At 42.0% G+C, this 288,358-nt stretch overlaps 2 protein-coding genes and 1 long non-coding RNA gene across 6 annotated transcripts; 1 reads left to right on the top strand and 2 right to left on the bottom strand.

Moving 5' to 3' along the window:
• Window positions 1–94,441: 94,441 nt before the first annotated feature.
• On the bottom strand, window positions 94,442–168,398 carry UCK2 (uridine-cytidine kinase 2). 2 transcript variants are annotated; one of them, XM_069547724.1, is made up of 7 exons: window positions 167,992–168,398; window positions 111,253–111,412; window positions 110,358–110,454; window positions 103,533–103,675; window positions 98,237–98,334; window positions 96,159–96,207; window positions 94,442–94,851 (listed from the first exon to the last, which is right to left on the bottom strand). In XM_069547724.1, exons 1-7 carry the CDS (start codon window positions 168,088–168,090, stop codon window positions 94,712–94,714), a joined length of 786 nt encoding a protein of 261 aa, XP_069403825.1. In that variant the 5' UTR covers window positions 168,091–168,398; the 3' UTR covers window positions 94,442–94,711. The 2 variants fall into 2 exon arrangements, with proteins under 2 accessions (XP_069403825.1, XP_069403814.1); XM_069547713.1 differs by lacking the exon at window positions 167,992–168,398 and adding an exon at window positions 117,716–117,808.
• Window positions 168,399–179,987: 11,589 nt separating this feature from the next.
• Window positions 179,988–217,673, bottom strand: LOC138417473 (uncharacterized). Of its 3 annotated transcripts, XR_011248139.1 has the most exons (4): window positions 217,535–217,673; window positions 216,180–216,269; window positions 186,609–186,817; window positions 179,988–182,273 (listed from the first exon to the last, which is right to left on the bottom strand). It is a non-coding gene; the product is annotated as an uncharacterized lncRNA (long non-coding RNA). The 3 variants fall into 3 exon arrangements; XR_011248146.1 differs by lacking the exon at window positions 179,988–182,273 and having other exon boundaries at window positions 186,609–187,282; XR_011248144.1 differs by lacking the exons at window positions 179,988–182,273; window positions 186,609–186,817 and adding an exon at window positions 192,596–192,892.
• Window positions 217,665–278,545, top strand: TMCO1 (transmembrane and coiled-coil domains 1). Its single transcript, XM_069547733.1, has 7 exons — window positions 217,665–217,947; window positions 218,354–218,431; window positions 227,661–227,720; window positions 239,090–239,136; window positions 240,739–240,806; window positions 257,260–257,404; window positions 277,960–278,545. The coding sequence occupies exons 1-7, from the start codon at window positions 217,878–217,880 to the stop codon at window positions 278,056–278,058; spliced, it is 567 nt and encodes a 188-aa protein (XP_069403834.1). The 5' UTR covers window positions 217,665–217,877; the 3' UTR covers window positions 278,059–278,545.
• The last annotated feature ends 9,813 nt before the right edge of the window (window positions 278,546–288,358 follow it).

Genomic DNA, 288,358 nt, shown 5'->3' with positions numbered 1-288,358 from the left:
ATCTAACATTTCCCAAATCTGCTCTGCCATTGGACCCTAATCTCAGGAGCCCTATTACCATCCCCAGAGGGAGTGTTCTGAGGGACATGTTTCAAAATACCCCACTTGGCTAAGTCAGCACACCTGGATTTCATCTTGTCTCAGGCATCTCAACCCCTCAGATGGTGCCATGACTTTGAATATCTTGCTTAACTCTGAAATTCAGTGTCCCCCATTCTGACGATAGCATTCACAACTCTTCCATTCAACAAATGTTTGCTGAGCTTGCGCCAGGCCCAGTGCCAGGAGTGGCAGGTCCACAGTGAATAAGTCGGCTCCTGACAGCATGGTTCCTGGTGCAAGCCACAGAGAAGGAGGCCACCTATTGCAGCTACATGATCTCCAGAGCTTTTTCTTCTGTGAGAATCCACGCAGAGCTTTTATCGTAGTAGACAAGATAAACGATCATTTATCCACAACGAAACTTAAGCCAGCTGAGAAGCAGCCCTGACAGCAGGACGAGCTACACAACCCGTAGGACCAGTGTAAAGGGTCCCTTACTCTACAAGCATGGGGGTTGCACTAGAATAAAGTAAAACGTAAAGCTTTTTTCTTCAAAAACACTGTTACTTGCAAACTACCATAGGTATGATGATGATAACACGAGTCACACATAAATTTATAAATTGCAAAAATACAATATTTTGATATCATTTTACAGAACAAAATAAGTAATAATATGTTATTAATGTGATATCTTGATTGACTATGAGATTCTTCTGGCTGGCTTTTCTAAATATTTGTTTACTAGGTCCAAAATTTATACTTTTAGCAACTTCATTTTCAGTTGATGTAATTGAAAGCATCTCTCTTGGCAAATGCAAGATCACAAATAATTTTTGGTGATTTTTTTATCTTGAGAAGGATCTTTCTGCTGATGCAGCTATTACTGGAACTGTTAAGAGTATTTTATAGGTTGTGACAACATTGGGATACATTTCTGATAAGTTATTTCAAAATATAAATTTTAGTGCATCTAAAATTTGCTGATGATTCTTGCAAAACAACTTCTCTAAAAAGATTTAACTCCAAACAATTCACTTTTGTGTGAGTCTGAATTTAATTTTAAATATAAGTTCATCCAATGACATCTTAACGTGTCCTCTGATATTTCCTGTAACTTGTGGAGGATGTACAAGAAACCGAAAGTGACATCATGATTTACGTATCACTAGAAACATCTGCATATGTTAGATGGTTGTATCTTCAGTTACAAAGCAAGATTAATTTTTAAATAGTTTTCGTGAATAACTGGCGTATCCAAAGCATCATTTGAAAGTGGTGTTCTTTTCTATTGAATAAGATGATCTTTAAATTTGATTTCTCTTTCTAATCATGCTTGCTTTGCAATGAGGAAGCAGTTTTCAAACCCAGAGATTCTGAACTTTTTGAAGGGGGAGACAGGGACAAATTAGGAAGTTGAGATTAACATATACACACCACTATATATATATAAAATATATAGCCAACAAGGACTTGCTGGGAACTATACTCAATATTTTGTAATTATAAGAGAAAAGAATCTGAAAAAGAATGTGTTTGTGTGTAACTGAATCCCTGTGCTGTACACTTGAAACTACCAAGATATTGTAAGTTAACTGTACTTCAATATAAACAATTTTTTAAACACTGTAAACTAAGATACTAGGAAATGATTAGGTGGATCATCCACTAGCCTCTCTTCTTCTAAGCTTCTAATACAGCCAGCTAATCAATATTCAAGTGAGCACCACCTACTTGCAGTGTGACTTCGAGAATGCAGAGTATATGGGGATGAATCAGGAGACTGGGATTGGCAAACATACACTACCATGTATAAAATGGCTAACTAATGAGAACAAATTGTATAGCACAAGAAACTCAACTCAGTGCTCTGTGGTGACCTAAATGGGAAGGAATCCACGGAAGAGGGGCGATATGTAGACATGTAACTGATTCACTTTGATGTGCAGCAGAAACTAACACACCATTTTAAGCAATTATACTCTAAAATAAGGCTAAAAAAAGAATGCACAGTATAGTAAATACAGGCATCAATATTGTAGTATCAAACTTGTTAAGAGACTAGATTTTTTTTAATTTTTATTTTTACTTTATTTTACTTTACAATACTGTATTGGTTTTGCCATACATTGACATGAATCCATCACGGGTGCACATGCGATCCCAAACATGAACCCCCCTCCTACCTCCCTCCCCACAACATCCCTCTGGGTCATCCCCTTGCACCAGCCCCAAGCATGCTGCATCCTGCGTCAGACATAGACTGGTAATTCGATTCTTACATGATAGTATACATGTTTCAATGCCATTCTCCCAAATCATCCCACCCTCTCCCTCTCCCTCTGAGTCCAAAAGTCCGCTATACACATCTGTGTCTTTTTTGCTGTCTTGCATACAGGGTCATCATTGCCATCTTTCTAAATTCCATATATATGTGTTAGTATACTGTATTGGTGTTTTTCTTTCTGGCTTACTTCACTCTGTATAATCGGCTCCAGTTTCATCCATCTCATCAGAACTGATTCAAATGTATTCTTTTTAACAGCTGAAAATACTCCATTGTGTATATGTACCACAGCTTTCTTATCCATTCATCTGCTGACGGACATCTAGGTTGTTTCCTTGTCCTAGCTATTATAAACAGTGCTGTGATGAACCTTGGGGTACATGTGTCTCTTTCAATTCTGGTTTCCTCAGTGTGTATTCCCAGCAGTGGGATTGCTGGGTCATATGGCAGTTCTATTTGCAATTTTGTAAGGAATCTCCACACTGTTTTCCATAGTGGCTGTACTAGTTTGCATTCCCACCAACAGTGTAGGAGGGTTCCCTTTTCTCCACACCCTCTCCAGCATTTATTGCTTGCAGATTTTTGGATCGCAGACATTCTGACTGGTGTGAAATGGTACCTCATTGTGGTTTTGATTTGCATTTCTCTAATAATGAGTGATGTTGAGCATCTTTTCATGTGTTTGTTAGCCATTTGTATGTCTTCTTTGGAGAAATGTCTATTTAGTTCTTTGGCCCATTTTTTGATTGGGTCGTTTATTTTTCTGGAATTGAGTTGTATAAGTTGCTTGTATATTTTTGAGATTAGTTGTTAGTCAGTTGTTTCATTTGCTATTATTTTCTCCCATTCAGAAGGCTGTCTTTTCACCTTTCTTATACTTTCCTTTGTTGTGCAGAAGCTTTTAATTTTAACTAGATCCCATTTGTTTATTTTTGCTTTTATTTCCAGAATTCTGGGAGGTGGATCATAGAGGATCCTGCTGTGATTTATGTCAGAGTGTTTTGCCTATGTTCTCCTCTAGGAGTTTTATAGTTTCTGGTCTTACATTTAGATCTTTAATCCATTTTGAGTTTATTTTTGTGTGCGGTGTTAGAAAGTGATCTAGTTTCATTCTTTTACAAGAGGTTGATCAGTTTTCCCAGCACCACTTGTTAAAGAGATTGTCTTTACTCCATTGTATATTCTTGCCTCCTTTGTCAAAGATAAGGTGTCCATATGTGTGTGGATTTATCTCTGGGCTTTCTATTTGGTTCCATTGATCTATATTTCTGTCTTTGTGCCAGTACCATGCTGTCTTGATGACTGTGGCTTTGTAGTAGAGCCTGAAATCAGGCAAGTTGATTCCTCCAGTTCCATTCTTCTTTCTCAAGATTGCTTTGGCTATTCAAGGTTTTTTGTATTTCCATACAAATCTTGAAATTATTTGTTCTAGTTCTGTGAAAAATATCGCTGGTAGCTTGATAGGGATTGCATTGAATTTGTAAATTGCTTTGGGTAGTATACTCATTTTCACTATATTGATTCTTCCGATCCATGAACATGGTATATTTCTCCATCTATTAGTGTCCTCTTTGATTTCTTTCATCAGTGTCTTATAGTTTTCTATATATAGGTCTTTAGTTTCTTTAGGTAGATATATTCCTAAGTATTTTATTCTTCTCATTGCAATGGTGAATGGAATTGTTTCCTTAATTTCTTTTTCTACTTTCTCATTATTCGTGTATAGGAATGCAAGGGATTTCTGTGTGTTGATTTTATATCCTGTAACTTTACTATATTCATTGATTAGCTCTAGTAATTTTCTGGTGTAGTCTTTAGGGTTTTCTATGTAGAGGATCATGTCATCTGCAAACAGTGAGAGTTTTACTTCTTCTTTTCCAATTTGGATTCCTTTTATTTCTTTTTCTGCTCTGACTGCTATGGCCAAAACTTCCAGAACTATGTTGAATAGTAGCGGTGAATGTGGGCACCCTTGTCTTGTTCCTGACTTTAGGGGAAATGCTTTCAATTTTTCACTAATGAGGATAATGTTTGCTGTGGGTTTGTCATAGATAGCTTTTATTATGTTGAGGTATGTTCCTTCTATTCCTGCTTTCTGGAGATTTTTTATCATAAATGGATGCTGAATTTTGTCAAATGCCTTCTCTGCATCTATTGAGATAATCATATGGCTTTTATTTTTCAATTTGTTAATGTGGTGAATTACATTGATTGATTTGTGGATATTGAAGAATCCTTGCATCCCTGGGATAAAGCCCATTTGGTCATGGTGTATGATCTTTTTAATGTGTTGTTGGATTCTGGTTGCTAGAATTTTATTGAGGATTTTTGCATCTATGTTCATCAGTTATATTGGCCTGTAGTTTTCTTTTTTTGTAGTATCTTTATCAGGTTTTGGTATTAGGGTGATGGTGGCCTCATAGAATTAGTTTGGAAGTTTACCTTCCTCTGCAATTTTCTGGAAGAGTTTGAGTAGGATAGGTGTTAGCTCTTCTCTAAATTTTTGGTAGAATTCAGCTGTGAAGCCGTCTGGACCTGGGCTTTTGTTTGCTGGAAGATTTCTGATTACAGTTTCAATTTCCGTGCTTGTGATGGGTCTGTTAAGATTTTCTATTTCTTCCTGGTTCAGTTTTGGAATATTGTACTTTTCTAAGAATTTGTCCATTTCTTCCACATTGTCCATTTTATTGGCATATAACTGCTGATAGTAGTTTCTTATGACCCTTTGTATTTCTGTGTTGTCTGTTGTGATCTCTCCATTTTCATTTCTAATTTTATTGATTTGATTTTTCTCTCTTTGCTTCTTGATGAGTCTGGCTAATGGTTTGTCAATTTTATTTATCCTTTCAAAGAACCAGCTTTTGGCTTTGTTGATTTTTGCTATGGTCTCTTTTGTTTCTTTTGCATTTATTTCTGCCCTAATTTTTGAGATTTCTTTCCTTCTACTAACTCTGGGGTTCTCCAATTCTTCCTTTTGTAGTTGCTTTAGGTGTAGAGTTAGGTTATTTATTTGACTTTTTTCTTGTTTCTTGAGGTATGCCTGTAGTGCTATGAACTTTCCTCTTAGCACTGCTTTTATAGTGTCCCACAGGTTTTGGGTTGTTGTGTTTTCATTATCATTAGTTTCTATGCATATTTTGATTTCTTTTTTTATTTCTTCTGTGATTTGTTGGTTATTCAGAAGTGTGTTGTTCAACCTCCATATGTTGGAATTTTTAATAGTTTTTCTCCTGTAATTGAGATCTAATCTTAATGCATTATGGTCAGAAAAGATGGTTGGAATGATTTCGATTTTTTTTAATTTATCAAGGTTAGATTTATGGCCCAGGATGTGATCTATCCTGGAGAAGGTTCCATGAGCACTTGAGAAAAAGGTAAAATTCATTGTTTTGGGGTGAAATGTCCTATAGATATCAATTAGGTCTAACTGGTCTAATGTATCATTTAAAGTTTGTGTTTCTTTGTTAATTTTCTGTTTAGTTGATCTGTCCATAGGTGTGAGTGGAGTATTAAAGTCTCCCACTATTATTGTGTTATTGTTAATTTCCCCTTTCATACTTGTTAGCATTTGTCTTACACATTGCGGTGCTTCTATATTGGGTGCATATATATTTATAATTGTTATATCTTCTTCTTAAGAGACTAGATCTTAATTATTCCAATCATTAAAAAGAAATGATGATTATGTGGCATGATGGAGTTGCTAATTCTCTCTACAAAGGCAATCATATTACAGTGGATAAGTATATCAAATCAACACATTGTACACCTTAAATTTACAGTATTATATGTCAAATATATTTCAATAAAAAGAACATTTGTAGTTCTTTAATAATAAACAGACTGAAGAATTATAACTCTGATGTATACTTTATAGCAAAGTCCATGTGCATACTCACTTGCAGTTTGTAATAATTTTCTGACAAAGCTTGCTCGCTTTTCCTGTAGTTCCTGTCCTATTGCTCAGGCTGGAGTTAATACTTGTGCAGCTGGCATGGGGACAGGCTCTAGGATGGACAGGCAAGTCTCAACCCTAGACCCTAGCACTAGCCACATGGGGTTCCACCTTTCTCCCATGGCCATATCACTACTTCTGCTGCTTCTGTCACCATTATCACTGCCAGTCCAGCCCAAGGGCTGTGCCCTGCTGCACCCTGAACACCCCGAGCATGCATGCAGACTGTCAGGCCAACTCCTCAGCATGCACGTTACCTGATATGTTTAGAAGTCTGGGCTATACTTACACACATGTTGCCTAGAATATTTCCTCTGCTTGCATACATGCTCCATTGGGCTTTCTTACAAAACACACATTCAAAGATAAGATTATTAAGAACTTCAAGACACTGACAGCAGAGGATAAACCAAGGTCCCTGCTTCCTCTGAGAGTAGAGTCTTGCACAGGACTCACACCCATAAAGCCAGCCCTGCCTGAGAGGCATCAACATTTACACTATCCTACAGGTTTTTCAGAAACCCTATGACATCCTTCAGCATCATGTTTGTAGCCCTAACATGTGTCAGCCTTGAAGGACTGCAAAGATACAAATGATCTGGCCCCAGACTCTTCCATCAGATCCTTCCCTATATCATACCAAGGTATTTATCCAGTTGGATTCTTTGAGTTCCAACCCTAGTCTGTCTTCTTTGACTTCTCAATTCATCCCATCTTTATTTTTGAAATCCTCCACTGATAGATCCATCTGATCCAAAGATTTAATCTCTCCTACAGGTTTTGCTCATTTGGCTTTGCTGGGTTCCAGCTTGATTTTTCCAATGGCAATAATACTGCATTTAAAAATAAACTGAAGGAATTATAATTGTGATAAGAATTAGCCTATAAGCAGTGACTAATGGAGGTGACTGTGGATTAAGTGACTAAGCAGTCAGTGGGCTAAGTAGCTATTATAAGATAAATCTCAGCTCGAATCAAAAGAACAGCACCCTACCTCCTTGGCGCTTTTCCCGCAGCTCTCTTTTTCTCTTGAAATGTTGAATTCTAAATAAGAAAAGCCATCATCTTTCTTCTCTCTGAGTCAGCCCTCTGGAAGGTCCTATGAAAGGAGGAGAATTAACATTCTTAAGTACCACTGTATACCAAGCATGATGCTAGGCACTTTATAAAATCTTATTTACTCTTCATTGTTGTCAGTGTTCAGTTGCTCGGTCATATCCAACTCTTTGTAACTCCATGGGCTGCAGCACATCAGGCTCCCCTGTTCTTCACCATCTCCCAGAGCTTGCTCAAACCCATGTCCAATAAGTCGCTGATGCCATCCAACCATCTCATCCTCTGTCATCCCTTTCTCTCCCTCTCCCAGCACCAGGGCCTTTCCTAATGAGTCAGTTCTTCACATCAGGTGGTCAAAGCATTGGAGCTTCAGCTTCAGCATCTGTTCTTCCAATGAATATTCAGGGTTGATTTCCTTTAGGATGGACTGGTTGGATCTTTTTGCAGTCCAAGGGACTCTCAAGAGTCTTCTCCAACACCACAGTTCAAAAGAATCAATTCTTCATACTCAGGTTTCTTTATGGTCAAACTTTCACATCCATACATGACCACTGGAAAAACCATAGCTTTAACTAGATGGACCTTTGTTGGCAAAGTAATGTCTCTGCTTTTTAATATGCTGTCTAGTTTCATCAGAGCTTTTCTTCTAAGGAGCAACTGTCTTTTAATTTCATGGCTGCAGCCACCATCGGCAGTGAATTTTGGAGCCCAAGAATATAAAGTCTATCACTGCTTCCATTGTTTCCCTATCTACTTGCCATGAAGTGATGAGACTGGATGCCATGATCTTGGTTTTTTGAATGTTGTGTTTTAAGCAAGCTGTTTCACTTTCCTTTTTCACCTTCATCAAGAGGCTCTTTAGTTCCTCTTCACTTTCTGCCATAAGAGTAGTGTTATCTGCATATCTGAGGTTATTGATATTTCTCCCAGCAATCGTGATTCCAGCTTATGCTGCATCTAGCCCAGCATTTCACATGATGTACTCTGAATAGAAGTTAAATTAGCAGGGTGACAATATACAGCCTTGATGTACTACTTTCCCGATTTGGAACCAGTCGAGTTCTATCTGTTGCTTCTTGATTTGCACACGGGTTTCTCAGGAGGCAGGTCAGGTGGTCTGGTGTTCCCATCTCTTTCAGAATTTTCCACAGTTTGTTGTGATCCACACAGTCAAAGGCTTTGGCATAGTCAATAAAGCAGAAGTAAATGTTTTTCTGGAACTCTCTCGCTTTTTCAATGATTCAACTGATACTGGCAATTTGATCTCTGGTTCCTCTGCCTTTTCTAAATCCAGTTTGAACATCTGGAATTCTTGGTTCCTGTGCTGTTGAAGCCTGGCTTGGAGAATTTTGAGCATTACTTTACTAGCGTGTGAGATGAGTACAATTGTGTGGTAGTCTGAGCATTCTTTGGCATTGCCTTTCTTTGGGATTGGAATGAAAACCGACCTTTTCCAGTCCTGTGGCCACTGCTGAGTTTTCCAAGTTTGCTGGCATATAGAGTGTAGCATTTTAACAGTATCATCTTTTAAGATTTGAAATAGTTCAACTGGAATTCCATGATCTCCACTAGCTTTGTTTGTAGTGATGCTTCCTAAGGCCCACTTGACTTCACATTCCAGGATGTCTGGCTCTAGGTGAGTAATCACATGATCATGGTTGTCTGGGTCCTTAAGATCCTTTTTGTACAGTTCCTGTGTGTATTCTTGCCACCTCTTCTTAATATCTTCTGCTTCTGTTAGGTCCATAATGTTTCTTTCCTTTATCGAGCCCATCTTTGCATGAAATATTCCAATTGTGTCTCTAATTTTCTCGAAGATATCTCTAGTCTTTCCCATTCCATTATTTTCCTCTATTTCTTTGCACTGATCACTGAGGAAGGCTTTCTTATCCTTACTAGTCTCTGGATCTCTGCATTCAGGTGGTATATCCTTTTCTCCTTTGCCTTTCACTTCTCTTCTTTCTCAGCTATTTGTAAGGCCTCTAACAACCATTTTACCTTTTTGCATTTCTTTTTTTAGGGGATGGTTTTGATCATCACCTCCTGTACAATGTTACAAACCTCTGTCCATAATTCTTTAGGCACTCTGTCTATCAAATCTAATCCCTTGAATCTATTTGTCACACCCACTGTATAATTGTAAGGGATTTGATTTAGGTCATACCTGAATGGCTTGTTGATTTTCTCTACTTTCTTTAATTTAAGTCTGAATTTGGCAATAAGAACTTCATGATCTGAGCCACAGTCAACTCTTGGTCTTGTTTTTGCTGACTGTATAGGGTTTCTCCATCTTTGAAATGAATATAATCAAACTGATTTTGGTATTGACCATCTGGTGATGTCCAAGTGAGGAGTTGTCTCTTATATTGTTGGAAGAGGGTGTTTGTTATGACCAGTGTGTTCTGTATGAGGGTGTCTGGCCTGAATCAAATGATAGGCTGAGACAAGGTTGCCAAATCTCATTCTGCTAACCAAGAAAATGGAAATATTCAATAAAGGGTACAGTGGTCCAGGAGATCCTCTACAAGAGAAGAGGATGGCAAGGAGTCAACATCTAGAGGTCTCTCTAAGCTGGCATTTAGTGTTGCATTTATGTGGTGGCCACAGCTGTTCATGTAAGCAGGCTGTCACCACTTATAGCTAAGGAAATAAAGACGAAGATGTGAGAGTTGGATCATAAAGGCTGAGCACTGAAGAATTGATGTTTTCAAACTGTGATGCTGGAGAAGACTCTTGAGAGTCCCTTGGACAACAAAGAGATCAAAGAAGTCAATCCTAAAGGAGATCATCCCTGAATTTTCACTGAAAGGACTGATGCTGAAGCTGAATCTCCAATACTTTGGCCACCTGAAGCAAAGAGCTGACTCATTGAATTAGAAAAGATCCTGATGCTACAAAAGAATGAGGGCAAGAAGAGAAGGGGGCAGCAGAGGTTGAGATGGTTAGATAGTATCACTGATTCAATAGAATGAGTTTAAGCAAACTTCGGGAGATAGTGAAGGACAAGAAAGCCTGGCATGCTGCAGTCCATGGGGTCACAAAGAGTCAGACAGGACTTAGCAACTGAGCAACAACAAAAATGAAGTAGGTTCCCAAGGACCTTATCAACAGAACCTAAATTCCAACTGGGCCTGGTACAAAAAAATTCCAACATTAGGTGATGTAAAAGTTTGGTTTTGTTAACTCCCCTGGGCCCACCACACACACACATCCCCATTCAGCTGAAGTATCTGACAACATAACTCTCTACATAGGTCTTAGCAAAGAGCTTCATTCAACCAAGCTAACTCAGCTAGCCCAGGATCTCTGGCACTGAATTAAGAAAAAAAAATATGAGTCTAAATACCCAGTTTGTAAACTTAATAGGCCAACTGTGTTTCTCTGGATGCCAACAAACCTTGTCAGCCTGACTCTTGCAAATTATTTTTCAAACAACTGTCTAGGCTGTGGACTGAAATTATTTTGAAACAAAACTGAGCAGTGATTCCTTTGTCACATTTTTATCACTCTCTAGAAACAATGACTACCTCTGATAGGCAGAGGCCCTTGAGGCAAGTAGAAACTAGGAACAAACAGGTTTCACCAAGAATGAAAAGTAATTCAGTTAATATTTCAATAAAAGTATCCATTCCATATCTACAGAGGACCTTAAATGTGAAGAATGTGGTGGTTGAAGGAGGCAGAGAAGTAAATGGAAGTAATAGTGAGATTGGTACAGTATCAAATGATGACATCTACTGGGGGGAACACTTCTCCAGGTAAAGTGGACACTCTCACCTAAGCTATTCTTTTTGTCTCTGTTGAGATAAAATCCTCTGCTCTTGTCCCCAGGAAACTCGGCCTCATAAGTGCTGCTGACGGCTGAGTGGGTGTCTGTCTAGTTGGCTCTCACACTAAGCTGAGTCCCAAATTGGTCTTCATCAGTAATAAATGCAATATTTTAGTTCTTGTCAGTGGCACTAGTGGTAAAGAACCCATCTGCCAATGCAGGAGATGTAAGAGGTTCAATCCCTGGGTCAGGAAGATCCCCTGGAGGAGAGGGTGGCAACCCACTCCCGTATTCTTGCTTGGAGAATCCCATGGACAAAAGAGCCTGCCAGGCTACAGTCCATCAGGTCATGACGAGTCAGACATGACAAAGCTACTTAACGTGCGCAGTTCTTGTCTGCTTAACTCTTTTATGTTTACCTCAATTTCTTCAGAATGCAGGTAAGAAGAAAGGCACTAATCGTGGTGCTTTCTCAGAGACCCCAGCTCCATCAGACCCTTTACCAACATATTTTGTGAATGGTCATTCAGTCTACTGACCCCTAGAGGCATCACTCCATCCACTCACCTTTCAAACCTCTTCAGACACCTTGCCTGTCTCATCCACCAACATAGTCCCCCATTACAAAAAGAGATAATGTGGGTACCTCAACTCTTATTGCCTTGTCTTATATAAACTCATGCTAGTTCCAAAGGGACACCATGTCCTCTGCTAAATCTGCTTTTACTCCATGATAGCTGGGACTTGGCCAGGTATCAAGGTCAAGCTGTGGGAGCTTAACTTTTTCCCTTTATAGAAGCAGATGTTGTGTGACTCTTTCATTCTCCCTAATTCTTCAGAGTTCAGGACAGCATCTCTGTGGCCACATCTGCAATTTCTCCCAGCTCCCTTGGAAGTAATTCATCTGAGTTTGAACACCTTTGGAGCTGCTTTGTACTGTCATTTCACTCATCTTAGATTTCAATTCCCTCTTAATCATGTTTGTTCTACCCTTTCCAGTCTCAAGGTCATTCTGCTTGATAGCGAAGACAGAGGCAAATGAGGGCTGCTTTCTCTGTCATCTGTTAACTTTATCCCATCTACCCCAAGCCATGGGATGATCATTCAGCCTTTACTTCAGCATCTTACTTCAAAGGTAACTTCTTTTTTTTTTCATCAATAAAAATATTTTAAGCTGCATCTCATCCTGAGCTTTACCAATTCCAACACTATTTTTGTACATCTGTGCCTCTCTTGTGCTTTCCTGGTTATTTGGAGATATTTCCATCTTTTATGTAAGGTTTTTAAATATCTGAGCTCCTCTGGGATCCCCCCTGTGCAGTTACTTACTGTTCCTGCCTCCACCCCATACTTACACCCTGGGTTCTTTCCGTTGATACACTCTCAGACATTTCTGCCGTACTACTCTGTGTTAAAATCTTGGCATTTCTTTATGCATTCTCTATCTCCTGCACATTACTAGATCCATATATAAAGTCTTCAGTGTTGTTTTTGCCACAGTCTGTTCTTCCTCCCTGTTTAGAATAGCTGGACAATTCCACTACTCTTCTTCCCATGTCAGAACCCCGTTCTCCACAGCTATATCAACTGATAGTCAGGCATTTTTCTTCTTTGTCCCTGAATTCCGGTCTAAAACCACCTCAGTCAGGTGAACAATTTTCTCACTAAACATATTCTTCCCCACCTCCCCTCAGGCATTCTCAGATGCAGAGTAAGTGGTGAGAACTGGAATGCTCCAGGCAAGCACAGTGGGTCAAGTGTTCAAGTGCAAAGTCCACTTGCAAAGTCCCTTCACCTCTCCGAAGACAGGAGCTGTACTGTCTGCAATGTGTCTGACTACCTCCCTCCTACATCCTGTCATCTTGTGACAATTAAATCAGAAGAAATCTATAGCAGTCTCTACAAATGCTCCCACGAGTCCATCTGTCTTTTCTCTGTCATTTGCACTGAGCAGAAGGCCTGTCAGTCCAGTTCCCTTCTACTTCATGTGTTTCTAAAGCCACACCCTTCTCTCCCACCCCCCATACACCTGAACTCCCATTCAAACCCCAGGTTCTAGGCCTGCTCTGTTCTTAGCATACTGAGGAAGAGGGAGACAGTCAGGAATATGGGATTGCCCCAGGGTCCAGACTTTTCCTGTGATCCCAGGTTCTGATGTCTGCTGCTCTTTCAGGAAGCCCTAGGGACCCTCCTCATGGGAAAAAAAGAGGAAGACAGTTTGCCTTGTCCTTTGAACATCGTTTCTCTAGGAAGAGATGTGCAGCTATTCAGAGAGGAAATGCCTGGCTTGATGCCAAAAGTTTCTGGAAATATTCTCCACTCATATCCTAAACAAAACTATAAAGATATAGAAAGATAGGCATCCTAAAGGCAAAAATGGAACCTGCATAAAATGTCTTTGAAAGATGACATCCTGGGTCAGCAGTGGCCTGCCACAGGGGCAGGGGCTCTGGGTGCAGCAGCCCTGGGTGTTGGTGCCTTTTCTTTACAGTTTTCTCTCTCTCACCTTTAATTCCTTTAATAGTTGCTGTACTATTAGAATTTTACACTATGTTTAAGGGCAAACACATGTGTTTCAGAATATTATGATGCCTGATTGTGAGGCTGTGGAGGGAGAAGAATCCGTTCCTACCCCATGCAGTGGTGGCCAGGATTTGGATGGGCAGCTCATGCACTCTCCTGTGATAACTGAGTTACTGCTACTGCTAAGTCACTTCAGTCGTGTCCGACTCTGTGCGACCCCATAGACTGCAGCCCACCAGGCTCCCCCATCCCTGAGATTCTCCAGTCCATGGGGTTGTGAAGAGTCAGACATGATTGAGCGACTTCACTTTCACTTTTCACTTTCATGCATTGGAGAAGGAAATGGCAACCCACTCCAGCGTTCTTGCCTGGAGAATCCCAGGAACAGAGGAGCCTGGTGGGCTGCCGTCTATGGGGTCACACAGAGTTGGACACGACTGAAGCAACTTAGCAGCAGCATGTGCCTCAAATCTTGTCCAGCCTCTACTCATCACCCAGTTACAAAGCTGCTTCCACATGTTTAGGTATTTGTTACATCAGTACGCCTCTTTCTGGTAGCAAAATCGGTATTAATGTACTCAAGCTGCCTTAACAAAATGCCACCAACTAGGTAGTTTAAACAGCAAACATTTATTTCTTAGAATTCTAGGGGAAGTTCAAGATCAAGGTATTGGCAAGTTTAGTTGCTGGTGAGAACCCTCTTCCTTAATTGCAGCCAACCACTTTCTCACTATGGCAAAGAAATAAATCTCTCTTCTTCTCCTTCTCCTCCTCCTCCTTTCTCTTCTTCCAATAATCCGCTCTTGACGGTCCTGCTCTCATGATCTTCTCTGATACTATTCACTTTCCTAGGCCCCATTCCCAAATACCATTACACTGAGGGTTGGGCCTTCACACAAACTTGGGGTAGGGAGGATACAATTCAGTCCACAGCAATAATTTAACATCTACATTTTTACTTAAGCCTTGTCTGCTCCTAGGAGCCCTCTCCCCTATATTGTGTGACATTCGTGAATATTTTTAAGGAAAGGCAAGCATAGCTGCACCTTCCATTTTCCCTCACCCTTCTTTCTTTAACTCTTAAATAATTGGTCAAATGAGAACTGTTAGAATTTATTGAGAATTTACCATGTGCCAGGCACTGTTCTAAATAACTTATTAAGCCTCATAACAAATCTATGAGTTAGAGTTCTCTTCACAAACTTTTTTGCAATATAGAATGTGCGCCTACATGCTAAGTTGCTTCAGCCACATGTTCAACTCTTTGCGACCCTGTGGACTGTAGCCTGCCAGGCTCCCCTGTCCTTGGGATTCTCCAGGCAAGAATACAGGTGTGGGTTGCCTTGCCCTCCTCCAGGGAATCTTCCTGACCCAGGGATTGAACCTGCATCTCCTGTGGCTCCTGCATTGCAGGTGAAATCTTTGCCACTGAGTCACTGCGGAAGCCTGCAATATAGGATAGGATTACGAATAACCGTGTTTAAAAGATGAGTGAATGGAGACACAGAAAGTTGAGCAATGTGTTCAGAATTGAAAGACCCAGAATTTAAACACAAGCTGTTTAACTGGAGAGCCCACATCTTAATCATTACACCACAGGTCTCTGAATGTGTTATATGCTGCCACACCTCTTTGTGTGTTTCTCTGAATTTCCCTTCCTGCCCCATTCCATCATTTGGTGAGCTGCTACTCACCCTTCAAGTTCATGAAGTCTTTCACTGACCCCACTGGGAGAGTTAGATATGGGCTTTCTTCTCTGCCCCCACAGCACATGGCATGTAACATGGGCTGTTTATCCAGCACTCCTGTGATGGTTGTTCATGTATTTTTTCCCCACCAGACAAGATGAAACAGAGGACCCCCAGCACAGGTCTATGTAGTCCACAGCTTTGTAACCCCAAAACCATGCACATGGGGCTTAGTACATTGTTGTCATTCAAAATATTATTGTTGAAGTTAAAACTAAAAAGCATAACTAGGTAATAAACTGTTTGAATTCAGCAAACTCCTTGAATTCTGACCCTCAAAATAAAATAGCTGACATCTAATTTTTCTGCTACAAATTTGTCAAGGATGAAATAGGATCCTGGCTCTTATCAATTCCTGGGAAATGTTTCTTCTTCTCTTTTAATACCACTCTTCCTCAGCTGTGGCCTGAACAATCCCAATGGTCCCCTTCCACACCTTTCCCTGTCTTTCCCATTCCAGATCACTAGCTTAGGCTCTACCAGAATGATCTATATAAACAGATCCAACGAGGTCACTTCCTACAATCCTTTCAATGTCCCCACCTCCCTCTCTCCTTACACACACCTAAGGCTGAGCAGCATACTTGTTGTGGGTTGTTAGTTCAACCGCACTCACCCAGCTCCAGTGATACACTTTTAAATACTTAAATGCCATCACATTTTAACATCAGCATTCAGGGTTGAGGGAAGATGCTGAAATCATCCTGCAGGCTCAAGGTGGAAAAATTTTAAACTCATTGGTTTTCCGTGCTGACTAAGTTCTATTTGACTAGAGGGAAACAAATCAATTGCATCACTTTTCACTTAATTAGCCTGAAGCTGCTGGCCTGGGCATTCTTCCTGCCGAGCCAGCACAGCCTGTCTGCTTCATCCCTCTTCTGATAGTTAGCAGAGGGCCCCTCCACAGTGTACTCCTAGTCCTACGGCCACATCCCGTGAGCCCCTGCAGCCACTCACACACATCTATATTATGAAGCTTCTGCCTCATAGAGTAGGTGTCCATGTTCTCACCAGGCTCTGAGTCTGAAGGGGCAGAGACAATGCTCACTTATTATTTATCTCCAGGACCTGGCATACAGTTGATACTCAGTTTTCAATAAATGATGTCACATCCCAGAGTAAAATTCCCAAAGCCATGCTTAAGAATTAGATGTAATCTTCTCATTCCATTCTAGTAATTGGACAAGCATCCTGCTGGCTCGCAGTGCAGGGCACCTGTCACCTCCTTGTCTCTTCAGGTGGGCACACAGCAGTCTCTATGTATCCAGCTACAAGCAGTTCAAGCCACACCCTGGCATCTGGATGACATCTTCCCCCCAGTTCATGTTGATAAACTCCTTCTTGGGTTGTTTTAAAAAAAAATAACCAGCCCCGTTGGCGCTAGTGGTGAAGAAACCATGTGCCAATTCAGGAGACATAAGAGACGCGGGTTCAATCCCTGGATTGGGAAGAGAAGGGAATGGCAACCTGCTCCAGTATTCTTGCCTGGAGAATCTCATAGAAACAGGATCCTGGATGGCTACGGTCCATCGGGTCACACAGAGTCGGACATGACTGAAGCAACTTAGCACAGCCCAGCACAAAGTCTTGCTAGTCTTAGAGGCATTCAGAAGTCAAAGGGTTATTATGAAATAGAGAACATGAGTGCACTTTTTGTGGGTCAGTGGTCTTTGGAAGGTCCTAAGAAGAATACCCACATCCCTTCCTTGATCCTGGTCTTCTCATGAACCAGTGGCTGCCAACAATGACTCCATTTGTGCCAATAATCTAAGATCAATCCCTCCTTTTGTGTGGTGAATTCTATTCCCTCTCACTTATGGAAGAACAGAACTTTAACTTCTCTTGCTCTCTCCTGCATCATAGTTTTCTCTCTTCACTGAATCATGTCCATCACTATACAAAAGCACTACAGGGACTTCCCTGGCAAACCAGTGGTTAAGACTCTGTACTTCCTCTCCAGGAAGCACAGGTTTGATCCAACTAAGATCCTGTATGTCTGCGTGTCATGCACCATGGCCAAAAAAAAAAAAAAAAGGAAGAAAGAAAAGAAAAGGGGGAAAAGGCACTATAATAAGAAAATGTTTAAAAAGAGAGAGGATTTGAAAAGTGAGAAACAAAATTCTTTATGTACTAATGATATGAATTCTCCACACACAAAAAAAAAAAACAGAGAAGAGAGAATAATATGAGAGATTAGCAAGGTTTCTAACTTTTTAAACAAAAGGTATCCCTGGTGACTCAGATGGTAAAGTATCTGCCTGCAATGCAGGAGACCTGGGTTCGATCCCTGAGTTGGGAAGATCCGCTTGAGAAGAGAATGGCAACCCACTCCAGTATTCTTGCCTAGAGAATTCCATGGACAGAGCAGTCTGGCAGGCTACAGTCCATGGGGTCACAGAGTCAGACAGGATTGAGCACTGAGCAACTAACACACATACACATCCTTATATTAAAAATAATCACTCCAAGAATAATTGTGAAAATTTACATGATATTAGGAATAAGCATGAACAAGAGATTTGGGGTATAATTATAAAGCCTAATTTAATGGCATAAAAGATGATTAAAATAAGTTGAGTGATATACCAAATTAATGGGTAGAAAGATTTAACAGCTTAAAGGTGACAAATTCTCTCCAAACTGAATCTAAACGGTCAATGAAGTCCCAATCAAAATATCTTCAAAATTTTTAGCAAAACTTGATAAGTAAATGCACATATTTATATGGGGGAATAAAGGATGGAGTGAGAAAGCACAGACATTACTTTACCAACAAAGGTCCGTAGAGTCGAAGCTACAGATTTTCCAGTAGTCATGTATGGATGTGAGAGTTGGACCATAAAGAAGGTTGAATGCCAAAGAATTGATGCTTTTGACCTGTGGTGTTGGACTCTTGACTTAAGACTCTTGAGTCTTCTCAAGAGTCAGCAAGGACAGCAAAGATATCAAACCAGTCAATCCTAAAGGAAATCAATCCTGAATATTCATTGGAAGGACTGATGCTAAAGCTGAAGCGCCAACAATTTGGCCACCTGATGTGAATAGCCAACCCATTAGAAAAGACCTGTTGCTGGGGATGATTGAAGGCAGGATGAGATGGGGTCAACAGAGATTGGATGGCATCATCTACTTAATGGACATGAGTTTGAGGAAGCTCTGAGAAATGGTGAAGGACAAGGAAGACTGGCTTGCTGCAGTCCATGAGGTCGCAGAGAGTCTGACGTGACTGAGCAACTGAACAACAACAGCAAAGGATAGAGGATATCCAGGAGAGTTTTGAAGAAGGAAAATAAGGAGGGAACTCACCTAATCAGCGAATTTGTCATTACACAATACAAACTAAAATCATACAGCAGGCGTGGAGGTTGCTTACCCAGTACCCATTCCCCCTTATTTCTCCCTAACAAAATCTCAGTTCTGTCTGGGATGGCAACGTGAACAGTCACCTTCTCAGATTCTCTTGAGCTACTGTATCCATGTGACTCAGGTGTAATCAACATGATAGGTTTACTGATTGGAAAAGCTACTGTTTAAATGATAAAAACATACTTGGGGATATATGCCTTTCTCCTTTGCCTTTATTCTTTCTTCCTCCAAAGAATAAATTGCCGAACATGAAAATGCAGCAACTATCTTGTGACCAGTGATCTTACATGATAAGATCAGTGGACTGGAATGAGGAATTCTGGAGGTTTTTTCCCCTTCCCTTTTCTTCCCTCTGCTTTTTGCTTCCTTTCCTACTTCCCTGTTTTATTCTCCTTCTTGCTTATAGTTTTTATTTCCCTTTCACACTTCTCTCTTTCTTTCTCTCTCTGGGCCACGCAGCTTATAGGATTTTAACTCTCTGACCAAAGATCAAAACTGCAGCCACAGCAGTGAGCGAGCAGAGTCCTAACAATTGGATAGTCAGCCTGGAACTTCCTCACACTTCGCTTCCTTTCTCCTACTGCCATTTTTAAAAATCTTTTTTTGCTTCCCTTTCTTACTTCCATATTTTGTTCCCTCTACTTTGTTGTCATTTTTGCTCCCCTTTTAAAACTTCCTCTTTTTTGCTTTGCTTTGTCTGCTTCCCTTGTGTTGTTTCCAATTTCCTGATTCCCTTTCTCCACCACCTTTCTTTGCTGTCTTTTCTTTTTTCCCCTTTCTACTTCTCTTTTTGCTTCCCTTCTCTCAGTTCCCTTTTCTTTGTTCCTTTCTTACTCTTAAAGCTTCTCTTTCCTTCCCTCCCTTTTCTCACTTTCCTTTTCTTGCCTCACTTTTATCAATTCCCTTCTCTCGCTTCCCCTTATCACTTCTTCCTTTCATCTTCTTTCTTGCTCCCCTGTCTTATTTCCCAATCTTGTGTCCCTATCCTTGCTCCATTTGCATGCTTCCCATTTTTAATTCCCAAATTTTCATCCCTTTACTTGCCCAAGATTTTTTAACTTTGTTGTTGTTCAGTCATTCAGTTGTGTCGGACTCTTTGTGACCCCATGGACTGCAGCATGCCAGGCTTCCCTGTCCTTCACCATCTCCTGGAGCTTGGTCAAACTCATGTCCATTGAGTCAGTGATGCCATCCAACCATCTCACCCTCTGTCAGCCCCTTCTCCTCCTGCCTTCAATCGTTCTCAACATCAGGGTCTTTTCTAATGATATGGCTCTTCACATCAGGTGGCCAAAATATTGGAGCTTCAGCTTCAGCATCAGTCCTTCCAATGAATATTCAGGATTGATTTCTTTTAGGATTAACTGGTTTGATCTTCTTGCAGTCCAAGGGACTCTCAAGAGTCTCCAACACCATAGTTCAAAAACATCAGTTCTTCAGCACTCAGTCTTCTTTTTAACTTTACTGAGATACAATTGATATATAACATTGTTTAAGTACAAAACAACGTGTCAACTTGGTATCCTTACATATGCAAACTGATGATCACCATAGGCAAAGCTAATACCTCCATGTCATCATGTAATTACCATTTCTTTTTTGTGGTAAAAAGTATTTTAAGATCTGATCTCTCAGTAACTTTGAAGTATATTATACAGTATTGTTAACTATATTGTATATAATAGTATGTGTATATATGTAAATATAATCACCATGTTGTATATTAGATACTCTGAATTTACTCAGCTAATAACTGGAAGTTAGATTCCATTCACCAATGTCTCTTAATTTCCCTCACCCATCAACCCCTGGTAACCACCATTCTACTCTCTGTCTCTATGAGTTCAGCTTTTTTAGATTCCACATACAAGTGATATCATCTAGTCTTGGCTATTTGTCTTTTTCAATCCGACTTATTTTTTTATCAGAGTATAAGTGCTTTATAATGTTGTGTTAGTCTGTGCTATACAATGAAGTGAGTCAGCTCTATGTGTCCACATAGCCCCTCCCTCATGGACCTCCCTCTCACCCCACCCTCTGTGCCACTTCTCCAGGTTATCACAGAGCGCTGAGCCAAGCTCCCTGTGCTGCACAGCAGATTCCCAAGGTCTGTTTTACAGATGGTAGTGTACATATGTCAGTGCTGATCCACTTTGTCCCACCCTTCCCTTTCCCACTGTGACCACACGTCCATTCTCTATTCGATTTAGTTCAATGCTCATGGCCCATTCCCATTGTCACAAACGGCAAGATTTCCTTTTTTGTCATAGCTGAATGATGTCATTGTGTGTATATTTACACACCACATCTTCTTTATCCATTCACGCATAAATGGACACTTATGTAGTTTCCATACCTTGCCTACTATGAATAATGTTGCAATAACGGGAGTGCAGATATCTCTTTAATATATACCTAAAAGTGGGATTACTGGATCGTATGGTAGTTCTATTTTCTGTTTTTGAGGAATCTCCATATTGTTTTCCATCTCAGCAGTGTCAGTTTACACTTCCACCAACAGCGCACCAGTGTTTCCTTTTCTCCACTTCCTCGCCAACACTTGTTATCACTTGTCTCAATGATGATAGCCATTCCAACAAGTGTGAGAATATGGTTTTGGTTTGCATTTCTCTGATGATTAGTGACATTGAACATCGTTTTTGAACCTGTTGGCCACTGTATGACTTCTTTGGAAAAGTTTGTTTTGTTCATTGAACCATTTTTTAATGAAATTGTTCAGGTTTATGTTATTGAGTGTGAGTTCTTTATATTTTGGGTAAGGCATATCTCATTTTATTGTGCTTCAAAGATATTGTCTTTTTTACAAGTTGAAGGTTTGTAGCAACCTGTGTTATCAGATAATGGTTAGCATTTTTTAGTAATAATTTTTTATTAAGGTAAGTTTATTTTACATGTTGCACACTTAACAGACTAAGGAATACTGTAAAATAACTTTTATACACACTGAGAAACCAAAAAATTTATGCGACTCACTTTATTGTAGTACTTGTTTCATTGCAGTGGTCTGGAACTGAGCCTGAAATATCAGATATGTGATATGCAGACATTTTCTCCCATTCCATAGGTTGTCTTTTCATTTTGCTAGTTCTTTCTTTTTCCGTGCAGAATCTTTTTAGTTTAATGTAGTCCCACTTATTAATTTTTGCCTTTGTTGCTTGTGCTTTTGATGTCATATCCTAAGAATCATTGCCAAGACCAACATCAAGGAACTTTTTCCCTACATTTTCTTCAAGGAGTTTTATGGTTGCTTATTTTCTTTTCAAGTTGTTAATCTATTTAGAATTAATTTTTGTAAGTGGTGTATGATAGGGGTCTAAGTTCATTCTTCATTTCCTCAGCATTATTGTAGAGACTATGCTTTCCCCATTGAATATTTTGGCTTCCTTGTCAAATATTAGTTGATTATTTATTTCTTGTGTCATATTTCCTTGAATTTTTATGTTCCTTGGAGGTTTCTGTTACTGACTTCACATTAATAGCAGTCACTTCCTCTACAAAGAAATATCTTTTGGGATCCCTGCTAGAGATTCTGAGACTTTCTCAGGCCTTCTATGGATATGCCTGCTCTATTCTCCTTGCTCATTTTTGTGGCAGAATTCTTACACTTGTATTAAGACTGCTTTTAACACTACAATGCACCAGGTCCAGTGTTGGCAGCCTCTCTTTGCTTTGCCCAAAAGTGACACTACAGCTCAAGCTTGTAATCTCTCCCTGGACTGCAAATTGAGGCCTACTTTTTGCATGTGTTCATTTGCTGTCTTCTTAAGTTTACCCTTACTGCCACCTTTGGGAGTCCACACAGGAAGCCTGTTGCAGAGGGGGGTGGTGGGTAGAGGTGAAGCATATTGGGTTCTGGAGGTACCCATGGGCCAGCTGGGAGGTGCCCACAGGCTAGTTGGGTGAAGCTTTCCCAGTGGCTTGTGGGTACATGAAAAATTTACAGATAGAGTTTTAAAGAAAAACTTCAAAAGAAAATATGACTTACAGTAGAACAGTATATGTATGACATATTTATGATATTGGGGTAAGAAAACATTTCTTAAACAACACACAAAATGATGGATGGCAAAAGCAAAACAATCTATGAATTTAAAACATAATTTTAAATATCTATATTTTAAAAATTTACCCATCAAGAAAAGATTAAGAAGAAGAGAAATAAATGAAAGCATAAGCTAGATAAAGTGATGAGGGAGGATAAACTGAGATTGGAAGGACCATGTAAAGAGCATGAGGGAGACTGTTATAAGCAAAGGAAGACTCTGCGCAAAGCCCCAGAGTTAGGAAGGGCTTGGTAATTAGGAAATAAAAATGACAAGGGTGACTGGAGATAGAGACAAAGAAGGAGCAATAAACTTGAAGATACAAACAAGGGAAAATCCCAAGGGACTTGTAAGCCACAGAGTGTGGCTGACTTGTGCAACAAGAGGCTGTTGAATGGCTATGAGCAAGGGGAACTGTAAGTTCTATAAGCTTTTCATTCATAGCCCAGTGCAAATAATGACTGAGGAAGAGTGACTGACAAGAAGCTCTGAAAACCTATCTGCCTCGCATTATGAAAACAAAAGGTCCCTTGGACAGCAAGGAGATCAAACCAGTCAATCCTAAAGGAAATCATCCCTGAATATTCATAGGAAGGACTGATACTGAAGCTGAAGCTCCAATACTTTGGCCACTTGATTTGAAGAGCCCACTCAATGGAAAAGACCCTGATGCTCAAGACTGAGGGTAGGAGGAAAAGGGAGAGACAGAAGATGAAATGTTCAGATAGCATCACCGATTCAATGGACATGAGCTTGAGCAAACTCCAGGAGACAGTGAAGGACAGGGAAGCCTGGCACACTGTAGTCCATGGGGTCACAAAGAGTGAGACACAACTTAGAGACTGAACAACAACAACAAATTCTCTAAGCCATTAGAGATCTCACAGAAGGAAGACAAAATGAATTCAAAAATTATGCTGTGCCCCAGATATATACATACAAATGTGATCTTGGTCTGGAATGGCTGGAAACTAAAGTCACTGAGGTGGGAGGCCAGGGCTGAAGCAGTGAGGATCAGAGTGGGAGAACTAAGGTGGGTGACAAGGAACTGGACTGGACTGTGGACCTGAAAAGGAAAGCTGTACTGACTTACATAATGATTATTCAGAGTATTTTGATATTTGGAGAAATAACTAGGTCAGAAAGCTGAACTGAGAACCCTGGATCTGAGTCAAAGCTCTTTAGATGTGCTTTAATTGTCCTAGTTCAGGGCAAATACTGCTCACTGGCTTATAAAAATAAAGCATATCATCTTTGAAGGAGAAGGAAATGGCAACCCACTCCAGTACTCTTGCCTGGAAAATTCCATGGACAGAGGAGCCTGGTAGGCTACAGTCCATGGCATCACAAAGAGTCAGACATGACTGAGCAACTTCACAACTTCACTCCCCATGTTGGGCCTCAGAAATTCCTACAAACTGAGGTAGAGCAACTGAGCTCTCGTCACTGTGAATGAAAAATAAGCTGAAACAATAGTCAGTAGATTTAGATGCCCAAGAACCCCTAAGGATGTGAGAATGCATTTTAAAAATAGCTATGTATAAATTTACAAATAGTTATGTGTAAGTTATGCTTAAAGAAATAAAAGATGCAATTGCAAAGATAAGAACTCAAGAAAGAAGAAACAAATTTGAAGGAAAAACAAATGGAACCATTAAAAAATGAAAAATAAGGGCTTCCCTGGTGATCCAGTGGTTAAGAATCTGCCTGCCAATGCAGGGAACACGAGTTTGTTCCTCGGTCCAGGAAGATCCCATGCCTCAGGGCAACTAAGCCCTGATAAGTGCCACAACTAGTAAGCTCTCACTCTGGAGCCCACGGGGCGCAACTGGTGAGGCCACACACCATGGCTACTGAAGCCATTTACCCTAGAGTCTGTGCTCCCCAAAAAGAGGAGCCACTGCAGTGAGAAGCCTGAAAACTACAATGAGAGAGTAACCCTGCTCATGCTCACTGCAACTAGAGAAAGCCCACACACAGCAGTGAAGACCCAACACAGTCAAAAATAAATAAATTTTTTTAATGAAAAAAATATAAAATTAAAATCTCAATGGACAGGCTATCCGGCAGTTAAGATTCAAATTAGGAGAGAATTAGTGATTGGAAGATATCCAAAGAATTGTCAGAAGATAGAAAAGAGAAATCAAGAAGAAGAAAATACAAAAGAAGGGTTTAGAGACATTGAGAATAGAATGAGAAAGTCTAACGTGTAATTGAAATCCCAAGAGGAGAGAACAGGCAGAAGGTAGGAGAGGTAATATTTAAGACTCCATAAATTTGATAGAATAAAAAGTATAGGTTCAAAAATACAGGAAGTAAAATCATCCCAGATATGACACATACAAGAAAATCCGTACCTAGGATAATAGTGAAACTATTTAACACAAAAGACAAAGACACGCTATGGAAAACAGCCTGATAACAATCACAGACTACTTACAAAGGTGCAGCCATTAGAGAGACAGCTGACTTCACCCTGTAAACCATCAAACTTGGAAACAGTGGAGTTACAACTTAAGTAGGTTGAGAGAAAATAACTAACAATTCAGAGGATGTACCCAGAAAAATTATATTTAAAAATAGTAAAATAATAACATTTACAGACAAATAAAAACTGAGAGTTTACTACCAAGAAACTTCTCTAAAGGTCATCAGTCAGATCAGTTCAGGTCTCTCTTTGAGACCGCATGGACTACAGCTTGCCAGGCTTCCCTGTCCATCACCAACTCCCAGAGCCTACTCAAACTCATGTCCATCACGTTGGTGATGCCATTCAACCATCTCACACTCTGTCATCCCCTTCTCCTGCCTTCAATCTTCCTCAACATAAGGGTCTTTTCAAATGAGTCAGCTCTTCGCATCAGGTGGCCAAAGTATTGGAGTTTCAGCTTTAGCATCAGTCCTTACAATGAATATTCCAGACTGATTTCCTTTAGGATTGACTGGTTGGATCTTGTTGCAGTCCAAGGGACTCTCAAGAGTCTCTTCTCCAATACCACAGTCCAGAAACATCAATTCTTTAGTGCTTAGTTTTCTTTATAGTCCAACTCTCACATCCATACATGACTACTGGAAAAACCATAGTTTTGAATAGATATACCTTTGTTGATAAAGTGCTATCTCTGCTTCTTAATATGCTATCTAGGTTGGTCATAACTTTCCTTCCAAGGAGCAAGAGTCTTTTAATTTCATGGCTGCAGTCACCAGCTGCAGTGATTTTGAAGCCCCCCAAAATAAAGTCTCTCACTGTTTCCATTGTTTCCCCATCTATTTGTCATGAAGTGATGGGACCAGTGGCCATGAACTTAGTTTTCTGAATGTTCGGGGTTTTTTTTTAATTTAAATTTATTTATTTTAATTGGAGGCTAATTACTTTACAATATTGTATTGACAGAGGGACGGTTACAGGCAGGGAGGTGGGAGGGGGGTTCAGGATTGAATGTTCAGTTTTAAGCCAACTTTTTCACTGTCCTCTTTCACTTTCATCAAGAGGTTCTTTAGTTCTTCTTCACTTTCTGCCCTAAGGGTAGTGTCATCTGCATATCTGAGGTTATTGATATTTCTCCCAGCCACCTTGGTTCCATATTATGCTTCATCCAGCCCAGCATTTCGCATGATGTGCTCTGCATATAAATTAAATAAGCAGGGTGACAATATACAACCTTGACATATTCCTTTCCCAATTGGAACCAGTCTGTTGTTCCCTGTCCAGTTCTAACTGTTGCTTCTTCACCTGCATACAGATTTCTTAGGTGGCAGGTCAGATGGTCTGGTATTCCATTCTTTTGAAGAATTTTCCACAGTTTGTTGTGATCCATGCAGGCAAAGTCTTTGGCATAGTCAATAAAGCAAAAGTAGATGTTTTTCTGGAACTCTCTTGCTTTTTTTGATGATCCAGCAGATGTTGGCAATTTGATCTCTGGTTCCTCTGCCTTTTCTAAATCCAGCTTGAACATCTAGAAGTTTTCAGTTCACATATTGTTGAAGCCTGGCTTAGAGAATTTTGAGCATTTCTTTGCTAACATGTGAGATTGGTATACTTGTGCAGAACATTCTTTGGCATTGCCTTTTGTTAGGATTGGAATGAAAACTGACCTTTTCGAGTCCGGTGGCCACTGTTGAGTTTTCCATGCTCAACATATGTCAATACTCAATGGCATATTGAGTGCAACACTTAACAGCACCATCTTTTAAGATTTGAAATACCTCAACTGGAATTCCATCACCTCCACTATCTTTGTTTGTAGTGATCCTTCCTAAGGCCCACTTGACTTCACATTCCAGGATGTGTGTCTAGTCCAGTGATCACACCATTATGGTTATCTGGATCATGAAGATCTTTTTTGTATAGTTCTTCTATGTATTCTTGCCACCTCTTCTTATATCTTATGCTTCTGTTAGGTCCATACTGTTTCTGGCCTTTATTGTGCTCATCTTTGCATGAAATATTCCCAGTATCTCTAATTAAAGGTCATATTATACTTCAAAAAGAAAAGAAAAGATCTAGAAAGATGACCTGAAATGCAAAAAAGAACTGAGAGCAAAGGAAACCAAAAATGTATAGATAAATTCAAATATTGTCTAAATATAATAATGATAATTTTATTTGTGTAATTAAAAGTTTAGGACTAAAAAATGAACAATGACAATATACAAATTGATGGGCAAAGATTGGAAATAAAATGTTATACAATCCCTTGAACCTAGAGCCTATTATACAGAGTGAAGTAAGTCAGAAAAATGAAAAACAGATATCATATATTAATACATGTATATGGAATTCAGTAAGACTGTATTGATGAATCCATTTGCAAGGCTACAACGGAGACACAGATATAGAATACAGACTTGCAGACGCAGGGTAAGGAAGGAGAGGGTGGGGCAAATGGAGAGAGTAGCGTGGAAACATATACACTGCTATATATAAAACAGATGGCAAGTAGGAATTTCCTGTATGACTCAGGTAATTCAAACTGGGGCTTTATGGCAACCTGGAGAAGTGGGATGGGGTGGATGAGATGACATGAGATGCAGAGAGCAGTGGAAAGGTTGGGTTTTAATGGGGAAAGAGATGCATCCTATATGGCTAAGAGGAGGGAAGGTGGGAGGGAAGTTCAAGAGAGAGGGGACGTATGTATACCTATGGCTGACTCACGTAGATGTATGGCAGAAACTGGAACAATATTGTAAAGCATTATGCTTTAATTAAAAAATAAATTTAAACATTATACTAATTGTAAAAAGTTATAAAATCCTTTAAGTACTTGGAAAATGGGGTCAAGATACCATTTAGTTTCCTTGATAATTGAAGAATGGCAAGACTCAAATTGGGAGACTCCTTAAGAGGTGGTTGCATCAATCCAGTACCAAAATAATGGTTTCCTAGACTAAGACATGACAGTAAAAATAAAAAGAAGCAGAAAATCTCAAGATTCATTTTAGAGAGAGAAGTAATGGGAAGAACTAAGGAACTTCTAGGTCTTGGTTTGAGTCACTGGATAGATGGTGGTGTTGAGGTGGAAATGCCTGGGTCACTAGGGCAGGTGAGATAGAAAATGTCATGTCCCATTTGGCCTGGTAAATTTCAGGAAAAGGGCAATTCTACAGTTTTAGGTAGAATTCTGACCTGGGGAGATCAATGTGGTCATCATTAGCATAGAGATATATTTTTAAATTAATGAAATCGGATAAATTTACTTAGCGGAAAGAATATAAAGAAAGATTGAATGTCCTAAGGCAAGTCTTAAGGTCTGTTTGCCTTTAGAGGTCAGGTAGAGTAGAAAGAACCATCAAATAGAGCTGTAGGGAACAAGTAAGAGGAAGAGAGAGTGGCGTTATCAGATCCAAGAGAGGAGAGAATTTCAAGAGTGATTTCTATGTGTTGAGACATCAAGTGTGATGGAAACAGAAGACATGACTTTGACAAGAGTTAATTTAAAGAAAATGTGGTCCACTGGAGAAGGAAATGGCAAATCACTTCAGTATTCCTGCCTTGAGAACCCCATGAACAGTGTAAAAAAGCAAAAAGATAGAACACTGAAAGATGAACTCCCCATGTCAGTAGTTGCCCAATATGCTACTGGAGATCAGTGGAGAAATAACTCCAGAAAGAATGAGGAGATGGAGCCAAAGCAAAAACAACACCCATTTGTGGATTTGACTGGTGATAGAAGCAAGGTCCGATGCTGTAAAGAGCAATATTGCATAAGAACCTGGAATGTTAGGTCGATGAATCAAGGCAAATTGGATGTGATCAACAAGAGATGGCAAGAGGGAACATCAATATTTTAGGAATCAGTGAACTAACATGGACTGGAATGGGTTAATTTAACTCAGATGACCATTATATCTACTACTGTGGACAAGAATCCCTTAGAAGAAATGGAATAGTCATCATAGTCAACAAAAGAGTCCAAAATGCAGTCCTTGGGTACAGTCTCAAAATGACAGAATGATCTCTGTTCATCTCCAAGAAAACCATTCAATATCACAGTAATCCAAGTCTATGCCCCAACCAGTAATGGTGAAGAAGCTGGAGTTGAATGGTTCTATGAAGACCTACAAGACCTTCTAGAATTAACACCCCAAAAATATGTTGTTTTCATTATAGCAGACTGGAATGCAAAAGTAGGAAGTCAAGAAACACCAGGAGTAATAGGCAAATTTGGCCCGGGAGTACAGATTGAAGCAGTTCAGTTCAGTTCAGTCGACCCTATGAATCACAGCACGCCAGGCCTCCCTGTCCATCACCAACTCCCGGAGTGCACTCAGACTCATGTCCATCTAGTCAGTGATGCCATCCAGCCATCTCATCCTCTGTCATCCCCTTCTCCTCCTGCCCCCAATCTCTCCCAGCATCAGATTCTTTTCCAATGAGTCAACACTTCACATGAGGTGGCCAAAGTACTGGAGTTTCAGCTTTAGCGTCATTCCTTCCAAAGAAATCTCAGGGCTGATCTCCTTCAGAATGGACTGGTTGGATCACCTTGCAGTCCAAGGGACTCTCAAGACTCTTCCCCAACACCACAGTTCAAAAGCATCAATTCTTTGTCACTCAGCCTTCTTCACAGTTCAACTCTCACATCCATACATGACCACTGGAAAAAGCATAGCATTGACTAGACGGACCTTAGTCAGCAAAGTAATGTCTCTGCTTTTGAATATGCTGTCTAGGTTGGTCATTACTTTTCTTCCAAGGAGTAACTGTCTTAATTTCATGGCTGCAGTCACCATCTGCAGTGATTCTGGAGCCCAAAAATATAAAGTCTGACACTGTTTCCACTGTTTCCCATCTATTTCCCATGGAGTGATGGGACCAGATGCCATGATCTTCATTTTCTGAATGTTGAGCTTTAAGCCAACTTTTTCACTCTCCTCTTTCACTTTCATCAAGAGGCTTTTTGGTTCCTCTTCACTTTCTGCCATAAGGGTGATGTCATCTGCATATCTGAGGTTATTGATATTTCTCCCAGCAATCTTGATTCCAGCTTGTGTTTCTTCCAGCCCAGCATTTTTCATGATGTACTCTGCATATAAGTTAAATAAGCAGGGTGACAATATACAGCCTTGACGTACTCCTTTTCCTATTTGGAACCAGTCTGTTGTTCCATGTACAGTTCTAACTGTTGCTTCCTGACCAGCATACAGATTTCTCAAGAGCCAGGTCAGGTGGTCTGGTATTCCCATCTCTTTCAGAATTTTCCAGTTTCTTGTGATCCACACAGTGAAAGGCTTTAGCATAGTCAATAAAGCAGAAATAGATGTTTTCCTGGAACTCTTTTGCTTTTTCCATGATCCAGCAGATATTGGCAATTTGATCTCTGGTTCCTCTGCCTTTTCTAAAACCAGCTGGAACATCTGGAAGTTCATGGTTCACATATTGCTGAAGCCTGGCTTGGAGAATTTTGAGCATTACTTTACTAGCATGTGAGATGAGTGCAATTGTGTGGTAGTTTGAGCATTCTTTGCATTGCCTTTCTTTGAGATTGGAATGAAAACTGACCTTTTCCAGTCCTGTGGCCACTGCTGAGTTTTCCAAATTTGCTGGCATATTGACTGAGGCACTTTGACAGCATCATCTTTCAGGATTTGAAATAGCTCAACTGGAATTCCATCACCTCCACTAACTTTGTTCGTAGTGATGCTTTCTAAGGCCCGCTTGACTTCACATTCCAGGATGTCTGGCTCTAGGTGAGTGATCACACCATCATGATTATCTGGGTCTTGAAGATCTTTTTTGTACAGTTCTTCCGTGTATTCTTGCCACCTCTTCTTAATATCTTCTGCTTCTGTTAGGTCCATACCATTTCTGTCATTTATCAAGCCCATCTTTGCATGAAATGTTCCCTTGGTATCTCTAATTTTCTTGAAGAGATCTCTAGTCTTTCCCATTCTGTTGTTTTCCTCTATTTCTTTGATTGATCGCTGAAGAAGGCTTTCTAATCTCTTCTTGCTATTCTTTGGAACTCTGCATTCAGATGCTTATATCTTTCCTTTTCTCCTTTGCTTTTTGCCTCTCTTCTTTCACAGCTATTTGTAAGGCCTCCCCAGCCATTTTGCTTTTTTGCATTTCTTTCCATGGGGATGGTCTTGATCCCTGTCTCCTGTACAATGTCACAAACCTCATTCCACAGTTCATCAGGCACTCTATCTATCAGATCTAGGCCCTTGAATCTATTTCTCACTTCCACTGTATAATCATAAGGGATTTGATTTAGGTCATACCTGAATGGTCTAGCAGTTTTCACTACTTTCTTCAATTGAAGTCTGAATTTGGTAATAAGGAGTTCATGATTTGAGCCACAGTCAGCTCCTGGTCTTGTTTTTGTTGACTGTATAGAGCTTCTCCATCTTTGGCTGCAAAGAATATAATCAATCTGATTTCGGTGTTGACCATTTGGTGAGGTCCATGTGTAGAGTCTTCTTTTGTGTTGTTAGAAGAGGGTGCTTGCTATGACCAGTGCATTTTCTTGGCAAAACTATTAATCTTTGCCCTGCTTCATTCCGCATTCCCAGGCCAAATTTGCCTCTTGCTCCAGGTGTTCCTTGACTTCCTACTTTTGCATCCAGTCCCCTATAATGAAAAGGAAATCTTTTTTGGGTGTTAGTTCTACAAGGTCTTGTAGGTTTTCATCGAACCGTTCAACTTCAGCTTCTTCAGCGTTACTGGTTGGGGCATAGACTTGGATTACTGTGATATTGAATGGTTTGCCTTGGAAACAAACAGAGAGCATTCTGTCGTTTTTTGAGATTGCATCTAAGGGTGGGCGGCTGCGACCGGCGCATTAAGTGCAACCAAGAGGAGCTACCCCACGTGCGAGGTGAGGGGCAGAAGCCAGGAAGACCCCATGCCTGATGGGTGGCGGCCAAGAGGAGTTACCCCACTTCCGAGGTCGCGGGGCAGCGACCAAGAGTGCTAGGCTGCGATGGCGCAGGAACGGCAGAGAGGAGCTACACTGCGTCCAAGGTCAAGGGGGGCAGCCGGGAGGAGCTACCCCACATCCGAGGTCAGGGGCGGCTAGGAGGAGCCACTTCGTGCCCAAGGCCAGGGTCTGAGGTTTGGAGGAGCACCCCCATGCCCGAGGTCAGGGGCAGCAGCCGGGAGGAGCAACCCCATGTCCAAGGAGCAGTGGCTGCGTGGGCGCAGGAGGGCCTAGAGGAGCTATCCCACGTTGAAGGTCAGGAAGGGTGGCAGTGAGGAGATACCCTTCATCCAAGTTAAGGAGCAGTGGCTGCGCTTTGCTGGAGCAGCCGTAAAGAGATACCCTACTCCCAAGGTAAGAGAAACCCAAGTAAGATGGTAGGTGTTCCAAGAAGGCATCAGAGGGCAGACACACTAAAACCATACTCACAGAAAACTAGTCAATCTAATCACACTAGGACCACAGCCTTGTCTAAGTCAATGAAACTAAGCCATGCCCTTGGGGCAACCCAACACAGGCACGTCATGGTGGAGAGATCTGACAGAACGTGGTCCACTGGAGAAGGGAATGGCAAACCACTTCAGTATTCTTGCCTTGAGAACCCCATGAACAGTATGAAAAGGCAAAATGATAGGATACTGAAAGAGGAACTCCCCAGGTCAGTAGGTGCCCAACACACTACTGGAGATCATGGAGAAATAACTCCAGAAAGAATGTAGGGATGGAGCCAAAGCAAAAACAGTACCCAGCTGTGGATGTGACTGGTGATAGAAGCAAGGTCCAATGCTGTAAAGAGCAATATTGCATAGGAACCTGGAATATCAGGTCCATGAATCAAGTCAAATTGGAAGTGGTCAAACAAGAGATGGCAAGAGTGAACGTCGACATTCTAGGAATCAGTGAACTAAAATGGACTGGAAAGGGTGAATTTAACTCAGATGACCATTATATCTACTACTGCAGGCAGGAATCCCTCAGGAGAAATGGAGTAGTCATCATGGTCAACAAAAGAGTCCGAAATGCTGTACTTGGAATGAAGCAGGGCAAAGGCTAATAGATTTCTGCCAAGAGAATGCACTGGTCATAGCAAACGCCCTCTTCCAACAACACTAGAAAAGACTCATGGACATCACCATATGGTCAACACCAAAATCAGATTGATTATATTCTTTGCAGCCAAAGATGGAGAGGCTGTATACAGTTAGCAAAAACAAGACCAGGAGCTGACTGTGGCTCAGATCATGAACTCCTTATTGCCAAATTCAGACTTAAATTGAAGAAAGTAGGGGAAACCACTAGACCATTCAAGTATGACCTAAATCAAATCTCTATGGTTATACTGTGGAAGTGACAAAGAGATTCAAGTGATTAGATCTGATAGACAGAGTGCCTGATCAACTATGGACATTGCAAACAGGACAGGGAGCAATACCATCCCAAAGAAAAAGAAATTCAAAAAAGCAAAATGGCTGTCTGAGGAGACCTTACAAATAGCTGTGAAAAAAGAGAGGCAAAAAGCAAAGGAGAAAAGGAAAGATATACCCATTTGAATGTAGACTTCCAAAGAATAGCAAGGAGAGATAAGAAAGCCTTCCTCAGTGATCAGTGCAAAGAAATAGAGGAAAACAAAAGAATGGGAAAGACTAGAGAGCTCTTCAAGAAAATTAGAGATACGAAGGGAACACTTCATGCCAAATGGGCTTAATAAAGGACAGAAATGGTATGGACCTATCAGAAGCAGAAGATATTAAGAAGAGGTGGAAAGAATACACAGTAGAACTGTACAGCAAAGACCTTCATGACCCAGATAATCACAATGGTGTGATCACTCACCTAGAGCCATACATCCTGGAATGTGAAGTCAAGTGCACTTTAGGAAGCATCACTATGAACAAAGCTAGTGGAGGTGATGGAATTCCAGTTGAGCTATTTCAGATCTAAAAGATGATGCTATCAAAGTGCTGCACTCAATATGCCAGGAAATTTGGCCACTCAGCAGTGGCCACAGGACTGGAAAAGGTCAGTTTTCATTCCAATACTGGCAATGCCAAAGAATGCTCAAACTATCGCACAACTGCACTCATCTCACATGCTAACAGAGTAATGCTCAAAATTCTCCAAGCCAGGCTTCAACAATATGTGAACCATGAACTTCCAAATGTTCCAGCTGGTTTCAGAAAAGGCAAAGGAACCAGAGATCAGATTGCCAACATCCGCTGGATCATTGAAAAAGCAAGAGTTCCAGGAAAACATCTACTTCTGCTTTAATGACTATGCCAAAGCCTTTGATTATGTGGATAACAACAAACTGTGGAAAATTCTGAAAGAGATCAGAATACCAGACCACCTTACTGGCCTCCTGAGGAATCTGTATGCACGTCAAGAAGTGTCAGGAACCACCTTAGGAATTACTGACAAAATTGAGGCATGCCCCCACCCCCTCTCCTCATCCTGCAGGCACGGTCCTGGGATAAAGGAGTTAGGTCTTGTAATTCTGACTTGTTCTTTCCTTTCTTCAGTTGAGTTGGCTGGAAAGAATGTTAAGGTGTTATTGTTCTTGAGAGAAGCATTAGAAAGCATAAAGCCTTCTGCATTTGTGCCCAGAAAATAATCTATAAAGTAACCATTGACATTTGTTCAAGGATCTCTACAAAGAATATTCCAGGATGAGCATGTAGGGTGCAGCTTGAGGCCATGGGAAGGATTGTTATCTGAGACCTGTTTGTGAAGGGAATGTTTATGGCAAAGGAAGTTTGCTGAGCTTAGGGTTTAGAAATAATTAAGAATAGCTAGAATCCTTTTGGAGAAGGCAATGGCACCCCACTCCAGTACTCTTGCCTGGAAAACACCATGGACGGAGGAGCCTGGTGGACTGCAGTCCATGGGGTCGCTAAGAGTCTGACACGACTGAATGACTTCACTTTCACTTTTGAATTTTCACTCTTCACTCTCATGCATTGGAGAAGGAAATGGCAACCCACTCCAGTGTTCTTGCCTGGAGAATCCCAGGGATGGGGGAGCCTGGTGGGCTGCCATCTATGGGGTCACACAGAGTCAGACACGACTGAAGTGACTTAGCAGCAGCAGAAGCCTTTTTAGGAGATAGTGAGCTTAAGATACTAGGGGCAACAGGATTTAGAAAGATAAAAAATAAACTGAGGAATGTGGTATGCAGCCCAGACATAAGCATGAGCTACAATGTAATCACAAGTAAACATGATTCTGAGAGAATCGCTGAAGCAGGAACTCTGTTTGAAGGGCAACAAAGAGACAATAAATCTTGGTGAGGGGGAGCTGAAAATGTAAAACCTCTGACCTAATGCTTTTGTCAAAGTATGAAAGAAAACCTGATGGTTGAAATAAACATGCAGTCCCGCACCTTGAGTCAGAGGCTGCATCATTCTCCACCGACACTGCTCATCCCTTCAGGCTTATTCCCTGGCTGCTGGAGCTGGTCTCCGGCAAGGAAGCAACAGTTAGAATTGGACATGGAACAGCAGATTGGTTCCAAATAGGAAAAGGAGTATGTCAAGGCTGTATATTGTCACCTTGCTTATTTAACTTCTATGCCGAGTACATCATGAGACATGCTGGGCTGGAGGAAGCACAAGCTGGAATCAAGATTGCTGGGAGAAATATCAATAACCTCAGATATGCAGATGACACCACCCTTAGGGCAGAAAGTGAAGAAGAACTAAAGAACTTCTTGATGAAAGTGAAAGTGGAGAGTGAAAAAGTTGGCTTAAAGCTCAGCATTCAGAAAACAAAGATCATGGCATCTTGTCCCATCACTTCATGGTATCTTGTCCCATCACTTCATGGTAAATAGATGGAGAAACAGTGGAAACAGTGAGAGATTTTATTTTTCTGGGCTCCAAAATCACTGCAGATGGTGACTGTACCCATGAAATTAAAAGATGGTTACTCCTAGAAGGAAAGTTATGACCAACCAAAACAGCATATTAAAAAGCAGAGACATTACTTTGCCAACAAAGGTCCATCTAATCAAGGTTATGGTTTTTCCAGTGGTCATGTATGGATGTGAGAGCTGGACTGTAACAAAACTGAGCACCAAAGAATTGATGGTTTTGAACTGCAGTGTTGGAGAAGACTCCTGAGAGTCCCTTGGACTGCAGGGAGATCCAACCAGTCCATCCCAAAGGAGATCAGTCTTGGGTGTTCATTGGAAGGACTGATGTTGAAGTTGAAACTCCAATACTTTGGCCACCTGATGTGAAGAGCTGACTCATTGAAAATACCCTGATGCTGGAAAAGATTGAGGGCAGGAGGAGAAGGGACGACAGAGGATGAGATGGTTGGATGGCATCACTGACTCAATGGACATGAGTTTGAGTAAACTCTGGGAGTTTGTGGTTGACAGAGAGACCTGGTGTGCTGTGATTCATGGGGTCACAAGAAGTCAGACACAACTGAGCGACTGAACTGAACTGAATTTAAAGAAGTGTCATGAATGGTGGAATTGAGTGGGAGAGAAAGAAGCAGAGGAGTATGTACAAAGTGAAGCATAGAGATAGAATAATACCTACATAGAAAAGTGAGGTCAGTGAAAGAGTTATGTTTTGGTGTTTGTTTGTTTGTTTGTTTGAAGATTTGGCATTATCTGACTGTGTTATGTATAGTTTAGGAATGCTTCAACAGAGAAGGTGAGGTTTCTGATGCTGGAGAGAAACTTAATCACCAAAGAGAGGTTATCTTTGAGAGAACGAGATGAGATGCAGAGAACAGCAGAAAGGTTGGCTTTTAATGGGAAAAGAGATGCATCCTATATGGCTAAGATGAGGGAAGAAAATGTATTTATGTTTTTAGGTCTAGATGTAGGAAGATGAAGGGGTTCAATTTCCTCAGTATAGCCTGAGGCAACATGGATCACCCGGGAGTGAGGAAGAAGGAGCTACAAGCAGTAGAGAGGAAATGTATGAAACAGTATCCCTTTCCTCTACATCACTGTGTGTACACACTTAGTCGTGTTCGACTCTAACTTATTTCTTTTGTGGAGCTATAACAATCTTTAATAATCTTGTTTATTTTCCCATTTTAGTTCAGTTCAGTTCAGTTCAGTCGCTCAGTCGTGTCCGACTCTTTGCGACCCCATGAATTGCAGCATGCTGGGCCTCCCTGCCCATCACCAACTCCTGGAGTTCACTCAAACTTATGTCCATCGAGTCGCTGATGCCATCCAGCCATCTCATCCTCCATCGTCCCCTTCTCCTCCTGCCCCCAATCCCTCCCAACATCAGAGTCTTTTCCAATGAGTCAACTCTTCACATGAGGTGGCCAAAGTACTGGAGTTTCAGCTTTAGCATCATTCCTTCCAAAGAACACCCAGGGCTGATCTCCTTTAGAATGGACTGGTTGGATCTCGCTGCAGTCCAAGGGACTCTCAAGAGTCTTCTCCAACACCACAGTTTAAAAACATCAATTCTTCAGTGCTCAGCTTTCTTCACAGTCCAACTCTCACATCCATACATGACCACTGGAAAAATCATTTACTCATTTAGTATCTGTCTCCTCTACTAAAACGGAAGCTCCAAAAGGAGCAGTAACCAGGTCTGCCATGCTTAAATAATCTAGTGCTTAGCAGGGTCCCAGCACATAGTACATCCTTAAAAAAAATATTAGCTGGAACTAGAATGAATAAACGTATTAGCATATTCAGTGCTCAGTGATTATTAGAGAATTAAAAACACCTAAGTGGAGGCTGTACAGAGACCGTTGCTGAATCACCTACAGCAACACCTTCACTCCCAGCCTATTCCCAGCCCCACCACCAGCTCCACTTGGGTTTCAGGGCCAGTCAAGACCCTTTTGTGATCCAACTGCTTTCAGCACCTAACACAGAGCCCACGCACAGCCTGACACCTGGCACTCAACAATTCCTGCCTCCTACTCTCCCTGGCTGGAACCTAAAAAGTGGCAGAGCCTTGAGGGAAATTCTGACAATCTCCAACATCACCAAAAAATTATTTTTTTGCCCTTTCCATTATAAGCAGATGGAATTTAAGATGATCGTGACTGTCTATTGTTCTTAAGTAAATTATGCCGGGATCAAGAGATACTTCAGAAGAGGAAGAAAATGTAGCAATGACATTTTAAGCCTCTTTATTTAGAAATTGGACTGGCTTGATCTTTATGCTCCCATCAGCATCCCAAAGGAGGAAAGGGAGCTATAATTTGATGTCATGACAGGCCCGTGATTTCTGTTTCAGGGATGGTAATAAAAGGGGTCATGACACCCCTTCCCAATCTTACCATCCCAACCACCACCAATCTCAGGTCCTGACAATGCTCATAAGGCTTGACTGTGAGCTGTGAGCAATCCCTCTGGATTTGCTTTCCAAGTTCACACATCTGAAAATTCCACTTTCAACAGAAGCCTAGAGAGAGGCTTCTGAATAATGATGATTATTCAATGCTAAATTGGAAAAGAAATAAAAGTGCAGCAAGAAACTTCTAACAATCTCTTGGATTCCTGAAAATTCTATCTTATTATTGTTTTTAAAAATGAAAGTTAAAATGTTAGTTCCTCAGTCGTGTCTGACAGTTTGTAACCCCGTGTACTGTAGCCCGTCATGCTCCTCCATCCATGGAATTCTCAAGGCAAGAATACTGGAGTGGGAGGACTTCCCTGGTGGTCCAGTGGCTAAAACAATGCAGGCGCCCTGGGTTCGATCCCTGGTCAGGGAACTAGATCCCACATGCTTCAACGAAGACCTGATGCAGTTAAATAAAGAAAGAATACTGGAGTGGGTAGCCATTCCCTTCTCCAGGGGATCTTCCTGATCCAGAGATCAAACCCAAGTCTCTTGCATTGCAGGTGGATTCTTTACCATCTGAACCATCAGGAAGCTCCATTGTCTTTAGAGAACTAAATAATTAGACTTAACCTTGGGGAAGAGAAGAATTTTATTTTTGTTTGATTTGCAAACAGTGATACACAAGACCACAAATATATTCACACACACACACACACACACACACACACACACACACACACACCTCCTCAGACCCCTGCAAGGTTAGGAGCAAGCATAGGAGTTAGCCTTGACTAGTATACTTTCTCCATCAACAGGAATGAAAGAAGACTCTTATACATGTGGCATGCAAAAGATACTGCGTGCCACACACCATGTTGATTCCATTCTCCTCATCACTCTCCCCCTTAAGCATGCAGTAGACACTCCTTACTTCCCACCAGCCTGCTTATACTTCAAGTCTCACTTCTTCCATGAAGTCCTCTCCAAATTTTCCAACACTTCTCTGAGCTTCTACATTACTGATCCTAGTTATGGAGTATATATTGCCTCTTTTCCACCTTCCTCTTTTCTTTTAAATTGAAACATAGTTAATTTACTATGTTAAACTAATGTTGTGTTAGTTTCAAGTATACAGTAAAGTGATTCAGTTACATATTTTTATATCTACCCAAATAGAACAGGGTAAATTTTACATAGTGTATTCCCTCAGTACCACCAAGGTACTGGACACAACTATGGATGCTCAGTAAGAAGTCACGGCATATTTTCTCACTAGTCATATGATCAAATGGGTGTATATAGATGGATAATCACACAATAGCATAATAATAACAACAACAAGAGATACTATGTTTGAGCATTAATACGGATTAGGTACCATGCTAAGAAGTTTCTATGTATCATCTAATTTAAATTTATCAACAACTCTATGAAGCGTGTTCTATTTTTATCCTCACCTTACATATTGAGAAAGGGCTTCCCTGGTGGCTCAGATGGTAAAGAATCTGCCTGCAACACAGGAGACCCAGGTTCAATCCCTGGGTCAGAAAGATTCTCTGGAGGAGAAAAGGGCAACCCACTCCAGTACTCTTGCCTGGAGAATCCCATGGACCAAGGAGCCTGGCAGGCTACAGTCCATGGAGTTGCAAAGAGTTAGACAGGACTGAGCAACTAACACTTTACCCTTAACCAAAGCTTCTCTGTGCTGAAGCAGAGCCATTTGAATGCTATCCAGGCTGCCAAGAAGCAGACGGTAACACAGACGGTGACACAGGCAGTCCAATCAGGACAAATGCCTCAACTGAAACCAAATTACCTTCCACATGATCCAGAGAGGGGATGTATACCCACCCCTGTCTCCATCTGGCCTTGCGTGGCAGCCTCTGCCTGCCCTGGGTTGGGAAGGAAGGGAAGCAGCTAATCGCATCAGGGCCTCTAATCCAGTCACAATCTAATCAAGCTTGGGGCTGTCGGCAGCAATGCAGTTTTCAAAAGACACTTTGCTCTTCTGAGTTGTCACTGCCAGGGCTGCCCACATCAATCTCTCTGGAGCCAGAAGCTACCATACTTGTGTGCCCGTTAGACCTGGGACTAGCAAAAATGCCAGCATTCCAGACACACCACACCAGATCAGAGCTGTCCCCAGATGTTTCATCCAGAGGAAAACTGGGTGTAGATCCCTCAGGGGAGAGCCCGACAAGAGGTGCAAACAGCTCTCTTCTGCTTCCAGAAAATACATATCTTGCTTTCTTTCTGATTATTAAAATGAATGGTCATGCACTCTGGGACTGACAAAATGTTTCCCAATAAAAAGGCAGAAACAACACTGAGGAGAGTGTCTTTCTTTAAAATGAACTGGGACAATACAGTAACTTGCCTCCCCAGGCTCCAGTCTCCCCTCTCTCCATTCCATCCTTCAAAAAATAAATTCATATGTCCCCTCCCTCTTGAACCTCTCTCCCATCTATGGTTGATATATGTTGATGCTTAGCAGAAACCAACAAAATTCTGTGAGCAATTATCCTTCAACTTAAAAATAAGTAAATAAATTCATTTTGGGACTTCCCTGGTGGTCCAGGGGTTAAGAATCCACCTTACAATGCATGGGATGCAAGTTTGACTCCTGGCCAAGGAACTAAGATCCTACATGCCTCAGGGCAACTAAGTCCTCCAGCCCCAACTACTAAATCCCATATGCTCTGTCAAATACTGATTCTTCATGACACAACCAGAGAGTCTGTGCACTGAAAGGAAAAGATCCTGCATGCCACAACTAAGACACAACACAGCCAAATAAATTATAAAATAAATAAGTAAAGTTTTTAAGAAAATAAATAAAATCACTTGTCTAACAAATCTGCTTGAGCATACAATCTGTGGACCACCGAGGAACAAGATGATTAAGACCTGGTCCCTGGAAAACAAATATGGAGTTACTGAGGGGGTCACATCACTCTCCTGCACAAAAACCCACCCCACATTCTCCCTAATTGTAGCAGTCAAGTGTTCTTTTCACCAGTATCCCTGCTCTCTTCCTTCCAGATCCAGAGTGGCACTGCCTCTCCCTTCTCTCCCCCTCATAACCGCATAATTTATCTTGATCAACAAAATATATGTGAAAGTGACACATTACTTTTGGATGGAAGCCTTTAAGTGAAAACAAATTTCCATGTCCACTTCCTCATACTGTAGCAAATTACAACATTCGACATGGTAGAAACTCCATCAGTATGAGCCCGGATCGAGGAGGACAAGGAAGCAATTTCCCTGCTGATCTGAGATGGTCTTGTAGCATGAGTTAAAGCTAAGCTTTGTTAATTTAAGCCTCTGAGATTCAAGTTTGTTCCTGCAGCAGAATAGCTCTTTCAAACTCCTTAGGCTGGCATCCACGGCCTTCCCATGGATCAGACTACCTACACTTCTAGACTTTTGTTTCATAATACTTATGAATCTACACTCTTAGCCTACTTACTGTCTTCCTCACATATCCAGCACCATCTGACAAGCAGACCTTTTCTCAAGCTAGTCCTCTTGCCTGAAATGCCATCTTACTATCTACAATTAGCCTTATAAAATCCAGTTTAGTTACTTCCTTTCCCAAGAGTCTTCCTTGGTGACATAAGTTAGAAACAAGTCATCCCATGAATTCCAATAGCCCTTTACATATTCCTTTCATGGGTATTTCCCTTGCAGGATTTTCTAGAATATTTGGTTATTTATTGTCTGTGTCCCTGCTGAAATGACTGTGAACTCTTTGAGAACAGGGATTTGGGTCTCATTGGTCTTTGTGACCCTCACTTTGAATGCCCTACACATCCTAGTCAATGAGCATCATTTGCACAGGCTGGAACACTCCCTAAACTAGTTGTCATAATTCATTTGGTCTTATTGTATATGAAAAATATAATGAGCTCTCACAGTCACACTATAACTCTAAGCCACTACTAAATTCAACCTTTCAGTATTTATCACCTAGAGCTACACATCCTAGAATGTGAAGTCAAGTGGGCCTTAAGAAGGAAGCATCACTATGAACAAAGCTAGTGGAGGTGATGGAATTACAGCTCAGCTATTTCAAAACTTCAAAGATGATGCTGTTAAAGTGCTGCATTCAATATTCCAGCAAATTTGGAAAACTCAGCAATAGCCACAGGACTGGAAAAGGTCAGTTTTCATTCCAACCCCAAAGAAGGACAATGCCAAAGAATGCTCAAACTACCACACAATTGCACTCATCTCACACGCTAACAAAGTAATGCTCAAAATTCTCCAAGGCAGATTTCAACAGTACATGAACCATGAACTTCCAGATGTTCAAGCTGGATTTAGAAAAGGCAGAGGAACCAGAAATCAAATTGCCAGTATCCGCTGGATCATAGAAAAAGCAAGAGAGTTCCACAAAAACATTTGCTTAATTGATTACACTAAAGCCTTTGACTGTGTAGATTATAATAAACTGCAGAAAATTCTTCAAGAGATGGGAATGCCAGACCACCTGACCTGCCTCTTGAGAAACCTTTATGCAGGTCAGGAAGCAACAGTTAGAACTGGACATGGAACAACAGACTGGGAAAGGAGTACATCAAGGCTGTATATTGTCACCTTCCTTATTTAACTTTTATGCAGAGTACATCATGAGAAATGCCAGGCTGGATGAAGCACAATCTGGAATCAAGATTGCTGGGAGAAATACCAATAACCTCAGATATGCAAATGACACCACCCTTATGGCAGAAAGTGAAGAGGAACTAAAGATCCTCTTGATGAAAGTGAAAGAGGAGAGTGAAAAAGTTGGCTTAAAACTCAACATTCAGAAAACTAAGATCATGGCATCCAGTCCCATCTCTTCACGGCAAATAGATGGGGAGACAATGGAAACAGTGAGAGACTTTATTTTTTTGGTTTGCAAAGTCACTGTGGATGGTGACTGCAGCCATGAAATTAAAAGATGGTTACTCCTTGGAAGAAAAGCTATGACCATCCTAGACAGCATATTTAAAAGCAAAGACATTACTTTTCCAACAAAGGTCCATCTAATCAAAGCTATGGTTTTTCCAGTAGTCACATATGGGTGTAAGAGTTGGACTACAAAGAAAGCTGAAGAAGTGATGTTTTGAACTGCGATGTTGGAGAAGACCCTTGAGAGTCCCTTGGACTTCAAGGAGATCAAACTAGTCAATCCTAAAGGAAATCAATCCTGAATATTTATTGGAAGGACTGATGCTGAAGCTGAAACTCTAATACGTTGGCCACCTGATGCAAAGAACTCACTCATTAGAAAAAAACCCTGATGCTGGGAAAGATTGAAGGCAGGAAGAGAAGGGGATGACAGAGGATGAGATGGTTGGATGGCATCACCGACTCAATGGACATGAGTTTGAGCAAGCTCCGGGAGCTGGTGATGGACAGGGAAGCCTGGCATGCTGCATTCCATGGGGTCACAAAGAGTCTGACACAACTGAGTGACTGAACTGAACCAAATAGTTGTCTCAAATTTCTATCTTCTGGCTCATGTTTTTAACCCTCTTCGTTTTCTGTTTGCCTCTATCCTCGACAGTAGTAGTTGCTTCCTTTCAGAGGCCATTGTTCACCAAGATACTGAGTTGTTATTCCACGAGTGATGGCTTCTAATGGGTTGAGGTACAGGCCCTGAGCAGTTCTCCAGCTAACTAGCTCCCTCTGCCTGCAGCTCCCAGCGCAACACAGACTCAGCCTCCACAACATTGTCGTTTGCTACACACCATGCACCTCCAGGTTGCCTGAGAATAGCTGAAACTGTAAGCAGGTAATACTATCATTCCTAGCTTGTAGGTTTCTTATGAGGGTTGAATACAAGCCTATAGTCTGGACAATGCTTAGTATACAACAGGCACGATTGTGTTACAAGATAGCCTCGGTGAGGTCACACATAGACATTCACAGGTGCCCTGACACAGCAGCCATGGTGAGATGTAAGGGATGGCCAGTAAGGCCTCTTCTTCTCACAATGCCCCACCAGCCTTGGTTGGCATTCTCTCTGTCTGTCTCTCACACACAATCTCCTCCACTCCCTGTATTATATCTGAAATTCTAACACCAGAATTTCTATCATTTATGTTTGAAAATATTATATCTGTCCAAAAAAGACTCTGAGGAAAACTAAAATAACTTTATATGACAATGTAAGCCTTCCCCATATAACATCTTACAGATGATTCTATAACCAGCGGTCAATCCAGGGAATGGGCCATAGGATCAGACACAGTCTCCCATTGTTGGAGAAATGGGGAGAAAGAGGCCCAGAAGTATAGAAAGAAAATCATTTTTCTTCAGAGCTAAAAGGATCTTGGAAGTCATTTAGGCCAACCGCTCCCCATATATACGAGGACACTGAGTTCTAAGGTTGTAGAATGGCTTGCTCATAGTCTCAGACCCTTAACAAGAGTACTGGTTGACCATCCCAGACCTCCTGACCCCAGTTTGCTCTTTTTTCTACACCATGCATCTCCTGGAGACCAAAGATGGAAGTACCATTTTGCTGGGCCCCACCCTTCACCACCACCCTTACCTCCTTTTCACCCCTGCCCTGGGTGTCCTCATTCTGCAGAAGTTCACCCACCCACATAGCAATCGCCTTTCCTATACGCCCACCATTGACAGAAAATTCCAGTGATTTTTTTTTTAAGTTGATGGGGAGGGGAGGAAAGAACCAAAAAAAAGAAAAAGAAAAAAATCCCACACATACAAAGCCCTAACAGGCCCCCAGGGAAACATACAGCTGCTCTAGCTTTCTGATTTGAGCTGTTAGCAGTGACTCCAGAAATTCAGCTGCTAACAGCAGCAATGGAAGTCTTGGCTGCTCAGCCTCCCACATCTGCTCCCAAGCTCCAGAAGGGGGATAGGAGCCCTGCCTGGGAGGCCTCTGAGCAGATGCAGCTCTGTTCCCTGAAGATGACTTTACTGGGATAATTATGACTGATGAGGGGGTAGGGGAAGCCTCCTTGCTGATGATAATTAGCCAGGATAAATAAACTGAGCCCTATTCGGAGGTCTGGGAGAACATGAAATATTAATATTAATGGGCAGTGGGGAATTCCCAACTGTCTAGTGGTTAGGACTCTGCACTTCCACTGTAGAGGGTACAGGTTCGATCCCTAGTCAGAACTAATAAGATCCCACATGCTGTGTTACCACAGCAATAAATATATAAATTAAAAAATTTTTTAATTTATGTTAATGGCTATAGGTCACAAATCACCTACTGACTGTAGGCACTTTACAAAATTTCTTTTGGTAAATCTTCCCTGTAAGCCTCCAAGTGTAGGTCTTATGATCTCCATTTTACATTTTAAAAAGCCTAAAGTTCAGGAAATACTAAAGCAATATGCCCAAGGTCACACAAGCAGTTGGTAGCAGCTTCAGGGGTCAAACATGAGTCTGACCGGCAGGCGATGCTGTATTTTTTTCACCTCACACAAATACACACGATGCCACTGGTGATCCAACAGTGAGGGTCCTTTAATGGATAGGAATCCAGCTCCTGCCCTGTGACAGACACCAAAATAGCCCTGAGCATCCAGAGACAAGTAAGACACCCTCCCTCACCTAGAGGCTCACAGTCAAGAGGAAAAACAAAAAGAGACATCAACAGCAATTACACCACCAAGTGGGAAATGCCTTTGCAGACCTGGGTAGTCACTTGCATAATTTTTTAGTTTCTTTTCCAGTGTCCTCTGAAACATAATGGGCCATATCACCATGGATAAATAATAAAATACTTTGAGATAAAGGGAAAAAGATGTAATAAATGGAGGAAAGAAAGAAGAAAAAAGGGAATTATATATCTCTGTGTTAGAATTGTTGTTGTTTAATAGCTAAGCTGTGTCTAATTCTTTTCAACCCCGTGAACTGTAGCCTGCAAGGCTCCTCTGTCCATGGGACTTCCCAGACAAAGATACTGTCCATGGGACTTCCCAGACAAAGATACTGGAGTGGATTACCATTTCCTTTTCCAAAGGATCTTCCAATCCGGGGATTGAACCTGCATCTCTTGCATAGGCAGGCAGATTCTTTATCAATGAGTCACCAGGGAAACCCAAGGAATCCACAAACTAAGCTAAGAAAATAGAATAGGGCACTTGTCACGGTCACGCAGGTCCTGAGCATGTTGGCAACTGGCGACTAGTGCTTCGTTCCATGGATAAAATCATTTATAGAGGATAAGAGATCACTCAGGTCAGACATCCACCTCACTTATTTGACAAGAGACACTCATCTCATATCTTCCTTCCATTGGTCTTAAAAGGTTATCAGGACTCCCCTCTACAATCATCTTTCCCCTGAAAAGTAAGACCGGAAGGAAAGCAATTCCATCCTCATACCAGCTAGTTCCTACAATGATCTAAAGAGGTTGGATGATTGTCTGCAAGATGGGATAAAAGGCTTCCTACAATTCACATGATAGTATACATGTTAGAATGTCATTCTCCCAAATCATCCCACCCTCTCCCTCTCCCTCTGAGTCCAAAAGTCCGTTATACACATCTGTGTGAATTGAATCGCCAGTCTATGTCTGACGCAGGATGCAGCATGCTTGGGGCTGGTGCATGGGGATGACCCAGAAAGATGTTATGGGGAGGGAGGTGGGAGGGGGGTTCATGTTTGAGAATGCATGTAAGAATTAAAGATTTTAAAATTTAAATAAATAAATAAATAAATAAATAAAAGGAAAAAAAATAAAAAATAATAATTAAAAAAAATAATAATACAAAGAAAAAAAAAAAAAAAGGCTTCCTACACTGAGTAAATCAGAGAATTAAATAGTCGATAAGGCCCCATTCCATTCCAAGGTCTTCTGCTATTTAAGGTGATCCCAGACAAAGAAAAGGATGAAAAGAAATCCAATTAAGGCTTTGAGATTATTGGAAGATGACAGAGCACCGAAAAGGAGAAGGTAAAGAATGTCCTAGGCCATTTTCATTTGTGAGTCTATTTAGTGAGAACAGTTATTCACCAGGCAGCAGCAGTTCTTAGGATCAGCAGTCAGCACAGACCAGAAATCGTCACCCTCAAGACACATACATCTTAGAGGGAGGAAACAGACAATAGGCACATAAACAAAGAAATGTAATAAGGTAACTTCAGGCACCAGTAAATTCTAAGAAGAAAATGATAGGATAATGGGATGTAGAGGTATTGTGAAGCTGCCTAACTAGAAAGCTCCAGTAAAGGCTTTCTGAGAGGTGACATTCAAGTTGGATTATGACTAAGAAAGAGGTAGCTGATGAGAAAGAGAAAGCTTTAAAAAGACCTGAGGGAAGAACTTTGCTCAGTGATAAGAGTAAGGTTGATATGTTCAAAACCATTGCTGCTGGATCTAGGGAACAAAAGGAAACATGGAGACAGAACCAGGTGGGGGTTAGATAATATTCAAAAAAGGTCTTACAGGTCATGACAGAGGGTTTTATTTCATTCCCATTACAATAACAAGTCATTGGAGATATTTAAGCAGCAGAGTGACATGACCTGATTCATGTTTGGAGGGAAAGAATGGAGGCAGAAGACCAAGTGGGGGAATTCCCTTGTGGTCCAGTGGCTAAGACTCCGCACAACGAGTGCCAGGGGCCTGGGTTCAATCCCTGCTCAGGGAGCTAGATCCTACAGACAACTAAAAGATCCTTAATGCCATGACTAAGATCTGGGACCTCCAAACAAATAAATACTTTTTAAAAACCAACCTTATAAAAATATTATGAGTGGGACTCTGTACACTAAAAAAATCATCTCCAATGCTAGGGCAAAGTTTATCCCATAAATATAAGGATAGTCCAATACTAAGAAATCTATGAATATTGAATATACTATATCAAAAATCATATGCAACAAAGCATATGATTATTTCAATAAGTGTGACAACATTTTAAGATGTGAGACTAGATGGGTTGTTTCTCAATATGATAAAGAGATACTATTTTTGACTGACATTATATTTGTGTATAAAGTACTAGAGGCCTAAGACAAAGATGCCCACCATTTCTATTATGATTTATTATATTGTTTATAAAGTTCTAGGTGGCTCAGCTGGTAAAGAATCTGCCTTCAGTGTGGGAGACCTGTGTTCAATCCCAGGGTTGGGAAGATTCCCTAGAGAAGGAAACAGCTACCCACTCTAGTGTTCTGGCCTGGAGAATTCCATTGACAAAGGAGCCTAGCAGGCTATAGTCCATGGCGTTGCAAAGAGTCAGACATAACCAAGCGACTTTCACTTTCAGACTTTGATAAGACACGAAACATAATAAGAAGCATGTATTTAAACAGCAGTAAATTATCATTATTGATAGAGAGTATGATTTATTTTCCTGCTAAGAATGTAATGCCTGGCATGAGCCTACTGTGTGCCAGGTGCTTCTGATATTTTATCTCATCAAATTCCAAACACATTAGGAGTGACATTTTTCTTCTCATCTGATAGATAAGGATAGTAACCTTCCCAGCTATTAAGCTGAGATTTGAGCATAAGTTTGTGGTTACAAAGTCTATGTTCTTACACCATGTTGCCAAAACAGAAGATAAAGTGAGACGCTACCAGCACTTCCTCTTTCCTGAGGCTTCAGAGCTCTGGAGATTTCAGCCTCCCTTGGGGATCAAAGCAGGAGCTAAAGCTCAACAGCCTCTCAGAAGTCCCAGTGGCAGAGGAAGGAGGAAGGCAATATAGCAGGCAGCTGCTTCCTTCCCTGTATCCCATGGGCCATTCCAACTGGAAAGAGGCCCCAGAGCCTCAGCTGCTCAGCACAAATAATACTGAGGAATTCTGCATTCAGCCCTTCCAGAGAATATTTAAATTTTAAAAGAAGAAGGTGAAAACACCCAGATGAATCTATAATTGCTAGAATTGTATGAATAGTATTTTAACTGTTAGAGAGGTAGGTCTTTGGAGTTTCTCCTGCTTCCTCCAAGCTGCTGCCACATTCCTTTTCTCTTATGCTAGAAAAAGCTAGCACCCTGGCCTCCACATCTGGAGGTGTGCTGACCTTCTGCCCAGAAGTCATGTGTTGCTGCACAAGGTGACTCAAAGAAAAAGGCCAGGCTTTTGAGGTCTGACTGCACATCCTGATTGATCTCTTTGGATACAAAGGACTCAACCTCACATTGAAGGATGTCAAAACTTGACCCAAACCAAGGAGCTGTGCTGCCTAAAGCTCCAAGTTCCTTCCAGGATCGCAAACTTTCTCTTTCCATTCCAGATGATATTGGAAAAAAGTATTTCTTATCATTTTCAAATGAAATCCTCAGTTGAAAGAAGTGAGGCCTATGGATACTCTGAGATAGACTGAACTGCTCTCTTTACATTTTCCTCATTATTTTTGAGATGCAAGTGGTGTCATGGGCAACAGGCAGTTCAGCAGCTGCCTCACATCTGCCTGAGCCCACAGTTGGCAAGCCCAAACTCACCTCTTCTCAGTTGCCAGGCACTTTGAGGCTTTTCATTTGCCTTTGGGTGTTTTCTTTCATTCCACCCTGAACAACACAGAAGCCACCTGCAAGCGACTGCTGCAACCTGGCCCTTCTCCCATCTTAGCCCTCCAGCATGGAGCAGGTGTAAAGCTTGGATACAGTAGAAAGGAGTGGAGTGCATGGAGAGGCCATAAGGAGGGGAGGAAAAGGGGGAAGAAAGGCCAAGAGAGTGCCAACAGAAGACTGAATCCACAGGGTGGCAGCACGTGGCATCGGCTCTGTCTCAGAAACATGAATCCTAGGAGCAGTTTCTCTGTCATCGCCTGAAGCACCTGTCATGGTACCATGAGAAGCTAGCTATCCCTATTGTCTCAACTCACATTCAAATCAGGCAGTTGAGCTCTGATGAATGTAGTATTTTCCTGCCTTGGAACCTCAGGAAATCTGCCCGTAAGGAGGCCTCCCATTTCCTCCTGGGAAGACATGACCAGCAGCACCTAGCAGCGCCTAACTGTATTCTTCATCTCAGGACCCTGGACAGCTCCCTGCAGGCTCTGCAGCCATGGCAGTCCATTCCTTTCAGAGATTTCTAACAAAACTCAGGGTTTGCCTCTCTTGAATTCTAGTCACATAAAAAAAAAAAAAACAGAGACAGACTTTAAAAAATAAATTTGCAACCACCTAATCCACAAGCATTCTGCAGAACACCAAGTATATTTGAACATGGCTCCCACGTCCCCCTCAAGTTGCCCTGTTTATCATTTATGACAAGATGTTTATTAGCAGCGGAGCAGTAAACAGTGAGTGAACTTCTGAAAACAGGGCTATAAAATACTGTAAATCACAACTCTGCACAAGGAGCCACCAGCCCTGGGACAATCCCCCCTCCCCCCACTTCATGGCTCTGGAAAACACTGCAGGTCTCCATCTGCACTGGAGTCATTTATCCTCAGGGCAAAGGTGCTCAGATGTAGTATAGTAGGGCCTGCAGGGCTTTTCCTAGGTAGACTTTGACCTAGAGTGTCCCCTCCTCACTTTGTTTATTGGAGAAGGAAATGGTAACCTACTCCAGTATTCTTGCCTGAAAAATCCCATGGACAGAGGAGCCTGATGGGCTACAGTTCATAGGGTCACAAAAGCTGGACTTGACTTAGTGACTAAACCACCACCACTTTGTAGAGTCCCTACTGTGTGTCAGACGCTACATTCAGTGTGAAGCCCCGAAAATCGCCCTAGCCGTCAAGAAGCTCACGATCTATAAGCAAGAGAGAGGGAAGCAGTACTGCAGCTGCATCCTTTGCTCTCTACGGGACTCAGTCCCGCGCTTCTTTCTGTGTTTCTGCTTCCTACAACGACCATGCTCCCTAAGTTCTTATTTATTACACAGGACAGAGTTTGCATGGCTCCTGAGGTGAGGCTGGCGATGGATGGCTCAGCATTAGTGATGATCCTACAGATCCTTCTAGGCCACAGAGAGGAGGGTTTGGCCTTGGTTGGAGAACTATTCTGTTAACTTCATTACTCACGGCAGAGGCCACATCACTGTAGTGCTTTACCTACATGGCCAACTGCACCCACTGCTACAGCTGCTTTCAGCCTCCCATGTGACTCAAAGCACAATGTCACAGTGTACCTCACATCTCACAAGCCATACCTCCTCCCACCCCTGACACTGAGAAACCACCGAGCCCCACTAAGCTCCTCTCTATACATATACCCTGACTGGCCCACAAAGCTTCTGTTGTAGGCAGGCAGGGAAGGAGGATGTAACACTAGCCTATACCACCATCTATGTCATGAAATCTGGCTTCCCCAGCAGCTGCCCACAGGAGCCAGGTAATACAACCTAGGGATGCAAAGGAGTTAAAAAGAACTTGAAGCTGTCACAGATGGAGGATAGGAAGAAGATAGAGGATCGATTCTTCTCCTTTATTCCTACCAACAGACTATTACCAGACTCATTATTTCTGTACAACCCCTCCAGAAACCCTGTCTGTTGGATCAATAGTTATGCTTGTTGGTAAACTCTTTAGCCAGTTTGGTAATGCACCTCCTTGCATTTGCTTTCCCTTCCTCTCTGTCTCACTTTCCTTTCTCCCTCACTGTCACTTCCTGCACCTCTACAGAGCATGAACTCATAAGTTTTTTCAGACTCTGTTTCCTAGGAAATTCAGGCCAAGACACTTCTCAAACAACCTAGAAGGTAAAACTACCAACACAAATATGGTCTAGATGCTGACTTCAAAAAGCTTTAAGTCTATTTCATGGCATCAACAAACTCATAGTTTTAATATGATTTGGTATCATAATGAAATGCATATTGGGAGCAGAAAGGAGGATATAAGATCTAGTTGGTAATGCTGAGATAAGTCTTGAAGAATATATAAGAAATGGTCTTATAAGAGAAGATGATAGGATGAGGGAATGACATATGAAAAGTCTTGGAGGGGGAATTCCCTAATGGTGCAATGGTTAGGACCCTGCACTTTCACTACCAAGGCTGTAGCTTCAGTCCTTGGTGAATTAAGTTTTCCCAAGCTGTGCTGTCAGGCCAAGGAAAAGGAAACAGAGCTTGGATGTACTTGTTTCTGTTGTTGTTGTTTACTCACTAGGTCGTCTCTGGCTCCTTTGCAATTCCATGGATTGCAGTCCACTAGTCTCCTCTGTCCATGGCATCCCCAACCAGGAATACTAGAGTGGGCGGCTATTTCCTTCTCCAGGAGATTAACTTTTCTAAAATCTCCTGCCAAATATTTCTTCAAGTGTTCCCCATTCAGGAATCCATTGCATTAAAAAGAATACATTTGAATCAGTTCTAATGAGATGGATGAAACTGGAGCCGATTATACAGAGTGAAGTAAGCCAGAAAGAAAAACACCAATACAGTATACTGACACATATATACGGAATTTAGAAAGATGGTAATGATGACCCTGTATGTGAGACAGCAAAAGAGACACAACTGTATAGAACGGACTTTTGGGCTCTGAGGGAGAGGGAGAGGGTAGGATGATTTGGGAGAATGGCATTGAAACATGTATACTATCATGTAAGAAATGAAGTGCCGGTCTATGTTCGATACAAGATACAGGATGCTTGGGGCTGGTGCATGGGGATGATCCAGAGAGATGATATGGGGTGGGAGGTGGCAGGGGGGTTCAGGATTGGAAGCTTGTGTACACCCATGGTGGATTCATGTCAATGTATGGCAAAACCAATACAGTATTGTAAAGTAAAATAAAGTTAAAAAAAAAAAAAAAGGAATCCATTGCTTAAATGCTCATAGATAGATGAATGGGTAGAGAAGATATGGTGTAAAACATATATGATGAACTATTACTGAGCCATAAAAAATGAAACAGTTCCATTTGTAGCAACGTGGATGGACCTACAGAATAACATGCGAAGTAAGAATATCAAATTAAGAGAAGGAAATGGCAACCCACTCCAGTGTGTGGGATCTTTAAGAATGAGACGGATGAACTTATTTGCAAAACAGAAATAGACTCACAGACATAGAAAACAAACTTACAGGTGCCAAAGGGGAAAATGGGCTGTATAAATTAGGAGTTTGAGATTAACAGATACGCATTACTAAATATAAAATAAACAAAGACCTACTGTATAGCACGGGGAAGTATATTCAGTATCTTGTAATAACCTATAATGGAACTCAGTTCTTAGTCAGGCATTTAAGATTCTGCCTTAGCTTTCACTTTGTGCTCTCACGGACCCTAATAGTCAACCACAGGTGAAAGCGTAGGCTCTTTCTGAGCATGTGTCCAGCTGTGAGCATGTGTGTGGCCTTCTAGACCCCCCAGTATGGAGCTCTTCTTTATTTCATATATCCTTCTCCAAGACTCTTCCTTTTAGGATTTCCTGTCTGTCTCTACTTGCCCAGATTGTTCTCCCCGGCCACAGCTGGCTACAGCTGATATAGTCATCTTTCGCGCTTTCAACAAACACCACTCAGAGGAAGCCACTTCAACCCTGAAAAAGTCCCAAGGAAGGAGAAACAAAGGCAAGTCCTTGAGCCTGTTATTCAGGGAACAGATGGGTCAAGACACACAGCACAGTTCTTAGTAAGCTCCACATTGCTCCTTCTGGTACCAGAAAGCTTCTCTAGAAATGCAGATTTCCATACTCATGGCTGCTGCCCAGGTGAGAAATGGGGATTATAAGGGGGTAACTCAAAAACAGCTCTGAAAAGTGAAAGTGTTAGTCTCTCAGTCATGTCCAACTCTTTGTGACCTCGTGGACGATAGCCTGCCAGGCTCCTCAGTCCATGGAATTCTTCAGGAAAGAATACTGGAGTGGGTAGCCATTCCCTTCTCCACGGAAAAAAACATTCTCTTCCCAGAATTCCGGAAACAACATTCTCCATTAAGTATTCCCCTGGTTATTGTGAGTTTCTTAGTAGATTCCCGAGTTCTGAAAAAGCTGATCCAACAGCTTTGCCAAGCTCATCATTCCTTTAGTGGAGGTTCCATACTCTGTCATTTTTGGTGATGTGTTTATTCTGTATATGTCTCAATGTTTCTTTAATAAAGTGGTTTTGTAAAAGCTCCAGGTAACTCTGATAAATTATAACTACTTCCCCTCATCCAAGTTTTCAAAAATCATTCGTTTAAATGAATCCTGGCTTTCTCGCTTCTGATTTGAGCAACTTTGACCCAGTGCCCCCTTGTGGTCCTTTAGGGTTAATGAAGGACACCCTCCATGAGGTCCCTGAAGTCAGATGCCTCATACTATTTTCTGCATCCACCAGGGCACCCTGTGTTGGTTCATCTCCAGCTCCTGGAGAATCCAGAAGTGATGAGGCATCACATAGCAAACAGAACAAGGCTTGCTGGACAGGTGTCAGTTTTCCTAATTGCGAGCCAACTGTCTTCAGTTTTTATCCATACATCATTTTCCCCTTGTGATAAGAAGCAAACAGAAAGGATAATGAGGAAGTTGTACCCAGATAAGCACATTTGCAATCCCAAGAACAGTACACTGCTAAACAAGGTCTGGGTTTTGTTGTTATTTTGTCTTGCTTTTAATCACTGTGGATGCTACTTCTTCCACTCCCTAGAATCTCCACCAGAACCTTGGCAAATAGGCACCAAAAGGATTAGGCTTTTCTCCTCTTGAACATATTTCAAGGAAAGTTTTTCTAACAGCCACATATACTTCTAAGCAGCTGAGTACTTTTGAACGTTTTCTCTGACTTTCTCTCTCTCTCTCTCTTTTTTTTTTTTAATCATTTTACTATTTTAGAGGATATTTCTGTCCACCTAGAGGGAACTTTGAGTAACAAACAGATCTCCATGTGATTGTTTTTCCTAAACCAGATGCATGTAGCACCTGGCAGCTGAGTGATTTGAGGAAAACAGCTTCTTGTCACACCTCTCTGCACTCCATCAGCCCAGGGAATCATTAGAGATTTCAGAAATGGTGTCATGGAGCTTGGCAGTTCTTACTTTTCACAGAAAGATTGGGAATGTGAGATTCTTTGATTCTTCTTTCTCTTTTTTACAGCTTCTTGCCTCAGAAGAACAAGATGATTGTACATGCCTTCTCCTTTGTTAATATCTTCTTAATGTGAGACTGTGTACACCACGTTGGTCTATGCCCAAAAGAAACCAGTGTCTCCTCATCGCCAGCTAATTAAGTCCAATATCCTTTCAAGTCTCAGACAACCTGAACCTGACCTCTTCTCCTAATCCTATTTCACACTGTCTAGGGTGCTAACATCCAGGAGAAAATCAAACATCGTTCATTTTTCAGTTGCTCCACATGATCCCCTTTGTACAATTGTGTGCACGTTATTCCCTCCACCTCAAGACCCCTCTCACCCCATTGTCCCTGCTGAACAGCCAGCCAGCCAGCCTCCTGAAGACAGTACAAAATCCAATTCAGAGCTCACCTTCCTCTTCCCTAAAATGAGTGACTCGTTTCCTATATCTCACATTCTGCTTCTTATATCAGTTATTGATCCACTGTGTCTGTCTCTTCCTCTGTGTTAAGAGTATCTACTAGGTAGGGAAGACCGTGGAGCCACTTTTGTTGCTAAAAATACATTGTAGACACTTAACAATGAATGAATGTTAAATGAAAGAAAAAAGAAATAGCATGCCAGTCATTTCTCTTGGGCATCCAGAAGCTCCCAAGTAAAATTAAGCCAATATTTATCTCCTTAGTGCTATGGAGCCACTGAGTTGAGTTGCCCAATCTAAGTCCTAACCAGCCAGTGGAGAGCTTGTGGAATTGACTGATGGGATGCCTAAGGGATTAGAAAAACTCCATTCTAGATGCCCTGCCTCTTCTCTCGTTAATTATCTTCAATGTCTCCTGAACAAATTGCTCCTAATAAGTAACTTCATCTTCTGCAAAGAAAGCGCCACAGTCTAACTTAAAATATCTGAAAAACAGCTCCATCCCCTTCTACCTCCAACAGAGATAAGAGAGCAGTCAACAATCTGAGAATGGAGCCTCAATATTATGTGGGTTTAACATGCAGAAAAGAAGGCTGCAAGAGCTCCAAGGAATCTTTTTAACTATCTGGACCAATGTGCTCCCTTTACACACAAGGAAAATGATGACAGAGGAATGGGGGATAGGGTACCTCCCCAAGGGCATGTAGGTTCCTTAAGGGTAGAAATGGAACTGGAACTCTGGAGTTCTAGTTCCCAGGACTATCCTTACCATTAACTATGCTAGTATTTTCCCAAACTGACCTGAGCACACAAATCACCTTTTTGTTAAAAAGAAAAATCATCAAAATTCTGTTACCTCTATGTTATGAATGATACAGAAAATGCAGACTAAAAGGTTTCATGCTTAAGGGATTGGAAAAGGAGAGGGGCTTTAGACAGAGGAAGGGAAATCACAATCTGGTGGTAGAATTGCAAAGTGGGGTGGAGAGGATTTCAATTTTAGAAATGTTGACAGCAGTAACATTTTATGATCTAATTGTTAAAAACTGGACTAGGGCATGCAACACCAGTGGCTTGGAATTAAGCCCTACTGACCTTTGGAGGGGGAGAAGGCAATGGCACCCCACTCCAGTACTCTTGCCTGGAAAATCCCATGGACGGAGGAGCCTGGTAGGCTGCAGTCCATGGGGTCGCTAAGAGTCAGACACGACTGGACAACTTCACTTTCACTTTTCACTTTCATGCATTGGAGAAGGAAATGGCAACCTACTCCAGCGTTCTTGCCTGGAGAATCCCAGGGATGGGGGACCCTGGTGGGCTGCCGTCTCTGGGGTTGCACAGAGTTGGACACAACTGAAGCGGCTTAGCAGCAGCAGCAGCAGACCTTTGGAGGAGAGGAAATGACTGATTACTAAATGATTAGTAAAGGTTTTCTTGGAAGAACTTCCCAGGTGGCGTGATGGTAAAGAATCTGCCTTCAATGTGGGAGACGCAAGTTCCATCCCTAGGCCAGGAAGATCCCCTTGGATAAGAGAATGGCAACCCATTCCAGTATTCTCGCCTGGGAGAATTCCACAGACAGAGGGAGGAGCCTGGCAGGTTATATAGTCTTTTGGGTCACAAAGAGTTGGACACGACTAACCAACTAACACTCTCTTGGAAGAAGTAATGTTTGAGCCAGAACTTGAAGAGAGAGCAGGCTTACCTGGTGCTGCAGAGACATAAGGAGCTAGAGTTGGGGGAGGAGGAGCAAGGTATAGGGACGTTTGAGACAAACCATTATCAATTAAGGGATCAAGGAGATGAGAAAAAAAGTTAAGTAAATGATGTCTCTCTCCCCTGATTTCTTCAACTTCCCCTTACTTGGTGCTCCATATTCACCCCTGCATGCTCACCTTTCCCAGAGCCTGCTCGTGACAGCACCCCACTTGGATCTGTCCTGCCCTAGACCTCTCCCACATTCTCAACCTGCTCAACCCCTCTCCCCAACTCCCAGCATAAATCATTCTCACTCCATTTCTGACCACCTCTTGGCCTTTCCAAATGACAAGCTAATAAAATTATTACCAAGGGGTCAATGATAAAGAATAACTCAATATATTATCTAATAATAACGATTAGGGATGTGAGAGTTGGACAGTGAAGAAAGCTGAGCACCAAAGAATTGATGGTTTTGAACTGTGGTGTTGGAGAAGACTCTTGAGAGTCCCTTGGACTGCAAGGAGATTCAACCAGTCCATTCTAAAGGAGATCAGTCCTGGGTGTCCATTGGAAGGAATGATGTTGAAGATGAAACTCCAATATTTTGGCCACCTGATGCAAAGAGTTGACTCATTGGAAAAGACTGGGAGGGATTGGGGGCAGAAGGAGAAGGGGACAACAGGGGATGAGATGGCTGGATGGCATCACTGACTCGATGAACATGAGTTTGAGTGAACTCTGGGAGTTGGTGATGGACAGGGAGGCCTGGTGTGCTGCGATTCAAGGGGTCACAAAGAGTCGGGCACGACTGAGCGACTGAACTGAACTGATGGTGCTGAAAGCTCATCTTCTCTGTACATGGGGGCAGGATAAGACAAGAGATAGAGTTTTGGGTGAAGTAGAAAGGGATAGCTTTATTACTTTGCCAGGCAACGGGGGACACACAACACACTCCTGCTTCAAAATACTATGTGTCTCAATTTGGAGATGGTGATGAGAAGCTTTATATTAATGGTTGGAAGAGGGCAAGGTAAGCTCATGGACATTCTAATTGTTAGGTAGTTAGAATAGAAAAAGGAGTCCAAAATGACAGCAGTTAAAAGACAGACAAAGAAAGGGGAAAAGCCCATGAAAAGGAACAAAGGAAAATACCCACAGACTGGAGTGGGAACCTCAGGTGAAACAAATATGCCCCCTTCCTGATCGATGATGGGTGCTAGCCCTAATATGCATAGGGCAGCCTGGGGGTTGGGAGAGAGGAGATAAAAAGAATAAAAAGAGGGAGCCAAGATGGGTTGAGACCACTCCTTCAAGGTTGGCCCAACCCCCACCCCAACCCAGGCCTTGGGGATGCACCATCTTTATTCACCAAATTAAATTCGGAGCTACAACCAAGCCCAAGCCTGTCATCTGAGATCTTTGTTGCAGCAAGACTGAACTGAGAAATCACACACTTTCCCCACATACTGATCAGTCAGTGATGACGTAAGTAGGAGTCAGCATCACCAGCCTTCAGGCTCCAACCAGTCTGGGGTCTACATGCTGTGGGCAACATATCATCATTGCCTTTCTCCCACGTGGAGAGAGGGTTTCAGTACCTGCAAAACAGCTCAAAGAGCTGTGTATGTCCCTTGCTATGTATGTCCCTTGACCAGGAACCAGGACCTCGCCCCAGGGCTGCACTGCTGTTTCTTTTGACCGTTCGTTTCTTCCCTGGTATTGCGTCCTCTCCCTTCACTAATTGGCAACTGCTGGAAACTGCCCACTGGAACTCAGAGAAGGTCCTGGAGGCTAAGCAAAGACAATTTCCTATAATCTGAGAAACGGGGGACCCAGAAAGGATTTGAGTCCAGGAGCCCTACAGAGCCCTGCGTAGTATCAGTTAAAAACTACTGAAGGCTCACTATGTGCCAGGGCCCATGCCCAACAAATGACACATAGCATCTCATTTAGTACTCACAGTTTAGATGGTGATGGACAGGGAGGCCTGGTGTGCTGCGATTCATGGGGTCGCAAAGAGTTGGACACTACTGAGCGACTGAACTGAATAGATAGTATTATTATTGGCATTTAACAGAAGAATAAATGGGCTTGGTAGGCCAAATAAGACACTCCCTCCATCATATCCACATCCTAATCACCAGAACTTAAGAATATGGTACTTCCCATGACAAAAAGTACTTTACGTTAAAGATCTTGAGATAGATTATTTTAGATAATCACAGAGGTCCTTTTAAGAGGGCGGAAGAAGTGCCAGAGTCAGCCAAGGTAGGACAATGGAAGTAGAGGAAAGCAAAGTGCACCTTGAAGATGGAGGCAGGGATCATGGGCCAGGGAACAAGGGAGTCTCTACAACCCGGAAAAGGCGAGGAGCCCATTCCCTGCTAGAGTTTTCAGGGCTTCCCTGGAGGCCCAGACAGTAAAGAATCTGCCTGCATGCAGGAGACCTGGATTTGATCCCTGGATCCGGAAGATCCCCTGGAGAAGGGAATGGCTACCCACTCCAGTATTCTTGCCTGGAGAATTCCGTGGACAGAGGAGCCTGTGCGTCCAACAGAGTCGGATGCAGCGAGCCACTAACACCTTCACTTTCTTTCACTAGAGCCTTCAAAAGAAATGAAAACCTGCCAACACCTTGATCTAGCCCATAAGGCTAGATCATTTCAGATGTCTGGCCTCCAGCCTGTAAGATAATATATTCACGTCATTTTGAGCTGTAAATTTGTAGTAGTTTGCAACGGCAGCAATAGAAAACCAATACACTATATTTTCACAATATTTGCATTTAAACCAAGACCTTTACCATCTTAATTCAGTGGGGTTTCTTCAAAGAAAGGAAATTTCGTAAAATCTTGCAGGCCACTGGGGGAGAGGTATCTAAGTTATGTGCGTGTCAGTCTTTCTTGTGGGGTATGAGCAGGAAAGTGTTATAAGGAGCAGCTGTTGGAATATTTGGGAAATTGTCAAAATGGCAACAATCTATTCTACTGGAGAGAATTCCCTGGGTGGTGAATGTCACATCTAGGATGAGATTCTGGTCCAGGGCCTAAAGAGACCTGGCCAGGATGGACCACACTGGGTCCTTGCTCCTTGTGGGGCTTTCTCATCCCTCTCACTGCCTTTGTGCTGGCATCAGTGGCTGCCAGCTCTGTTCACTAGGAGGCTGCTGTCAACCTGACTAATTAGGAAGGCGCAATGATCAGAAATGGAACTATAAAAGGAAAACTGCTAAGAGGTTGGCTGCAGTGGTTGGCTGCTCATTAGAGAAAGGCTCTGTCTATCACTCTCCATTAATAAAAGAAAGGTGGGACTTTGCATCAAATCTCAGCTCTAATATTGCCTGGCTGGCTTTTATCGGCCATAGGAGACTTTGGGCAGGAGCTGCTGGAACAGTTCAGAAACACTTTATTATACAAGATTTCCTTTACTCTCACCAAGCAAGAGAAAAGTGGCTAGTGGTGGCCTGTGGTGCGGGGAGTGGGGCATCCCGAGCATTTTGTTTACAGGAAAATAGGCTCAGTTATTGAGGAGAAGTAAAACCTACCCTGCGATGTGAAGAGAGGTAAATGACAATTTTCTTCTGTGGTCTTCCCCCTAAAACTCATATCCCAGTCTAATCATGAGATAATTATCAGAGAAACCCAATTAAAGGACAGTTTGCAAAATATCTAAACAGTTTTCCTCAAACTGCTACATACACTGTCAGCTACAGAGAGTATGAAAGAAACTCACCACTGAGGGCCCCTCAAAAAGCATGGCCTTAGGAACCAGGTAGGCAGTACTCCTGACTTCAGAAACCACTGCAGTGAGTGAGCGCCTAGACTCGCACACTCAGGGGCCAGGAGGCAGGAGACACGACCTTAGGCAGGTTGCTGCCTCTGGAAGGCCATCTCCCCACTAGTCAAATGAGGCAGTTGGTTTATTTTTTTATTTTTTTTTATTTTTTTTATTTTTTAAATTTTAAAATCTTTAATTCTTACATGCATTCCCAAACATGAACCCCCCTCCCACCTCCCTCCCCAAAGAGGCAGTTGGTTTAGATCAGTGCTTGTCAATCTCTAAATGCAGAGGCATCAGCTGAGGACCTTGTTTAAATACAGAATCTGATTCAGTAGATCTGGTGTGAGGCCCAGAGTCTTTGTTAACAACAAATTCTTAGATGAGGCCAATGCTCCTGGAACATGGACCACATTTTGAGAAGCAGAGGTCTGGATCCACAGTTTTCAAGTAGAGCTAATTTTGCCCCATGGGGATATTCAGTTATGTCTGGAGATATATTTGAGTCTCACAATTGGAAGGTGAGTATCTAGTGGGAAAAGATCAGGGATGCTGCTAAACATCCTACAGTGCACAGGACAGCCCCCACAGCAAGGAATTATCCAGCCCCCAAATATCAACTGGGCCTCCCTCATAGCTCAGGCGGTAAAGAATATGCCTACAATTCAGGAGACCCAGGTTTGATTTCTGGGTCGGGAAGATCCCCTGGTGAAGGAAACGGCAAACTTCTCGAGTATTCTTGCCTGGAGAATCCCATGGACATAGCCTGCCAGATTCTTCTGTCCATGGGGTTACAAGAGTTGGACACGACGTAGCAACTAAACCACAAAATGTCAATAATGCTGAGACCTGGTCTATGTCAGTGTGATCCAGGTCATTCTTAGTGTGGGTAAGAATCACCTGGGTGCTTTATTAAAACGCAGATCGTGGGCCTCTTCCCCAGAGCTTCTGGCTAAGTCTGGAGTGTGACTAGAGACTCTGCATCCAGAACGTACTCCCTGGGGGTGCTGATGCTGCCGGTCCCACGATGCACTGGAAAGCTACTGGGCTTGATGATGGCTAAGCTTCTTGTAGCTCAGGAATGATGTGCTTCTCCCACTTGCTTCACACACGAGAGACAGCAGCTCCTTATCGAAAACCCCACCACAGTCAGCACTTGTTGATTCCAAAGTAGGAACTGGCATGGCTCAGCTGTGAGAGCATCAGAGCTAAAGATAAGGCAGCATTGAGAGAGGCGCTTTTTCTGCCCCTTTCTGATGTCTGGGTCAGAAGCTTTCTCTATCTCTTTTATACTTTAATAAAACTTTATTACACAAAAACTCTGAGTGGTCAAGCCTTGTCACTGGCCCTGGATTGAATTCTTCTCCTCTGGAGGCCAAGAATCCCGGCGTCTTTTGTGGTTCAGCAGCAACCTTTCATCTTGGGGGCTCATTTGGGATTCTTCAGGACAAGGTAAGGATGTTTGGAGCTCTAGCCCTTTGTTCTCCTAACAAACATGTTTTCTGCTGTACTTTACTAACTCTACAGTGTTCTTGTGTGAGTGAATGACACACCCTGCACAAAGCAAGTGAGAAGCCCTGCTCTGCGATTCCATGGTAACCTCATATGGCTTATGGCAGAAACCCTGTCAAAACCCCGTCAGAAATCCTGGGGTTTATACCAACCTGCCAGTGGACTTCCCTGGTGGCTCAGATGGTAAAGCATCTGCCTACAATGTGGGAGATCTGGGTTCAATCCCTGGGTCAGGAAGATCTGGAGAAGGCAATGGCAGCCCACTCCAGTATTCTTGGCTGGAAAATCCCACGGGTGGAGGAACCTGGTAGGCTACAGTCCATGGGGTCGCAAAGAGTCAGACACAACTTAGCGACTTCAATTTTTCTTTCTTTCTTTCTTTCTTTCTTTCTTTCTTTCTTTCTTTCTTTCTTTCACTTTCAAGAGGGTGCAGGGGAATCAAGTCCATCTTGAAAAATAATCCTGCTACATATGCTAAACCATGTTTAGCTGGATCTCCTTTTCAAAGAAACCAAGGATAGTCCTTGTTTTAAGGTCAAAAGCAAGGTACTGGGAGGACAACCTACTCCCAGTCATACTGTCCCATTTTTTCTTGCTCACAAGTGACCCTTTAAATGCCAGAACCATGGGATTCAGCTAATAGGCAATGGAAGTTGGCTGTCCATCAAGGATTACATCTTGGCAGGCCCATGAGATAGCACACAATGTCACCAAGCCACCCCAACCCCTCTACTCTCCTCCCATAAAACAACACAGAAAGAAAATAAAAAACTATTCCATTTAATCAGGAGGATCTAGCAATTAATATGTGTGCTCTCACTACTTTGCTTGTCCACTTCTCTGTGTGACCTTGGGCAAGTCACTTTTCCTGAGCCTTTGTTTACAATCTGTAGATGAGACTGACCCAGTACTCCACAAGGCCATGGTGAGGACTCAAGCATGAGGCAACGGCTGCTGACTCCCTACTACATGCCAGCACCATTATAAGCATCAGGGCTAGAACAGTGAGCAAAATAGACAAAAACCACTGCCCTGTACGGGTAAGCCCTCAGAACTTTTTGTTGAATTTACCCAAGGAAAATGAATGGGGGTGCCTCTCCCCACGACTTCACTTCTCTTTCATTACCAATATAGAGACTCTCAAAGACTTTAAAGAAACATGAAATGAAAGGTTATAATTAAAGAGTAGGCAGAGGCAATTCTTGGAGAAGGAACTGGCAACCCACTCCAGTATTCTTACCTGGAGAATCCGATGGACAGAGGAGCTTGGTGGGCCACAGTCCATGGGGTCGCACAGAGTCAGACATAACTGAGTGGTTTAGCAGCAGCCTCTCCCTAGGAGACCTGTCAAACACAGCCTCCAGTCCACTCACAAAGAAAAACTCCAGCAGGCAAGGCAATTGGAGCAGAGAAAATGGAGCCCAGTGAGGCCTCCTAACCAGGATGATTTATCTCTAGTTCAATATGGTACAGGGCTGTGGCTCCTGGAGATTTAAATATTAAGGCTTTCATTATGACCTGCAGGGCCCTGGATCGATCTGCTGTGTTGACCAGGCAGAAGTTCTCGGCCATCTTCTAGAAGAAGTCTTCACCCAGAAATTCCCCAGGCTCTCGGCTGTCCTGGGGCAGGTCTGGCAGCCCAACGTCTGGCTCAGTTCCATGAGGCCAGGAGCCCTAAGCCAACTCCAGCCCTTAGCCTCCCTCCTGCCCTCCCTGGTAGCTCAGCTGGTAAAGAATCCATCTCCAATGCAGGAGACCCTGGTTAGATTCCTGGGTTGGGAAGATCCCCTGGAGAAAGGGTAGGCTACCCACTTCAATATTCTTGAGCTTCCCTGGTGGCTCAGAAGGTAAAGAATCTGCCTGCAGCAAGGGAGACCCAGGTTTGATCCCGGGGTTGGGAAGACCCCCTGGGGAAAGGAACAGCTACCTACTCCAGTAATTTTGCCTGGAGAAATCCATGGAAAGAGGAGCCTGGCAGGCTACAGTCCATGGGGCTTTAAAGAGTCGGACACGACTGAGCAACTTTTCTCTCACTCTCATTGCCCTCCCTCATGACTCACCTTTCAGAGCCTCCCCTGGGCTGTTGCCCCTGTTACCTCATCCCAAAGTGAGACCTCCCCTATTGGTCTGGGCCTTCCGCAGTTTTCAGTGCTTACCCAGCCTGTGTCCCTGCTCCTTGCTGTGATCAACTATCCCAGGGCTGGTGTGAGTGAATGCATCTTAACTGAACTGCAACACTGATTCACTAAATATAAATTTAAGTACTTTCTACAAGTCTTCTGGAGACTATTTCTTAACCCAAGGGAATAATGGATGTGGAAATTTGTGACTACAGGAAAGTGTAGGGGGATTAAAGATAAGATAGGGTCATTTACTTATACTTGAGATGGGCTGTAGAAGTCACAATAACCTTAAGATAGATAGCAGTGAGGCAAATTTCTACAAATGAAGAATCTATGGAGAAGAGAGCTTTAAGGGCTTTCTCTCAAGAGTCACATAGTTAGCAAAAGACCCACCAGGATTTTCCGAGTCTAAATTTGCAAGCCCCTCACCTCGCATGAGAGGAAGGAGAACTAAGGTTAATAAAACATGGGGTGGGGGTGCCTGGAGAGACGAGGATTCCCCTAACATTTGCATTGAATCCACTCCCACACTTTCCTTTTTTTCTGATAAGGGATTGGTTCATTTTTTGTTTTTATTGAAATATAGTTTATTGACAATGCTCTGTTAGTTTTAGGTATACAATAAAGTGATACATATACTCTTTTTTGTTTAACATTCCCTTCCATTATAAGTTATTACCAGATAGTGAGTATAATTCCTGTGCTATGTAGTGGGCCCTTGTTGTTTATGTATCTTATATATAGTAGTGAGTGTATTTTAATCCCAAACTGCTAATTTATCTCACTACCCCTCCTTTGGTAACCATAAGTTTGTTTTCTATGTCTATGAGTCTATTTCCGTTTTGTAAACAAGCTTTTTTAAAATTTCACACGATACAAGCGATATCGCAAGTGTGTAAGTGATACGTGACATTTGTCCACTCCCTCACTGTCACTCCTTCCCTGAGTAGGAGTAGGCTACCCACTCCAGTACTCTTGAGCTTCCCTGGTGCCTCAGAGGGTAAAGCATCTGCCTGCAATGCGGGAGACTGGGATTCGACCCCTGGGTCAGGAAGATCCCCTGGAGAAGGAAATGGCAACCTGCTCCAGTATTCTTGCCTGGAGAATCCCATGGACAGAGGAGCCTGGTGGGTTACAGTCCATGGGGTCGCAAAGAGTCGGAAACGACTTCACTTTCACTTTCACTCCTAGCCTGGCAAAGCCCTAGACTGAAGAGTGGAGCTGAAGCCATCAAAGGAAGAAGCCAGGCTGTAGGGACCCCCCCCTGAGCCAACAGTGGATGAAAACATTTCAGGTGTTCCCTGGACCTCATCTGAGAGCTCAGAGGTCCAAAGCAGCTGCTTCTGACTCAGGACCCCTGGCCTCAACAGGGTCGCTTCACCAGACTTCACTCTAGGCTTCACTGAAGCTCAGATGGCCAGTGGAGCAAGCTTCAGCCTCACAGCTGGTCATGGCTTACAACGCCAGCCCTTCTGACACTGGCATTTCCAGCCCTTCCAACACTGGCGTTTTCGCAGCCTTCTTCACATTGCTACACTGGAGCAAGGGAGAGATATTTGAGAGAGAAGCAGGACCTTTCCTAGACCCAGAAAGTTTTTGATTCCCCAAGTGCTGTTTTCCTGGTTTTTCCATAAGCCTGCCCGTGAATGCTGCTTCTCAGTTCTTTCCTCGGCGGGAAGGGCGCACTGGTCTTCTCGGCCCCCTGCCTGCCTCTTGCAGCAAGTCAGCTTAGCCTCAGCTGGGGCTCCTAATTAGGCAAGGGTTCCAGCTAGTGGGCTCCCTCGGCTCTTCCCCAGCCCAGGGTGGAGTCTGGGAGTGGGCGGGTGTCCCTAATGCCCATTCTGCTGCCTCCTCCTCCTGATTCAGGGCCACCCTCCTCCACCCCAGCCCCACCTCCCAGCTCCTCAACCCTGCCTTGGATTTCTCTGTTTCAGACCCACTGCCTCTGACGACTACACTCCTGCTAGCTTCAGAACAGATTTTAATACATTAATTTTGTCCTCTACTTCCCCGCCCCTGGCACATGGGCTCATCATATCACGCCTACCCAAGCACATGGTGAGAGGGAAGGGGCCTCGGGCTTAGAGCTAGGTGACTCAGGTGTGATCCCAGCCCTGCCTGGGATCTTGTTAACTGTATGGCCTTACTCGGGACGTCATCTCTGAGCCTCTGTTTACTCACCTGATAAAGGGGAAGGAAACTAAGACCTGCCTGACTCCCACAGCTCTTGTGAAAGTCAAATAAAATCATATACTTAAAGAGGCCAATAAATACTATTCCCACCCTCCCTTTTTGAGCTTAGTGCTAGTTAAGAAAAAAGACGAAAATGAAGCAGTGAATTTTCGAAATCAGTTTAGGGTTCTTCCCTGGCAGTCCAGTGATTAAGCCTCCATGCTTCCACTGCAGAGGGTGCAAGTTTGATCCTTGGTCAGGGAACTAAGATCCCACATGTCTCACAATATGGCAAAAAAAAAAAAAAAAAAAAAAACACCAAAAACTTATTTTTAATTGGAGGATAACTGCTTTACAATGCTGTGTTAGTTTCTGCCATGCATCAGCAGGAATCAGTCACAGATATATACACGTCCCCTCCCTCTTGAATCTCCCTCTCACCCCCCACCCCATTCCACGCCTCTAAGTTGTCAGCACTGGGTTTGAGCTCCCTGCGTCATATAGCAAATTCTCGCTGGCTATCTATTTCACATATAGCAATGCGTGTGACTCAGTGTTGCTCTCTCAGTTCATCCCGCCCTCTGCCTCCCCCGCTGTGTCCACAAGTCTGTTCCCCATGTCTGTGTCTCCACTGCTGCCCTGCAAACACGTTCATCAGTTCCATCTCTGTAGATTCCATATATATCTGCTAATAAACAATATTTTGTTTTTCTCTTTCTGACTCACTCACTTCACTCTGTATAACAAGCTCTAGGTTCATCCACCTCACTACAACTGACTCAAGTTCACGCCTTTAACGGCTGAGTAATATTCCATTGTATACATGTACCACAACCTCTTTATCTACTCATCTGTCATCGGATGTCTAGGTTGCTTCCATGTCCTGGCTATTGTAAATAGTGCTGCTATTAACTTTGTACATGTATCAAAGTTCACAGGGTACATGTGTCTTTTTTTCTGTTGTTCATTTGTCTGTGTTGGGCCTTTGTTGTGGCATGCGCGACCTTCATTGTGTCATGGGAGATCCTTCACTGCAACATGCACAAGGCTTGTGTGAGCAAAGGCTTAGTTGCATGTGCGATCTTCGTTTCCTGACCAGAGATCCAACCCGTGTCCCTTGCGTTACAAGGCAATTTCCTAACCACTGTACCCATTCAGGGAAGTACCCATGCATCTTTTTGAATTATGGCTTTCTCAGAGTAAATGCCCAGTAGTGGGTTTGCTGGAGAAGGCAACGGCACCCCACTCCAGTACTCTTGCCTGGAAAGTCCCATGGACGGAGGAGCCTGGTAGGCTACAGTCCATGGGATCGCTAAGAGTCGGACATGACTGAGCGACTTCACTTTCACTTTTCACTTTCATGCATTGGAGAAGGAAATGGTAACCCACTCCAGTATTCTTGCCTGGAGAATCCCAGGGATGGGGGAACCTGGTGGGCTGCCGTCTATGGGGTTGCACAGAGTAGGACACGACTGGAGCGACTTAGCAGCAGCAGCAGCAATGGGTTTGCTGGGTCATATGGTAGTTTTACAGAGAAGGCAATGGCACCCTACTCCAGTACTCTTGCCTGGAAAATCCCATGGACAGAGGAGCCTGGTAGGCTGCAGTCCATGGGGTTGCTAAGAGTCGGGCACAACTGAGCGACTTCAATTTCACTTTTCACTTTCATTCTTTGGAGAAGGAAATGGCAACCCACTCCAGCAGTCTTGCCTGGAGAATCCCAGGGACAGAGGAGCCTAGTGGGCTGCCGTCTATGGGGTCGCACAGAATTGGACACGACTGAAGTGATTTAGCAGCATGGTAGTTTTAGTCCTCGTTTTATAAGGAATGTCCATACTGTTCTCCATAGTGGCTGTATCAATTTACATTCACATCAACAGTGCAAGAGGGTTGCCTTTTCTCCACATTCTTTCCAGCATTTATTGTTTGTAGATTTTTTGATGATGACATTCTGAGTGGTAGGAGGTAATACCTCATTGTAGTTTTGATTTGCATTTCTCTGGATGAAGCACAAGCTGGAATCAAGACTGCTGGGAGAAATATCAATAACCTCAGATATGCAGATGACATCACACTTATGGCAGAAAGCAAAGAAGAACTAAAGAGTCTCTTGATGAAAATGAAAGAGGAGAGTGAAAAAGTTGGCTTAAAATTCAACACTCAGAAAACTAAGGTCATGGCATCTGGTCCCATCAGTTCAGTTCAGTTCAGTTCAGTTCAGTTCAGTCCCTCAGTCGTGTCCGACTCTTTGTGACCCCATGAATCACAGCACGCCACGCCTCCCTGTCCATCACCAACTCCCAGAGTTCACTCTAATGCATGCCCATTGAGTCGGTGAGGCCATCCAGCCATCTCATCCTCTGTCGTCCCCTTCTCCTCCTGCCCCCAATCCCTCCCAGAATCAGGGTCTTTTCCAATGAGTCAGCTCTTCACATGAGATGGCCAAAGTATTGGATTTTCAGCTTCAGCATCAGTCCTTCCAATGAACACCCAGGACTGGTCTCCTTTAGGATGGACTGGTTGGATCTCCTTGCAGTCCAAGGGACTCTCAAGAGTCTCATCCAACACCACAGTTCAAAAGCATCAGTTCTTTGGTGCTCAGCTTTCTTCACAGTCCCGCTCTCACATCCACACATGACCACTGGAAAAACCATAGCCTTAACTAGATGGACCTTTGTTGGCAAAGTAATGTCTCTGCTTTTGAATATGCTATCTAGGTTGGTCATAACTTTCCTTGCAAGGAGTAAGCGTCTTTTAATGTCATGGCTGCAGTCACCAACTGCAGTGATTTTGGAGCCCCCCAAAATAAAGTCTGACCCTGTTTCCACTGTTTCCCCATCTATTTCCCATAAAGTGATGGGACCAGATGTCATGATCTTCATTTTCTGAATGTTGAGCTTTAAGCCAACTTTTTATTCTCCTCTTTCACTTTCATCGAGAGACTTTTTAGTTCCTCTTCACTTTCTGTCATCTGCATATCTGAGGCTATTGATATTTCTCCCAGCAATCTGGTCCCATCACATGATGGGAAATAGATGGGGAAACAGTGGAAACAGGGACAGACTTTATTTTGGGGGGGCTCCAAAATCACTGCAGATGGTGACTGCAGCCATGAAATTAAAAGACGCGTACTCCTTGGAAGAAAAGCTGGGACCAACCTACACAGCATATTAAAAAGCAGTGACACTACGTTGCCAACAAAGGTCCATCTAGTTAAAGCTATGGTTTTTCCAGTAATCATGTATAGATGGGAGAGTTGGACTGTGAAGAAAGCTGAGTACCGAAGAACTGATGCTTTTGGACTGTGGTGTTGGAGAAGACTCTTGAGAGTCCCTTGGACAGTGAGGAGATCCAACAAGTCCATCCTAAAGGAGATCAGTCCTGAATATTTATTGGAAGGACTGATGCTGAAGCTGAAACTCCAATACTTTGGCCACCTGATGCAAAGAACTGACTCATTGAGAAGACCCTGATGCTGGAAAATATTGAGGGCAGGAGGAGAAGGGGACAACAGAAGATGAGATGGTGGATGGCATCACCGACTCAATGGACATGAGTTTGAGTAAATCTGGGAGTTGGTGATGAACAGGGAGACCTGATGTCCTCCACTCCATGGGGTCACAAAGAGTTGGACATGACTGAGCGACTGAACTGACTGAACTGACTGAATAATAAGCAGTGTTGAGCATCTTTTCATGTGTTGGCTATCTGTATGTCTTCTTTGAAGAAATGTCTGTTTAGGTCTTCTGCACATTTTTTGCTTGGTTGTTTGTTTTTCTGGTATTGAGCTTTTTGAGCTGCTTGTATATTTTGGAGATTAATCCTCTGTTGGTTGCTTTATTTGCAATTATTTTCTCCCATTCTAAGGGCTGTCTTTTCATCTGGTTTATAGTTTCCCTTGGTTTCCTTATGTTTAATTAGGTCCCACTTGTTTGTTTTTGGTTTTATTTTCACTACTCTAGGAAATGGGTCAAAGAGGCTCTTGCTGCAATTTTTGTAAAAAGCATATTGCCTTTGCTTTCCTCTAAGAGTTTTATGGTATCTGGCCTTACATTTAGGTCTTTGATCCATTTTGAGTTTATCTTAGTGTATGGTGTTAGGAAATGTTCTAATTTCATTCTTTTACATGTCGCTGTCTAATTTTCCCAGCACCACTTATTGAAGAGACTATCTTTTCACCATTGTATATTCTTGCCTCTTTTATCAAAGGTAAAGTGCCCATAGGTGCATGGGTTTATCTCTTGGCTTTCAGTCTTGTTCCATTGATCTATATTTCTGTTTTGTGTCAGTACCATACTGTCTTGATGACTGTAGCTTTGTAGTATAGTCTGAAATCAGGAAGGTTGATTCCTCCAGCTCTTTTTCTTTCTCAAGTTTGCTTTGGCTATTTGGAGTCTTTTGTGTTTCCATCCAAATTGTAAAATTTTTTATTATTTGGTGGAAAATGTCACTGGTAATTTGATAGGGATTGCATTGTATCTGTAGATTGCTTTTGGCAGTATAGTAATTTGCACAGTATTGATTCTTCTAATCCAAGAATATGGTATATCTCTCCACCTGTGTGTCATCTTTGATTTATTTCATCAGTGTCTTTATCGTTTTCTGCATATGTCTTTTGTCTCCTTTGGTAGGTTTATTCCTAGGTATTTTATTCTTTTTATTGTAATAGTGAACAAGATGGTTTCCTTAATCTCTTTCTGACTTTTTATTGTTAGTATATAGAAATGCAAGAGATTTATGTGTATTAATTTTAATTTTTTTTTAATTTTAAGTTTTTTTAAATAAAATAAAATGAAATCAGTTCAACTGGTAGATAACTTGGATTGAATTTGTGGTCAGTGAAGCTAATAAATCCCTCCTGCATTCATGCATGGCACTCTGGGCCGAAGGATGTACCATTTTTGATTTCCAAGAATCACCTGGGAGACCCAAGGCAGGTGTGATTCTTCTCTGTTATGGAAGAGGAGCTGAGGCCCAAAGAGGTTAAGAATGCTGCCTAAGTGCACACCACAAGCAAGTTGTACAGCTGGCTTCTGAACCCAAGCTAGTTGATTGCAAAGCCCAGGTTCTTCCTACCAGCTCACAGGGGAGATGCTTTCCTGCCACTGGAAGCAGAGGCACTGGATAACGGTCTTGACCAATGGGTAACGTGTCCAGTTTTCAGGATAATTTCTCATGCATTATCTCATTTTATTCATTCAGCTAGTCAACAAATATATGTTGAGCATGCCTGTATGCTGGACAATCGGCTGAGGGTATGGCAAGAAGCAACCCAAAGTCCCTGCCCACAAAAAGCATACATTCTAGTGAAGAGACAGACCCCAAAGAATTATCTATAGAAGGAAAGACAGGTAGGCGGATCTAGGCCTAGCCATAGACAATCTAAGTGAAATCAGGATTGAAGGATAGACAGAGAGTCTAGGATGAAAGCTGTGAGTGTCACGTGCAGTAGAGACTCAAAGGAAGTGAGAGAATGTGAGCATCAGAGGAAGGGCGTTCTGGTCAGAAAGAACAGCCAATGAAAATTTCTCGAGAAGTACAGCGATCAAGCACTATAATAGGACATTGTGACTGCAAAAGAGCAAGAAGGAGGGTGGTAGGAGGTGAGGTCTTACAGCTGAGGAGGTGGAGAAGGGAACATGCAGCCTTACTAGTCACAAGAAACACTCTGGATGTTTTTTCTTAAATGTGTTGGAGTCTGGGAGATTGTGGAGGGATTATGGACCAAGTGAGTGGCTTGATTTGATTTAAATTCTTAAAACACACTTACAGGTGTTATGGTGAGAACAGGTTCTAAAGGGTAAGAAGTAAGAATGGAAGCAGAATCATAGTCCACTTATAAAGCTAGAATATTTCATCTGACAGATGAGAATGGAGATGCTGGGAAGTATTTGGATTCTAAATCTATTGCAAAGGTGGAATCAACAGGACTGGGCTTCTCACAACCCACTTGTGAAGGCAACAGGGTGGGTTTCATCTGCAGAAGCAGAAAAGGACCCCAAAGCTTAGAGCAGGGAGGGGAGGATGAGTGTGCACACAGGAGGTGACCAGTTCATGAGAGCTGAGCCCACTCAGGAAGCAGCTCCCTGACCCCACAAGGGATCTCTGCATCAGAGGCATCAGAGCAACCAGAATGTCCCTCTGGAAGCCCAGCAACCAGCCTCAGAACTGTCCTAGGTTCCCCATCTCTCCCCCATTAAGCTGGTAGGACAGATGCACCATCTAATGCTTGCTGTGTGTTTTTCAAATGACATTTCTCAGTAGTGAAATCACCACATGCCACGTTAATGCAAGCAAAGGCACAAGGCTGGGGGAGGTGCTTCAGTGCCCAACAGTCGGGAAGCCACACTACGTGTCACACCAACAGGCTGGTGATGTTCATGTCAACTCATGTTTCAGAGCATTTGCTTGCCAAGTGTTGGCTGGGGGACACTGTGCTCTTAGGCTGGTGGTAGCAAGAGAGGCTGGGGGACACAGGTGAGAGAGCAAAGGATGACTCCAGGAGTAAGGGAAAGGGCCAAGAAAAGGCCTCAGGGAGTGCCCTGAACAGGACACGGGGGCAGAGGCATGCAGGTGTGCAGAGGCATGGGCCCCGAGAGTCCTGTGCAAGGAGGGGTCTGTGGAGCCTGAACAATGGCAGTTGCAGCAGAAACAACTAATTCCTCCCGAGCAAAGTTCCAGGCAAGCCCTGCACAAAGTGCTTAAAGGTCACTTGGTCCTCCCTACAGTAGGAAGCAGCCCCATTGTAAGGGGTGTGGAAATAGGCTCAGAGAGTTTAAGTGACTTGACCAACCAAGATTATTTACTAAAAAGTAAAATTTAAATTTTTTAAAAAATTTATTGAAGTATATAACACACATACAGAAAAGATTACAAATCCTAAATGTTACAAAACAGAAACAGACTCACAGACTTCAAAAACAAATTTATGGTTACCAAAGGGGAAAATGGGAGGGGGGGATAAATTAGGGATTTGGGATTAACATACATACACTACTATATTTAAAATAAATAACCAAAAAGGACATACTGTAAAGCACAGGGAACTCTACTCGATATTCTATAATAAGCTAGATGGGAAAAAGAATTTGAAAAAGAATAGATATTTGTATATGTATAACTGAATCACTTTGCTATATACCTGAAACTAACACATTGTAAATAAACTATGCTCCAGTATAAAATAAAATTTAAAAATTAAATAAAAACTTTAAAAAACTTATTGAAGAATAACACAATTTAAAAAGATTACAAATCCTAAATATATGGGTAGATAAATCATTACTAAGAGTCTACACCCAAGTTACCACCAGTCAGGTCAAGAAACCAAATCTTACCCTTCTGAAGTCCCTCTTCAGCCCCTTCCCCAAACTTTCCTTCCCCTTCTTCCCAAAGGTAAGTACTCTGCCGACTTCTGACTCCGTAGATTCGTTTTCAGAGTTGAGATTTACACTCAGGTTTGTGGGAATCCTGAGGCCAGGGTTTTTAGTGGCTGCAGACATGCACAGATGCACTCTCCCCGGCCTGCCTGGGTCTGTACGCTATTACCAGAACTGTTTTCCTCAGCCACATCCCATCCTGTCCATTCTCCTTGCAGGGTCCTCGGTGGCACCAGAAGGCAGGGGACAGCTCTAGAGAGGACTCTGGAAACAGGTGTGGGAGCTGCCTGCCTCCAGCCCAGGGTCCCTCCCCGGGCTCGGCGATAGGATCTGCAAGGAGACTGTAGGTCAGTGGGGCTCCCCGTATCCCGTCTTCAGAAGCACGTGATCTAACAAGTCTGTCCTTCAGGAAAGAGCAAACCAACAGCCCTGAGTGGCGTCCTTGAATAGATTTAACCATATTCTCAAAGCTAAGGGTTTTATTTTGAGAATCATGAAGAAAACTATACAGTCACTGCAAAATAGAAAGACTCCAGTTTGTCAACAGGACCTTATGACACACTCTCTGTTCCCCCATCGAGCCCCCTAGTCTATGTTCTGGTACAAAACCAAAAAAGAAGCATAAACTTTGCTGAGACAGTGGCCAGCTTGGGTTCTTCTGAAACCCTGAGTAACACCGCTCTGACTCATGCCTTGCCCCTCCACCCTCAATCATATTTTGGCCAAATCCTTAATCCAGAATTCTGTGGCCCACTCACTCTTGACAAATCTTCCTTCTTTTGTGTCCTTTCACTCAGGACCAGATCAACCCCTGACTCTCTCAGGCAGCACCCATCAAGGCCCTGCTCCCCTTCCCTGGCCATCCTGACGGGAGTACTGCTGGATGGAATCAGGCTAGTGAAGGGCTCTTTCTCCCTGTGAAGCCACGGTGAGTTCCGGGAGGAGCCACCTGAAGGGAGGCAGGCAAGACACAGAGCTGAGTAAAGTGAAAGAACTGTAGATGGGGTTGGAAAGGTCGGCAAGAAAGAACTTTAATGTGCAGTTGTAATGGGTGTTGATGGGAACACGAGGCCCAGGTCAAGGGGCCGAGGTAACTGTTTCCTGGTCAGGCGAGCAGGGGCCTCCGAGGGGCTGGGTGAGTGGAGAGCAGTGGAGCACTTGTAAGGCTATGCAGTGGGGGAGAGTGGGGAAGTTCCTGCCAAATGCTGGCAAGAATCCAGCCTTGGGGACGCAGGACACAGAGGAGGCAGCAGAGTGTAAGGCACAGAACTGAAGCTCTGCAATCAGGAAAACATAGGTTCCAACTCCAGCACTTCTGTGCATGGCCAACGTAGCGTAATTTACTTACCCTCTCCTAAACCTCAGTTCCCCTAGGGAAAGTGGGGTAATCTGATCCACGTTGCAGAAGTCAAGTGAGATTGAAAACAAAATGATGTACTCAGGTGACAGACATGTGGTAGAGGCTAGGTACATGGTTGATGAATGAAAAGATTAGGAGAAATTTCAACTCCACCCCCAGTGGAATTGTGAAGCCTAGCATGGAAGGAGCATGTCGGAGATGGTGTGACTGTAGAATGTCACGGCCAACACACACACTCACTCACACCTAAATGTCTGCATGGAAATCTCATTTTAACTAAAGTTTTAAAAACACTGATTGTGATCAAACGGATTCACATGTTGTTTTTAAAATAGACTCTGGTGGCAAAAAAAAAAAAAAAAAAGAAAAGAAAAGAAAAGAAAAGAAAACCACCTGAGAATCTCCACAGGGGATGGGGCAGAAAAATAACTATGGTGACGTGTGTTCCTTGATGGGACAGGAAGGTAACTATGGTGACATGTCTCCAGGCTGTCCCCTTCCCTCGGACCATAGGAAGATACCTAGTGTCTCCCATCAGCTGGAGGACTTGATCCCTTCCCACTACAGTGAGTGGGATAGGAAAACCGTCACTAGCCTTTATCACATTGGTCCTGAAAAGGGACAGTGGCTTTTCCTCTTGAGAGCTTGTTTCAGGGGATAGGATGGCATTACACTCCGCCCACACAGCCCTACCCCACTCTCAATGTCATCTTCTTCAAGGCCCCTGCCTGGGGAAGGAAAAGAGACCCTCCCACAGCACCTGAAATAGGAACTCCTGCTGCAGAAGACCCCTTTTCTTGGACCAGGCTGCACCAGGTCCAGGAATCATTAGAGGCTTAGCCCGGCACTTCAATGACACCGCTATCTCCTTAGCTCTGAATCATCTGGTACACATTAACCAGTGGTGGGTCTCCTCTTCCAGAAGAGTTTTCATTCTAATCCATCCAACCAATGCTCAAGTGGGCCTAACTTTTCCTGAAAGAATTTTAAAGAAAGCTATATGAACAATGATTGTAATGCCTCCTAAGTCTATGGCACTTATGAATTTTCAAAGCATTTTAACATTTATTACTTCGCTTAAGTGTGACACAGCTCCGGGAGATGGTAAGGACCAGTATTGTTGTTTGGTTGCTAAATGACAACTTTTTACAACCTCATGGATTGTAGCATGCCGGGCTTCCTTATCGTTTGCGATCTCCCGGAGTTTGCTCAGATTCGTGTCTGTTGAGTCGGTGATGCCATCTCATTCTCTGTTGGACTGGTATTACGAGATTGAGGCTTAGAGAACAGTTAATCCAGGGTCACATAACTAGTCAACTGCAAAGCAAGGCCTAGGAAGAAAACCTGATGGGAACAACAAGATATATAATGTGAAACAACTGTGTGAAGAGGTTGGGTGAAACTGGGAGGGGATGACCCCCTACCGGAGGCTTCTGTCTCTTAAACTGAGTCCTGAAGGGAAAAGGTCAGTGGTTCCTCCTTCTTGAGACTCCTTGGGTGTAACTTGAATCAATCAACTCTGTGTCTATACATAAGTGACTACTGGCCATTTATGAGGTCCCTAAAAGCAGGAAAGGATTGGCAAAGTATCTGGCACGTGACAGGTGTTTGATGTTTTTGAATTAGCTGTCTTTCAGTTGCTCTGAAAATTAAAGCAGGACTTGCATGTTGTGGCTCATTCTCGCCATCTAGTGGCCAATTCTAAGAGCAATAGAACAGAGGGAGCTGAGTTCCCCTAGCCAATCTGCAAGATGAAATCAGCCCATCCTAAAAGAAATCAACCCTGAATATACATTTGGACTTCCCCAGGCTCAAGCAGTAAAGAACCTGCCTGCAATGCAGGAGACACAGGAGACGCAGGTTCAATCTCTGTGTCAGGAAGATCCCCTGGAGGACTAAATGGCAACCTGCTCCAGTATTCTTGCCTGGAGAATCCCATGGACAGAGAAGCCGGGGTGTAACAGTCTGTGGGGTCGCAAAGAGTTGGACACAACTGAGCAACTAACAGTTCAAACATTCAGGGCCAGTGCCAGCATGAGAGGCACACATATTTTTACAGTGTCACGGAAATCTGAGCTTTTCCTGAGCAGAAGAGTGGGCTGTAGCCTGGGTGTGGCTGTGCTGCCAGACTGGCTTGTTGTTGCTGTTCAGATGCTAAGTCCTGTCCAACTCTTTGTGACCCCATCGACTATCTCCTGGAATTTGCTGTCTTCCACTGTCTCTTGGAGTTTGCTCAAATTCATGTCCATTGGGTTGGTGTTGCAATATAACCATCTCATCCTCTGCCACCCCCTTTTCCACTTGCTTTTCCCACATCAGTGTCCTTTCCAATGAGCTGGCTCTTCATATCAGGTGGCCAAAGTACTGGAGCTTCTGCTTCAGCATCAGTTCTTCCAGTGTAAACACATGTCGGTGCTCAGTCAAGTCTGACCCTTTTGCGGCTCTGTGGGCTGTAACCCACAGGGTCTTCTGTCTATGGGATTTTCCAAGCAAGAAGACTAGAGTAGGCTGCCATTTCCTCCTACAGAAATGGCACGCTAGGGAAGATAATAGCTACGATCTTTCCAGAAAGCAGGACACACATGGACCTTGCCAATCAGGGAGCACAAGTGGGATAAATAAAAATAAATCCACATTTCAATACTTCAAGGCATCTTCCCAACCCAGAGATCAAACCATGTCTCCTGTGTCTCCCGCGCTGCAGGCAGATTCTTTAAAAATATGTGTGTATCTCATGGCCGCACTGGCCCTGGCTCCAAAGCAAAAGTCAAATAAATGGCCAACGTCTGACAATCAGTTATGTGGACAAGGGTTGATACCATACAGGAGCACATGAAGATACGAGAAAGGCTCATTTCCAGCTCCTGGGATTTAAGAGCTTACACTTTAATTCCACACCCTAGACATCCCAGCACACTCACATGCTTAGAACAATGGAAGTTTTAGAACTCCAAGTAAAATTCGGTCCTGTAGACAAAGCTAAATTTTTTTCTGGAGAAAAAACATTTGAAAAGACCAATAGGATACTTTCATATTCAGAAAAGTAGAAAACTCTCTTGTTATAAAATACTGGAAATTCTAGATAAAATACAAATATATATACATAACTTAATGCATAGTTGAATACATAAGAAAATTATAATTTTTTACAGTGGCCATGAATAGAAACTGAAAATATAAGGATAAGACACTGAAGAAAATCAACAAACAGATTTGTAATAAAGTGAAATAGCTTTGTAAAAGGTAAAAATATGGTCAGCAAGGGAATTCTCTGGTGGTCCAGTACTTAGAACTCTGCGCTTCCACTGCGGGCACAGCTTCTGTACCTGGTCAGGGAACTAAGATCCTGCATGCTGCACGGAGGCGGCCTAAATAAATAAATAAAAATATTGTCAACGAAGTTAAAAACTCAGTGGGTAGGTTTTAGACAGCAGAATTGATCTGAGACCCTTTGCAAAATTGTAGTTAAAAAGAAGAAAAATAAAATGGGAGCAAGAGACTCAAAGGAAAGAATAAAAGGTCCTAATGTATGTAACTACAGATCCAGAGGGGGAATGGTGAGGGCACGCTAGGGAAGGTGACAGCTACAGTCTTTCCAGAGAACATGACACACAGAGATCTTGCCGATCAGGGAGCATAAGTGGGATAAATAAAAATAGATCCACATCTCAATACTTCCAGGTGAACTGCAGAACATCACAGATGAAGAGAAGCTATTCATTAAATATATATATATATATATATATATATATATATATAGCAGAGAAATATGCTCAAAATGTTGAAAGAAATACACAGCTAAATTATCTTTCAAAAGTGAAAGTAAAATGGAAAGTAAAATAGACATTTTCCAACAAAGAGCACACCACTAACACCCTTTGTAAAAGTATTGCTAAAGGGTGTACTTTTGGGAAAAAAATTAATCTGGAACTAAGAAGAACAATGCAAAATGAAATAGTGAACAAAGGCATTAATAAAACTCAGTGAATATAAAGCAAGCACTGACTGCATAAAAAGGAAATGATTTTTTAAATAAAATAAATGATTATTTATTTAGGGGATATAAAAGCAAGGTGGACATAATGGAAAAGATCTGAAAAAGAATACATACATACATATATACATATGGGCTCCCCTAGTGGCTCAAAGGCAAAGAATCCACCTGCAATGCAGGAGATGAAAGATTAATCCCCGGGTGGGGAAGATCCCCTGGAGAAGGAAATAGCAACCCACTCCAGTATCCTTGCCTGGCAAATCGCATGGACAGAGGAGCCTGGTGGGCTACAGTCCGTGGGATTTCAAGAGTCAGACATGAATTAGTGGCTAAACTATTACCACGAACATATATAAATATACATATGTTCTGAATCAGTTTGCCCTACGTTTGAAACATTGTAAATCCGCTGCACTTCAATAAAACACTTAAATGTTAAAAATAAACATTAAAAAAATTTATTATTAAAAAGTAAGGTGAAGGCTTCCCTGATGGCTCAGCGGTAAAGAATCCACCTGCCAGTGCAGGAGACACAAGTTCAATCCCTGCTCCGGGAAAGTCGCATAGGCTGTGGAGCAGCTAAGCCTGCGAGCCAGCTACGGAGCCTGTGCTCCAGCACCCAGGAACTGCAGCTGCTGAGGCTCTCGCGCCCTGGGGCCCATGCTCCACGAGAGAAGCCACCGCCGTGAGAAGCCCGAGCACCACGACCAGACAGCAGCCCGGGCTTGCTGCAACTAGAGAAACGCCCTCGACACAATGAAGACCCAGCACAGACAGAGATAAGACAAAATAAATAAAAACAACTATTTTTTTAAAGCAAGATAGAAATAAAACTCTTAGCAATACTAACATGTAAGTTGGACTGCACAGAGTTATTTATAAAACTTTCTAAAGCTCTTATACTGTTTGATAGAAGATTGGAGATTTTTTTTCAATTTTAAAAGATAATCACCAAAGTAAGAAAAATACGTGTAATTTCCAAACCTGTAGAGATGCTGAAAGAGAATACAGAAATTTTAAGAACTTTTCATTAAATATAGTATATGGAATCAGTTTTATTTCTGTTCCCTCCTGAAAATACTCTAAAAATAGTATTAACATTAATAAGTGAGTTTAGCAAGGTTGCAAGATAAAAGACCAGTATGCAAAAATCAATTCTATTTCTATACGCTAGCAACAAACAATAGGAAATCAGAATTAAAAAAAATACTTTGGGGACTTCCCTGGTGGTCCAGGGGCTGACTCTATGCTATCAAACCAAGGAGCCCAGGTTCAATCCCCTGATCAAGGAACTAGATCCCACATGCTGCAGCTAAGACCCAGTGCAACCAAATAAATAAAGTTTTAAAAATACTATGTACAAAAGCACCAAAAATTATGAAATACATAGGAAAAAATCTGATAAAAATGTATACAATCTGTAAACGGAAAACTACAAAGTATTACTATGAGAAATCAAAGAAGATCAAAATAAGTAGAGATACATACCTTGCTCATAGATCATGATGACATATTTAAGATCATTCAAAAATCAAAATGGAATAACTGTGGTCCAGGCATTCAAAATGGAGCCAGGTGGCCACGGTGGATGTGGTTTCAGTCATGTTCTTGCATCACTGAGAACTTAAATTTTCTGAATTGTATCAAACTCAAGAACCACCAGTCATTTTCAAAACAGTATCTGCTATCAACTTCCAAATGCAACCTTGTAACTGTGTGATGGTTCTAGATCCTAATAATTTCTTGTTTAACAAGTACCCTTACTTCTTACCAGTGGCTGATCCTAATTCTTAACAAGCAATTTATAGACCTTTGCGGTTTTTGCCTGTATTTGCCACCCCATTTTGTAGATCCTAGAACACAATTCAAGTGCTTCTTGAATTTGCATCTCCCAGGCTATAATCCTCAGCTTGGCTCAAATAAAACTCTTTTCTATTCCTATTATAGATTATTTATTGATTACTTGTTGACAGTAGAAAGATACAATGTTGTTAAGATGTCAATTCTCCCCCAATTAATCTAAGTCTTCAATGCCATCCCAAATAAAGTTCCAGCAGGACTTTTTGTAGAAATTGACAAATTGACTCTAAAATTCATATAGAAATGCAAAGGACTAGAATAACCAAATCAATTTTGAAAAAGAAGAACAAAATTGAATGGCTTATACAATCTAATTTTAATACATTATAAAGTTATAGTAATCAAGACAATGTAGAACTGCCATCAAATAGATAAGTAGGTCAGTGGAGCAGAGTCCAGAAACAGAACCACAAACATAAACAACTGATTTCTTGCAAAAATACAAAGACAATTCAATGGAGCACTGTCCCCTAAACAACGCTGCTGTTGAAAACTAGATGCCACATGCAAAATAATGAACTTCCATCTATACCTCACACCATACACAAATATGAACTCAAAATGGACCACAGACCTACATGTAAAACCTAAAATTGTAAAACTTGAAGACGACCCAGGAGGAAATGTGACATTTGATTATGTGACAATTTCTTAGATGTGATACCAAAAGCAGTTTTGACTAAAAATTTGATAATCAGACCATCAGATTTTTCAGCATTTGGCACATGGAATGACACTGCCATAGGAAAACAGAAAGACAAGTCAAAGAATGGGAGAAAATACAACTGACCCACGAGTAACATGGGGGTTGGGGCACCAACCCTCCACACAGTTGAAAATCCATGTATTACCTTCCAGTCAGCCTTCCATATTCAGTGTTGTGCACCTGTGGATTCAATCAACTAGGGACTCTTGTAATACCTTAGTATGTATTTATGGGGGAAAATCCATGCATAAGTGGACCAGCACAGTTCAAATCCATGTTGTTCAAGGGTCAACTGTACTTGCAAAGAAAATATTTGAAAAGGATGTGTATTCAAAATATTCAATTTATTTAATTCTAGAAAATACACAGTAAATAGTCTCTAGTGAGAAAGTCTAGGAGGAAACGCTTCCCTGATAGCTCAGTTGGTAAAGAATACGCCTGCAATGCAGCAGACCCTGCTTCGATTCCTGGGTTGGGAAGATCCCCTGGAGAAGGGATGGGCTACCCATTCCAGTATTCTTGGGTTTCCCCTGTGGCTCAGCTGGCAAAGAATCCGCCTGCAATGCAGGAGACCTGTGTTTGATCCCTGGGTTGGGAAGATCCCCTGGAGAGGGAATGGCTGCCCACTCCAGTATTCTGGCCTGGAGAATTCCATGGACTACTGCCCATGCGGTCGCAAGGAGTTGGGCACGACTGAGTGATTTTCACTTTCACCTTCAGGGAATATATTGGATCTATAAGGATATATTTACTATCTCGAATGTGATGATGGTTTCACAAGAATATACATATGTCAAAATCTATCTAATTGTAAACTTTATGTGCAGTTTATTGTATGTCAATTATACCTTCGTAAAGCTCTGTTTAAAAAAATTTTAAAAAAATTAACAGCTATCGTTTATCTAGAGCTCGGCATGCTTGGTTGTTTTTCTGGTTGTATGTATGTATGTGTGTGTGTATGTTTGCATGTTTCTATTTTATTCAGAGTAGGAACGACTCAGCTGAAACATCACATTTCCCAATCTCCCTAGGAGGTAGATAAAGACATAGATTAAGTTCCAGCCAATGAGATGCTGGCAGTATATTCTACCATGGTGCACTTCTGAGCAGTCTCTCTTAACAAGAATAAACCGTGCCCTCTTGTCCTCTCTGTGGAGGCAGACTTGCTGACTAGTCCAGCAGACTTCTTGGAACACAAAATGATCTCCATGAGAAAAATAGACTACCTTGATTAAAGTTAATTATTTGGGGCACTTTTAGTTTGTTTTGTTGTTATATTCAACTGAACCTAATCCTGATAGAGACTCTTTCAATGATGCTTAGTATCATTGGAGCTACTTCACAGACTTTGAAAAGGTTAGATCTTGTGACAGGTTGACGCGTTAACCAGAGGTAAAGAAACAGACATTGTCTTCATGCTTCCTGCAGGCTCACAGACACTGTCCCAAAAGCATACTCTCCAAGTGGCTGACATGGCTTTCACTCCAGGAATCCACTCTGCTGTTTTCATCTGCTCTCACCTCCTTTCTGGCTATGTACAACAGCTTATTTTCCTCACCTGCAATTGGTCTGAGTCCAGCTTGATCATTTCTTAACACTACTTTGGCCCAGTTACACTTTCCACTGAAAACAAATAACACATTTTATGTTGGACAGCTTTTATTGCTCTAATTCATGTTATAGCTATTCTTTCACATGACCTACTATGCCATTACGTTGAGGAGGGCAGAGAGGCCTGGCAGAAGAAGCAATATGACTTGCCAGCATCCCAAGGAAAGAGTGGACAGAACCTCAGACCAGACGAGATTCCCTGACTCTACCCATTCTGCTCTGCACACAGAGCTCTCCACCTTCATTTGTTTATTCCCCCCTTTGAAAAAACTTGGCAGGCACTTGTTCTGTCACAGAACTATGCCGTGTCAAACACTGGGAATACTAAGAGTAGCCAGACGTGCTCTTGGCTCTCAACGAGCTCCCCAAGCAGGAGACAACTTTTCACACGTGCAGTGTCAAGGATACGCATGACTGGGCTGCGGCTTATGGCAATTCACTGGTGTCTACATAGTGACTAAGCGGCCATTTAAAACAGTTCCCTGGTGTCTTCCCTTATCTGTTTTTAGTAAAGAACCAGAAGATTCTGGGATTTCCCCCTTCTCTCCTTTCATTACCAGTCATTTCCACCTTCCATTGCATGATCATCTCCTTTGAACCTCCATGGGATAAATGGATTTTTTAATGTGTTCCCCCGCTATTCACTATTATCTCGAAGATTTTGCCTTTCCATACTGCTTATTGACAATTTTCTTTTTATTTCCCATCCATTTCTGAATTGGTCATTTCATCTTCATCCATTGCTTAACCAGCACGTTCTTCCTGCTGTGAGGTGACCCCCCCCACCCCCATTTCTGTCATCACCGAGTTCCCCTTCACTCCCTCATGGTTTTCTATCTTTAGCTGTTTTTCTGGCCTTCTTCACTAGGCTTTTGGAGAGGGCACTGGCAACTCTTGGGCCTCTCTTTAAGAACTGAAGGCCTTGGAACTCAGGGCTGAGAAAAAATGTAACCTTTCCTATAGGGCAACTTGATGGCAGACTCCCCACTAGACCTAACGAAGCCTGGCTCTCTAGCTAACTAACCATGACCTTGGGCAAGCTGCTTCCTCTCTGGGCCCCAGGACCCATTTTGGTAAAAGAAGATTTTACTGGAGCCCCTACCTGGCACAGACACAATGTAATTCTAACCATACTGACCTGTGCTGTCCAATAGGCAGCCACTAGCAAGGCCACTGAGGCCTTGAAATGTGTCCAGTCCAAATTAAAATGTGTTCCAAGTGTGCAATAGACACTGGATAACAGATGCTATGAAAAATATATATATAGATTATACATTGAAATAATAGTAATTTGGATATACTAGGTTAATAAAATATGTTAAAATCAACTTCACCTTCTTCTTACTGTTTTAAATGTGGTTCCAAACACATTTTCAATTACACTGGGGTTGCTCATTGTGTGTCCACTGGCCAGCACCCAGACAGCTGTCACACAAGAAGCCCAGCACCATGGCTGGGGCCCGACTCACAAGACACGTAGTAAAAGATGCCTTAGTCACCAGGTGACCTGGAAGATGTGTATCTAGACCAGGGTTTCCTAGTCTGAGGATTAAGGACAGAAGCCTTGGGCAGAATCCAGGTGGTCTATGAACTTTATTTGTATTTATTCAGCTGTGCCAGGTCTTACTTGTGGAATGAGGGACCTTTAGTTGCAGCAAATGAACTCAGTTGCAGCATGTGGGATCCAATTCTCTGGCCAGGAATCTACTTCCCTGCATTCATTGAAAGCACAGAGTCTTAACCACTGGACCACGAGGGAAGTTCCCTAAACTTTAAAATTTACATCTTTATTTTCACCAATCTCTACCTGAAATTTTACCATTTCCTTCCATTATGAGTGTAGGCAACAAGCCACTGGAATATTAGCCGTACTTGTTTCTCAACAGTAAAAATCGAAGTTATTTTCCTAATAGTTTACAGTTGTTGCGGAATTTCAAAATACCGTTTAATTTCATCACTACAACATCATTGTGGTAGTTGTAAGACCTGCCACTGGACCTTATTATTGGATGTGTTAATAAAGAAGCACATTTAATATCGTACCATAGATCTGCTTTTATATTTTGGTAAATATGTCTCAGTATAATTTATTTTCTTAAATGTTCTTTGGATGCTATTTCATATGCATAAAAACATTATTATTCTGAGAAGTAGTCCTTAGACTGCGAGAGGGGTCCATGGCGCGCACACACACAGACTAAAAACCTAGTCAAGGAAGACAAGCCATCTTCATTGGCAGGGGTACCAGCAGGCCCAGAGTATAAGGGGAACCCCCACCCTGAAGGGGCTGCCAGGACAACCTAGGCTGCCCCCTGGAGACGCCTGGTGCCCTCAGTGTCTGCCCCAGGGACGCTTCAGTTACAGAATAAGACAGCATAGTATCGGATCCCTCTGGTTTGGTGCAAGGACGTTTTGATATTTGCTGTTTTGAGGTCCTAAAGAGCAGATGATCAAGTATTTGAATCCATTTTAGATTACTAAATGATTGTACATCAGATATCCTTCCTATTCCATCCCTAATCTGTCTCCCATCTCAGAGCCTCACACTGGGGTCAGGGTGAACAAGATGCCCAGGAATGAGAGGGTTTACTTAGCATGTACATGGTCACCCTGCTCACTTAATTTAAATGCAGAGCACATCATGAGAAACGCTGGTCTGAACAAAGCACAAGCTGGAGTCAAGATTGCCAAGAGAAATATTAATATCAATAACCTCAGATATGCAGGTGACACCACACTTTTGGCAGAAAGCGAAGAACTGAAAAACTAAACTCTTGGTGAAAGTGAAAGAGAGTGAAAAAGTTGGCTTAAAACTCAACACTCAGAAAACTAAGATCATGGCGTCTGGTCCCATCACTTCATGGTAAATAGATGGGAAAACAGTGGAAACAGTGGCAGACTATTTTGGGGGGCTCCAAAATCACTGCAGATGGTGACTGCAACCATGAAATTAAGACGCTTGCTCCTTGAAAGAAAAGCTATGACCAACCTAGACATCATATTAAAAAGCAGAGACATTACTTTACCAACAAAGGTCCGTCAAGTCAAAGGTCCATTCAGTCACTGAGTGATTGAACTGTTACTTAGCATGCAAGCAGGCACAGCCTGGGTGTTCTTAGCCCCAGGGCTGGGGTGGGCTAAAGCTCTGAACCCTTTTGGGTTGGTCTGTGCATGACAATAATCCTGTTTTGAAATGAAGTCGCTCAGTCTTGCCCGTGGATAGCAGCCTGCACCAAGCTCCTCCGTCCATGGAATTTTCAAGGCAAGAAGTACTGGAGTGGGTTGCCATTTCCTTCGCTAGGGAATCTTCCCAAGGCCACCAGGGAAGTCCTGTTTTGGTTTCACTAAACCCTCTTCTGGCAACTAGCCTCAGGGCAGGGCTCTGACAAAAGCTACAGAGAAATATGGTTGAGGGATTCTTCCCCATCAGCCAACTTCTCCCAGGTACCCTGAGCTACTAAGGAAAGGCCTTCGAGGAACTCAGTTGCACCCAAGGAGCCCAGCCACTAAGTGCATAAAGACAGTTGCCCCTCGCAGGACACGGTATGCCCAGGCAGTCCTGCCTCTGTGTGCCAGCTCTCATTCAACGCAGAGCAAAGAAGGGACCCTTATCCCTCAGCACAGCTTGCCCAAGACCACACAGCCATTACGTAAAGCAGCCAACACTTCAACTAAATCTGTCAACTCTGGAGTGATTTCCCCCAACAGGCCACCTCCCCTTTGAGTTGAAACCAAACAACACTGAAATCAATGGGCAGAAGATGGAAGCCCTTTTACAGAACTCAGCTGACCTCCAACCAACCAAATACAATTTTTAAGAGAGGCTTGATCCTGTCTCTTCCTTCTCCTGTTCTCCAAGCCAGGCCCTGCTTCCTGTAGCTGCCAAAAAGAATCAGGCCAGTAGCAGCACCTCAACTTCTGCTACCAACACTTGCCCTGGAGAAGCCCTAAAAGGAAGGGGCTTTTGCTTCCAATCCCAAGTCAAATCCACTGCAGACCTATAGCCCAGTAGTGGGATCTGGAGCCAGGCATTTTGCCTATGGGCCCTAGGTTCCTCATCTGTGGAATGAAGGGATTGGACTTCAGTGGATGTGAAAGTTGGACTATAAAGAAAACTGAGCGCCGAAGAATTGATGCTTTTGAACTGTGATGTTGGAGAAGACTCTTGAGAGTCCCTTGGACTGCAAGGAGATCCAACCAGTCCATCCTAAAGGAGATCAGTCCTGAGTGTTCATTGGTATGACTGATGTTGAAGCTGAAACTCCAATACTTTGGCCACCTGATGCGAAGAGCTGACTCATTGGAAAAGACCCTGCTGCTGGGGAAGATTGAAGACAGAGAATGAGAAGGTTGGATGGCATCATCGACCCAATGGACATGAGTTTGGGTGGGCTCCGGGAGTTGGTGATGGACAAAGAGGCCTGGCGTGCTGTAATCCATGGAGTCACAAAGAGTCAGACAAGACTGAGCGACTGAACTTAACTGAACTGAACTGAGTGATGATGGCCAACTTTGGGATGCACCACAGTAGATTGAAGCAATAGAGAAACTGAGAAGTAGGAGCTGATGCTCCTGTCTCCCTAGTGAAGACTTTATTTAATAAAGAAAGTCTAGACTTCTAGGCCCTGAAAGCTCTCATAAATAGCATTAGTCCAACAACCCAAGGCTATCTCCTGTTGAGAAATGCGTTCTACCACTAGATGGCAGACATGTGCCAGACAGCCTCATCCTACAGCTTGACCCACTTCCTAGCTTCCTCTGTAAAACTGGAACAGGACCACATTGCTTACATACTTTGCAGGACTGAAGACTGGTAACGTCCCAGGAGTTATCATCAAAGTCAGGAATTTCAGGAACTGAAAAGAGAGTACATGGTGCCCAGGGCACTCACTGATAAAAGGAATCTGGAAACATCCTCAACCCTAATGCCCTTGGTAAGAGCCTCCTGGGCCTGTCAGATAAAACCCCATGTGACACATGAGCCTGTAAGGAGAGGTTAGGCTGGCTTTCCCTGGCCCAGGGCAGTCAGCACTCAACTGTGGTGAGCCCAAGGCCGCTTCATCCTCACTCAGCAACACATCGTGGGCACCTCATTGTAAAAGGGCATGCCAAGCATAGATTGCCCTATGTGAAAAATGAGTTTATGTAACGCACAATTTCACATTCTCCCATGCATTCATTCGAGGAGATATGTCTGGATAAATCTTTGTTGTTGTTTTGTTGCTAAGTCGTGTCTGACTCTTTGTGACCCCATGGACTGCAGCCTTCCAGGCTCCTCTGTCCATGGGATTTCCCAGGCAAGAACACTGGAGTGAGTTACCATTTTCTTCTCCAGGGGATCTTCCCAGCCCTGGGATCAAACCCAGGTCTCCTGCATTGACAGGTGAATTCTTTACCACTGGGCCACCAGGGAAGCCCCAGATAAATCTTTACTCCTGGCTCCAATTGATTCCACGGGCTAATTTGTTGTTTCAGTTCACGGTTTATTGAGAAGATAAACATGGAAAGTTAGCTTCATGTTGGATTTTAGCAAATGTGTCTAAACTGTTTTAAACTGCCCTCAGCACCAGATGATGACAGAAATCGATCCCTGTGGTTCCCGCCTCTCAAGCTACTTTCCCACCTCCTAGGTCTCCTTCCCCACCTCTCATCTGTAGATCTTTTATGCAGGTCCTAACAGGTTTCTTTCCATCTGAGTCAAGGTGGTTTGACTCAAGCAGCACTTACTCACTCATCAAACTGGTGAGTCCAGGCTGTGGAGCAGTAGGTGGCTCAGAGGACATTGTGACCGACGGGTGAGGAGGCAAAGAGAATGGCTCAAGAGCTTCACTGGCCTGCACCACTGCCCCTCAGTTACAAGGAAGCAGAACTGAGTTCTGAGAAACGAGTGAAGTCCCAAGCAAAGCATCCAGCTCCAGACATGGTACACAGGTCGGGAGATGTGAGAGCAACGCGCAGAGAAAGCTGGATCTCAGCTAAAGCGACTAAAACCATGACTCACAAGGGCTTCATCTGCCTGCAGATAACCACCAAGCTTGATAATACACACCTGTTATTTAAAAACACACCAGCCTTCTGAGATGGATTCCTCTCAAATTCAAGTTCTTTTGGACCCAAACTCTGCGGTGGGTTTGCCTCCGTCCTTGGGACAAGTGGCTGGATATAGCAGGGCCACTCTGCGCACAGATGAGGGTCACGTGGTGCCTGGGGACAGCGGGTGAAGGGACGAAAGGGACACTGAGAAGGTGGGGAGCGAGGGGGGACTGGGGTGCTACAAAGAGGGCAAAAGCCAATTATTTTAATTATTTTAAGATCTCTGGTGGTGGGTGGCCTAGATCTTTTAATAACGAGGTCAATGGTTATCTGCGTTGATTGTATGACTATAAACTAAATAGGTATAGTCACTTAAGGTAATCACACACATGGATGTCTGTGTACTCAGCTTGAAGTTGTTCATTGTTATAATGCCAACTTTCCTCCAGCCAATAAGGGTTTAGAATGTTTTGTTTTGGCTTTTATTATTAAAGCTGAGGAAGGGACGGCAAAGAGAGGGGACGGAGGGAAGACACTGCACAAACTGGGTGACCTCAGAGGAAGCAGAGCCAGTGAGAGCCAGAGAAGAGAAGCCTCCCAGGGACACTGGCCTTGGTTTCAGGGATGGAGCAGAAGCGCACGCACGGAGGCCTGCGGCGCAGCAGAGGATGGGGAAGCTTAGCCACGACAGGCCAGTGCCCATATCCAGCCAGCGAAGGCCTAGAGCGCTACCCTCCTGTCGCCTGCTGGCCTCAGTCACTGCTCCTCCTGCACAAGCACCACAAAGAAGGCAAGAGTGGGTTCTTTTCTGTTCAGTCTTTATTTACAGCAAAGTACAGAGTACGTGGTCATTTAAGTGAGTGCTAACAAGTAAGTGCAGAGCAGTAGAAGGAAAAGGGGAAAGTGCAAGCATCTGAAAGACAGAAAAAAAAAAAAAAGGCCTACATCTCTATTTACCTACTCACCCTGTTCCTGAGGCAGGACCAGCCAGGCACTCACCACCTCTAAGGGTGGCCGGACCTGCCTTGAAGCCAGCCCACTGCCTGAGGAGGGCCGCAGAAGGCGCAGAGACCAAGCTCATGGCGGGGCCTCAGCTCCAGACTCACCCCGATGGTTTCCCGAGCATGCTCGTCTCACTCTCATCTGCTGGGACACTGAGACTTTGCCCCTCTACCCTGAGGTCAGGGGGAAGCCAGCCCTTTCCCGAAGCCCAGCCCTGAGACTCAGAACCACCCTCGCCTGCCTCACCCACGTGGTCATTGACAGGCAGGTGGGAGTCTCCAGGGTAGAGGAGAGCATTTCCCTGCAAGAGGCTACTAGTTCCTGCCAATGGCGCTGGGCCCTGGGGCAGGTCAAGGTTGCTGAGTCAGGGACGCCGCAGAGCAGCGGCAAAGGAGGTGGCGCACCAACCAGCTGGGCTCCGGCTCCTCCTGCACACAAGCCTGACCCTGCAGCCTCACAAGAGGCTGGCATCCCACCCTAGGCACCACGACGAGCGTCCAAGCCAGCCCAGAGAGGCAGCAAGCCAAGTCCCTGACCGTCCAGCAGCCAAGACCACAGTGGGTTGCTGCGGTTCACAGGCTCTGAAGGGTGAACTGGAGGCTTCTGCAGTGCCCTTCACACCCTGTTCACAGACCATCGCCTCTCGAGGGCCCACCCTACCCACTCCAAAACCAATGATGCCTGAGGTAACAACACTGCATCTTCCTTACACACACTCCCAGCTCTCTGCTCCTGTTGGTCCCAGGACGGCAGAAGTTCCATTAGCATGAAGGCGTGTGAGACCAGGACTTCCCACAACACAGCGCCTGTTACCTAAGCACATGGTCCTTGGACAACACCTGTACAGCGGGAGAAGCAGGCGCCACCGGGTGTCTCTAAAGCCAAGAGACTCCCATGCATACGCAACCAACACTGCCCTACTCTGCTCCTATGTGTTGCCTCCCCAGACAGCAAACAGTATCCATTTCTGGCCTAATAATTCTATCTGATGCTCCAGCAAAAACAGATCCAGTGGCTATTTAAATGCCAATTCCTGGATTTGCCGCATAGAAAGCTCAAGTTCAGATAGATACCCAGTTGGCTAAATGCTGGGGTCCTCACAGGGCAGAGCTTCCTATTCCCTCCTTGCCCCAGACTTTCTGTGTCACAGAACCAGAGGAGTCATTAGCATGGCCAGCGAGGCCCCAGCCAAGAGGCCAAGATATCAAGGGGTGGGGCTTCCCTGGTGGCTCACACAGTATAGCGTCTGCCTGCAATGCAGAAGACCCAGGTTCAAACCCTAGGTCTGGAAAATCCCCTGCAAAAGGGAATGGCTACTCACTCCAGTAGCCCCACCTGGAGAACTCCATGGACAGAGGAACCTGGTGGGCTACAGTCCATCGGATGGCAAAGAGTCAGACACGACTGAGGGACTAACACTTTGACTTTACCAAGAGGCAGGGCAGCCTGCGAACTGTTTCCCACCAAGGACAGGGCTACTCAGAGACCCTGGAAGCTTGGTCCCAACACCACCAGTGGATGAAAAAGCAGCTAAGTAAGTCAAGGCTCAGAGATGAGAAGACTCCATCTTCCAAGGCAGTAGGATAGACAGCCAAGGCACTGAATGGTTTGGCACCTGGGAGCTTCAAGTAAAGTTGAGCGTGCTACCCACCCAGGGGCCAAGGCTCCCTGAGACAGGGAGCGGCTTCCCCTGAACACAGGCCCCAGCAAAGCAGCAGGACTTTGGGTCCTCAGGATCCTAACCCAGGCCTGCCATCCACCCTTCACCTCAGAGCTACACAAGGCATGACTGGAAAGATAATCAATATTGGTTTGGAAATGCGCACTTCAGAACTCAGCCAACCCACCGGGCACTGGCCTTCAGAGCAGGCACCTTGGGGGTCTTCCCTTGCTCCGACTCAGCAGTTGCTACTCTTGGGGCCTGTAGTCCAGTCTCCTGAAGGTCTCGGGGTAGCAAAGCCCTGTTGTGGATTAGGTTTGACTTTTAGACACAGCCCAGCAGAGTTAGTCAAATGGAGTCCAGAAAAGGGGAAGCAAACCGGGTGAGGGTGAGGCTGAGCCTACGGGAACAATTCGATGTGACTAGAGTTAACGGTGTTGGATTTATCAGAATGGCCCCAACGGGCTACAAAAGCAATGGAAAGAGAAGGGATTCCCAAAATGTTTGAGGCTGTGGCAGCCACAAAGGTGTAGCCTATCGAGCACTGAGATGGTCCACGCCGAGATTAAAAGGTTCTGGCTCTTCTGCAGTTAAAAGATGAGGCTTTAGAACACTATACTCACAGCTCCTCCAGCTCATTAGGCCCCTGCTTCCACCAGCCCTCCCCACCAAGAATCTTCAGGAATCTGTACTGCTTCCAAAGAAGGAAGTTTCCACCAAGAGGGAGCCTCGGGGAAAGCTAGAATTCTCCACCCCAAATGCTTTCAGCCTAAGACTCCACCTTGTCATTTAAAAGCGCTACTCTTCCTCCCTGCCTCTGTGCCCAGCTGCCAGGTGACGTGGCTGCATGGCAAATAAGGAAATCGGTGTGGCCGTGATACTGCCTGTCATGGCCCCTGCTGACTTCACCTTGCTGCAAATCCCTCAGGGTGGGGAACAAACGCTACAGCTCCCTATACAGCAGAGCTCTCTGGCTGCCCTGGGAGGGGCTGGCTGCCAGGAGAGGTCCTCAACCAAAGCCCAGGCTGCTAGGGTACACTGTGCACCCCACAATCTGGGGAAAAGCCCGAGGACTATCATTGTGACCTCCCCAGAAGACGTCAGCATCTCAGATGCTACAACAGGCATGGTCCTTCTTTCCTCACTCTGTCAGGAAGCAACTCCATCGCATCCCCACCAGAGAAGGAGAGAGAAGCTGCTCTGGTTTTCGGAAGCGGGTGAGTAAGGAAGGAAACAGCGAGCTGCCTGAGCAGCCGGAGGTGGGGTCGGGGCAAGAAGAAAACACAGAAGACTCGTTCCCCTCCGTGGGCTTCTTCCCTGAGTTTGATTTTTTAATTGAGGTCTTGCCTAATTTCAACTCAGAAAAAAAAAGAGAGAGAGAGAGAAGAAAAAATAAAAGAGGATATCTTATCCACATTATCCTAAAGCTCCAGCTCCAAGAAGGTAGCATCTGGCAGGGGAGGCGATCAAAGGTTCCAAACTCCACTTCCAATGAGTTGTGCAGACGCTGAGAGCCACGAGCCCCGAGCCTCCCTCCGCAGCCACCTGAGCCTGCCCCACGGGGCACACCCCAGGTACCAGGTGTGAAACGCCAGGTCCAGCCCCCAACACACTCAAGGACAGGCCCTCCTGCAGAATACTTACGGCAAATAGCTGTACAGTATTTGTACATTTACACAAAAATAGATCCTTTTATATATATATATATATATATGTATTTATAACTGGTTACACGTTGGACTCATAATTAGGCATCACCAGTAGTAGTTGGCACAGTTTGTCATTTAAGCTCAAGGGTCAGCTCCTGTTTCATTTCGTCGCTCCAAAGTACCAAAAAAAAAAAAAAAAAAAAGGCATTTCATCTCCATGGTGTTTTCTTAAATACAGCAATGTCTTAGGAAACCACACGTATGGATGCGCAGCGCCTCCTGCCCCCTCCTCCGGCCCTGTGGAGATGGGGTCAGTGCGGCCGGCTGCTCGACTCCGAGGCCTGCCTCTTGCGTGCAGGGGTGTAGCCGTTGAGACAGCCGTTGGTCTGCCGTTTGGAGAGGCCGCCGTTCAGGATGTCCTGGATGTGCTGCACGATGAGGTTGATGGCCACTGTAGAGCAGAGAAGGGAAGAGTGTCAGGGGCGCACGGGGGTGGGGCAGGCCTGCGGGGCTGTCTGGGCGGAAGGCACACAGGAACCAGAGATGAAACACCGCTCCAGGAAGCCGGCTCTGCTGCTTGTGGGCAAGTCACCCGACCTCCCCAGACCTGTATGGGGACTAATATGACCCCACAGCAGAGTTCTCAGAGTAGGATAACCCGGGACACAGTAAGCCCTGAATGTGAGGCTTCTTATCAGGATGCGATCAGAGGCAAGAACTGGATGGACGCAATCAACCCAAATTCTGTAGACGTGAGGACTGGCCTTTGTTCTGACACCATTCCACCAGGGAACCTACCAGCTCCCCACCCCAAAGACAGGGAACCCCACAGAAGGCCCTCTCCTCCAAAGGTAAGACTGGACTCTCCTTCCTTAGCCTTAAGAAACAAATCATATGCTTCAAGCACATGATCAATGTTAACATCGCCAAAAACAAGATAAACAAGTGCTTTCTGGGGTGACACCCCAAGAACATGACTCCCCCAGCGTATTTTCCACGTTGTAGGAGCTAAAGCCAGTCATGAGGACACAAAGGCAAACCCAAGCTGAGGGCTGTTCTATAAAAACAACGGGCCTGTACTCCTCAAAAATGTAGTGTCCCAAAAAACAATAAAGGCTGAGGAAGGTTAAAGGAGTCGATATTAAGTGTCCTGGATGTGACGAGTGCACTGTGGCTTGAATGAAGTGAAATTTTCATTGCTGTGACTAACTCCCAAATGGCTCAGCAAAAAATTAACTTTTTAAACAGAGGAAAACTGAAATAAATTATAAAGAGAATAGGAAAACAGGGTCTTCTCCCAAGTCAGCTCTGCCTTAAATCCAGACACTCCTACTTTCTAGACAAGGCAAAGCTAATGCGTGAATAAATGCACATGGTAAAAATCCTTTCCACCCCAGGAAAAGCCACCTTGAGCTTTCTAAATGAAATTAGGAAGGAACTCTGCTTTTACTAGAAATGGCCTTAGATACAAGATGCCCAGGTATCACTGGGAACAACAACAGAAGGTATGCACCGCCCTCCGATCACTGCCAGAGAAGCAAGAGCAAGTTCACGTCTGACCCCGCTCATGTACGTGCGTAAACACAGTGGCCTGTCCCTGATGCCGGGTGTGTAGGTATGAACCCCCTTCCAGCTCACAGCAGCAGCCAGGGCCTCCCCCACACCCACAGAGCCATGTTTGGTTACCACGTCCTAACCAAAGTATAACTGACAGAGGGAGGAGCCATGCCCTGCGCAAGGCACCCCACGAGGACTCACCGAGATTATCTGCACCTCTAGGAATGATCACGTCAGCGTATTTCTTTGTCTGTGGAGAAAGATATTTATAACACATTAGATGGATTACAGTGCATTAAAGAGAGGAGATGGCCCAAGCCCTTCTCCAAGGGAATGCGGAGAAAGGGCCAGCCTTTGCCTACTAATCCCAGAGGGCAATACTCTGTTACTTCCAATGTAATATATTTTATCCACTTTATCGAATTTATAATAGATCAGCTTTTTCCTGAGTTCTCATTAACATTCAACACTTTTTCAGCTTACAACCTGCACAATGAACATGGTCTTGGAAACTAAATATATAACTGCCTCTTCACCATTATGAAAAGCCTTAATTCGTAAAAGCCAAACTTATGAAGAAGCAGTTCACCTTGGACTTCAACAGTTTGTCTAGTCAGAAAAAGTAAGTCCCACTGATGACCATTTCCACTGGCTCTGTTATGACACAGCCTTAAAAAAAGAAAAAATAAAGCGCACAGTTTTGGGGTTTTTTAGTTTACTAAGACTTTGTGAACCATTTTACAAACTACTGTGTCCTGGTGAGGCTGTGTAAACAATGCCTTAGGACATGGGTCTTCACCCTGTGCCATGTCCATACTACAGCTGTGGAATGGCCAGAGGCCCAGCATGAACTAGGCAGACAATGTATCAGGCCCAAGCTCACACAGAGTGAGCTGCTCTTTCCTGAGCTGAGTGGCTGCACAGTGGGAACTAGTAGAAACAACCTAGAAAATACTTACTTAAAATTCTGAGTTCCACTACAACAAGTTAAACAGCAGAAAGTTGGCAGTAAACTGTAATCTATGTCCAAAAAGAATACTTTGTATTCTTATTATTAAGCTAGAAAGAGCAGAGAGGTCCTCAGATGGATGGGTAGAACTTCAGAGTGCTACAGCCACCTCTGCCTTCTCCTCAGAAACCTAATCCTATGACCCAGGCCTCTCCAGGGAATGAGCAGGGCACCGGGGTTACTCAGGCTGACTCACACAGCCTGCCTGGTTCCGGATATGAAACAAAAGTCAAGTTGGTTTTGAAGCAAAACCTACTAACATACTTGAAGAAACAAAGACAGCTTGGGATCATATTTTTCCAGCACAGAAGAAAGAAGTTAATTATTAACATTAAGAGAAGTAGAGAAATCCCCACTCTACACTACTTCCCAATAGCCCTACATGAGCCAGTCTCCCTAAAGGCATCAGCCAAGATTAGGCGAAGACCCAGCCTCTCTCACACTCCCAGGACTGAACTCTAAATTCTTAAGGAATGAGAACATGGTTTATCCAACCTGAAAAAGACGTATGATGAGGTATGAGTCTCCTGAGCTAAAATTCTTTCCAAAGCTAGGCTCTCTCCCATGCCTTCCTCTTTCACACCCCACCACTCCACCTCTTGTAACCCTGACAGCCTTCCCCAAACGTTCGCCTGACTTTCCTCAGGAAGCTGGGGTGCTTCCTAGGCTGAGGGCTGATTCACTAAAAGCTGAACACTGCCCAGTCTCTACCCTTCCTTCTGGGGAAGTCATCTCACTAGAGAGTTCCCAGCTCATGGGGAGGCCTGACGAGCCTGGGCAGAAGTACAGGAAGCCTGCTCCTCCACGGTACACCTCCCACAGGGGAACTTACATAGGGACCAATGACAAGCTCAAAATAGGACTCAAAGGGGGTGGCAGAAGAGATTCAGAAGGGAAGACTCTGCAGCTGAGGGCTCATGCACCAACATGCCAACCGCCACAAATCTTCTGAAGACCCAAGTAGTCAAGTCTATCCTTAGATACGATGCATCCTTAATAAAATGCCTCCCCATGAGCTCACCAAGCGAGAAGTATACAGCTTGCAGGAATATCGGACAGCAGGATCCTTCAGGGCCACCCCAAAAAAGAGTGGTGGGGCAGAGCCCCAGGGCAGGAGACAAAGCACCAGTGACTGCCTTTCTTAGGACTCGACAGAGGAGCAGCCAGAGGGGCGAGTGAGATCCTGGCTGGGGAGCTCAACTCACAGACCTTTATTTGTTTCATTACATTTTAAACACTAAATTCAATGAAAAACAAGAACACAACTCACTGGCAAGCAGAATTCCTCAAAGGCAGGCTTGACGAATGTAATGTACTGAGATAAAATCTGCTCAAGGTCCCTCCCTCTTTCGCTGATGTCCCTTAATACTAGAAGAGAAAGAAAAACAAGAATCAAGAAAACGGTGCATGTCCACCCTTTGCGAGGCTGATCAGGATCATACAAGCTCCACGAGGACTCTGGATGAGTCACATGCCGGATTCCTGAGAGACTGGACCAACCGCCGGTCAGCAGCAGCTTTGGGGAAAAACAAGTTGCATTTTCAAGTCTTGCTACAGTCAAACTCAGCTATGACAAAACACTCTCTGAAGCAAAAGGTTTCCGGGAAAGGCCATTAATCTTCTCATTTCAAGCAACACTTGCCCCAAATAAAACTTCATTGTGAACCCCCCCAAAAAGGTAGGACAGACTCATAACAGGAAGGAGACTAGGCCCAGAGAAATGGTGGGGCTTCCTGGCAAAAGGGGCAGGTTGCCAGGAGACGTCCTTTGCCCGTCCTCATCCCGTCACCCTTGCACGCACTCACCTGTGTGCAGGCTGGCAACCCTCTGTGGATGTGCCACCACTGTCTGCCTGGTTCCCGGCCACACTGGGGCCCCTCCACCAGGAGGAAGTAGGGCAGAGGGCCCAGCTGCAGTCAGCCACACCTGCCCACCTCAAACACAGGAGACCACTAAGCAAAGGATGAGAAGGCTATGGTGTCAGAAACCATGGCCAGAGCTGTGAAGTAGCCCAGAGGGACCCAAACTTATCATCTTCCACCTTCTTCCTCCTCAGGGTGGGGGGTGCTTTTAACAGAGTCTTTTGTCAAAGCACAGAAAAGGGTCCAGAATCCTGGTTCTGCCACTGTACACTAGCCTCCCTGGGCCTGAGTTTCTCCCAAACTCAGCAAGTGAGTTTGATTCCCATATCAAAAGCAACCCCTCCCTTCAAATGTTTTCAATCATGACTATTAAAATCTTTCCCTCCAACCCCAGAAGGGTATCAATTTATCTACAATCATTTGCAGTGGACCCTTGGCTCCTCTCAATCACTTGTCACGTAACCGTTTCAGTATGGGATGAAACTCACTGTAAACAAACACAGGGAATACTTGTGAGTGCATTTCTGGAAAGTCTTGTCTGTAAATAATTCTGTGGACATGTATGCACGCACACAGGAACACACGCACGTGGGGAGGGGCGGGAAACAGAGCTTCTCTGGTTACAGTCCAGGCTGGTGTGAAGTCTGTAAGATCAGAAGGCTGGAAAACTGTCAGGAAGACCCCATTCCAGAAATCCAGGTAATACACTGCTACCACCACTGACTTCCAGCTCCACGATTCACAAGGGTCTTCCCCCCATGAGCCCTGCTAACAAAATGGTTGGTTGGTCCCTAACTTGTCAGAATTTGCCTCACAAACCCAGCTGCCTGCATGCCCAGCCCAGCCAGGAAATGGTCTTCTCGGGCATTTGGACATGGGGCCTTGCTCCAGCTGCTGCCGCTGCTCTGCCAGGGACACTCGGCAGCCAAGTAGAAGCTCCAACAGCTGCCACGTGGCCAAGCCCCATGGGCCTCCAGAGTGCGGGCCTGTGGGCCAAGGGGCTAAGCTCGCCAAAACACACAGCCCGTGTGGCCTCTAGCTCTTCACATGTCTCCAGATAAAGCCCAAAGGAAAAAGGAAGTCAGACCAAAAGGGCATCAGAGCTGGGGGGGGGGGGGAGGGTGGTGGGGAAGCAAACACATGCCTGCACTTCAGCAGCTTTGACTCAAAACCGTGCAAGAGCCTGATGCTGGATTTGTTTTGCAAGACATGCATTCCCCACAGCTGCTGACAGCCTCAGCGCCGTGGAAATCTCCATCCTCCCTCTAGGACACACACGCACGGACTCTCCCCTTTCACAGTGCTCTGCCGCTGCCCTCAGCCCACATCTGCAGCTCTCCTCTGCCTTGCGGACCTAGAGCATCACTTGTCATGTCACGGGAGTGAGGACCATGAGGGGAGAGACCGGGTGGAGCAGGTGAATCATACCCGCCTCTGCTCTGGAGCCCAAAGCTGCTTCTGGCCCCATCATCTAGAGCAATGGAGGCAAAACCTTCTCTATTTGAATCCTGACCCCATTAACTACTACCTTTGTGGCCTCAGACAAAAAGCTCATTTTCCTTAACTGTAAAGCAGGGACCACAATAGCACCTTGTCTCACAAAGCTGTCACTTAGGAAGACTGGAGATGTGGGTAAGATTCTTCAGCACCATGACTGGCACGTGGTGTGCTTTCAGTAAGCCTAAGAGACACGATCACGACGCTGACAGGACCTGAGGAAGCTCCAGGAGAGGGACGGCTCCCTGATAAAGCAGACCATCAGGAGGACACGAGCTGGGAACTCAGCTAAGCAGGCTGGACCCAGCGGGGGTGGGGGTGGGGGTGGAGTCCCAAAGAGCAGCCGGGAAGGAAGGGGTGGGGCTCCCGGGGGGAGGGAAGGGCAGACACATGGAAAGACGGAAAGACGGAAAGACAGGACGGCGAGGGGGAAACAGGCAGACGGGAGGAGACGTCCCGCAGCTTCCACGCTGGAACAGGAGACGGCAGTGGGCCAGAGGGTTGTCCAGACATGTGAACACACAAAACAGAAGGCTTCGCCCACCTCTGCTCCCAAGAGCCTCCCATCCAATTACCACCTTAGACAGACGGGACCCCTCCTTGAGCCCAGGACAACTTGGGACCAGCTAGTTCACTACAGTGAAGTGCCCTCCTCAGAGTCAGGAAGTGTAACCAAGCCAACCACTGAATCAGAACAAAGTCTTGGCACCATCCGGAAACTCCAGAGACTCAAAACCGTCTGTAACCCCGGCACACTTGCTGGGCTGGGCAGGTCATCTCAGAGCGCCCTGCAGGGTAAAGGGCAGGAAACTCCAGGCCTGCTCTTCCCTGCCTGCCTTCCACTCGGCCCTTCCAAATCAGCCTCTGCTGCTTCTGGTCAGCCAGAGCCAAGAACCAAATGCAGAAGGACCAGAATAAACACAGTTCCTCCACGGTTGTCAATTCCCTTTAAAGATCAGTTGAGCAGATGTGTTATTCTAGTAAAAGAACCAACTGCCTATGTCAAGGCTCAGTGAAGCCCTAATTCTATGTAAGCTGGAGAGAGGGCCGTGGCAGGCGGGCCTGAGGCCAGCGGTCCCAGGGCCCCACTGCAGGTCCTCTCTGATCCTGCTCCAAAGCTAGGCGACACTCACACAGAGCGGACGGCAGGCTTTGCTGGGAGGAGACCAATCCCCTAGACACCAAGGGGCCCCCTGGGAAGGAAGGAAGTCTTTCCAAAGGCTATGAGACTCCCTCCCTTCCACATGAGGGTCAACCTGGAGTGTGCCCGGGAGGATGTGACCCACAGACAGTAAGACCACGGCACTCACTCAAGTCCCCAGGAATGTCCTGCTCCACAGCTCCTGACTAACCCTCCTTCCCTCTCCCTTACCCCCACCCCGCCCCAGCCCACAGAGCATGTTCTCCTGCCCTACAGAGACAGAGAGTGAGTTTGTAGAAACAGCATTTGGGAAGTCCCACTCGACCAGCAGAAGGGTAACTTGGCAGTAGGTGACATGACAGGATGGCGGATCTGAAAGAAGACAGTGAGCCGCCGCAGGGGCACCGGGGAAGGCGAGGGGTGCAGAGCTGACCCCGAGTTGAGCCGCCGCAGGGGCGCCGGGGAAGGCGAGGGGTGCAGAGCTGGCCCTGAGAAACCCTCGGAAAGGCCACCGTCACCTCAAGCCTCTCCTCCATCTCACGGGAGGATCCTGGGATGAGACCTACCTAATCCATCCCAGAATTATCCATCGAAATCAGGCGTGTCACGCCACAAAACGTGGTTCCAATTTCCACATTGTTTGTACTTACTTCTCTCTCTCAGGCATCACGCCATCCCCTGGGACGTTAGTACCACCTGCTGGACTAATGGTATCAGCCCAGGTGTTACCAGCTCCCGAGGACATGTCTCCTGAGGCTCCGACAAGTCCTGACGGAACACTAGGGAAAACAGAACATCAGCTACCATCTCAAGTGAAGCAGGTTTCTGATCTGCCACGGTGACATTTATCCACTAAAGCCACCACCAGGCATTGCCTCTCATAGCACAACTATCCTAGGAGTACTAACCAGTCATTACATGATCCACCAGTAGGAAAATAAGGTGCAAACAGGTTAAAACACAACCTACTCCAAGTCACACATCATCTAAACAGTGAAAAGTGAAAGAAACTCTAAGTGTTAGTCGCTCAGTTGTGTCCAACTCCTTGCGACCCCACGGACTGTAGCCCACCAAGCTCTTCTGTCCATGAAACAAATTTGTTTCATGAACTGGAAAAGGGAAAACTTCACACACTTTGAGGTTGGAAGGCTTTGGGTTGGGGCTTACGAAATCTGAATCTGCCACCGACTTGCTCTGTGACTAAGGGCTAAGCCTGGAGTATCCTGTGTTGCTCCTCCTCCACATGATGGGAAATCAAACCTTAGTCACCCTTCATCCCTCTCCTCAGTCACTTCCACCCCACTGCCTAGGCTGCGTCCTGTCGGCTCCAACTCTGCTGGGTTCCCCATCTCTCCTCAATGGTTCATGCCCCAAGATGCCACCCACAGACCTCAGGCCTCCCTGTCATCCAGATCAGAAAACAGTCCTAACCAGCCACAGTGTCTATTTTTGCAGCGAGCACCTTCTCGGGTTGCCTACGCCATCAGACCACCACATTCAAGTCCAGACCCCGCTTCCCCCACAAGGCCTCCGGAGCTCTCTGCTCTGCGCCCCAGGGCTGAGTCCACAGGCACCGCTTCCCACACGAAGCCTCCCGAGCTCTCTGCTCTGCGCCCCAGGGTGAGTCCACAGGCTCCACCTCCCTGCCAACAAGCACTTCAGTGTCTTCCGCACATGCTCAAGGTGTTCAGAGGGAACAACCAACTGTGCTCCTGAGCTGTCTGGACAGAGTGACCAAAGCTTCACAGAACTTTCTGGACAGCAAAGGGCAAGCGGAATAGGGAGATGGGACCAGCTGCCCAGAGCTGCCAGCAGAGGTGTTCCTGCCCCAAGATGTGCTACAGTGAGTCCCCATCTTGACTGGGACACCTATGGGGAAATCATAGGGAGCTAAGCACTTAGCCAAACTTCTCCCCAGCAAAAACAGAAGGTAAAGTTCTTATTTCATGTCTGTGACCTCATGAACCTTTAACAAAACAGTGAGTGAAACTAATCCCTTCTCAAACGTCACTGGGCCCCAGGGACACGAGGCCACGGATGCTCCGTCAGCAGCTTCTGGAACGCACCTCTGCGGGAGAGCCGGGTGTCCGCATCTGTGTCCACAAAAAGCTTCATCTGGAACAGGTCTCGCACCTCCTGGGAGTAGAAGGCCAGGATCCCTTCGAAGAGCACCACGTCTGCGGGGTAGACAGTAACTGTCTCCTCCTTCCTGCAAACCAGAGGGTGGAAGAGGGGCTGGGTCAGGTGGGAGGAGCAGGGGAGGGGGAGTCTGGAGTCCCATCCGCTGGACTGGAAGGGTTTAAGCATAGCCTCACAGAGCCCTGGGGCCACTATGGAGGCCTAAGAATGAGCACCGGTGCGGCTGGGCCAAGGCCTCCTATAACCAGCTCTTTGGAGCTTTCACTGTAAAGCAGAAACAGTGGGCCTACATCCCTCTTCTTGGAGTAAAAAAGCCTGCTGCTAAATGAAGAATAAAGACACACAAAAGGAGACGTGAGCACTTTCCCCCCTCACCCCGCCGGAGGCATCCCTAGGAACGCTCTGAGTCCTGGCATGTATGGAGCCTCACACTCTGAACTTTCAAAAACAGAAACTCAGTTTTCTCCCAAGAAGCCCATCCCGTCCCCCTATGCTGAGGCAGCTGGGAGGAAGACAGAAGGGGCAGAGGGAAAGGTGGGGATAAGAAAGCTTTAGATAAGAGACTGGGAAGGGGAAGGGTCTCTGTGGGAGGAGGAAACAGCCCCAGACCTGCCTGGTTTGGCTCTCTTCCTCATCAGCAAAGCAGAGACACACATTACTCAGTCATCCATCTGCCCACAGGGTTGGGAAGCCCCAGGCAGAGAGATACTAATGTAAACATGACTTTTCAAAAGCCGGGGCAGTGAAAACAAGTGGAGGGGCCTGATGGGGCCTAGCTCTGCCCTGCCTCAACTTTCACTGCACTCTTTCATCTTTTGCTTCTGTCCTAAAACCACATTGCACCTCATTTCAAAATTCACTGGAAGTAAAGTAAGGATACCACTGAAGGTTTACCACTGACCCTGACCGGCAGAGCAGCAAACATTTGTGAAGAAAACCAAACATTTATTTCAAAAGCTCCTTAAGATGACAGGTTTTATTTGCGCAAACATAGGGAAGTCCGCCACAGCTGCCTGCCAAGGAGGAACTTCCTCCCCATAAACATGCTTCAATTCTTTACTGGCTCGGTCCCCTGGGCTTGGGTCTAAATTCCAAGGGAGCACTGCTGGAGAGCTACCAAGGTGGCAGCACACGGGGCAGAAAAGACGGCAGGAAAGGGCCAGGTGAGAGCAGTCAGGAGACTCCAGAGCAGTGGTGTAACTCCTGATGCACAGAGAACCATCTGGGGAGCTTTTAAAAATATTTATTCCTGGACCCTACTCCCCTGGGCTTCTGATTTCATTAGTCTAGGGTGTAGCTAGGGCATCAGTACTTTTTAAAAGCTCCCCAGGTATTTCTTCCTTTTTTTTTTTTTTTTTAAGGCATGAAACTTTATTTAACAGCAGAGGTTTGCAGTATATTGAGCAGATAAAAATACCAAGAGAAACTGCATCCACATTCATACTAGAGAGACTTCTAACTTCTTTATTTTAGAAACTGACAGATAAAGAAGGAAATGGAAAGACTGAATAACACAATTAACAAAATGTGGTTTGAGCATCCACATAACTTTGTACAAAACTTTGAAATACAACTGCAGCAGGCACAAAAATTAACTGTCAGGCCACAGTGGAATATGAATCAATTCCAAAAAGTAGAACTCACTTGTACTTTTGTTTTTTTATCTATCCTGTTTGGGATTGCAGGGCATGAAATCTATGGATTTGATTTCATTAGTTCTGGAAAAAAATTAAGCTAGTATCTCTTCAGATATTGCCTTTATTCTCTTCCCTTTCCTTCTGATTAAATATTTTTCAGGTCTGAACTACCTTCCACGTCTCTTAATCTTTTTTTTTTTTCCTGTCTTTTTCTTCCTTCATCCATTAAGGCATTAATGCATTAATGGAGGATTTCTTCAGATCAATCCTCTATTGTCTGAATTGAGTTTTTCTTTCCACTTTGCTGCTAATACATGTACTGAGTTTGAAAACTTTGCCACTGTGTTTCCCATTTCTAGAAGCAATTTCTTTTTTCATACTTATACATTATTTTTTAAAATTTACATTTGCTTCCCCCGATTTTATTAAGATATAAAGCACTGTATGAGTTTAAGGTATACATATAATGATTTGACTTACATTATGAAATGATAACCCTAATGGGGTTAAGTGAGCATCCATCATCTCATATGAAACAAATATCAAAGAAATAGAAAAAATATTTTGTGATGAGAACTCTTAGGATGTATTAACTGCTCTCACACAGAGCGTACAGCAGCGTCACCTATATTGTGCTGTACATTACATCCCTAGTTCTTGCGTATCTTTACAAGCTGGAGCAGGTACCTTTTGATTATCTTCATCTAATTCTCCCTCCTTCACAAACCCTATCTCCCCATTCCCCAACCCCCTATGGCGGTAGCAATAATCTGATCTTTTTCTATTAGTCAGTTTGTTTTTCTGCAGTATAATCAAGCTACAATACTGTGTCAGTGGCTAGCACACAACACAGTGATTTGATATTTCTACACATTTCAAAATCATTAAGTCTAGTTATCACCTGTCACCACACAAAGACATTGTTATTGAGTAAATTCCCCACACCGTACACTTCATACCCGTGATTCACTTATTTTGTAGCTGAAAATTTGCACCTCTTAATCTCCCTATTTCTTCTTCCCTACTCCCTTCACTTCTGGCAACCACCAGTTTGCTCTCTGTAGCTATGACTCTTGTCTCTGTTTTCTTGTTTGTTCATTTGTTTTGTTTTTAGAGTCTACATAATACATAAAATCATACAGTATTTTCTTTGGCTGATTGGTTTCACTTGGCATAATACCCTCTAGGTCCACCAATGTTGTCACAAATGGCAAGATTTCAGTTAAAAAGCTTCCCCAGCTATGTCTGCAGCCAGGGTTGAGATATACCAGTCTCTGGGATAATGTCAGGTACTGGAAAACAGTGCCCACTGTGGTTCAGGATAAGGAACCAAACTGGGCAGAATTCAGAAGCAAGATGGATAGAAAAAGAGATCAACAAGTGAGTGAAACAATGAGTCACTCTAGGCAGCTGCCCTGGGCCAAGAAGAGGGCGGAAAGGCTCTGCTGGGAAACAAAGAAAACGTGTTTTCCTGGGATTTCTAGGGTTCCATCTGCAAAACACACAGACTGTGCTTACACAGACTGACACTGTCTGGCAGTGCTGATCAAGACTAAAAAGACTGTTGACTGTTTCAATTCAGTCATCCTCTTCAATCCTGGGACAGGAAGGAGAACAGAACTGCCTGCCCCATGGGTGGTACCCCCGGAAGCTGGAATCAATCACTTCCCTACTCTACGTGAAGGTCTAGGTGCGAGAACATTTTGAAGCAGTTTAGAGCTAAAAGCAACATTTATTGAGCTAGCCCAAGATGTGCCAGAAGGCACGTATGGTGCAATGTCCTGTTTAGGAGTCTGGAGATGGGCTGTGAGGTTCACATAAGAAACCTGGAGTATTAGAGTATTTGGGATAACCTAGCACAACCTTCTCACTTGAGAATTATTCCTTACAGTGAAGAAGGGGAAGATCAGAGAAAGGTATTTACAGAGAATAGGTGATTTCTCAGTTTCCGCCCAACATTCATTTGTAGGCACCACAAAAAACACAAGGGTGGAATGGGATCAGTTAACTCTGAGTAGCTGGGTCCCTCACAAGTGGCTGGGGGACTGTTGAGGTCTTAGCTGGTCACAAAGCCTCACAGAAGAGTTGGACTCTGGGCCACTAAAGAACAGGATTTTAAAATAAAATATATGAGAGCAGAATTAGGAGAAAAAAGTAAAACACGTCTGGATGTGCAACTCTGTGGGGTTTTTTGTTAATACATGACCTTGATGGAGCTCATGCCAAGAAGATACTCATCTTCACCTCCTGCACCTGACTACGCTGGTCAGGCCCAGACTCCTCCCAGCTGCCCTCACTCCACTCCCTTCCATCGGGCCCTTGTCCCCACCTGGGCCACTCCAAGGGCTTCATAACCAGCACTGTGCATCCTCTTTCCCCACTACTACATAATAGCCGTCTTTGGCTCCCTACTGCCAACACGTTTGTGCCCTGGCTCTGAGGTCTGTGCCCTTCCTGATCTGAGGCCTATCTACCTCCCAGCCTCCTCCACCTCCTGCCACTCTCCCCACATACCGACCCCCTTCCCTCCATACCCAACCCACTGCAATCTCCCACCAAGCTTGCCCCTGAAATGCCTCCCTACCCATCACCATGGAGATCCCTTTCCCAATAACTTCTTATGCTTTTCAATGCGCAGCTTAAGTATCACTTCCTATACGAGTGCCTGCTTTGACTACTCCAGCCTCCTTCCTCCTTTACATCCCTCCACAGGTCTGTGCCTTACCTGTCAGGCTGCAGGTTAATTCTGTAGCAGTGCCCCACCCCAGGTGGGCTTGACTGTCTCTTGTCAACCTGACGTCACCACCAATCTCTGCTAAGGCTGCTGCTGCTGCTGCTAAGTTGCTTCAGTCGTGTCCGACTCTGAACCACCCCATAGACGGCAGCCCACCAGGCTCCTCCATCCCTGGGATTCTCCAGGCAAGAACGCTGGAGTGGGTAGAAACTACAATTTCCAGAATCTCTTTCCCTAAGTGGTTCCAGCTACTTTGCCAAAGGAAAACTTAGAAGATGAAAGTGAAACAAAATCTAAAATTTTTAGGAGATCGTAACAGCTAGACAAGGAAACTGTGGACACTCCACATAGAGGCTGTGGGGACTTCCCTGGGGGGCCCAGGGGCTAAGACTCCACACTCTGAATGCCCCCCACCCCTGAATCCTTGGTCAGGGAACTAGATTCCACATACTGTGACTAACACCGGGTACAGCCAGGAAAAAAAAGGCTGTGGGCCCAGATGCAGCAGATTCACAGACTTGCCATGAACACAGTTTCTTTTCCAGTGGCCTAGTCTGCAATCAGTGGGAACTCACTTCTCTGATTGTTCACCTGCAGCCTCCCAGATCTTCGCTCTCCCAGCCCCTCATTACTTATGTTAGTTCCAATTTCTATCTAAACATCCCTCTATTCCTGCACAGTCTGTAGAGGCAGATACAGGAGGGGTATTTTGTTCTTTGAATGTCAATAGAACCGGGTTCATAATAGGAAGTGCTTCCATAGATACCAGAGAGGTATGAAGGTGAGAACCAAAGCAGCTGGACTTTCCATCACAATGTCCTCCTCCAACCAAACCTCTGCCACACCTCAAGTTCTGAGAAAGTTCCAGAGAGCAGCACAGAATGTGTGAGCTAAACTGCATTAAAAGCTGAGATGTGTCCTAAAGGAACACACAGGGAGATAAAGATTGGGCTTTTAAATGGAGAAACAGACATAGAGAATAGACTTATGGACATGGGGAGAGGGGAGGACAGGGCGAGACGTAGAGAGAGAGTAATATGGAAACTTACGTTACTGTATGTAAAACAGATAGCCAACGGGAATTGGCTGTATGTCTCAGGGAACTCAAACAGGGGCTGTGTATCAACCTAGAGGGGTGGGATAGGGAGGGAGGTTCAAGAGGGAGGGGACCTATGGCTGATTCGTGTTGATTCACACTGATGACAGAAAGCAACAGAATTCTGTAAAACAATTATTCTTCGATTAAAAAATAAATTAATTAAATAAGATCAGGTTTTTAATCATAGAAATACTTGGTAGTAACAGTTGCATGAGATCTAATTTCCCATTTAAGAAAAAAAAAATCAACTCAAGAGAGAACAAGATAAAGGAACTAGGAAAGAAAATGAAAAGTGGGAGGGAGAAACTCTCAAACACAGCCCAGAGCTGAAAAAACACTTACTGAGCCATCACTAAGCCCAGGATATGAAGCAGCTGCACATGGCCTAACACACCACTTTGGAGTGTCAGATGTGCCTGGGAGGCCCCGAAGTGAGCAGAGAGCCCTAGGCAGCTCTGAAGGAGCTCTAGGCCAGCAGGAGGGAAATCCTCCAGAAGCCCCTTTTCACCGCTCAGAGGGGAGGAGGCTGTGATGGAAGTCAACCCACTCCTCTACTGCTGTTGCTCAGATGCTCAGTCGTGTCCAAATCTTGGCGGCCCCACAGACTGCGGCACGCCAGGCTTCCCTGTCCTTCATTGCCTCCCACAGTGTGCTCAAACCCATGTCCATTGAGTCGGTGAGGCCATCCAACCATCTCATCCTGTCGCTCCGTCTCCTCCTGCCCTCAATCTTTCCCAGCATCAGACAGTCTTTTCCAATGAGTCAGCTCTTTGGATCATATGGCCAAACTATTGGAGCTTCAGCTTCAAACAAGCATGAAGACTGACAAATGGAAGGACAAATCTGACCTGAGAAGCTCCCTAGAGGGTCTAGTCCTGGTGACTTCAGGACTCTCCGAGCTCTCCACAGAGCCCAGTCCACAGTGAACCAGAGAGCAGAAGTAACAGCTTCCTTGTTCTTCTCGTTCTTCTTCCACCCTGGCCCCTCGCTTTTTATTCTAGGAACAACATCTCGGGCATGTGGATAAGGATGAATGTGCAGTCCCTCACCTGAGCTCAAATTCACAAATCCATCCTTCAGGGTAACAAAACGGGATGATCATGATCGGACTGTTCCAGGAAGCACTCAGACGAATTCCTGACCTGTGTACCTGCGGACACCCTGACGTCACTGCCCCACCACAAACAGGCTGCTGTGGGCACCAGGCGGCGGGAGGGGACAGGAGGCTGGCACTTCTGAGGAGCAGCAGGCAGCAATCCCCAGCCCGGAACAGCTCACTTACCGGGAATGGGAAACAAAATCGTACACGGGAATCTGGACAGTTTTCCCTTCCGTGATTTCTTTGAGTGTCTTGAAGATGAGTTCATTGTCAAAGGCATCTGAAGGAAATCAAACTGTTAAGATGTTTGCTAACCGTAAAATGATTTATCCTGTAATGATGGACAGGCATCCCTTTAAGCCTGTGTTCTACCCATATACGCGTCACACCCTAGATAAGCATCCCCTCTCCCCAAAAAATTCTAATTTCAACCCAAAGCAGGATGCAAACTCTCTACATTTCAAACCAAAATGTGTGAGTTCTGAGAACTGGAAGTGAGTTCTTTTCTTTTGCCTTAATGTCCCATCCCTGGCCTGTATCTCTCACCTCTCTCTAAACCCAGCATATGAAAGATAACCTCACGACTAGGTGAGGGCAGCAGGCACTACGGCAGTTTTGACTCCTGCAACTGAAAGAACCCTAAACCAGCTTAAGAGGCAGTGTGCTGACCTGGGACCGACAGGGCAAAAACCACTGGACCTCAATCTCCCTTTCTGCCTTTGGGTGAGTTTAACACACAAGCCGTGTACACCCATGTGCCAGGTGGTAGCAGGAGGCGGGGGCCACAGGCTGTGCAGACCAGAGGAGGCAGGAGAACCAGCTGTTCTGGCCTGTGTTTGTTCCGCCCTGAGTCATGGGTTTCTCCAAGAGTCACCCTTGTTCAGACACAGATTCAATCAGTATTTAAGGAGCCAAGCATTGCAGAAGCCTCTGTGGAAGCCCTTCTTTCCTATAAGCCCACAACAAGCCTGCAAGGTACCTAAGAGCCCTCCATTCAATGGCTAGGAAACAGACTCAGAGAGGTTAAGCCACTTCTTCCATCAACACCTCCACAGGCCCTTTCCATGAGCCAGCTCACCTGGGTGATCGAAGTTGAACTGGCCCTTCAGGGCTTTGGCCTTCTGCTCTGAAGTGAGGGCACGGTAGAAGCTGTCCTGGCTCAGGATGACCACCTGCTTCTGGCGATAGTCCACCTCGTTCTGCCCCAGAAGCTGCACGATCTTAGCACAGACGGAAGACTGCAGGGAGAGAAGAGAGCAGTTTAGACCACAGAGTGAGGCCCAGCCACCGAGCTGACTGTGTGTCCCGAGCAAGGGCCTTTGCAAAGAAGAATGCAAAGGCTACCACCACGGATGATGCAGTAGGGGAAGGAAGGATACGTCTGCTGAGAAGGAATTCAGGGGCTTCCTTCCCCATTCCTTAACACAAATTACTATGCTGAAGTATCCACAGTGACGACGTAGGGACTAGGGCAGTAATCTCTACTTTTATTTCATAAAGCCTTCCCCAAAGCCGCAAATAAAAGGTGATGCTATTTTATCCTTTACTTCTACCCTAGTATAGATACACAAAAAAGCAGAAATTAGGGAAAGGGCAGAGTGATGATGTGCTGATGGGCCAAAGGGCTGCTGGGTCATGAAATGACTGAGCATTTACAAGACATCTCAGCCCTTACACATCCCTTTATATCAAAGGAATCTCAGGTTGGCAGTGAGGCCAAGGCCTTGGCTTCCATCCTACTTCAGTCTTTTGCTCTGGTCTACAGCCACGGACCTCATGGTCCGCACAGTACACCAGGCAACCTTTTCACAGATGTATGCCTCCACTTATGGAGCTGGAGACATAAACGTCACCAATACTGGAAACAGTAGGGCATCCTAATTAGGAGTAGGGACATCAGCTCCCAGTGAACTTGAACCTACATACTTGTAATACACTTATCTGACTTCTTTCCTCTCCAATGAACGTACACTCTTAGAAAAGTACAAAAACAAGTGCATTCAAAAGAAGGAGATAGTCGGGACTTCCCTGGCAGTCCAGTGGTTAAGATTTTGCCTTCCAGCGCAGGGAGTGTGTGTTTGATCCTTGGTCAGGGAGCTAAGATTCTATCTGCCTTGTGGCCAGGAAAAAAAAAAAAAAAACACCATAAAACAGGAGCAACATTGTAAAAAATTCAATAAAGAATTTTAGGGCTTCCTTGGTGGTCCAGTGGTCTGCCTGCCTCTTACCAGGTTCCATCCCTGGTCCAGGAAGATGCCATGTGCTGCGGAACAGCTAAGCCTGTAGGCCATAACTACTGAGCCGTGCAAACGGCAACAAAGCCTCCCCGCTCACCACAGCCAGAGAAAGCCCACACACAGCAGCAAAGACTCAGTGCAGCCAAATTTTTTAAAAAAATAAAACAAAAAATTTTTAAAGAATTTTTAAATGGTCCACATCAATAAAGATCTTTTTAAAAATGAGATAGTGAAGGACTGTATTTATCAAATAACTGATTTCTTCCTCACCTGCTACAAAGATTAACTGAAAAGTAAGAATGTCTATATCACAGAACCTCTAGAAGAGGTAATGGAAGTGCCCTTATGGAACTGGCTGGCCTGATGACAAGCACAGTTTAAAGGTGAAAGAATGAGAGGATTCTTGGGCTCACCCTTCGAAGTCTTACAACTGAGACTATTTACCAACTGATTTTAACAGGGAAAAACCAGGAAACTTGTCCTGTTGTTTAAGTTGTGAAACACACTGTCATTTTATAAGGATCTGCGGGAGAATAATATTTTGACTCCACAGTTAGTTATTAGAAAGTTATTTTACTTTTATGACATTTTTGCATATTAATACACAAATAAAACACTTAAACTACTTAGGATTTTTGGAACGACAGATGTGCCATAAAAACAATCATAGGAGGATATAAAGCTTGCATATGACTTAAACTAGATTCAAAAATGAAAAAGCTGTAACTTCCAAAGATTCTATGCAGTTAAAAACTTTGAGTTTTTATACTTGTATAGATCCATAACTTCCTTTTCCTAGCTTCCATCTGCTTCTTGTACCATAAGGCTATGAGTGGGGAACGCTTATACCTGCAGTTTTCACCAGTAAATAGAATTCCTTCTAGAAGTCCAAAGAACTGGGGCTTTCCTGGTAGCTCAATGGTGAAGAATCCACCTGCCAACGCAGAAGACACAGGTTTGATCCCTGATCTGGGGAGACTCCACATGCCTCAAAGCAACTAAGCCTGAGCGCTACAACTGCTGAGCCTGTGCTCTAGAGCTCATATGCCTCAACTGCTGAAGCCCACGGGCCTCAAGCCCACACCCTGCAACAGGAGAAGCCACTGCCATGAGAAGGCTGTGAGCACAGTGAGCAGCCCCTGCTGGCCACAACTAGAGAAGAGCCCACTCGGCAACCAAGGCCCAGCACAGCCAAAAGCAAACTCACGAATAAAAAATGTTTAAAAGAAAGTCAGCAGGAGGAAGTGAGATAAATTTGGAGTTTGGGTTAACATATACACACCACTGTATATGAAGTGGATAAACAATACGGATTTACAGTGTAGCACAGGAAACTACCGTATCTTGCAAAACCTACAGAGGAAGAGAATCTGGAAACCAGAAGTGTAAGTGAATCACTTTGCTGCACGCCTGAAGCTAACGCAACACTGTAAATCAACTATATTCCAAAAAAAGAAGAAGAAGGCAATCAGAAGTTTCAGGCAGGGCTCCCATGGGGTCTCCTTCCTTCCTTCCTTCCTTGGAAGAAGGTGGTAAAGAATCCACCCGACAATGCAAAACGCACAGGGTTCCGCCCCTGGTCCAGGAAGATCCCACGTGCAGCTGAGTCCCTGCGCCACAACTCCTGAGCCTGTGCTCTAGAGCCCGGGAGCTGCGACTCTGGAGCCCACATGCCGCAACTAGTGAAGCCTGCACGCCTACAGCCCGAGCTCCAGAGCAAGAGTCGCCACACAACTCCACTATAGGAGAGCAGCCTCACTTGCTAAAACTAGAGAAAAGTCTGTGCAGCAACGAGACCCAGCACAGCCAAAGACAAATAAGTAAACAAACGAAATTAGTTTTTCAAGTACGAAAAAAAAGAGAGAGAAAGAAAGTTCCAAGGCATTAGAAACCCTTCATCATTCAGGAGATAATCACCACTGCATGAACAAGCAAAGAAACACCAGCCTCTAAGTTAATCTACATTTTTCTAGTATTTTGTTCTCCCTGAAACTTTTGTTAAAAATGGGCCCAAAATATCTAGATAACTGCTGAATCAGGGAGAAGGTCACTGTATTATTCTGTCCTCTGGCGCTTAGGTCTGAATCTTTACACAGTCAGAAGGAAGAAGTGCAACAGAGGACTTCTGCAATGAGTAAATGAGTCCCTCCTTTTATGTCTTTTTCACTTTTAATTTCCCTTTTCTCCAATCCTGCTGTCTTCAAAAGGATGAAATGGAGCTGCAAGGTGTCTTCTTCTCTTAGGAAAGGGTTTGAGACAGGAAAAAAATTAATGACTCGGGCTTGAGAAGAAGGCAAGCAATCATGAGCTTGTAAAATGCTAAAGATGGGAGACAGTACAACTGCTGTGGTGAGCTGCTGCTGCTGCTGCTGCGTCGCTTCAGTCGTGTCCGACTCTGTGCGACCCCAGAGACGGCAGCCCACCAGGCTCCCCCGTCCCCAGGATTCTCCAGACAGGAACACTGGCGTGGATTGCCATGTCCTTCTCCAATGCATGAAAGTGAAAAGAGAAAGTGAAGTCGCTCAATCATGTCTGACCCTCAGGGACCCCATGCACTGCAACCTTCCAGGCTCCTCAGTCCATGGGATTGTCTAGGCAGGAGTACTGGAGTGGGGTGCCATTGCCTTATCCGGTGGTGAGCTAAGACTTATTAATAACTATAGTTACAAAAACACAAGTACCATATGATGCCACTTACATGAGGTATCTAGAGTAGTCAAATTCATAGAAAGTAGAATGGAGACTGCCAGGGGCTTGGGGGAGTTGCATAATGGATATAATTTATTACATGATGAAACAGTTCTGGAGATTGGGGCTCAAAGCAAATATATTTAACACTACTGAACTATATGCTTAAATATGATTTTTAAGACAGTAAATTTTATGCTATTAGATTGGTGCAAAAGTAAATGTAGTTTTGCATTGCTGAACTTTGCTGTTTGATATTGGAATACATTCTTAAATGTGGTTATGTTATACATCATTTTAATGCACATTTCTCCATTTTCACGCAACAGGAATAAACAAACTTATTTCTTGTTGGCAAATATGTGTTGATTATAATGGTTCCTATTTTCATTCATAACGATGTGTTTGAGCCTAGTTATAATGATTTAAAATTCACTTCCAAAACTGCAATTACATTTGTACCAACCTAATATGTATGTTTCATCACAATTAAAAATAATAATTGATATAAGAAGAATGTGCCTTTAGAGGCAGCTTCTTCCCATGTGCTAGTGTGTGGTGAGTGCTCGGTTGTGTTGGAATCTCTGTGACCCCATGGACGTAGCCTGCCAGGCTTCCCTGTCCATGGGATTTCCCAGGCAAGAGTGGGTTGCCATTTCCTCCTCCAGGGGATCTTCCCAACCCGGGGATGGAACCCAAGTCTCTTGCGCCTCCTGCACTGGCAGGCGGATTCTTTACCACTGAGCCATCAGGGAAGCCCACACTGGGCTCAATATTTTTAAATCATTCCATTTCCCATCACAACTTTGTATGCTGGCCGTTATTATTATACCCACTCAGTGCAGACCGAGATGAAGAGGCACAGCCCAAGGCCAATGGCAGGGGAGCCAGGACTCTCACCCAAGGAGCCCCACTCTGGAGCCACTTACTCTCCTTCCAGCTAAACCTCACCAGCAAACTGGCGGTGGGAGGAAACTCAGTTACACAGAATGCAATGTATCCTGAACAGATTCTGTCCCTGCCACTTTTAGCACACTATTTTAAGTATTTTAAGGGGGAGGGAGGGCCAGTTTTGCAGGGACACAGTAACAAGTCAGCTTAGGGTTGCTGTCTGAATACAAAATTAAGATCAATATGGGGTTACTTTTAGAAAAAGAAAAAAGATTAAATGGAAGAATCAGTGAAGACAATTTACAATTTCTTCACTACTGTGCCATTTTGAAGATATCATCTCACTTAATTCTATTAAAAAAGATATAGTTTTATCTTTTTTTCCACCTTAATGAGGAAACTGAAGCTTAGAGATTTCAGTTAAGCAAAACAACTTGCTCAAGGGTCATGGAGCTGAATCTCAAGCCTAACTGCAGATCTTCTAACTGCAAAGGCACAATTCTTTTCACTATTCTAGAACTGAAGCAGCTTTGGCATCACCCCCAATATTCTATATACATTTACTCCACTTCCAGGGAACACGGAGGGGACTACTTAGAAATATAATACTGTTCTGTCACACTGTATCATTAAAGTCAACTTCCACAGAATTTCACGTAATTCAAGGCAGTCAAGTGATCTGTATATCAAAAAGAAGCTAAAAAGCACACATACACATGTTCAAAGTATTTAGTCTTAAGGATTGTGTTCAAAGAATCCAGCCAGTAATGTTGGGGGGCCTAGAAAATTCTTTGAAGAAAAGTCTATAGGATTAAGTCTCACAAACAGCTACGGTGATGGAGAACCAACCACTCACAATGCCTTTCAGATTCCTTCCTGTGCTGTAGTTTCTAGAACATGACAACCCTGGACTTCATCATTAGGCCAGTGCTCAGATGTGCTGACCAGTGTGGCAGTCTCTCTTCCCAGAGACCCCTCTCACTCGGGAAGCCCCAGGAGAGCTCAGTCACCAGCGAACCAATGGACCCTTCCAGCTAGTGGTTTCCAACAGGGCGGATGTCCTCACTGGTTCCCATTTTGCTCCAAGCAGTACAGCGATTTCCTTAATTGATTCTCAGAAGAAAGGGCTCAGACAGCCTAGACACCATCTTAGTGTGACATTTCTAGTGTGTCTGTGTGTGTCTTCCAAGATCTTCCTTAAGATCCCCTTGCCCACCCCAGTACTGCCCAGTGAGGAAAACAGAGCTGAGGAAGCACCAACCACCCCACCACACAACCTGGAAGAAGCCCCAGCTGGTCAGCTCAGAGCAACTCAGGTCCGCACTGCAGAGGGCTTCAGGCTGGTATGTCCTCAGGAGACGGCGCAGGCATTTCTCAAGGCCACCTTACAGGAGAGTGCGGGATGCCATCAAGCTGTCTGTGCTGCTCAGAGTAAGCGGCTTCATCAAAAGAGAGCTCAGGTGGAGGAAAATCTAGCAATGACAGGGCCTGGAGCTTAAGACGGCCAGCCAGCCACCGGTGAGGCACCTGTGGCATCTCTCCCTCCCAGCCCTTCAGGATGGGTTGTGGATATCAGTCAGTGCCTGCCCTGACGGCGCCATCCAGCAGCCAAGAGTGCAAGAAGACCCTATCTAACTCCTACACTCAGGGACTGCGTGCAAGTTACCTCAATATATCTTGACAGAAGCTTTCCCTGTCACTATCACTAAGAAACACACAACTAACCTGTATGGTGTCCAGCATGCCCCCAGACATTACATCACTCCTTTGAAGGCAGGGGTTCCTCTCCATGCAGCTCAGAAGCTCTAATTCACAAGTATGAGAAAACCAAAGCCCCAGTAATCTGCCCTGAGACAGAACAAAGCTCAAACCTGCTGACTCAATTCCTGGTCAAACCATCTATGCGGAAGCAATAGGGAGGCGCCACTCAATGCTTCCCGGGGAATATCTGTAAGGCCAACCAACCGTGGGGCCATGGATGACCCCAGAACCCATGCACTGCTAAGTTGGTTCTGCTAGCTCCCATACAGTTATCACCACCACACACAAACACAAACAGCTAAGATCTGAACCAGAAACTCACTAAGTTGCTATATAACAATAACTAAGAGCTCCTGGAGCACAGGAACCCGTTGTGACTCAGCTTTTATTCCAGGGCTTGGCAGGCTTTGGCACCTGGTGGGCTCACTCAAATGTGGTTAGATGAATGAACACAGGGAATGTCTGAACTGATATCCAGCAGAGTATCTTTTTCTTTTCCCTTCAGGTCTGGAGTTTCAAATATATAGCTTACCCTGTTCATCCTTACCATCAGTCTTGATTCCATCCTGTAGTACATAACATACTCAAACAGAGATAACTAGTTGTGTAACCAAATCTCAGTCTCAGTTTTAGCAGAGCACATGACCACATTTCCCAGCTTATAGCTTGTGATTGTACTAAGTTCTGACCAATTAGACAAGTAGAGGTGTGAGGCAGAAGCTTCTGGAATCTCCTTAAAGGATAAGAGTCCCCTTTTGATTCTCTTCTTCCTGTTGGCTAGAAGAAGACTTGATGGCTGGAGCTCAAGCAGCCATTTGCCACAAGCATCCCCTCAACCAAATAATTTCTTTGTTGTAAAAGGTGAGGTGGGAACATTTGCCTCAACCACTGTCCCAGTCCACTGGGTACATTTCTGCCACCTGCCAGCCTCTCTCTGTGTATTTACCCTGATGTGTCAGAGTAATATCATCTCCATCTTTCAGCACCTTGCTTGTGCTGCAGCCCAAGCTCTCCACAGGGGAAGCCATGACTGGGAGGGGGAAAACCAGATTATAAATGGTACTAAATACAAAACTTCCCACGATATAAACTCTCATTTTTAATTCCTGATTCATGTTCGTACTAAAAAGGTAGTCCAGCCTAGAAAATCCCAGGTGTTTTCCCACCTGAGAAAAACTCTGGTTGATCAACAGTCACTGACATATTCCCAGGATTTTTCAATGAACTCTGAATCCAAGCTCTACTCCTAGCAAAGACATTTAAAATAATTCATTTCTAGGTCTGTAAAATTACATAGTTGGCTCTGTTCTCTTTGGAGTCATGAACCCCGACAGAGAAACTCCTTCAAAGAGTACTTACTCGTGAAACTAAACTGGTTCAGAATCAACTGAGGGATGACGAACAACAGTGAACATACAAATGCCAGGGGCTGTTCTAAGGATTTTACATTTACTACGCTATTTAATCTGCAATTTTATGAGGTGCACGTTCTTCTTATGCACGTTATTCTATATATTTCCCTATTTTTCAACAGGAAAAAAAAACAGGAGGGGGACTGCTGCCCATGGTCCTCATGCGAAGCCAAGCTCCACTTTAATCCACAGCCTGGTGGCAGGTATTAACCTACCATCCAACACGGGTGAAACAGCAGGCAAGAGACAGGGCCTCTGCTCAAGCAGTGATGTGGGCCTCACCACTGGCCTACACTCATTCAGTACGAAACTGTGACTGACTTCAACCTCCTGTGCTGATTCTGAGCCTGAATATAAAACCTGTGGACACTTCTTTGTATTCCCCACAGGACATACACAAAAGACACCACCTCCACTCTCCCCTCCACCCCAAATTTGAATGCATCTAGGCTGATTGCTGGCTTTGATGAATTTGCTCCTCATGAAGCCCTCTGCAAAAGGTAGAAGCCAAGAGGAGGAGTGCTGGAGGGTCAGCTCCCACTGCCTTGTGGATACACGTGAAACTGGATCTCTTTCCTTCCCCTTTTACTTGAGGGGCAGGAGGTAAGCTAAGAGGGTAAAACCCAGACAACCGAACCCCCTGTTCAAGGGAAAAACGAGCACACCCTTGGACAAAGTGTACCAAAACCCACCCACTTGGTACAGTTTGGCTTACAAAGCAAGGATAATATGCCTGTTGCAAAAATTATGGCCCAAGACTTGAAGTCCTTCTGGAGAGAAGCACAAAAAGAAAGCCGACTCCCTTCTGTTCTTAGAAAAGTGAACGGATAAAGGCAAGCACAATGTGCCAGTGGGATCCCCGGCTGGATCTCTGCAAACTGAAGCCCACACATGAGTAAACATTTAACAAGGACTTAACAGCACAAGAGTGCTTTGTTGTACCAAGTATATTTGAGTTAACTTTTCCTTTCCAGCAGTCCTTATCCAAATTGTGGAAAACCGGAAGTTAGACTATCTGGCTCTCAAAAGATTGTTTTTTTCATTTTCTCTTTAAGTTTCCTCCAGCACCCGTGTCTAACTGCAGCACAGCAGGGGGAGGAAACCGAAAGTGTGTGCCAGGCACCCACTTCCCCTTCTTTTTGGAAAGGCTCTTTCACTGTCCTTGAAAACCCAACTTCCCATTCATCCCTCACAGCCTCTGAAGAAAGGGGATCAAATCTTCTATTAGGAGATTCAACTTCCTCAAGTTGTCCTTTCCAGATTTTGACGGATTCATCCTTCATCAGCCACCTCCTTGGCCCCCAAACTCCTCTGAAATCCAAATGCAAGAAAATAAATAAAAGAATTGTTACAGACCATGTTACTCTGTAAAGGACTATAGTGAGGGGACTTCCCTGGTGGTCCAGGGATTAAGAATCCACCTGCCAACGCAGGGGGCACAGGTTCGATCCCTGATCCAGGAAGACTCCACATGTAGCAGGGCAACTAAGCCTGGGGCCACAGCTACTAAAGCCTGTGCTCTAGAGCCGGTGCTCCAGGAGAGCAGTCACCACAGTGAGGAGCTTGAACACCACAACCAGAAAGTAGCCCCTACTTGCCGCAACTAGGGAACGCCGGCATGAGCAATGAAGACCTAGTGCAGCCAAAAATAATAAATTAATTAATTTAAAAATTAAAAATAATTTTAAAAAAGAAATGTAAGTGGCTCACCTCCCCAGGAAAACAATTTGACACTTTCTTTAAAGACTAAACACACATCTACCATATGATCTCGCAATTGTACTCCTTCCTGGGCATTTATCCCAGAGAAATGAAAACATGTTCGCACAAAGACACGTACACATATGTTCACAGAAGCTTCAGTCCTAACAGCCAGAAATGGGAAATCACCCAGATGTTCTCCAGTAGGTGAACGCTTAAACAAACTGGTGTACCCACACCACACAGCACCACTGAATAATGAAAAGGAATGAACATCTACCCGAAGCAATCTCCAGAGAATTCTGCTAGGGCGGAAAAAGGCAGTCTCAAAAGGCTACAGAATGTATGCTTCCATTTACATTAACATTCTCGCAACGACAAAACTATGGAAATGGAGAAGAGGTTACTGGTTGACAGGGATAAGGGATGAGGCGGAAGGGCAGTGGTGGGAGAAGGCAGGGATGGCTAATAACGAGCAACATGAAGGAGGGATCCTGTGGTGATGAAACATTCTGTGTTTTCACTTTATCCCTGTCAGTGCCCTGTAAGATACTACAAGATACCAGCTACCACTGGGGAAACTGAGCAAAGGGTACATGGGATCTGTTTCATTTTTTTAAAACTATCGTATGAATCTACAATTATCTCACACAAGAAGTTTATTTATTAAAAAAAAAAAATCAATGACCATCCATCTTTTGTGATTCAACTATTGCCAGGGGTTGAACTGTGATCCCCCAAGAGCTATGAGTATGTCATAACCCCTGGAATCTCAGAATGTGACCTTATTTGGAATAAAGTTCTTTGCAAATGCAACTGAGACTGATGATCCCGAGATGACGCCATCCTTGGAACAGAGGAACACTAAACCCAATGACAAGTGTCCTTGTAACAGAGCGAAAAGAAACAGAGGCGTGAGGGGGTGCCAGATGAAGATGAAGCTAGAGACTGGAGAGAGGAGAGAAGCTAGAGACTGGGGAACTCCGCCAGAGCTAGGAGAGAAGCATGTGCCAGAGACTCCTGCAGAAGACCCAAGGCTCTAACATCTACATTTTGGACTTCTGGCCTCCAGAAATACAAAAGGATAAATTCCCATTGTTTTAAACCACCGACTTTGTGATGATTTGTTACTGCAGCCCTAGGAAACTAATACATTTGACATTTTTCAATGACTGGGTTCAATTTCTCTCTTCTTTAAAATCACAGAATATGAGCATGTTTTTAACTTCTATTTATGTATATTCCTGGACATAATTTTTTCCGCCCACAGAGGATATAGGCCGTAAGGACATGTATCATTTCACTCTACAATCTTTTCTGCGGGGTTTTCCCTGGTATTTTATGTTTGTTCTAACTATAAACTATTACTAGGTGGCATATAGGAGTGTCCACTCATCAAATATCCTGGTTAATAATTATCATATGTGCTCAACAGGCTCAGTCAACTTTCAAAGGTTTCTTAAAAGAAGCCATACTGACTAACAGGCTAAATCTACTGTTTCCTTGGTAACTAAGAATTTGCTTTTGGATCTTGCAATGTGCTTCAGGGTCTTCAAAATGAGTAGTAATTACTAGGCTGAAGATATACAAAAAGTACCGTTTTGTATCTTGAGAGAAACACCCTAAGCTTCTGGCTTCTGAGCAGACAGATTAAAAAAAAAAAAAAAAAAAAGGCCAAGATGGACAAAAACTACCCATTAACCACGAAGTTTTAAAAAGGTAGAAAATGGATATTTTGAATCAGGCTTGATTTCTGACTGTGCCACATCAGTTATGTTCAGAAAACGCGACCTCTCAAGACCGGTAACTATCCTTGTGGTATACAGTGACAGCCATTCCATAAGTGAGCTCTAGAGGTTATCAAGTTAGTATACACAGCAGTGGCTAACAGAACATACATGCTCAATAAAAATTATTCTTGTCTCTAAATCTCCTTAAACTTTCATTTATATATATTTATAAAAATATGTTAAATGGATAACCAACAAGGACCTACTGTATAGCACAGGGGACTCAGCTCAATGTTATGTGGCAGCCTGGATGGGAGGGGAGTTTGGAGGAGAATGGATACATGTATATGTATCACTAAGTACCTGAAACTATCACAACATTATTAACTGGCTATACTTCAATATAAAATTAAAAGTTTTAAAAAATAAAAAACAAAATCTGAGCCGAAATTCTGGGTTATATATTCTTTGCTTTTAGATTTTTAATCTTGGTGTGTGTGTTTTTTTTTTTTTTTTGTACTTACTTATTTCTATTACCCTTTTCAAGGCAGTTAGGTTTTTAAGAGGCAATATCTATGGTACATAGTACAAGATCTAAAAGGTATGACAGCAGAATGTGAATTTGCCTTTTTCCCACCCCATATCTAGCCACCTTTGACTTCCTTGTAGCCACTGTTTTCAGTTTTCATATAGATCCTTTGATAGGTGGTCACGTCACATAAAAACATGTGTACAATTCCTCAAAAAAAAAAAAAAACAAAACAGTATAATGCAATGCTGTGTGTACCTTCATTTACTCATATATTTTGAAGATTTTCCCAGTGCATGTAAGGCCACTTCCTTTACAAGTACATACATTCCACTGTAAGAAGGAATTGCAGCTAGTCTTCCACTGATAAGGATTTTAATTGTGCTCAACTTTTTCTAAAACAAGCACTCTGTATGGCCATACGTATATATCTGTGAGAAACGGGATATTTCCTGCCATACCAGTAAGCAAAGAATGTTACAGTCCCCAGCAATTACAGCCACAGATGGTGAGCCTGTGACCCGAGGGAGCTCAGGAAGGAAAAAATACCTGCCGTCCAGCAGTCATCAGACTGCTGCCACTGCCTACAGCGAGTCCCGAGGAAACTGAAGACGTGAAAACAGGACAACTGAGGGACATATCAGAGGAACGGCTTCAGTGAGCCCAGGTTCTTGCATCTTCCCATACACAGAAAAGCATTACCTCTGCTAACTTGGGATTCCTGGTTTTCTTTCACTAACAACCATCTCTGGGGACTGCCCTGGTGGTGCAGTGGAGAAGAATCTGCCGGCCAAGGCAGGGGACACAGGTTAGATCCCCGGTCCAGGAAGACTCCATAGACCAGCTAAGCCCACGCACCACAACCACTGATCCCGTGTTCCAGAGCCCAGGAGCCACAACCACTGATCCCGTGTTCCAGAGCCCAGGAGCCACAACCACTGATCCCGTGTTCCAGAGCCCAGGAGCCATAATCACAGCGCCCACGTGCTGTGCCCACTGAGCCACAACCACTGAGCCCATGTTCCAGAGCCCAGGAGCCACAACCACTGATCCCGTGTTCCAGAGCCCAGGAGCGACAACCACTGAGCCCGTGTTCCAGAGCCCAGGAGCCACAACCACGGATACCATGCTCTAGAGCCCAGGAGCCACAACCACGGCGCCCACGTGCTGCGCCCACTGAGCCACAACCACTGAGCCCGTGTTCCAGAGCTCGGAAACCACAACTACTGAAGCCCACGCATGTAGCACCTACGCTCTGCAACGAGAGGAGCCACTTCAATGAGAAGCCTGTGCACTCCAAGAGCAGACCCCGCTCATCACAACGAGAGAAAGCCCAAGTGCAGCAACAAAGACCCAGTACAGACAAAAATAAATAAGATTAAATCATCTTCTGATACTTTTTGCAACTCCGTTGTTGCAAAACTTCTATATAACATGGATCTTCTTTCGCTGCCTCAGCGCAGCTCTCTCAGGGTTACTTGAGATGCTGCTTCCCAGGCTCGAAGTCCTAAATATTCCCACAGGATAAAACAAAATATTCCCACGGGATAAAATATAATATTCCCACAGGATAAAACATAACTCTTCAACTTTTAAGTTGTGAATACTCTTTTTAAGCCAACAACTGTCAGATAAATTTCTACTACTGGATCTGTTAGGGCAAAGAATCTGTATTTTTTACATTTCCATACATAAGCCCAGATAGTGCCCACCATCAATGATGTACATACACCTATTTACTCATATCTGAAATTCTAACTTAATCCTCTCTGCTGCTGCTAAGTCGCTTCAGTCCTGTCCGACTCTGTGCAACCCCATAGACGGCAGCCCACCAGGCTCCTCCGTCCCTGGGATTCTCCAGGCAAGAACACTGGAGTGGGTTGCCATTTCCTTCTCCAATGCATGAAAGGAAAAGTAGCGACCCCCTCTCTACCTATTTAATTTACATTTCTATTTTATATGAGGCAAAGCATCATATGCCTTGTTTTTCTTTTTCTGAAACCTGTCTGTTGACGTCTTATCCTCACTCTCTGTTTTTTCTGTCTTTTCTCATTGAAAAGCTCTTGATTTGCATTAAGAAAACGGACTCATTTCTCATTTGTATCACAAATATTCTTTCCAGTGAACTGCCTTTTTCCTTTAAAAAATGTGATGTTCCTTAAAGAAAATTTTTATTTGTACAGTTAAATTGACTAGCTTTCTAAAAACTTTTTACCATGTTCTACCCTAAAAAGTTGCATCTACGGGGATTCCCAGGTGGCTCAGTGGTAAAGAATCTGCCTGCAATGCAGGAGACGCCCATGACACCACTTCTATCCCTGTGGTCAGGAAGACATTCTCACGCAGAAATGTAGAATAAACTCTCCCAAATTTTCTTCTTCTCAGGTATCCTTTCTTTCTCTTCAACTCCCAAGATGGAACCAGCTCAAAGGAGGGCCACAAGAGGGCACCAGTCCAGCGGCTCTCTGAACCCTGAGGCTGCAGGCGGTACACCCAGGGAACACCCAGGGCAACAACGGAAAGGAAATGAGATCTAACCAAGTGGGTTGTAAGGAACTTCCTGTGCACATACAAAGAGTTACAGAAAAACCTGCAGCTGTGTCCCTCCGGAATTCATCCTGAAAGAGACAGAGGATCTGTTTTCAACCCTCTGGCCCACAGCTGCACACATGATGAGATCAGACTTGAGCTGCGGCACAACTTTTAGGGCAAAAATCTGCAGCAGGCTTAGAGTCCATCGTAGATCAAGGCCATGTGTAAAGTGATTTTTCTTTCAAACACAAAGTATGTTTTCTCACCTCACACAGGGTATTCTGTAACAGTGTGAAATCCTGTTTCTTCTCTACTGGGACAAACAGCTAATGTAAGTACAGACATCCTCACAAAAAAACCCCTCCACAAACTAATGGGGAATTTCAGGCCAAACAAACCTCCTATAAAGAACACATATATAACTAAAGATAGTAGATTAAGAAGCACATTAAATATCATGTATTATTTTGGGAGAAAATTGCTTTACAATATTGTGTTGGTTTCTGCCACACAACAATGCAAATCAGTCATAATTATATATATATAATATATATTACATTATATATAATATAATATATTACATTATATATAATAATATATATTACATTATATATAATATAATATATATTATATATATATGCAAAAAGGAAAAATGGCTGTCTGAGAAGGCCTTACAAATAGCTGACAAAAGAAGAGAAGTGAAAGGCAAAGGAGAAAAGGAAAGATTTGAATGCAGAGTTCCAAAGAATAGCGAGGAGAGTAAAGAAAGCCTTCCTCAGGGATCACTGCAAAGAAATAGAGGAAAACAATAGAATGGGAAAGACTAGAGATCTCTTCAAGAAAATTAGAGATACCAAGAGAACATTTCATGCAAAGATGAGCACAATAAAGAAAATAAATGGTATGGACCTAACAGAGGCAGAAGATATTAAGAAGAGGTGGCAAGAATACACAGAAGAACTATACGAAAAAGATCTTCATGACCCAGATAATCACAATGGTGTGATCACTCACCTAGAGCCAGACATCCTGGAATGTGAAGTCAAGTAGCTTAGGAAGCATCACTAGGAACAAAGCTAGTGGAGGTGATGGAATTCCAGTGGAGCTATTTCAAATTCTAAAAGATGATGCTGTGAAAGTGCTGCACTCAATATGTCAGCAAATCTGGAAAACTCAGCAGTGGCCACAGGACTGGAAAAGGTCAGTTTTCATTCCAATCCCAAAGAAAGGCAATGCCACAGAATGCTCAAACTACTGCACAATTGCACTCATCTCACACACTAGCAAAGGAATGCTCAAAATTCTCCAAGCCAGGCTTCAGCAATACGTGAACGGTGAACTTCCAGATGTTCCAGCTGGTTTTAGAAAAGGCAGAGGAACCAGGGATCAGATTGCCAAGATCCGCTGGATCATTGAAAAAGCAAGAGAGTTCCAGAAAAACATTTACTTCTGCTTTATTGACTATGCCAAAGCCTTTGACTGTGTGGATCACAACAAACTGGAAAATTCTGAAAGAGGTGAGAATACCAGAGCACCTTAGTGGCCTCCTGAGCAATTTTTATGCAGGTCAAGAAACAACAGTTAGAACTGGACATGAAACAACAGACTGGTTCCAAATCAAGAAAGGAGTATGTCAAGGCTGTATACTGTCACCCTGCTTATTTAACTTATGTGTACAGTACATTATGTGAAATGCCAGGCTGGATGAAGCACAAGCTGGAATCAGGACTGCTGGGAGAAATGTCAATAACCTCAGATATGCAAATGACACCACCCTTATGGCAGAAAGCAAAGAAGAACTAGCATCTCTTGATGAAAGTAAAAAGAGGAGAGTAAAAATGCTGGCTTAAAACTCAACATTCAGAAAATGAAGATCATAGCATCTGGTCCCATCATTTCATGGCAAATAGATGAGGAAACAATGGAAACAGTGACAGACTTTATATTTTTGGGCTCCAAAATCACTGCAGATGGTGACTGCAGCCATGAAATTAAAAGATGCTTGCTCCTTACTACAAAAGCTATGACCAATTTGCGTCCCCATTCCATCCCTGCAAATAGGTTCATCAATACTATTTTTCTAGATTCTATATATATGTCTTGATACATATTTATTTTTCTTTCTGACTTACATCACTCTGTATAACAGGCTCTAGGTTCATCCACCTCACTAGAACTGACCACTGTTATTAAGCCCCACATCTTTCTTGCCCGTCCGTCTGCTGATGGACGTCTAGGTTGCTCCCATGTCCTAGCTCTTGGAAGCAGTGCTCCTGTGAACACTGGGGTGCGTGTGCTCAGTTGCTCGGTCTGACTCTTTGAGACCCCACGGACTGTAGCCCATGAGTCTGCTCTGTCCATGGGATTTTTCAGGCAAGAACACTGGAGTGGCTTTACATGTGTTTTTTCAATTATGGTTTATGGTATATGCCCAGTAGTGGGATTGCTGGGTCATACGGTAGCTTCATTCCTAGTTTTTAAGGAACGTCTATACTGTTCTTCATAGTGGCTGTATTAATTTACATTCCCACCAACAGTCCAAGAGCGGTCCCTTTTCTCTACATCCTCTCTAGGATTTACTGTCTGTAGATTTTTTTGATTATTGTCATTCTGACTGGCGTGAAGTGATACCTCATTGTAGTTTTGATTTGTATTTCTCTAATAATTAGTGATGATAATCTCCCTTTCCCCCTTTCTCAATTGAAATAGGTCTTCCAGATACCCAGGAAACTGCACAGCAGTCCCCTCAGGGAAGCCTCCTGGAGTGTGCTCCCTCACCATAATGCAGTGAGAGGCTTGAATCGCTTCCTCCCAGATCATTCCAACAGAACCTTCTTGCCAGATACCATGACTCAGTAACTCCTGTGAGTTGCAGCTAAGCATCTTCTTTCCCATGATAAAATTATCTTTCAACTAACTGTATTAAAATGAAGATGTAATCCTACCTTATACAATATACCAAAATTAACTCTAAATGGACCCAAGGCCTAAACCTAAGATTTGAGACGACAAATCCCAAACCCTTTCAAGAAAACAAAGGAGGAAAGCATACTGACACTGGATTCGGCAAAGATTTTTCTGGACATGACACCAAAACCACAAGCAGCAAGAGAAAAAAAATAAGATGGCCTTCATCAAAAGTGAAACCTTTTGAGCATCAAAGGACACTATCAACAGAGTAAAAAAGCAGCTTAAGGAATGAGAGAAAATATTTGCAAATCACATATCTGATAAGAGATTGGTACCCAGAACACACAAAGAACTCTTACAACAACAACAAAAACCGATTAAAAAATGATCAAGAACTTTCCTAGTGGGCCAGTGGTTTAAGAATCCACCTGCCAATTCAAGGGACATGGGTTCAACCTGGTCCAGGAAGAAGCCACATGCTGAAGTTCCTCAACGACGGAAGCCTACACGCTCTAGGGTCCAAGGCCGTAACAAGAGCAGCCACCTTAGTGAGATTCCTGTGCATCACCGCAGTTAGAGAAAGTTCGCACCCAGCACCGAAGATCCAGCTCAGCCATATAATAAACAAATAAATAAAACGGTGGGGTGGGGTGGGGGTGAAGTGAGATATCAATAAAAAAAATTCATTAAAAAAAAAAAGATCAAGAATCGAACAGACACTTCTCCTAAGACTGTATGAGTGCCCAATAAGTGGGTGAAAAGATGTTCAACATGACTAATCATTAGGGAAATGCAAACCAATACCACAATGATGCCTCTTCACACCGATTAGGAAGGCTATTAGCAGAAGAAAATAACAAGGGTTGACAAGGATATGGAGGCACTGGTGCCCTGTGCACTGCTGCAAAATGTAAAAAAAAAGGACTGTAAAATAGTACAACCACTGTGCAAGACGGCACAGTAATTTCTCAAAAAATTAAACATAGAATTGCCATAAGATCCAGCATTCCGGGTCTAAATATATACCCAGAAGAACTGAAAGCAAGGAACAGATATTTGTACATTTATGTTCAAAGCAGCATTATTCACAATAGCCAAAATGTGAAAGCAATCACAGTATCTATCGATGGATGAACAGACACACAAAATGTGGTGCTATATTACTACACCATGGAGCATCTGTTTACCCTTAAGAAGGGAGGAAATTATGGCACATGCTACAACATGGACGAACCTTAATTCCTGGAGGAATTAAGCCAAATGAAACAAACCAATCACAAAGACAAATACCATATGATTCACTTATGACATACTTAGAGTAGTAGGGTCTCCATGGGCTGGAGGTAAGGGGAAATGAGGAGTTACTGTGAAACAGGCAGAGTTTTAAGCTGGAGAAGGTGAGAAAGCTCTGGAGATGAACGGTGGCAATGGCTGAACAACAAGGTGAATGTATGTAATGCCATAGAACTGTTCACTTCAAAATGCAAATATTCTGTTACATATATTTTACCACAATAAAAACTTATCTACTTATATTACTAATCTCTTATCACCAAACTACATAAATTATGGGCAAGGGTCTGAGCTCATTCATCTTTGTACACCTATCCCAGTGCCAAGCCCTCAATAAAAGTATACTGAGTCAAAGTCACATTTCTCGAGTAGAGTCTAAAACCAGGATGTTTTCCAGGTTCAGAGTCCTGAAAGGTAGCCCCTGAAACCTTGATGCAGAAACGCACACACACACACACACACACACACATCGTATCACATAACCCTTTTCTCAGTTACAGACATCACTTCTCTCACTAACAAATATTTCACAAAAAATAAAAATCAACAGCTTGCATTGCTATTTATCAACCTCAAGCCAAGCTCATGCATGCATGCTAAGTCGCTTCAGTGTCTGCCTCTTTGCGACCCTATGGACCATAGTCCGCCAGGCTCCTCTGACCATGGGATTCTCCAGGCAAGAATGCTGGAGTGGGTGGCCATGCCTCCTCCAGGGGATCTCCCCGACCCAGGGATCAAACCCCTGTCTCTTATGTCTCTTGCACTGGCAGGTGGGTTCTTTACCACTAGCGCCACTTGGGAAGCCCACTTAATCCCCAGTACATCCTTAAAACACAGCATTACTCTAATCTTGCAGAGTTAACGTCCTCTTCCAGGAAGACTTGAAAGATTGCGCCTAGAAAGTGCCCTTGCCCCCTCCTCCTCCTCTTTTCCTTCTCCCTGCTCCCCATACTAGCTACATACAGTTTTCTGCAACTCTTCCTCAGCTTGCCACACACCAAGTCCTATGAAGAAAGCCTGGATTACTGGAAAAGGATAGATCTTTCTGCTAAGGAGGTGGGAAGCAACAGGCTTGGTCTCAGACCTATATAAAAGCAAAAGTCTTAGCACTGAGTCCTGCCACCACTGTGGAAGTCAAGTCTGATGCGATGCGTGCTCTATAATTAGTTATCATGGCCGCTGTTACCCGAGGTAACCACCCACTCGCTTTTCCAAGTTCTTTCACAAGGACTTGGGTTATGAATTCATCTGTATCATTTGTTTTTTGATTGTGCATATAAGTGATATCATATAACTTACTCCACTTAATATGATAATCCTGCTATATTTAGAGTGGATAACAAGCAAGGACCTACTGTTAATCAGGAAACTCTGCCCAATATTCTATAACCACCTAAACAGGGAAATAATTTGAAAAAGAATAGATGCCTGTGTGTATAATAAGTAAATAAAACAATATAGGTCTCTCTTTTCACATGAAAAAATAAGGAATATATAAATTAGGGTTGTTTTCAAGAAAGAACTTACCCCACCCCATCTCCAGAAAAATGCAAGAGCAAAAAATGCTAGACACAAGAGTTTTCTCTAGCCCTTTCTTCTGAGGCGCTCACTGCTGCGCTCACCATGCCTGCCAGGAAAGCTTATACACTGCCGTCCCAGCAACACACTGTATCTGGGACCCAGCTGTCCTGAGAAACTACTCACAGTGGCGCCAACAGCAAGCACTGAGGACCCTGTCCCAGTTTGCCAAGAGTGTGAAAAACGTTCATCCTTTTAACCTATAATTCAACCTGAAGGAATTTACCCTAAGGAAAAAATCAAAGTGGAATGCAAAACTTATAAAAATGTTCATGTTCATCATTGCAAAAAAGTTGATGACAACCTACTTAGTCAACAATGAGGGGGGTGGGTTTATTAAATAAATCCTGGAACACTGCACATACAATATAATACAGGTACCAAATCATGTCTGCAGAAAATAAATTTGGTAATATGGGAAAATTCTCAGGATACATTAAGTTTTAAAAAGCTCTGTTTATCTCAATTTTGTCCAAAGCCAAAATAAGTTCCATGGACATATATATTAAATTCAGAAAGAAATTTAATAGTTTTAACAATGGCTAGGTATGGGTGAAGCAAATACAAAACACTTTTCGTATTCCTTATACAATTTTACTTATTTTTATACACCAAAGTTCAAGCAGAACCCATAAACATAAAACGACATTTGTTTCTGAAATGTTACTTTTAAAAATCTATTTATTTTGGAAAGATTGCTAAAAGGAAAAGTTGTACACTCTGGTAAAGTTTACAATCCATTATCACTAGGACAGGTAGAGATGGAAAAAATCCTATGGTTTCCTATTCTCATTTGGCACCCTGAATCTGACCTTGAAAAAAGCCAAAGAATGCACAAAAACAGGAGGCAGATCCAGGACCCTGATATGTGGGGTCACTTACATTGGAAAAATAAAGGAGGAACTATTAAAAAATAAAAGACAATTTTTTATAGTACAATGTAAGGTGATTGCTGTATTTCACAAACACATAATGCAACTGACGTACACCATATAAGCTTTCTACAGACACTCAGAACTTAGTGTTATTACAGACCAAACCGGTTTGCAAACCAGCAATTAGGAAGCATAAGATGATCTCTGTGATCCTACTACTAATACTCTGACTTTCTAAACACTGTTGGAAGTCATTCAGGCTGAGCCATACTACAATCGAGACCAAAACTAATTTCAAGCATGCTTTTTAGCATCTGGTTCCAATGACTTCCCTTTAACCTACAAAAGGTCCTGGCTTGAAAAGAATGTTTCCTTCTTTACAAAATACCCTACAAGCAATCCCCAAACTGATACACACACACATACACACACAGACACTGCCACAGAAACGTTCACTGGCTGTGCAAAAGTAAAACACATTTTTCCATATGAATGAGTGAAGACTGTGTTCCCAGTACAGTTTCTACTGTCATTTACCACATACTGATGATCTGTCTACAAACAAGAAAAAGCACTACTGCTATAATTCTACGTAAGTGAAGAACGTCAGCACAGCTGAGCGCCTGCTGGTGCCTGAGGGCGCAGACCCATGCTTCTGGGGCTTTGCTCTTCATGCCTCTCACGGAAAAGGGCCAACGTGACTGGTTCTCCAATACTCAGTCTGGCCATATGTCTCCAGAGGTCCCTACTCCAAACCTCTGCCTTACTAGTTTTCTGTGTGTCCCCAGAGATGAGCCCTCAAGCGCATAAACCCCTCTCAGGGTCAATCTGCAAAGCACATCTCTAGTACAGAAGGGAGCGCCCTCTAGATGGAGGTCCCAATGGCCGTGCAGTTCTTTCCTCAAGGCCCAAAGGCTCACACATAATTACATGTTTTCCAAGTTCCAGATCTGGCTGAGGGCAGCTGAGAACCAGACAGTAAAATTATCTCTAAGTAGCCAAATGCCTAGCAAGGTCCCAGATTTAGATAAAACTCTGCTTTTTCTACACAGGGAAATCCTCAATTATAGTTATTTACTCTTTCTTTTTACCCACAAAACTGAGAAGCTTCCCTTCCAGATTTCAGTTCAAAGGGACAGTAACAATTGCTGAGTGCCTCTGTGCGGCACTATTTTACTCTCACTTAAGCCGGTAAGTGTCTTATCAAGGCCACTGGCAATGAGGCGGCCCATGACCTGAAACTCAACCCCATCTGGTGGCTCTCAAGTCCAAGGGGGGCAGAGTCGGTGCCAGGAGCCCCAGCCAGCTGAGTGTACTATTAAGGTAGTTTAAAAAAAAAAAAAAAACAGCTGACACAAGTCTCAGACTGCAGCAGCTCCATTCACTAACTGCTCCTGATGCAAACAAAGGGTGCTGGGGATTTTCTCCCTTAAAATTAAGTTTTCCCAAAGTGTTGGTACTTACCTGGGTTTCTCTGAAATGTTCCAACCTCGAGGTTTGGGGGAGGGGGTGCTGGGGTTTTTACTCCGGAGGACCTCATACTCCTACTAGGCAGCATAAGGCACCACTCCCTGAGCAGCGGTGATGCGGCCAGACTCGAGTCCTGCAAGTTCACTCAGCTGCACCTGCTCACAGTTGCAGCATGCTAACCTTCGCTCCTCCCTATGGCACATGAAATCTTCATTTGGGGCATAGGGGGTCTAGTCTCCTGACCAGGGATCGAACACGGTCCCCCCGCACTGAGAGGACAGTCTTAGTCACTGACCAGCAGGGAAGTCTCGGCCCTACAGGATGTGGACGCAGCCCTCCTGGCCCTGGCTGCCTTAGCACGGGCAACCGCAAGCTTCCCTGAGTATTAGTGAAGCAGCGAGAAGAGACACTAGAGAGACAGGTGACAGGACGAACGCCTGAGGATTACACCATCAGAGATCACCCAGTAGGAAGGTAAGACAGAGCAAGAGACTACGCATGAATACAGAGAGCAAGAATAGCGCACGCCCCAGCATCTGGTAAGGATTTCTACTAAGGCTGACAAGAGGACTTCATGGCTTTCTCTTCTATAAGCAAGAGCTTTCAAGGGGCAACCATTAAAGAATTAAAAAAAGAAGGAGGGTCTCTATCAGAACTCCTCTCTCTCGAGGGCCATTCAATAATTATCAACCAGTTTAATGAAAATGATAGCATAATTTACTAAAATTTAAAAGTAGCTTCAGGAAATTGGGATGTATGTGAGGCAGAAGAGCACAGTGAGGACAAAACAGGCTTGCTTACAGACCTGAGTTTGAATCCGGATGTGGATTCAAGTGAGCAAAAGCCTTCACTTTCTTTAGCCTCAGTTTCTTCATCCACAAGATGGCCAGGTAGGAGACGCCGATGTTATAGGAATGTATAAGCATCCAATAAACCAGAGCTAATTCATTTTACTGGTGATAAGACACAAACTATACTTGACAAGTTCCTTTCTTTTTTTTTTTTTTTTTAAACAAAAGGAGTTTTAAGCACTTACTCTGCCTGGTAAACTATGGGGCATTTATGGAAAATCATGTAGAGCTTATCATCACAATCCCAAGGATATTAACAAGGGATATTGGATAAGATTCGATTTTGGATAAGATTAAGAATTTACATGAACATCATGTGTAACTGTAGGGAGGTGAGCTAGAGACCTCTGGTCATAGTCCTTTTAATAACACTGAGAAGACTTTAACAGGGCAAAAGACAGCTCAGTGGTGGTGGTGTGACAGCCTTAACAACTTCAGGAAGGAGGGGGACAAAGGTAGGGGCAAAGAAAGACTCAGAAGTGGATCCTGAAAGGCAGGTGGTGCAAACCTGGAGTTAAGGTACAGAAGGCTTCAGAGCAAAGTCCAGTGCTCCCGCGGTACTGGCAAGGTTTTCCTACTGTGATGTGATGGTGATGTGAGCTGACCCAAACCTGGGAGTGACGAATCCAGACAGCCCTGGCCCCACACAGCAACCTACATGGAGGCTGGGGGGAGGGGGCTGGGAGAGCTACTGTCAAAGGCAAGGCAGGGAAGGCAGAGTGTTCACAAGAGAGGGTGAGGGATCTTCCACCCAGATTTGAGTTTGGAAAGGACTTTCTCCTTCACTCCAGTTGATCCTGCTAACAGGTGCAATTTGGGTCTGAAATGCAGGGGGAGGTTTGTATATAGAAATTTATATAGATTTCATTACAGTCCTCCAATCACTGTATCATAAATGTCACAACCCAGTGAACTGCCTTCTCTTTCTCAGTCTTCAAACCAAATGGCAGGGAGTTAGCACCAACATCACTATAAACTTGTAGAACAGGATTTGCAACGGACACTGCTAGTTCAGCAGATTCTGTGATATGTCCAGACACTTCTGCTTCGAGGCCTGGTGTAACCTTCCTGGATGCGGCCGTTCCCTCCAGGGACAAGTTCCCAGGCCTATCAGAGCAGCTGCTGCTGGCTCATTCATCTGGCAGCAAAAACCAGCTAACGTAGGCAAGGCCGCCAAGGGGGCAGACTGAGGAACCGCAGCCACCTTCTGCACGACACCCAGGGCCGCACTGCCAGACCGGCCTGCGGCAGGCACAGGGCGTGTGGGAGAGGTGTACAGACCCAAGAGCGAAGCCCTGGGTCCACCCGGTACTGGCTGAGCAACTTCAGGCAGGCTGCTTAACCTCGCTGAGTCTCCACTCCCTCCCCTAAAACAGAGGACCAGAACCTCCCATCTCAGGATAAAAGTGAATGGGCAGCTTTTCATCCTTAGGGGCACCCTGCATGCTGCCTGGAAAGCTCCACGATGCTGGTGGTGGCCCCTATACCAGCCTCATGCACACACCTCGCGTGCCTACCCTAAGATTTTTTTGCGATGGTCTGGAAAACAAACGTTCTCCAGTCCTCCGACCATTCACCTTCCTCAGTTTCTCAGAGTGCTGATTTTAGAGGCCAAGACCCTCAGAACTCCCCCCTGTGCCGCTCTCCCCAACCCCGAGGGGCCACACACACAGGGACAGAGCTGGCTGCTGAGAGGGTGTCCAGTGTGTTAGTCATTCAGTCGTGTCTGGTTCTTTGCAACCCCATGGACCATAGCCCGCTAGGCCCCTCTATCCATGGACTTCTCCAGGCAAGAGTACTGGAGTGGGTTGCCTACTCACGGATCAAACCTGGGTCTCCTGGCTTGCGGGAGGATTCTTTACCATCTGAGTCACCAGAGAAGCCCAGAGTAACCCTTGAATGTGGGAGACTGACACTGACAGCCCAAGAAAAGGGCTGGGAGAGGGGGATTACGAAAGGAGAGAGGAAAGGGAGACAGAAGGACAGTCAGACAACAGCCCAAGAAAAGGGCTGGGAGAGGGGGATTACGAAAGGAGAGAGGAAAGGGAGACAGAAGGACAGTCAGACAACAGCCCAAGAAAAGGGCTGGGAGAGGGGGATTACGAAAGGAGAGAGGAAAGGGAGACAGAAGGACAGTCAGACAACAGCCAGAGCAGCAGGTAAAGGACATGTGGGGTGCACTGGAATGGGACATCACTCAAACGCCTCCACTTGGCACACAGAGCTGCCAAGCTGGCGCTGACCGGCTGCTCCTGCTTCTCGCTCCTGCCGCGTACCGGGCATGAGCACCCACTGCTGTTCCCAGCCCTCCAGTTCTGTCTGGAACACCACCCTGCAGGTGTCCCCGCACCGTTCCAATCTGGCAAACTCACTCATCTTTCCTCCTTCAGCTCAGCCATCATCCCCACCTTCTCCAGCTCCCCAGCCCTGCACTGACGTCTCCCTGTGGGTGTTTCCAACATACTGTGCGCTCCACACCATGTCACTTACCAAACTGCACTGCCTGCCGTCACTTGCGTTTTATCCGTCTTACTCATCTTTGCTGGCCAGATACAAGGGACTCAATAGGCTCCCAAATGGCTGAATAAACCAATGACTCAGGCGGCACTCAGTATCATAGCTTGCCTCCTGCTCTGTAAACCTATAGCTGATTCATGTTGATATCTGACAGAAAACAAAAGTCTATAAAGCAATAATCCTTTAATTAAAAAAATAAATCCCTAGGTGAGCCCAAAGCTGAAGAGTTAGGAAGGTTAACAGTTAAATCACCACCTAGGCAATTAAATCAAGAGTGGAATGGTTAAAAAGAAGAAAAGTTTTTTATAAACTCAATGCCTTTAAAGATCATTACAAGTTACACAGGGGAAAAAAGTTAAAAAAAGACAAGAAACCAAACTCACCTAACACCTAAAATGCCAGGTGTTAGGGACACAACACATTGTTGGCTGAAAAAAAGTATCGGATGGCGCCTAGTGCTATAAGCTGCCTACTCCTCTTATGGACCCTGATTAGCTTAGTAGAAACCAGGCTTCAAAGGCAAGATTCAAGTGCTAGCTATGCCATTTACTGGCTGAGCAAGCTTCTGAGCCTTAGTTTTATCATCTGTTGTAAGCAGAACAGGGTACCTATTTTACAGACAATTTAAAACACTGTTTAGAACACATAATGGGGCTTCCCAGAGGGCGCTATTGATGAGAGAAAAAAAAAAAAAATCCACCTGCCAAGGCAGGAGACATGACACCGGTTCGGTTCCTGGGTCAGGAAGATCCCCTGCGGGAGGGCATGTCAACCCACTCCAGTCTTCTTGCCGTGGATCAGGAGCCTGGTAGGCTACAGTCCACAGAGTCACACCAGTAAGACACAGCTGAATTGACTTACCACGCACGCAGAACATAAAATATAGAATACCCCATACACTAAAAACACCTATGCGTTACCATGGAGAGTTCGTTAGGATTTAAAACCATTTTCATTTTTCATATTTTATTTTCATTGACTCCTGGGTGCTACAGAGTAGATTCCTTTCCCCTTTATAGAGATGATCAAACATCTGGGAATTCAGTCAACCTGCACCACAGCATACCAGAGTGCAGATTCAGAGCATTTTGACCTCTCTGCTCTGTGGATCTTCCCAGGAAGCAGAGTTCCAAGCCTCTCCCAACCAGGCTGGCTCTGGGAGGCTGCACAACGCCCTCTCCCACCCCCGCTGCCCCACTCGGCCCTCACCACATTCCATGTTCTACATTATGGGGCGGGGCCGGGGGGGGGGGGGGGTTCCTGCCTCCACACACCAGTCTCAGACCTCAGCACATCACCCAAAGCAAGTCTCAAACAGCACATGTTCTACCACCCTGCAGGTGTTCAGACATCTTCAGAAATCCTGGGGTGTGCAATTCCGCTGACAGAGGTCACTTGGGCCCCAGTCAGGACAGAAAATGCAAAGACTGGGAAGTGACTGAGCCCATATGTGAGCACAGTTCTACTTCCCCCCACAGCAGATCCTGCGCCGACTGAAGGCATTCAACTGTGAGCATTCAAGGCATTCAACTTGTTCTGAAACAAGATGCAGGAAGTATGACCTGATGCTGTATGTAAGTGCCTTATATGAGGTCATCTTTGCTGCCAAGTAAATGGAGATTCAGAGGGACTAGAAACAGGCATCTATGGAATGAGTTCAGAAAGCCTGACTCACTGGAGCTCACCTTTACACGCTGAGACCCACGATTTGTGGAAAGAGGTTCTGAAGAGAGCTAGCTAGACCCTACATCATTCCAGAGATAAAGACCTAGCAAACTATTAATTACTTTTCAAACCCAGTTAAAATCTTTTCAACTATGTCTTTCTAAAGGAGGCTCCAATAAGTGCTGAGAATCTGTAGGAAAAACAGAAGTATAAAGAAAAGAATTTGGGGGCTAAAATAAAGCAAGTAAGGTATTATTTATAGACTCAAAAAGATATGGCACAGCCAAAAAAAAGAAAAAAAAATATGGTGAAGTAAGAGCTATGGATGCAGGGAGCTTGCTTCAGGGTTGAACAAAGAGCTGAACAAAAATCAGAACATCAACAGAGCATAATACAGATTTCTCTTTTTTTTAATCTATAGATTCAAAAAACACATCTTAAAAAAAGAAAGGAGGCTGAGTTAGCAATGTACAGTTTAAGAGGCGGGGTGGGGGCTGGGGGAGGGGACATACAGCTACACCAGCTGCAACGGCCACAGGGCCTCACACCACCAGTCAGTTCTCTGGTGGCCCCTGGAGCTCCCAGACTCAGGACTGGGACCCAGATATTCACATGACATGTCACTCACACAACGGAAGGGGCAACTGAGAGAAAAGAAACTAGCGCCAGGGCCCTGGGAGGGGCACAGCCTGGGGAACCAGAGTCTTCAAGTGGGAGACCTCGCTTCGATATTTTAGAGATGTCTGACTCAAAATCACAAGAGCTGTACTGGCTTGAGTTTGATTCTCATCATCCTCTAAAAGGACTTTTCAGAATGTCCCACTTAAGCCAGACTGTACCAGGTTTCCAGTTTGGGCACTGAAGTTTTCCCTAAAAACCACACTCAGATCCAGGAAAACAAAAACCAGTGGCACAAAACAAAACTTCCATACAAACATTCAAAAGGAAAGTAAGACAAAGGAAAGAGCCTGAGAATCTGCGTGCTTATGAAGCCAGGAGACAAAAAAATAAATCAGAGAGAACCATCCTCACAATGCTTCCCCCAGGGGCTGGCAGGATGACCTAATCTCAGAGATACAGTGTGCTGGGTCAGCTCCAAAAGTGAGACACATCACAGAGGGAACAGAATCTTGGGTTTACCTTCCCAACAACTTGGTACTACATGACCTGGAAGGGACTTTAAGGGCTAAATTCCTAAGGAAGGAAAGCGTCTGTTTGGGGATATGGAGCAATCTCAGATTCTTTTCCTGGCTTTCCATACTGTTTCTGGGTCATGGCAGTCACACCTCTCACCTGTTAACCCAGTCCATCTCTCTGAATAATGAGTGTTCGTTATTATACCTATTTGATATGGAATAGGGCTTCCCTGGTGGCTCAATTGTTAAAAAAAAAATCTGCCTGCAATGTAGATGAGATTCAGTCCTTAGGTCGGGAAGATCCCCTGGGGAAGGAAACAGTAATCCACTCCAGTATTCTTGCCTGGGAAATCCCATGGACAGAGAAGTGTGGTGGGTTATATTCCATGGGATCACCAGGACTCAGATGCAACTTAACAACTAAATCACCACCAGCACCACGATATAAAAAATGACCAACCAAGTTACAGACCCTTATGATTTACTAGTAACTATTCACAAAAACCTGGTAAAGGCTGGATGAAAAATGTGGAGGAAGGCATCACCCCAAGAACAGAAGGGCAAGAACTACTGTGAACCCACACCAACTGTGTAGCCCGCTGCTACTCACTCCGAGAGACATGCTTTTCCAGCTAAAACCAGCTTTTCCTGTGTTTACAAACCCTCACTACAATCACCCAACAAAACTGGTCACTAACCTCCAACACAAAAAGGTTAGAGCTAAAGATGAGACAAGCAGAAATGAATCTCGTGTTTCTCTCTCAATGCTGGACCTGACCATTCTACATAAAACAGTAATTAGTAAGACCACTGGCTTCCTCCTGTCTCCACCTTACCACCCCCATGGCCCTGCCCCTTCCCCTCCACATCTCAGAGGCCAGGATCCCTTTAGGACTACTTCATTAACTGCAACTCCAGAGAAAACTTCTGCTTTGGTTGCGGTTTTCCCCCACTCCTTTCCTAGATCCAGAACCCACAATTTCACCATATGCTATACACGGTGCTGTACAAAGAGAATGTTTTGTCTGCAGCTGGGATTCTCAGAGCAGAGGCACCACACTGCCTGACCTCCTCTGTCTGGTTCGCTGGTAAACACTTGAGATCCACAAGACCACAACTCCAGCTTTGTCCTTATCCTCCGCCCCTGCCCCCACGCTGGGCAAACTGTACCAAGTAAATCAACATGGACATTCCTTCTATGAGAATCTGCCTAGCCATTCTATTGAGCACACTTTGGAGACTCAGCTTTTCCCCACTATCATTCGTATTTCCTTTTCATAATCATCTTACTTGTCTGTCTTTTCCCACACTGGGCTCATTTCATTCGACATCCACCTAGGCAGTCCCAACTTGTATTGTGGCAGTCCCAACTTGTATAATACAGGCAAGCCCACTGTATTTTCTGAAGCCTAAGGGTAAGGTAGCTAGTAACAAGAGCTGACAGACCCACAGACATCCATGTCTGCTCCAAGTTCCCAGTCTATCTAAAGCCCAACATTTCTTCTAAAAGTTTAACCTCTACCAACTCTTTCTCAGATTCCAGTATGGTAATACAAACAAATGAACAGCAGAGGAGAAAATTAAGCAAGTCACAAAATAATTCTAACAGCCAGCAACCATTTGACAACCTTTAACTTAATAAGCAAGAGCAACTGACAATAACCTACTCATTATTTTTCACCTCAGAATCAGTTCAGTTCAGTTCAGTTCAGTCACTCAGTCGTGTCCGATCTTTGTGACCCCATGAATCGCAGCACGCCAGGCCTCCTTGCCCATTAACAACTCGCGGAATTCACTCAGACTCATGTCCATCGAGTCAGTGGTGCCATCCAGCCATCTCATCCTCTGTCTTCCTCTTCTCCTCCTGCCCCCAATCCCTCCCAGCATCAAAGTCTTTTCCAATGAGTGAACTCTTCGCATGAGATGGCCAAAGTACTGGAGCTTCAGCTTTAGCATCATTCCCTCCAAAGAAATCCCAGGGCTGATCTCCTTCAGAATGGACTGGTTGGATCTCCTTGCAGTCCAAGGGACTCTCAAGAGTCTTCTCCAACACCACAGTTCAAAAGCATCAATTCTTCAGCGCTCAGCCTTCTTCACAGTCCAACTCTCACATCCATACATGACCACAGGAAAAACCATAGCCTTGACTAGACGGACCTTAGTCGGCAAAGTAATGTCTCTGCTTTTGAATATGCTGTCTAGGTTGGTCACAACTTTTCTTCCAAGGAGTAAGCGTCTTTTAATTTCATGGCTGCAGTCACCATCTGCAGTGATTTTGGAGCCCCCCAAAATGAAGTCTGACACTGTTTCCACTGTTTCCCCATCTATTTCCCATGACGTGAAGGGACCGGATGCCATGATCTTCGTTTTCTGAAGGTTGAGCTTTAAGCCAACTTTTTCATTCTCCTCTTTCACTTTCATCAAGAGGCTTTTTAGTTCCTCTTCACGTTCTGCCATAAGGGTGGTGTCATCTGCATATCTGAGGTTATTGATATTTCTCCCGGCAATCTTGATTCCAGCTTGTGCTTCTTCCAACCCAGCATTTCTCATGATGTACTCTGCACAGAAGTTAAATAAACAGGGTGACAATATAGCCTTGACGGACTCCTATTCCTATTTGGAACCAGTCTGTTGTTCCATGTCCAGTTCTAACTGTTGCTTCCTGACCTGCATATAGGTTTCTCAAGAGGCAGGTCAGGTGGACTGGTATTCCCATCTCTGTAAGAATTTTCCACAGTTGACTGTGATCCACACAGTCACAGGCTTTGGCATAGTCAATAAAGCAGAAATAGATGTTTTTCTGGAACTCTCTTGCTTTTTCCATGATCCAGTGGATGTTGGCAATCTGATCTCTTGTTCCTCTGCCTTTTCTAAAACCAGTTTGAACATCTGGAATATGTTCATGGTTCACGTATTGCTGAAGCCTGGCTTGGAGATTTTGAGCATTCCTTTACTAGCGTGTGAGATGAGTGCAATTGTGCAGTAGTTGGAGCATTCTTTGGCATTGCCTTTTTTTGGGATTGGAATGAAAACTGACCTTTTCCAGTCCTGTGGCCACTGCTGAGTCTTCCAAATTTGCTGGCATACTGAGTGCAGCACTTTCACAGAATCACCTTTCAAGATTTGAAATAGCTCAATTGGAATTCCATCACCTCCACTAGCTTTGTTTATAGTGATGCTTTCTAAGGCCCACTTGACTTCACATTCCAGGATGTTCGGCTCTAGGTGAGTGATCACACCATCGTGATTATCTGGGTCATGAAAATCTTTTTTGTACAGTTCTTCTGTGTATTCTTGCCACCTCTTCTGAATATCTTCTGCTTCTGTTAGGTCCATACCATTTCTGTCCTTTATTGAGCCCATCTTTGCATGAAATGTTCCCTTGGTATCTCTAATTTTCTTGAAGAGATCTCTAGTCTTTCCCATTCTGTTGTTTTCCTCTATTTCTTTGCCTTCATCACTGAGGAAGGCTTTCTTCTCTCTTCTTGCTATTCTTTGGAACTCTGCTTTCAGATGCTTATATCTTTCCTTTTCTCCTTTGCTTTTCGCTACTCCTCTTTACACAGCTATTTGTTAAGCCTCCCCAGACAGCCATTTTGCTTTTTTGCATTTCTTTTCCATGGGGATGGTCTTGATCCCTGTCTCCTGTACAACGTCACATTTCATTCCATAGTTCATCAGGCACTCTGTCTATCAGATCTAGTCCCTTAAATTTATTTCTCACTTCCACTGTATAATCATAAGGGATTTGATTTAGGTCATACCTGAATGGTCTAGTGGTTTTCCCTACTTTCTTCAATTTAAGTCTGAATTTGGTAATAAGGAGTTCATGATCTGAGCCACATTCAGCTCCTGGTTTTGTTTTTGCTGACTGTATAGAGCTTCTCCATCTTGGGCTGCAAAGAATATAATCAATCTGATTTCGGTGTTGACCATCTGGTGATGTCCATGTGTAGAGTCTTCTCTTGTGTTGTTGGAAGAGGGTGTTAGTCAGGGGCAGCTGCCGGAAGGAGCAACCCCTCGTCCAAGGAGCGGTGGCTTCACGGGTGCAGGAGGGCCTAGAGGAGCTATTCCATGTTGAAGGTCAGGAGGGATGGTGGTGAAGAGATACCCCTCATCCAAGGTAAGAGAAACCCAAGTAGGACAGTAGGTGTTGCAAGAGGGCATCAGAGGGCAGACACACTGAAACCATAATCACAGAAAACTAGTCAATCTAATCACACTAGGACCACAGCCTTGTCTAACTAAATGAAACTAAGCCATCCCTGTGGGGCCACCCAAGATGGGCTGGTCATGGTGGGAAGGTCTGACACAATGTGGTCCATTGGGGAAGGGAATGGCAAACCACTTCAGTATTCTTGCCTTGAGAACCCCATGAACAGTATTAAAAGGCAAAATGATAGGATACTGAAAGAGGAACTCCTCAGGTCAGTAGGTGCCCAAAATGCTACTGGAGATCAGTGGAGAAATAACTCCAGAAAGAAGTAAGGGATAGAGCCAAAGCAAAAACAATACCTAGTTGTGGATGGGACTGGTGATAGAAGCAAGGTCCGATGCTGTAAAGAGCAATATGGCATAGGAACCTGGAATGTCAGGTCCATGAATCAAGGCAAATTGGAAGTGGTCAAACAGGAGATGGCAAGAGTAAACATCAACATTCTAGGAATCAGCGAACTAAAATGGATTGGAATGGGTGAACTTAACTCAGATGACCATTATATCTCCTACAGCGGGCAGGAATCCCTTAGAAGAAATGGGGTAGCCATCAAGGTCAACAAAAGAGTCTGAAATGCAGTACTTGGATGCAATCTCAAAACCAACAGAATGATCTCTGTTCGTTTCCAAGGCAAACCATTCAATATCACAGTAATCCAAGCCTATGCCCCAACCAGTAATGCTGAAGAAGCTGAAGTTGAACGGTTCTATGAAGACCTACAAGACCTTTTAGAACACCTAAAAAAGATGTCCTTTCATTATAGAGGACTGGAATGCAAAAGCAGGAAGTCAAGAAACACCTGGAGTAACAGGCAAGTTTGGCCTTGGAATTCGGAATGAAGCAGGGCAAAGGCTAATAGAGTTTTGCCAAGAGAACGCACTGGTCATAGCAAACAACTCAGCATAGCACTCGAAAAATCTGGTAACACCCAACACTCTCAAACACGATCCCACAACTCAGTATGAACAAAGTCTATATGATCATAATAATACGAAACTCTAAATGTCGCTCTAACCAAAATGATACACTTAACTATATTAGAAGAGACATAGGGAAAGTTTAAGTGTTAGCTAAAACCTCACCATCTACAAGAGGAAGTCAATAAAGCACGCTTAATATTGAGAGGAGAGAAAAGCTGAAAATATCAGTGAAAATGTGATTTTTTGAAACAGCAAAATAATCAAAGGAATTGGAAGTGCTTGTCTCTGGGGAGATGGGATGGAGTGGAGGAAGGACTTATTTGGGAATATAACCTTTGCTGCAGGGGTAGTTATCCTCATTGTCATCGTCACCATCACCTTCCTAAGAGCTAACATTTATTGGCTGTTTACTATATACCAGGTAACATTTCAGTGGCTTTGTCTATATTATTACTGCATGTGTTATTTCACCTCTTTTGAAAGGTACTATTTTGGTGCCCATTTTACAGATGAGAAAAATGAGGCACAGCAAGCAACTTTGCCCAAGACCACTCCACTAGGGAATAGCAGAGCTGAGGCAGGACTATTTGTCTTATATATCAAACACATTTTTTTTAACTTTTACCACAGTAATATGCAGGTTAAATTTTCAATCAGATACCTGTGCACAAGCAGCAGCATATGGAAATAAAAATAGCCAGTTAAATATGAGGGTATGTGCCATTTCCAGTGTACATGACAGAAGGCTCAGATGGGGAGAAAAGCAGGCATGACACTGCTATCACACCAAAATGGTTAGTTAATCTGAACAGGTGCCCCCTGTACACAGGCTGAGTCCACATGTTCCCTCAATCAGTGAGAACCTCTGTGCCCTAATGAGGAAAAGTCCAAACGACCCTCTCTGAAGTTTTACTCACACACACCTCATTTTCTCAGATTAGGAAATATACTTCTAATCTCTAAATGAAGTCAGCCTCCAGGATCCCTGTCGCCAGAGAATGAGAGTGTGTTAATTCCTATATCAAAAAGGGCTTTTTGTGTCCTCACACTTGATTCTGGGATAGAAAGCTCCTCCAGCAAAATATGCACACAAGATGCTACAGAGTTTAACAAATTGATGGTCTTCTGGCAGCTGACCCCATGCTAACCTAAGAGTCCCTATCCCACAGGGAAACCCTCTACTCCCACTGGAGGGGAACAGAAGGAAAGATGATAATCACTTCTCAAACAGTATTATAACATGTTATTACACAAAGAAAAAAATAACTTTAATTTTTTAAAAATGTATTTGGCTGTTCTGGGTCTTAGTTGCAGCATGCAAGATCTTCACTCTTTGTTACAGCAGGCACGCTCTCAGTTGTGGCATGCGGGATCTAGTTCCCTAAGCAGGAATCCAACACTGGCGCCCTTGCATTGGGAGTGTGGAGTCTTAGCCACTGGACCACTAGGGAAGTTCCACAAAGAAAATTTTAAGCAGTCTTGTTTTCTCATCAGCACAACTATAGGAACTGGGAAAAGATCAGAGTCAGTAACCAACACACTCCAACCTCCAAGTATGTATGCATGTTAAGTTGTTTCAGTCGTGCCCAGCTCTTGACCCCATGGACTATAGCCCGCCAGGCTCCTCTGTCCATGGGATTTTCCAGGCAAGAGTACTAGAGTGGGTTGCTGTGCCCTTCTCCAGGGGATCTTCCCGACCCAGGGATCAAACCTGCATCTCTTACGTCTCCTGCGTTGGCAGGGGGTTCTTTACCACTAGCGCCATCTGGGAAGCCCCTTTCAAGTAGGTATACCCTCAGAATTTAGCACCATTAATTTTCTTTACAGGAATGACAACTCCCAGCAAGAATCAACAGAAAACAGGTGACAGCAGCCATCCGGAGGAGCACGCCTATCCCCAGGATATTGCTGATGAGGCTAAACTGTCTCCCACATTTTAAGGAGACTAACATTTAGATAACATAAAATAATATCAGTCCTATCTATTCTTGCATAGCTAAGACAATGTCACATCTTGAGGGACAGAGTCCCCAAGTGGTCATGGAGGAATAGAAATGTTTCCCAAGATGGTAATGTTTATGTAAAAGGACTTTATCTATGAATAAGTGTATGCTTATAATTGAAAAGAAAAAGCTTTTTGAGGAAAACAACCAAACTGCACTGTAGAAGGGTGCTGAAAAAATACTTCATTCTTACTTTTTGTTTGGTATATTTCATGTTCATTCCATGCACCAGTGCAGAGCATCATGCTGGGAGCTGCAAGAAGCAAGCCGCCTGCCCTATAGAGCTTACACTGAGACTCAGCAGAGCAGAGTAGGGTTTAGGACACTGGAGTCAGGGGTGTGTTCATGTGTGTATGTGTGAGAGGGAGAGACACTGGAGTCAGGGGTGTGTGTGTGTGTGTGTGTGTGTGTGAGATTCTGGAGTCAGGGTGCATGTGTGCACATGCGCACATGGCTCAGTGATGTCTGACTCTTTGCAACCCCATAAACTGTAACCTACCAGGCTCCTCTGTCTATGGAATTTTCCAGGCAAGAATACTGGAGTGGGTTGCCATTTCCAACTCTAGTAGGAATCTTCCCAACCCAGGGAACAAACCCTCATCTCTTACATCTGCATTGGCAGGTGGATTCTTTACCACTGAGCCACCAGACACCCTGCTTGGATTTAAATGTCATTCCCACCATATACTGTTTATGCACTTAAGACTTACTTAACTACTCTGTAATATAAGCTCCTCACCTGGAAATCAGGGATAATTACAGTAACTTACCTTTCAGGGCTCTTAAAAGGATTGAAGGAGTTAATACATATATGATACTTGGAACACACAGTCAGTGCTCAGAAAAATATTCCCTATTATTTGTAAGTGTTTTGAAAAGAAATAGATAAGAAACACACATACAAATAATTTCAGATAGTATTAAGTGATACAAGGAAAATAAAATAAGGTAGAATAGAGTGACTGCAGGCACTCCAACATGTCATGTCAATGTCTTACACGAGCATGTGTTACTTTTGATTAAGAGAAAAAGAAGTGGCAAAAGATAAAAGTTTGTTCTTTCTAACAAATTATAAGACTGTGCCACCCTCAAAATACTTGAGCCCAACAATTTGAAACTGAAATATCCACCTAAGAGCACGGAGAAAAGTAATGGGTTTTTCCTATAAATACAGAGTTCATTTAAAGCTGACTTTCTTTTCCACAGTCACGTACAGTAACTTTTGACATGCACTAGTAGCTCTTAGATCCATGAAATCAGTTTTGCACACTAGTCCTATGTTCCAAAACCTCAGAGCACAGTCCATCTGCCATCCCAACGCGTGCTCTTCTCCCTCCACACAGCTCAACACTCATGTGCCAGGCAGAGCAGGGGGTCAGCCAGATGCAATGTCAACAAGCATGGCTCCTGCTGGTACAGGACCTACCAACATTAGTCTAACATTCAGCTCTGCAGAGAGCAAGGACCGTGAAGATCAACCAAGAATTATATATATATACATAAGATAAACTTTTCAGACTTCAAATTCTGATGTTAGAATGAAAAAAAAAGTTATCCAGATAAATCCATACAATAACTTAATGTTATACTCATGGCCAAAAAGGGGGGAGAAAAAAAAGAAACTCATTATATTCACTCAAGTATTTTGAGTACCTGTGATCTCCTAGGCACAGATAGGTTAATAGAGATGAAAGACATTGCTCAGTCTGCTGGTGGCCGCTGGTTCAAGCTGATGGAGCAGAAGAACACGTGCTCATCGTCTCTGCGAGTACAAAAACTGCAACTAGCTGCTGAACCACCATCAACAGGAGGATGCTGGAACCCACCAAAAAAAGATACCCCACGTCCAAGGACAGTCACGATAAAATCAAATGCCGTACACATCAGGTAGGTGACCCACAAACTGGAGAACAAGACGTTCTCCTATTGTGAAGGTTCTGAGCCTGGGGATCCAGCAAGGGGACCGGGAACCCCAGAGAACTGGACTTTGAAGGCCAGTGGGACTTGATTACAGGTTTTCCACAGGACGGGGGACCGCGAACAGCATGCTAGAGGGAGGAGAACACAGGATAGGAACCTTGATTCGGAGCACAGGAGACAGAGAACACCTCCCTTTGAAGAGATCAGACAAAAGCGGAGGGGACAACAGAAGCAGCCACACATCCAGAAATATGGAGGTGAGCTCTCTGAGATCTGGGAACTGGAAGCTGATGACTCGGTAGGAAAGGACAGGCTTGGTCTATGGAGAGACACAAAGTAAGCCTGGAGAGACTAAGCCATAGCTTAGGTGGGAGGCAATCCTGTCAGCAAGACTGAAGGCAAAAAGCCACACACCAAGAATTGTGGGGGAGTGACAAGCATGACCCCCTCCTGGAAACCGGAAAAGGTCAGTTTTCATTCCAATCTCAAAGAGAGGCAATGTCAAAAAATGGTAAAACCAGCACACAAGTGCACTCATCTCACAAGCTAGCAAAGTTAGGCTGAAAATTCTCCAAGCTAGGCTTCAACAGTACATGAACCAAGAACTTCCAGACGTTCAAGCTGGACTTAGAAAGGCAGAGGAACCAGAGATCAAATTGTCAACGTCTGTTGGATCATAGAAAAGGCAAGAGAGTTCCAGAAAAACATCTACTTCTCCTTCATTGACTATGCTAAAGCCACTGACTGTGCGGATCAAAATAAACTGTGGAAAAATCAAGAGATGGGAATATCAGACCACCTGACCTGCCTCCTGAGAAATCTGTATACAGGTCAAGAAACAATTAGAACCAGACATGGAACAACAGACTGATTCAAAATCGGGAAAGGAGTACATTAAGGTAGTTTATTGTCACCCTCCTTATTTAACTTATATGCAGAGTACAACATGCAAAATGCCAGGCTGGAGGAAGCACAAGCTGGAACGGTGACAGGAGAAATATCAACAACCTCAGAAATGCAGATGACAGCACCCTTATGGCAGAAAGCAAAGAAGAACTAAAGAGCCTCTTGATAAAAGTGAAAGAGGAGAGTGAAAATGCTGACTTAAAGCTAAACATTCAGAAAATTAAGATCATGGCATCTGGTCCCATCACTTCATGGCAAACAGATGGGGAAACAATGGAAATAGGGACAGACTTTATTTTTCTGGGCTCCAAAATCACTGCAGATGGTAACTGCAGCCATGAGATTAAAAGACACTTGCACCTTGGAAGAAAAGCTATGACAAACCTAGAGAGCATACATATTAAAAAGCAGAGACACTACTTTGCCCACAAAGGTCCGTCTTAGTCAAAGCTATGGTTTTTCCAGTGGTCACATATGGATGTGAGAGTTGGACCATGAAGAAAGCTGAGCGCCAAAGAACTGATGCTTTTGAACTGTGGTGTTGGAGAAGACTCTTTAGAGTCCCTTGGACTTCAAGGAGATTAAATAAGTCAATCCTAAAGGAAATTAGCCCTGAATATTCATTGGGAGGACTGATCCTGAAGCTGAAGGTCTAATACTTTGGCCACCTGATGCAAAAAACTGATTCCTTAGAAGAGACCCTGATGTTGGGACAGACTGAGGGCAGGAGGAGACAGGGACAACAGAGGATGAGATGGTTGGATGGCATCACCAACTCGATGGCTATAAATTTGAGCAAGCTCTGGGAGTTGATGATGGAAAGGGAAGCCTGGTGTGCTGCAGTCTGTGGGGTCACAAAGGGTTGGACAAGACTGAGAGACTGAACTGAACTGAGACATGACCCCTCCAGCAACAATGTGGAGAATGTTTTGAAAAAAGTCCCAGATTGGCTGCTGGGACATCTGCCATTGGAGAGTTATCCAAGCAAGAAACAATAGATGCGGGGGAGGAGCTATGCAGTACTTAGTCGCTCAGTTGTGTCTGATTCGTTGTGACCCCGTGGACTGTAGCCTACAAAGCTTCTCTGTCTGTGGGGGTTCTCCAGGCAAGAATACTGAAGTGGGTTGCCATACTCTCCTCCATGAGATCTTCCCAACCCAGGGATCAAACCCAGGTCTCCTGCATTACAGGCAGATTCTTTACCACCCGAGCTACCAGAGAAGCCTGCAGGGAAGGAGGGGAGGGGGGTAAATCCAAGAGAAATTCAGCAAGTGGAACTGCTGGGACCCTGGGAGTCTGGACGGATGTAAGGGGATGGAGGAGGCTGGAGAGTGAGAGACGGGACACACGGTTGCTGCCCCTTGCATTTATGTGGAGAGAAAATGCTTGTAGTACAGCACCTGTGACTGGAAGCAGATGAGGTTAGGTACTAGGGTCTAGTTCTGAATAAATTTAGTTCAGGACCATCAGTGGGCAATGCCCAGGAGACAGCTGCGTAAGTGGGAAAGGAACCCAGGAACAGGCTCAGGGCAAGAAATCACTTGGGAATCACCAACAAATGGAGGATACAGAATATGCAGAGGGTGAAAACCAGTGAGCCAAGAGGGGCTTCTAAGGCATAACACACGCACAGGCAGAAAAAACCCTCAGAGGTGACTGAGGAAGAACAGTGACACAAGGAGAAAACAAGCTAGCCTAGACAGGTGAAATCAAAAGACTTCCCAGAGAAAATGGTCATTGTCAATGTTACAGAAAAGTAAACTAAGCAATCAATAGCTTGAATGGACTTAGGGACTAGGTGACTGCTGGCGACTTTAGCAAGAAAAGCTTTACCATAGCCATTAACACTCTCCAGCTCCTCTGAACCTCTAACAGTACTTACTGACGGTACTATTTACTTGGCACTTGTCACACCTTCAATAACCAGACTAAGTCCTTTCTCTGCAAGAGGCTAGAATGGATAACCTACATTCCAGGATCCTGGAATCTAGAGGTCAGGTCTTGGATGGATGGAGGTATCAAGCTGAGTGAAATTAATCTGACAGAAAAAGACATATATCCTCTGCTACCACTTATGTGCAGAATCTGAAAAGAAAATAAGTGAGTGAATATAGCAACAGCAGCAGCAAACAAATAGACTCATAGGTATGGAGGACAAAATAGTGGTTACCAGTAAGGGAGGAGGGGCAAGACAGGGATAGAGGATTAAAAGGTACCTACTACTATGTATGAGATAAATAAGCTACAAGGATATATTGTACAGAACAGGGATTATAGCCAATATTTTATAGTAACTATAAATGAGAGTATCATCTACAAAAAACTTGAATTGCTATGTTGTGTACCTGAAACTAATATAATATTGTAAATCAACTATATCTCAAGAAAAACCAAAAGTTTTAAAGATATGGGAAAAGAAAATCAGAGGTCTAACAGCTGACTACAAGACGGTGAATGCCACCGGAGAAGAGTACAGGGAGTATTTTTAGTTGGGTTGAGAAGACATTTACTAAACAACTGCCACATGTTTCGGTGCTAGGTCAGCACTGGTGAGTAAGACCTCGACACATAAGCCCACTGAGGCCAAGGGCTTTATCTAATCACTGCTGTATTCATAGCATTTAACCGCATACCTGGCACTGTGTCAAAAGTTAATAAATGTTTGCGGAATGAACCAGTGAATGGAAACATGAGCTCTTCTCTTGGAGGAAGACAGTCTTGAAAGCTGCGGTGGTGTATTTACATACGTGTGTCTCCTATGCAAGGCCAAATTCCTAGATTCCAACCCTACAGCTATCAAATACTGCCTTGCCTCTAACAGGCAATCAAAACACAGCTGGGACGAGGGGTAGCGATAACAAGGAGCATGAGGACCTACACAGGTGTAGTCAATTTGTCATAATTCAGTGAACCGCACACCTGTAATTTACACACATTCCTGTGTGTTCTATTTTTAATTAGAAGGGCTTTCAAAGAAAGTAACGTTGAAAAATTGCTTCCCCCTCCCACCCCTGCTGCTGCTGCTAAGTCACTTCAGTCGTGTCCAACTCTGTGCGACCCCATAGACAGCCGTCCACCAGGCTCCCCCTTCCCTGGGATTCTCCAGGCAAGAACACTGGAGTGGGCTGACATTTCCTTCTCCAATGCATGAAAGTGAAATGTGAAAGTGAAGTCGCTCAGTTGTGTCTGACTCTTAGCGACTCCATGGACTGCAGCCTAACCAGACTCCTCCGCCCATGGGATTTTCCAGGCAAGAGTAGTGAGGTGGAGCGCCATTGCCTTCTCCGGCTCCCATCCCTAACTATCCTTTATAAAACAAGTTCACTTCTTCAAAAAAAGGACCACCACAGCTATTTCCTGGCAGTCCAGTGGTTAAGACTCCTCACTTCCATTGCCGAGCGTGCAGGCTCCATCCTGGTTGGGGAACTAAAATCCTCCAAATTTGGGCCAAACGAAAAAAAAGAAAAGAAAGTAAAAGGTTCACCTTAACAACTACAGAAAAAGAAAGGGCAATATCTGACTAGCCGTGGCCTTATCAGCAAAGAAGACAGGTCGCGGCGTCAAGGAACCAGCGTCACAGTGAGCAAGTGGGATCACACACCAGCACTATCATTGCCGCCAAGCCCGGACAGCACCAGGCTCATGTGTCACGGTGCTGTGCTGTCGGAAGGGGCAGCACAACGGCCAAAGAGCCTGCAGTGACAGCACAGCTGCCGCGGAGTGTGAGCCGCAGTGCAGGCAGGCGACGGTGCCGCCGCGAACCTCCTGCCATGTTTCTGCGCCTTCTCGTGGGATTCTAGCAACTCTCCAAACTAGACACCATTTCCTTCTCACAGACGTAGAAAGGGGTTCAGAAGAAACAGGTGAAGAGTGATAGACCTGGGGTCTTAACACAAGCATGCTGACTCCAAAGGCCACGGAGCTATCCGGAGCTACAGGAGTTCTACTTCAACCCTTGCTGGAAGGAGAGACATCACAAAGCTTTGATTCTATCACATCAACAAGACCCACAAAAGGAGCCTTGTGGCAGGTTGGGAATTTAGCCTTTCTCAGATGTCCAAAACACAAACTTCCCCACTTCAAGAATGATGTCTCCTGATCTTGTCCCTCCAGAACCCAAATGGTCCATCCAGCACAGCCCCTGGCTTACATCATCCAGAGGCAGACAAGGAGGGCTCCCCTTGCATCACCTTGCTGACTGCCTCTTATTCAACTACGATGTATCACTCAAGAGTCTGATCCCTATGCTTTCAAACACTTACTTTCTCAACAGAGCGGGCAGAGGAAAATGAAACCAGTGACTAATCAAAATGGCATGCTTTACAATCCCAATGTCCACTGACAGATGAGTAGATATATGTGCTGTGTGTGTGTATATACTTACATATATACACACACATAGACACACAGTGGAATAGTACTCAGTCATAGCAGAATAATGCCACTTGCTGCAACATGGACGGACCCAGACATTAGCCTACTAAGTGAAATAAACCAGAAAGATAGAGACAAACATCACATGATATCACTTCTATGTGGAATCTAAAATAGAACATAAGCAAATTTATCTACAAAGCAGAAACAGGCTTACAGATATAGATAGCGGGATTGTGGTGGCAGAGGTGGGAAGCTAAGGATGGACTGGGAGTTTGGGATTAGTAGACACAAACTATTATAACAGAATGGATAAACAACAGGTCTGACTGTATAGCACAGGGAACTATATTCAATATTCTGTGATAAACCATAATGGAAAAGAATATGAAAAAGAACGTATGTGTGTGTTGTCTGTATGTTGTCACGAAGTCATGTCCGACTCTCTGCGACCCCATGGGCTGTAGCCTGCCAGGCTCCTCTGTCCATACGATTCTCCAGGCAAGAGTACTGGAGTGGGTTGCCACTTCCTTCTCCAGGGGATCTTCCTGACTCAGGGACTGAGCCCGAGTCTCCTGCTTGGCAGACAGATTCTCTACCAGAGCCACCGGGGAAGCCCATATATGTCTGTATGCATTATCTGTATATATCACTGAATCATTTCGCTGTACAGCAGAAACAGATGCAACACTGTAATCAACTACACTTCAATAAAAAATGTTTCTTAAAAAAAAATCAACAGATCCCCAGGAGATTCAGCCCACCCGAAACAGCAGTCTCCTCACCAAATGCAACTTCTGTAGAAATTCTGGAGACGGTGCCCACAGACAACCAATACACCACACAACAGAGACAGACCCTCAGAAAACCTCCACTGAAACAAACGGTGATCACGTCACAGCTGCTCTGACAAACGCCAGGCTGGTTTCAAAGCACCTGTTGGTAGAGGTGCCAGCTTGTGAGCCACACAGACTGGCAGGCAACCTGTGGCCCAGGGGTCTCTGCCCTGGGTTCCCAGTTCTGTTCCTGCTCAGAACTACTTCTTAGTATCAGCCCTATCATAAATTTACTAGAATAATAAAGACCATAACTATTTCAGTTTACAAAGTATCTGCACTTCTTTTGTCAAAAAAAAAGAAAACATTTTAAATGGCAACATCTCAGATCTCAACCTGGCTGTTTCACAGCAGAAACTCAAGTAATACATATAATCATCTGTGTTGATGAAGAGAACACTAATAACCCCAACAGGATAACACAAAATTACACAAACAGCTACGGGCCGTGTCTCTCATGTCAAATCTCTCTATTTCAGAATGTTGCCTACAGGCCGCCCTAAATTCAGAAGAACATAAAGAGCTACCTACAGTGTTTTCTCATCCTATGGCTCTACTCAGCACGTCACCAACTCCACTCCATGCTACAAAAAGGCCTACATTCAGATGGATGCAAGGTGCCTAAAGCAAAGATAGTTTTTCTCAAAAGACGATGCACCTGCCTCCCTCTAAGATAATAACTGTGGTTTAAAAGATCTAGCGTTCTAGCATTTCTTGAGTTTAAGATCTAGTTTATATCAACAAGCATTTCATTAAACAAAATTAGGAGGCATCGCTAGTAAGACTTGACAGTAAAGTACTAAGGTTGATTATATATATTTTTTAAAATTAAACAAGGCTTCCCTTGTGGCTCAGCTGGTAAAGAATCCGCCTGCAATGCAGGAGACCTGGGTTCGATCCCTGGGTTGGGAAGAGTCCCTAGAGAAGGGAAAGGCTACCCACTCCAGTATTCTGGCCTGGAGAATTCCATGGACTGTATAGTCTGTGCGGTCACAAAGAGTCGGACACGACTGAGCAACTTTCCTTCCTTCCTTCCTTCTTAAGCAGGCACCTAAGCCATCTACCACGTACAATGATGCTGAGCTGAGCAATGCGCCTACCATCCAATCCTAGTGAAGAGATGCCCAAAAAGAGGAAGCACAGATGTCACCAGCAAAGGAACAATGATCTCCTAGCAACAGCCAAAGCAACTGGGTGAAGGGCTGAAAACTAGCATTAGAAGGGCTAACTGAGCAAGGGACTGGAAAAACCCAGTTCAGGTGGAAAATACACACGGCCCCAGGACCTGCTGGCCTGGAAAAATCGAGTTTCAGGTGGATGCCGGCAAGTGGTGAGAGACATCAATCAGTCTTTTAGAACCCCAACAAATGATTACAGATGCTTATGCAGGTTCGGAGTTGAGGATTCGAGAAGTACCTTGTCTGGGTGATCACTGGTAAGAAAACAAGAATACTCAAGGCAAGCTGCAGAACTGTGAAATGCTACGGTCTGACAGGACCCTAGAACATAGCTAAGAAGTAACTGGCAAAGCTGGACTGGAGCCCAAGTTTCCTGAATCAGTGGCCATGACGGGTGACTTGAAATACTAGTGCTGAACTGAATAACCTAATTAGGGGGCAACAAACCCTTTTACAATCCAGAGGTTTCCAGTTTTCTGCTCTCAACAAAATTAAAGGGAGCTAAGTGTTGAGTTGGTTGATTCATAAAGACACATCAGGTTGCGACAATTTAAATAATTCCGATAATTTAACAAACTAAGTGGCCAGGGCAGGAAAACAGTCACAGATGTGGAGAATGGATCTGTGGGCAGGGGTGTGGGGTGAGTTGAGAGCAGCCCTGGCATCTATACACCACCATATGCCCACACACAACGAGCAGGGAGCTGCTGCACAGCGTGCGGGGCTCAGCTCTGCGTTCCGTGGGACCTAGAAGGCTGGGACGCTGCGGGGAAAGCAAGGAGGCGGCTCAAGAGGAAGGGAATATATGTATACGTACAGGGGATTTCTGTTGTTGTACAGCAGAAACTGACAAAACAGTGTAAAGCAACTATATTCCAGCTAAAAATAAAAATAGTAAGTGAACCTGATATAACAAAAGTTCTTCTGATCCTATCTACTTCTGTCAACAAGGTTTCTCAAATTTACATCTACGCAAATGAAAAACCTTATTCTCGCATGAAGTAGTAATCATTCCCCAGTACATGAAATAATTCAGTGTTGCAGCTCCATTTGTCTCAAGTTGCTTTCCAACATAATTCTACCTTTCATGTTTAATTACATATCCAAAACGTATGCCTACTTGTTCTGATTAATTTATGTTAATAACCATACTGACACAAACCAAAAGAAATTAACACTGAAGAGACTTATGAGGATAGAAAATAAAAAATCATTCCCATCACTCCATATTTTTGTTGCAGAAAGATGACAGAATGATCAATAAAAGATTTTCAAGTATAAAAATTAATTAACATGTTTGTGGAGCAAGTGGAACTGAAATATCATTTCAAGGAGAAAAAAATGAAAAATTTACATTTTTGATTCAATGAAAAGCTTAGTCATGTATTTTTTAAATGGATGACAATAGGTCAACTTATAACAGTATTTAGAGCCCACTAGATTCATTTTAGAAGAATGAGATAATTGTTGTTTTAAAACATCAACATTTACAATATATCAGAAATTACATGATTTGCTACTCTACTTATGTGATGAAAAACCATGTGATGGGGATAAAGAATTCTCCAAAATTCTCAGCAGAAATGTATGCAAACATTTAAAGGCCATAGTCCAAAATCACAGGTCAACACTCTTAGCATCCCAGTACCCTACAAGCTCCCTGTGCCAACGTGCACAGGGCATGGACAGAGCTCACCCTCCATCTAGGAAGAGATGACTCTAGAGACACCTGCAGAACTCTGGACTTCCTTCAAGACAGGCAGGCAAACAGAGGATGTTTGCTGAGATATGAAGCAACAGCTCTTCAGCTGAGGGGAGCGAAGAAATGCGGACGGGAGGGGAGATATCAGACCAGACAGCATACTTACAGACTGATTAAAGTGATTAAAGAAAAGAAGCACAGCTCAAGTTCAAGGACACATACAAATATTCTTATGCTTCCATGTGCATACTAGACAAAAAGTCGTACCTTACTGAAGCTCTACACAAAGGTGCCACAAGTCATACAAAAGGCCAAGTGGCAGAATCTTCTGTCACCATTACTGTGAAAATGAATGCTCAGCCAAAATGAATGTGGGACCACACAGGATGGGACTAAAATGCACTGCTGGACACGCCAGGGCACTCAAGGCTACTATGTAGGGCTCTCAAGGTTACTATAGGAAGTATGAGTGGTTCAGAGATACTCTTGACACTTTTCCTGCAGTTTCACACGGGGTATCCATGTGAAAATAACTGCGTTTTATTAATAAAAGAAACCACTTCCCTGGTGGTGCAGTGACTAGGAATCCAGGTTTGATCTCTAGTCAGGAAACTAAGATTCCATTCGCCTCTGAACTCCTAGTGGCTGAGATGGTAAAGAGTCTGCCTGCAATGTGGGAGACCCAACTTCAGTCCCTGGGCCGGAAAGATCTTCTGGAGAAGGAAATGACAACCCACTCCAGTATTCTTGCCTGGAAAGTCCCATGGACGGAGGAGCCTGGTAGGCTACAGTCCATAGGGTCACAGAAGAGTCTAACACGACTGAGTGACCTCACTCTCTCTCTCTCTCTGAACACCTCAGTCTGTGCACCCCCATGCACTGCAAGGAAGATCTTGCATGCTGCAACTAAGATCCAAGGCAGCCAAATAAATAAATTTTTTTAAAATTTTCTTTAAAAAAAAAAAAGGAACCCTATGCTCTGAAAAGATCATTTTTAATAGCCAGGTGCCAATGCAAATTGATCTTTTTTAGTATTATCATTCTCTTCCATCATCATTCAAAACTCTCAAAGCATACATGATGTGTTTTAGAACCAATGTCCCCAGGACGTCCCTGTGAGTGAGGACTCTGTGCTTCCACTGTAGGGGGCCTGTGTTCACTCCCTGGCAGGGGAGCTAAGGTCCCACAGGCCACACAGCATGGACGAAAGACAAAATAGAAGCAATGCCCTCATACCTAATCAGAGTTCTGCTTACACGAGGCCTGAAAGTCCACCGTTTTATACGATTCTTCATAGTTCTCAGGTTAAACAGTGCACTGATGGTACTGCTGTGACTGTAAATGCTTTGCTTTCTGAGTCAACTCTCCTGTTAGACTTTACTGAATGCTGATGAGTCTGCTCTGTTAACACCTGATGACCTTTATACCTCTTTGTCTTTCAGAAAGTCTGTCTTTTGGGACTTCCCTGGCAGTCCACTGGCTAAGACTCTGTCTCTCAATGCTGGGGCCCTGGGTTTGATCCCTGGTTGGGGAACTAGATCCCACGCCACAGCTAAGACCCTGTGCAACCAAATAAATAAATAAAAATAAATATAAAAAAAAAGAAAGTCTGTCTTTTCTTTATTATCTTCATGTAAATTTTTCAGTGCATTTGAAAATATTTCACTTTTTTTTTTTTAATTTTAAAATCTTTAATTCTTACATGCGTTCCCAAACATGACCCCCCCTCCCACCTCCCTCCCCACAACATCTCTCTGGGTCATCCCCATGCACCAGCCCCAAGCATGCTGCACCCTACGTCAGACATGGACTGGCAATTCAATTCTTACATGATAGTATACATGTTAGAATTCCCATTCTCCCAAATCATCCCACCCTCTCCCTCTCCCTCTGAGTCCAAAAGTCCGTTATACACATCTGTTGTCTTTTTTCCTGTCTTGCATACAGGGTAGTCATTGCCATCTTCCTAAATTCCATATATATGTGTTAGTATACTGTATTGGTGTTTTTCTTTCTGGCTTACTTCACTCTGTATAATTGGCTCCAGTTTCATCCATCTCATCAGAACTGATTCAAATGAATTTAACGGTTGAGTAATACTCCATTGTGTATATGTACCACAGCTTTCTTATCCATTCATCTGCTGATGGACATCTAGGTTGTTTCCATGTCCTGGCTATTATAAACAGTGCTGCGATGAACATTGGGGTACATGTGTCTCTTTCAATTCTGGTTTCCTCGGTGTGTATGCCCAGCAGTGGGATTGCTGGGTCATAAGGTAGTTCTATTTGCAATTTTTTAAGGAATCTCCACACTGTTCTCCACAAACACATGAAAAGATGCTCAACATCACTCATTATTAGAGAAATGCAAATCAAAACCACACCAGTCAGAATGGCTGCGATCCAAAAGTCTGCAAGCAATAAATGCTGGAGAGGGTGTGGAGAAAAGGGAACCCTCCTACACTGTTGATGGGAATGCAAACTAGTACAGCCACTATGGAGAACAGTGTGGAGATTCCTTAAAAAATATTTCACTTTCAAAAGAAGTTTTTGATTTGCTGTCGAAAGAAAATAAATACATGTATTAAAATCAAATTAAATATTAAAAATAATACTTTGAAAATGTTCCCATTGTTAGGTAACTTAGTTGTCAAAAACTATGCGTGCAACTATAAAACTCATAAATAGAAACCTGTAAACACCTGTAAATAATTCCAATGAGGGTTTTCAGTGGGTTTTGAATCCACTAGTTAAAAAAAATAAATAAATGGAGCACCTTGGTTTGCAAAAACAGCTGATGGACAACAAAGATGAAAATTTCCTAGCTATAATTGGGGGATGGCACTCTCATAACTAGATAAATACTACAAATGATGAGTTTCTTGTACCTGGATCATTTTGGGCAATAACTTTTTCAAATACAGTCATTAAATCAAGATTTGAGAGACTTATTAACAGAAACAAACCTTCAACCTTATATCATCACTAACAGTAATATCACCAAGATCATGAATCATCACATTTAAGTAAGGTTTTTAAAAATCAAACATTCAGTAAGAATCAAAAGGCTTTAAAGAAGCCACATTTTTAAGTGTATATCTCATCTTTCCATAATCATTATGGAAATTATCATAATCATTTCCATTATCATTCCATAATCCTTACTTTTGTTTTGAATTCTATTAATTATACTGACAGGATTTACATATTCAGGTACATGATACTTTATAACAACATAATCAAATTCTTTAATGATAAATTAGTTTAATGATAAAAAGTTTGCTGGACAAGAAAGCACATACATATATACATACACACACACAGATTATTCCCTCAAACTTTAAAAATTGAGACACATGTCTAAAAAATCTTAGGGATATTAAGCAAATCCAACAGCACCATCTCTACAACCTGTCTCCATCACAAGACCTCATGAGAATAAGACTCAGTGAAGAAATAGTATCAATGAAAAGACACAATCAAAAAATGGGAGGAAGAAAAAGATAAAGTATTAAAAAATGTTTGAGACAAAAAAAAAAAAATGGGTAGAAAACCTAAACAGATGTCTCTCCAAAGATACAGAAACAGCCAACAGGGACGTGAAAAGATGTTCAACATTGCTAATTATCAGAGAAATGTATATCAAAATGGCCATCATAAAAAAGTCTGCAAATAACAAGTGCTGGGGAGGGCATGGGGAAAGGGGAACCCTCCTACACTATTGGTGGGTACTTAAAAAAATTTTTTTTAAATAGTATCAGGCAGAAGACCTAAGCAAATGCTATAGGCATGGTGAGCTGGAGCTAGGTGACCAGACAGCGTGCATCAGGAACACACTTCAAAGACTTTCCAACAGGAAATAAAGGAGGCAACAGCAAGCAGCATGCCCTGCTGTCTGGGCTTGGTTCTAATAGGCACATGGCTAGAGGCACTAGCGCAATGAACAAGAGGGGAATTTCAGCCAGAGCAAACAGCAAATGTGAAGAGCCCTGGGTGTCGGGGGCGGGGCGGCGGGAGTCTGGGGGGGGGGGGGGGGTGGTAGGGGGCCGGATGGACCAAGCCAGGAGCGTGGCCAGAATCAAGAGCAAAGAGCGGCAGGAGAGCAGCAGGGCCAGATCACGCCAGGCCTGTCACGCAGCAGCTTGGGGCAGTACAAAGCAGACAATGTCAGCTCTGTTTCTCACAGCAGGACTTCAGTTCCATGGTTCTGGAAGCACCTGATGGAGGGACGGTATGGACTAAGTGATCTGGTTGGATGGGGATGGCTGCTGAGGTTCCAAAAACCCAGGTCCAGGGAGCATTCCAGGGCGCTCCAAAAGCAGATGCTGACTCATGGTCAAGCCAAGCTGACGGCTCCCACCTCTGAAGGGACTGTGATGTCCTCTCTTGGGCTGTATTATTCATACACTGTCCAACCGACCTGCCTTAAAATAAATACCTCTGAGGGCTAGTCTCTGCTGGCAAAGAAAGTCCAAAACAGGAGTAGGTTTAGTAAAGGAAAAACCTGGATTCCTATCCAGCGTCTGTCACTGACTACATGACCTCTCCCATTGTTACCCATCAATGGGGAAGATACCTGCCCCACTTCAAAGGGAAGAGACAATCAAATGCTTTAATGCTAAACTGGCTGGCTGGTAAAAGCTGTTTAAGCAGTTTTACACTATACTGACAGAGACGTTCTCTCATATTTTCTTATTTCCTGAGTTCCTCTCAAGTCCAAGCGCTTGATACAGTATTCTGCACAGTGACATTCAGCAAATATCCATTTAGCACACATTAAATAAATACTAGACTCTGAACAAGCAATACCAATAAGTTAGGGTTTGGGTGGGCTTTTTATTGTCTATCATTGCAACACAAATAGGACAATTAAATATGGTTTCAACTGTGGCTTCAAAAGCCTATTTCAAATAGTCATGAATGAAAAGAATAAAAGGGTAATTATAAACTACGGTTTGCCTAACTCAGTCCAACAAATGCTGAATGACAATGCTGTATAAAACACTGCAACGGGCATTAAAGCAAAAATAAATGAGTTGCTCTTACAGAACTTTTATTATAGTGAGGGAAGCAGTCAACAAATAACCCCAGCAATTGGGGGCTTCCCTGGTGGCTCAATGGTAAAGAATCTGCCTGCTAATGCAGGAGGTATGGGTTAGATCCCTGACTTTGGAAGATCTTATGGAGAAAGAAATGGCAACCCACTCCAGTATTCTTGGGGTTCCCAACTGGTGCTAGTGGTAAAGAAGCCGCCTGCCAATGCAGTAGGCATAAAAGACAAGACTTCGATCCCTGGGTCAGGAAGATCCCTTGGAAAAGGGAATGGCAACCCACTCCAGTATTCTTGCCTGGAGAATTTCAGGGACAGAGGAGCCTGCAGTTCACAGGGTCTCAGAGAGTCATGCACAACTTAGCAACTAAACAGCAATGGCAAAATGTGGTGAAACTACAGAGCATTAGAGAGGAAAAAAAAAATAATTCTGATTAAGGATATGGTAACAAGGTTCCCTGGAGGAAGTATTAACCTAACTGAAGCCTTAAAAGGATTATAGGCCATTCCAGAGAAAAGACCAGGAGCAAAAGTAGAACTGAAAGCAAGGGAGGTTCAAAAGGGTGAGGATATATGCATACCTATGGCTGATTCATGTTGAGCTTTGACAAAAAAACAGCAAAGTTCTGTAAAGCAATTATCCTCCAATAAATAAATAATGAATTTTTTTAAAAAGTATAACTGAAAGCAGCTCCACAGATGTGTGGTGTATATTTGGGTGTGGGGAAGCAGGACAAGAGTAGAAAAATAAACAGTCTGGGCCACATCTTGGGGGCAGGGAACTGCACAATGTGCTGAAATACCTGACTTGTAGTCTGGGTGATGGAGACGCATTCAAGGTTTCCCAAAAGAAGAGTGACCCAGTCAGAGCTAAGCTAAAGAAGACCTCTCTGAGGAAGTGCAGAAAAAGAAACTATTTTAACCGGCCAAAGAAGAAGCCACAGGGCATTAAACAGCTAAAGTGAAGAGAACAGGGAATGGCAGCTAAAGTCACGGGTATATATGCAGGTAAAGAAATTTAAACTGTCATTTTCCCCACCAACCATGGTTACGTGTTGCTCTCTAGACCTGTCCTTTAAGAGGAAATATGAGAATCTGGTCTTCAACAAACATCCAGATTACTTTCTCAACCCACCACAATTTTAGGTGAGTTTTTAGCAGTGATTTATCATGTCAGCCCAGTAAAGCTTACTCTAGAGTTCTAATTCATCTTCATTTGTAAAACAAACTTTTAAAATGTGATATATGGAGCAGCAATCACTATTTTTGCCTTCCACAACCAAAATAATTTAGGCTAAGATAAAATACTTGCAACTCAGGGCAGCCACAACACTTAGACAAATTAGAGCTCTCCAGAGAAGCTAAACAGGCAGTTGTTTTCTCTTATAAAGCAGGGGAGAGAGCAGTGAAGATCTATACTATGCGGCCAAGGTGCATTTCCATTTCCTTTTGGGTCAAGTACCTCTGAAACCATTCTGTAGCCATTTCCAAGTAGCCCCTTTCCAGGTTGAAGGTGTAAACTTGTGTTCTCCAGGCATGCCTTAGTCAAGTCTTCTTAAACAAGAACAATGACTAGGACAGAGCAGTACCTATCTAGTTCTGGCTCCACCACTAAATATATGATCTGAATTCATTATTTTCCTCATCCATCAGTGATGAGATGAAGTGCTGGACTCCAGGACCTCTGAGGTTTCTTCTAGCTCTAAAAGATGCCCTTGGACCCTTTCAGTTCAGTTCAGTTCAGTCGCTCAGTCATGTCCGACCCCATGAATCGCAGCACACCAGGCCTACTCTCTCGGAGTTCACCATCTCTCGGAGTTCACTCAAACTCACATCCATCGAGTCGGTGATGCCATCCAGCCATCTCATCCTTGGTCGTCCCCTTCTCCTCCTGCCCCCAATCCCTCCCAGCATCACAGTCTTTTCCAATGAGTCAACTCTTCGCATGAGGTGGCCAAAGTACTAGAGTTTCAGCTTTAGCATCATTCCTTCCAAAGAACACCCAGGGCTGATCTCCTTCAGAATGGACTGGTTGGATCTCCTTGCAGTCCAAGGGACTCTCAAGAGTCCTCTCCAACACCACAGTTCAAAAGCATCAATTCTTCGGTGCTCAGTCTTCTTCACAGTCCAACTCTCACATCCATACATGACCACTGGAAAAACCATAGCCTTGACTAGACGGACCTTTGTTGGCAAAGTAATGTCTCTGCTTTTCAATATGCTATCCAGGTTGAACCCTTTGCCTTCTCCCAAATTCCTTTAACAAGCCCAGAGCAAATACCCAGGAAGCAGAGTATCAACCTGGCTTCCAGAGCCTCCTGTACTAAAATGTTCAGGCTTGAGATTCCCAAACGAGGTCCAATCTGTTGATAGGGACCATCCTTTAAACAAAAACAAACCCCAGGCAAAAACAAAAATTCAAACTCCTTGGAAGAAAGATGCTAAAGATGCTAAAGACTGGATTATAGAATCACGACATAATTGCCGCAAACTGACTACAACACAAAATTTTCAAAGTCCAGTGCTCCTTGGGACTTTTTTAGTAACAAAAAAATTATAAAATAACTCTAAGCAATGACAAACTACTTGTGATTGCCCAAAAGGTACAACATGCTTTAAAAACTGCATGAGGGACTTTCCTGGCAGTCCGATGGTTAAGACTCCACATGCTGCCAATGCAGGGAGTGCATGCTTGATCTCTACTGAGGGAACTAAAAGCCCACATGCCACTTGACACAGCCAAAGATTTAAAACTGTGTGAAAACAGACCCTTTTTGGGGAGTATCTTCTTCCTTGATTAGAAACAGGGACAAAAGAGAGCTCGCTTAAGAGCTCTATTACTAGTTCCTACCTGACACCTTACCAAAATAACACTTACATGTATACTGATATCAACTGAGAACAGGTGATCATTCAGGAACACAAAAATAAGAAGGGAGTTATTTCATCTTTCAGGATCTCAATTTCTACCTCTGTAGTAACTATTTAGTTGATTACCAAGGTCATTTTGTTTCTAAATGCTACACTCATATGTCAGTTTGTCTCCCTACCCCTAGGAGGGCTGGATCTCAGGTCAATATTTGAGTCCAACTATACCCCACATCGGCTTCCCTGATGGCTCAGACGGTAAAGAATCTGCCTTCAATGCAGGAGACCCAGGTTCGATCCCCGGGTTGGAAAAATCCCTGGAGAAGGGAATGCCAACCCACTCCAGTATTCTTGCCTGGAGAGTTCCATGGACAGAGGAGCCTGTCGGCCTCCAATCCACGGAGTCGCAAAGAGTCGGACACGACTGAGCGACTAACACACGCACACGCGCACACACACACACACACACACACACACACGCCTGGTATTGTGGTAGGAGCGCTACAGTCCATGGAGTCACAACACGACTGAGCGACACGCACACACACGCCAGGTATTGTGCTAGGAGCGCTGGGAATACAGCCATCAACAACAAAAAAGAAGCCGCGCGACACGAATACGCTCGGGGGGTGGGGGGTGGGGTGCTGGTTCTAATGTAACAGTTAAACTTCCTAAAAGAACTGGCATCCTGGTTTGGCTTTGGCTTAACATGGAAAAAATTTCAAAATTAAAAAAAGGCATTCAACCAGGGGCAAATTCAACATAAACTTCTGGGCCCTAAAGCAGGCAGATTTCCTAACCCTGGGAGCCACGGACGAGATTAACTAATCAATAAAGAAGTTCCACAGCGCCAGCTGCCGCTTCTGGGCCCCACGCGCCGAACTAGTCCAGACCTGGAGGGAAACGTGTAAAACCAAAATGGAGGAGGGGCTCCGGCAGAGTCAGATCCGGAGCGAAAACCTCGTGGCTCTCCTCTCATGGCGCCAACCAGCCTTCCTGCTCCGCTCTCCCCAACCCTAGGAGGCATCATCTCGCCTCGCCAGACGCAGCGCGCAGCACCCATGTCTCGCAGGCTCCCCTTGAGCCCGTGCGCAGAATCAACTTGGAGATTGTTAAACAGCAGGGGAAACAAGTAGCCACCTTAAAGGAAGGGGAGCAAAGAAAGAAACATCTGTGAGGACTCCACCCTTCCCCACCTGCAGAAAAAGCCGGGGGTAAAGCTAGGAAAGCATATCCCTAGCTTTGCTGATCAAACAATAAAGCAGGCTGCTAAAGGGGTCAGACACCTAGAGGATGACCACTTTCCGCGGATCGAAGACGCCTACGGCCCCAGACATCTAAGAGCCCGGGGCCAGTACAACTTTCTCATTGAAGCTGACCGCGTTTCCTCTTAAAACCAGAGAGGGAGAGAGAGAAAAGCCCTGGGTATGATCATTACATTGATGTCACCTCGCTTATTTTGGCTCATATTTGGATTTTCCCCGGAAACCCCTGCAATCCCCGGCCCCAGCATCCAGTCCAAGCGGGGCTCCTCTTTTTCCTCTGGACGCTGCCTCGTGCTTTCTCGCAGCCGTCCGGGTAGGGCTGCGCGGCTCGCTCCGCCCTTGGCACCCGGGCTGCGCCGCTGGGCGAGCGCATCAACGCTAGGACAGGGGAAGACGGGTGTACCGCGGGGGTCGTAGAGGACCCTGCTTAAAGCCCTCTTCCCCACGTCGGACTTGCAAAACAATAAGCATCCGTTTTCTCTGCCCCTCCCCCACAGGACCCCGGCCACGAGTCACTGCCGCCCGAGGAGCGTGCCAGCCCTGCGATCGGTAGCCGGGGTACCTCTGGAACCTTGGTGGCCCGGCTCCTCGCCCGCCCGTCCCCCGCAGCGGCGCCCGTAGTCCGCGCAGGGAGGACTCGGCACTGGAGCGCTGCCAGGAGCGGAGGCGCGCGGGCCACGCGGTGGCTGCAGCAACTGACACGGCCCGCGGCCGCCGGCCACATGCGCCGCCGCGGGGCCGGGACCCGGGAGGGGAACAGAAGGGAGGGGGAGAGAGCGCGGCCCCGGGGCCCCGCTGTACCTTGCCGCTGGCCGTGCCCCCGCTGACGCCGATCAGGAAGGGCTCGCCGCCGTTGGGCTGCTGGTGGTTCTGCAGGGTCTGCTCGCTATCCCCGGCCATGGCTCGCGCGGCCCCTCCTCCCGCTGCCTGTGCGAACCGACGCACGCTCCCCGCCCGCGCCCGCGCCGGGCTCCCTCTGCTTCCCGCAGCCGCCACTGGGCGCTGCCCAGGCCGAGGCTGCCGCCGCTCCCAGCTCGGAGCCCGGTGCTGCCTTTCCCTAAGGAGCGCAGAGCCTTCCTCTGCCCGCTGCGGCCGTCCCGGTTTACATCCCAGGCAGAGGTCAGCGTGATGCTGCTGCTCCAATCCGGGCGGGCAGCGCACTGCTATTCGCCGAGGCGGCGGCGAGGCGTCTGGCCCCCGCCTCCGCCCCTCCCGGGCCCGGCCGCCACCGCCCGAGGTCTCTGGGAAAGGTGTGAGCCCGACCCTCCTCCCTACCCACCCGGTTAACCCTATCAATGACGACGGCCTGCCGAGGACCAAGGGAGAAGAATGGAGCCTTCTGCGTGTTTTAATTGGGTATGCCCCCACCTATTTCAAAAGGGATAAAAAGCTAAAAGGGCAGATCAAATAATAGAGGGGATGGATGCCTCAGGTTTGAGAAGCAAAGTCAGAACAAGCTTGGAAGAGTAAGATGAAACAAAGAGTGTCATTTCTCCATTATCCAGACTAAAAACTTGTGTTCTGAAAATGAATTTTTTTCCCCTCCCATTTGCCAAAATAATATTTCAGTCTCTGGCTTTTCCTCTCTTGGAAATCTCCAAACACCATCCTCTAACTTAACAGGCGACTTTCCGTAGCCCTTCTTCCGAAAGAAAGGTAATTTGAGGGGGCTCTGAGGAACGCCCTCCCTCCCGACATCAACGCCCCTTCTAACCATAGTTTGAAATCCCAAACACGGAGGTTCCTGAGGAGTTAAGGCTGTGGAAACGTTAAAACTATGCATGTCGATTTATTAATACCTTTAAGTGAAGTGGTTTAGGTGGACAGTTAGGCACTTGGTTACAAAAGACAGTAGCTGCTGGTGACCAAGAGTGGGGCCACCTCTGGAACCAGATTTCTGTATTCGCTGCAGTTCCCTGAGCAAGTCACTCAACCTCCCTTGCTCAATGTTCTCATCTGTTAAATGGGAATCATGGCAATTACATGCTAGGATTATTGTATTAAAATGAACTTTTATATTTACAGTATTTAACAGAGGGTGTGACACAGGTTCAAGCCTTTATATAAAGGCGCTGTGAGAAAAGGCCCCGAAAGGGCTGAAACTGGAGAAAAGAAGCCTTTGCTGAAGCACAGGAAAGAGAGGGAGGACTAGACTAGCCACTTCCAACCTCTGCTCCCGTGAACGCGGGACTGGCATCAGTGAGCTCCAGGCCCTACCATCTAAAGAAGAACTCAAGTCTATTGCATTCTCTTTCAAAACTTAGTAAATTATCTTAAATTCAGAATTACTTTGAAAAAATTACTAAAGAAAATTAAGAGTATTCGAAAAAAACAGATATTCTTTTCATTTTTTAAATATTTAAGGATACCATCCCCAACCAAACTCCACAGCTCAGACAAGAAACTAAGCTGGGGAGAGGAGCTTCTTGGAATCCAGAGGCAGGCATTTGGGAGAGGTTAGCAAGAAGGCTTATCAGATTGCTGAGGGGTGTGTGGTTAAGTGCTGCTTCTCCTACAAGTTCTTCCCTCAGTGAAAAGATAACGATCTTTTAGGATTATGGCAGAGCTTTTCAGAGCCAAGAAAGGCTTTTCAGAGCCAAGAAAGGCCAACTGGAATTTGGAACTTGATGGACTCATAGCTAAGGGGATATTAGGTAATTGAGAGGAAGAAGAATAAAACAATGCCACATTTTCCATGAACTTTTCCCAAATTCCCATCTTCTTTATCATTCCAATAACTCTTTTCTACAACACTGTAATCATAAAAATTTTCAAACTTAAAGTTGAAAGATTTTACAGTAAAGACTGATATAGCCACCACCTAGATTCTCCTGTTAACATTGTATTATACTTGCTTTATCACATCTATACATTGTACCTTTTGTTTCCCTTTCTTAAAGTGACTTACTACAAACTGGTTTACACATTTCTTGCTTTGTGTTTGTTTTCTATCCCTAGCACCTAAAACAGTTTCTGACACATAGCCTTAGGGAGTAAAGAGACACCGTATCTCATTTCTACATTCTTAAGGCCCACAGAACAGAATAACTGAGGGTAGGAGGCACTCACACAATACATGTTTGTTGAATATTGGATGAATGAATGAACAAATATGAAAGAGGTAAGAAAATGTGCTGTGCTGTGTGCTTAGTCGCTCGGTTGTGTCCAACTCTTTGTGACCCCATGGACTGTGGCCTGCCAGGCTCCTCTGTCCATGGGGATTCTCCAGGCAAGAATACTGGAGTGGATTGCCATGCCCTCCTCCAGGGGATCTTCCCAACCCAGGGATTGAACCCAGGTCTCCCACATTGCAGGCAGATTCTTTACCAGCTGAGCTACCAGGGAAGCTCAAATACCAACAAGTAAATATCACTTCCACCATTTTGGAAGAAAATGTAGTTTTCCTTAGATTGCATTTATGTGGTTACTATTATTTCTCAGTGTTTTGTTTTCCTGTCATTCCAAGTAACTGTCTACCTCTAATCCTAGTATGTGCATCTGTTAACTAGTGGAACTAACTCCTTAACTGAGCTAACTCATTACACTTATCTGCACCCTGTTTAATAATAATAATAATATTTGACATGAGTTAATATACATAAAAGTGCTCTGAAAAAAACAAAAGCTATCTATAAAGGCCTAATCCAGCTGCTCTCTGCACTCCCTGTTTTCACTTTGCTATTTTCTTTTTTTCTGTTTGTCCCTAGGGCAGGCTTACCTACACAGAAGGAAGTTCCCCTGTCCATTTAAATTATTAAGAATATTCTCAGCACTGGTGACCTCAACAAGGACTTCTGTATCTTTGCTTTCTATAAAGCACGGTAGGCTGTCTGTGCTGTCCCCTGTGCTGTGTCATCCTCTCTTGGGAGCCTGGTCACCAAATCCCACAGCTTAGGATGTTCAAATCACGTTTGAGCCTCCTGCAGCAATTACACTGCAGATTCTGGATTAAGTGATTTCCAGATGCCCTCCTTCCCCTCCCACTAAGAAGAAAAAAAAAAAATCAAATGTTTTCAGTAAAATCCAGAGCTAGAACAGATGCACAGGAATACATTTTCTTGGTATCTGTCAGAATCTTCTTATATGTACAGAGATTCAGTCTGATCAAGTTCTGGCCTAGTTAACATTTGGGAGTGAAATCAGCATGAATGTGCAACTACAGCTGTAGCCAAAGAAGAAGGAAAGGACTTGCTGCTGACAGCCTCGGCCTCGCTTCTACCCTTAAAGTAGCGACAGCTCTGAGCTAGACGAGCAGCCTTACATCTCGCCTCCAGTTGACAAATGCTACCCCCAGGTGCTTCACACACCATAGCTAATTCTCTAATTGCTTGTCACATTTCCCAACCAGAAAAGAAACATTCTCACACTTCAGTATGTCTTCTGCAGCATGTTAGTTCCCCGTTATGCCTTTCCATTTACCTCCTCTCTTTTATTAATCAACAGTTACTTTGACAGGTCATAAGTACTGATCTGGGAAGATGACCATCTGATATGAAAGCTCCCTCAACATCTGGCTCTGTAATCTTCAGTTCAGTTCAGTCGCTCAGTTGTGTTTAGCTCTTTGCGACCCCATGGACTCCAGCACGCTAGGCTTCCCTGTCTTATCACCAAATCCCAGAGCTTGCTCAAACTCATGGCCACCGAGTCAGTGATGCCGTCCAACCATCGTATTGTCTGTGATCTTAATCAGTCACATTCTCTGATAGATACTGTTAGGCAGCAGGACATAGCAGTCTTAGAGCAGCATCAGCGGCCTCTGAAGGCAAATCCATGGTCCCCACCCCAGAAGTAGTAAACCTGAAACTTCATGGGCCAGGCAATTTGTCTTTCATGAACTGTACACGATTCAAGTGCTTGCCAAAGTTTGAGCACTCCTGATTTAGTGGAAAGAAGACAGTGTGAGCTCTAGTTAGAAAAGCACAGTTTACATCCTTGCTTTGTTACTTACTCATTTTATAACCTTCAGCAAGTTACTTTCTATACACCTCAGTTTCTTCACCTGTTAAATGGTACCTGGCTCATAGGATGGTTGTAAAAAATAATAAAAACATTATCAGTATACATATAACGGTTGTTAAGTCATTATCATTTCTCTTTCCCTCCTGTTTCTGTCACAAGTCTAACTATTGCCAAGAGTCACGCCATTAGAAATTAGGAGTTCCAAAGGTAAGGACTTCTAATCCCTGTGGACACTTTAAACTAAAATGAAAAAGATAACGTCCAAAATAGGGAACCCCACATGTAGTGCTTGCCTGCAGTTGGAGAAGTTGCGGATAAAGGGAGACTGGCGGCTAACGGGTCTGGGATCTCTTTTCAGAGTAAAGGGAATGCTCTGAAATTGTCTGGTGGTTGTGCAACTTTTGCATAAGAACCTTTTAATCATATAAGTTAGTGAATTATATGGTATGTAAGTTGTATCTCAGTAGAGAGCAGTTTCAAAAAATAGGTCTCAACCTGCAGGGGAAAGAGGTTTTTCAGAATTGGTAACAGAAATGACATAGGCACAGGGGAAAAATAAGACAATGATAGGGGATTTTGTAACCTATAAAACAGTGCCCAAATACAAGTCATTAATTTTTTTATATTCAGTATACTGATTTTTCCACATATGCCCTTCCCCTTCCTCAGAAAGATGATAGTCATACAAGGGCCCTTAAACTTTAGTTGTCCCACCTTCAGAAATCCCACATGCCCCCAGAATTCTTCCCAGACTTTGAGAAAGTTAACATACAGATTTTAGTCCTATAGCGATTTATTTTCTCTCCCTACCTCATAACATGATTTGTGTGATTCTATGAAAATGAAGTTAGGAGTTCAGTTGTCTTGCCCAGCAAGCTTCCAGCATCCTTGTTTTGTTCACACTCTGTGTTCTAAGCCATTTACCTTTGTTCTGTTCCCAGTTCTTATCCCAGACCTGTATCTGACCCTGTGCTTCTTTTCCTATCACCAGACTACCACCTTGTCCATCTCACTTTTCTGCAGTGACTTCCTTCACCTTCCTCAATTAGCTCCAAGGTCACTTTCTCTGTAAATAATCTACTTCTACCCCTCCCCCTTCACCCTAGGGCTGATGCTTTGTTCATTACACCATAATGGACATTATGGCTGGTGATGTACAGTGCTGGGACTAGGGTGACACAAGGGTGTCAAAATGTAAGGAGGCTCTGACTCTCGGATGGAGCAAGTGCTAGAGTAGCTGTGCTGTGCTTAGTTGGTCAGTCGTGTCCAACTCTTTGCAGCCCCATGGACTGCAGCCCACCAGGCTCCTCTGTCCATGGGGATTCTCCAGGCAAGAATACTGGAGTGGGTTGCCATGCCTTCCTCCAGGAGACCTTCCCGACCCAAGGATCAAACCCAGGTCTCCTGCATTGCGGGCAGATTCTTTCCTGTCTTGAGCCACCAGGGAAGCTAGTGTAGGGTGGGCCTTAAAAAGGAGTCTTCCATATGTGTTTGTTCTAAATGTTTTCTTTGTCTCTCTCCAGTCCCAGCTCTAGTAATTGTCAACAGGAGAAGCAGAAGATGGTACAGCTGATGGCATCAACCTCAGAGGAATAGCTACATTTAGTTTGGTGGCTTGTCTTTTATTTAGACTGATGGCCAAGGATGGCAGGTCTGACTGTCCTGGAGGTGATGCTGAGGTGCCAATTTGTGTTGGAGGCTTAATGAGATTGCAGATTTAGCAGATTACTTTTTGCTTGGGGTTCAAATGGTATGTTGCTGAAAAGTTACTTCGGTATCTCAAAGCAAACTCTCCTCAGATCATTAGGAGAGAAAATTAATTCAACTCTGCTTCATAATGAAATTACAGCTGTTCCTTGTGGCAGAGATGCCTAAAGGTTTGAGTGGTAGAACCTAGTGTTTCAGAAATAATTTCAGTCAGAGACAGAAAACTAAAAAAAGCAACAGATTCCCCAGGAACACACACACACACTCACAAGTAGAATTTTGGGTGTGTAATTTACTTAGGTCTGACACAGCCTGCTGGCCAGGGGAGGTGGTGGGGGTAAGGGCAGCTTCAGAGAAGAGCACCCACTGCCAGCACAGTGGAAGTGTAAGCTCTCTTTAAGGAATATGGGTCACCTCCGCCAGCACAGAGGCCCCAGGGGCATGGTGGTTTGCAAAGACAGTATCCTCAAAGGCACCTATCCAGATGTCCCCACCCATATCTTAGGATCTTAGGTTTTTACGACCAAGACCCTGACATCTTGCTACCAGTCCTGCCTTGGCTGACCAATACAAGCTCAGTTTTGAGCGCTAAGCCTATAACAATTAGGTATTGAGCCGGCTGAAATGACATGCACTATTCCAACTCGCTGGCGGTAGGGACATTAGCTGGGGCTCTCGGTCAGTTATGTTGCTTGCAGGCTGAGTTCTTTGAGGTGCTTCTCGTGGTCACCATATATGGAGAGCAAAGTCTTAAAATCTCTGATTAAAATTGTTGAATTATCAATTTTCCCTTTCAGTTATGTCACTTTTTGCTGCATGTATTTTAGGACTCTTTTGTTAACTATGTATACATTTATGAGGGGTCATATCCATTATGAAATGTCCCTGCTTATCTCTCAGAATATTCTATGTCCTAAAGCCAATTCTGTCTGACATTAATAAGCCACTCCACCTCTCTTATGATTACTGATTGCATGGTATATCGGTTTCCATCTTTTAATTTTAACTTATTTGTATCTGTGAATCTAACGTGTATGTCTTATGAACTGTATATACTTGGATCTTGCTTTTTTATGTAGCCTGACAGTCTGTAGTAGATCTAACAGTATAGTATAATAAGTCTGCTAGTCTCCTCTCAGTTTTTGCTTATCTGATAATATCTTTATTTCAATTTCCTTTTCAAAGAATGGTTTTATTGGATATAGAATTCTTGGTTAAGAGCATGGTACTTTTTCCCCAGCCCTTTTAATATGTCATTCTACTGTCTTTCTGGACTTCATTATTTCTAGTGAGAAGTTAGCTATTGTTGTCCCCCTATAATGATGAGTCATTTTCTCTTGCTGCTTTCAAGATTTTTCTCTTTGCCTTTGGTTTTCAGAAAATGTCGAGGTGTGGTTCTCTTTTATCGGGTTGAAATTTCATTGAGTTTTAGGATTTGTAAGTTAAGGTTTTTCGTTAAATTTCGGATGTTTTTTGGCCAGTTTCTTGAAATATGTTTTCTACTCCTTTCTCCCTCCGCATTTTGGGACTCCCATTAAAGTTGGAACACTTGACTCCAAGGTTTCTAAGACTCTTTAATTTTCTTCAATCCTTTTTTCTCTGTCCTTAGGTGTGGACAATTTCTATTAGTCTGTCTTCAACTTCACCAATTATTTCTCCTGTCATCTCCGATCTGCTGTTGAAACCATGTAATCAATTTTTCATTTGAATTACTATACTTTTCAAATCTAGGATTTCCATTTGGTTCTTTGTAATACTATTTTCCTATTGAGATTTGCTTTGTGTTGATTCATTGTTAGCATTTCTGAAGTTCAGTTCAGTTCAGTTCAGTTCAGTCGCTCAGTCGTGTTCAACTCTTTGCGACTCCATGAATCGCAGCACGCCAGGCCTCCCTGTCCATCACCAACTCCCGGAGTTCACTGAGACTCATGTCCATCGAGTCAGCCATGCCATCCAGCCATCTCATCCTCTGTCGTCCCCTTCTCCTCCTGCCCCCAATCCCTCCCAGCATCAGAGTCTTTTCCAATGAGTCAACTCTTCACATGAGGTGGCCAAAGTACTGGAGTTTCAGCTTTAGCATCATTCCCTCCAAAGAAATCCCAGGGCTGATCTCCTTCAGAATGGACTGGTTGGATCTCCTTGCAGTCCAAGGGACTCTCAAGAGTCTTCTCCTACACCACAGTTCAAAAGCATCAATTCTTCAGCGCTCAGCCTTCTTCACAGTCCAACTCTCACATCCATACGTGACCACAGGAAAAACCATAGCCTTGACTAGACGGAACTTAGTCGGCAAAGTAACGTCTCTGCTTTTGAATATACTATCTAAGTTGGTCATAACTTTTCTCCCAAGGAGTAGGAGTCTTTTAATTTCATGGCTGCAGTAACCATCTGCAGTGATTTTGGAGCCCAAGAAAATAAAGTCTGACACTGTTTCCACTGTTTCCCCATCTATTTCCCATGAAGTGATGGGACCAGATGCCATGATCTTCATTTTCTGAACGTAGAGCTTTAAGCCAACTTTCTCACTCTCCTCTTTCACTTTCATCAAGAGGCTTTTTAGCTCCTCTTCACTTTCTGCCATAAGGGTGGTGTCATCTGCATATCTGAGGTCATTGATATTTCTCCCGGCTATCTTGATTCCAGCTTGTGTTTCTTCCAGTCCAGCGTTTCTCATGATGTAATCTGCAGAGAAGTTAAATAAGCAGGGTGACAATATATAGCCTTGACGTACTCCTTTTCCTATTGGGAACCAGTCTGGTGTTCCATGTCCAGTTCTAACTGTTGCTTCCTGACCTGCATACAGATTTCTCAAGAGGCAGGTCAGGTGGTGTAGTATTCCCATCTCTTTCAGAATTTTCCACAGTTTATTGTGATCCACACAGTCAAAGGCTTTGGCAGTTATTTGAACATATTTATAGTGGCTGCCTTGGAGTGTTTCCCTGCTAAAAGTAAAAGCTGGGTCTGTTCCTAGTTTCTTCTCCTTTTTGTTTTTTTTTGTTTGTTTGTTTGTTTTTCTTGTATATGGGTATAACTTTCCTAGGTTTTTTTGCATGTCTAGTACTTTTTGATTTAAAAAAACTGGAAATTTTAGATAATATTTTAGCTACTCTGAGTTCCATTTTATATTTTTGATGGTTATTGGGTTTTTCATATTTTGTTTAATAAGATGCTTAAACTGCAGACTCTGTTTCCCTGATGTACAGCCTCCAGTCTCTGCTGTCATATTGATTTTTAATTAATTGGTTTTTTTACTTTTGGCCTAACTCCGTGGCATGTGAGATCTTAGTTCCCCAACCAGGGACCGAACCCACACTTCACGCATTGGAAGACATAGTCTTAACCACTGTGCTGCTGGGAAAGTCCCTCTGCTGTTTTATTTTTGTTTGTTAGTTTGCTGTGTTTGCTTAGCCTGGCTCCCTAGTGATTTCCTCTGTGACTAATTGCTTAGTGGTCAGTCAATGCTTTGGGCCGAGGTTGTACTCAAATACCTTGAGCCAGTTAGGCTTTCACCCTCTGCTGATTGATATGTGTGGATTAGGGAATGCATTCAAAGCTTCAGCCTGTACTCAAGTCCCCCTCATCTTTTAGTTTTTGCTGGATCCTCCAAGGTCTGTTGGATCTCCTTTATACATGTGTAGTGTCCCAGTCAGCCAAGGAGGTGAGCAGCTTATCTCAGCTCTTCTATGCCTGCTTCAATTCCAGGGTCGCCCTGTTAAATTTCTGGCTGCTTCACCACTTGCTCTGAACCTGAACCTTATCTTCAAGCTGGCAGGGATGCTTGGAGCATTTTCCCTTGTGTCCAACTAAAGTGAAAGTGAAGTCGCTCAGTCATGTCCGACTCTTCGCGACCCCATGGACTGTAGCCTACCAGGCTCCTCCGTCCGTGGGATTTTCCAGGCAAGAGTACTGGAGAGGGTTGCCACTTCCTTCTCCAGGGGATCTTCCCGACCCAAGGGTCAAACCCAGGTATCCCACATAGCAGGCAGATGCTTTACTTTCTGAGCCACCAGGGAAGCCCTGACTAAGTCCAGCTAAGTCCACTACTTGTTACTGGAGAGATTGTAGGACTATGGTCCCTACACTGAATAGGGTCTGACTCCTCTTGCTGATATGAGATTCTCCTGTAAAACTGAAAACTGTCCAGTGAAATAAAACATAGCAAGATAAAATTCCAGGCTCTGAAACTTTATTCAGGGAATTCTACCAAACATTCAAAGGAGAGTTAATACCAAGATTTCACAAACTACCAGAGAGAAAAAAAAAAGATGGAACATTTAACAACTCATTTTATGAGACCAGCAAGAAATTTAACACCAAAACCTGACAACACAGGACAAGAATGGAAAATTAAAGGGTTTTCATATAAGCATATTCTCTCCTATAAGCATAGTAAGTAAAAATCCTAAATATAAATCACAGTTTTAAACATGCATGCTCCTAAGTTGCTTCAGTTGTGTCTGACTCTGTGAGACCCTGTGGACTGTAGCCCTCCAGGCTCCTCCGTCCATGAGATTCTCCAGGCAAGAATACTGGAGTGGGTCACCAGGCCCTCCTCCAGGGGATCTTCCTGACCCAGGGATCGAACCCTGTGTCTCTTAATGTCTCCTGCATTGGCAGCCACTAGCGCTACCTGGGAAGCCCAATTTTAAATATATCAACACATAGTCTATCACAAGTTTATTTTTTAAATGTAAGGCTAGTTTAATATTGGAAAGATCTATACCTTCAATGTTCTAGATTTGGCTCAAAAACGATGTGCAGAGAGCAGTGTATATTTAGATATGGATAAATCCTACAATAAGAAGAGGTAGTGTCCTTCATTACCTATCTCTATGAAATGAACTCTTTCTTTAATATCCTGCAGCAGTGTTTCCCAAAATATTTGCCTTGGAACAGTAGTTTTGGGAGGAAAAGAGGTATTGGAAACCAGTAAGTTTGGAAAAACCTGTGTACTATGCTCTGTTCCCACTTAAACTTCTAAGTGGGAGTGACAGGGCATATTAGCATATTAAACACCCTGAGAAATACTGCAATAAACAAACTTACTTATGTTTGTTGAAGCCAGTGCTCTACCAAAGTGCAGAATCCTTTTCTTGGTATGCTTATTACTAAAAGGCAGAGCCAATATTTTGTGGAGCCCAAAGTGCTAGTAACCAAAAGTCCATACAGCAAATTATCTCTTATAAAGAACAGTATTTTGCTAGCTTGAAAAGAGGCCCTAAGAGACCTATTTACACTGAGAAAGATATTTACTTCAGCTATTAGATATCACATATTTAATGTTGTTATTAGTATTCATTATAATTGTTTTCTAGCTTAGGTTATAGGTATTTAGTGTATAAAAATCAAACAATGAAGAAAATTTTTATATACAATTTTGAAGTTCTCTAATTCCCTCCCTTAGAGATAATTGTTATTATCAGTTTAGTGTTATTATTCAGTTTTTAATATTCACATTTTTTGCAACGCTTTTTTTAGAATAATTGCTCACTAGCAGAAGAGTTCATCAGTTTCTGCTAATGAAAAATAGACATATCAATACCTCTACAAATAAATATGAAAATATCAGTTTAAAAAATATGTACGAAGGAGTTCTCTGGTGGTCCAGTGGTTAAGACTCTGCCTTGAGATGTGGGGAACGCAGGTTTGATCCCTGATCTAAGAACTAAAATCCCACATGTTGCAGAGCAACTAAGCCTGGACACCACAACTGTGGGAGCCCACGCTCCACAATGAAAGATCCCGCATGATGCAGCCAAGATCCCATATGCCACAGCTGAGACCTGATGCAGCCAAATGTATATATATATATATACACAAAATATGCATAAAAGAGGAACACTAAAAGTACAGGGACTTTCCTTGTGATCCAGCAGCTAAGACTCCACACTCCCAACGCATGGGGCCCAGGTTCTATTCCTGGTTGGGGAACGAGATCCCACAGCCAAAATGAAAATTGAAGATCCTGCATGCCACAACTAAGACCCAGTACAGCCAAATAAATAAAAATAAATATTTTAAAATGTTAAAGGTAAAAGGAAAGATAAAAGAAGGAAAAAACCCTCAGGAAAGGAAAGCTGAACACTATGACATCTGATTAACTTTAAGGAAGAAATGGAACACACCAAAGATGGGAAACAAACTGGGATAATTTATTTATTTTTGGATACACAAAATACTTTTTTGAATGTTTCGACAGTTTCATAACATACAGTTTTCACTATGGCTATTATAAATCAAGGCATACTTACACAGGAAAGTATTCACAGGCATAAAATTAGTTTATGCAGACAAGAGAAAATGGATAAAAGACATCAGTAGTTGCCAGTTATGACTGATGGAGAGAAGGTGTCGCTCATTCACAATAATCCAGGATTTGGAACGAAATGAAGGTCAACAGAGGAAGAACGCCAAGTCAGTGTCAGCCTGTTGGCAGCTGGAGCATCACTGTTGCCAAGGGAGACAACTAGGCACTCACTGTCCCTTCTCCACTGGTGACGTTTCCAGGGATCAGGCGGGAGTCGAAATGACAAGAGAAAGGGCTTTGTAAATAAGGCCACAGAAATTATCATACTGCTTAGTCTTTTGGATCATCCAATTCATCGCCATATCTGACAGTGGCATCCAGGCCTGTTTTGTGGAAGGATCTCATTTTCTTCTGTGCTGCAACTTCAAAAGTTTCAGGTCCAGTCCCCACATTTATTTTCCTTTGACATCTCAGGTTGAAATGTCAGAACGTTTATTTCCTATTCCTCCAGCTGTCAGATTAGTTTCATGTTCCCCTGCGGTTCTTCTCTAGCTTTAGTGTACCTTTCCTCCGGTGTGGCCACAGAACTATGTACAGTATTCTGGAGGTGACCTCTTCTGTTTCTTTTACAATGCCCTGCCTAATGGCCTCACATTGGTGTTGCTCTCTGTGGCCAAAGAACCATGCTAGTCTGGACTAGCATGTTCAAAGAACAAAAGGATTGCCTCTGACACCCCGCTAGCTTGGTTGCCTTGGTTTAGGTGGCAAAGAGATCTAGACAAACAAATCAGGAGACCTGGCACATAGTCTGGTATTATCAGTAATGAGCTATATGTCACCTTGTAAGTTATTTAAATTTTATTGGTTATCATTTCTTCACATATTAAATGAAAGGATTGACTTTTAGATGCTCTTTAGTTCCCTCCCAGCACTGAATTTATATAATTACGATATGTAGCTTGAGCTTCCCTGGTGGCTTAGACGGTAAAGCGTCTGCCTGCAGTGCGGGAGACCCAGGTTTGATCCCTGGGTTGGGAAGATCCCCTGGAGAAGGAAATGGCAACCCACTCCAGTACTCTTGCCTGGAAAATTCTATGGACTGAGGAGCCTGGTGGGCTACAGTTCATGGGCTCGCAAAGAGTCAGACACAATTGAGCAAGCTTATCATTATTCTCTACATTGTTACACCTCATAGGAATTTTTAGTAGTATATTTGTATCTTGGCATTTCATTTACTGCAGTTGGCTAGTGTCAACTACAAATGTAAATATATCACCTTAAAACTTCAAATCTTAATGTAACATACAATTCTGCATCAGTGTGTAAGGAACCATATCCAGAGTGCATTTCAAAACCCCTACCCTTTATTTTCTTGTTCTAAATCACAATTCTAACGGCCATCATCAAAAAAATCTACAAACAATAAATTCTGGAGAGTGTGTGGAAAAGACTTACACTGTGGGAATGTAAATTGGTTCAGCCACTATGGAGAACAGTATGGTGGTTCCTTAAAAAAACGAAAATAAGCTGTCATATAATGCACTCCTGGGCATATATCTGGAGAAAACCATAATTCAAAAAGATATATGCACCCCAGTATTCACTGCAGCACTATTTCCAATAGCCAGGACACGGAAGCAACCTAAATGTCCATCAATAGTGGAATGGATACAAAAGATGTAATACACATATACAATGGAATATTACTCAGTCATAAAAAGGGGAATGAAATTGGGTCATTTGCAGAGGTGGCAGATGGATCTAGAGAGTGTCCTACAGAGTAAAGTGAGCCAGATAAAGACAACTATCATCTGATACTGCTTATCTGTGGAATCTAAAAAAATTTATGGTTATGGTGGGGAGGAGGGAAGTGAAGAGATAAACTGAGAGATCAGGACTGACATATACACTTTCAGTTCAGTCACTCAGTCGTGTCCAACTCTGCAACCCCATAGACTGCGGCACGCCAGGCTTCCCCATCCATCACGATCTCCCAGAGCTTGCTCAAACTCATGTCCATCGAGTTGGTGATGCCATCCAACCATCTCATCCTCTGTTGTCCCCTTCTCCTCCTGCCTTCAATCTTTCCCAGTATCAGGGTCTTTTCCAACGAGTCAGTTCCATGCCAAAGTATTGGAGCTTCAGCTTCAGCATCAGAACTAAAGAGCCTCTTTATGAAAGTGAAAGAGGAGAGTGAAAAAGTTAGCTTAAAATTCAATATTCAAAAAACTAAGATCACGGCATCCAGTCCCATCACTCCATAGCAAATAAATGGAGAAACAATGGAAACAGTAAGAGTCTTTATTTGGGGGGCCTGCAAAATCACTGCAGATGGTGACTGCAGCCATGAAATTAAAAGACACTCACTCCTTAGAAGAAAAGGTATGACCAACCTAGACAGCATATTAAAAAGAGAGATATTACTTTGCCAGCAAAGGTCTGTCTAGTCAAAGCTATGGTTTTTCCGTAGTCATATATAGATGTGAGAGTTGGACTATAAAGAAAGCTGAGCGCCAAAGAATTGATGCCTTTGAACTGTGGTGTTGGAGAAGACTCTTGAGAGTCCCTTGGACTGCAAGGAGATCAAACCAGTCAGTCCTAAAGGAAATCAGTCCTGAATATTCACTGGAAGGACTGATGCTGAAGCTGAAGCTCCAATACTTTGGCCACCTGATGTGAAGAATGACTCATTGGAAAGGACTCTGATGCTGGGAAAGATTGAAGGCGGGAGGAGAAGGGGACAACAGAGGATGAGATGCTTGGATGGCCTCACCGACTGGATGTACATAAGTTTGAGCAATCTCCGGGAGATCGTGATGGACAGGGAGGCCTGGCGTGCTGCAGTCCATGCAGTTGCAAAGAGTTGGACATGACTGAGTGACTGAACTGAATAACTGATTCAATCTGCTGTACACCTGAAACTAACCGCCCAATGTTGTAAATCAACTATACTCTAATAAAATGTTTTTTAAAAATCACAACTCCATTCATTTATATATTCTTTTTATTTTAATGTTAAGTTCCTATAATTTGCCAGTAAGACAGATATTATTTCTGTTCTTATTGAGCTTACAATCTAAAGACTGGTACAGGTACTTGAATAAGCCATGACAAGAAAATGTGATCCTATGGAAAACACTAGGGAATATTTAGCAGAGACATCTAACCACGTCTCAAAGCAACCTCAGTTTTTTTAAATAACCTTTGACTTCACTATTTGAAACTTTGAACATTTAAACAAATTACATCTGCAGCTCTCTTTTTTTTTTTTTTTTTAAATTACAGACTTAGTTGCTCTGTGGCATGTGGGATCTTCCTGGATCAGGGATCAAACCCATGTCTCCTGCATTGGCAGGCAGGTTCTTAACCACTGAGCTATCAGGGAAGGCCCCAGTTCTCCTTTATTTAAGATAAGATAATTTAAGTAATAACATTAGAAATTCTCCTTTCCCTAAAAAAAAAGTACATTCAGACACCTCCATATCAATAACACCTGACAACCCAAGAGAATATTTTCCAAATGGCTTTAATAGTAGCTTAGTTATTAGTTGGTAAACAACCCTGCAATTTTTCTAAGTTTCTAAGTACTGTGCAAAAGTGGCCCGCCATAGGTGAAATAAATCCAATATAATTTATCCATTGTTTACAGAAATGTTTCAGCTGTATTCTATATGGGATGCCCCACAAATCAGTGTAATACATTTGTTACAAAGGAACATAACTGGCCAACACAGACAAGTCTTTTGTCTATTAAGACTGTAAAGCTTCACTGTTGTTATTGCTGAGTATTTTTAATATTAAATGTAATAGTTTTGACTTTTATTATTTCTCCATTATAAAAGTAATATAGAATTATAGTCAAATTAGAAACTCTTAAGTGAGCATAAAGAAAACAATCGCCCTTAAGGTCCCAGTCAGATATAACTCACATTAACAGTTTAGTGTATAACCTGCTAGCTGGTTTTTCCCCTTTTTTTTTTTACTTTTTAAAATGGACTTCAACTGTACAAATTTGAAATAATCAAAACCCTTACTTTGTAACACATTCTCATCATTGACTCTCTTTATTATTTATCTAATAAGCTAATAAATATTTGCCACTATATGCAAGACCTACAGTGAGCTGTGCTATGCTCAGTCGTGTCTGACTCTCTGCAATACCATGGACGGTAGCCCGCCAGGCTCCTCTGCTCATGGGATTTCCCAGGTAAGAATACTGGAATGGGTTGCCATTTCCTTCTCCAGGGGATCTTCCTGACCCAGGGACTCAATCCGTGTCTCTGAGGTCTCCTGCCCTGGCAGGCGGATTCTTTACCACTGCACCACCAGGGAAGCTCAAGATCTCGAACAGAGACAACCAATGACAAGTTATTGTCAATATTCTAGATGTTTTCCTATGCATTATATGTATGTAGAACTTTTTTTAAAGTTCTAGCCAAGATCTCATCAGTCTAGCATCCACAATTAAGAGATTGAAGTGAGAAGCAAAGATTGTCTTAACACATATTTACCAATGAACTACTAGCATACCAATGAACAGATTATAAACTCTCAAAGTAACCAATAAACATTTGTATCATTTGAAGAACTGAACAGTATTCCACTGCACAAATTTGTTACAATTTATTTAACAGTCTTTTTTTAACATTTAGATACTCTTTTTTAAATTAGGTAAGAATGTGAAAACATCCTTAAATATGCTTCTTGACTCATATCTTGGCCCATATCTTGACCCATCTGATTATTTCCACTTGTTGGATCAAAGGGTATGCACATTTTCAGGGCCTTTGATACAACCTGCTAAATTGCTTTTAAAGTTTAAACTAATTTAGCTTCCAGTGATCTCACTAGGAAAGTAAGGCTCCAGATGCCAGAAAACCTCAGGCAGCTAGAAGTTGGTGGTATAAATACAACAATCAGACCTGAGGATGGGTAGGGCACTGACAAAGTATACTATGCTTTAGGAAGAAATCATACATGCAACATTTAATTAGAATATTCTAGCATATTTTTAGGTTATATATGCAAGAATACTGTAAAATCCATGATGGAAAAAAAGCAACATAAACAAAACTTTGTGTGGCCAGAGGTCTAGTTCAGTTCAGTCACTCAGTTGTGTTCAACTCTTTGCGACCCCACAAATCACAGCACGCCAGGCCTCCCAGTCCATCACCAACTGCTGAAGTTCACTCAAACTCATGTCCATCAATTCAGTGATGCCATCCAGCCATCTCATCCTCTATCGTCCTCTTCTCCTACTGCCCCCAATCCCTCCCAGCATCAGGGTCTTTTCCAATGAGTCAATTCTTCGCATGAGGTGGCCAAAGTATTGGAGTTTCAGCTTCAGCATCAGTCCTTCCAGTGAAATCCCAGGACTGATCTCCTTTAGGATGGACTGGTTGGATCTCCTTGCAGTCCAAGGGACTCTCAAGAGTCTTCTCCAACACCACAGTTCAAACGCATCAATTCTTCGGCGCTCAGCTTTCTTCACAGTCCAACTCTCACATCCATACATGACCACTGGAAAAACCATAGCCTTGACTAGACAGACCTTTGTTGGCAAAGTAATGTCTCTGGTTTTTAACATGCTGCCTAGGCTGGTCATAACTTTTCTTCCAAGGAGCAAGCGTCTTTTAATTTCATGGCTGCAGTCACTATCTGCAGTGATTTTGGAGCCCAAGAAAATAAAGTCTGACACTGTTTCCGCTGTTTCCCCATCTATCTGCCATGAAGTGATGGGACCAGATGCCATGATCTTAGTTTTTTGAATGTTGAGCTTTAAACGAACTTTTTCACTCTCAGTCAACACCAAAATCAGATTGATTATATTCTTTGCAGCCAAAGATGGAGAAGCTCTATACAGTCAGCAAAAACAATACCAGGAGCTGACTGTGGCTCAGATCACGAACTCATTACCAAATTCAGACTTAAATTGAAGAAAGTAGGGAAAACCACTACACCATTCAGGTATGACCTAAATCAAATCCCTTATGATTATACAGTGGAAGTGAGAAATAGATTTAAGGGACTAGATCTGATAGAGTGCCTGATGAACTATGGACAGAGGTTCGTGACATTGTACAGGGGACAGGGATCAAGACCATCCCCATGGAAAAGAAATGCAAAAAGGCAAAAGGGCTGTCTGAGGAGGCCTTACAAATAGCTGTGAAAAGAAGAGAAGCAAAAAGCAGAGGACAAAAGGAAAGATATAAGCATCTGAATTCAGAGTTCCAAAGAATAGCAAGGAGAGATAAGAAAGCCTTCCTCAGCGATCAATGCAAAGAAATAGAGGAAAACAACAGAATGGGAAAGACTAGAGATCCTCTTCAAGAAAATTAGAGATACCAAGGGAACATGTCATGCAAAGATGGGCTTGATAAAGGACAGAAATGGTATGGACCTAACAGAAGCAGAAGATATTAAGAAGAGGTGGCAAGAATACACAGAATAACTGTACCAAAAAGATCTTCACGACCCAGATAATCATGATGGTGTGATCACTCACCTAGAGCCAGATGTCCTGGAATGTGAAGTCAAGTGGGCCTTAGGAAGCATCACTACAAATAAAGCTAGTGGAGGTGATGGAATTCCAGTTGAACTATTTCAAATCCTGAAAGATGATGCTGTGAAAGTGCTGCACTCAATATGCCAGCAAATTGGGAAAACTCAGCAGTGGTCACAGGACTGGAAAACAGGTCAGTTTTCATTCCAATCCTAAAGAAAGGCCAGAGGTCTAAGTTTCTTTCAAAAACCAAAGTATACGATGAATAAGTAGAAATATTTTTTTTTAATAAAAAATATAACTATTAAATCCTATCCAATTTTTATATGTCTGTAACCAGTCCTGGGTGTTCATTGGAAGGACTGATTCTCAGGCTGAAACTCCAGTACTTTGGCCACCTCATGCGAAGAGTTGTCTCATTGGAAAAGACCCTGATACTGGGAGGGGTTAGGGGCAGGAAGAGAAGAGGATGACAGAGGATGAGATGGCTGGACAGCATCACCGACTTCATGGACATGAGTTTGGGTGAACTCCGGGAGTTGGTGATGGACAGGAAGGCCTGGTGTGCTGCGGTTCATGGGTCGCAAAGAGTCGGACACGTCTGAGTGACTGAACTGAACTGAACCCTTAGGCCAACTTGAAATGTTCAATAGGTAAAGCTTCAGGCAGATGAAGACCTAGAAAAAATATTTTTTAAACCCTTACATGCTTCTATATATACATGTAACAAACTCATATTAAATATTTTTCTAACATGAATTTAGTAATTTAGTAATAATCCCACATCATTCCAGTCCTCCTGTTTACCATTTATTTTGGTTTTAGAAATGGTAAAAAATTCATCAAGTTTTATATATATATATATAAACAACATGCACATATGTTTATATATTCACAAAGTAAAAAAATAAGCAATAAAAAGTATACAATGAAAAATAAATCTTATGTGTATTCCTAATGTTACTATCCAAACACAGTCACTCTGAATGGTTTCTTATATATCCTTAAGACTGTCTAAAAAGATATCAAACACACAGACAAAAAATGTGTGTGTGTATTCTCTCTCCAATTAAAAAAAAAACATATGCTACAAACTACTGTATCTTAGAGACTATTCCATATTACTACAGAGGTATCTGCCTCAGAAAAAAATTTTTTTTTATTGAAAGCACAGAATAAAACATGTTCAGGGCTTAGGGGAAATTACTTTTGAGGAAGGCTCAGTAGATACTCTGAGATTACTGCAATAAGAAAAAGTTGAAGGAGACATTCATTTATTCATTCCTTCACTTACTCATTCACCATGATTCAAATATTTAACAGCTATGGAACTTACTGGGTATTAGGAGTATAATGAATTAGAAATCATTTCTACCTTCTAGGAGTCATAGGTTATTAGGAAATATACCCATATAAACAATTCAGCAATCGTAATACCATATGATGTGATGTTATGCTATACACTGGCAACACAAAGAAGTAATTAACTCTATTTGTACCAGGAACAAATGTTAAGCATTCATGGGTATTATCTCATATAAAACTTACCACAACCCTATTACATGCCTGCAGGGGTTCTTTATTAGTCAAGGCTTTATTAAAAGTCCCCACAGTTGAGAGATTGAGCAAAAGTTGCCTTGCTATATATTTACCAGTAAATCAATCACTTATAAAATTAGTCATTAGATATCCTTCCTTACATAACATCTTTCTGTTCCTATTAGCCTGTTTGAAAATTCACTCCAAACTGTTTGCAAAATGAAATTGCGAATTTCTTGCAAAAGATGTAGGACTTTCATGAAGTCTTGGAAAGTAATAGCAGAGAATTGCTCAGATTACAAGCAAAACCACAGATGAAAATAAGAATGTTGTGGAAGTATACTAGTTAATAATTGAAGAAGAGAAATTCCAAAAGGGTAGTGGCATTTCACAAGAAAATGATTTGAATGGAAAAGAAAAGTAAAATATCTGTTTTATGTATCGTGGTGGTGGTGGTGGTTTAGTCACTAAGTCTTGTCCGACTCTTGCGACCCCATGGACTGTAGCCCACCAGGCTCCTCTGTCCATGGGATTTTTCAGGTAACCTAAGGCAAACCCTATAGCAGGTATACAAAAGATAACAGTGGTACCAATAAGCACAGGACTATGGAAAATCACCAAATCAAAAGGAGGAGAGCAAGAAAAGAAGAAGAAAGGAACAAAGAAATTACAAACAGCCAGAAAACAATTAACAAAATGCCAACAGTAAGTCCATACCTAAACCAATAATTACTTTAAATATAAAAGAATAATTATCTAATGAAAAGACATAGAATGTCTTGGGACTCCCCTGGCAGTCCAGTGGTTAAGACTCCATGCTTCCACTGCAGGGGCCACAGGTTTCATTGCTGGTTGGGGAACTAAGATCCCGCATGCTACCCCCTAAAGACATAGAGTGTCTGAATGGATTAAAAAAACAAGACCCAACTATATGCTGCCTATAAGAGACTCACTGAAGCTCTAAGGAAACAGACTAAAAGTGAAGAGATGGGAAAATGTATTCTTTGTAAATGGAAACCAAAAGAAAGCAGGAGTAAGCTATACTTCCCCTGGAGGAGGAAATGGCAAACCATTCCAGTATTCTTGCCTGAAAAATCCTCATGGACAGAGGAGCCCGGCAGGCTACAATCCATGAGGTCACAGAGTCAGGCACGACTGAGCAACTGAGCACAAGCACAAAGCTCTATTTCAATCAGATAAAACAGGCTTTAAGGCAAAGACGTATAAGAAGAAAAAAGGAAGGTGATTATATAGTGATAAAGGGGTCAATCAAAAACAGGATGTAATATTTGTAAATATTTATGCATCCAAAATAGGAGGAGCACCTAAATATACAAAGCAAATACTATCAGACCTGAAAGAAATAACAACATAATAATAGCAAAATAATCCTTTTCAACAATGGATAAGTAATCCAGACAGAAAGTCAATAAGGCAACACTGCATTTCCTACATTAGACCAGATGACTTTACTGATGAATTCTACCAAACATTTAAAGAAGAATTAATACCAATCCTTCTCAACCCTTCCCAAAAAACAGAAAAAGAGGGAACACTTCCAAATTCATTTAATGAGGCTAACATTACCCTGATACCAAAATCAGACAAAGATGCTACAAGAAAAGAAAATTACAAATCAATATCCCTGATAAACATACATGCAAAAATTCTCAACAAAATACTGGCAAATCAAATTTAACAATATACTAACAGGACCATATACAATAATGAAATGAGATTTATTCCAGGGATGTAAGGATGACTCATAATCTGCAAATCAATCAATTTGATATATCTCATTAACAAAATGAAGGATAAACATTATATGATCATGTAGAAAAAGCATTTACAAAATTCAACATCTATTCATGATAAAAAACTTCAAACAAAGTCGGTATGGAAGGAATGTACTTCAACAAAGTAAAGGTCATTAAGATAAACTTCCAGCTAACATCATATTTGATGGCAAAAAGCTGAAAAGTTTTACTTTAAGATCAGAAACAAGCAAAGGATGCCTACTCTTGTTACTTTAACTCAACATAGTACTGAAGTCCCAGCCAGAGCAATTAGGCAAGAAAAAGAAAGAAAAGGCATTCAAATTGGAAAGGAATATGTAAAATTGTCTTTACTTGCAGATGACATAATATTATATATAGAAACCCTCAAGGACTCTAACAAAAACTGATAGAATTAATAAATGAATTCACCAAAGTTGCAGGATACAAACTCATATGTAAGCATTAATTGTATTAAAAACACTGACAATGAGCTATACAAAATGGAAAATAACAAAACAACATGACTTAGTTTCATCAAAAGAAATAAAATATCCAGGAATAAATTTAACCAAAGGAAAAAAAGTCTGTATACTAAAAACTATAAAATATTGATGAAAGAAATAAATGGAAAGTTATTCTGTGCTTACAGATTGGGACAATTAATATTCTTAAAATGTTCTTTATACTACCTAAAGAAATCTCAAATTCAGTGCAATCCCTACAGAATTCCAATGACATTTTTTGTAGAAATAGAATGAATAATTCTAAAATTCATATGTAATCACAAAAGACCCCAAACAGCCAATGCAAACTTGAGAAAGAACAAAGCTGTAAGTATTACATATTCTGATTTTAAACTATATTACAAAAGTATAATAATCTAAACAGTATGGTTTTGTTATAAAAATAGACACATAGCTCAAAGGGACAGAATAGAGCCCAGAAATAAATTCATGCATATTTGGTTAATTAACTTATAACGAAGGAGCCAAGAATATACAATGGGGAAAAATAGTCTCTTCAATAAATGGTGTTGGGAAAGCTGGACAAGAATGAAATGAATGAATGAAATTGGATAAGAATGAAATTGGACCCCTATCTAACATTATACACCAAAATGAATTCAGAATGGATTAAAGACTAGAGTGTAAGACCAGAAATCATAAAGTTCCTAGCAAAAAGCATAGGGAGTAAGCACTTTGACATCAGTCTTGGTGATGATTTTTTGGATTTGTCACCAAAAGCAGAAGCAACAAAAGCAAAAATAAACAAGTGAGACTACATCTAACCAAAAAACTTCTGTACTGCAAAGGAAACAAGCAGTATACGCAGTATAAGCCCACTTATAAAATGTGAGAAAATATTTGCAAATCATACATTTGATAAGGAATTAATATCCAAAATATATAAAGAACACACAATTCAACAAAAAACTATCAAACAATCCAATTAAAAAGTATATAGAAGAACTGAATAGATAATTTTCTAAAGACACAAAAAAGGCAAGTATATAAAAAGGTGTTCAGTATCAGTAATCATCAGGGAAATGCAAATAGAAACCACAATGAAATATCACCTTACACTTGGTAAAATGGTTATCAAACCAACAAGTCGTGGTGAGGATGCAGAGAAATGAGAACATTTGTGCACTGTGGGTGGGACTGCAAATTTGTGCAGCCAGTAATATGGAGGTTGCTCAAACAATAAAACTAGAACTACCATATGACCTACCCATTCTACCTCTGGATATATATCCAAATGAAATCAAAATAGGATATCAAAGATACGCCTGTTGACTTATATGTCATTCCAGCATTATTCACAATAGTCAAAATATGGAAACAGCCTGTGTCCATAAATAGATGAAACAATAAAGAATGGATAAAGAATATGTAGCATGGACTTTACTGGTAGTCCAGTGGTAAGAATCTGCCTGCCAATGCAGGGGACATGGGTTCGATCCTTGGTACGGGAAGATTCCAGACACAGCAACTAAGTCTGTGGGCCACAACTATTGAGCCCAAGCTCTAGAGCCTGTGGACGGTAACTACAGAAGCCTGTGCACCTAAAACCCATGCTCCACAGCGAGAAGCCACCGCAGGGAGAAGACCATGCACAGCAACTTACAGAGTAGCACCAACTCGCCCCAACTAGAGCAGGCCCTCAGGCAGCAAGGAAGACCCAGCACAGCTTAAATTAATAAGTTTTTAAATGGTGTGGCATACATACACACACACAGAGTTCAGTTCAGTCACTCAGTCCTGTCTAAATCTACGCACTGCCGCACATCAAGCTTCCCTGTCCATCACCAACTCCTGGAGCTTGCACAAACTCATGCACATCAAGTCAGTGATGCCACCCAACCATCTCATCTTCTGTCGTCACCTTCTCCTCCTGCCCTCAATCTTTCCCAGCATCAGGGTCTTTTCCAATGAGTCTGTTCTTCACATCAGGTGGCCAAAATATTGAAGCTTCACCATCAGTCCTTCCAATGAAGATTCAGGACTGATTTCCTTTAGGACTGACTGGTTTGATCTCCTTGCAGTCCAAGGGACTCTCAAGAGTCTTCTCCAACATCACAGTTCAAAAGCATCAATTCTTTGGCACTCAGCTTTCTATTTGGTCTACCTCTCACATCCATACATGACTACACAGTGAACTATTACTCAGTTGTGAGAAAGAAGGAAATCATTTTATTTGTGACAATATGGGTAGACTTTGAGGACATTGTGCAAAGTGAAATCTATCAGACAGAAAAAGACAAATAATGTATTGTTATCACTTATCTCTGGGTTGGGAAGATCCTCTGGAGAAGGAAATGGCTATCCACTGCAGTATTCTTGCCTGGGAAATCCCATGGAGAGAGGAGCCTGGCAGGCTACAGTCCACATGGTCACAAAGAGTTAGATGTGACTGTTTTCCAACACCATCTGCTCCCTCTATGTCTCATGTATTACTTATATGTGGAATCTTTAAAAAAAAAAAAAAAGACAAACACGGAGAAGCTGAGTAAAGAAAAGTTGTTGCCAGGGCCTGAGGGTGGAGAAAATATAGAGAGGTTAGTAAAAGTATACCAACTTTTAGCTATAAGATTAATAAAGTCTGAGGATCAAACATAAAACATGGTGACTATAGCTGGTAACTGGTTTAAAAAAAAACTTCAAGTAAATTTTAAAATCTAATTGGTTTTATTTAATATAAGGCAATTCATGAATTAGATAGGACCCCAACTAGCAACTAATGGGCTTCCCAGGTGGTGCAGTGGTAAAGAATCTGCCTGCCAAGCAGGAGTTGTGAGAGATGCAGGCTTGATCCTAGGATTGGGAAGGTGCCCTGGAGAAGGAAATGGCAACCCATTACAGTATTTTTGCCTGGAAAATTCCATGGACAGAGTCTGGCAGGCTACAGTCCACAGGGTCACAAAGCGTCAGATACGACTGAACACCAGCACAGACCTGGCTCTGGCTGCCTCTTGAACATCATCTCTCCCCAGTGGGGCAGGGTTATTCTGAAGGATACAGTGCAAGAAAAGAAGAAGAAAAAGAAGCCATCTAGCAACTAAGAGTGCTTTGAGGAGTTGTATGAAATGGAGGGTTACAAGGCAGCAGGCAGCCTTGGAGGGTTATAGGCAGCAGGAGAGTGGGGCAAGAAGGTATTAGCAAAAGAACAGAAAAGATAGTCTCCATCCAGGCCACCTTTTTGGGTGGGTGGGAGAGGAAACAGCAGAAGTCTTTATCTTGTAATATCAGACCAACTGTCTTAAAGGTCACATTTCTGTGGAATGCTAAAATTGCAATTACAGACATACCTCAGCGATATTGTGTGCTCAGTTCCAGACCACCACAATAAAGCAAATATTGCAATGAAGTGAGTCACATGAAACTTTTGTTTATCCAGTGTACATAAAAGTTAGGTTTATGCTATACCATAGGAAAAGGAGTGCATCAAGGCTGTATATTGTCACCCTGCTTATTTAACTTATATGCAGAGTACATCATGAGAAACGCTGGACTGGAAGAAACACAAGCTGGAATCAAGACTGCCGGGAGAAATATCAATAACCTCAGATATGCAGATGACACCACCCTTATGGCAGAAAGTGAAGAGAAACTAAAAAGCCTCTTGATGAAAGTGAAAGAGGAGAGTGAGAAAGTTGACTTAAAGCTCTACATTCAGAAAACGAAGATCATGGCATCCGGTCCCATCACTTCATGGGAAATAGATGGGGAAACAGGGGAAACAGTGTCAGACTTTACTTTTTTGGGCTCCAAAATCACTGCAGATGGTGACTGCAGCCATGAAATTAAAAGACGCTTACTCCTTGGAAGAAAAGTTATGACCAACCTAGATAGCATATTCAAAAGCAGAGACATTACTTTGCTGACTAAGGTCTGTCTTGTCAAGGCTATGGTTTTTCCAGTGGTCATGTATGGATGTGAGAGTTGGACTGTGAAGAAGGCTGAGCACCGAAGAATTGATGCTTTTGAACTGTGGTGTTGGAGAAGACTCTTGAGAGTCCCTTGGACTGCAAGGAGATCCAACCAGTCCATTCTGAAGGAGATCAGCCCTGGGATTTCTTTGGAGGGAATGATGCTAAAGCTGAAACTCCAGTACTTTGGCCACCTCATGTGAAGAGTTGACTCAATGGAAAAGACTCTGATGCTGGGAGGGATTGGGGGCAGGAGGAGAAGGTGACGACAGAAGATGAGATGGTTGGGTGGCATCACTGACTCAATGGACGTGAGTCTGAGTGAACTCTGGGAGTTGGTGATGGACAGGGAGGCCTAGCATGCTGCGATTCATGGGGTCGCAAAGAGTCGGACACGACTGAGCAACTGAACTGATAGTCTATTAAGGGCTTCCCTAGTGGCTCAGATGGTAAAGAATCTACCTGCAATGAGGGAGACCTGGGTTCGATCCGAGTTGGGAAGATCCCCTGGAGGAGGGCATGGCAACCCACTCCAGTATTCTTACCTGGAGAATCCCTATGAACAGAGGAGCCTGGTGGCTACAGTCTATGGAGTCACAGAGTCAGACACGACTGAGTGACTAAGCACATAGTCTGTTAAACGTGCAATAACATTATGTCTAAAAAAAAAAAATGTATCTGTGTTATTCATTCAATTATGTCCAACTCTTTGCAACCGCATGAACTATAGCCCACCAGGCTCCTCTGTCCACGGAATTCTTCAGGCAAGAATAATGGAGTGGGTAGCCATTCCCTTTTCCAGGGAATCTTCCTTACCCAGGGATCAAACCTGGGTCTTCTGTATGCAGGTAAATTCGTCACCATCTGAGCCACTGGGGACACAAGGTTTCCACAAACCAATTGTCAAAATCAAAGCACAATAACATAAAGTGCAACAAAATGAGGTAGATATGCCTGTTTCAAATTAAAGAAAAACACTCAATGTAAAAGTTGTGAGTTGACTTTTATTCGGGGACTTTACAGAGAACTATTGCCCAGGAGATAGCCTCTCAGTAATTCTGTGGGGACTACTCCAAAGACATAGGGGAGGAGCCATTATATATATGATTTGGGGGGCCTGGGAAATAAATACATGTTGACACATATTTCAGGTAAAAGATGACTGCTAATTACAAAGAACAGATATCTCAAGTTAATAATTTTGATGCTTTTCTGTGTATGGGAAGTTTCAAGAATTGAGGGTCATTAAAATTCTTCCTTAAATATGGATCTTATTATCTACAGGCCCAAAGCAGAAAATGTTTTATGCTGTTTCCCTCACCCCATTCCAAATCCCCTTCAAAGAGTGCACAGATGGCGGGCAACGTCGGTGAGCTGCAACTTAACCCTTTCATAAATGGGGTGATGAGCCACGATCTTTGTTCTCTTTGTTCATACTTAAAAGTCTTGGATTGCTGCCTTGGGGAAAAATGACTCCATTTTGGGCCTTTTTAATTTGATGCTGTATTGCATAAACAAAATTTGCTTTGAAGGTAGAATTTAAATGTTCTCAACACACACATGCACACAAAAAATATGTGAGGTGATGGATATGTTAACTATCTAGATGGAGAGAATCATTCAAAATGTGCATATATATCAAATCACTACAATGTATACTTCAAATATCTTATGATTTCATTTGTCAATGATACCTCAATAAAGGTGAAAGTCTTTTGAAAAGTAAAATATCCTTCAAAATTGACCCTCTGGGGACACAGCAGCAAACTTGGGCAGGTATTCCTTTTCCAGACTAGTTGTAAAAATGCCATAATAGAAAGAAGGATGTTGACAGGTTCCAGAATTTTACATAATTGCTCTAAGAAAAGCCTAGGGGAGAAAAAATTGTGTTATCAGTTCTTGAACAGGAAGAAATGACAATCTGAATATGTAAGAGGGCCAGTATCATGAAAGTAGATATTCTAGGTAAGAATTGTGATTTTTTTCTTTCCTTCTCATGTTGTTTACTCAAAATGGTTCCCTAAAATTTGATCTGAATAATTTTATCACATAATGCCAAATTCCTTTCAATGCTGTTGCACAATTTTGCATTGCCATCAGCAATATATGACAGTATTTGATAATTCACAGCCATGCTAATAGAATGTATTGTCAAATTCTTAGATTTCTGATGGATGAGATTTGAGAAATGGTGTTCAATATTGTTTTACACTTTCTCTTATTGGGAGTAAGTGTGATTATCCTTTCATTTGTTTAAAAGATATTATCTTTTTTATGAACTGTGTATTGTGATTTTTGTCCATTTTTCTGTCATGGTTTGGCTCTCGTTTTGTTTTTTATTTAAATCAACCCTTTGTCTGTGGTACAGCCGCAATTATTTTCTTTTAGTTTTCATTTGTCTTTTGCTATGTCTGTAGCACAATTTTTTTTTTAATCCTTAAGTACTTAAATGTATCACTCTTTTAACTATCATTTCTTCTGATTTGGCTTAATAGTTAAGAACAGATTTCTCCTCTCTAGTTCAAAAGAAATTCATCTCGGTTTCTTCTGGGGTTTGTATGTTTTCATGTTTTTTCATTTTAGATCTCAAACCTATTTTGCTAATAATGCTTTCAAGTCTTTTATAGTCTTATTGATTTTCTATCTACTTGTAGCAAACTATAACTGTAGACTTATCTATTTTTCTTTTCTAGACCGTCAGCTTTTATTTCATGTATTTTGAAGCTCTGACAAGTGCATAAACATCAAAGACTGTTATGTCTTTATATTGAAATGATCTTTCTGTTATTATGAAATGTTTTCTTTACTCCTGGTAATATACTTGTCCTAAAGTTCACTTTGTCTCATATTAATACAGTTCACCCTTCTTGAGAGTAATGTTTACATATTTTTTAACATGAATTTAAAAATATATTATTCTTCCATATATATATATTTGTGTTAATATATTTCATTGGTTCTTTTTTAAGCCAGTATGAAAATCTCTGCCTTTCCATTTTGATGTTTAGACCATTTATATTTAGTGTAATTTTCCATACGGTAAGGTTTAAATCTAACAATTTACTATTTTGTATTTTTCTGATGTGTCCATTGTCTCCTTTTTTTGTCTTTTCCTTTTTTAAGAATAATTTTAAAATTCTACTTAATTCCCATTCTGGCGTATTAGCTGTATTTTTGTATTAGTTTTTTAGTGGTTGATCTGGAGTTTACAACTGCATCTTTAACTTATACTCTATCTTCAAATACGATTATGGTGGTGGTGGTGGTTTAGTAGCTAAGTCGTCTCTGACTCTTGTGACCCCATGGACGGTAGCCCACCAGGCTCCTCTGTCCATGGGATTGTCCAGGCAAGAATACTGGAGTGGATTGCCATTTCCTTCTCCAGGGGATCTTTCCAACCCAGGAATCGAACCCGGGTCTCCTGCATTGCAGGCAGATTCTTTACCAACTGAACTATGAGGGAAGCCCCAATACTATTATACTATATGATAAAATGTTAAAATCATACAAGAGTATACTTACATTTCTCCCATACATCCTTTGTTGCTGTTCTTGTCATACATTTCACTTTTATACAAGTTATTAACTTCAGGCTACTATTGTTGTTCAGTTGCTAAGTCATGTACCACTGTTTGTGACCCCATGGACTACAGCACACCAGGCCTTCCTATCCCACACTACCACCCAGAGTTTGCCCAAGTTCATGTCCAGTGAGTCAGTGATGCTATCCAACCATCTCATCCTCTGTCATTGTCTTCTTTTGCCTTCAGTCTTTCTCAGCACCAAGGTCTTTTCCAATGAGTTGGCTCTTTGCATAATGTGGCCAAAGTATTGGAGTTTCAGCATCAGTTCTTCCAATGAATATTCAGGGTTGATTTTCTTTAGGATTGAATGGTTTGCTCTCCTTAACTTCTAAGGGACTCTCAAGAGTCTTCTCCAGCACTACAGTTTGAAAGCATCAATTCTTTGGTGCTCAGCTTTCTTTATGGTCCAACTCTCATATTTATACATGACTACTGGAAAGACCATAGTTTTCACTATGCGGACCTCTGTCAGCAAAGTGATATCTCTGCTTTTTAATACACTGTCTAGGTGTGTTACACCTTTCCTTCCAAGAAGCAGTTCAGTTCAGTTGCTCATTTGTGTCCAACTCTTTATGACCCCATGGACTGCAGCATGCCAGGCTTCTCAGTCCATCATCAACTCCCAGAGTTTATTCAAACTCACGGCCACTGAGTAGGTGATGCCATCCAACCATCTCATGCTCTGTCGTCCCTTTCTCCTCCTGCCTTCAATCTTTCCCAGCATCAGGGTCTTTTCAAACGAGTCAGGTCTTCACATCAGGTGGCCAAAGTACTGCAGTTTCACCTTCAGTATCAGTCCTTTCATTGAATATTCAGAACTGATTTCCTTTAGGATGGAGGGTTGGATCTCCTTGCACTCCAAGGGACTCTCAAGAGTGTCCTCCAATACCACAGCTCAAAAGCATCAATTCTTCAGCACTCAGCTTTCCTTATAGCCCAATTCTCACATCCATATACTGGAAAAACCATAGCTTTGACTAGACAGACCTTTGTTGGCAAAGTAATGTCTCTGCCTTTTAATATTCTGTCTGGGCTGGTCATAACTTTTCTTCCAAGGAGCAAGTGTCTTTTAATTTCATGGCTGAGTCACCATCTGCAGTGATTTTGGAGCCCCCAAAATGAAGTCTGTCCCTATTTCCATTGTTTCCCTCTCTATTTGCCATGAAATGATGGGACCAGAAGCCATGATCTTAGTTTTCTGAGTGTTGAGCTTTAAGCCAACTTTTTCACTCTCCTCTTTCACTTTCATCAAGAGGCTTTTTAGTTCCTCTTCACTTATGATGCCATAAGGGTGGTGTCATCTGCATACCTGAGGTTATTGATATTTCTCCCAGCAGTCTTGATTCCTGGCATTTCTCATGATGTACTCTGCATATAAGTTAAATAAGCAGGGTGACAATATACAGCCTTGACATAGTCCTTCTCCTATTTGGAACCAGTCTGCTGTTCCTTGTCCAGTTCTAACTGTTGCTTTCTGACCTGCATACAGATTTCTCGGGTGGCAGTTCAGGTGGTCTGGTATTCCCATCTCTTGAAGAATTTTCCAGTTTGTTGTGATCCACACAGTCAAAGGCTTCGGCATAGTCAATAAAGCAAAAGTAGATGTTTTTCTGGAACTCTCTTGCTTTTTTGATGATCCAGCAGATGTTGGCAATTTGATCCTCTGCCTCTTCTAAATCTACCTTGAACATCTGAAAGTTCACAGTTCATGTACTGTTGAAGCCTGGCTTGGAGAATTTGGAGCATTACTTTGCTAGCATGTGAGATGAGTGCAATTATGCTGTAGTTTGAGCATTCTTTGACATTGCTTTTCTTTGGAACTGGAATGAAAACTGACCTTTTCCAGTCCTGTGGCCACTGCTGAGTTTTTCAGATTTGCTGGGCATATTCAGTGCAGCACTTTCACAGCACCATCTTTTAGGATTTTAAATAGTTCAACTGGAATTCCATCACATCCACTAGCTTTTTTGTAGTGGAGCAAGTACCTTCTAATTTCATGGCTGCAGTCACCATCTGCAGTGATTTTGGAGCCCAAGAAGAGAAAATCTGTCACTGCTTTATTTATGAAAATCAGTATATTTACTGGGTTTATTATTTCTGGCACCTTCATTCCTTTGTATAAATCCAGCTTTTAATCTTGTATCGTTTTCCTTCCGCCTGGAGTAATACTTCTTTTACTGTAGTACAATATGTTAGTGCCCATTTATCTCAGATTTGTCTGAAAATATCTTTATCTTACCTTAATTTTGAAGAATATTTTTGTTACAGGAAGAATCAGTTATTTTCAGTATATTAAAACTATTCTATTATCTGACTTGCTTAGTTTCTAATGAGAAAGTTGCTGTCATTTTATTTTTGTTTCTTTGTGTATAATGTGTATTTTTGTTCCTCTTATTGCTTTTCAATTTTCTCTTTTATCAGTGCTTTTCAGCAATGCAACTGTAATGTGCCTTGATGTGCCTTTTTCTTTAACTTATCCTATTTGGCATTAGTTGAGACTCTTGGATCTAGGGAGGTAGTTAAAAACGTATAAAACAGTGTTATATCTGAATTGCAAGAAGCTAGGAAAGACTGAATATGCTAAACAGAGACATGGAAGATATAGGAAAAAAGATCACAAATCACACTCATAGAAATGAAACACACAGTTTTAAAAGTGACAGTATATCAGGTATTACAGAAGACTGATTAGTGAATTTAATGCACTAGAAAACATCCCAAATGAAACACAGAGAAGAGATGAAATCCACCACAAACTCCTTTAAGTTTCTGAGAAGTAATAGGTGAACTTATTGAATAAAAATGAGATGAGCTACAATGTGATGAAAGATGTGAGAAAGATTCTACAAAGGGAATGGAATAAGGGTGTAGCAAATGAGATTAAAAAGATTGCAAAGAGCATACAATACCAAGCTGAGTTTATAAAACAAGATTTTTATGGATATATTTTCCCATCCACCACACTAGAAACACCAAAATAATTTTTGCCATTTCTCGTTTCTCTATTCCCTAAGCCATACTAAGTTAGTCCCATGAATAACCTTCCTGGTTTCTAGTAGTCATCATTCTTTTCACTGACACCCTAGTTCTGTCTCTTTTTTTGCCTGTCTAGATGTCAATATGGTAATCTGCCTTCAAAGTAATCTGCCTTCCATTCTGAATTGTGTTGCCAAATTCTTTTTCCTAAGGCACCAGTTTGATCATATCACTTTTTTTTTTTTTTTGCTCTAAAATCTTCAAAGTTTCTGCTGTCTTCTGAATAAAAATTTGGACTATGTTTCACCTGCAATTCAAAGTCCTACTTATTTCTCTAGCTTTTTATAAGTCTTATGGTATACCTGTACTAAATTATCTGGAAATAATTCTAACAAACTTTCATTTTATTGCCTCTTACTTTGTCATTAATGAAAAGTTACTGAGAACATTCGATGTAGTATTTTTGAAAAAATATATTTATTTACTTACTAATTGGGGGCAGGAGGAGAAGGGGACAACAGAGGATGAGATGGCTGGACGGCATCACTGACTCGATGGACGTAAGTCTGAGTGAACTCCGGGAGTTGGTGATGGACAGGGAGGCCTGGCGTGCTTCGATTCATGGGGTCGCAAGGAGTCAGACATGACTGAGTGACTGAACTGAACTGAATGGCTATGACAGGTCTCAGCTGCAGCACACTGGATATTCGATCTTGTTGCAGCATGCAGGATCTTTTAGTTGTAGCATTTGAACTCTTAGTTGCAACATGTGGGATATAGTTCCCCGACCAGGGATTGAATCTGGGCCCCCTGTGTTGGGAGCATGGAGTCTTCGCTACTGGACCACCAGGGAAGTCCCTACAATGTGACATTAATCTAAATGCCAGGGATAAAGTTACTTTCTTTCAACATAGTTTCATGGAAATCTGATCAACTTCATACAAATCCATATAATGAAGTTTCTGAACTTTAAAGTTGAAGATCAGACCTAGATAAAAGTAAAATCACTATGGTACATTCATTTAGGAAGTTTTATGTGAAATAGCCAACTGGCCTCTATGTTGAAAACATTATGGAATGAATTATTTGCATGAGACTCAAGAGAGAACCCTGAGACAGAAAAATGTATGAGAATCATATTGAAATGAATGAAAAAGTTTTACTTTGTCCCATATAGAACAATTTCCCTCTGTCTGGGAAAGGATGAATGACCTATATCACAAGAATGGAAAGTTAAAATTTCCCTGTGCTTTGGCGGAATGCTTTTGTGTGTAGAATATGTATTTCATCTCTTTGACAAATATTTTTGTGTATCTAGTAATATGCCCTATACTAAATGCATAGGTCAGTGAGATCCTAAAAATGACCTGGACTCAGAGAAATGAACCTATGAACATTAATAGGATTGTTTATGGTATTTATGTCTCTCCATGAATAAAACCCATGACTTTTTGGCAGCAAAGTGAATTACTAAGGTGGGTATGAGTCTAAGTAGTGAGTGCGAGTAAATTATTGGCCAACAGTCTATTATAGGAATACTGAGTAAGTGTGACAATGTGTATTTGTAAAGAGAAAAGTCACCTCATATTTTAGTCTTCTATTAAGATGGCCCAGACTCACATATCAGAAAAGGAATGTGGATTAGTTTAGGTATTCAAGTATTTTCAAAGGTCTCTTCTAATTTTTAGGATTATAGAAGATTATTGTCAAAACTGATTTTTTGGTATTTTCCTCTCTTAAAAGGCTACCCAGACACTCTATGTCACGCTTGTCAAAATAAAGGTTAAAATTCTGAGACTGGGCTTCCCTGTGGTTCAGTGGTTAAGAACCCAGTTGCCAATGCAGGGGACCCAGGTTTGAGCCATGGTCTGGGAAGATCCCACATGCCATGGGGCAAGTAAGCCAGTGCACCACAAGTACTGAGGCAATGTGCCCAGAGCCCAAGCTCTGTATCAAGAGAAGCCACTATGTAAGAAGCCCACATACCCCAGTGAAACTGAGTCGTGCCCCCTCACCTCAACTAGAGAAAGCCTGCATGCAGTGACAAGGACTCAGTGCAGCCAAAATAAATAAATAAATAAAAATAAAAACACTCAGAGACTGTAATTCTATATTTTTCTTTGTTAAAAGACCCCAAGAATTGTATGAGCTTTAGCACACTCTCTCTATATATAAATAAATAAATATATAAACAAACAAATAAAAATAAAAACATTCAGAGACATTTACCATGAAATTAATGGAAGAAACTTAAGCTCTTGAGATCCTCACTTGCACTGGTTCCTTTTAAATAAGGAAGTAAGTATTCACTTTTGAAGAAGTGAATACTACTGGAATTCTATGTTTTTCTTTGTTAAAAGACCCCAAGAATTGTATAAGCTTTAGCGCTCTCTCTCTCAGAGAGAGCTTCCCTTGTGGCTCAACTGGTAAAGATTCCACCCACAATGTGGGAGACCTGGGTTTGATCCCTGACTTGGGAAGATACCTTGGAGAACGGAAAGGCTACCTACTCCAGTATTCTGGCCTCGAGAGTTCTATGGACTGTATAACCCATGGGGTCGCAAAGAGTCAGAGACTACTGAGTGACTTTCACTTCCCTAGGTCTCAGTATACCTAGAAATGCCTCTGGTATAAACCTCAGAATTCTTACAACTGTTATGCCCAAGTCGAGAAACCTCCTAATGACCACCAGGGAGCCGATATCCGATGCAAAAGCAAGAGAGTTTTTATTACCAAGCTTGAGCTGGGGCTCCCACTGTTACCGACGCAGCGGCTAAGGAGAGGAGCCCCGAACTCTGGGTTACATTGCTTATATAGGGCATTCTCGCACGAAAAATTCGAAAAACGGGAGTTTCCGGGTTGCGAGACGTCTAATTGGTTACCTTCTGTGGAAGGGTTAAGTGCTGGGTTCTGATTGGTTTTCATTTCCCGGGCTGGCCACAGGTTTTGATTGATTCCCATTTCCCGGGCTTAGTTCGAATTTCCCGGGCAGGTCATAAGTCCTGAACGTAAAGTCAGGAGATCCTGATCTGGTATCTGACTGGCTTGCAGGTGGTGGGATGAGGTCAGGGGATTTCCAAAGACTCTTTCCTCAGAACTCTAAAATGGAGTCTTTTTTAACAAAATGGGGTGGCTTAGGTTCTTCACAGCCTTAGAATTCTTGTTCACCTCATTATTTAATTCTAAGAATTAATATTTCATCCTTCAAAACTCTCTTGGATTTTTCTTCTCTTTCTTGTCAGTTTTTGTTGATCACTATACAATTTAGTTCAGGGCATCTTCACTTGAAAAACTGTATCATGATGATAGCCTCATAGTTGGTTTTACTGACTGCAACTCTCCTCCAAATAAATCTATCCTTTGTAAAGTTGGCAGACTAATCTTCTTAAAAAGAAACAGAGATTATTTTGCAAAATTCCCATCCAAACTCAAGATATTTTGGTGTCTTTCCACTATCACGGCTCTTTTACACTTGAGATATTTAAATGCTCAGGCAAAAGGGTGGCAGTCAATCAGAGGGTACTTGAAGCCACATAAGAAATGTGAAACTTTTCTAGAGTGTCATTTTTACTTGATAGCAAGTAATTTTTTAAAAGATTACTCCCTCCTCTTCTTCAACAATATCAAGCAGATATAGAGTTACATGTAAAAAGAAAAAATACTTTTAAGCTCAGATGCAGAGAATTAGATTTACTATTATTCTTGGCTCCTGACACATTCTCACCAAATGTTCATTCAAGGCTGGAGCCTTCATTCATTCTGTCAACTACAAATTGGCACTCACCAAGAGTATCACCAATGCCTGAACAACAAGGCATTTGCCATCTGCCTCTACTGAGATTGAACCCCATGCTGCTGTAGCTGTTGACCTTCAACAACCCCTGAGGGAGTTCAGGGTGGAGTGAGGCGCTCTGTGCTCCAGGGAATCTGGTGGGACAGGTCTTTAGGTAGTTGGATGCTTTTAGGACGATTTTTAGGAGGATCTCAATCCTTGCATCTCCTCATATCTAGAGAAGCACTAAATCCCTTCATGGTGACATCAGACGCTCATGATTAACAAAAAACCTTTTGTAAATTGAGGGCTTCATGATATTGAACTTCCCCTTCACCAAGACCTTATGTATTGACTTTCCCCCACTGCCACTTTGGAACAGTCTCTCAGAGCTATCTGTCATGTGAGTGTATGTTCCTTGGTTCTTTGTCTCGTCACAACAAAGATTTGGAGCAATGGACATTAAAGCTATCGGCGCGTCACAGGTCTCTTGGACAAAACATGTTATAGCTCTTAGGCAAATCAGTGTTACAGCTCTATTTTATTTAGAAGATAGCAGGAGAATCCATCCTCGAAGTGTGAGGGCATGCCAACCCAAAGACTTGAAGGGAAGAGAGTGGAGGAGCGCATGGGGGAGGGGGAGAGAGAGAGGAAGAGAGAAAGAGCCAGAGAAAGCGCTTTGGCTCCTCTTTTTATATGTTTTTTTCCCTCCACCTGGGCCTGCCCTATGCAAATTGGGCTCAGCCAGGAGTGCTGTTTGTTCTACCTGAAGCCTTCACTCTGGTCCTCGGACCTTCTTTTGTTCTATTTTCGTGGGCTTTTCCCTTCCTTGTCTTTTAGCCACCACCATTTTGGACTCCTTTTCCCTATTCTACCTACCTAACATATCTGAGATGCTGTGTCCCAGGCTGCAGTCGTCTTTTTGCCCCAAATAAAACTTAACTCATAATTCTCAAGTTGTATATCTTTTTTTTAGTCAACAATTCTTTCATTTAAAATAATACGACAAGACTTTCTTTGTGGTCCAATGATTAGGAATCCACCTACCAATGCAGGGGCATGGGTTTAATCCCAGGTTCTGGGAAATTTCCACTTGCTGAGAGGCAACTAAGCCTCTGTACCACAACTAGTGAAGTCTGTGTGCCATAGAACCTGTGCTCTACAACAAGAGAAGCCACCACACTGAGAAGCCCACTCACTGCAGCTAGTGAGTAGCCCCCACTCAAAGCAATGAGAATGCCCATGCACAGCAATGAAGATCCGGTGTAGCCAAAAATTAATTGATAAAAAAAAAAATACCCATGAAATTACCAAAGTAAAAACTAGAACATGAATTTACATTTACACTCACCCCTTTGACCTTCCATTGCATCATCCAGTCGCTCTATCGTGTCCGACTCTTTTTGCAACCCCATGGACTGTAGCCTACCAGGCTCCTCTGTCCATGGAATTTTCCAAGCAAGAGTACTGGAGTGGGTTGCCATTTCCTTATCCAGGGGATCTTCCCGACCCAGGGATTGAACCCAGGTCTCCCACATTGTAGGCAGACGCTTTACCATCTGAGCCACCGGGGAAGCCCCCCTATTCAAGGTACCACTATCTAAATCATCATTCTCCAAGATGGCAGAGTAGAAGGACAAGCACTTATCTCCTCCTGTGAGAGCACCAAAATCACAGTTAGCTGTTGAACATTCAACAGAAGGACTGTGGAACAAACCAAAAAAAGATGTGATGTGAAAGTTGCTCAGTCACGTCCAACTCTTTGTGACCCCATGGACTGCACAGTCCACAGAATTCTCCATACCGGAATACTGGAGTGGGTAGCCGTTCCCTTCTCCAGGGGCTCCTTCCAACCCAGGAATTGAACCAGGGTCTCCTGCTTTGTAGGGGATTCTTTACCAACTGAGCTATCAGTGAAGCCAACCACCCCCCCACCACCTGCCCAAAAAAAAGGTAAAAAGACAAAGAAGAAGCCACAGTGAGATGCTAGGAGGGATACAAGTGCAATAAAATCAAATCTCATACCCACAAGGTGGGTGACACAAACTGGAGAACAAAAATACCAAAGAAGTTCTCCCACAGTTGTGAAGGTTCTGAACCCCACAGCAGGCTTCCCAGCCTGGGGATCCAACAAAGGGACTGGGAATCCCCACAGAATCCCCACCTTGAAGGCCAGCAGAATTTGACTATAGGACTTCCACAGGACTGGGAAAAACAGAGACTCCATTCTTGGAGGGCACAAACAAAATCTTGGTGCGTACCAAGACCCGGAAGAAAGGAGCAGCTACCCCCCAGGAGACTGAACTAAAATAATCTGCTAGTGTTGAACCATCTCCTGTGGAGGTGTGGATCAGCAGGAGCCACCACAGGGATGCAGGGAGTGGCAGCACCTGTCTGGGAATGTCCTAGTTGGAGGTTCCTCTTGGAGGTTGCCATTAATCCTACCTTAGATCCCTGGGCTGGGTTGCCTCAGGCCAGACAACTACCAGGAGGGAGTATGACCCCACTCATCAAGCAGATAATTGGATTAAAGCTTAACTGAGCAAGGCCCTGCCCACCAGAGCAAGATCCAGTTTTTCCCACCACCAGTCCCTCCCATCAAGAAGCTTACACAAGCCTCTTAGCCTCCTCCATCAGAGGGCCCACAGAAGAAGCAAGAAAAACCACAGTCCCACAAAAATCACATTACAGAAAGTTAATGAGGATGGAAGAGCAGAAAGTTATGCCCCAGATGAAGGGACAAGATAAAACCCCAGAAAAACAATGAAAAAAACAACTTCAACAACTAAAAAACAACTAAATTCAGGATCTCAGGAAAATAGAGATGAATAATACACTAGAAGGAATAAATAGAATTACTGAGGCAGAAGAATGGATAAATGACCTTGAGGACAGGATGGTGGAAATCACTGCTGCAGAACAGTATATAGAGAAAAGAAGAATAAGAAATGAAGACACCCTGAGAGACCTCTGAGACAACATTAAGTGCACCAACATTCACATTATAGGGGTCTCAGAAGGTGAAGAGAGAGACAAAGGACTTGAGGAAATATTTGAAGAGATAATAGATGAAAATTTCCCTAACATGGGAAAGGAAATAGTCAAAAAAGTTGCAGAAGTCAACAGTCAACAGTCACAGGCAGGAAATACCCAAAGAGGAACACACCAAGACACATAGTAATCAAACTGACAAAAAGACAAACATAAAATATTAAAAGCAACAAGGGAAAAGTGACAAATAAATACCAGGGAACTCTCATCAGGCTATCAGCTGATTTCTCAACAGAAACTCTATAAGCCACAAGGGAATGGCATGATACATTCAAACCAATTAAAGGGAAGAATCTACAACCAAGACTACTATACCCAATAAGACTCTCCTTCAGATTTGATGGAGAAATCAAAAGCTTTTCAGACAAGCAAAAGTTAAGAGAATTTAGCACCACCAAACCAGCTTTACAACAAATGATAAAGGAACTTCTCTAGGCAGGAAACACAAAAGAAGGGAAAGACCTACAGAAAATAAACCCCAAACAATTAAGAAAATGGGAATAGGATCATACATATAGATAATTACCTTAAATGTAAATGGATTAAATGCACCAACCAAAAGAGACTGGCTGGGCATATATAGAATGTATATTAGATATATGTGTGTGCATGCTAAGTCACTTCAGTCATGTTCCATTCTTTGCAACCCTACAGACTGTAGCCCACCAGGCTTCTCTGTCCATGAGACTTTCTAGGCAAGAATACAGGAGTGGATTGCCATCCTCTCCTCCAGGGGATCATCCTAATTCAGGGATCGAACCCACTTTTTTTATGTCTCTTACACTGGCAGGCAGGTTCTTCACCACTAGCACCACCTGGGAAGCCCCGGCAGTTATATGTGCATGTATGCAATTTCACTTACCACATCACTTGCTTGACCCCCAAACTGTGTTCAGTTCAGTTCAGTCGCTCAGTCGTGTCCGACTCTTTGTGGCCACATGAGTCACAGCACGCCAGGCCTCCCTGTCCATCACCAACTCCCGGAGTTCACTCAGACTCACGTCCCATCGAGTCAGTCATGCCATCCAGCCATCTCATCCTCTGTCGTCCCCTTCTCCTCCTGCCCCCAATCCCTCCCAGCATCACAGTGTTTTCCAATAAGTCAACTTTTCACATGAGGTGGCCAAAGTACTGGAGTTTCAGCTTTAGCATCATTCCCTCCAAAGAAATCCCAGGGCTGATCTCCTTCAGAATGGATTGGTTTGTTCTCCTTGCAGTCCAAGGGACTCTCAAGAGCCCTCTCCAACACCACAGTTCAAAAGCATCAATTCTTCGGCGCTCAGCTTTCTTCACAGTTCAACTCTCACATCCATACATGACCACTGGAAAAACCATAGCCTTGACTAGACGGACCTTTGTTGGCAAAGTAATGTCTCTGCTTTTGAATATGCTATCTAGGTTGGTCATAACTTTTCTTCCAAGGAATAAGCGTCTTTAAATTTCATGGCTGCAGTCACCATCTCCAGTGGTTTTGGAGACCCAAAAAAATAAAGTCTGACACTGTTTCCCCTGTTTCCCCATCTATTTCCCATGAAGTGATGGGACCAGATGCCATGATCTTCATTTTCGGAATGTTGAGCTTTAAGCCAACTTTTTCACTCTCCACTTTCACTTTTTTCCCCACTTTTACTTTCATCAAGAGGCTTTTTAGTTTCTCTTCACTTTCTGCCATAAGGGTGGTGTCATCTGCATATCTGAGGTTATTGATATTTCTCCCTGCAACCTTGATTCCAGCTTGTGTTTCTTCCAGCCCAGCATTTCTCATGATGTACTCTGCACAGAAATTAAATAAGCAGGGTGACAATATACAGCCTTGATGTAGTCCTTTTCCTATTTGGAACCAGTCTGTTGTTCCATGTCCAGTTCTAACTGTTGCTTCCTGACCTGCACATAGGTTTCTCAAGAGGCAGGTTAGGTGGTCTGGTATTCCCATCTCTTTCAGAATTTTCCACAGTTGATTGTGATCCACACAGTCAAAGGCTTTGGCATAGTCAATAAAGCAGACATAGATGTTTTTCTGGAACTCTCTTGCTTTTTCCATGATTCAGCGGATGTTGGCAATTTGATCTCTGGTTCCTCTGCCTTTTCTAAAACCAACTTGAACATCTGGAAGTTCATGGTTCATGTATTGCTGAAACCTGGCTTGGAGACTTTTGAGCATTACTTTACTAGCATGTGAGATGAGTGCAATTGTGCAGTAGTTTGAACATTCTTTGGCATTGCCTTTCTTTGGGATTGGACGTTTTATACTGTTAGGTTAATCATGTTCCCATCATGGCTTACAATGTAACGATCTTTTATTTTTTGTCTACTAATTGTGAAAACTGATAAATATTTTTTACTATTGTGATTATGTAACTATTACTCACTTAATATTATTGTAGCATGACTGGTCAACAGAAAAATAATAGAACTCTGTATCACCAAAACTACTATTTAATAGAAAAACCGGTAATCACTTTTTAAAATCCTGATGCATATTCTAGTTATCTTGGAATTTTTTTAAAAATACAAACACCCAGGTATTGTTTTACTTTCTCCAGAGCTCCAGGTATCTTTCTAATGAGCATCCATGTTTAAAAACAACTGTACTAAAAAAAAAAAAAAGATAAAATACTCAAAAAAAAATTAAAAACAACTGTACTATATGATGATCTTTTACTTTATCTAGTTTATTTCACTTTTTCTATTTCATATTCAGTGCTCCCATTTCAGTTAGTTTGTTTTCCAACTTCTCCATATCCTTTTTTTTTTTGGATGTCTTGTCTCCAGCCTTTATGAAGCATGGTAGCTTGAGATATATATATATATATATATATATATACATATGTCCATTTTGTATATATATTTTCAGTTCAGTTCAGTCACTCAGTCGTGTCTAACTCTGTGAACCAGTGGAATGCAGCACATACATATAATATGTATAATATATATATATTTTAGAGAACTTATGAAATTTTGCCTAATTGAAACATTAATGACATTTTGATTCCACTTATTTGACTTAGTATGAATAGAATGCTAGATTTCTAGTTAAAATAATATGCAACAGGCAATAAAGCTTTACTGTATAGCACAAGGAACTCTAGTAAATATCTTGTAATAACCTATAATGGAAAATAATCTAAAAAATATATGTGTATATGTATAACCTTGCTGTGCATCTGAAACACTGTAGGTCAACTATACTTTAAAAATATGTATATATTAAAAACAATCATTTTCTTGCTTTTCTTTTTATTATCACCTATATTCCTAAATAGTGTTGGGTGGGGAACTTAGAAGTTATTAACATTACGAAGTCTACTTCACGCTGTATATAATTCTTACATTCTTTTCACTCAATGTTGTATTGCATATAATTCTTACATTCTTTTCACTCAATGTTGTATTGCTAGGATTAATTCAGGCATGCTTGTGTGCATGCTCAATTACTTCAGTTGTGTCCAACTCTTTGCAACCCTATGGACTGTAGCCCATCAGCCTCCTCTGTCCATGGGATTCTTCAGGCAAGAATATTGGAGTGGGTTGCCATGCCCTCCTCCAGAGAATCTTTCTGACCCAGGAATCAAACCTGCGTCTCCTGCATTGCAGATTTTTTACCTACTGAGCCCAAGTGGAAAGCCCATTATTAAGGACTATAACTGTAGTACTATATAATCTAGAGTATATATCCTAATTTATCTATCCTCTATTTGTATACGGGCATTTGGGTTGTTTTTAGATTTTGATATTAAAGAGAATACTCATATGAACAATCTCGTACATATCCTGGTACTTGTTCAAGTTTCTTTTGGGTATACACCTAGGAGCAAAATGGTAGGTCATGGGGTATGCAAATGTTTATCTCTACAGGGTAATACAAACTTTTGAAGGGGGCAGTACCAATTTACACTCCCACAAGGATCAAAAGATTCTGCTGATCCATATCCTCTAGATATGGTCCAAATTAACAAAATCTTTTAAAATTTATGGTACCATATGTACTATATCAAGCCTACCTTTTTAACTGTGTCCAAGGGTACAGTTCCCCTTCATGGATAACAGCTTTGACATGTTGAAGAGGCTTGCATAATGCAATGAAGCTACGAGCCATGCCGTGCAGGGCCACCCAAGAAAAATGGGTTATAGTCATGAGTTCTGACAAATCATGGTCTACTGGAGGAGGAAATGGCAACCCACTCCAATATTCTTGCCATGAGAACCCCACTGATAGTATGAAAAGGCAAAAAGGTATGACAATGGAGCAATTACTAATAGCTCCAGAAAGAATGAAGTGGCTAAAAAAAAAAACAAAAGCCAAAAACCATGAAGCAGATACACTGAGTTGTGGATGTGTCTGAAGTGGATACAACACTCAGTTGTGGATGTGTCTGGTGGTGAAAGTAAATTCCAGTGCTATAAAGAACAATACTGCATAGGAACCTACAATGTTAGGTCCATGAATCAAGGTAAATTGGAATGGTCAAGCAGATGACAAGACTGAGCACGGACATCTTAGGAATCAGTAAAGTAAAATGGATGGGAATGGGCAAATTTAATTCAGATGATCATTATGTATACTACTATGTGTAAGAATCCCTTAGAAGGAATGGTGTAACCCTCTTAGTCAACAAGAGTCCAATTCATTCATATTGCTGTACAACAACCAGCGACCACATACATCTTCAGAACTTTTCATCTTTCCAAACTGAAATTCTGTGCCTATTAAACAATAACTCTTGTCTCTCTCCTCTTCCCAGTCCTGATCATCCACCGTTCTACTTTCTAGGTCTATGGACTGACAACGCTAAGTACTTCATAGTGGAATCACACAGTATTTATCCTTTTGTGACTGGGTTATTTCACTCAGCATAATGTCTTCAAGGCTCATCTCTGTTGTAGCATGTATTAGAATGTTCTTTTTAAGACTTAATAATTTTATATATACTGGTTCCAAATAGGAAAAGGAGTACGTCAAGGCTGTACATTGTCACCTGCTTATTTAACTTCTATGCAGAATACATCATGAGAAACACTGGGCTGGAAGAAGCACAAGCTGGAATCAAGATTGCCGGGAGAAATATCAATAATCTCAGATATGCAGATGACACCACCCTTATGGCAGAAAGTGAAGAGAAACTAAAAAGCCTCTTGATGAAAGTGGAGAGTGAAAAAGTTGGCTTAAAGCTCAACCTTCAGAAAACAAAGATCATGGCATCTGGTCCCATCACTTCATGGGAAATAGATGGGGAAACAGGGGAAACAGTGTCAGACTTTATTTTTGGGGGCTCCAAAACCACTGGAGATGGTGACTGCAGCCATGAAATTAAAAGACGCTTATTCCTTGGAAGAAAAGTTATGACCAACCTAGATAGCATATTCAAAAGCAGAGACATTACTTTGCCAACAAAGGTCCGTCTAGTCAAGGCTATGGTTTTTCCAGTGGTCATGTATGGATGTGAGAGTTGAACTGTGAAGAAAGCTGAGCGCCGAAGAATTGATGCTTTTGAACTGTGGTGTTGGAGAAGACTTTTGAGAGTCCCTTGGACTGCAAGGAGAACAAACCAGTCCATTCTGAAGGAGATCAGCCCTGGGATTTCTTTGGAGGGAATGATGCTAAAGCTGAAACTCCAGTACTTTGGCCACCTCATGTGAAAAGTTGACTTGTTGGAAAACACTCTGATGCTGGGAGGGATTGGGGGCAGGAGGAGAAGGGGACGACAGAGGATGAGATGGCTGGATGGCATGACTGACTCGATGGGATGTGAGTCTGAGTGAACTCTGGGAGTTGGTGATGGACAGGGAGGCCTGGCGTGCTGTGACTCATGGGGTCATAAAGAGTTGGACATGACTAAGCAACTGAACTGAACTGAACTGATACTGATATATATATAAGGGAAGTGTAAGTACATATGTAAGTATAAGGGAAGAAGAGAAAACTGGAGTTTGGGTGAAAGAACTGCATAGATTCAGTATGGAATATCTACATGAAAATGCCTAGTTGGCAGTTAGATACTAGGTCTGAGAATCAGAAAAAAAATTTCAGCTACCAGCGGATAGATGGTAACTAAAGCTATTGAAGAAAGCAAGGTCACCAGGAATATGAATAGAATGAGAAAAAGCTAGTCTAAGGATTATGGATTATGTGCTAGGTGGTTTAATAAGACCAATAATAGTAATAGTTAACACTTACTATGAACTTTCTATGAGCCAAGTACCATTTTAAATATTTTACTCACATAATTAAAAAAAAAAAAAACCCTTTGGACTTAGGTGCTATTATTATTATGTCATTTAAGGAAACCAAGGGCCAGTGCAGTGAAATAATTTGCCTAAAACTGCACATCTACTTGAGTGGTGAAGCTAAGGCTTTAAGACAGGTAGCCTGACTCCAGAACTTTGCCCCTAACCTTATATAAACCTTATAGTAATTCTGCAAAGTAGATATTTTCGCCTCTATTTCACATATTAAAAAAAAAAAAGAGGCTCAGAGAAATTAAATTCACTTCCTAGAATAATACAGGTTGCATGAAGTAGGGTTACAATTTAAACCTCAAGACCATATTCTTTCATACCTCAGTTAAGAGAAGTGATTTAATTTCTCTCATAATCTTTTATAATGCTGAGCCTAGTAGTAAATATAATTATTACTACTAATAATGTAAGAACATTGAAGTTTAGCTCCCACTTACCTTTCACAGAAAGTTACTTGAGGTTGTACCACAACATAAAAAAAAAAAAGTATAAACCAAGGCAGAAGTTGTTGGTTCAGGAAAAAGTGACTCCTATCCTAGAGAAGAGTGAGAGGAAGTCCCAGGACATAAGCCTTGTAATAGTCATAGAAATTAAGAGCAGGACAGTGACTTTTTGGAGTGGTCTTCAGGGACAAAACTTTGAAACCTAAAAATTAGTACAACTGAGTGCTTAAAGACATGATAAAGGAATCTGGTAGCATGCAATAAAGATGTCATTGAATTGCCTCTAGCAGTTTTCTTCAGCAAGAGGGTCACATCATTGCCCTAGAGAGGGCTTACCAGGTGGCACTGGTGGTAAAGAATCCACCTGCCGATGCAGTAGATATGAAAGACAAGAGTTCGACCCCCTGGTCAGGAAGATACCCTGGAGAAGGGAATGGCAACCTACTTCCGTATTCTTGCCTGGAAAATTCCATGGACAAAGGAGTCTGTCAGGCTCCTATGCATCCATTTGGTAGCAAAGAGCTGGACATGACTCAGCAACTAACACACACAGAGAAGGAAATGTTATCCTGACAGTAGACAGTTTTGTAGTAAATATTAACTGAGGAATAATTTAAATGCTTTTTATTACATTTTAACACCTTTGGATGAGATGCATCTTACAATCATGGTTTTCTTAGTTATTTTCTTTCTTAGTAGTACATAAAATAGCACGTTGGATTTGATCAAATGCGTGTGTCACAGTTTTAGATGTTTTATAATATACTCTAATTTAATCTTCATAATTGTTTCATGTAGTTGATGCTATTAGTATTTTACAGGTAAGGAAATTGAGGCTCAAAGATGTTAATATGTTCAAGGACTGCTGTCAAGTGGAAAAGCAAGTACTGCAAACCAGGTATGGGAAATTCCCTGGTGGGTCGGTGATTAGGACTCAGTGCTTTAACTGCCAGGCCCCAGGTTCAATCAGCAAGTCTTGTGGCATGATGGCAAAAAAAAGAAAAAAAGAGGAAATCAAGAGAGAAAACCAAGTTTAACTTCAAAGGTCATGCTCTGTTGTACCTCAACATTTACCATGGGTGATACAAAGCTCCACGTTGAATAGTTCAAATGGGATGAAGCTTTTCCAGCTACTCCAGAAAGAGCCAATCTTGCCTTCATCTGTGCTCGTAACATTTTATGAACATCTCTGTGGATGTAAAATGTCACTTGCCATATCAGCAAACACATGATGCTGCTGCCATCAAGCCATCAGCCACTATTCAGGCCTGAGGGAGCTCAGGAAAGAGACAAACAGGCTGCCCACCACCTAGCTGTCAGCCACTGCAGTGGTGCACCCTGAGGGGATTCAGGAAGGAGTTAAAAAAAAAAAAACAGGACACTGGACCTAGATAGTTAAGGTGCATATCCAAAGAGTAACTGCAATAAGCCCAGACTCTTGCATCTTCCCATATATGGCTAAATTCATTAACTTGAGATGTCTGGTTTTTCTTTAATTAGCAGTGATCACTCGACTTCCAACCTGGTTTTTGTTGTAAAAACTCCTCCTGGCTCCTCCCATAGCCCTTTGGAGCAGTCCCTCAGAGCTCCTTGGCTGCCTTCAGGGCTTAAGGCCTCAGAAAGACTTCTGAACAAAACCTTAACTCCCAACTTTGAGGTTGTAAGGTGGTTTTTGTTGTTGTATTTTTTTCAATCAACACCTCTCTTACATCTTATTATAACATGTAACTTCCAACGAAGTCAGGAATAGTATCCTGATAATTACCGTTTCCAATCACTGTAGTGTCTGCCAGTGATCCTCACACAGGTAGAAGCTCAATGTCGTTAAAAGGAAACAGGACGTCGGCCACTAAGTCTAAAGAGGAGACAAGAAATGCATATATAAGAAACAAAGGCCAAATTTCCCATTGGCCTTTCCGTTGTTACAGGGAAATTATAAATAAAGTGCATTGGTGTTTAGGAGAAAAGAACAAAGAATAGAAAGTACAATTTAAGGGGAGATAGTTCAGCCAGCTTCCTGATTTTCATACACACTCACACAGACATAATCAGTCTGGAAAAGCTGAAAAGGCTGAAACTAAGCTGCTGAGACAACTTTCTTCAACCATTTTTTCCTGTATTGCAGGTGGATTCTTTACTTTCTGAGCCACCAGGGAGGCCCTTTAACGAGTTACCAGCATTTATAGATTAGAACATTTAAAATTTCACATAACTCAGGATTTGGGGATTTTCTTGAGAAATGGGAAGATACTGGAAACTGGGTGCTCATTCTCCAAGGTAAATTGGTTACATGCATCAATGGTTCCTTTCATACCAAGTTCGTGCTCCCTTACTCATCGTAGTACCTCCCACCATTTTCTTAAGCCCACCCTGTGTAATGGTGTTTATTTGAGTGTACTTATCAGTTCAGTTCAGTCGCTCAGTCATGGCCGACTCTTTGCGACCCCATGAACTGCAGCACGCCAGGCCTCCCTGTCCATCACCAACTCCCGGAGTCCACCCAAACCCATGTCCATTGAGTCGGTGATGCCAACCATCTCATTCTCCGTCGTTCCCTTCTCCTCCTGCCCTCAGTGTTTCCCAGCATCAGGGTCTTTTCAAATGAGTCAGCTCTTCGCATCAGGTGACCAAAGTATTGGAGTTTCATGAGTATATGTATGACCACCTCCTAAGACATGCCGCTCACTGCTCTGTTACACACCAGGTATTTTCAAGGACTGTGTCTTTGCCTTTCTTCAAAACACTGCCTCCTCTAAGCCACTGCTTCATTTCCTTTCATTAGCTCTCTCTGACCACCTGCTGAACCAGGTCACCGCAGCATTCTGATCACACTTCTGTAAAAGTTCTAATCACATCGTATGCACAAGTTTCTCTCCTTTGCTAGGATGGGAGTGCCTGGAAGCCAGCGGCCCGGGGCTCATTGATGTTCACGCCTCCAGCCCCAAATCCGTGACCTGGAAGCTAAACAGAGTTTAGGTACGTGTGTCTGGAAGCCAATTTCCCCACTTTAGGCAAACCGAAACTAAACTAGCTACTCGGCCTTAAATGTGGGACTGAGACAGAAACACGGACGAGCAGACGAGTCAAAAAACGCACACTCGGGGCGAAAGGAAAGAGCACCTCAGTACCGCAGCTAGCAGACGTTACCAGAGGAAGTCCCACCGCTACAAGTAGGTCTGGGCACTCCAGCTCCAACTCTCGCGAGGTTGGGCCTGAAAGCCAGCCCATCCGCCCCAGAAACTTGCAGCGCGGTTTCCTCAGGATTCTCGCGACAACAGGGCACGCCAGAATGGGCACTTCCGCCGCTGCGCCCAGGAAGCGGAAGTGAGGAATCCTGTCTATCAGAGTCAGTGTGTTACTCCGCGGTCCTGAAATCTAGGAAAGTCGTTTTCGCTTCGCTTTCCCTGGCTGTCAAGGGCTTCCCCCCTGGAGGGTGGGAGTGCAGAGAGTGAACCGTCGCGAAATGAGCACGATGTTCGCAGACACGCTGCTCATCGTTTTTATCTCCGTGTGCACGGCTCTCCTTGCCGAAGGTGAGAGCAGTTGGTTTTTTTGACCTGTGATCAGACCTCGAGGGAAGGGAAGGATGTTAGGCCCCGGGTCCCTCGAGCCCCGAAGGGAGAGGTCAGGAGCCGTGCTTCCTTTGGTGGCAGTGGGGATAGGTCTCATGTACTCCAGGATCTTGCCTTCAGGAGTGGGAGGGAATCCAGTGTGGAATCCATTGCCAGGTTTCTGCGGTCCAGGGTAGATTTCATTTGCGTGTTTGTGGCGACAACTTCGAATCGTGGCATGGTTGTTTTGGTTGAACATCAGTTGTTAAGCACTAGTGAATATAAGGCAAAAAGTCGAAATCCATTCTTATCTAACAGTAACCACTAATAAGGGTTTTGTTACGGTTCCAAACATTTCTCTATTAGCATTCTGCATTTAATGTTTCAGGTATAACTTGGGTCCTGGTTTACAGGACAGACAAGTACAAGAGACTGAAGGCAGAAGTGGAAAAACAGAGTAAAAAATGTAAGTATGCCGACATCCTTTAGAGACAAGTCAGGTTTACTGAAGTGCATGTTCATAGTACGTATTTTAGGAGCACCAACTGTTATAAAATTTTATAGGAGTAGGTGAATCCGACTTGAAGTCTATTTAGAAATATAAGACTTTTGTGCAAAATATGTACTACAAACAGCAGAACAACTCACGGGAGCCGTAGTTGTTATGTGTTGTGACAGTTCTGGAGAAGATATCCCGTTCATTTGTGAGGGGCATTGAAGCCTTTGTGATGCAGCTAGCTTTGGAGTCCTTCCAGGGTAGTTAGAATTTGGACAGATAGCATATGTGCAAAAAATGTGGAAATTTTAACTAGTAAGATGTGTTTGGAGAACATCAGGTCATTATGATTGGTGTCAAAGTTAAATGGTGTCTTTTAAATAGGGATAAGCCCAATTTTCTGTTGGGTCTGATGGTTGAAGGAATATTTGAGAAAAGGGTTTAGAGCAAGTCGAGTTGTTTTTGAAATAAAACAGGAATTCCACAGGATACCCCTGAGGGAGCTGCTAGAGATATAATATGGATGGTTCCTTATAGGCTTGGTCTGGTTTTCAGTCGTTTGTCTTATAAAGATTAACTTTCACATCTTAACTTTCTGTATTCCTAAACTTTTCTGTATGTATTCATAGGAGTTTGAAGTCTTCTTTCTTACAACATGCCATTTCTAATATCCACATAGCAACCATTTGTGTAAATATTGCTGTATAAATATTTTTCTCCCTTTGTAAAAAAGGAGATTGAGACTCAGGTTAAATGACATGTTAATATCTCAGAGCAAACAAAGAATTAGAAACCAAATCCAAACCATCACCGACACAATGGACATGGGTTTGGGTGGACTCCAGGAGTTGGTGATGGACAAGGAGGCCTGGCGTGCTGCGGTTCATGGGGTCGCAAAGAGTCAGACATGACTGAGTGATTAAACTGAACTGATGTCGGTTCTGTTTCTAGTTTTTTAAGGAGTCTCCACACACTGTTCTCCGTAGTGGCTGTGCTAGTTTGCATTCCCACCAACAGTGTTAGGGGGGGTTCCCTTTTCTCTGCACCCTCTCCAGCATTTATCGTTTGTAGACTTTTTGATAGCAGCCATTCTGACCAGTGTGTATACTCTTTTAATAAACTCATTTATGTGTTCTACTTGCCATGGACCTCCAAATGTATGTCCTTAGTCATTTATCCTTAATGCAAGATTCAGATATCCAGTTATCAACTTGTTAATTCTACTGGAATGTCTAATAATCATCTTACACCCGACCTGTCCAAATTGAACTCTTGTTCCTCACTTCTAAGCCTATTATGTATATAACCTTCACAATCTTGTTCAGTGGTAACACTGTCCTTCCAGTTGTTCAGGACATAATCCTCCTGTTGTTATCTGTAACTTTTCTCTTACAGCCACATCCAGTACTGTTGGCCTGCCTTCAGATATATCCACAGCCTGACCACTTTACATCATTTCCACTGCTAACTACCAGAGTCTAAGCTGCCATCATCCTTTGCATGAATTATTATGATAGCCTCAAACAAATGTTCCTGTTTCCCTGTAGTCTATTCCCAAGATAGCAACCAGAATAATCCTTCTTTGTAGTATATCAGGTCATGTCCCTCCTCTACTCATAAGTCTATGATGGTGTCCCATTTGACTCAGAGGGAAAAAACCACAGAGTTTTTACAGAGGTCCCAATTACAGCTCTGAGTTTCTTTCCCTCTCACTAACTTGTTGCTGTTCCTTACTACACATCAGCCTCACTCCTATGTCAAGACCTTTCTAATGGCTGTGCCCTCTACCTAGGATGTTCTTCCCTATCAAATCTTACCTAACCCTCATGTGTACTTAGTCGCTGAGTCATGTCCAACTCTTTGCAACCCCATGGACTGTAGGCTGCCAGGCTTCTCTGTCCATGGGGATTCTCCAGGCAAGAATACTAGAGTGGGTTGCCATGCCCTCCTCCAGGGGATCCTCAACCCAGGGATCGAACCCACGTCTCCCGTACTGCAGGTGGATTCTTTACCAGCTAAGCCACCAGGGAAACCCAAGAATACTGGAGTGGGTAGTCTATCCCCTCTCCAGGGGATCGTCCTGACCCAGGAATTGAACTGGAGTCTTCTGCATTGCATGCAGATTCTTTACCAGCTGAGGTTCCAGGGAAGCCCATATCTTCATATCTTCTTTAAATCTTTGTTTAGAGCTCACCTCAGTGAGTCTTAACTTGGCCACCCTATTTAAAACTGCCGTCAGCTTACCTCCTGTACCACTGCTACTCATCTCCTTTATCCTGCTCTGTTTTGTTTTGAGTCATCTGCTAGAATGACACTTCATTGGAGCAGGATGCTTTTATTTATTTTTTTTAAATCATTTTTGTGTACTGATTTATCCTGTACACCTAGAACAGTGGTTGGCACATGCTCAATGTCTAATAAATATTTGTTGATTCAGATACTTTCTTCTGTCACCCTGTATGTGCAGTCCTTGTCAAGCCCTGATACTTTATTGTCCTCCTGAATTGTTTTCAGTCTTTCCACATCTCTTCATTTCCACCACCGTCACCCAGTTTAAACTTCCATCAAGTTTAATTTAGTCTACTGTGACAGCCTCCTCATTGGTCTACCTGCTGCTGCTCAAATCTCCTCCATATGGAAACACCTGGAGTAATTTTTCAAAACACAAATCTGATTATGTTACTTTTCCTTCTTAAAACACTCAATTTTTTCCCATTGCTTTGAGGACAAAGGTGTGGCCTACAAAGTCCAGCATGGTCATGCCTCCCTGTCTCCTCTCTGACCACATTTGTATCATGTTTTTCCCTACTGTTTCTCTAGCCATTGTCTGAACCAATTTTGCCTTTTTCCTACTATGCAGTTGGGCTTTTGCACTACTTTTTCCTCTGGGATAATTTTCCTTTCTCATTTTGTATAGTGAACTCCTACTCATTCTTCAGATCTCAAAGCCTTATTTAGTCTCCCCTATCAAGATCCCTAATTTATACAGCTACTTCTCCTTAGAGATCTTGTCATAATTATAATTTAATCTGTGTATGATCATTATTGTTTGAATAATATCCTCTCCCCAACTAAAGTATAATTTCTATGAGAGCAAAGGCCATTATATCTCTAGTACACACAGTGCCTGACATAGATTTGATACTGATAGCTCATGTTGAACAATGTTGGATTTGTGATCTCTGAAGACGATTTAGCTTTGGGACCAGGGACCAGGCTTGATCACTCAAGAGCTTTTGTGTAGGAGTTTTATTAAAGTATAAAAGGGACAGAGAAAGCTTCTAACATAGACATCAGAAGGGGGATGGAGAGTGCCCCCACTCACTACTAGTCTTATCAAGGCCTTATATACTTTTATCAGACCCACTCCTGCAACATCTTAAATTAACAAGATTAAAGCTGACAATAGAAAGGTCTTACCAGACCCACTCCCACAATATACATCTTAAGATAACAAGGTTAGTCAGAAGGTTCTTGTTAAGGAGAAACACGTCCTCGTTGTTATATTGACTAAGACAAAGCAGTGTAGAAAAAAATGTTTGTCCTTTTCTCCTCCTTGAAAACCCTGGACCTCTTCCTCCTCCAGGGCCCCAGACTCCTTATCAACCTACCTAAGGATTAGCTCTCTCAATGCTTGATAAAAGTGTGTTGAATATATTAAAGAATAAACTATTTCTGTAACATAACACCACATATATTCTTTGTGAGAAATTGTTCTGCTCTGATCATAAACTAGTTAGCCAGCATGTAGTAGCATCCATAGACAAATGTCTGCACGTCATATGTATCATGGAGTAGTCTTATGAAATATAAAACACATTTAACTTTGAATTTGTTTAGATCAATATTCTCATACCTTAAATACTTATATGAATATGAATTTACTCTATAGATTTTGGGCTTCCTTAGTGTCCACAATTAATTACCTTGTTTATAGTAGTTATCTGTATTATAAACCTTGTCCCCTTCACCTGACACCTAAATTCAAAGTAGTATAGTTGCCAGGCAAAGCTTCCATAGTTGTATTTTTTAATGTGGTTGACTAATGTTCTTTCTTTGAAGATAAGTATAAGGTAGGTTGACAGTGACTCGAAAATTTCTTGGTATTTTTTTATGGTCTTATGTTCTCTACTTTATAAAAATTTAGTGAGATGCACAGACATAGAAAACAAATTTATAGTTACGAAAGGGGAAGGGTAGGGGAGGAGTAAATGAAGAGTTTGGGATTAGAAGTATATATAAAATAGATAAACAACAAGGTCCTAGTGTAAAGCACAAGAAACTGTTCAATATCTTGTAGTAAACTGTAATGGAAAAGAATCTGAAAAAGAACTGAATCACTTTGCTATATACCAGAAATTCACACAGCATTGTAAATCAACTATACTTCAATTTAAAAAAAAAAAAAAACACAAAAACTCAGTGAGCATGTATTGTTTTCATTTATGTGATCAGTTGAAACTTATGATTGCTTGCTCTGTATAGAGTTTACCATGAAGAGTGCAGTATACAATGAAGGGGCGTAGATACCTAGATACTCGTAACAGGAAGAAATAAGATAAATTCCCTCTTTGAGCAAATGTCTTAATTGCAAACATAAGCCATTCTGACATTCTGTGTTCAAAATTTGGTATGGATCAAGGCAAGAAAAGTTTGTAGAGCCCAGGTATAGAACTTGTACGTAACTATGATTGGCATGTTCTAGGATCTGGTAGAAAAGGTGGACAACATGCATGAACAGATGGGGATTTTCAGGAGATGGAAACTATAAGAAAAAAATCACATGGAAATGGCAGAAATAAAAACATATTCCAGTAGTCATGTATGGATGTGAGAGTTGGACCATAAAAAAAGCTGAGCATCGAAATACTGATGGTTTTGAAATGTGATTGTTGGAGAAGACTCTTGAGAGTCCCTTGGACTGCAAGGAGATCAAACTAGTCAGTCCTCAAGGAAATCAATCCTGAATATTCATTGGAAGGACTGATGCTGAAGCTGAAACTCCAATACTTTGGCCACCTGATTCAAAGGACTGACTCATTGGAAAAGACCCTGATGCTGGGAAAGATTGAAGGCAGGTGGAGAAGGGGACAACAGGGGATGAGATGGTTGGATGGCATCAGCAACTCGATGGACATGAGTTTGAGCAAGCTCCAGGAGCTGATGGAGGGAGGCTGGCGTGCTGCAGTCTATTTGAACTGAACATAAAGGATCCTTTGAGAAAATTACCAGATATACAAGATCTTAAAATTTTTTATCTCTGCAAACTACTGGAAAATACACTACATCAAAACAAATGAACAAACCAAAAGAAGAAGAAGATATGAACTCCAGGAAATAGAAGCACCAACACAGGATTCAGTAAAGGGAATCCCCTGGACAATGGTGAAGGCAAATTTAGATCTGACATGCTTAAGAATGTCAGCTTTGCACCATACTGAGCTTGGTAGAAGATGCTAGGAGAAACTTCTTTAGAAAAACTTATAATTCTTAATGATCTGATTTTATACTGGAAAGATGCAGACAGCTAGCCAAGAATTGGGGGCTGAATTAGTGATAAGTATGGAAACAACCAAGGAGAAGGCAATGGCACCCCACTCCAGTACTTTTGCCTGGAACATCCCGTGGACAGAGGAGCCTGGTAGGCTGCAGTCCATGGGCTCGCTAAGAGTCAGGCACGACTGAGCGACTTCACTTTCACTTTTCATTTTCATGCATTGGAGAAGGAAATGGCAACCCACACCAGTGTTCTTGCCTGGAGAATCTCAGGGATGGTGGAACCTGGTGGGCTGCCGTCTATGGGGTCACACAGAGTCGGACATGACTGAAGTGACTTAGCACCATGGAGACAACTGAACAAATGTTTAAATGACATAAATCTGGGGAAAACTTTCAGGAAGGAAAGAATCATCATAGTTTACTGTGTAAATCGCCTGTGAACAGTATTTTCACAGTCATAATTTTGTAAATGTTAAACTCACATTTAACCAAAATTACAACTATGACAATGGGTTTTATGATATTTCAAGACACAGAGGTTCAAACACACACACACAACTTTATGGGAGTTCCCACTGCTATGGCCCAGGTTCAGCCCCTGGTTGGGGAACTAACCTGCTGCATGGCTCTGCCAAAAAAACAGAAGCTATAGGAGTAAATACCAAAACAGTCAGCTGAAAGTGGTAAAAGTGGTTTTTCTTTGAAATGAAGGAAATGGGAAGGTGCAGGGCAATCAGAAGAACTTTGCTTATCTTTAAAACTGCAGGATGACTGACTCCTTAAAAGAGTGTTTTACTGTGATATTTTAAAAATGTTTTTCAGTGACAACTCTCGTTGGATGATCACCAACTTGTGGACTGTTAAAATGCTTACTATGTGATATTTCAAACTTAAATAAAAATCTAATCTATTCACAGCTTTGTTGTTGGTGGTGGTGATTTAGTCTCTAATTCGTGTCCAACTCATTGCGACCCCATTGACTGTGGCCTGCCAGGTTCCTCTGTCCGTGAGATTTTCCCAGCCAATGTGGCCTGCCAGGCTCCTCTGTCCAGGGGATTTTCCCAGCCAAGAATACTGGTTGGGTTGCTGATCTCTTCTCCAGGGGATCTTCCTGACCCAGGGGTGTAATTCATGTCTCCTGTATTGGCAGCACAGACTCAAAATGTAAAATAATAAAATAATTAAAATCTCAAAAAAAAAGTTTGTTGCACTTTTGAGGAATATACAATATAAATAGATTTGAATCACAAATTCAAATCTCATCTTGTGCAGATCTGATCTTAGGCATTATTTGGAGAATACTGATATTATCTAGAAACCTGTGCTACTGTGGTGGACATCCTTGTTGAAAGATACTTTCTTAAAGGTACCAAGTAGTTTGATTCAGGTGATCTCTAGATGAGTGTGCTCTAAATGTCAGTCTTTTTTCATTGTTTTACTTTTATAATATATACTAATGAAAGAACACTTCAATAAATGAGAAAGATTAAAATACTATATATAATTGGATTCGTGTAACAAAATTATTTGAGAACATTTATTAAGTACAGATTATTGTAAAGTATGAAGTATTTCTTTGGTTTAGAGTGAAACATGATAGAGCTTTTAGAATAATTTATAAACTGACAACTCGAATTCAGAATGCAGTAATACCAGATCATAGGCAAAAATATGTTTCACAGTAGACATCTTTTTTTTTTTTTTGGTCAACTCTGATATCTCCATTTCTTAGAGTTTCTTTGTAACTTTGAGAAGTAAAAAAAAATGTTGTATTATCCTGAAAAAGATTTATCTAGTCTTAATCCATTGTGCTAGAAGATCAAGTAATGTTCATAGTATCATCTTATGTTTCTATTTCCTAGCCTTCTGATTTTTTTTTCCCCCAGTTTTTATGCTGCTGCTGCTAAGTCACTTCAGTCGTGTCTGACTATGTGTGAACCCATAGATGGCAGCCCACCAGGCTCCCCCGTCCCTGGGATTCTCCAGGCAAGAACACTGGAGTGGGTTGCCATTTCCTTCTCTAATGTATGAAAGTGAAAAGTGAAAGTGAAGTCGCTCAGTCGTGCCTGACTCTTAGCGAGCCCATGGACTGCAGCCTACCAGGCTCCTCTGTCCATGGGATGTTCCAGGCAAAAGTACTGGAGTGGGGTGCCATTGCCTTCTCCACGGTTTTTATGCAGCCATGGTTAAATGCCAAGTAGTTGTGTTATAGTCCTTCTGGGGTGGGGAGAAATATTTTTTGTTTCTGTAACATCTTGTAGAAAATGACTCTTCCCTTTTATGATCTCATACTAGTAGTTCATTCTAAATCTCTGTCTTTCTCTCCCTATATATGTCATCTTTTATCTTTTTATCTACCTGGAATAGTGCCTATCACTTAGACACCCAATGTGTATATTTACACACATGTACTCAGATTTTATTTTAGTCAGAATTTTACCATTTTATTTGTAATTGTGGAGTTAAATTGAATTTTACATCTCTGATAAAGGAATAACACCAATTTTGCTTTTAAAATTCAAGCAGCATACTTAATATAGTAAGGGAAAGATTCCTACCTGCAATTCTCTTTAATGCAACTTTTAGAAATAATACATATACTATACCATGTGCTAGTAAAGGAAGTATACTAAGATAAGAAGCAAATAATGTAAATAAAGGTTTTACTGTATATATTGCTAGTCCATTCATAGGTGGTTCTTCTCTAGGGAATCTTCCTGACCCAGGGATGGAACCTGGGTCTCCTGCATTGCAGGCAAATTCATTACCATCTGAGCCACTAGGAAAGCTTCATAGGTGATTAAAGATAGTAAGCATAAAATATAAATATGTTACATTATTCTTCTTCCAAAACTCACTCTTACTCTATCGTTATATTAATTGAAAAGTCTCAGGAAATGTTCATCTTAGCTGTTTTGACTCTCCTGATCTTCCTACCCTGTGCATTCTATACTGTAATTGTTATTTGATTATGTGCCCTCACTAGATTACTTTTTAGATGGCAAGGATCATGTTTATCTTTTTATCTACCTAGAATGGTGCCTATTACTTTGGCACACAACTGAATGAGTGAATGCCCATTTTCTATAGTGAATTTGAGACTGGAACTACAATTAATCACCTGAGGAAGCAGAATTTTAAATTGTGCTTGAAAGTGAAAGTGAAGTAGCTCAGTCATGTCCTACTCTTGGTGACCCTGTGGACTGTAGCCTACCAGGCTTCTCCATCCATGGGATTCTCCAGGCAAGACTACTGGAGTGGGTTGCCATTTCCTTCTCCAGGGGATCTTCCCGACCCAAGGATCAAACCGGGGTCTGCTGCATTGCAGGCAGACGCTTTAACCTCTGAGCCACCAGGGAAGCAGAATTTTAAATTGTGCTGAGATTCTGCCTAAGGCAGTCTCAGCTAATGGCCTGAAAATCATCTCAGTTTTGATTATAACTTTGTCTTTATGAAGTCTTTTTTGGGTATTTGATTAATGATGCTTACAATATTACTGTTACACTCTTGGAATATTGCGTCTACCTTTTACTGTCAGCAGGTGTGGGAGCACACCAGTTAACTTAATCATGACCACCGTCAAAGCCAATGTGTAACTTTCTTGTAAGCTTCTTTCAGTGGTTCAGCTGTGATAAAATATAGTCTTTGTTTCTTGAGTGTAATGCATAATTAATTTTTTATGATGTCACTATGTTTACAGTGGAAAAGAAGAAGGAAACAATAACAGAGTCAGCTGGTCGACAACAAAAAAAGAAAATCGGTAAGATAAGTTATTGGTATATACAATATTTTAAGGTTTTCTTGGAAAAATAAATTCTTAGATAATGAAAATATAAGAAAATTTTTTTGTTTTTTCAAAAAATGTTTGGCTGTGCTGGTTCTTTGTTGCTGCACAGGCTTCTTTCTAGTTGCAGCAATCAGGGGCCCGGGGCTCCTCTCTAGTTGCAGTGTGTGGGCCTTGCATTGTGCTGGTTTCTGTTGTTGTGAAGCACAGGCTCTAGGGCTTGTGGGCTTTTTTTTTTTTTTTAATAAAGTTTTCAGTAGTGATAACTCATGTTTGTATAGATTTACAGTCTACTAGGGCACTTGCATACGTTATCTTGCATGCATGTGTGCTAAGTCACTTCAGTCATGTCCAACTCTGTGCGACCCTGTGGACTGCAGCCTGCCAGCCTCCTCTGTCCAAGGGATTCTCCAAGCAAGAATCCTGGAGTGGGTTGCCATGCCCTCCTTCAGGGAATCTTCCTGACCCAGGAATTGAATCTGTGTCTCATGACTAACCTGCTTTGGCAGTCAGGTTCTTTACTGCTAGTGCCACCTGGGAAGCCTTGTACATTATCTTACGTGATTCTTCTACCATATTGTAGGACAAGTTCAAGCACTTCCTTTATTTTTGCTCTTAGCTTTGAAATTTCAATTTAGTAGAATGATGTTGACAGTCATGGTTTTTGAACTTGGCTGAAGGGTCTTAGCATAGTTTGTAAAATTGTTTTGTTTTTCTTAACTGATATGATTATTTCCAGTTTAATCTGAGTTACGTGTGTTTATTGTTGCCATGACTTCCTTACTGAGAATTGACTGGTAATGGAAACCCACCAACATGTAGGAAATTTTCTGCTGAATAATTTTACCTACTCTGCAAAATAATTGTTTTTGGTTTTTCAGTGTAATTTGAATTTAATTACAGAATGTAATTCTGTTCCAAAAAGACAATTTATAAATGGCTATATATAATTTATATTTATACTTTATGATGCTTCCTGATTCTAAAATCAGGAAAAAATTGTTGTGAAATTGTGTATTTGGATCAAAAACTATGTCTCTATACCTGGATCATTGCTGTTAAATCCTGGAAGGTTACTCTACCAGGCTTGACTATACCAGTGTCCTTTACTAGTTATTGTTGTTGTTTAATCACTAAGTTGACGCTGATTCTGCAACCATAGACTGTAGCCTGCTAGGCGTTTCTGTCCATGGGATTTCCCAGGCAAGAATACCGGAGTGGGTTGCCGTTTCCTTCTCCAGGATCTTCCCGACCCAGAGATCGAACCTGCATCTCCTGCACTGGGAGACGGATTCTTTACCACTGAGCCACCAGGGAAGCCCTGTTTCCTGTTCTGGTTAAAGCTTCTCAACTTAGTGTAGGGATATTAGATGTGTTCTTAATGGCCTGATCATTCAGTTCCATGGCAAAGTGCTATTGTACATCTATTCTGTATGGGTATACCAGTGTACTACTCTGTATACCCAGTCACTCTGGTAGGCGTTGAGGCAACAAAGTAGAAAAGTAATTCTGTCTTTTAAGGGATAAACAGGGAAAACAAACCAATGCAGTGTAATACATATTTTTTAGAGATACATTCTGAATATCATAAAAGTAAAGAGAAAGGATATTCAAACCAATCTATGGGATCAGGTTTTCTTGGAGATAATGCTTTAAGTTGAATCTCAACGCTTTAGTGTGTATTAACTAAGTAAAAATATAAATAAATACTGGTCAGTTGGACCATCTGCAAAACCCTGAAGTAAGCCTTTACATATTTTTTAACTCTTTTGAAAATGGTATGTTGTAGTGAACAGTGTTCCTTCATTTTTAGTGATGAGAAAATCGAGGTTAAGTAAGTTCCTCTTGGTCGATCAGTGGTATGGTGCAATTAAGTCAGTGGTAGAGAAGGGATTTGAACCTGTACATTCATAACTTTAGAATCCACATTTTTAAGTCTTGTATATTCTTGGCAGGATAGGCATATGCAAAAGCATAGAGCCGTCAAATAGCAAGGTATATACCTGGAACTATAAATAGTATACTATAACAAGTAAAAAAAGTATGTGTAACATACAAGCAGATGAGCCTAGGGAAATGAGTAGTGCCTAGTCCATAAAGGTCCTTATAAATTAAACTAAGGGAAGGAGGTTAACGTATGTAGAAAGGAATTTAAGCAGGTTTGAAATCACATTTTAAGGAAGACAAATCTGGCAGTATTTGGAGGATAAACCAGAGAGGGGATCATTCTGGAGGTAGGGAAGTTAGGAGATTTTTCAGGTATCCTTGGCGTACAAATAGCATAGCCAGAACCTGAACAGTGGTGCTGGGACTGGAGTAGGTGGCACATACTCAAAGAATTCAGGCAGGCAGATGTGACACAACTTGATGACCTTTTAGATGTGAGGTATGTAGAGAAGAATGGGTCTGGGAAGAAGCCTGGATTTTTGATGGGAACAAGAAATATTGGAAGAGTAGCAGATTGGGATAAGGAACAAGAGAGGATGATTTCAGTTTTGAGCATGTTGGATTTGTTGTGCCTCTGTGACAATAGGGTGGAAATATTTGGTACACCATTGGATGTATGGTTTGGAGCTGGCAGAGAGGTAAAGGCTACAAATAGAGTTTCTTTGTTTATTATTTTTAAAAGTTTATTCAGTTTTTGTCTGTGCTGGGTCTTCGTTGCTATTCAAGGGCTTACTCTAGTTGCAGCGAACATGGGCTACTCTGCGTTGCAGCGCGCAGGCTTCTCATTGAGGTGACTTCTCTTACTGCAGGGCACAGGCTCTAGGCACACAGACGTCAGTGGTTGCAGTGCACAGGCCCAGTGATTGTGGCTCGAGGGACTCTAGAGTGCAGGCTCAGTAGTTGTGGTGCATGCTCTGTGACATATGGGGCCTTCCTGGACCAGGAATTGAACATCGAACACCTGTCCCCAACATTGGCTGGCAGATTCTTAACCACGAGATCACCAAGGTTGTTATCGTTCAGTCACTAAATTGTGTCTGACTCTTTGTGACCCTGTGGACTGCAGCATGCCATGCTTCTCTGTCCTTCAATATCTCCTGGAGTTTGCTTGAACTCGTGTCCATTCAGTCAGTGATACCATCCAACCATCTCATCCTCTGGACCACCAGGAAAGCACCTACAAATAGAGTTTAACGTCATATGATTATAAATTGTAATTAGGTCCACAAACTAAGTGAGATAACACAGTGAGGCCATAGAAAGTAAGAAAAGCAAAGGGCTGAGGATGGAGAGAGTCCTGAAGCATAATCATTTAAGGAGTAGGAGAAGAAGTGGAGCTCAAAAAAATAATGCCAGAGCTTTTGGAAAAGAGTTGTGTCACAGAAGTTGAGGGGAGAATTTCAGGGGACAGGAATGGTTAGAGGGTAGGTGTTAAATATCTAAGAGGCAAAACAAAGATGTTAGTGGTTTAGGAAGAATAATTTCAGTGGCATGGGATTTCCCTGCTGGCCCAATAATTAAGAATCTGCTTTCCAGTGTAGGAGGTGCGGGTCGGATCCCTGGTCTGATCAGGGAGCTAGGATCCTACGTGCCATGGGACAACTAAGTCAACGCACCACAACTAAGACCTAACCCAGCCAAATAAACATTTTTAAAAAGAGAATAGTTTCAGTGGCATTATAGGGGACAGAAGTCTTATTGTATAGATAGGGAAATAATGCATGTGAGAAAGTAAAGACATTGAATATAGGCAGTTTATAGCTTTGTTATAAAGGATAAGTAAGATATAAAAATGGAAGGCACATTACCCCCTGCCCTTACAGTGACAGCACAGAGTGTCTACACTCAAATTATTTCAAATTAATTTAACGTGGGAGGTAACCTTGAATTGTTTGCTCACCAAAATGTCATCAGAATGTAAAAGAAATAATATTTATGAAGTTACTTATCGAACTCTTATAAAAAGTTACAAGACATAATATTTAATAGCAGTTGCTTGAAGGGCAAACCTCCTATCCATTCTGTAGATTTATAAATTTTAGTCCTAAATTAAGCCAGGCTGTCATCACTACAAAGCTAGTGGAGGTGATGGAATTCCAATTAAGCTATTTCAAATCCTAAAAGATGATGCTGTGAAAGTGCTGCACTCAATATGCCAGCAGATTTGGAAAACTCAGCAGTGGCCACAGGGCTGGAAAAGGTCAGTTTTCATTCCAATCCCAAAGAAAGGCAATGCCAAAGAATGTTCAAACTACCACATAATTGCACTCATCTCACACTTTAATAAAGCAGTGCTCAAAATTCTCCAAGCCAGGCTTCAACAGTACGTGAACCGTGAACTTCCAGAGTTCAAGCTGGGTTTAGAAAAGGCCCAGGAACCAGGAATCAAATTGCCAACATCTACAGATCATTGAAAAAGCAATGGAATTCCAGAAAAACATCTACTTTGGCTTTATTGACTATGCCAAAGCCTTTGACTGTGTGGACAACAAGAAACTGGGGAAAATTCTTCAAGAGATAGGAATACCAGACCACTTGACCTGCCTCCTGAAAAATCTGTATGCAGATTAGGAAGCAACAGTTAGAACTTGACATGGAACAACCGACTGGTTCCAATTGCAAAAGGAGTACGTCAAGGCTGTATATTGTCACCCTGATTATTTAACTTATATACAGAGTAAATCATGTGAAATGCCAGATTGGATGAATGGATGAAGCATAAGCTGGAATCAGGATTGCACAGAGAAATACCAATAACCTCAGATATACAGATGACACCACCCTTATGGCAGAAAGTGAAGAAGTACTAAAGAGCCTCTTGATAAAAGTGAAAGAGGAGAGTGAAGAAGTTGGCTTAAAACTCAGCATTCATAAAACTAAGATCATGGCATCCAGTCCCATCATTTCATGGCAGATAGATGGGGAAACAATGGAAATAGAGACTTTATTTTTTGGGCTCCAAAATCACTGCAGATGGTAACTGCAGCCATAAAATTAAAAGACGCTTGCTCCTTGGAAGAAAAGCTCTGACCAACCTAGACAACATATTAAAAAGCAGAACCATTACTTTACCATCAAAGCTCCATCTATTCAAAGCAATGGTTTTTTCAATAGTCGTTTATAGATGTGAGAGTTGGACTATAAAGAAAGCTGAGCACCGAAGAATTGATGCTTTTGACCTCTGGTGTTGGAGAAAGCTCTTAAGAGTCCCTTGGACTGCAAGAAAGTCCAACCAGTCAATCCTAAAGGAAATCAGTTCTGAATATTCATTAGAGGGACTGATGCTGAAGCTGAAACTCCCAATACTTTGGCCATCTGATGTGAAGAACCCACTCATTGGAAAAGACCCTGATGCTGGGAAAGATTGAAGCCAGGAGGAGAAGGGGGCAACAGAGCATGAGATGTTTGGATGGCATCACCAACGAGATGGACGTGAGTTTGAGTAGGCTTTGGGAGTTGGTGATGGACAGGGAAGCCTGGTGTGCTGCAGTCCATCGGGTCGCAAAGAGTTGGACACAACTGAGTGACTGAACTGGCTGATCAGAAATCTTTAAACCTAAACTTGTATTATTTGGGCCTTTATAAAATTGCTTCAACTGTATTTTGCCTTGACATAGCACTTTAGGTATGTCATGAAAAACTCAGCCAGATACAATTGTATTTTAGTAGTACTATGGACTGTTTATTGAGAACATTATATTATTTACATTAGATGGTATTCTTTTGACAAGAGATTATAGAAACTCTAGTAGTTTAAAATATCAAGACAAGCAGTGATTCTCATAAATAATTGATTTACTTTTATCTTACTGACACTGTTTGAACTGATGGTTTTTCTTCCTACTTTAAACCAGCTGCTAATAAGCATAGAGTCAGATTTGCTGTTCATTTCCAGCAGCTTTATGAGACCATTAAATGCCTTTCTGTCACTGACCCTATCTATCAATGTAATTTTATTATGTAACCCGGGAAATTCCATGGACGGAGGAGCCTCGTAGGCTACAGTCCATGGGGTCGCTAAGAGTCGGACACGACTGAGTGACTTCACTTTCACTTTTCAGTTTCATGCATTGGAGAAGGAAATGGCAACCCACACCAGTGTTCTTGCCTAGAGAATCCCAGCGACAGGGGAGCCTGGTGGGCTGCCGTCTATGGAGTCGCGCAGAGTCGGACACGACTGAAGCGACTTAGCAGCAGTAGCAGCAACCCTTATTTTTACTTTTCTCAGATTCCCTACTTGGGCTTCTTTAAAAATTAAATGTTTAGGGACTTCCCTGGTAGTCCAGTGGGCTAAGATTCTGCACTAAAAATACAGGGGCCTTGGGCTCAATCACTGGTCAGGGAGCTGGATCCCACTTGGCACTTGCTGCAACTAAAAGATCCCTCAAACTGCGACCAAGACCCAGCACAGCCAAATAAATAAACATATATATACTGGGCGTCCCAGGTGGCAGTAGTGATAAAGAACCCACCTGCCAACACAGGAGACGTAAGAGACACAAGTTTGATCCCTGGGTCAGGAAGATCCCCTGGAGGAAGGAATGGCTACCCACTCCAGTATTCTTGTCTGGAGAATCCTACAGTCAGAGGAGCCTGGGGGGTTACAGTCCATCGGGTCCCAGAGAGTTGAATATGACTGAAGCGAGTTAGTATGCATTATACACACACACACACAGTGATGAGGGGACTATAAAGAGTGATATTGCTGCTTTGAAAGAAGGGAGTTTTTAATAAGAGGGGAAAGGTCAGCAAATTCAGTGTTTCAGAGAATCAAAATGTCATTGATATCACTTAGGTGACGCCCTTAGATTGTGGTGTTAGGTAGAGCCATTAATTTGAAACTGAGGTGTCTGAAGACTATATTTTTCATTCTTGATTTCAGGAGCAGATATTTTGGTCATTTTTTGTTTCCCTCTCATAGACGATATACTACTTTTGATGTATTTTATTTAGCTCTTTGGCTATAGTAAGCTATCTCAAGTAATGAGGAACTTAAGGGTATATGTGATCAAGAATTCAGGAAAAGCTGAACTAACTGGTTACAAGAAGGCAAGAACTGTGTTAAAGCAATTCCTGCAGACAGAGCAAGCCCTGAGATAAGCCAGACATTGTGCTCACTATAAATTTATAGTACCTTTCTCTCTTCTGGTATGCAGTGCTTCACAGGATTTAATTTTTGCTTGCACCTAACTTTGGCTTGTATCCTACAGTTCTTTCTATATAGTATTTCTCATACATGGTCTCTAGGCCACCCATATCAGTTTTGCTTGAGATGTTTGTTAAAATGAAGGGTTCTGAGTCTTTGTTGTTGTTCAGTTGCTCAGTTGTGTCCAGCTCTTTGCAACTCCATGGACTGCAGCACTCCAGGCTTCCCTGTCCTTCACCATCTCCCAGAGCTTGCTCAAACTCATGTCCATTGAGTTGGTGATACCATCCAACCATCTCGTCCTCTGTCGTCCCTTTCTCCTACTGCCTTCAATCTTTCCCAGCATCAGGGTCTTTTCCAAAGAGTTGGCTCTTCACATCAGGTTAACGGAGTATTGACTCTGAATCTTACTCCTAGGTTTTACTGAATCAGAAGTTTTAATCCAGTGTCTAAGACTGTATTATCCAATTCTGCACCCTCTAGCTACCTTTGACTGTTAAATTAATTGAAATTAAATGAAGTTGAAATTTTAGGACCTCAATCACACTGGTCATATTTTACTGCTCAGTAGCTATACGTAGCTATATTGATAGCACAGATATAAGATATTTTTATAATTGTAGAAAGTTCTTTTAGAATAGTATTGCTAAAGAAATCAAGATTTTCCAAAGGAGGTGACATAAGAGCTGAGGCTTAAAAGTTGAGTTATAGGCTAGCCAGGAAAGGATTTGATAGGCTAGGATGAAATAGTCTAGGTAGAAGGGTAGCCAGTCATTCCAATTTGTTTCGCCCAAGGAGTTTCTTGGGATGTGAGATTTTCAGAGCTAAAACTGGAACAGTCTAGGAAAGCTGGGACACTTGGTCACCCAAGGTAAAAGAAACTTTATGCACAAAGATGCTGAATCAAGAGAAAATCATCATATATAAAGGAACTTTGGTGAGGTGAGAACGTAAAAATTTATGGGAGTGGTCAGAAATGTGGCTTCAGAAGGAAACAGGAGCCAGATACAGAACTTGCAAGTGATATTGAAACATCATCTTGGGACTTCTCTGGTGGTCCAGTTCCACTGGAGTCTGCACTTCCACTGCAGGGGATAAGGGTTTGATCCCTGGTCAGGGATCTAAGATCCCACATGCTGCATGACACACCCAAGAAAAAGAGAGAGAAAGAAATAAACATGATCTTATAGGGATAAAAAGCCATGGAAGGACACTCTTGGTGAGTATCATGATCTTGTTCAGTTTGCCTTTTGGTAGATCTGATATGCATTTATGTGGAATGTGAATTTGAGGAGAGAAGTTTGGAGACAGTGAGGTCTGTTAGGAGGTTGGAAAGCAATATAGGTAAGAGATGTTGGAAGTGATAGTAAGGAGGAGGGGAGGTGGTAGATTTCATAAGTTTATGAGGTGTAATGAATAGAACTGGGTGTTTGATTGAAGATAGAGTAGGAAGTCAAGGATGTGCAGGTTTCTAGCACAGATGCTTTTCTATACCTTTCTTTTCATGTCTCAGTGGCAGTCCTTTTCCATTTCTACTTGTTCTTTGCCTGTTTAACTTCTAGTTATCTCTTACCCCAGTCCTCAAACCCCCAGTTTTAAAATGTCTTATTATATTGTAAGAGAGCTGTTCAATAGAAAAGGAGGTCTAGCCCTTGAGATACACCTTAGCTCCATCCCATTTTGTTCATTTTCTTCCATATATCTTCACCTTCAGCTCTTTCCTGCCTGTATCCTTTCCTCCATGGAGAACAAACTGGGTAGGAACTGTTTAAGACAAAGAGTCATACATTCATCTCACCCATGCGTTGTTTGAAAACTGCAGTCCAGTCTGCAGTTCCTGTACGCCTGTTTTTCTTCCTTCCATTCTTTTACCTGCCTGAACTTGCCAGCGCTCATACCACTTTAATATATTCCAATTGTATGTTTTTTTTTATTTTAGAGGGTTTTTTATATTTTTATTTCATAATATTCTTGTGAGGGTATGAATTGGTGTGTGTTTTGATCATTCATTTATCCGTAGTACCCAGAAAAGTGCTTGGCATGTAGTAGGTAGTCAATAAGTATTTGTTGAGTGAATTAATCCTGGTGATAAAAATACATGATCAAAGAAAGCAGTAGCATGGTATATATAGAGATCATTGGATTGGAGGTTGGGAAACTTGGATTGTAGCCTTGGCTTTGCCATAAAATACCTGTGTGGGCTCTGAGAAGTCACTTCTCCTTTGCTGGACCTCAGTTTCTTCATAGGCACAGCAATAAAGTCCAATATGTTGATGGGAAACTCAGCAGTGGCCACAGGACTAGAAAAAGTCAGTTTTCATTCCAATCCCAAAGAAGGGCAGTACTAAAGAATGTTCAAGCTACCGTGCAGTTGCTCTCATTTCACATGCTAGCCAGATAATGCTCAAAATCCTCCAAGCTAGGCTTTAGCAGTACATGAACCAAGAACTTCTAGATGTACATGCTGGATTTAGAAAAGGGAGAGGAACCAGCGATCATATTGCCAACATCCATCGGACCATAGAAAAAGCAAGAGAATTCCAGAAAAACATCTACTTCTGCTTCATTGACTACATTAAAGACTTTTTCTGTGTGGATCACAACAAACTGGAAAATTCTTCAAGAGACAGGAATACCAGACCACCATACCTGTCTCTTGAGAAACCTATATTTAGGACAAGAAGCAATAGTTAGAACTGGACATAGAACAACAGACTGGTTCAAAATTGGGAAAGGAGCACCTCAAGACCGTATATTGTCACCCTGCTTATTTAACTTACATGCAGAGTACATCATGTGAAATGCTGGGCTAGATGACCCACAAGCTGGAATCAAAGATTGCTGGGAGAGATATCAATGACTTCAGATATGCAGATGATACTACCCAAATGGCAGGAAACAAAGAGGAACTAAAGAACCGCTTGAGGAAGGTAAAAGAGGGGAGTGAAAAAGCAGGATTAAAACTCAACATTTAGAAAACTAATATCATGGCATCCGGTCCCATCACTTTATGACAAATTGATGGGGAAACAATGGAAACAGTGACAGATATTCTTTTCTTGGGCTCCAAAATCACTGCAGATGGTGACTGCAGCCATGAAATTTAAAAAACACTTGCTTCTTGGAAGAAAAGCTATGAAAAACCTAGACAGTATATTGAAAAGCAGAGACATCACTTTGTGGACAGAGGTCCATATAGTCAAAGCTATGGTTTTTCCAGTGGTCATGCTTGGATATGAGAGTTGGACCATAAACAAGGCCAAGAGCCGGAGCTTCGATGCTTTCAGATTCTGGTGGTTCTCAAGAGAAGACTCTTGAGAATCCCTTGGACAGCAAGGAGATCAAACCAGTCAATCCTAAGGGATATCAGCCCCTAACATTCATTAGAAAGACTGATGCTCAAGCTGAAGCTCCAGTAGTTTGGCCACCTGATGCGAAGAACTGACTCATTGGACAAGACCCTGATGTTAGGAAAGCTTGAGAGCAAGAGGAGGAGGGGACGACAGAAAGATGAGATGGTTGGATGACATCACTAACTCCACATGAATTTAAGCAAACTCCAGAAGACAGTAGAGAACAGGGAAACCTGGTGTGCTGCAGTTCATGGGGTTGCAAAAAATGGTACACAACTTAGCAACTGAACAACAGTGTTCATGGGATACAGTAGATAAGAGCATTAATATGTAGCTGAAACTTCTTTAGCAGTTTAGATTTGGTGTATATAACAATTTTTTTGAAATATATGTCAAATTTCCTAGCTTTCCAAGTGACTTAAATATGAAAGTATGCTTATTTTTAGCTTCATTTGACTGTAAGATGAAACAAGCTGAACCTAACTTTATCTTAATTGGCTTTTAATTTTTAGATGCTATGCTTTCTTAAACTGAAAAAGGGGGAAAGAAACTTGAGATGGGTAATTAATATTTGAAATCTAAGTGTAGTCATTATGATTATACCTCCCACTGATATAATAATGACTATATCTTAATGTACAGAGCTGAAACACTTAATACCAGAGGTAATTTTTAAAATTAAAATTTAAAGATTTTTATTTATTTAAATTGAACTATTTTAGTGCTCTCCTGCATTTGAATTTTCTGTTAGTACAAAGTATATGGTATTCCGGAGTATTCAGCTTATCTTATTAAGTGATAACTGAGACAGAAACATTGTAGTCACCAGTCAGTGACAGTTTAACATCTGCTTCTTGCTCAGTGCTGTGTATATTAACTAGTTCATTAATTCCTTGCAGAGCGGCAAGAAGAGAAACTGAAGAATAACAACAGAGATCTGTCAATGGTAAGAGTCCTAAATATAACTTCATGATAAACCACATGTTTTTCAGCAAAAGACCATGATTTGCATCAAGTACATTGCACTTTACCTCTTCAGAAATTTATAGTTACGCATGCTATAAATAATGTAATGGGTGTTCTTAGACCAAATAGAAGTGAAAATGTGCTTACAGGGCTGAAGCTTCATGTTGGTAATATGAATAGCTTCTTTTTTTAAGAGTGTCTTGAGGTCATAATTTTGTCATTTACACACAGTTTTTTTTTGTTTTTTTGTTTTGTTTTGTTTTTTTAGCTTCTCCCTTATGTTTTCAAATGAAGTCACTTATTTTCTTTTCTTCCTTACATTATTACTGAATCTTTGGCTTTTGGTGACCTGGTAATCCCATCATAAGCTTTGGAACATCATAGATGGCCTTTATTCTTTAAGAGGCCTTTTGCTCTGAAGGTCAGGCATATCATAAAGTGTAAGGAAAAGTGTTTTTATTAGCCATTTACTCATTATTTATAAAGAGTAGAGTGTTTTCAAGCATGTCTTTCTGAGGCATAGGTAGGCGAATTATATGGCTTGACTAATTTTTCTGCCTAATTTCTGTATATTCAAACAAGACACTTAAATTGTGCAACAGTTATCATTTGCTTACTGAGAGACCTTTGCTATATATATTATTTTATCTTCTGTTTCTTAAAACTCTGTTTTAAAAAAATGTATTTATTTGTTCATTTATTTGGCTGTCAGGTTGCATCACATGGGATCTTTCATTGCAGTTCACAGACTCTCTAGTTGTCGCGTGCAGGCTTCGTTGCTCCCTGGCATGCGGTATCTTAATTCTCCACCCAGGGATTGAACCTGCATCCCCTGCATTGCAAGGTGGATTCTTAACTACTGGACCACCAGAGAAGTGCCTTGAAATTCTTTTTAAGAAAGATTATAATTTAGAAGTATAGTTTTTTGAAAATAGCTTTTCTGTTGTCATAGTTACTCCACGTTCAAGAGACCAAATTTGAAAACTGCAGAAAGAAGAGATAAAATTTTCTGATAAACTGTTAGTCATGCCTTTATGATCTTTTGTTTATTTATACTTTTATGGCACATGTAATTAAGAAAGTAGCTAGCCTCAAGAAACAAAATACCTTATATACTTGAACATGTAACTTTTTTTTGCTTGATCAAGAGGTAGAGGTTGGTAGTCCCGGGCTGGTGTGGCAGCACAGTAGTGTCACTAAAGACTCCAGTTAGCCTTCCTTAGCTTATGGTCATTTGGTTGTTTGATGTTGCTTTACTGTCAGGAATTACGTTCTTCATTCCAGACAGGAAGTATGGTCAGAAGGCCTAAAGGGATGCTAGCCAAGTTTGCCCCTTTTAAAAGTTTTGGTTAGTACTTGTACTCATCACTCGTTGGCCGGAATTAGGTCATGTGGGCACTGCAGTACGGTTCATCAGAAGGTGACAAGGAGAAGAGGCCTTGGAGGTGGAGGATGGGTTAGACAACAGACAATTTTTTGCCAAGGAGCATCTTTTAAAAATTATATGATATCAAAATTTGGGGGCATATGCTTTAGTAGTGGTTTTCCTTTAGTGTGAAGTGACAATTTGTTGATCTTACAGGTTCGAATGAAATCCATGTTTGCAATTGGCTTTTGTTTTACTGCCTTAATGGGAATGTTTAATTCCATGTAAGTATCCTTTTATATGGCTTTATCTAACTTGCTCTGTGTGGACAATTAACTTTTTTGTAATATTTTGATATTTCATATTTACAGAAAAGTTATAAGACTATATATCCATTAACCAGATTCACAATTGTTAACGTTTTTCCTCATTTGCTTTCTTTTTTTCTGTTTCTCTATATCATAAATATTTGTGCTCATTCATATATTATTTTTATAAATTTTTCTGAATCTTTCAGAAGTTTGATGTGGATTTCATGCCCCTTTACTCATAACTACTAAAACTATGTGTTACCTAAGAACATGGACATTCTCTCATCCTCAATCCAGTTGTCAAAATTCAGGGAAATTTAATTTTGTTAGAATACAGTTACATGGTAACTTTTTCACCCTCTTAATTTTGAGGTTATCTTATTTATAAAGTGAAGACTAAGCTATTATGAGGACTCTAAAAAGAGTTTAGTATGTCCCTTGGGTTTTTAAGTTCCTTTTTAGCAAACTGCTTCCCAATGAAGGTAGTCAGTCATTCAGAGATATTTTGATTCTTAAAATAATCTTTACAACTGTAATCTTGTTTAACGATAAGGTAAGCTACTGTTTTCTAAACTAATGCGTAGCAGGCCTGAATGATTATGGGACTGATTTTGACAGAAGCTGGGAAAATAGCCAAAGATGACAAGCAATCATTTATTACCTTTCAAAGCTCACCTGAGCTATCCCATACATATTAGGATTGTCCTCTTACTCTTCTCTTTCCCCGCTCCCTGCTTCATTTCTGTCTCTCCCTTCCCTTGTACTCATCCCCTCAACACTAGTCTGTTTTCTTCACACCTGTTAAGTACCTACTTTGTGCCAGGAATTGTGCTAGGTATCAGAATATAACAAATAAGATGTGTTCCTTGCCCTTAATAGTGTCAAAATTTTATGGAAAGAAAAGACCAATAAATCAATACATTAATGGATGTTACCAGACATAAGTGCGTGTGAAGTATATAGTACGGGGGTGGAAAGGGACTGGTTAGGTGAGAGACCAAAGGGAATGTCCAAAATTATTTCAATACAAAATTTCCACTTAACTAGTGATTTTGAAAAGGACCTTTGGAAGATTAAATAACTTGCCCAGGTTATATAGAAGTCTCATAAGTTCTAATTTATAACTCTTATCTCAGTATTCTTTTTTCACTGCTATGCTTTCTCTTATTTCTTGGATATATTTTACCATGAATTACCAGTCAAATCAAACACTGAAAGATTTTATAGTTAACTAGCAAGCTTAAGGTTATGACCAACCTAGACAGCATATTAAAAAGCAGAGACATTACTTTATCAACAAAGGTCCATCTAGTCAAGGCTGTAGTTTTTCCAGTGGTCGTGTGTGGACGTGAGAGTTGGACTATAAAGAAAGCTGAGCACAGAAGAATTGATGCTTTTGAACTGTGGTGTTGGAGAAGACTCTTGAGAGTCCCTTGGACTGCAAGGAGATCCAACCAGTCCATCCTAAAGGAGATCAGTCCTGGGTGTTCATTGGAAGGACTGATGTTGAAGCTGAAACTCCAATACTTTGGCCACCTGATGCAAAGAGCTGACTCATTGGAAAAGACCCTGATGCTGGGAAAGATTGAAGGCAGGAGGAGAAAGGGATGACAGGATGAGATGGTTGGATGGCATCACCAACTCAGTGAACATGGGTTTGGGTCGACTCCGGGAGTTGGTGATGGACAGGGAGGCCTGGCATGCTGTGGTTCATGGGGTCGTAAAGAGTCGGACACAACTGAGCGACTGAACTGAACTGAACTAAGCAAGCTTAACTAGTAAGTTAACTGGTAAGCTGTGTGGATCACAACAAACTGGAAAATTCCTGAAGAGGTGGGAATATCAGACTGTCTTACCTGACTCCTGAGAAACCTGTATGCAGGTCAAGAAGCAACAGTTAGAACCAGACATGGAACAATGGACTGGTTCAAAATTGGGAAAGGAGTATATCAAGGCTGTATATTGTCACCCTGTTTGTTTAACTTATATGCAGAGTACATTATGCAAAATGCTGGATGGTTCACAAGCTAGAATCAAGATTGCTGGGAGAAATATCAGTAACTTCAGATATACAGATGATGAAAGTAGAAGAGGAGAGTGAAAAAGCTGGCTTAGAAGTCAACATTCAGAAAGCTAATATCATGGCATCTGGTCTCATCACTTCATGGCAAATAGATGGGGAAACAATGGAAACAGTGACAGGTTTTATTTTCTTGGGCTCCAGAATTACTTCAGATAGTGAATACAGGCATGAAATTAAAAGATGCTTCCTCTTTGGAAGAAAAGATATGACAAACCTAGACAATGTATTAAAAAGCAGAAATGTTACGTTGCCAATAAAGGTCTATGTAGTCAAAGCTATGGTTTTTCCAGTGGTCATGTGTGGATATGGGAGTTGAACTATAAAGGTGGCTGAGTGCAAGAAGAATTGATACTTTTGAAATGTGGTGTTGGAGAAGGCTCATGAGAGTGAGTCCCTTGCAGTCAAGCCTGAGAGAAGTCAGTCCTGAATATTCTTTGGAATCACATGAATATAATGCTATATAATATAATATAGCATTATGATAGTGCTATATTAGCATCATAGTGCTATTATAGTGCTACAATCATAGTGCTACTGTAGTGCCATCATAGTGCTGTTATAGCTTCATATAGTGCTATAACATAGCATTATAGCACTACTATATAATATAATATAGCATTATATTCATGTGATTTCCTTTCTTAATGTTATTTGTGAACATTGTGGTGTGAAAGCCTGCTCTATGGAAGGGACATCTGCTTCAAATATATATATATATATTTAATATTTATTTATTTGGCTGTGTTGGGTCTTAGTTGCAGCATATGGGATCTTCACTAAGTCATGTGGGATGTTCTGTTACAACACTTGGACTCTCTAGTTGTGGCACACATGGGCTCAGCAGTTGGGATGCACAGACTTAGTTGCCCTTTAGCATATAGGATCTTAGTTCTCCCCACCAGGGATTGAACCCATGTGCCCTGCATTTCACAGGGGATTCTTTTTTTGTTTGTTTGTTTGTTTCTTTGTTTTGAAATTTTTACAATATTGTATTGGTTTCTAACATACAACAATGAGAATCAGCCATAATTACACGTATATCACCTTCCTCTTAAGCCTCCCTCCCCTCCCCCAGTCCCAGCCCTCTAAGTCATCATCTGGGCTTCCTGTGTTGTATAGCAGCTTCTTACCAGCTATCCACTTTACACATGATAGTGTATATATGTCGATGTTACTTATCTCCATTCGTCTCACTCTCTCCCTCCCACACTGTGTCCACAAGTCCATTGTTTACATCTCTGTCTCCGTTCCATTCCGGCAAATAAGTTAATCAGTACTATGTTCTGGATTCCATGTATATCTGTTAATGTGAGATATTAGTTTTTCTCTTTCTGACTTCCGTCACTCTGTGTAACAGACTCTTAGGTTCATCCACCTTACTAGAACTGACTCAAGTTTGTTCTTTTTTATGGCTGAGTAATATTCCATTGTATATATGTACCGAATCTTCTTTATACATTCATATATCAATAGACATCTAGGTTGTTTCTATGTCCTGGCAATAATATTGTAAATAGTGCTGCAGTAAACATTAGGGTACATGTGTCTTTTAGAATTGTGGTTTTCTCGGGGTATATGCCCAGGAGTGGGATTGCAGGGTTTTTTAAGGAACCTTATACTGTTCTCCATAATGACTATATCAGTTTACAGTCCCACCAACAGTGCAGGAGGGTTCCCTTTTTTCCATGTCTTCTTCAACATGTATTGTTTGTAGATTTTTTGATGGTGGCCATTCTGACTGGTGTGAGGTGATACCACATTGTAGTTTTGGTTTGTATTTCTCAAATAGTTACTGATATCGAGCATCCTTTCATGTATTTATTGCCATGTGTATGTCTTTTTTTGAGAAGTATCTGTTTAGGTCTTCTGCCTACTTTTTGATTGAGCTGTTTGTTTTCTTGAAATTGAGCTGTATGAGCTGCTTATATATTCTGGAGATTAATCTTTGTCAGTTGTTTCATTTGCAGTTATTTTTGAGGGTTGTCTTTCAATCTTGTTTATTGTTTAGTGTTCAGAAGCTTTTAAGTTTCATTAGGTCCCACCTGTTTATTTTTGTTTTTATTTCCATTATGCTAGGAAATGAGTCAGAGGGGATATTCCTGTGATTTATGTCAAAGAGTGTACTGCCTACATTTTCCTCTAAGAGTTTTATAGTTTCTGGACTTACATTTAAGTTTTTAATCCATTTTGACTTTATTTATGTGTATGGTGTTAGGAAGTGTTCTAGTTTCATTCTTTTAGTTGTAGCTGTCCATTTTTCCCTTATTGAAGAGGCTGTCTTTTATCGATTATATTTTCTTGCCTGTTTTGTCAAAGATAAGGTGCCCAGAGGTGCGTGGGTTTATCTCTGGGCTTTCTGTCTTGTTCCATTGGTCTGTATATCCATTTTTGTGCCAGTACCATACTGTCTAGATGACTGTAGCTTTGTAGTAAAGTCTCAAGTTAGGAAAGTTGATTCCTCGAGCTCCATTTTTCATTCTCAAGATTTCCTTGACTAGTCAGGATCTTTTGTGTTTCTGTACATCAGCAGTGGAAACTGGAAAAGATCAGTTTTCATTCCAATCCCAAAGAAGAGCAGTGGCCAAGAATGTTCCAACTTCTGCACATTTGTGCTCACTTCACCTGCTAGCAAGGTAATGCTCAGAATGCTTGAAGGATTTTGAAGGCTTCAACAGTACATAAACTGAGAACTTCCACATGTACAAGCTGAATTTAGAAAAGCCAGAGGAACCAGAGATCAAATTGCCAACATCCATTGGATCATAGAAAAAGCAAGAGAATTCCAGAAAAACATCTACTTCTGCTTCATTGACTATGTTAAAGACTTACTTCGTGGATCATGACAAACTGTGGAAAATTCTTAAAAAGATAGGAATACCAGACCACCTTACCTGCTTCCTGAGAAACCTACATGCAGGACAAGAAGCAACAATTAGAACTGAACGTGGAGCAACGGACTGGTTCCAAATTGGGAAAGGAGTATGTCAAGGCTGTATATTGTCACCCTATTTATTTAACTTATATGCACAGTACATCATGTGAAATGCCAGCGGGATAACTCACAAGCTGGAATCAAGATTGCTGGGAGAAATAGCAACAACCTGAGATATGCAGATGATACTACCCAAATGGCAAAAAGCAAAGAGTAACCAAAGAGCCCCATGATGAAGGTGAAAGAAGAAAGTGAAAAAGCAGGGTTAAAACTCAGCATTCATAAAACTAAGATCACAGCATCCGGTCCTATCACTTCATGGCAAATAGATGGGGGAAAGTGGAAACAGTGAGAGACTTTATTTTCTTGGGCTCCAAAATCACTGTGGCTGGTGACTACAGCCATGAAATTAAAAAATGTTTTCTCCTTGGAAGTAAAGCTATGGTAAACCTAGACAGTGTATTATAAGGCAGAGACATCACTTTGCCAACAAAGGTCCATAGAGTCAAAGCTATGGCTTTTCCAGTAGTCACATACGGATGTGAGAGTTGGACTGTATAGAAGGCTGAATGTGGAAGAATTTATGTTTTCGAACTGTTGTGCTGAAGAAGACTGTTGAGACTCGCTTAGACATCAAGGAGATCAAACCACTCAATCCTAAAGTAAATCAAGCCTGAACATTCGTTAGAAAGACGAAGCTGAAGCTGAAGCTCCAATAGTTTGGCCACCTGATGGGAAGAGCTGACTCATTGGAAAAGACCCTGATGCTGGGGAAGATTGAAGGCAGGAGGAGAAGGGGACGACAGAGGATGAGATGGTTGGATGGCATCACCGACTCCATGGACATGGGTTTGGGTGGACTCCAGGAGTTGGTGATGGACAGGGAGGCCTGGCGTGCTGCGGTTCATGGGGTTGCAAAGAGTTGGACACGACTGAGTGACTGAACTGAACTGAACTGATGCTCCAAACAATGAGAGTTTTACTTCTTTTCTTATCTATATTCCTTTTATTTATTTTTCTTCTCTGATTGCCATGGTTAGGATTTCCAAAACTATGTTGACAAACAGTGATGAGAGAGGGCACCCTTGTCTTTTTCCTGATCTTAGAAGAAATGCTTTCAGATTTTCACCATTGGGAATAATGTTTGCTGTGTGGTTGTCATATATGGCCTTTATTTTGAGATAGAGTTCTTCTAGGCCTAATCTAAAGAGATTTGTTTTTTTTTTTTTTTAATCATAAATGGGTGTTGAATTTTGTTGAAAGCTTTCTCTGCATCTGTTGAGATGATCATATGGTTTTTATCTTTCAGTTTGTTAATATGGTATATCAAATTGATTGATTTGCATATATTGGGATAAACCTTGCATACCTGGGGTAAACCCCACTTGATCCTGGTGTATGATTTAATTTGTTGTTAGATTCTGTTTGCTAGAATTTTGAAGATTTTTGCATCTATGTTCATATTGGCCTGCTGTTTTCTCTTTTGGTGGTATCTTTGTCTTGTTTTAGTATCAAGGTGATGGTGACCTCATAGAGTGAATTTGGGAGTTTTCCTTCCTCTGCAGTTTTCTGGAAGAGTTTGAGCAAGAGAGATGTTAGCTCTTCTCTAAATATTTGGTAGAATTCACCTGTGAAGCCATCTGGCTCTGGGCTTTTGTTTGTTGGAAGATTTTTTTTATCGCAGTTTCAATTTCAGTGCTTGTCATTGGTCTATTTATGATTTCTGTTTCTTCTGAGTTCAGTTTTGGAAGGTTGTACTTTTCTAAGAACTTGTCCATTTCTTCCAGGTTGTCCGTTTTACTGGCATGTAGTTGCTCTTAGTAGCCTCTTCTGATCCTTTGTATTTTTGCATTGTCTATTGTAACATTTTCTTTTTCATTTCTAATTTTATTGGCTTAAGTCTTCTCCCTTTTCTTCTTGATGAGTCTGGCTAGTGGCTTGTCCATTTTGTTTATTTTCTCAAAGTTTTTTTAGTTTTATTATCTTTGCTATTGTTTTCTTCATTTTTTCCCATTAATTTCTGCTCTGATATTTATGATTTCTTTCCTTCTACTGTCTTTGGGGTTTTTTGTCCTTCTTCCTCTAGTTACTTTGGGGTTTTTTGTCCTTCTTCCTCTAGTTACTTTAGGTGTAACATCAGGTTGTTGATTTGATGTTTTTCTCATCTCTTGAGGTAGGTTTGTATTACTATAAACTTCCCTCTCAGAACTGCTTTTGCTGCACCCTCTAGGTTGGTAAAGAATCCGCCTGTAATGCAGGAGACCCTGGTTTGATTCCTGGGTCGGGAAGATCCACTGGAGAAGGGGTAGGCCACCCACTCCAGTATTGTTGGGCTTCCCTTGTGGCTCAACTGGTAAAAAATCTGCCTGCAATGTGGGAGATCTGGGTTCGACCCCTGGTTCGTGGAAGTATCCAGGAGAAGAGAAAGGCCACCGACTCCAGTATTCTAGCCTGGATGATTCCGTGGACTGTATTGTTCATGGGATCACAAAGAGTCAGACACAACTGAGCAACTTTCACTAGGTTTTGGATTGTCATATTTTCATTGTCATTTGTTTCTAGGTATTTTATAAATTATCTTTTAGTGTCTTCAGTGACCTCTTGGTTATTGAGAAGAGTGTTGTTTAGCCTCCTTGTGTTTGTGGGTTTTTTTACAGGTTTTTTCCCTGTAATTGATACTTAGTCTCATAGCCTTGTGGTCAGAAAAGATGCTTGATAGGATTTCAGTTTTCTTAAATTTACCAAGGTTTGATTTGTGACCCAAGCTGTGATCTGTCCTGGAGAATATTCTTTGTTCAGTTGAGAAAAAAGTGGATTCTGCTGTTTGGGGGATGAAATGTCCTAAAGATACCAATTAGGGCCGTCTGGTATAATGTGTGCTTTAAGGCTTGTGTTATTAATTTTCTGTGTAGATGATCTGTCCTTTGGTGTAAGTGGGATGTTAAAATCCCCAACTATTATTGTTTTACTCTCAGTTTCCCCTTTTATGGTTGTTAGCATTTGCTTTTTGTATTGAGGTGCTCCTATATTATATGCATAAATATTTATAATTGTTATCTTCTTGGATTGATCCCTGCAAGGTGGATTCTTAACCATTGGACCATCAGGGAAGTCCCTCCAATGTATTTTTTTCCCAGTGTCATATTTTTCCTCTAAAGTGGAATCTCTCAGTGCATTTTTTCTCTAATTATTGAATAGATTCGTACTGGAAAAATTCCAATAGTATATAATTGTATAAAATATAAAGTAAAAATCACTCTGCCTTCCTGAAATGTCCTTTCAAGGCTTGTACTTTTTCTGTATATGTACAAACATTTAGATATTTATATGTTTTAATTTTTATAACCCAAAATGGCTGTTTTGTAGTCTGCTGTAGTTACCTGTGGTAATTTTTAATTTTTATTTATTTTTAAAAATGTTTATTTGTTCTATTTGGCCATGTCAGGTGTCAGTTGTGGTACACTGGATCCTCACTGCGTCATGCGGACTCTCTCACTGTGGTGCACAGACTCTCTAGTTGTAGTGTGCAGGCTCCAGAGCACCTGGGCTCAGTAGTTGTGGGGCGTGGGCTTAGTTGCTCTGTAGCTCTCAACCAAATATCTGAACACTCATCCCCTGCTTTGCAATGCAGATTCTTAACCACTAGACCACCAGGGAAGTCCCCTATGGTAATCTTTAAAATACAGTACATGTGAACTTTGCATAATCATTTTTATCGTCTGTAAGTATTCCATTTGTACCTTACGTATATAATCTTCTGTAAATCTTCACACAGAATTTTCATAGGTAGTATATACACCAGTATACGTATACTTATTTTTTCCCCGTGTATATCCTACAAGTATTGCTTGGGTAAAGTTTTGATAGAAATTGTTCTCTACAATGTTGCTTTTTGTTTGGCTGTGCTTTGTGGTGTTAGGGAATCTCAGTTCCCCAACCAGAAATTGAACGTGGACCCATGGCAGTGAAAGCATAGAGCCCTGACCACTGGACCACCAGGAAATTACCCTAGGAAAGTTTTTATTAATTTATGTTTTTAGGTTACTGTCCTCAGGGCTTGTGAATAGTTCTTTCTGTATATATTTGTCATCACTAGAAATTATGTATGTGTTTAATATTTGTAAATCTAATAGTTGAAAAAAATATATTTTTTTAATTTGCAATTTCTGGTGATGTTTAGCATCTTTTCATTTACTTATTATGCTTTTACTATTTCTAAATTTCTAGTTCATGTTCTTCCCCTTATTTTCTTTTTATGAGAATTCTTTACATATTAAACTCTCCTTTTGGAGATACATGGGCAATATTAATTTTTATGTTACTTCTCTGTTGTATAAATAGTAGCCTTCTTATACCCGATTATATAGTTTTTTTTAATATATAAATAAATTTTGTTTCATCTGTAATTTATTTTGATGTTTAGTTTCCAACTTTACCAAGCTCTTAGCTGTTGTCAGTACTAAGTAGGGAGTAAATAATATATTTTCCCTGATGATTAGAAATGACTAGTTTATGATATATCACATAGCTTCTGAAGCTTATGCAGTAGATCTTAACCAGGAATGTACATCAGAACCAAAGAATTTTGATTCCAAAGTTCTAAAACAAGAATTTTCTTACACTAGTGAGACACAAATACTTCTAAAAAATTCACACAGTATAGAATAATGTAGAATGACAAGTGAAAGTGAACCCAGATGAGTTGAAGACTTTCCACCCAAAAACTTTCACACAGCTTCATTGATAAGTGTCATAACTTGGAAGCAATCAGCTGATAAATGGATAAACTGTGGGAATATCCATACAGTAGAATATTATTCATTGCTAAAAAGAAATAGGCTATTGGCCATGTGAGGACATGAAGGAACCTTAAATGCATACTATTAAGTGAAAGAAATCAATCTGAAAAGGCTACATACTATATGAAAGACAAAACTATGGAGATACTATTACAAAGATCAGTGGTTGCCAGGAATCAGCTATGAGGGAGGGAATAAGCAGAGCACAGAAAATTTTTTTTTTAGTGTAAAACTATTCTGTGTGATACTTAATGGTGATACATTTTGCTGTACATTTATTAAAACCCAAGAATGGTTCTTGCCTGGTCATTCAGTGACTAAGACTCCACGCTGCCAGTGCAGCAGGCCTGGTTCAGTCGCTGGTCAGGGAACTAGATCCTGCATGCTGCCGCTAAAGATTCTGCGTGCCACAGTGAAGACCCAGAACAGCCAAATAAGTAAATAAGTACTAAAAAAAAAAAGAAACAAGAGTGAACCCTAAAGTAAACTATGAAGTTTGGGTAATAATGAAGTACCATTGTAACTTATCAGTTGGCAGTTATGAATAATCCTTCCAGAAACATCTGTGTGTAGGTTTGTGTGTGTATGTGTAAACATATTTTCTGCTCCTTTGGATAGATTACAAAGAGCATGATTACTGGACTGTATTCATGTTTTTTCTTCTTCCTGATATTTGTGTCCTGTACATAAAAAATATATATATATATTTCTCATGTCTAGGATTGTGAGCGCCTAGAAGTTAAAGGCTGTAACTATTTTTATAAGCCCTCATGTGAAATTAAAAGTCGAATGCATATTTTGGGACTGCCCCAGTATAAGACTGTTTTTCAGTGCAGGGAATGTGAGTTTGACCCTGGTTGAGAAACTAAGAGCCCACATGCCTTGCAGCCAAAAAAAACTGAAACATAAACAATATTGTAACAAATCCAGTAAAAACTTTAAAAATGGTCCACATCAAAAGAAGTCGTAAAGGTCTAGTACATATTTTGATTGTACTGAACAATCACTGTTCTTTAGCATAATTTCTCTTAGTTTCACCTTGATCATCTGTTTATTGTAGAATGTAATACATTATCTGTAATACCCATTTTCATCTTAAAATGTGTTGATAAGAAAAAGCCTCAGCTTAGACTATATAGGAAGGACTTGAGCTCCTAGATTGCCAGAGAAGCAACAGGAGGCACTATATTTAATTATTATCAATTATTTATTTCTGTTTAATTTCTCTTCTGGATTATTTCCATACAGTTGAAACATTATAATCTTAGAAGTGATCTTTAAAGTCGTTTGACACATTACTTCTGTGTCAGTACAGAAATCCCTCCAATAATACCTCTAGAAGATAATTTTCCATCCTCTTTTCAATTATTTTCAATAGTGAGGAGCTTGCTGGTTTCTGACATAATATAGTTTATCAGTAATATGTAGGGTTTGAAAATGGTTCTTTTTATTGGGCCAAAGTAAACCTTGTTCTGTTCATAAGTAGTGGTCCTTCCCTTTGGAATTGCAGAGAGTAAGTACACTTGGAGAGATAATCAACCTTTTATAAGCCATGTCTCTCTCTGTACTTTTTCTTTCTCTCCCCAACTCTTTTCATTATTAGGCTAGACACCAATTCACTTAGCTATTCCTGTAGCAAGCTTCCAATCTCCTGAAAAACTTAATGTGAAGGGTATTTTTTTTAATTCATTTTTGTGGCTGGTCTAAAGTCTCATACTGAAATTTCAGGTTCACGTAAATGAATAATTTACTTCTAGAACATAAAAGATTTTCTCTTCTTTCTTTAAAATTTTTTTTACTTTTATTTATTTATTTGGCTGTGCCACTCGGCATGTGGGATCTTAGTTCCCCAGCCAGGAACCCATGCCCCCTGCAGTGGAAGTGTGGAATCCTAACCACTGGACTGCCAGGGAAGTCCCTTCTCTCTTTTTTAAAAGCCTTTTTCCAGCTTTATTGAGATATATAGTTGACATATAATATAGAATACTGTGTACATTTAAGATGTATAGAGTGATAGTTTGGTACATATATTGGTGCATGTATTGCGAAACGAGTACCACAGTAAGGTTAGTTAACAAATCCTTCACATAAATATCAGTTTGTTGTTGTGGTGGTAAGACTAATTAAGATTTACTCTCTTAGCAAATTTCAAGTATGTAATACAGTAGTATTAAATATAATTACTATTCTGTACATTAGATGCCCAATCTTAAAACTGGAAGTTTGTACCCTTTGACCAACATCTCCCTGTTTCTCTCACGTCCTATCCTCTGGCAACCACCAATCTAGTTCTCTAAGAGTCAAGCTTATTTTAGATTCCACATGTAAGTGATGCCGTACAGTATTTGTCTTTCTCTGTCAGACTTGCACACAGTATATATATACATGTATAGATGTGTGTGTGTGTATATATATTCACATTTCCTTTATCTGTTCGTCTGTTGGTGGCACTTAGGTGGTTTCCATACCTTGGTTATTGTGAACACTACTGCAGTGACATGGGAGTACAGATCTCTTTGAGACAGTAGTTTATTTTCAATTTCTTTGGCTAAATAGCTAGAAATGGGATTTCTGAATCATATGGTAGTTCTGTTTTTAATTTTTTGAGGAACATTCATGTTGTTTTCATAGTGGCTGTACCAATTTATATTCGCACAAATAGTGCCCAGCATTTGTTATCTCTTGTCCTTTTGGTAATAGTCATTCTAACAAGTGAGAGATGAAATCACATGGCTTTAATTTGCATTTCCCTGATGGTTAGTAGTATTGACCATCTTTTCATGTACTTCTTAGCCATTTGTATGTCTTTTTCAGAAAAATGCCTGAATCCATTTTAATTGGATTATTTGGAAGAGTTTTGCTATTGTACAGATCCTTCTATATTTTGGATATTAACTTTTTAACAGATATATGGTTTACAAATATTTTCTCTTATTCCATAGTTTGCATTTTCATTTTGTTGTTTCATTTGCTGAGCAGAAGCTTTTTTGTTTGATGTGGTCACATTTGTGCTTTTGGTCTCATACCCAAAAATCTTTGCCAAGAGCTGTGTCAAGGAGCTTTTTCCCAATGTTTCCTTCTAGAAGTTTCATGGTTTCAGATCTCATGTTTAAATTCTTAATCCATTTTGAGTTAATTTTTGTGGGTGGTTTTTGATAGGAGTCTGGTGTCATTCTCTTATGTGTGAATATCTAGTTTACCCAGCATCATCTGCTGAAGAGACTATTCTTCTCCCCTTGAGAATTCTTTGCTCCCTTGTCAAATACTAGTTGACAGGGTTTATTTCTGAGCTCTTCATTCTGTTCCATTGGGCCACATGTCTGTCTTTATGCCAGTGTCGTATTTGTTTGATGACTGCACATTTGAAATCGGAAAGTTTGATGCCTCCAGCTTTTTCAAGCCTGTTCAAGATCTTTTTTGTGATTCCATATGGGTTTTAGTATTAATTTTTCTATTTTTGTAAAAAGTAGAATTTTGATAAGAGGTTATATTGGATCTAGGGATGACTTTGGATAGTATGGACATGTTTTTTCTTTTTAATATTTATTTATTCTGCTGGTTGGATCTTTGTTGAAGTACTCAGGCTAAGTAGTTGTAGCACATGGGCTTAGTTCCCCTGTAACACGTGGGCTCTTAGTTCCCCAACCAGGGGTCAAACCCACAGCCCTCGCATTGCAAGGCACAGTCTTAACCACTGGACTACCAAGGAAGTCCCAGTATGGACATTTTAACAATATTAATTCTTCCAATCTATGAACGTGGATATCTTTCCATATATTTGTGTCATCTTCAGTTTATCAATGTCTCACAGTTTTTAGCGTAAATATCTTTCACTTCCTTGATTAACTTTGATTAAATAAGTTACTTACATTAATGATGCTGTTGTAATGGGATTTTTTTTTTTTAATGTAATGGGATTTTGTGTGCGTGTATCTGTGTAGGGCTTCCCTGATAGCTCAGTTGGTAAAGAATCCACCTACAATGCAGGAGACCCCAGTTTGATTCTTGGATCAGGAAGATCCCCTGTAGAAGGGATAGGCTACCCACTCTAGTATCCTTGGGCTTCCCTTGTGACTCAGCTGGTAAAGAACCCACCTGCAATGCGGAAGACCTGGGTTTGATTCCTGGGTTGGGAAGATCCCTTGGAGAAGGGAATGGCTACGCACTGCAGTATTCTGGCGTGGAGAATTCCATGGTCTGTATAATCCATGGGATCGCAAAGAGTTGGACACGACTGAGCAACTTTCACTTCACATAGACGTACAACTGATTTTTGTAGGTTGATTTCTGTCTTGAAATTTTACTGAATTCATTTATTAGTTGTAAAAAGTTTTTGTTTTGGTTAGAATTTCAAATTAAAAATAACAAGAAATAAAATGACTATAGAAGGTGAATTTGGGGGTGCATATGTTAGCAATAAGAAGGATAAACATTTTTGTCTATATTTATTTCAACCCTGCTTCTCACAGTTAACTCTATAGAAAAATAGTAGAGTGTCATATGTAGAACCAGCATACTGTAAACAGCATATATATAACCAGGAAATATTGCAACAACTATATATCATACTTCTTATGAGTAAATGGGAATATCTCCTCCTGGAAAAGTTATTTCTTTTATTTTGCTTTTATGAGGTTAGTAGACAAGAATGATTACTTCTTATGGATGTTTCAATTTTTTTTGTCATATCCAAGTAACAGAACTTCAGGATTGAGCCCTTTCCCTGTGTAAATATATACTAGGAAGATAGTTCAAAGTAGTAACTGGATAATCATATGTATTTATAGAATATGTCTATTTCATTCTGGTATATTTTCTGTGGAGTTCAACTATATAAGAAGCTCAAAATATTTATATTTTATAATATTTATATATTTATAAATATATATATTTATAAAGCTCATATCCCTGGCACCTCAAAACTCGCAAGTTTATATGGATGGATATTTAGGAACTTTTTTTCTCCAAAGGAAAAGGTAGTAATGCTACCTCCCTTTTCCGTCTCCCTCTATGGAAACATTCTAAATACCAAGCGTTTTTTTTTTTAAGGGAATGTTCTTGGACTTCCCTGGTGGTACGGTGTATAAGAACCTGCCTGCCAGTGCAGATACCAAGCATTTTTTTTTAAAGGGAATGTTCTTGGACTTCCCTGGTGGTACGGTGTATAAGAACCTGCCTGTCAGTGCAGGGGACACAGGTTGCATCCCTGGTCTGGGAAGATTCCACATACCACAGAGCAGCTAAACCCATGTACCACAGCTACTGAACCTGCATTCTAGAGCCCATGCTTCACAACTGCTGAGCCCGGTGCTGCAGCTACTGAAGTCTGCGTCTAGCTCTGTGCTCCGCAGCAAGGGCAGTCACCGCCATGGGAAGCCCATGTGTCACAACAGAGACTAGCCTCTGCTCACCACAGCTGGAGAAAGTTCACATGCAGCAATGAAGACCTAGCACAACCAAAGAGGAATAAAATAAATACATAGTTTTTAAAAGCAAATGTTCTGGACATTTTAACTAGAAGTAAGGACTTTATTTGGATAATTTAACTGATGCAGTCATATACTTTTCTAATATTGTGAAGTATCACTATCCTTAATCACATTAATGTTATAATTCTCTTTGTCTTATTATACAACTTATTGAAAAGAATAAAAGAAGCTCATATCCCCAGCACCTCAAAATAAACGCTGATATATACTTCTTCTAGCTTTTTTATAAGCTTTTCCTCTTTTCAAAATATTTTTCTTTTCTGTTTTAGAAAAAATAAAAGGAATTAATTTCAAATATTAGAAGTATGTTAAAAGTTATCTCAGAATATTATGTATACTATTTTTCATTCACCACTGTGTATATTCCATGAATTTCATGTTTAAGGTATATACTGGGAATCTTTGACTCTTGGAAAAGAGGATTCTTAAAATCTTACTGATGTCGTGGTTTAGAACAGTCCTTCTCAAAAGTATGGTTTGGGGAGTGCTGGCAGTCTCAAACTTTTAGGTCCTTGAGGTAAAAATTATTGTAATAATTCTAAGATTTTTTTTTCTTGCCTTCTTCACTTTCATTCTCTCATGAATGTATGGTGGAATTTTCCAAAGGCTTCATAGGGTGTGTAATATTGTAACAGCCCAAGTAATGAAGCAGCTGTGAGATTGAGGGGGAGGAAGGAAGAAGCCTTTCTTCTCAGTGAATTCTTCTTTTGTATGGAAAATAATGTTATTTTTCATAAACATACTTGTGTTAACATATACTGAATATTGCTGTTTTTTAAATGATTTGACAAATATTTTAAAATTTCTCAGTTTTAATTTATTAAATAGTAATATTGATAATAGATGAAACCTCTAAATAAAACCTTTTTAGAGTCCTCAATACTTTCTCAGCATGTTAAATATCCTGATATTGAAAAAACTAAGAATCTATAGTTTAGAAAAAGATTAATGGGAAAAAAAATCTCCTTATATCCTTTTACTACAAATATATTTTTAGAACATCACCATTTCTTGGTGTTTTAGAGATCAAGAGACTTAAAGTTCTGTTTCTGTCCCAGATTCTCTCTGGAACTAAGTTTGTCAGCCTTCTGAAAATAACAGTTCTGTGCTCTTTCCTGTTTAGATTTGATGGCAGAGTGGTGGCAAAGCTCCCTTTCACCCCACTATCCTATATCCAAGGACTGTCTCACCGAAATCTGCTTGGGGATGACACCACAGACTGTTCCTTCATCTTCCTGTATATTCTCTGTACCATGTCAATTCGACAGGTGAGTGCCCACATGATCTATTTCATATGTACCTCCTTTCTTGCTCTCACACCCTAAATTAATGTCTATTTGTGTAATACTGGAAGTGTCCACCTGTTGCTACTGAGATCTTTCAGTTGCTTGTTTCAGAATTCCAGAGTATCCTCTGAAACTGTTTTAAATGTATATAGTTTAGATTACTGATCCTTAGGGATGGAGAGTGGTCATCAAGTCACACGTGGTTTTCACCTCATTTTAAAGAGCGCTCTCAAGTTTCTTCTTTATTGCAGTTATCTAAAGGTCGAAAAGAAAAGAGTGGATTTTCCATTCCTACTATCATTCCTTCTTTATTATTCACCAGTGCCTTTTGGCACTGCTGCTGCTGCTGCTGCTAAGTCGCTTCAGTCGTGTCTGACTCTGTGCGACCATAGACGGCCGCCCACCGGCTCCCCTCTCCCTGGGATTCTCCAGGCAAGAACACTGGAGTGGGTTGCCATTTCCTTCTCCAATGCATGAAAGTGAAAAGTGAAAGTGAAGTCGCTCAGTCGTGTCCGACCCTCAGCAACCCCATGGACTGCAGCCTTCCGGGCTCCTCCATCCATGGGATTTTCCAGGCAAGAGTACTGGAGTGGGGTGCCACTGCCTTCTCCATTTGGCACTACAGGAACACAAGTAAACGTAATAATTTGATGACTTTAAGTTAGTCACAGTTGAGGTAAAGTCTGAATTGTAGAGTTTACATTCAGGCAACATGATGATCAGATATTCATAGTGAAAAATAGTGAGAACGAAGTCAGATAGGATTGTGAGAGCCTGGAAGAGAGACTTGGCGTCGTTAGTGGCAGACGATTCAGGCAGCAAGGTTGAAATAATAAAGTGGCTTTTGAGATGGGACTTTAAAAAATAAGAGAGGTTAAAGTCTCTTGCTCTAGAACTCTTCACATTTCAGGGAATTATTCAGTGTTTGAACATGCTGCCATTCAGTAGGCATTATAGGGAGGAGGTTGGCACATGATATGGTGGGGAGGTATGAACATGATCATTTCAGTGTTTGTTGCATAAATGATTCAGAGTTGTTTTTCTTCTTCCTCTGAATATTGTCTGTGGCAGCAGGTTTTTGGATTGGTCTGCCATGTGTGAGTCAATAGGAAACGGAATTATAATTAGAAGTTCACAAAGGTCTTCATGACCTTAGCACTTAATGCTCGCCCTACTTCATCTCTCTCCTCATCCAGTGCTCCAACCATTCTGACGTATCTGGCAGTTTTCATTCTCCACTCGCCCAGACTTGCTTTTTGTGAATATTCTTTCTTCTATTTGGATGCTTCCCACCTTCTTCTTTTGCATGTTAAATGCAATCAAGTTTTCAGGCTTCCTGAAATCATTTTCTTATACTTACTGCTTCTGAAGGATAGATGTGAGGGGGACATGACCACATGCAGAAGTAACAGAAAACTAATAGAGTAGTCCCCACTCCACTACTCTTGCCTGGAAAATCCCATGGACGGAGGAGCCTGGTAGTCTGCTGTCCATGAGGTCGCTAAGAGTTGGACCTGACTGAGCAACTTCACTTTCATGCATTGGAGAAGGAAATGGCAACCCACTCAGGTGTTCTTGCCTGGAGAATTCCAGGGACGAGGGAGCCTGGTGGGCTGCTGTCCATGAGGTCTCACAGAGTCGGACACGACTGAAGCGACTTAGCAGCAACAGCAGTAAAAAATCACTTTGTTCTAAATTATTACAGTGCTGAAATGATTGAGGAGGGGACAATGTTGAAAAATATATAGAGGTAAGCTTGCAGAATTTAATGATTGATTTAATGTGAGAAAGGAGAAACTAAGGTGACTTCAACATTATGGCTTTGGTAACCAAATGGAGGATGAGAAAAGAGAACAGAGAAGTAGGTTGGTTGGAAGACATGCTGTTTTAGTTGTCTGTGGGGCAGTTAAGTGAGTGTGTCCAGCAGGAAGTTGCATTCTTGTGGTGGTGTTCAGTCACTCTGTCGTCTCTGACTCTTTGTGACCCCATGGACTGCAGGCACAGCAGGCTCCTCTGACCTTCACTATCGCCCAGAGTTTGCTCAAACTCATGTCCATTGAGTTGGTAATGCCATCCAACCACCTGATCCTGTGTCGCTCCCTTCTCCTCCTGCCCACAGTCTTTCCCAGCATCTTGTATAATTGAGGTGTGTACTACATCTTTTGAAATGCTTCAGCATTTTGGCTTATCCAAGGTAAAACCCAAGACAATGACAATATGATTCTCTTTGTTGGTTTAATAGAGGTCTATTGCTCTTAAATTTGATTAAAAATGAGACAAAATATTAAAGTGAAGTCAAGTGGGCCTTAGGAAGCATCACTACAAACAAAGCTAGTGGAGGTGATGGCATTCCAGTTGAGCAATTTCAAATCCTGAAAGATGATGCTGTGAAAGTGCTACACTCAGTATGCCAGCAAATTTGGAAAACTCAGCAGCAGTCATAGGACTGGAAAAGGTCAGTTTTCATTCCAATCCCAAAGAAAGGCAATGCCAAAGAATGCTCAAATTACCACACAATTGCACTCAACTCACACGCTAGCAAAGTAATGCTCAAAATTCTCCAAGCCAGGCTTCAGCAATACGTGAACCGTGAACTTCCAGATGTTCAAGCGGGTTTTAGAAAAGGCAGAGGAACCAGTGATCAAATTGCCAACATCCACTGGATCATGAAAAAAGCAAGAGAGTTCCAGAAAAATATCTATTTCTGCTTTATTCACTATGCCAAAGCCTTTGACTGTGTGGATCACAATCAACTGTGGAAAATTCTGAAAGAGATGGGAATACCAGACCACCTGACCTGCCTCTTGAGAAACCTATATGCAGGTCAGGAAGCAATAGTTAGATCTGAACATGGAATAACAGACTGGTTCCAGATAGGAAAAGGAGTACGTCAAGGCTGTATATTGTCACCTTGCTTATTTAACTTATATGTTAAATACATCATGAGAAACGCTGGGCTGGAAGAAGCACAAGCTGGAATCAAGATTGCTGGGAAAAATACCAATAGCCTCAGATATGCAGATAACACCACCCTTATGGCAGAAAGCAAAGAAGAACTAAAGTGCCTTTTGATGAAAGTGAAAGAGGAGAGGGAAACAGTTGGCTTAACATTCAGAAAATTGAGATCATGCCATCTGGTCCCATCATTTCATGGCTAATAGATGGGGAAACAGTGGAAACAGTGGCTGACTTTATTTTGGGGGGGCTCCAAAATCACTGCAGATGGTGACTGCAGCCAGGAAATTAAAGGACGCTTACTCTGTGGAAGGAAAGTTATGACCAACCTAGACAGCATATTAAGAAGCAAAGACATTGTTTTGTCAACAAACGTTTGTCTAGTCAAGGCTATGGAGAAGGCAACGGCACCCCACTCCAGTACTCTTGCCTGGAAAATCCCATGGACGGAGGAGCCTTGTAGGCTGCAGTCCATGGGGTCCACAAAGGGTCAGACAAGACTGAGCGACTTCACTTTCACTTTTCTCTTTCATGCATTGGAGAAGGAAATGGCAACCCATTCCAGTGTTCTTGCCTGGCGAATCCCAGGGATGACGGAGCCTGGTGGGCTGCTGTCTATGGAGTCGCACAGAGTCAGACATGACTGAAGCAACTTAGCAGCAGCAGCAGCAGCAGCAGCAGCAGTCAAGGCTATGGTTTTTTCAGTGGTCATGTATGGATGTGAGAGTTGGACTATAAAGAAAGCTGAGCGCTGAAGAATTGATGCTTTTGAACTGTGGTGTTGGAGAAGACTCGAGAGTTCCTTGGACTGCAAGGAGACCCAGCCAGTCCATCCTAAAGGAGATCAGTCCTGGGTGTTCATTGGAAGGACTGATGTTGAAGCTGAAACTCCACTACTTTGGCCACCTGATGCAAAGAGCTGACTCATTTGAAAAGACCCTGATGCTGGGAAAGATTGAGGGCAGAAGGAGAAGGAGACGATAGAGCATGAGATGGTTGGGTGGCATCACTGACTCAATAGACATGGGTTGGGTGGACTCCGGAAGTTTGTGATGGACAGGGAGGCCTGGCGTGCTGCGCTTCATGGGGTTGCAAAGAGTTGGGCACGACTGAGCGACTGAACTGAACTGAACTGAAAATATTAATAAAATACAATGATGTATACATTCTGCCCTAAGCAACAAGGAGCAATGCTATTTTAATTACATGTGTTGCAATTCTATCTTGATTACAAAGATGTTACTACTATGTTTTTGATTACAATAGTTTTTTGGTGGTTTTTTGTTGTTGCACTTTTAAATAATTTTATTTATATATTTTTGGCTGTGCTGGGTTTTTGTTGCCATGTGGGCCTTTCTCTAATTGCAGTGGGCAGGGGCTGCTCTTCATTGCATTGTGAAGGCTTCTTAACTGCAGTGGCCTCTCTTTTTGCAGAGCGCATGCTTGAGGGCATGCAGGCTTCAGTAGCTGCGGCACGTGGGTTCAATGGTTGCAGTTCCTGGGCTCTGGAGCACAGGCCCAATAGTTGTAGCACTCGGGCTGAGTTTTGTTCTGCCACCTATGGGATCTTCCCAGACCAGGGATCCAACCTGTGTGTCCTGCATTGGCAGGCGAATTCTTTACCACTAAGTCACCAAGGAAGGCCAGGTTCTTTTTTTTCTTTTTCTTTTTTTGACCCTCACTTGAGGTTTCTGGGATCTCAGTTCCCTGGCCAGGGATTAAACTCAGGCCACATCAGTGAAACACAGAATCCTAACCACTCGGCCACCAGGAAACTACGGTTGTTATTGTTGTTGTTGTTCAGTCACTCAGTCGTGTCTGACTCTGCAACCCCATGGACTGCAGCACGTCAGGCTTCCCTGTCCTTTTTCCCAGAGCTTGCCCAAATTCATATCTATCGAGTCGGTGATGCCATCCAACCATCCTCAGTCATCCCTTTCTCCTCCTGCCTTCAACCTTTCCCAACATCTGGGTCTTTTCTAATGACTTGACTCTTCGCATCAGGTGGCCAACGTATGGGAACTTCAGCATCAGTCCCTCCAATGAATATTCAAGACTGATTTCCTTTAGGATTGACTGGCTTGATCTCCTTGCAGTCCAAGGGACTCTCAGGAGTCTTCTCCAGCATCACAGTTCAAAAGCATCAATTCTTCAGCTTTCAGCCTTCTTTATGGTCCAACTCTCACATCCATATATGACTACTGGAAAAATCATAGCTTTGACTATACAGACCTTTGTCAGTAATGTAAAGTCTCCACTTTTTAACATGCTGTCTAGACTTCCCTGGTACCTCAGCTGGTAAAGAATGCACCTACAATGTGGGAGACCCTGGTTCAATTCCTGGGTCAGAAAGATCCATTGGAAAAGGGATAGGATACCCACTCCAATATGCTCGGGCTTCTTTGTGGCTCAGTTGGTTAAGAATCTGCCTGCAGTGAAGGAGACCTGAGTTCGATCCCTGGGTTGGGAAGATCCCTAAGAGAAAGAAATGGCTACCCACTCCAGTATTCTGGCCTGGAGAATCTATGGACTATACAGTCCATGGGGGTCACAAACAAAGAGTCGAACAGGACTGAGCAATTTTCACTTCACTTAGGTTTGTCATAGCTTTTCTTACAAGGTGCAAGCGTCTTTTAATTTCAGGCTGCAGTCATCAGCCGCAGTAACTTTGGAGCCCAAGAAAATAAAGTCTGTCACTGTTTCCATTGTTTCCCCATCTATTTTTCCATGAGGTGATGGGACTGGATGCCATGGTCTTAGTTTTTTGAATGTTGAGTTTTAAGCCAGCTTTTTCAGTCTCCTCTTTCACCCTCATCAAGAGGCTCTTTCGTTCTTCTTTGCTTTCTGTTATGAGGGTGGTGTCATCTGCGTATCTAAGGACATTGATATTTCTCCTGGCAATCTTAATTCCAGCTTGTGCTTCGTCTAGCCTGGCATTTTGCGTGATGTTCTCTGCATATGTTCGACTTCCCTGGTGGCACAGACGATAAAGCATCTGTCTACAATGCGGGAGACCCGGGTTCGATCCCTGGGTCGGGAAGATCCCCTGGAGAAGGAAATGGCAATCCACTCCAGTACTATTGCCTGGAAAATCCCATGGACAGAGGAGCTTGGTAGGCTACAGTCCATGGGGTTGCAAAGAGTCGGACACAACTGAGCGACTTCACTCACTCACTTTCTGCATATAAGTTTAACAAGCAGGGTGACAGTATACAGCCTTGACATACTCCTTTCCCAATTTTGAACCAGTCTGTTGCTCCATGTCTAGTTATAACTGTTGCTTCTTGACTGCGTACATGTTTCTCAGGCGGCAAGTAAGGTGTTCTGGTATTCCTATGTCTTTAAGAATTTTCCAGTTTGTTGTGATACACACAGTCAAAGGTTTAGCATAGTCAGTGAAGCAGACGTAGATGTTTTTCTGGAATTCTCTTGCTTTCTCTATGATCCAACAGATGTTGGCAGTTTGATCTCTGCTTCCTCTGCCTTTTCTAAATCCAGCTTGAACATATGGAAGTTCTCAGTTCACGTACTGTTGAAGCCTAGCTTGTAGAATTTTGAGCATTACTTTGCTAACATGTGAAATGAGTGCAGTTATGCAGTAGTTTGAACGTTCTTTGGCATTGCCTTTCTTTGGGATTGGAATGAAAACTGACCTTTTCCAGTCCTGTGGCTACTGGTGAGTTTTCCAAATTTGCTGGCATATTGAATGCAGCACTTTAATAGCATCATCTTTGAAGCTTTAAAATAGCTCAACTGGAATTCCATCACCTCCACTAGCTTTGTTCATAGTGATGCTTCCTTCCTAAGAACCACTTGACTTTGCACTCCAGGATGTCTGACTCTATGTCAGTGACCATACCATCGTGGTTATCTGGGTCATGAAGATTTTTTTTTTTTTTATAGCTCTGTGTGTTCTTGCCACCTTTTCTTAATATCTTCTGCTTCTGTTAGGTCCATACCATTTCTTTTCTTTATTGTGCCCATCTTTGCATGAAATGTTCCCTTGGTATCTCTAATTTTCTTGAAGAGATCTCTAGTTTTTCCCATTCTGATATTTTCCTCTATTTCTTCACATTATTCACTTAGGAAGGCTTTCTTATCTCTCCTTGCTATTCTTTGGAACTTAGCATTCATATGGGTATGTCTTTCCTTTTCACGTTTGCCTTTCACTGCTCTTCTTTTCCCAGTTATTTGTAAGGCCTTCTCAGAAAACCATTTTGCCTTTTTGTGTTTGTACTGCTACCTGGACTTCATTACCTAGAAATTACCATCTGAAAACTGTAGCATTTTCTTAAGTGAAATAAATGTTAAGGATGATTGTTGAGAAAGTTCCGCTCAAGCTAGTCTTCAAACTCCTTTCAGTTATTTCAGAAATTCTGGTGAGATATATGTATAGCAGTTAATTTCATGAGGTCATTTACCATGGTAATCAGCAAACTTTCTATTTACTCATTACTTTGTATGGGTCTGGGTGATAAATATTTTTGTATTTACTTTTCAGACCATACAATTTTTATCACAGCAACTCAACTCTGTATGAATACAGCGCTAGACAAAATGTAAAGGAATAAGTGGGGCTATGTTCCAACAAAACTTTATTTGCAAAAAACAGGCAACAGGGTTTAGGCAGACTTTTGCAAACTCTTCCATTGTGTTATGAAAACAGCCCTAGAAAATAAGTAAATGAATGAGTGTTGCTGTATTCCAGTGGAATAAAAACAGGCGATAGAGCAGCCAGCCATGCTACTCTGGGAACCAAGAGTGTGTAGTATGTGCTATAAAGTTAAAGTAAGAATATCTACAGATACTAGACTGGTAGAGCTTAATGAAGTACTTGCTTACTGAATACCCCAAAAAGGGTGGGAGAAGAAAATGGGCAGCCAAAAAAAAAAACTTAGTATTTCTTTTCAGCCAAGGAGGATGTATGTTCATACTTTTAATTTCTGTTTGTCCAGTTCTCTGCACTGATATTAATAAGAGAAAAGTATATGGAGCTATAGTACAGGTATTCTGAGATATTAAAAATCTTTGAAAAATCCCTAAAATGACCTACTTTTATAATTTTTATTTTATTAGCTGCCAAAAGTTTCTGTATTCCTTTCCCCACTTCTTAGTATGTATACTAACAGGAAGATTATGAACTTATTTCCAGTCTGAAATAGTTCAGCATTTGAAGTTTTTATGTGGAATATTTGCCTCTTTCTTTTAATTAAAATCCATATTCACTTGCTCTTTCCATATTTTCTTCTGTTGTTCTATTTGTTTTTTTAGGATCTTAGGTTATATAAGATTTGACTCTGTAGATGCCTGTGAAACAAGCATCATAAAATATGAGATTTTCAGAGTATAGAGTACAATTCCCTCAATGAGACCATTCTTAGGCAAAGAAATAGGCCACTTGATTTCAGATACATACTGTAGCATAAAGTAATTTTGAGAAAACATAATGAATTGTTTTTGCATTGAGGTTGTGAAATTGATTAAGTGATGAGGAAACTAACATAGAATGATTCAAATTTCTTTAGTGATTGGTCATACTCTGCCTTACACTACAGGATTTTTTAATTTGTTTTTGTCTACTTGTAATTTTCATGTATGTTATCCTTTCCTCCCCAATTCTTTTAAGGTAGTGATTTCTTAATTTCCTGTATATACCTTAAAGAATCTATATCGAGTACATAGTATGCACCTAAAAGGCATGTGTGAAACAAAACAGTAGATACTGTACCCAAATATAAACTTACAAACTTGGCAAATTGAGGTTATACCACTTTTTACTCCCTGTCGCTATGTATGAAAATTCATAATTGCCCCCAACCTCCAGTAGAAATTGTTGACCTTTGGCGTTTTTAGTGTGTATTAGGTAAGAATTGCTCTCTCATTGTAGTTTTAATTTGCATTTAGATTGAGCATCTCTGTTTGTCTAAGAGCTACTCATGTATTTTTTTCTTTCTTTGGTAGGTGAGACACTGTATGCTTTTTGCCTGTTTCACTATTGGATTGTTGGTCATTTTCTCAGTTTTTAGCTCTTAGGGAGTTTAGCCCTCTGTGCTCTAAGTTAACTAATAATTTTTGTAAACTGTTGTTTGTGTTTCAGTTTTACTTAGTATGGTTTTTGCCATGCAAAATTTTATTTGCTGGAGTTTCGTTTTTTTTTTCTTATTAGTCTTTTATTAAAGTTATACAGAAATTCATCTTTGTTTTCTTCTACTATTTGTTAGTTTCTTATATAGTCATGGCTCAATCCATTTGGAGTTAATACTGGCATACCTTATTTATTCTTTCTTTTCTCTTTTGTTCTTTGCCAACTTTTGTGTGATTTTTATGAGAAAAAACATGAAAACATGGATTCATTTGAGATCAAAGTTTGCCTCCCCATTTTTTTCAAACACCAAGAAGCTAGAGGGTCGTAAGATGCAGTGAGGTGAATGATAATTCTTGAATTTGATTTTTATTTGAATGGAGTGAATCTCTGTTAAATTATTAATTAATATTTTCTCTTTGAAATTTGAACATCTGTGTTTGACTAAGGACGCTCCTCCTCTCTTCACACCTTGTGTAGATCGTCAGGTCTTTTGGATTTGGGTGCCATAGGATGGGTTAAACAGTGTTACCTGAGATCCTAGAGTAAAAGAGGATGAAGGAGGGGCCAGAACATACATGTCACACTTGCAGAGTCTCCGGTTTAAATTTGTCAGTGTGACTGCCCCTGGTAGCAGTTTTCCCAAGGAAAGTGCAGTGCTCTCTTATGCCCAGAAACTGCTTTCTGATTTCCTGTACTCAGTAATTCCAGTACTTTTAATCTTTTTCATTTATTGTGGTAAAATAAATATCACAGAAAATACACTGTTTTAACCATTTTTAATTGTTCATTTCTTTGACATTAAGTACATTGCGTGTTGTTGTACAACCAACACCATTATCCATTTCTAGAATTTTTCATCTTCCCAAACAGAAAATCTGTGCCCCTTAAACACTAAATCTCCATTATCCTCTCCCCTCAGTCCCTGGCAACCACCATTCTAATTTCTGTCTCTGTGATTTTGACTGTTGGTGTTTGTGAATTTGCCCTCATAAATGTAGAATCATACTGAAGTCCTTTTGTAACTGGAATGTTTTCAGGGTTCATCCATGTTGTAGCATATGTGATAATTTCCTTTTTCAGAGTGAACAAACTTTCCATTGTATGTATATACCATTTTTTTTAATCTATTCATCTGCCAAAGGACTGCTTCTGCCTTTTGGCTGTTGTGAGAAATGCTGCTGTGAACACAGGTATATCAATGTCCGAGTTCTTGTTTTCACTTCTTTTTCCTTTATACTCCACAGGTAGAATTGCCATCATACTGCAATTCTGTGTTTAATTTTTTTGAGGCATCAGCACAGTGTTTTCCATAACTAGGCACCATTTTTACCCAGCACTGTTAATCTGAAGTATCAGTTTACCACCAGTTTGAGACCATAATCTTATGAAAGATCATGGCATTTACGTATGTCAGTTCACTTCCCTAGTAGCTTAGACAGTAAAGCATCTTTTTGCAATGCAGGAGACCCAGGTTCCATCCCTGGGTTGGGAAGATCCCCTGGAGAAGGAAATGGCAGCCCACTCCAGTATTCTTGCCTGGAAAATCCCATGGACCTGGAGCCTGGTAGGCTACCATCCATGGGGTCTCAAAGAGTCGGACACGACCGAGCGACTTCACACACACACACACACCCACACACCCACACACACTGCAGTGTTAACCAGACACACACACACACACACACACACTGCAGTGTTAACCAGACACACACACACACACACACACACACACACTGCAGTGTTAACCAGAATCCACTTTCATTACTGAGAGTGATAGTGTGATTGAATCGACTAGCTCTAGTCCCTTCATGACAGTACCCCAAGCATAGGAGTGTACTAACTGGTTATAAAAGAGCATCACCTTAAGAACAACTGCAAAAAACAAACAAAAACAACTGCTAACTTATATAGCATTGTCCCATGATTATCATAACATCAGGGCTTCCCATTACAACGCTGGCTTAGATTGTAAAGAAGCTGCCTGCAATGCAGAAGACCTGGGTTCAGTTCCTGGGTCAGGAAGGTCCCCTGGAGACTAAATAGCAAAATACTTCAGTATTCTTGCCTGGAGAATTCCATGGACAGAGAAGCTGGTGGGCTATAGTCCATGGGGGTCACAGAGTCGGACATGACTGAGCTACTAACACTTACTTATTGTAACATGCCCCCTTATTATGATAGAGGTATAATAGATATTAAGTTGAATAAGGATATCTATCTGCTTCAGTAATTTTTCCCTGTTTCCCAGGTTTGATTCCTGGATCGGGACATATTCTGGCCTGGAGTGGGTAGCCTTTCCCTTCTCCACAGGGTCTTCCCAACCCAGGTATCAAACCCAGGTCTCCTGCATTGCAGGTGGATTCTTTAAGCCCAAGGAAATACAGTATTTGGAGGTAAAACACCAAGGTTTGATTCTTATTGCCACTTACTAGCCCAATGTCCTTGGGAGTCATATAACTGCTCTGAGTCTAAATTTTCACAAAGATGAAATCGGGTTTAGGGTTTAGTGTGCAACCTCACCACATTATGATAATCAGATGCCAATGATACAGAAAGTTAGCTGTTATTCTTAAAGTGGTAGGTTTTTTTTTTTTTAAAACAAGTTAGCGCCTGCCCCTGCCCTTGGGATGTTTTTAAAATTAGTGTTTGTTTCCCAGCCCAAGATAGGACTGGTTCTTTTCATAGATTAAAACGTGGTGGTGATCTGTCATATTAACTGAAAATAAATCTAATTACCTTTCCTTGTTTTATCTTTCTCCTTTTGTTTACTTCCTTAATGTGTGGTGATTAGTGATTAGCTGCCTTGACCTTCACATCTTTATTTCCTTTGTGTGAATTTGTAGCAGTGGAAATGGTAGGTCTGCCAGCTTTATCAGAGGTGTTAAGTTAGTCCAGTGTAGTGACGGATTTTAAGAATAAAAGGAAATTTTCTTAATTCCTAAAATTAAAATACTTGCTTTTTTTTTTTTTACTTTTCTTATTATGAGTCAGTAATGGATTGAGTTAAATGATCTCCTCTATAGAAAGTGTTCTAAATCTTAGTGAAGATCCCAGCAAATGTATATGATAGTTAAAGCCATGACATAATTCTCTTTACTTGGAAAGCAAAAAGAATTAGTGTTTATGAAGAAAAGCACAAGAAAGAGTTTCTTATATTTTTTTTTCCTTTGTCACCCACATCTTAATATATAACCATATGCATATATGGCTATGATCTGAAGAAATGTCAGTGAGAATTTGTCATTGTCTCCTTCAACAGGTATATGTGCTTAGGACAGGGATAAAAATAAGTAAGTTTAATTTTTTATCACACTTTTGGCTTCCGTAGGGCAAAGAATTTTGATATGGCTTGCATGTCTGTAAGGACGGGTTCTAATTATGTCATGTCAGTTTATCTTAAAGTCATCAAAATGGTAGAAGGACCAACTAGATGCCTGCCATCTCCTGCATCTCATCATTAGTTTATGCCACTTTATTTAAGGATTAGAGCTTAATTCATTAATTCCAGTATAGCTTATTTTTAAGCAAAGTATTTTCATTTGTAGTATTTAACTTTAAATCAGTTAGAGAATGCATTTGGTTTGAAAAGTGAGAGGTAAGTACTAAGTGAGAACAGATTATTCAGGCATCATCTTAATCTGAACCCTTTGAATTGTTTCAGTGAGTTTAAGGCTTCATTTAGAATATTCCTGTCCTTGTTGAAGAATGACTCAAGTCCTTCACTATGCCAGGAATTCTTTGATGCTGACATGTAAGAGCAAGGAGTGATTATCTCTACCCTTGTGAAACTCACAGTCTATGCGGGAAGACAGATCCATAAATAATAGCAGAATGTGATTGATAACTTTTGTGTGAAATGAAGTGAAGTCACTCAGTCGTGTCTGACTCTTTGCGACCCCATGGACTGTAGTCTGTCAGGCTCCTCTTGTCCATGGGATTTTCCAGGCAATAGTCCTGAAGTGGATTGCCATTTCCTTCTCCAGGGGATCTTCCCAACCCAGGGATCGAACCTGGGTCTCCCGCATTGTAAACAGACACTGTTTACCGTCTGAGCCACCAGGGAACTTTTGTGTATGTGTACATATATAAAATGGTTTGGGAGGAGGAATAATATGCTATGGAAGTGAAATGACTATAGGAATTAGTTCTGTGAAACTAAGATTTTGTACAGGAGGGGCATTTAAATTGTGTCTTGAAGGGTAAGTAGGGGTTTTCCAATTTTATCAGAATTTTCTTGGCATAGTTTGAGTAAAACATGAAGGCTTGAAAGTATGTAGTGAACATAGAGATCACTGAGTCCAGAATTGTTGGTGAATGTCACTGCTTAATGTCTGTACTTCACAGCACAGTGTTAAGTGATTTTTCCCTGTGTTTCTTTCCTTCTTTCTGTGTGTTTCTTTTTCCTTTGTTTATTTATTGATTTATTGGCCCTGTTGTGTGACCTATGGGCTCTAAGTTTCCTGACGAGGGATTGAACCCAGGCCCAAGCAGCGAAAGTGCCAAATCCTAACCACTGCACCATCAGGGAACTCCCTGCGTGTGTCTTTTGTAGTGTAAGTCTGCTAGTGACAGATTCTCTTACTCTTCATTTATCCCCAAATATCTGTTTATCTTTACTTTTGAAGGATATTTTCATAGGATACAGAATTCTGGATTGACTGCTTTTGTTTGTTTTAATCCTTTCAGCTTCAGTTTTGTTTTCTTTTAATAGTGGCAACCCGTATTTATTACAGTTATATACAGTTGGATCTTATATTCTGAAACCTATAGCTGATCACAGGAAAGAACGCATTTGGGGATGAGGCGGGCACAGACAGGAGGGCCTGGCTCCTGGTGGGTGGGCCATCCCCCCGGGGCGGCAGTGGAGCTGCAGCAAGCGAGCAGTCGGGAGCAGTGCACTGTCACTTGTGGTGGCGACCAGGCCAGGGCTGTGACAAGCACCCACAGGCAGCGTCGCCTGGGCAGGGCCTGGCTGGGGGGCCCCAGGGCCCTCGCCCAGAGGGAAGCGCAGGGCCGTGGCTTCTGAAATCAGGATAGTGTGGCCCCCGTGGCCACTGGTGAAACAGCTTCAGTTATTTCTGATGAGAAGACCTTCATGTCTTTGTATCCCTGTAGATAATAATTTTTCTCTGGCTGCTTTCAAATATTTTTCTTTAAGCTTGGTTTTCAGCAATTTGACTGTTAGGTACCTAAGGGTACTGTAATGTAACTTTTTGTTTTTTTGCTGTACTGGGCAGCTTAGCAAGATCTTAGTTCCCCAACAAGGGATTGAACCTGGGCAATCCTAACTACTAGACCAGCAGGGAACCCCGCCCCCACCCCCCCAAGGGTATTTAAAAAAAAAATTATCCCTCTATAGATTATAGCTTTTTTTTTTTTAATTTGGGAGGACTTCCACAATTATTTCTTCACATATTTTTTTTCTGCCCCATTCTTTCTGTCTTAATTCCATTTACTTATAGTCTTTTTAGTTTTGTCCAATAGAAAACTGAGTCTCTTCAATTATTTAGTCTTTTTCTGTCTATTGTTTAGATAGGATAATTTCTTGTAATCTGTTTTCAAGTTCACAGACTCCTCTTTCATATCTCTAATCTAAAAAAGGAGTTTCAAGACTCCTCTTTTATCTCTAATCTGAGTTAAACCTAAGCTCATCCAATGATTTTGAAATTTTGATACAGTATTTTTTAGCTCCTGAATTTCCATTTGGTTATTTTTTAGTCTTTTTCCTTCCTTGCTGAAGTTTACCATTTGTTCATTTATTGTGAATGAATATATTTTCTTTTATGTCCCTTGTCATGGTTAATTAGCTTCTTTAAAATCTTGCTTACTAATTTCAACATTTGGATCATGTCAAGGTTGAACTCTATCTGTTGCCTGTTTTCTTTTGTCTGGGTCATGTTTTCCCGTCTCCTGGTATGTCTCAATTTTGGATCGTATCATGTGCATTGTAAGTGATAAGCTATAGTCTAGATTCTGTTATTCTTAACACAGAGGGGTGTTTTTGTCTGTTTGTTTGTTTAAGTGGACAGTTAAGTTGACATTCAAACTCCAAGGTCTGTCTTCTTTGTGGTAGATATCTAGGAAATCTTAAGTGATTTCAGTCTTATTTGGTTGAAGGCAGTCTCTCCTATGAATGGTTTAAGAGTTAACCAGAGAATTGGGCAGAGTTTGCATGCTAAGTTGCTTCAGTGGTGTCTGACTCTTTGCAACCCCATGGACTAGCACACCAGGCTCCTCTGCCCATGGGGCTTTCCAGGCAGGAATACTGAAGTAGGTTTCTTCTCCAGGGGATCTTCCTGACCCACAGATCAAACCTGCATCTTTTGTATCTCCTGCATTGGCAGGCAGGATCTTTACCACTAGCGCCACCTGGGCAGAGTTTAGATGCAGAATTTTACAGGGCCCTATTAACTCTATTTTCCAGGAATTTTTTTCTGTTGCTATGGTTTAGAAGGAAATGGCAACCCTCTCCAGTATCCTTGTCTGGAGAATTTCATGGATGGAGGAGCCTGGTGGGCTACAGTCCACGGGGTCACAAAGAGTTGGACACACGACTGAGTGACTAACACTTTCACATTCGTGGTTGCCCTAAACTCTGTCCTTTGGTGCTTCAAACTAGCAAGACTACAATTTCATACTGAGTTTTAGATACCCCACATAGTGCCAGCTGGGTTCTACTATCTATTATGAGATTTTAAAAGGATAGAACATCTATCTTCTTACACAAAACTAAAATTCAGAACATTCTCCTTGACTGATTGAAATTGTCACTTGATCCCCTAATCTTCCCAAAAGAGGTCCTATTACAAAAGAGGCCTTTGGACAACCTAAGGAGAGAAAAATATTCATTCAACTTTACGAAGGAAATGATGTTACTCTGGTGCAGATTTGATGTGCTTATCCTTTTAGAATTTTGATTTTCACCTTGCAAGATATGTGTTGAAGTCAGCAATATAATTTATTACAACATAACTGTGTTCAAGAATGTTAGAGTGCCACAGCCACACAGGACTGTGGCTCCCTTCAAGGTGCTTGGTGGGAAAATTTGAAGGGCCCAACAAGGGGCTCCAGGTTCCCAACACTATTTTATCAATGTTCTTTGTTGACTTTTTACATGAGATTTTGTTTTAAGAAAGGGTTCTGTGACTACAGAGTCTAAAAATCATTGATCTAGTGAGCCCCCTTCTTGTAAACATAAGGAAAATTGAGATTTGGTACAATAAAAAGATGTTGCATATTTGTTGGGTTTGTTTTGCATAATTTGCCAGTATTGGAAATCAAGTCTTCTGACTGTTACCCAGTACTCTTTCAGCTACATAAGTGTTGTACTGTCATTAAATATTTAATCTTTTTGTCATCCTCCTGAACAGCCTATTCTGATACAGTGTGAAAATCCTGGGACTGTTGAATGGGGCCATTCAGGGTGTTTGGATTTACAGGCAGCGTTATGCATAAAGTAAAGATTATGTTATAGGAACTTGATGAGAAATTGTAATCAATTGGGACGGAAGGTTGGTTGCCGGATGCCAGAGAAACTAACAAAGAGCAAAGTGAGGGCGGCTATGGCTTGAGTTATTTTAGCTAAATGACTAAGAAATAAAATTTAGCAGAATGTGTTTATTGCCAGTGACCTGTGTCTTCCCAAAATATCCAGTTAGCAACCAACAACTTCCTTTTCTTGATCACCAGTCCTTATCCTTTGCAGAGAGGAAGGAACGCAAATCCTGTAGTGGTATTTTTCTGAGTTTCCTGCCAAAAGAAGGCATGATTACGGGAAAATGTTTTTCCTTTGTTTTTCCCTTCTGACACACACTCTTCAGTTGTTACCCAATTACACAGGACTGGACAGAAATTCAAAATAATTTTTCCAAAAAATAACTTCCAAAGCATGTCCACATCTTATATTTTGTATTTCTGTTAAGCATTCTTCTGTATCATCTTCTTAATATATTGAAACTCTTATCTTTTAGCATAATGCATATTTCTAAACTGTATCTTGTAAGAAGGCTTGAAAAATTGGAGGGGAATTGAGAGACTGTAGGAAAGCAGTCAGGTCAAGTTTAATGAATGAAGTTCTTGAAAGATATAAAGGAGAAAATATATATAGATGAACCTGCCATACAGTGTGAAGGTCAGTGAGCATTTATTGAATTACAACCCGATAGTTGGATCTCCTTTTTTTATCTGCATATAAGGATAATATGTGTCACTGAGTTGTTGTGAGGAATATACATGTGAAGTGCTTAGAACAATGCCTAGCACTTTGAGACAGCACCTATGGAAATATTTCTCATTTTAAATTATCCTGTTCAGCAATATTGTAAAAAGTTGAAGACAAGGAATGAGAAAGTGATTTACGACTATTTAAATACAATTATTATTTTTCCATATACTCTTAAGTCTTTATGTGCATTTTTATAGACTCTTTTTTAGAGCAGTTTTAGGTTCACCGCAAAACTGAATGGACTATACAGAGATTTCCTGTCTGACTTCTTGTCCCCCAGTTGCACGTAGCCTCCTCTACTGCCAGCACCTTACAAAAGAATGGTACATTTCTTTACAGTCAGTAAACCTACATTAACACATCATCATTCAAAAGTCCGTAATTTATATTAGTGTTCACTCTTGATGTTGATGGTCTATGGGTTTTTATTTATATGCACTTATTCACTTAACAGTGTAATGTATTTTTTCTTTCTATGGTGTGCTCTTATATAGTCTTCATAATTGTAAGTTTTTTAACAGGTCAGGCCTGCTATAAGGTTTTTCACTTCTAAGATAAATATCCTTTAGAGAGTTGTGGTTTAATAGAGGAAAACTGTACCTGAGTTATAACCTCCATCTGCCCCAGCTTTCTCATCTCAAAACCAAGGATAACTAAGGACTGATGTCTAGTCCTTAAAACTATTTGCAAACTTAGAGTTTATAGAAGCGTAGAATGTTATTACCACTGTGGAGAGAACCGTGGCCTGGAGCATTTTACCAGGGTCTTTTGCATCTAAGACCACCAGTTAGTTTCTACATGTGTTTTAGAGGAAAAGACCTGCTAGACAGAGAAGCAGGGAACATTTTATCTAAGAAAAACTAGTCCATAAGATAAATAAACCTTTTTCCTTTTTAAGGTAGGGAGGGGCTTCCCTGGTGGCTCAGTGGTAAAGAATTTGCGTGCCAATGCAGGAGACACGGGTTCGATCTGTGATCCTGGGAAGAGCCCATGTGCTGGGGGGCGACTAAGCCCATGCACCCATAGCCACTGGGCCTGTTCTCTAGTGGCCAGGAGCCGGGACCACTGACGCGCACGTGCCCTGCGGCCTGTGCTCCACATGGGAGAGGCCACTGCGAGCGCAGGGAGAAGCCTGTGCACCACAGCTAGAGGGCAGCCCTGAGAGTGAGTGTTAGCCACTCGGTCGTGTCCAGCTCTTTGTGACCCCGTGGACTGTAGCCCACCAGGCTCCTCCGTCTATGGGATTCTCCAGGCAAGAGTACTGGAGTGGGTGGCCATTTCCTCCTCCAGGGCGTCTTCCTGACCCAGGGATCAAACCCAGGTCTCCTGCATCGCAGGCAGATGCGTTACCATCTGAGCCGCCAGGGAAGCCCAGAGAGTAGCCCTAGTCACTGCAGCTAGAGAAAAGCTCATATAGCAACAAAGACCCAGCACAGTCAAAAATAAATAAGTAAGTAAACATTAAAAGTAAAATATTGTGGGTTCAGTTGTCAGAGGCAGGAATTCAAACTCATTTCTAGAATTTCACTAAAAGATAAAATTGCATATAGTAAATGCAGAGCATTGGTATTAAAATACAAATACTTGAGTAATGTACCACTGATAAACTTGATTTGGTATTTACAAAGGGAGTCTGAGATGAGATCCACAAGGAGAACAAAGCATAAACCTGCCTGGATATACATGAACTTCAGTCTTGGCTACTAAAGTGCCTTGTTTAAACATTTCTGTTGTTATTGTGGTCATTGCTGTTAGGGCTGTTTTCCATCTAGAACAGTGGCTTGTGTCCAGTGGTCGTTTATATGTTTTTAATTCATAATGAGATTGTCAACAGTCTACCCTTTCAGTCAGCGCTTTGGAATATTTCCTACTTTCCTTTTATTTGTCTTCTTTAAATCACAGTAAACCTGTGATTTAAAGGGCATCAGAGGTTTTTACACTGGTCTTTATCTCTAAAATGATAAGGACTCACTTAAATTGACCCTTCTACAGAATAACTGAGCAAGGATGCTTTGTACATTTGGTCTAGATTATATTACTGTATTTGTTAGCTAGACAGATGTGTTTATCAGTAGCTAATTCTGTAATGTCTTACTGTTTTAGATTTTATCTTTAATTTCCCATCACGCCTTGCTTTGCTGGATACATTGTAGGTGGTCAGGGGATGCTTACTGATTAAACAGGAGTGGCATTCTGTTATTTGGGCTCTTACTGCTTTGTGCAGTGGACTTTTAAAGGGGGCATGAAGGAGCTACTTTTCTTATGAAAGTAATACAAATATTCTCCAACTTTACTGAGGAAAACTTAGCTGAACTACTAATGGCTCTTTTTCTTCTTGTTTTTAGATTTGTTTTTATTATTTATTTCTCTATGGCCATGCTTTGAGGCTAGTGGGACTTTATCAATAATTTTGGACAGGAAATGGCAACCCACTCCAGTATTCTTGCCTGGAAAATCCCATGGACCGAGGAGCCTGGTGGGCTACAGTCCGTAGGGTCGCAAAGAGTCGGACACAACTGAGCAACTTCACTTTCACTTTTCTACTCTTCCAGGTTTTAATTGATTTCTCAAATATTAAATGAAGGAATTAACAAGCATAATTAGATATCTTTAAGGTTTTTCCTTCTTACAAATGCTGTACAAAATCTTAACTGACCTTTACTTATCCCTCCAAATTCATGTACCTCTTTCCTCTACCTTTAAAGCAAACCAATTCCTCCCCACATCACACCATCCACTCCTGATTGCTCTTTAGACCGCCTGCACCTCTCTGCTCCCACTAGTTGAGTCCTGTCCTTCAAGAGCCAAATGTGTTTATTCCCAGTTTGTATTAGTTTTACTCATTGTTGTATTTATGTGATTTAATTTAATGTTATATTAACTGATGACATCTGAGTATAAAAATACTTTTTTATGAGTTCTAGTTTCATAAAATTGAGTTCCTAAAAAAAAAAGTGGGACAACTGAAAAAGATGAGGGGCTGTGCTAAAAATACAGGTGGATTCTGGGCTCAGATCTCTTTGCAAGATTCTTAATTCTTTCACTTATTTGAAAAAGTTGATACTATTTCAGTTTTAGCTTCAGGTGTTGCAATAATGACTGAATTCAGCTATAAGACTCAGAAAGGGCAGAAAAATAACACAGTAGTAATCATTCTATTTTAGGTGATATCAGTACTTTTTATTTGTAAGCCTTCTCTTTATGAGATGTATTTTAAATACTTTTCTCTATATCTCATATTAAAACCCAGTTTTTATTCTGTTTCCTTCACAGAACATCCAGAAGATTCTTGGCCTTGCCCCTTCACGAGCTGCCACCAAGCAGGCAGGTGGATTTCTTGGCCCTCCACCTCCTTCTGGGAAGTTTTCTTGAAATCAAGAAGAACCCTGTATTTCTGTCATTCTTTTCAGATATTCAAATCAGACCCAGCAACTATTTTACAGCAAGAGCCATAGGCAGCCTTAGCACTTGGGCTAATTTCTAGATTTGAGTTATTTTTAGGCTTTTGGGGGGGGGTATAATTTGAATAAGAATGGTATCTAACAAACGTGATAGTGCTTTTGGTTACAGATTAATTTTTTTTTTAAACAAGTGTGTTGATTAAATAAGCCCAGGTGATGTTTATGTAATGAGAAACAAGTTCGTATTTTGCTTACGTTAATATTTCTGTGGGGTCAGCTTTCAAGTATGTGCCGTGTGCCATGTATCGTGGAAGCTGGCTCTCCATGGGCGTTTTGAGATCTGGAAGAAAAATTTAGTTTATATGACTCTTAATTGAAACTATATATTGTGTTTTGTTTTGTTTTTTAAACCGAATACATGACCTGAGATCTAATAAAAGAGGCTAGAATTTTACTTATTTCATCTACAAGGAGACATCTGTTTTGATTTGCCATATTTCTAGATACATATTTTTAGTAATCTGAACATAAGGGTAAACATTGGCCAGAAAGGGGCAATGCTGTTTTTGTTTTTGTTCTTTTTCTCCCCTTCCCCTCAGCATGAGGCAGTGTTTGAGAGTAATATTTTATCACTCTTGCTTCATATGCTCAAATATAAAGTTGCCCTGTTATAGGAATTGGAAAGCATGAAAGGAGAGGAAAGTGGTAACTCATGGGAGTATAACAATGGAACTCCTCAGCAGTTTCCTTCATACCCCAGTACAATCTGTTAGGTTCTTGAGAAGATTCAAGTTGATCCCACTCTCAGTTCTCCCCTTGGAGGCAAGTTTATAGTTGCCTGTGGCTAATTTGCAGCGCTCCCTTGTAGTCACAATGGCCTTCAGTTCCTGCTGTGCTTCTTTATAAAGGATGAGAGAATGCTTATACCATGATCTTCCTCCCTAATCTGTGGAACTGGAAATCCTGTGTGGAGTGGTAGCTCTGCTACTGCTGCTAAGTCACTTCAGTCGTGTCCAACTCTGTGTGACCCCACAGACAGCAGCCTACCAGGCTCCCCCGTCCCTGGGATTCTCCAGGCAAGAACACTGGAGTGGGTTGCCATTTCCTTCTCCAGTGCATGAAAGTGAAAAGTGAAAGTGAAGTCGCTCAGTCGTGTCCAACCCTCAGCGACCCCATGGACTGCAGCCTTCCAGGCTCCTCCACCCATGGGGTTTTCCAGGCAGGAGTACTGGAGTGGGGTGCCATTGCCTTCTCCGGTGGTAGCTCTAGTTACTTAAATATTTACATTTATCAGTAGTGTCCTTAGATGCATGTTTTCTACCAGTGAGAAAGTCACAGCTGGTAAACCAACATCAGACTTTTCAATTGCATAAAATCCAGAAGACCGTGGGATAATATCTTCAAAGCTAGACAAAATAATTATCAACCTAGAATTTTATGTGCACCTAAACCATAAGTTTGAGGGCAAAACTGTGGACATTATTTTGACAGCTATGGTATCCAAGATAGCTGAACTATTAAAGGATGTATTTTCAGAGACAAGAAAGAATACCAGGGGAAAGGTGTGGGATATAAGCAAAAATGGTCAACACAGAAATTGATAAAATCTATGGATAAAGTTAAATGTTTCATGGATTATCTAGTTTAGGGATTATCTCAAGACAACACCACAAGGTTATACTGTTCTCACACTCATTTAACAGATGAAGAAACTCAGGCAAGAGGGGTTAAATAACTTGATTAGCATCACAGAGCTAGTGAGTGGCGGAGTTAGGATTTGAACCCAAGCAGTTAAAAGCCATATAGCCCTAAAACTCTCAAATGCTGTGTTGCATTATAACTTCCCCATATAGTGTGTGGTGAGTCTCTTCCCATCACTGTACCTTATCTCCTCAGAAGATAACGAGCTCCAAAGTTGGCACCTTGTCTTTTTTTATTCTTGTTTCCCCTAAGCCATCACATCACATGGTAGGAGAGAGCACCGCAGGAACTCATTAGATGCAGATGAAATGCAGCAGAAATCTTTGTTTCAAGGCTGCCGTTATCAGAAAAGGGGGCTTCCCTGGTGGCTCAGACAGTCAAAGAATGCGCCTACCAATACAGGAGACACAGGAGATGGCAGCTTTGATCTCTGGGTTTGGAAGATCCCCTGGTGAAGGAGATGGCAACCCCCTCTAGTATTCTTGCCTGGAGAATTCCCCTGGCGGGTTATGGTCCATGGGGTTGCAAAGGAGTTGGATACAATTGAGCGACTAACACTTATCAAAAAAGCTGCCTGATAATGGATGGTGATGACTTCTGATGGTCTTTTCTCCATATCACTAACTGTTCCAGGCAAACTAAAAATTTAAAAGGTGACAATGAAGGAAATGATGATCATATTAACAATGATGACAAAGATGGAATATCTAAAATAAAACATAAAATGATAAGAAACCACACTCAAAATTCTGCCATCAACTGGTAAAATGAAAACATATAGTTCATCTTACCACTCACCCTCTTAGGTTTTGAAGCTGATGCTTTCTAGTCTGATTTCTAATGGATGTTGAGGTTTTTATAAAGTAAATTTCAGTGGAAGAGGATAAATAAGAGGGAGAAGTAAAAAGGGAGAAGGAAGGAAGAAAGATAACATCTACTCACCCTCCTAAAAGGAAGCAATAGCGAGGATGTATACACAGGAAATAAAGCTGTTACATCACAGGAATGTAAATTCAAGGAGATTTTAAGGGCTACTGCAGCCTCGCCATTAGGTTTTTTTGTTTTTTTTTTTTTAAATTACTTGCCCCCTAAAATTTTTAAGGCTAGTCATTTGGATGACTCTAAATCCAGACCATCACCAAGTTAATGGAGATGACATTCGTGGCCAATCTTAGGTCTACCCTTGCTTGCTTCTGTTTTTCTTAAATTATTCTAAAACAAATCCTAGGCATTGTATTTTTTACTCAGATATTTCAAGGCTTTAAAATAAATATATCTACATTTATATCTCTATATCTCAGTACCATTTTCACACTTTAAAAATTTAGCAATTCCTTGATAGGATAAATGTTAAATTTTTTTACAGTTTTTTTTTTAAATCTGGAGCAAATATTAGATTGCCATATTGTAGTTGGTTGGTAAGTGTTGTAAATCTCTTCTATTGTAGTGGTTCTGACAAGAATACGTTAGAATTACCTGGAAGGCTTGGTAAAGCACAGTCCCCTGAGCCCCACTGCAGAGTTTCTGAACAGAGTTTGAGAATTTGCGCTTCTAACAAATTCCAAGGTGACACTGATGTTGGCTGGTTTAAAGTCCACTCACATTTTACTTCCACACCATCTCTCTTTCATTTCCTGCTTTGTAATTTTAAAAGAAATATGCTTAGAGAATTTTAATAGTGTTGGGAAATACTTATGCAATAATATATGGGAAAGAATCATTAAAACAATAGGATATATCTTCAGTTCAGTTCAGTCGCTCGGTCATGTCCGATTCTTTGCAACCCCATGAACTGCAGCACGTCAGGCCTCCCTGTCCCTCACCAACTCCCGGAGTCACCCAAACCCATGTCCATTGAGTCGGTGACGCCATCCAACCATCTCATGCTCTGTTGCCCACTTCTCCTCCTGCCCTCAATCTTTCCCAGCATCAGGGTCTTTTCAAATGAGTCAGCTCTTCACATCAGGTGGCCAGAGTATTGGAGTTTCAGCTTCAACATCAGTCCTTGCAGTGAACACCCAGGACTGATCTTTAGGATGGACTTCCTTGCAGTCCAAGGGACTCTCAAGAGTTTTCTCCAACACCACAGTTCAAAAGCATCAATTCTTTGGCACCCAGCTTTCTTTATAGTCCAACTCTCACGTCCACACATGACCACTGGAAAAACTATACCCTTGACTAGATGGACCTTTGTTGACAAAGTAATGTCTCTGCTTTTTAATATGCTATCTAGGTTGGTCATAACTTTCCTTCTAAGGAGTAAGTGTCTTTTAATTTCATGGCTGCAGTCACCATCTTGCAGTGATTTTGGAGCCCAGAAAAATAAAGTCAGCCACTGTTTCCATTGTTTCCCCATCTATTAGCCTTGAAGTGATGGGACCAGATGCCATGATCTTCGTTTTCTGAATGTTGAGCTTTAAGCCAACTTTTTCACTCTCCTCTTTCACTTTCATCAAGAGGCTCTTTAGCTCTTCTTCACTTTCTGCCATAAGGGTGGTGTCATCTGTATATCTGAAGTTATTGATATTTCTCCCGGCAATCTTCATTGCAGCTTGTGCTTCTTCTAGCCCAGCATTTCTCATGATGTACCTAATAAGCAAGGGAACAATATACAGCCTTGATGTACTCCTTTTCCTATTTGGAACCAGTCTGTTGTTCCATGTCCAGTTCTAACTGTTGCTTCCTGACCTGCATATAGGTTTCTCAAGAGGCAGGTCAGGTGGTCTGGTATTCCCATCTCCTTCAGAATTTTCCACAGTTTATTGTGATCCACATAATCTATTTCTGCTTTATTGACTAGGCCAAAGCCTTTGACTGTGTAGATCACAATATTTTCACTACATTTAATTAAAATGATAAATACAAATTGAAACCCACCTATGTATTTTTGAATACTTCTCCTAAGAGTTACCTGTGGTATCTCTTAGAAATTAAGTTAGTTACCTGTGGAACATACCCTAGTTTTCAGATTCAGACACTTGCTCATTCATTCTTTGCTATTTCCTGGAGCATATCTCAGTCCTGCCTTGCAATTTATTTGTTGAAGAAACTGCATTGTTTCCCCTGTAAACTTCCTCTCAGTTAGAATTTTGTTGCTTGCATGCCTGTTTTACGCACTGTTGATAGTCTCTTTTTGTGATGTTAACAGCTTTGCTAATCACTAATTACTAATAATTAGGGGTTGAAAAATTATAATATTCTGGTATCCCTTCATTTACTAGGTAACATACCTCTATAGATAGAAATGTCCCTTCATCTACTCTTTGTGTGGGGTTAAATTTTTTAGGAAAAAGAATAAGTGCGTGATTATCTAGTTTTCAAAATAAAGAGCTGTTTACTAGGATCTTCCAGGGGTGAACAAGGGTGTGTGTGTGTGTGTGTGTGTGTGTGCAGTTCACAGGTTTAGACATACTTGCTTCACTTCAATTCACTGAAGTTATTTTTCTTATGGATGTTCAAATTGTCCTATTTTTGGCTAGTGAGAGGCTTTTTAAATTGGCTTCTGGGGCTGTTTGACATGACCCTAGTTTTCATTGGTGGCATCCTCGCTAAGGGATAGGCTGTTTCAGTATCACCTCACATTCCCTGCTTCTTCAGGGAGGCCTGTTTCTTTTTAAGGGGGAATGGTATTTAGAGAATGCAATCAGAGTGTTAAAGCTTCTCCTAGAGACTGGGTTACTAGGTTTCTAGGCCTTTTTGTGGACTAAGATAGGTAATATGTTTGGTGTTTTAAGATAAAATACATCATGAGTTTATGCCAATATTCTATGTCTCACTTAAATTCAGGGCCACAGAGTTTTCCCTTAATTTCTTTGACCTATGTGTTTTAATTCTCATGCTAAGAATACCAGTTTTCATTACTAAAAATGATGGAATACCATATAATTAGTCATTAGCATAATTCCACAATATCCACCCAAAAGTCTCAGAGTATCAATACCAATGTTACTATCAATCAAAAATATAATTACTGAAAAATAATTGAAGTTCTTTTGTGGTAAGGGGATTCTTTAAAATACCTCCCACTGTTGCAGGTTGCTGAGGTTTCAAGTTATAGAAATAGTTTCTTTTTTCAGTTTCTCATTCATTTCTTCCCTGGTGGCTCAAACGATAAAGAATTTGCCTGCAGTGTGGGAGACCTTGGTTCAATCCCTGGGTCGGGAAGATCCCCTGGAGAAGGGTATGGCTACCAACTCCAGTATTCTTGCCTGGAGAATTGCATGGATCGAGCCTGGTGAGCTATAGTCCATGCAGGGGGGAAGAGAGCTAGATGTGACTGAGTGACTAATGGTTTCACTTTTTCACGTCCTCAGCACTGTCCCCTCAATTTCTCTGAAATAGCCTCCCAGCTAGTCTCCATTATTCAGGTCTCTCCTGGCTCTGCTCCAGCATTCACCCTGTAAAGGTGAATATAAACCTTTCTAAAATATAAACCTAGTTATTTTGCTCCTCCAAGGAGAATTGTCCACTGGCTCCCAGTAGCCTCTAAGTAAACTCAAGCTATTTAGCATAGGAAATCATCCTATCCTGGATCTCCAGCCGCTCTCACCCCTGGGTTAACCCCTCTCCTATTCCTTTCTTGCCTATATCCTAGGCTCTAGTCAAGCAGATTTATTTTTTAAATTCTACATTTTTCACATTCTTTTAAAACTTTACTACCTTTGTTTTCTCTGCCTGCATTGTTCTTCCTTTTATTGGCTTGATTTTCTCATGTTTTCTTCTCAACTCAGCTTAAGCATCTCCTCCTAAAGGTTTTCTCTGGTCTCTATGTGGTCATATTAGGTTTCTTTTCCCTGTATCTGTTTGAACATTTCATATACAAGTCACTGATAAAAAATGGGCAAATCTCATGAAGGTTAATTACTTTACAGAATTTTGTTGTTTTCTGTCGAACATCGACTGGAATCCATCATAGGTACACCCATTAACCTTCAGTTAAAGAAAAAAAATTTTTAAGGAAAAAAAAAGGGCAAATCTCTTAACCTTCAATGGCCTCATCTGAAAAATGAGATGAGTACTCTGACTAAAACTCTCATGTCCACCATTACTTCTCTGAATCTTCAGCTAGATTCTCTTAGTTCCCTCTGAAAAGCCTGCTGGCTGGTGCCCGCAGCACACTGGATGCTGTCAGCTGCGCTTATGCACTTTAGCTCTTGTCAGGGAATTGTAAAACATTACTCGTTTTACTTGTTAATTTTATATATGTTGACTGAGTATTATGTAAATTAATGAAATATGAAGCAAAAAGGAGAATTGTGTCCATGAAAACTAATTTGAATGGTTTGAAATGAATCAATAAAAGCAAATTGCTAAAAATAATTGCTTTGACTTACATATGGGTAAAATTGCAGGAACTAAGAAAGAAGTAATAAAAGTTTAGAAAGATTCAGTACTCATATTAATTCTTAGTGTTTTATTTAGTCCATACCTCACTTTAAACACACCAAAACTGGAAATGAGGTGGTGCATTTTTAATTTATTTTATTTATCTGGCTGCACTGGGTCTTAGTTGTGGCATATGCTATCTAGTTCCCCGACCAGAGATGGAACCTGGGCCCCCTGCACTGGGAGCATGGAGTCTTCGCCACTGGGCCACCAGGGAAGTCCCCAGAGGCAATACATGTTGGTCTTATAAACATTGTAAGAACGCCTAACCCCAAAACATGGAATTGTCATTATCACAAATTCTGTTTAGGGACTTCCCTAGCAGTATAGCAGTAAGACTCTGCACTTTGACTTCATGGGGTTCGGGTTCAATTCCTGGTTGAGGAACTGAGATCCTGCTTGCCACATAGCATGGCCAAAAAAACAAAATAGAAAAATAAATAAATTTTAAAAGCCAAATTTTGTTTCAGTTCTTTCAATATTTGAAAGCTTTGAGTTGCAAATGTTTGATTTTGTTGTTTTATTGCTATAAAATATTCATGGAAAATAAAGAGGTTTCTTTGAAATAAATGAGCCAATCATGATGAATCAAACAAGAGGTGATACATATGGGTTTGGTTTATGCAAAAAAAAAAATAATAATGAGACTCCAAGCAATAGACTCATAGTCAGGGAAGAGGCCTTGGCTCTGTATCAAAAGTAAAGAGGTATATATGTGTTATAAGTTAAAATAAAAGTTTCTGAAGTATATAAGAATTTTTTTTGTATGATTCTGTAACTTTTAGATTAACCTACAGATTACTGGTTCTAGTCACATCAGCCACGTGGATTTTTCCCTCACAGTGTTTCTGATGAATTATATAAAGCAACTGACTTTATGCCTGGCATATTGAAAACATTTGATCTTCAAACACAGCAATCCTGTAAGGTAGACAGGATATCTTTTTATTATCCAGATTTTATTTGTGACAAATCAGGTTATGAGATGTTATGGTTTTTCCAAGATCACAATAAGTGGCAGAGCCAGGAAGAACCTTAGGCTTCAGGATCCACATTTGTTCAGAGTATGGATACTCTTTCATACTCTCAGCCTACAGAGCACCCAGTAGGCTGACTCCACTGGATCTACAGTATGAGACTGCTGAGCTGGAATCCTGCTGGACTTGTACCCTGTATGCAACATGTCTTCATGTAAAGCAAGCTGGGCTTTCCAGGGAGTATTATTTAAGTGACTATCACTATCTCTTTTCCCTCTATTTTTAAAAACCTTTCCCATATTCCTATTTCACCATCTGAATGGTGCATATTGACAAGACTTTGTGAATCTTAGAAGAAATTTTTAAATTATTAAATCAATTAGAAAATTGCCCAGCTGTCACAGATGAATATGGAAGAGGATAAATGTAAGTCTAAGATACAGTTTGTTTTGTTTTTTTTTAATTTCAAAATTGTTTTTAAATTTTTTTAATTTTTTAAACTTATTTTACTGAAGTAGTTGATTTACAAGGTGTTATTTTCTGATGCATAGCAAAGCGATTCAGTTATACAAATATATACACTTTCATATTCTCTTCCATTATGGCTTATCACAGAGATGATATTTTGAATAGTTGCTTTCTGCAGATGGGAAGCTAAACACATATTTAAATTCAGAAAATTATATTTGGATCCATGGCCCATATGGCTGCTTGTGAACATAATCAAGGGCCTATTTTATACACGTGATTTTTAGGTTTGTAATTAATGCTGCAACCATTTGCTGAAAAAAGTCATTGATCATAAATAGAGATCATACCAAGAAGGTTGAAAAAGCCTGAAACCTGCTTGAGCTGGTGACAGACTGTTCCATTCTAGAGGAAATTTCATATTTTTAAGCAAAATAAGATGATAACTTTAGAGCAGTGATTTTGAAATTTAGTTTGACCACAATCCATGGTGAGGAATACCATTATGCAACCCATACACTGAAGTTTCATGAAACAGTGTTTACCTCCTATATGCTCTTTGATGATTTCATACTGTTGCATTTTTCAAAAACATTGGTTACGTTCTTTAAATGTGGTTCTGCTCTTTTTTGGTAACACTGCTCCAAGAATACTCAGATATAAACAGTAAAGTTAGCTTGGGCAGGAAAATGGAAATTCCACTGGCTTCCCTATTTCCATTTATATCCCTTGACTCAGGGGTGATATTTAAAATATAAAAATGCCATTTAAAAAGCTTGCTGAAGAAATCCCTCTAAAATTTTGTTTGTTCTCCATGTCCACATCAGTTTTTCTAATCTATAAAGATACTGTATGTACAAAAAATTGGGGTCTCAATCTGTTAATTTTTACCACCTACTAGTAGGTGGTACCAGGAAGTTTGAAGACGGAAAAAAAAACAGAAACAAGAAAACCCCAAACAAACAAAAAAAGAGACACAGAGAAAGAAAGATCTTTCTAGAACTTGAATTAGGGAATTTGACTGAAGCCAAATTTGGGGCAATAGAGAAGAACACTGCTCAAATTAGATATTGTTGGGCTTATCTAAGACTTTCTGACTATATTATGTTAATCAGTAATTGGGTCTTTAAAATGAAGAACAATCAAGTTCCTAGAAAGACTTTGGCCACAGTATGAGTTCTTTCCTCAAATATGCAGGGGAACCTGAAATTAACGTCAAGATACATACCTTCATTCACCCATCCACCAAGCACACAAACAGCACCATCTTTTTGCAAGACTGGGACCATAGTGGCTACAAAGTTGAGGTGAGTAGAATTTTATGTTCGAACAACTGACAATTTGTGACTACCATATCAGCTACCTTATCTAACAAACAAGGATGATAATTCCTTCAGTGGGCTGCTGCTCACAAAACTGTTATAGAGATGAAACGAGGAATAGATATATACTTTGTAAATTATAAGGGAACATTAATAAAAAGCATTAAGTAAAATGGTCATTTGTTTTATTTCTATAGATACTAAACAGTCATTTGACAATTTGTTTTTCTTCCCCTGTAATCATCAACTTGTAATATAACTCTAGATTTCTGAAGTTCATTTGCCTAAAAGTTGTAACTGTATTTAGTGAAATCTTGCTGATAAAAAGCACTAGACTTGTGGATGAACAAATTTCATTTCCTTCTAATCTTGGTTGTACCCCATATCCACAGGATAATTAAAAATCTTGTCTTCTAAT

The sequence above is a fragment of the Ovis canadensis genome, chromosome 1 (genome assembly GCF_042477335.2).
Source record: "Ovis canadensis isolate MfBH-ARS-UI-01 breed Bighorn chromosome 1, ARS-UI_OviCan_v2, whole genome shotgun sequence".
In the NCBI taxonomy this organism is placed as follows: domain Eukaryota; kingdom Metazoa; phylum Chordata; class Mammalia; order Artiodactyla; family Bovidae; genus Ovis; species Ovis canadensis.
This window is presented reverse-complemented; position numbering and strand designations above follow the sequence as displayed.

Excerpts from the sequence above, each read along its gene's own strand:
- UCK2 (XM_069547724.1), bottom strand. The coding sequence starts at position 168,090 with ATGGCCGGGGATAGCGAGCAGACCCTGCAGAACCACCAGCAGCCCAAC. Across the intron at positions 111,413-167,991 it reads GGGGCACGGCCAGCGGCAAG|TCTTCCGTCTGTGCTAAGAT; the intron begins GTACAGCGGGGC and ends CTCTCCCTGCAG. Across the intron at positions 94,852-96,158 it reads TAGAGGTGCAGATAATCTCG|TGGCCATCAACCTCATCGTG; the intron begins GTGAGTCCTCGT and ends TCTGCTCTACAG.
- TMCO1 (XM_069547733.1), top strand. The coding sequence starts at position 217,878 with ATGAGCACGATGTTCGCAGACACGCTGCTCATCGTTTTTATCTCCGTG. Across the intron at positions 240,807-257,259 it reads ATGGGAATGTTTAATTCCAT|ATTTGATGGCAGAGTGGTGG; the intron begins GTAAGTATCCTT and ends TTTCCTGTTTAG. Across the intron at positions 257,405-277,959 it reads GTACCATGTCAATTCGACAG|AACATCCAGAAGATTCTTGG; the intron begins GTGAGTGCCCAC and ends TTTCCTTCACAG.